Here is a 218,738-nt window from a genome sequence, read left to right as displayed (position 1 = left end):
GAGTGTACAGTCCATTGTTTTGCTATGGGTCAGCACTGCTTATCTCCCGATCTCGCCCAGCAGCTATGGCTCACATGCTGTTCTGCAGGACTTGGATGAGCACTCGGTGTCACAGACCCTGCGAGAGGCTGCAAGCCAGCAGCCAGCGCAAAGCTGAACTCAACAGGCAACAATGAGTAGGCATATAAGGAGGCAGAGAGGAAATGGGCAAGCTTAAACATGGTTAGCATGGTTGGAGCAGCAGTCACTCCGAATGACTCCCAAGAAAAGAGCCTACAAGCAGAAAAGGCCTGGTAGGATTAACCATGCCTTTTTATAAAGGAGTCATTTCAGGACATCTGACTTAAGGGAAGTGCTGCATTTATTTGTTTTTAATTGGACTGGATTTAAGCCATATCAAGCTGATGATGCCATTCTGAGTTCAAAAGGATATTGAACTTTGCCTTTCAGCGTGGGAGCAAGGGGACAGCACAATTAATGGCAAAGGTGGCACTTTCAAAAGCAGTAGAAGCAAGTATTTTTAAATTAAGCAGTTATTGTACATGTTGAGTGCTTAAAGTAGGAGTTTTTTTCTAGTCACTGGAAGGTGAGAGACTTCACCAGGAGATTATTCTAGTTCTTAAGTGAGGTTGCTCTTAAACTTCACCTAGAGGAGCCCCTGTTTTCTCCACACCTATGGAAAGACCTAGGGAGACCTGTCTGGTAAGTTAGCTCTGGGCTAAGTAGCCTCCCACTAGGTGACAGGAAGACAGTTGTATTTCTAACTGGACTCTAAAAGTCACTGGTGCAGGATATCACTGACGGGCAAGTACCTGGATAATACTGACCCCTGAAGTAGGCAGTACTAAAACTCCTTCTTTTTTTTTTAATAAGAGATATGAAACATGCTGTTTGAATTCAAATCATTCTCTAAATGTGGAAGTATAGGAAGGTTTATAAAATGCTCTGAAACATCTTGCCTTGACCACAATCAGGAAGAATATACTGGACTAGAAACCAGAGGTTGAGCTGTTTGATAATCAAGGGTCATCTCCTCAAAGCTCAAGAGTGGTTTATCCTGACAAGAAGGAAATCAAGCAAAGGTGGCAGGAGGTGTGCGTGGATGAACAAGGAGCTCCTGACTAAACTCTGACATAAAAAGGAAATGTAAAAAAAGTGGAAGCAGGAGTAAGTGACCCAGAAGGAAGCCTTACTGGTGAATCTGTCCTTCATCAATCCCAGGCCCCTGAGCGAGGACCCCAAAAGTGCTGGGGGAGCTGGCTAATGTCATTGGAAGGCCACTCTTTGAAAGACCATGGCAATCGGGAGAGGTTCCTGAGGCCTGGAAGAAAGCAAATGTCACTTCTGTCTTCAAGAAGGGCAACAAGGAGGGTCTGGGAAACTACATTCCAGTCAGCTTCATCTCAATCCCTGAAGAGGCAGTGGAGCAAGAAATCATGGAAACCAGAGACATGAAGAACGAGGTGGTAGAGTGTAGTCAGCATGGATTTACAAAGAGGAAATCAGGCTTAACCAACCCAACAGCTTTCCACAGCAAAATGACTGACTTGGTGAATGAGAGGAGAGCAGAGATGTTATTTGCCTTGACTTTAGTAAGGCTTTTGACACCATCTCCCATAACGTCTCTACAGACAAACTGACAAAGTATGGGTTAGATAAGTGGACAGTGAAGTGGATAAAAAAAAATGGCTGAATGGCTGGACTCAGAGCATTGTGATCAGCAGCACAAAGTCCAGCTAGAGGCCAGTTGTTGGTGGTATATCCTATTACTAGGTCTTACACATCTTCATTAATGATCTGGATGATGGGGCATCTGGATGATGGCAAATTTACAGATTATGCAAAGCTAGGAGGAGCTGATACACCAGATGGTGGGCTGCCATCCAAAGCAACCTGGAGAGACTGGAGAATTGGGCAGAGAGGAATCTCATGAAGTTCAACAAAGGGAAATGCAAAGTCCTGCACTTGGGGAGGAATAATCCCATGCACCAGTACATGCTGGGGGCTCTGCACAGAAGGACCTCAGGGGTTCTGCTGGACATCAAGCTGGCCGTGAGCCAGCAGTGTGCCCTCACAGCAAAGACAGCCAGCAACATCCTGGGCTGCATTAGGAAAAGCATTGCCAGCAGGTCAAGAGAAGTGATCTTTCCCCTCTACTCAGCAGTGGTGAGGCCGGACCTGGGGTCCTTTGCCCTGTTCTGAGCTCCCTAGTACAGGAAAGACATGGAATTACTGGAGTGAGTCCAGCAAAGGGCCATGAAGATGATTAAGGGACTGGAGCATCTCTCATGTGAGGGAAGACATGGAGAACTGGGACTGCTGAGCCTACAGGAGAAAAGGCTCAGGGGGAGTCTCATCAGTGTGTCTAAATATTTGGTGGGAGGTAAAGAAGAAGAGGAAGATAGGTCCCACTGACAGGACAGGAAGCCGTAGGCACTATTTAAAGCACATGAAACTCCACCTGAACACAAGAAAATACTCTTTTTACTGTGGGGATGGTCAAGAGCTGGAGCAAGTTAGCCGGCGAGGTTACGGAGTCTCTGGAAATATACAAAACCTGACTGGACACATTCTTGGGTAACTGGCTCTAGCTGACCCTGCTTGAGCAACAGGGATTGAACTAGAGGATCACCAGAGGTCGCTTCCGTCCTCCACAATCCTGTGATGACTCTATGATTCGCTACAGCAGTTGCTGGTGCCCTGTATGCTGTTGGTTCTTCTGCATTTTGCTGATTTTTCCCAGAGGTAATTACAGACATTACTAGTGTAATTAATTGTACTGAATGCATATACCTCTGAGGATGAGGTGGTTATGGAGAAACCTAAACTTAATAAAATAGTCAGAGGGTTTGTGGACAATTCAAATACAGGAACTGGGAATCATCATTCATGACTGTGAAGTTCTGCACATGCGCTTTCAGCAGAATGAGCAAGGTGTGGGGAGATGGAGGCCAACAGACCACACAGGGCAGGATCAGATGAGAAGTGGGAGATGAGTGACTTGTGACAGCTAGTGCTGAGCACAGTACATAAGAATTTCAGTTTTATTTCCCAGTCTGTGGCAACCAGTGCAACACGGGCTGGGCTGTTTGTGTGGTGTTGGTAAAATTAAAGCCCTAACGCTGTATCAAAACAGGGCACCAAGCATGGACAATTAAATCAGAGGCAGTATTTTCAAGTTGAGCACCCAGACCCAGAAAATGGAGAAAATGCGATTAATGACTGCCTAGGAGAAGTCTGATTTAAATGGCCACCCAGGAACTCTGAAGCAGAGGCAGTTCTCCAGAGCAGCAGTCTGCAAGCTGAACCATAAGCCTGTCCATTCTCCAGCTGTGTTCCCAGTCTCCTCCACAGCATGGTCCTGGTGTATTTTATGTACTGAGGCAAGATCCCATTAAGAAAGAGTATGCAATCATGTCATTAACATCTGCCTTGCAAGAGAAGATTAGAGAAACATTTGTCAAAAATAGTCTAAGAATAATTGGTCCTGCCTTAGGGGAAAGAGATGGAGTCCCCAGATGGCTCCTCAAGGTCCCTTCCAGGCCTGTTTTCCACAAAGTCATACATGCCAAAATTAAGCCAAATTAAGTTCTCACAAATTATTTTAATTCCAGCCTTCCCTAACTTCTGAATGCTGGACTTCAGAACCTTTTTGTGGCACGGATTACAATGTGCTGCTTTTTAGGATCCTGGTTGGTTTGTTTTAAAGCCAACTCAGCCTAGCAAGGATGGCATCATACGCACATCCTTAAGGTTCGTTAACATGTTTGTAACAGATCCACCACAGTGACCTCTTCCAGGGGCTGGCAGAAGCAAGCCAGGTGACTGTGCCCTCTCCAACTAATGAAGGTAAGAGCAGCAGTAGGAAGAGATCTCTGTGCTGCTGGCCAGCATCAGAGGCTTGCCTTTCAAATCCATGTGCTGGCAGAAGGTGAGATGAGAGTTTCAGGTCACCTGCATTCCCTCCCAAACTCTGTAGAGCAACATGTGCCACCAGGAGTTTTTTGCTTATTTCCATTCATGTTCTCTCCATGTTCTCTCCTGTTCTCCATGTTCTCTCCTATTTTCCACACCTTTGAAAAAAACCAGCTCCTTCACTACCTCCTCTGCTCCCTGCCCCACCATTGTTAAGTCAGGGTCGGTCTCTCCTCTCTTGCCTTCACTAATTGCATCTCACCTCAAGACACAACCATACCCTACCTCTGTCCCCCTCCCACTCCTAGTCACCTGGCTTTTCCTACCATCACACATTTTTTCACTTCTGCTGTTTCCCCTACTCCCTTGCCTTATTTTTTGCCCAACAGCTGCACCCAGACCCCGAGTCCTTGGTGGTTTAATCCTTCTCTCTATCCTCAGTCCTATTCTTTGCTGATTCAGAAAATGAAGCTCCCCATCTTCCCTCCTCTGCCCCAGTCATACTGTCTTTCCCTCTTCCACCCCCAGCTATTCCAGCCCCAGTCACAACAGGTTCTTTGAACAGATTTACCGCTTTCCTCCCACAACTGGCTTTCACAACCACTTCTTCTCCCATGCTGCATCATTGCCACCATGGTCGTCATCGCCTTTATGAGAGAAACCCTACTTTTTTCTCAGCTCAGTGCACCATCCCACGATGGGAACTGCAACGACTCACAGGTGGGGTGGGCTTGGCCACCACCTGTGGACAGCTCAGGTGCAGGGTGCCCTAGCGGTTGCAAGGAGATGAGGCACACTCAGCCAGGGTGGAGTTTCCAAGGATGATTTGGGGATGGTTTTTTGTCCACTATATGCTAAAAGGCCTCCACAGATCTAGGTGGCCTGTGGCATGGTCCAGTTTTGATGGGTTTTGTCAAGACCAATAGAAGCTAGAATTTAAATTCGTATGGTGTAAGAGAGATTAAGTGTTTCAGACAAAAAACTAACAGATGTGCATGAAATGAGGAAAAATCAATTTTTGTTAGCCTTGTTCTTGGAAATGACCAGGATGAAAATTTCCACTCAGGATGAAAATTTTGGTATAATGCTTTAAGAAAATGACAAGCAAGTCAGTCGAAGATATTTTAATGGCAAATGCTATGCAGCCTTAGTATGTGGGGAATATTATGCATCCCGATGCATCGGGATGTTAACTGTTAGATAAAGCAATCGTAAAGTCTTTCACTTTCTTTCACTTTTGTTTTTCTCCTTTCCTTTCTCACCAGTTATAAAATCTGCTAATTGCTGTGTACTCTGGGCCTCTAACATTTTACTCTTCATTGGAGATCTTTTTGCTGCAGGACAAACTCCTCATTATCTTGAATATCCCCTGAATCAATTTATTCCATTGGTTACTGCAGAGTCCTTAAAACAGTGGTATTAAACTGGGGACTTAAGTCATAGGCAATGTTAAAGGAGCAAATTTGCCTGAGCAGCTGAATTAGTCTGAGCAACATCCTTCCCAGCACAGTGTCACAGACTTCTCTTGCCCTGATCACTTTGTTTCGCAAAGATGATATTCAGGTTTATTAAATGAAGTGATGTTTATCTTGAGCTTGGGCATGCTTGCTGGGTTGCTGAAAAATATTGCAAGGTTTACGTTACCGGTGGAAGTCACTGTGCTCTTTCCAATGGACAGAGCCATCAGTAGGACAGTTATTGCGGCCTAAATGGCATGAGCAAATCTCGTCTCTGTTTTGGTCAGCCCAGTGTTTCTTTTGTACTCTGCAGGTAGGTTGCAAACATGCAAAAACCAATGAGACAGTAGAAATTTCCCCATAATGAAAGCATGTCTCTCAACACTTCCAGACATGTTGCGGCAGAACAAAGCTGTGACCAATTCTTTCATCTGCCACCCTTAGGGTAGGAAGATTTTTAAAAGTCAGTGTCTCATTTATGACTGTGCATTAGAACAGCCTAAACTGGTCACAGAGGGAAATTATTTTATAATAATCCTGTAAAAGGAGAGACAAAATCTCGGTTGCTCAGCTGTTAGCTGCACAGAGCTTGGCACCAGTCTTGAAACCCAATGAATAATGCTTGAAAGATATTGTTTCTAGATTTCCAGCTGCACCGGAAGGTAGGTGGTCAGCACAAAGCCTGCCTTGCCTCCTGCTGCTGCTGCAAGATTGATGCTGTCTGGATCAGGGGGAGGATAGCCCAATTCTGCAAAATAAATAGGCCCCTGCTGCGTCCAGCATAGAGGCGTCGTCTCTCCTTGTAGGACTGTGACCCCCCTGCAGCCCAAGGTCTGATTGCATAGCAGGGCACTCATTTTTCCTAGTGGAAAGCTGCAAGAGGTTTTGGTTTTGGTTTTTTTTTTTTTGTTTAAAGGCTTTACCAGGTGTATCTCACATGCTTGTGGGGTTGTTCCTAATACTGTCATTATCTAGAAAAATCTCCACTTAGTGGTAGAAATCTCATACTTGCTTCAGCAGATGCGTGGATTGCTGATGGGGAACAGGGTTCCTGGCTCTTTCTAATCTATGATTGTCAAATTCCAATTATTCTGGACAGTGGAGTGATCCTGAGAAACTAAGATGTTTCCCCTTTGTATAAGGACACAAATATATGCATGAACACGCACACAAATATTATTTGATTCGCTAAAACCAGCTGTCATGAACAAACCATCCACATACAGCATCTACTGATTACTCAACAGCAAAAACATCATTCTCCACTGTTGATACCCCAGGTTGTTGCCTGAACTCCTTCCCCATCTTCCCCACTCACTTTTTCCAGAGACGTTTGGGATTCTCACTGAGGTCCAAGACCTGCTAGCTGAGGTAGTGGACCAGGGCCCAGCTGGGAGCATCAGCTCTTGTTTTCCTGTTCTTTGATGGGTCAACCTGTTGCTCAAGCCTTCCTGGTGAAGCACCGAAAGCCTTTTTTTGCAATGGTGTTGAAGAAGCCTTGGTGTATCTCAGGGAGGTGGCCTTGCTTTCATTTGAATGACAGATTCCAATGAGAGAGAAAAGAGACTGCAGTTTTCATCTCAGAGATGAGCACAATGGTCAGTAGAAGAGACCAAGCTCTTGACTCTGAAGTCTTCTCCTTGAGCAAATTAGACCTCACATCGTCCTCGGGTACTCTTTGTTATTGTTGGGTTTGTCTGATTTAAAGGCAAAATTCAGATGCCCTCAGGCAGCTGTTACTGAAGGCAGTGGGGGCTGAGAGCTTTTGCATGAGAGGGCAGAATTTAGCCCAAAGATGTCATGCTGTGGCACAGCAGGTACCTGGTAATGCTGAACTTCCAGGAACGGGAGAGCCTGCCTCCCCCATTGACTGCAGCATGCTGATATCAGGTAATAGGAGAACGGGGAAAAAGACCTCACCATCAGAGAGTTGTGAAGAATGGATTGCAGAAGCAGGAGAGCACTAAATGTGGTTTTATTACGGGTATGAAAAAGGCTATAATAGTGAGAAAATGAGGTGATATTTGCAAAAGCGTAATCCACCATCAAATGAAAAATTCACCTGTCAGAGGAAAGGAAGTCTTTATCCAGCACCTGTATTTGGGGAACTGTTAAAAAAAGAAACAACCAAAACCCAGCTGCTTTGAAACAAGGGCTTGAATTTGCTCTAATCACATACAGAGTATCTCACTGTTCATGGATCTGCCTAGCACTGCTGTAAATTCAAGGTGCAATTGCATCAGCTAATATTATTCCTGCAGTTCTCTTTGGTTTGAAATATCACCTGACTCATTTGGGTTAGATACAAGATGTAATTGCCTGGAAATCAGCACACAACTCCAGAAGGGTGCCCTGCTAGTTATAGTCACCTTGTCCAATAAAATGTCCATGCCACTCCTGTGTTGGATCATGTCAGCAGGACATGGCACAGAGTGTGACTTCATTTTGCCTTCCTGCGGGTCCCTTGAGAGGTACCGGGGCTTCCTAAGGAACTCAGGTCTTTACGGATTTCCTAGGCCATGGGAAACTCCAAGAAGTGAAGGCTCTTCAGGGTTTCTGCACCTGCCAGGCACAGATGCACCTCTCAGCACTGGTGGGCAGTGTATTGGGAGGAACCGTGAGAGCTTACCAGGCCTTTCACTGTGAATGTATTAAAATATTGCTGGTAAACCTAGCACCCGATGGGTGTTGGGAACCCCATGTTCATTGCAGACTTGCAGAGAAAAATGTCAAGTTCCTGCTGACCCACAGGACATTTGCTACTTCTGGCCTGCCTTTCTGATGTCCTAACTACCAATGAGTATTTCTTCTCATGCGCTTTTCAAAAGGTGAGTGTCATCCTGTTCCAGCATCTTGCCAAACTCCTTACAAACTCCTCTGCAGCTGGAGGCAGGGAGCAGTCCATACAGCCATGACATTCCTGCAACAGGAAGAGGATGACCTGGTAGCAACAAAACCAGGGCTCTCCCTCAATGCCTCCCTGCAGACTGAAAGAGGGGCAGGTGTGAGCTGCTAGAGGGAACTAAAAATAGACAGTCTTTTCTCTAAGTAGACACCAGAGATCCTGGGAAGAAGAGGCCACGTTCTTCATCGGCATGTAAGAGAGTAGGTTAGAGAACGAGGAGGAAGAACAGCTACTAACGAGAAGACAGTACTGGCATGCGAACAAGTAGATAAAAATAGGCTATGAAAAAAATGTGGGCTGCAAATCAGAAACAAGTTTCCTTCTGTCAAAATGTGGTTCTGGAATAACGTGCCAAGAAAATTCCCAGTGACTCTTAAGATGGGCTGTGATAAATTAACAAGAGGGACTTTCTGACTCAGTACTTGTCATAGCTGGGGAATATGATGACTAGGAGATCCCTTCTAGCCCCACATTCCTGTTAGTAGGATAACAGAGGAATCTGTGTAGGGCGCAGTAAATGCTGAATCACTGAGTGCTTTATATAGCTGCCTGGCAGGACAAAGTCCCTCGCACCCATCCTGTCTGCAAGAACCTCCAGGACAAAAAAAAAAAAAATCTCTACGTAAATGATTGTGCTCTGGCAGCACAAACCATAAAGCTACGGATGCCTGGTTAGAAGAAAACCAGCTGAGCTGCAGGCTCCTCTGCACAGGGGAAAGGTGGTGGCAAGGGCATGAAAGCAAGAGGCCTCACTGTAAACACTGAGAGGTACACGCTCTGAGGTGAACGCGCTCCAGCAGCTTCGGTACACAGTATTACTGTGGGAAAGAAACTCAGAGCTTGGAACTGTGTGGAGGTATGCCATGCACTTGCTCAGCCAGGTGCGTGCAGGGATCATTTCCACAGGGCATGATCATATAATGTAGCAGAAAGGTCCTGCAATTAACATTAACTGCTAAAACATCCACAGTTTGCCCACCACCCCAGGATCCACAACTCTTTTGATGATTTTTTTTTCCTGTCTCATAGGAGTCCTCCAAGGATGGGATCCCTTTCTGCAGCACAAGGCCAGCAGTCAGGATGCAGAGTACACTGAAGCGTTTGATGCCTCACAACTGGACATCTACAGCTCTGCTGCCCTGGATCTAAGGGCAGACTTCGGGGTAACAGCAGCAGCTGCAGTTTCAGTAGTACATAGTTAGAGGCCAAGCAGAAGGCACCCATTAAAAACTGGATCAGGTAAGAGACAAACCTGGTTTCTGGGCTCAGGAGAGTAACATTGCTCAGGAGGAGAGCCCTTATGGCTATTGGACTTGAGGAAGACTTTTCTGGAGCTTCTTCCAGATCTGTGGAGGTCATGTACAGATGTGGGTGCTGCCTGACCTCCTCAAAACCTGCAGCACAGCCTGTTTGGAGACCTAGTGCCCCTGACTGCTTCTTCCCACTGTGCCATAAGAACGGCCCCACACAGATGTGGCGCCGCTATACAGCCACCGTTTCCACGGGTTCCGCAGTCTGCTTACCTTGGGCCAAGGACATCTGTGCGTTTTCCCTCTTGCACTACTTTTGAATACTCATAATTTCTCATAACTGCCCCCAGTATCAAAGCTCAGAGCAGACAGAGCCCAGCTGCTATCACCAACACAAGGCAGTGGGGAAACTTCCACACCAACAGTCAGCACTCTTCTCCCAGAGAGCCTGGCTTAATCCCCCTCCATCATAGCTAACAAAGCTCTTTTTTTTTTTTTTCCCCCTTTTATTATTTTTTTTTTAAATCAGGCAGCTGAATCGCAATCAAGATCAATTTTGTTATTTCCTAAATGGCCACAAGCTGACAGGGTAACAGAGGCGGACTGAGCAACGGCAGGCAGTTGCGGCACAAGAGCCGCAACAAGGCTTCTTCCCTGTCTGGCTGTCGCCAAGGCCCAGCAAGCAGGCACACAGAGACACGTCATACCATCTTGATGTGACCCTTCCTAAACAGCTGTCAGCAAGGAAGGGGCACAGAGGTCCCAGTGCACCGCTGGGGTCAGGGGGAGCGGACGAAGGCTGCAGAGCTCTTAAACAGAAGAGCAGCATCTGTAAACGGGCCCATGGGCCTGGAAAGGCTCCGCTCTGTGGAACATCTCCTGTGCATAGCAGGGCTCAGGGATGCTGGCTGAGGTGGACTCATTGTCTCTGTCTATGGTTTGCAAACAGCAACAGGAGTCACGGAGCTGGAGCCTGCAGAGGTGCATTGCTAGCAGGGGAAGGATGGCTGGGAAACATGGCTCAGGAAGCTAAAAACGTTTCAAGGACCTCATCAGCTTTAGCTGCTGTGGCTGCCCTGTGTGTTGTTGGAAGAAGCAACCTCTCTGCTGGCAGATACAGCTTAGATGGGGACAGGGTGCTGGGATAAGGTATACAGGATTGATTGCCATGGGCTGCTCTGTAGCTTCTGGGTAGCAGCAGTTTCCCAGGTGCCCTGAAGTACCATGAGGACATTCGTAGGGATGGTGAGTCTAGCACCTAGCACTCACCTGGGAGCAGGAGAGGGACCTCCTTCCAGTCACCTTTCATTTTGATTTCTGTAAGATGAAAATGTCTGCCTTGAACTGTAAAGAGGCACAGCCTTTCCTAAGGGGAGCAGATTTAGGCAGCAGATACGTTGGAGAAGGAGCTGCTTGTGTGGGATATTGATACTGCAGGCCCCCTGGGTGGGATAGGGCCCTCTTTAGTCTATATCCATCATCAGTGGCAAGAAAAATAGTTATAAATCAGGGTACTCCCGGTCCTGCTGCCACAAGCCGCCTTCTCAGCTCTCCCGGTCTACCTCTCTGCCTTCACAGAACATCCATCAGTGCCCCTACAGCTGCTCAGAAACTTTAGATTCAGGGCAAAGCCCTAATTCAGGTGCTTGGAATGGCATAATGGGGAGAGACAGGCTGCTCCAAAAACTGAACGAAGTGCTGTGGGGTAACTAAATGCTGAATTCGGTGCCTAAGCCAGGTGACTAAAGTTAAGCAGCACGAAGGTTCCCCTGTGTGTCTGCGCAATGCCTGATGCAAAGATCCCATAATAGAAATGGTGATGAAAGGCAGCCCACCATCTCACTCTGTCCTTTCTTCTCATGTGCAGGCAGCCTAATCCATCACAGGGTGCTTTGACTCTTCCTCACCTGAATCAAATGCATATTCCATGCTAGATACTGAGGAGGTCAGAGTTGGGAGTCATCAAAAAGCGAGTGAGTTTTTACGTGTGCACGTCCATGTGCATGTATGAACTGCATCAACCTTCTGTGTGTGTGTTTAGAAAGTAGAATCATAGAATCATTTAGGTCAGAAAAGACCTTTAAGATCATCGAGTCCAACTGTACACCTAAAACTGTCAAGTCCACCACTAAACCATGACCACATCTACACATCTTTTAAATACCTGCAGGGATGGTGACTCAGCCACATCCCTAGGCAGCCTGTTCCAGTGCCTGACAACTCTTTCGGCAAAGAAATTTTTCCTAATATCCAATTTAAACCTCCCCGGCACAACTTGAGACCATTTCCTCTCATCCTATCACTTGTTACTTGGGAGAAGAGACCAACACCCACCTCACTACAATCTCCTTTCAGGTAGCTTGGAGACCAATAAGGTCTCCCCTCAGCCTTCTCTTCTCCAGACTAAACAATCCCAGTTCCCTCAGCTGCTCCTCCTAAGACTTGTGCTCCAGACCCCTCACCAGCTTCGTTGCCCTTCTCTGGACTCGCTCCAGCAACTCAATGTCTGTCTTGTAGTGATGGGACCAAAGCTGAACACAGCATTCGAGGTGCAGCCTCACCAGTGCCAGGTACAGGGAGACCATCGCTCCCCTAGTCCTGCTGGCCACACTGCTCCTGATACAAGCCAGGATGCCATTGGCCTTCTTAGCAGGTGCATCCACGATGCGCACTTTTCAGTTTGTGGCTGCTGGTCACCAGACAGAAAAGCAATTGTCCCAAATTCCAGCAATGAGTTTCCAAACAAGGAAACAAGGCTCAAAGTCCTCTGGAGGATTTTTCTGCACTCACTACTGGATTTTAAGTTAATTTTTATATCGGCTTCTTCCAGGTGGCTTCGTGGTTGATCATTTCCTATGACCGCGCTGCAATATTTCCTACCCCCGGAGCAAAGGGCCACTCTAAACTTGCTTAGGGGTGTGGAGAAACCGTCCCAAATATGGAAAAAAGCAGCCAGTGCTTACTCAAATTTAAGAGGGTCCTAGCCACTCCCCTGTCCCAGCCCGGGGATGCCGTGGGATGCGCTGCGTGGGGCAGTGCCGCGTTGTGCTGCCGCTGCACCCGACGTGGCAGCAGCAGCCCCTGCTGCGGGCCCTGCAAAACTGCAGGCGGCCCCTCCCCGGCCCCGGGGCGGGGAAGGAGCCACCCGAGCCCCGTCCGCGGGACGCCCCCCTCGACCCCCGGCTGGGCACCCCGGGCACTCTCCGGCCTTTATGGACGGTTCTCAAATCAGCACCCGGTGCTCCTGCTCCCCACAGGCCCAGGCCCTGCGGCTTCGGCGTGGCACAGGGTGGATTCTGATGATAAAAATCTGTTGGGGTGGGTTTTTTGGTTTTTTTTTGGGGGGTGGGGGAGCTCCCGAGAAAGTGGTGTGGAGGGGCACGCTGTGGCGTGCCTTTCTAACCACCCCGGCTCTGCCCTGCTCCTGCCCACCTCCGGCCTAGAATCATGGAATGGTTTAGGTTGGAAGGGACATTTAAAGACCATCTAGTCCAATCCCCCTGCAAGAAGCAGGGACATCTCCAACCAGATCAGGTTGCTCAGAGCCTCATCCAACCTGGCCTTGAATGTTTCCAGGGATGGGGCATCCACCACCTCTCCAGGCAACCTGTTCCAGTGTTCCACCACCCTCACTGTAAAAAAAAAATTTCCTAATATTGTTCAGCATCCCTGCAGGCCAGCAAGGCCTGCGCTGGCAGCCTTTCCCACTCCTGGGGCTGCAGGAGACTTTCCACACTCGCACCCCATCTGGGCTTTTCTGTCCCTGGCATCCCCCCACCACTGCAGATTTGCCCCACAGGGGTAGGAGACGCCCCGTCAAGGCATTTCATCCAGGCCAGAGTCCACTAGGCAGCCCCCAGCCATAACTGGAGGAAAACTGGTTTCCTCTTACTTAAAAGTGACTAAAATAAAATCAGGATCACCCTCTGGGATGTTTTCACTTTAGGCATGAGGGAACAGTGTTAGGACACAGCAGCAAAGGGATTTCACCATCATAAAGGATAACAAAGAAGGCAGGGCTAACGTACATCATTCAAAACCGGGTTTGGGATTCCTCTGTCACCCACCCTTTTTAACAAAGCCCTTCTCCAGAGGGTTTTTTTCAATGCACTGGGCATCAGGTCTCAGCATCCCCGACTTCTCCTGTGGCGGCAATGACACGCTGAAATGCCTTCACAAAGAAGCCAGCACACCGGATTTACTGTTCTTGATATTTCTAAGATAAAAATTAAACAGACCATATTAATTTATACCAACCTCATTCCAGACTACATCGTCCATACAAAGACATACCAGAAGGGCACAAACCCCAGAAAAACAAGGCTAAAAAAATAAAAGAAAGCCCCTTTCAGATCCTCTTTTACAATTGCTGGCTTGTCTTTCCCTTCAGCCTGCATCTCACCTATGATGGCTCAACTCAACAACACAAAATGCAAAGACACCTCCAGGGATATCACCTTTGGACTCCATTTTCTCACTCAGATGCTACCAAAAAAAACCTCCACCCCGAAAGTCTCCTGCACTCACTCCACTCTGAGGCCCTTGCTTTGCCGAGGGAGGAGCGTGCCCCAGGCGAGCCACAGCCTGCACGCACTCCTGGCATCCGGCTGTCTCCCATCTCCGGCTGGGTGGGATGCTGGTGGGAGGCTCAGCATCAGCAGCCTGGAGGAAGGTGTCCTCTGTCTGTCTGTCTCTCTGCTGTTTACAAAAAGCCCCACATGTTTCTGAGATGCGATGCTGCTCCCCACTGGTGTGAATCACCCAGTGCTCATAGGGGGAACCTCTCTGAGATGATGAAGTTTGGGCTGTCACAAGCCACCGAGCCCCAGTCTTTCCACTGCCGACACCAGGACAGACAGACATGGTGTCTGCAGGGTGTGGACAGTGGCCCGGAGCAGCCAGGACACCACCACTACCACCTCCCCAAGTGCTGCCATCCACCTCTCGGCCAAAGAAGGTCTGCAGTCACCGCTGACCAGGCTGGGGCTGACACAGCAACCCAGAGCGGAGCAAGATTTCCAACCCCCAGATGCCAGAACAAGACGCACCTCTCGGAGGGATGCGTGGCTTTAGCATTGCCGAGAACACACAGCATTTCAGGGGCAGGGGGCTCTTGTCTTTTGGGGCAGGGGTGCTTGCAGTCACACAAAGGTGGGTTTCAGATCTTCTTTGAAATTCACTATGGGCTGGAGCCCACTGTGATGCTCTGTCCTTTGGCCCGCACACCTGCTGGGCTCCATGTCTGTGTCCGTGCTACTGCTGGCCAGGGAGCCACGTGGGCTCTGGAAGCAGATCTCACAGCAGGGCCGGTGGCAGCCGTGAAACATCTCCTCAGAGCTGCTGCTGCTGCTGGAGTCAGAGTCCGGGTAATAGTACAGCGAGCGCAGGGAGGGCTCAGCGGGTCCCCTCGGGGTGCCCCGCCGCAGCTGCTGCTCCTGCCGGGAGCATGGGGAAGCACCCTGGGACCCTGGCCATCCCTCTGGCTGCAGGCAGATCTCCCCAGGGATGACTGGAGGTGGGGGTGCTGGTGGGTGAAGGAGCCCTCCGTCAGCCATCTCCCCTTCCCTCCCCAGGGAAACAGGTGGTGACTCCCCATGGCCCCATTTCCCTGCCTCCTTCGCCCCACGGCTGGCACGAGGGGACATGTGCCCTGGGAAGTGGGTGGAGGTGGGGGGCAGGACCCTCCGCCGCCGCCTTGCTAGGTAGGGGCTGAGGGGTGCGCGGATGCCCGGGTAGCCATCCTGGCCCCCCTGAGTTCCTCCCTGCTCGCCTTGGGGGTGCTGGCTGCTGCGTGGGGGCCCCCCAGCTAAGGCTGGGCTGTAGATTTTGCCATCCAGGCTCAGGTCCTGCAAGACTTCCCGCAGCTTCTCGCTGCTCACGTAGCTGATTTTGGGGGACGACTCCCAGGCCACACCAGCTGAGATGTCCTGGGCTGGCAGCTGCTCTGGAGGCTGCCCCTGCTCCGCAGACGTCTCGCTCTCCAGGGTGTCTTTCAGGCCATGTTCGAGGCCATCCCCCCTGTCAAAAAGCAGCGCCTGAGAGCAAACAGGCTCATGGCTCACATGGTTTTGGAGGTCCTGAGCATCGCTGCAAAGAGGCAGTGTACCCAGCAAACAGGGAGCCTGCCACCCATCCCGCTTTGCATCCGGGGGGCAGCGCCCCCCCGGCACATCCCCATTCCGCCCTGAGCTCTGGATGCAGGGAGCCACCGTTGGTACATGGGGGTCACAGCCGCTCTCCACAGACATCAGCCTCATCAGCTTCTCCTTGGCGCTGCTCACTTGCTCCTGCAGGCTTTCGATCACAGCGTTTTTCTGCATCAGAAAAATACGTTTGTCAAGCACGGGGCAGGCGGTGGGTACAGAACCGCTGTCGGCTTGGAAGCAGGCGCTGCCAGAAAACGAACCGCCCCTCTCTGCACAGAGAGATGCTCTGGTAATAGGTTTGCAGGGCTGGCCTGCAGGAGCCACACCAGCAGTGCGTGTGACCTCTTCCTCCCCTGGGAATCCCAGAGCCCCCACGGGTGTAGGTGCAGGAAAGGGGACACGGGGGCAGGCAGCTCCCTGAGCTGGGGTGCTCCCACCTGTGCAGTGTGGGTGAGGGAGTAGGAGGTTGGGGGCTTTCCCGAGATGGAGCAGCTCCCCTCTAAATTAGCCATGTTTGACTGGGCTGTGGAAAGCAGGCTCTCCTGCTCTTCTCCCTCTGTGTGTTTTTGAAACCCTCTGGATCATGCCTAAGTTTTGGCACTTTTGGGGCGCAGAGTGATGTGACAAAACAAAGCGGCTCTTCCCCTCCAGAGGGAAGAGGCCAGAAGGGGAGCACCGGTGTGGTCCGAGGCATAAGGAAAGCCCACCCTACAAAGACTCAGCCCACAAAAGGGAAGGGGAGAAGCCAGTGTGGCTGAGGGGGGCCGGCAGAGCCCCGTACCTCAGTGAGCAGCCGCTTCATGGAGTTTTTCTCCCCTATCAGCTGGTAGAGCTGCTCCTCGCTGTACACCGAGCGGCAGCTCCTGGTCGGGCTGGTGAAATATTTTGCCATGTGGCTCACGGTTTGGCTTTCATCTTCAAAGGCTTTCCACTGCTTGAGCTGGGGAGTAGAAGAGGGTGTTATTGGCCCGGTACGCACAGCTCCTGCCGACGCGGCGGGAGGCAGGCGCAGCACGAGCGCGAAGGAAACAAAGGGATGGAGAGGGAGAGACAAAGGCAGGGTGTGACAGAGGAGCAGAGGCGACAGCGAGACACGACTGGGCGAAGGGCTGCGGTGTCGCTTGGGGCCTCCCACCCATCTGAGCCCTACCCTGTCCCTGGATCCAGCTTTTAATGCAGAGAGGGTCGGTGCCTGCCTGTGCTGCAAGCTCTAAGCATGCTGCAAAAGCCCCTTCCCCCTTCTCCCCACTCCCCGACTCCGTGACAGACAAAGACAGTGTCACAGCATCCCCTAATCACCAGTGACAAGCTGAAAACCAGCAATGCTCAGTATCTGTTTTCTCCTCTCGTGTCTGTGTGGAAGCCGTGCACAGCCCAGCTCCAGCTGCTCATCGCTCTTGGATGAGCAATAGAAGAGCAAGCCCATTAGGAAAAACAAGTTGATGAATTAAAAGATCCAAGTTAAATAAAATGTTCAAGGCCCCCAGGCTACAGCAGAAAAAAAATGGTACAGGCAGAGTGCAAGCACAGCTCATCAACTCCTCCACACTCACTTTGAGAGGAGAAACCTCGCGCTTGGCAGAGCATCGCCAGCAGGCTTGGTGCTTGTCAGAGGTGGTTTGGATCCTGCTCTCATGGGTCATCTAGTGAGCTGGGACTCTGCAGTTCTACTGCATTGACTGAGGTAGGAAGGGACCTCTGGAGATCATCTAGTCCAACGCTGCTACTTAAGCAGGGTCAGCTGGAGCAAGCTGCCCCGGACCGTGTCCAGCTGGGTTTTGAGTATCTCCAGGGATGGAGACGCCGCAGTCTCTCTGGGCAACTAGCTCCAGTGTTTTACAATTTTCACAGAAAAAAAAAAAAAAAAAACCAAAACAATCCCAAACCCTTTTTCTGATGTTTAAATAGAATTTCCTGTGTTTCAGTTTGTGCTCATTGTCCCCTGTCCTGTTAGTGGATGCCACTGAGAAGAACCTGGCTCCCCCTTCCCTAATCCACCCTCACTGGTATTTATACACATTGGTGAGATCCCCCAAGCCCTCTCTTGCACAGATCTGCTCTTTCTTCAGCTTCATATCTTCCTGCCTTTCTCACCTCATTTCCTTAAGCTCAAACATCCCTCCAAACATAACACTGAGTAAACAACTGTTTCCTCTCCCTGTAACAATGGGAGCATGTTTCCCACTAACATCGTGGCCAGGCACACCAGACTGCTCCTGAAGGACACGGGAAGCAGAAAAGCCTTGATTCCCCACAAAAGGCTTCCTCAAAACATCTCCCTATCCTCCCCTTCGCCTGCGGCAAAGCCCAGCTTCCTCCTCCGAGAGCGCAGAGGAGGACAGCCTCCCCTGGGAATCACCGGTAGACGTGAAGCCTCTGAGCCTGGCGAGGCCATCTGGATTGCCGGAGCCCACTTCCATCCCTGCTGTGGGCAGAAACTCTTGGTGGGAGCGGGTGCATGGGGTATGAGGAGAGAACAACTGCATGAAGGACAGATCCCACCATCCACGCAGAGGAGGAGGTGGAGGGCAGCAGCTGCCTTGGCGCCACACGTGCCCCCTGTGCGGCTGCCGCCCACAGCACGCTCTTGAAGGGGGGTTTCTGAGCAGCAGCTCTGCCACGTGTCTGCGCTCCCTGGAGACTCAGGGGACTGGCTCAGGGAAGCAGAGCCATTGGGGCCTGGAGGATGAGCTGGGCAGGTGAGCCTGAATATTTGGGGAAGGACACAGGAAAATAAGTGCTTTGGCCCACACGGCTGCTGCTGTTAAACTCCAAAAAAGTGCCCGTTTCCAGCCAGATGGTGGCACAGAGGTGGCAGCATACCTGTGGGACAAAGATGAAGCAGTTGATCGTGGTTGTACACACAAAGATGCCTCCAGAGGTAAAACCAAACAGCAAGTTGTGCCAAGCACGGAAGAAACGGTGAACTAAGCAGACAGTGCCGGCAGCCAGGAACACAAGGTTGACCCCAACGATGAGCGTCAAGGACTGGTTGACTGGCGGGGAGCTGACGTTGTCGGTCAGACCGGCCAAGTAGGTCCCATAGAGCAGGAGGATACTCTGGAAGCAGAAAAGAGAGGTTTCCAGAGTGTGGAAAATTACAGCCTGATGGTGTCAACCCCCAACCCGGTGAGCCAGATACACTCAGCGCAATCCTAATTAATGCTCTTTGATCTATAATGCAGACCTTCATCACATGGTGGTGACGCCGCAGCAAACGCCCAGCACGCTGCTACAGGTCGGAAGCGGGGCTGGGGAGGGAAGGCAGGAGCAAAGGCGTTGGCGGTCTCTGGGGATCCCAACCACGGGGCACGAGGAACTGAGGGTCAGGTTGGCAGGCAATGGCCAGGAGAGGCAAGATGTGAAAACCTCCCCTTGGGCAGCCTGGAGCAGGAGCAGCAAGGACAGATAGACGAGTGACAGAGGTCCCTGTGGGGAAGCAGTGGCAGGGTGCCATGAAGAAGCAACGATGTACCTCTGAAGGAGCAGGAACGAGATTCAGAAAGAAAAAGCAAGGCAGAAGTGGAGGTTTAGACTGCAGGGAAGAGGATGTACTTGGTGCCTCTTTAAATAGAAATCCAGGAAACTGCCAGGTGCAATTCTTCTCCCTTCCCTTCGCTGTTTCCTGCCTGACTCCAGCAGCGGTGAACAGGGCTAGAGAAGTGCTCTGTACACAGAGGCCCACCCTCCCCCGGAGCAGGTTGGTTGTTTCAGAGCAGGCTTCCTCACTGCGTTGCCCCTCAAGTGCACCACATGTACATCTTTCTAGCGTGCTCAGGATTAAACTACCTGGCAGGCTGAATCCTTTCCTCCCCAGGGCACACTGGTAGGACACATTGAGTATTTTTTGCCTGCCTCTGTAGTGCAGGGGTATGGTCTGCCTTCAGAATCATTTGGAAATACCATCTAACAAAATCCCTGCTCCTGCAAGGACCTAGACTACAGGGAACATGACTCCTACATTATTTCTGTGCTGCCTAGTAAGTGCAACTGTCGGCCTTTTACTGAGACATTAAATTGTGATGTGGACATCAAGAAGCGCTGTGTGACCTGTGGGGCAGATGTTCTGTAGGCCCTTCTGGACCCCTCTGTGCTGTAGCTAATTGATGACTGTGATAGCCACTGCAAGGGTTAGGGTCTGGAGGGACAGTCTTACAGGCAAGACAGGTTCACGTCCATGGTCTCTGGTGAGACTCCCAAGTTCAGAGCACCACGAATTCTCAAGGAGGGGTTGTAATAGTGAGATCTGTCTCGCTGGAACTAGGCTGATGCCCGACCCTGCTTCGTAGGATCTGCAGTAGATCATAGAATCATAGAATAATTTGGGTTGGAAGGGACCTTTAAAGGCGATCCAACCCCCCTGCAAGGAGCAGGGACATCTTCAACCAGATCAGGTTGCTCAGAGCCTCATCCAGCCTGGCCTTGAATGTTTCCAGGGATGGGGCTTCCACCACCTCTCTGGGCAACCTGTTCCAGTGTTCCACCACTCTCAGTGTAAAAATTTTCTTACTAATATCTAATCTGAATCTACCTCCCTCTATTTAAAAACCATTACCCCTTGTCCTATCATAATCACAGGGCACCTCCAAATACAGGGTCCAAAGGCAAGCCAACTCCTAATCCCTGAGCAAGAAAAAATCAGCATTAAAGTCTGATTTAAAATTAATATAGTTTATCTGGGACATAGACAACAGCACTGCTGTCTAGTAAACTAGGACTTTCAGTAAGCACAGGACTAAGGGTTTTTTTTGTTTGTTTGTTTGTTTTAATCTTCAGCAGAGGACTTTGCTCCCAATTCCAGGCATGTCCTTGGCAAGTCATTTATGTTCATTGCTCAGTGCCAGTAAAACCAGGATAAAACACTGAGCGGCTTCACAAAGGGCTGAGCACATTAATGCTATGGAAGATAAGAATTGCTACATACAGGCAGAGATAGAGCCTACTCTCACATTAGTGTAAATCTAGATTAACTCGAGAGAAACCACTAAAGAAATAACTCCATGACCCCCATGACCCTGATCGGATCAGGGCCAGGTTCAATGCAACGCTAATAAAGAGCACCTGGGAGCAGTAATGGGTTTGTTTTATTCCAAAAAGCAGTTTGTAGGAGCGGTAGGCAAAAGCATTACCTGTCTAAACCCTAACACTAGCTGCTGACAAAATCAGAGCTGGAGACGCAGCACTGAAAACCGAGAGAACGCCTGCCGTCCCTAGCACCGAAGGACTTTTAAGGACAGGCCAAGACTAACGTCTTTAAAACAAAGTGTAGAGGGGTAGAAGGACTTGGCCGTGTCGTGAGGTCCCTTTCTGCTCTTTTTCCTATGATTTTGGGTAGAATGGCCAATGAGTATTATATTACAGTGAGTCAGAAAGGAACTGCCTGTACTGCACACAGAGATGGAGCCATTCCCAAAGAAAGGCTGTGATCTCACAAGGCTTCATCAACATAGGCTTTCTGAAATGCGTCCAGCCTCTGCCAATCCAGAGACACATGAGACCTCAGATAATTACAGCGATAATTATACCTACGTAGTTACATCAGTATAACTAACTCTTCTGGAATAAGAGTGGCCACGTGCAAAGCTGCACCAGTGAAAGTGTACCTCAGCGGTATAATTAAGCTGATACAGATCCTGTAAAGGTAGGCACCAAACACTTGTCATCAGCACCTCCTTGATTTGGAGTCAGAGGACTTGGGGGCTGAGCCACATAGTGCATCACTGCGGTGGACGGTCCTCTGAGGCTTTATGGGAAAAGTGTGCTCTAGAAAACAGTAAGACACAAGATTTAAGAAGGGAGATAGATGAGGCGTGGAGAGTTGCAGGGAGAGAACCAGAAAGTCAGTACATGCACTGTGTACATAAAAGAGAGGGTGAGGCAGGGAAGAAGTGGCTAACAGGGCTTTTACAAGGGAATGCAAGAAAACATTAAGATGGGAAGCACTGGAGATGGGAGGGCTTTCGAGATGAACAGCAGTAGCCAGAACCTGCAATAGGCATGTAGCTTGGGAGGGCAGTGAAACTAAGCAGTTTAGGCTGTGAGATTGGGAGGAGGGGATATACAATGCAAGAATCAATAAAGAGGTTACGTACCTTAAACCCTAAAATGAGAATGAGCCAAAGATCGGAATAAAGAGACGCGCAGGACTGCACCCGGCTCACTGAGCAGGTCATGCCTTTCTCTGTCGCCTAGGAGGCAAGGGGAAGGCAGAAGTGAAGGCTGCTGCCCTGGCCCACGAGCAGGCACAGACCGATGGGCAGAGAGGTGTACATATCTGAGCAGGTCTCCTCTGTCAGTTCCTGAAAGGAAAGGCCAATGCTGGTTCTGCCAGGAGCAGAGGGTTAAAGTGAGGAAGATTTTGTCACTCTTCAGCCAGTGGGGCTGGTTAAACCTTTCTCTAAAGGATCTGCAGATGCCATGGAGCTCTCCTGTGTCACTCAGGTGACCTGCACAGACCTGGAAATTTTGCAGTGGACCCTCATCTCTGTAATAGACCAGACATAAACCCAACCCAGAGCACCTAGAAGGCTTTCTGGCTTGTTGTTCTTTCTATTTTATTTTATTTTTTAAACAGCCCCTCCAAATGCCTGACCATCCATCAACTTTGTCCACAGAGATCAGAGAGGACACAGTGCAACCCTCCACCACCTCTCCTCATCCCTTTACCCGCAGTGAGACGCTGAGGCTTCGGAAACACTGGACTGGATCAGAGAATACCCACGTCAAGAGCAGCACGGCATCCGCCAGCACCAACGCTGCCACCATCGCCAGCAACTGGAGGTCTTTGATAATCTGCAAACATGCAAGAAGTAAGCGCTACCATGGGGGCCAAATGGACACCAATAACCTACATCCTCTTGGGTCTCTTTCTGGTTGTTTCTTCCAAGGGACATCCTAATACTTCCCCCAGAGTGGAGTCCAGCAGCTCACCTACATCCGAGTCGGCCACAGAATTTCGGTCTCCAGCTCCCAAACTCTTGGAGACCTAATCAGGCTTAGGGCCAGATATAAGCCCTCCCTGATGGTGTGGCTAGCTGGTAAATGCTATGACAGAAAATAGCTCTTCCAAAACAAAAGTATCAGCCCTTATGCCCATATCACAAGCAGAGACAAAAAGGGTGGGGGAAAAAAAAAGCTGGCAGGATTACAATTTTGCAAGTTTAACACAGATCCTGATGCCTCAGGAATGGGAGTCCTTGCTAGTAGCCTCTTCCCCTGCAAACTCTTGTCTCACCTTTCATCTGAGACCTACTTTTTTGCCATTGGAAAGTGGCCACAGAAAGCTGTAAGTGCACTGTTACACACACAAGTTTATACAGGTGGCTCCCATTTCTCTCCTAGCTGCTGCATCCCCTTCCTTCAGTGCTGCAGAGGAGCACCCAGCACTCCCTCCCTTCAAGAGGAGATCAGATGCATCTGGGGACGGCCCTACATCAGACGCTTGGTTTATTATCATTGCACAAAAACCAATCAGCCCAGAGCTGGTCACATGCATCAGTGTGTAGCGTAATGAAGGCACGTGGCCGATGTAAAATGAGAACAAGACCTCGCTCTGTGATGGGGCTGGGACTCCACTGGGGAACAGGCAGACTGGCAGGGCACCTGCTTGCCTGTATAGTGGAAAAGCTCCTGCCTCATTGCACAGGGATAAATGAGGAGCCCATGCCCAGCTAGGTGTGAAACCAGACCTGTAGTTGTGGCACCCATCCCTGTTACATGCCTGTTTTATTTGCTATCCTGCACCATTTTGGGACTTGCTGGTGTTTCCCCCTCTTGGGGAGTTTTCCCCCCACCCCACCCCACCCTGGGTATGGTGTACTCACCACCCGCTTGTCCGGCACCCGCTGGGTGAACACCTTGTAGAGCCGCCAGCTTTTCCCCAGGACGGGGCCAAACACCAGGGAGGTCCCCACACACAGCAGGCAGAGCCGCACCTGCCAAGGGGTGGGCAGAGCGAGGGGGATTAAGGGGCAGCCGTGGGGCTTGCAGGGACACACCGCACCCTCCCACCCAGGGATGCAATACAGATGGGTGGGCATGTGTCTATGGGCTTCCAGAGGGTCGTATTGGATACTAGAAAGCTGACCACAGAGTGAAATAAATTAAAAGGTGCGTATTCCTCTGCAGGCATGCCTGCTGCCTGCTTTGTCCTCCCCACCCTGAGAGGCTCTCGTTGGAGGAGCAGACAGGGAGAGCCAGGCAACTCACGAGCGGCAGGGGCACGGAGGGTCCCAGCACCAATAAATCACTCACTGGCACCTCTGTTAATTATCTCTGCTCTCCCACCCGGGTGTGTGCCAAGTCTCCAGTCTGGCAAGGGACCTGCCCCAGGTCAGGACACGGGGGTTTCATCACACAGGTCAGTGTTTTGACAAAGATCTACTTTGCAGATGAAAGACTTGCCTGCACACACCTTGCGGCACATGTGCCACACCAGGCAGCGGCTGTGCAAAGGATCCTATCTCCCTTCAGGCCCCCCTCTCCCTGTCGCACTTTTACACCCCACCAGCCTGCCTGCCTACGGGGTGGCTGCCGCAGGTGCTGCCCTTTCCCCTGGGGACCTGCCTTGCGTCCCCTCTGGCGTGGCTGTGGTTTGCACAAACAGCAAAGGCCATTCAGATGGAAAGCATCTGGTTGCGTTTTGTGTGTGTGGAAACCACAGCCTGGCCGAATGCGCCCAGCAGCGAGGCGGCAACAGGCTGCTGCTAAGAGAGAGCACGTAGAAACATGCGTGTACATGCACACGTGTGTGTGTGTGAAGGCACCCGACCCAGCAAACCCCCCACTCACCTGAATAAGCTTTTCCACCGAGTCTCCAGACGGCAGGCTTTGCTCCTGAATCCCAAAGAGGTAAGCACTAGTGTAAGTCAAGCCACTGCCCAGCAGGGTCACAATGTTCAGATTAGGGCTGGACATCTTCACGATCCTCCAGGAAACAAAGCAGGGAAGGCAGTGACAGTTACTGAGAGTCACGACCTGGCAGCACAGGGGCAAGGTCCCCTTACAGGGATGACGATGGCCATAAGGACTGCTGACACACTGCGTGTCCCCCAGCCCCTGCTGTTCGCAGCTTCTCCAAAAGCTCAGCCATTGCTCCGTGGTGGATGCCCCATTCCCCCATCCTCTCCCCAGTATTGCTGGAATGCTTCACTATCCTTAAAGTATTAATTCTGCCCTACCCTGACACTCCTGTGGGACAGCAAGATCCCTTCTCCCCAAAATGGATGGGTAGCAGGCTTGCCCCATGGCACCTCTATCCCCTGCAGGGACCTGCAGCACAGCAAAGCACCCCTGAAGCAGCTTCAGCCAACCTCTTTATGGACAAAAACTGTAGGAAGCCATGGGCTTTTAGTAGAAAAGCAGACAGGGTCACCACAGCCTGCACCAGGCAGGCAAAGCTGTGCAGCGGTGCCAGCGCGTGCTGCGGCCGCACATCCCTGCAGCGGCCCAGAGCCAAGGGGAAGCAGTGCCCCATGGTCAAGCAGGCGGCACACAGCACAGCTCCCAGCTCAGCCCCCCGCATTCAAGGCCAACTCCTTCCTCCGCTGTCCTCTGCTGTGAAGTGGCAGAAGTGGAAAACCTCACCAATGCAGCCCAGGGTGACCGTCCCCAGCAGTCTGCTTTGGGTAGAGCAGCTACAAATGCCTCCAGGAACAGGCTCTTCCCCTGCTCCTTTCTTTGAGGAGATGCCTCCACCCTCAGCCCAGTCTCAACTTCAGGAAGCTGCCAGCAACGTTCAGGTTACAGCTTCCCCTCTGTAATTTCACCCCATCACTCATAATCCTGTAACTGTATTCAGGGAGGGGAGAATCGACCCACTGATCTCTCCTGACCTGTCACCCTTCTCCAGCAAGCCCATCAAGCAAAAGCTGTAGCTCCTGCCATCCCCCCTGCGTAGCTCCGTCCCTTCGATCAGCTGCTAAGTCATTGCGTTTCTTTACCCTTGAGCTCCTTCCTGGCTTGTGGCCTCACAGACAGAGAGCCTGGGATTTAACCTGGCATTCTCCCTCCCTGCCTTCCTCGCTGTGCCTCAGCCCCTGGGGAAAGATATTCACCATCTTGCCCTCTCAGCTGCACCCTGAAAAAGGTCTCCTTTGCCCTCCCAGGTTCACTAAGCAGACCCATATTTATCTGCTGCAGTGCCAATAAATAACACGCATTCATTAGGGCTTTGCTCTGTCTTCAGAGGCTGAAATAATTTGGTGATCAATTGAGGTGGCCACCAATCTCAACACCACTCTGCTTCAGTGAATCAAGTGCTTGCGACTGGGATGCAGGTCATGCAGCTACTGCACCGCAGCAGGCACAAGGCTCAAGATAAACCCTCACGAGCAGGACTCTCCTGACCGTAGGGTGGTTATAAGAGGCATTAAGTCAACACAACCAGAGCACTGGAACAGGAGCAGCCCAGGCTGCACGCAGATGCGCCTCTCTACGAAACAACAGCACATGGAACACAAAGGCTTTGCTAGGTGAAGCTTGGGAGAGGGATGTATCTCGCCCAAGTTGAGACCAATGAAGCTGAGGAGGAAAGGAGGCAGGTGAGACATCCAGAATTGCTGAGAAAGGCTAAGCGCTGGCTGACACAGCTCAAGCTATGAGGAATCACTGAGCCTTTTGCTTGATTTATGCTGTGTTCAGGGCAGCAGGGATTTTTACATCCTTTGTGCAGACTGAACAGCACCAAGGAAAGCCTCCACTTCACCACCAGCTTCTCTCACCAGTGGAGATCATGTTCCTCACCAACATGGAAAACCATAAGATCAAAAAAAGTTAGCAGTATCTTCCAACTATGAGTGGCCCAAGAGCAGGAAGAATATCTGTGCGCTGTGGAGAGCATAATGGCTTTGCTCACGGAGCTACACTGCTCAAAGTGATGCTCTTAAGACCGTGGAGTGGAGAAGGAGACCAGCTCTCTTTCTGCTCATTCCTGTTGATGGTCTTAATTGAACAGCACCTTCAGGATGAGATCATGCACCGCTGCCTGTGCTATGCCAGAGGGCATCCATGCTCTGTCTTGTTCACAGCTCCCTGACTTGAAGTGGAAGGGAGCAGCCCAAGCAGGACTGTCTCCACCAGTGATCGACACTGGGTGTGATGGACAAAGCTGCAATATCCCTGGCATTGCCCTTGCTTGCCCCATGCTGCTCCTTCAGGCTTGTACTCTCCTGATCCTTAGCCATCTGTCAGCTCAGAGCCTGGCCCTCCAGGAACCCAACCCTGCTGCCCCAGCTTGGTGGAACTCTCATGAAAGAAGAGAGAAGCCCTTACCTGTTTTTCCTGAAGCGAATTGTAAAGACAAGAAAGAAGAGCGCTAGCAGGACTCCTCCGGTCAGGAATGTCCACACAACTCCCAGGAGAGCAGCAGGGAAGGATGGGGAGCTCTTCCCACTGCGGTCAGAAGGTGTCTGGGGGAGGCAGAAGGGATGAGGAGGAAGACAACATTGCTGGCATGGTCACTCCTGCTTCAGCCAGAAAAGACGCAAAACCACATCTTCCAAACTCCTTCTGAGGAGCAGACACCCTGGCACTACACCAAGACCCACTGGCACGGCTAAGGAGATGCGTACAGGCAGGACACATATGCTGCCACTTGCTGAGCACACAGGAAGCGAGGGCAGTACAGGAGGCCTCTTCTTACTGGCCAAATACGTAATGAAGCCATACAAGTGACTCATAAACGTCAGGAAGCCCTGGTCATGGGAGAGGGGAAAATGGGTAACAATTCCCCTCTGTCTTCCCTGGAAAGAAACCTCTGGAGAAAGACCTTGTGGTACCCCGGTTTTTAGCATGCTTCTTTGGAAAGTTGAGTAGGGCATCCTTGGCTCCTACCCTTACCCCTGCATGCAGCAGATAACCAGCCAGCCGGCTGACGTGACTGGGAGCCAGCAGCAGAGCTGCCAGTCGGTGCAGAACAGGCAGAAAAGGGAGTGGGACAGCGTTTTTCAGGCGCGTTACACAGTGACACACCGACCTTGGCTCCACCCGTCTCCCAGCTGGCTGGAAACTAACTTGGTCCTAGGTAGACATCAGCTGAGAACTGGCTTTTGAGGGACACTCCTAAAGCGGGTATGATGGAGGCACCTCTTTCCTTGCACACAAGCAATCTTTATGGTTTTAAATCTCCATTTAAAAATATTCTCTGGTATCTCCCTATTAACATAGGATGGATAAAACGATCCTATGTGAAACAAGAAACCTACTTCTGCTGCGGATCTAAAATACTCCAGCATTCTTAACGGGGTGTGCATATGTGGGTTCATTCATACATACTATGTGTGCATGTTACTGACATCTTTTTTTTTTTCCTTTAAAAACAAGCATTACTTTAACTGAACTGCTGGTGCACCCCCTTTAAGGGAAGGAGGAGGATGGGGACTGAGCTGAGATCACACACCTCCTCACTCATTTCTCTGGTGCCAAGTCCTTTCTCAGGTATTCGAGCTCACCTGCACACAATTTCTACAGCAGAAGACTATTTTCCTGACAGCTGCCACTACCTCAAACTCCCAGTTCTTCCTTCAAGGTCTGAGCTGTTTCTGCTTCCAGCCTTGCTAGAAATAAATCTGCAGGGAGAAGTAAGGCAGCTGTTTCAAGCCGATGCCTCATCTCCCTCTTCCCCAGCCGGGCTCCATCTCCTCTGGGTGAGCAAGAACAAGGCACGGCTTGGAGAACTCAAGGCAACACGTAATTCTTAAAAAAAAAAAAAAAAAAAAGTGTCACTGCCATGTGAGCATGGCTGATGCATGGGCTACTGGAAGCTCACAGGCTGGTGCCACGCTGGTCGCAGGGTTGCTGGGTTAGGCAAGTCCCCGGCTGGGACAGACAGGCAGCAGAGAGCCGGTGCCGCTGCCACGTTCTGTTGGGATACAGATGCATGCGCTGCTCAGACCCACTTTGCAGCAGTGGGAAGGGGTCCCTGGCGAGATATTAATCTCTCTCCTGCAAACTGCTCCCCACCTCCTCTTCCCTCTCCCCATCCCCTGGGGGAGTCTTTTGGCTCCCTGGGAAATGAAGACCACAGCAGATGGTGGAGATGGTCAGCCAGGTCGGTTTCCCTCACCTCACACCAGGACTCGCTGTGCAAAAACCCCATCATTCATCACAAATCGGGGCCATCTTCCCGCCTGCCTGGAGCTCAGAGGGGTTGATGGGCCTGCTCGGGGCCAGTACAATGGCTGTAACGCCATCCTATTTTTGCATCCTGCCTGGCTGAGCCTGAGGGTAACACCTGGCTTTTGCCCTTAAGGTGAGCGGGGTGGATTCAGCATCCCAGGGCTCCCACACTTCACTCCCAGCTGCACCCACCAACAGTATCTTTCCACCTCTGTCTGTTGGCGAAAGCGTTATCACACCCTCTTCCAAGCAACCACCCAGGGATCAGAAACAGCCCTGCGGTCTCCACCTTTCCTTTCCCAACACCACCTCCCCCCAATCCTGACTGCTGTTTCCCTGGATGTTGATGGTATTTGGAGTTGATGGAGCGCTTAATTTGCCACTGAGCGGAGTAAATCCTGGCCCTAGCAGGGGGAATATTAATTGTGAGGCAGCTGCCGGAGCCAGAGGAGCCAAGCAGCTTACAGTCTTCTAATTAAAGGCCCGTGGTCGTGCAGGACACGACGGATTGCTGAGCCTTGCTGGTCCATCCAGCAGCCTCACGCAGAGCCAACTGCAACTACGTGCATCCCGGTGTCATTTCTACTGCCTTAGTGATGGGGGGAGAGGTACTGTTTATTATAGACGATGACTTTTAATTAAATCCTGCTCTATTCATATTTGAAAAGCACTTTGAAGTTGCAGAGGATGGGGAAGGTCAAGGGCAGAGGAGGCCGTCCCAGGCCACTCCTAAGCGGCTGTCATGCCAGCCGACACACAGGAGGGCCGCTTGACACAACTTGGCTGTCGTGGCTGCTTCCACACCTCCTGCCTAACTGCTGGGTGTCATCTAGGCAGGGCTTGTCTTGGAGGCCATCCCAGGAGATGACAGCGCACAGACTCTGGCTGGACTGGGATTGCTTGGCAGCTGCCCCCTTGTACCCCCTTCTCCATCCCTCCACCCAAATCCACTTCTGCGGAGCAAACCTCATGCCCCAGAGTGCTCCCCGGCCTCTATACGTACCACCGTGATGGTGCAGAGCTCACGCAGCATCCGCTGCTGCTGCTCCTGGCTGCCAAAACTGGAGCTGCCATCGCAGAGGTCAGAGCAGTTGAATCCTGGCTCCATAGCACATCCTCAGCCGTCATCCAGCTGTACCTTCGCCCCTGCCGGAAGGAAGAGGGTCGGCTTTCTCCAGTGAGAAAGAAGCCTTTGGGGTGCACCATATCTCACCCCATCAGCAGCGTGCGGGGAAGGGGTCTGGCAGCCCAAGGCTGAGCTTACCCAAAGCGATACGGCGCACATCCAGAGCCAGAATGGGGAGCGTCCACCTCCCGGCGTCCTCTGTGGTAAGGCCAGTCAGTGTGGGGCGCAGGTCCCCATGGAGCACGGTGGCATCCCGAGCCCTGCTACGCCACCCTGCAAACCAACACACACAGGGGTCATGGTGGTCCCCAGCCCTTACACCCCAGTTGTGGAGCCAAAACTTGGTGCCGTGCTGGTCCAAGCCAGAGTGTGGTACCCTGAGCTCGCCCCAGCCTTCCTCTGCTGACGTGTTTTTCTGCACCGGTGCAATTTTGGGGAGCATCTTTGCAGGCTGCCAGCAGCTTGCTGATTTCCTGGTGCGTTCCCTTCTTCCAGCAAAGAACCAGCGAGTGAAGACAACAACAAACAGCAACAAGTGCTGCCATTGCCTAATGGGACCTAAACCCCAGCCCGGGCGAGCAGGGGAGGAACGCACTTGAATTACACGCGTACTGCAGCGTTTTGGCTGACTTGGCCCAAGCGGCAGCCCGGCTGAGGAGCGGGCTCTTTATTAAGGAGATTCAAAAGCCTGGCACCTCTGTGCTCCCCATCCCTCCCGGCGCTCTGGCTGCCAGGTATTGTGCCCGCCTGCGCCCGCTCCCTTCACACCACCTTTGCCTCTGCTCCCTCTTTCATTTCTCTTTTTTGGTGGGGACTTTAATAGGCCTCATTACCATTTTAGACATGAGGTCATACTTATCCTCAAGCATCCTTACTCAACTACCATTGTCACCGGTTTTAATTAGCTTCCAGCGCACGACCATAAGCGAGCCTCCCGTCGTTAGCAGCTGGGGAGGAAGCGCAATAGCTCACTCCCTATTTGCTCCTAACAACAGGTGGAAGGAAAAAAATTATCCATATCGTGCTCCTCGGGGCTGCTCCCCGGCCGAGCATCCCCTGCACTCACACTCTGCGCCAGGCCGGTGCTCCATCCTTGCCTGCCACTACTCCTGACACTTTGATCACCTCGTCACAAGTCCTTTCTTTGGAAAAACTGCCATCATTAGGTGAGCAAAGAAAAAGTAAATTAAAATGAAGCATGATCACCAGGACCTGGTCTGAAACTTGCTGTTCTTCACAGGGGATGATCAGGATTCAAACACCAGAAGAGCTACAGGCATTGTTCTCAGCTCATGGAAACCAATTTTCAGCTTTAAAGAAATCGCTTACAAGTCCCAGCCCAGAAAGATCAGGGTCAGCAGGCCACTTATCCAAAATTAGCAGAGCCACCTCTGAAGCGACAACCGCAGCTCTCCTGCTGGCAGAAGCCCCAACATACTGTGCATCTGGATGCCGTCCTGCCTGCGCCAGGACTGGCCCCAGTGCGAGATCAGCTGCCGCATCCTACAAATACAGCATCACACGTTAGCCAGACTTGGGATTTAACACACATGACCGAGGGTTTTTTTCCAAGAGTGCTGGTGCGAGCCAGCTCCATCAAGCCTCCCTCTCTCTGTAGCTCATAGCAAACCGTGGCGGCACTTCCTCTGCAGCCAGACCACCCTCTGGAAGTTTCGTGCCCTTTGGGACAAGGAGTACGGCTGCAGGAGATACCCAGCCACTGCCGCCAATGCCAGGTACTGCAACAACGGTAGAAGGGCAGCAGAGAGGAGGAGACACGCTCCGGGTGCACAGTGCAGGGATGATACCCGTGAATGAGAGCACCGGAGGGGCTGCTTGCAGTGCCTGGGGATGAGGGTAGGAGAGGGGCAAAAAACCTCTGACACCAAGAAGACCTGCAGGCCAGTGCTGCCCAGCCTTGCAAAGGGCTCAACACCTCCCCATGCCCTGAGGATGTTTAAGGACAAGGGTCTCCCTGCAACCCCAATAACCCCCTATAAGCCCCCAGTGTCAGAGGGGGAACCCACCTGCCAGGTGGACCACTACCAAGGCCGGCATGAGGCCAGCTGGCACCACTCTCCCCTGGCTCACAAATGGAGATATTTCCACAAGGAGGATCATCAGTTCAGCCCCTGGCTCCCCCAGGTGCCACCCCTCAGCTGGGGAGTGGGAACCCCTCAGGGTCTCCCCAGCCCCCACCCCCTCGGAAACACTGTTCTGCAAACATTGCTCCCGCACAACGTTGATAATAAGCCAAGGCAAATTAGTGCTCATTACGATGCAACAAAGCAAGCACTTGTGTGGTTGTCGCCAAAAGAAAACTGGCATTTTGAGCCTGGCCCCTGTCTCTGGTGAGAGCCAGCAGGAACAGTGCTCCATGGCTTGGAGAGCATCTGAGGGGGACCAGTGCTGCGAGGGGTCACTGCCCTTCTGGGTGGGGCAACGGTGGGGAGGACAGACAGCAATACAAGCAAGCAAATACATCCTTAGAATGTGAGGGTCTCTTGAGGGCAGAGACATGTGGAGTTTTGGAGGTTTTTGGGTTTGTTTTTTATTTTAAGGCCAAAAAGTCCAACAATTCTGGTGGATTACTTTAGGAGCAGAATTACAGAATGGCTTGGGTTGGAAGGAACTTTCAAAGATCATCTAGTCCAACACCTCTGCCATGGACAGGGACATCTTTCACTAGATCACATTGCTCAAAGCCCCAACCAACCTAACCTTGACCACTTCCAATGATGGGTCATCCACAAGTTCTCTGGCCAACCTGCTCCAGTCTCTCACCACCCTCATCATAAAAAATTTCTTCCTTATGTCCAACCCAAATCTACCCTCTTTCAGTTTAAAACTGTCACCTCTTGTCCTGTCACTACAGGCCTTGGTAAAAAGTCTTTCTTTGTCTTTCTTATAAGCCTCCTATATATACTGAAAGGCTGCAATAAGTTCTCCCCGGAGCCTTCTCTTCTCCAGGCTGAACAGCCCCAACTCTCTCAGCCTGTCCTCATAGGAGAGGTGCTCCAGCCCTCTGATCATCTTTGTGGCCTCCTCTGGGCTCACTCCAACAGGTTCACACCCTTCTTATGCTGGGGGCTCCAGAGCTGAATGCAGTACTGCAGGTGGAGTTTCATGAGAGCAGAGTGGAGGGGCAAAATCACCTCCCTTGATCTGCTGGGCATGCTGCTTTTGATGCAGCCCAGGATGCGGTTGGCTTTCTGGGCCGCAAGCGCACGTTGCCGGCTCATGTCCAACTTTTCATCCACCAGCACTCCCAAGTCCTTCTGCACAGGGCTGCACTCAATCCCTTCATCACCCAAGAAGAATTAGTTTTCATTTTCTGTGCTTGTCACTCCAGAACCATTAGGCTCTTGTTTGAGTAATTTCAGTAGAAAGGCTGAGGGCACTAACACCTTCTTGTGCTCCTATTCACCTGAACATCATTGAGGGAAAAGAGAAGCCAGGGAAAGTGATGCCAGCTGTAAGTGGAATTGACTGTCACTTGACTATAAAGCAACAGACATGAGGGAACACCATGATAGCATTTTCTGACAGCCTGCACACCCCGTGGAAGCAGTCACAGTATCAGGTGAAGTAAAGCCCTCGCTCAGCCCACCAGCTCTCCTCGCCTTGTTCTCCTCCCCTTGCTGCCCTCCATCTCTGCAGCATTGTGTGCACTGGCTGTTTGGGTCACAGTGGTTCGTATTTGGCCATGGCTGAGCACTGGCATGCGCATGGACATGATCTACCGAAGTTGATAGGAAATGAGTGACTGGACTGCATGAAAAAAAATTAGCACCATCATCTTCTAATGTGAAAACGAAGCACTGACTGTTAAAAAAAGGGTTTGGATAAAAGCAATTTGTGGTCTTCTCAATGGTTGATCTTCGGGTCTGGAAAACCTGTTCCTCTAGATCCTTCAAGACCCAAGATTACTTATCTACCAGTGCTGAGCAACTTCAGACTAACTATAAATATCCCGCAAAAGAGGCACAGCTGATGACATCTAAATGCGCATCTTGAGTCTCTCAAAGTTTCTTCTTGTCTTCAAAGCATTTTTTTTAAAAAAAAAAAGCAGAGGAAGAAAAAAAAAAACCTTAAAGAAGTTGAAAAATTGGTGCAGCATGTATGGGCCCAGAGCAGGCAGAATGAGCATTTCAACCCAACCGGTTCCTTTTGATCTAGTGTTGAAAGAGAGACTTCTTCCCGAAGAAAAAGGCGACGTCACAGCTCAGTGAATCAAAAGGTGGAAAACTGAAGACGTCAAATCGCAGACAACGGAACAACTGCATTCAGAAATGTGCCAGTTTTCATAAGCCCTGCAACCCTGTCTGGCCACATCAGCCTCAGCAGAGAAATGGTGCAGGTACATCTCTGCACAGGAAGGGCAGAGCACATTCAGAGAAGAACATCCATTGGAAGAACTGCTTGGGAAGGTGGCTGCATGGCCAGCAGTGACCCACAGCTTTACGGCATGCCAGGGAGACGGAGAGGAGCAACTGGGGGGAAGGAGAGATGGGCAGGGAGCAGGGCCACTTCTGCCACTTCGGGAGTGGAGCAGGAGGACCTCGTCTCACCCATGGTGGGTCTGTGCTGCTGCCACCACTTCTGATGGGAGATGGAGGTCTGCCGGTGGGGACCAGCCCCAGCCAGCACAGGATGCTGGGCCACACGCCTAAGACGGCGAGTTGACCAAGTAACTGTTCCAGCGAGATGAACAACACAGGATGGGGTTTTGCAATTCAGAAAATGCTGGCGCTTCTCAGACAGGCTCCTGCTTTTCCCTTCCGCTCTTCTTGTCCAACAAGATCACTTCTTGTTTGACCTGAGAAACCTGCAATAGTGCCAGCTCCAAGGCGATCAAAAAAATCACAAGCTAACTTACTGCAACACCCCCCCAACAGAGCTATTTAAAAACTGCAAGTTAAAATACAAAGCATATCTGAAGCTTATTTTTAATTTATATTTAAAACTTCAGCACCTAAGTTTTCACACTTTCCCGTGGAATCACAAAAGGAAAAAAAAAAAGCAAGCCAAGAAACTCAGCTCATGACATAATCTTAAAACCTGGGATACAAAGCCTTGATCTCCAGGAACACTGCAGAGCTGCAAAGCCATCACCCTACTTCTCAGGGACCATGCCGCACTCTTGCTCCATCCTGCTCCCATCTCTGGGATTTCCAGAGGCACCTCCAGGCCTCTCAGATATCTCCATCCCTGGCAGACGGACAGCTAGCTCACTGCACAGCCACACAACCGTTCACATCAAAGGGCCCAAAAGGGGTCACCATCCCACCCAGGCAATGTCCCCTGCTCTGTGACCGACACCCAGGGGATGGGCGATAACCATCAGGAGCTGCAGGACCTCGCTGCATGCAAAGGCAGGAGATGCAGGACAAGATGCTTCTCTCTCCTGACACACAGCGATCTCATCAGGTGACTCTCAAACCTGAAATTTTGCGTTGACTGAAGCTAGCTGTAACGTGGAAGCCTCCTACCCCTTTCTGATGGTGTCTCCCAAGATGACAAAGGCAATCATTTCCAAACGCCGATCTTACTGATTACCCCAGGGCTGCATGTCTGTCCATTGCAGGTCCCTCAGCTCAGGAGGATGGAACCAGGCCGGCCCATTTAGCTTTGCATTTTGTTATCTTTTTAAATGCAGGTTAAATACCCACCCAGTGCTTTTCACTTCTGTGGTTTATATTTTGAATTTAAAGAAACCTCCATCCAAAAAAATGTCCTGACTTTTTTGAACCACTACACGATCCTGCAAGGAGCTCACTCACCACTAAGGAGCTGATAAGGCTTTTAACTCTCTAACCTTCGTTGCTGTACAACGATAGGCACAGACAGGCAGTCCTTTGGATTGCAGATGCTCAAAGGAAGGAAAATTGGGAGGAAATACCGAGAGCCCAGGGGAGTGTACTGCAGATGGGACTGACATGACCAGAGCTGATGGGGAGGTGAGCCGAATGCCTGGAGCTGCCCCTGAGCAACTCTACACCACACAACAACCTGAGCCCTCCCACGTGCCCAGCTGCAGCAGCAGCCGAGCAGCGCATGGAGAAAATGAGCAGAAACCTCCAGGTTTCTGCCTCCCCACTCTCTTTTCCCATCCTCTTCCAAGGGAAAGCAGAGGGAGCGCAGGGGTTGGGACCCCACCACCCATCGTGCTGAGCCCATCCCCGCTGGTGCTGAGCAGCTCAGCAGGGCTCCCTGCATGCGGTGCACAGCCACAGCAGGAAACAGCCAGAAATGCCACAGAAAGCTCCGTCCCACCGAATTTAAGTCACACCGTTGGCACCCCTAGATGGAAGCTCATCCTTCCACGGTAAATCAGCAAGGTGGTGGGATCTCTGCCTCACCACTTGGGGCTAAGGTGGGTGCACCTCCCTCATCAGAAACGGGGTGAGGGATGAGCCCCAAGCACAGCCCTGGGAAGATGCAGCGCTGCTCCTCAGGCCTTTCCCATGCCCAAGCCTCTGCCTCCAGGTAGAGGCCGCGGTGCGTAACTTCCCAGCAGCCATGCTGCACAAACGTCTGCCAAGCAGATGTTTTTCACAACTTTGGGCAAAATCTTGGGGTTTCATTATTGCATAAAGACTTCATCAATCATTTCATTTATTACTGGGAGATCACATCCGTAGGTGCTGTTCTGCCTCCACAGAGCAACCTCTCCATTTGTCCCTGAGCCCTGGGCCTGGAGGATCCCAGTCCCAAGCACTGGGCGGTGTGGCAGATGACTGAAAAGTGGGGTGGTAGGGGCTGCCCCTCCAAAAACACAGGGCCATTTCCATGACGAACTGCACCTTCATCACAAAGAGGCACAAATGGCTGAGGAGGGCTAGCTGCAGGGCACACGTGGCCACCATGCCCTGCGCCTGGGCGCACACAAGGAGAACAAACGTTGGAGGTGTGCAAAAATCCCCAAGCACCTCCTTCACAATTTGCTGTCCCTGCATCCCTGGTAGCTGCTGCAGGGTGGGCAGTGAGCCCCGCATTTGTGGAGCTGGTCAATCCTGGATCCCTGCCAGGGATCATCCTGCATCCCTGCCCCAGGGAGGCTGGCACCTTGTCACAGGACAAGGATGCTGCAAGACACCCTGTTATAGCTGTGTGACACTCACACGTGCCCAGTGGGATGCCGATTCTAGGCACCACGACAGCATCCCAGCGTGGCAGTGACAGGTCTCAGTGCTCAGAGCCTGGGGTCCCTGCCAACCCACGTTGCCTCTGTGAAGGCAACCTATATGGTCTCCTATACGGAGAACCAATTTGGCTCTCTCCTGCTTCCCTCAGGCCACGGACACGACCTTCAAAAACCTGCCTTTTCCCAGGCCATTCCCATGAAATACCGCTGCCTCCCGCTTTGTCCCCATGCCTCCACATGCTGTGCTGAGGCACGGCTGGGCCCCGAGCACTGCTGGCAGCTCCAGCATCCCTCGCGCCCGTCAGCTCCCTCTGCCTTCGGGGTGTTTGCACCAGCCTGACAAACTGCAACACGCTAAACAGCTTTACGGGAAGGTGTAGCCTGCAATTTTTTTCCCCTCTGAACTGTACCACCTTTAGAGAACCACCATGAGTAAAGAGGTAAAACAGCCTGACGATTTAGTATTTTGATTTACAAGAGAGATCTACCTTGTGGTTGAGGTGCATATGACTTAATTAAAACGCAGAGGCTCGCCCCCCGCTGAAGCCGTTCGCTGCTGAGCTACCGCATGCAGAGGAGGAAGAGGCCACGGAGGGGAGATTTTCATAAAGTTACATTTCGGATCAAGCCTGTGCCCTCAAGAGCTCTCGGTTTCACAGGCTAGCAGAAAGGCATGGCTCATGCAATCAGACACCGGTTGCTCACAGCCTTCACAGCATCAGCTGGGTTTTCACAAGCGGGCCTAGGACGGCCGGGCTGCAAAGCCGGACAGCCGCAAGCACGGGGACAGCTGCTGACCCTAACAAGGTTGGCATCTTATTTTTTTTTTTGCTTTTAAATCAGGCAGGATTTTGGAAATCAAGCGACAATATTGTGTCCCCAAAAGAGCGGGCAGAGTGCAGTGCCGCAGCTCTTCCACCTTGCCTCTGCTGACCAAGCAGCAGGAAATATTTTCCCCCTAGGAGTCAGATTTAATTCAAGGCTCTGAAAGAAGGAGATGCCCACGGCTCATCCAGCTCACCTCCAGGGTACCACAGGTCCCCAGACTGCACCCAGTGGTCCCCTGCTCAGGCTCCTCGTCCCTTTGCTCGGCAAAACAACTGCCCTGGCAAGGCACAGGACCACATCAAGGTTTCCACAAGCTCCGCTGGCCGGGGCTCTCTCCAGACAGTGTTGAAGCTCACTCAGAGGTTGAGAGGCGCAGCTCCAGAATTGGGGGCCCGACTGAATCCAGTTGGAAAGCGCTCCTTGTAAACTGTGCGAGCACAGGGGTCCACTGCAAGAGAGGGGTACGCAATGCCCTGGCGCCGGGCGGGTGCGGCGATGCAGCAGGTACGTCGAGGATGCATAAGCAATGCCAGCTGCAACTCAACACTGGCAGCTCCCAGCAACCAGAGATCCGATTTCCTCGGCCTCCTCCCTGCCCCATCTCAGGCTGCAGAGCACCTGCGGGGCGGCGGAAAATCCAGGTCTGGGCGAGGGCTCTCCATGAGGCGCCCTCCCTGAGACATGCCCGAGCCCCAGGGTGCTGTGTGATGCTCAGCTCCAGCAGCCGAGGAGAGGCGAACGCGCTGGGTCCAGCAGCGCTTCCCGAAGGGGCTCTCACCCCCAGCAAGCAGGGGCAAGACTGGGCCCAACACTGGAGGGGGACATGGATCCCTCTCTCCCTTTCCCCCAAGGGGGGCAGGTTGCCCCATGAGGTTGGTGGCACCCATTCTTCTCCCCAAATTACACTCTGCAACACACGCAGCTTGTCCGGCTGGCGGCAGTTCGGTTGGCGGAGCAGCCCCGCAACTTCACGTCTTTCGCACCCTGCGTCGCACCCTCACCTACCGCCAAGTTCCCACTCCCTCGGCGCTGCTGGGAGCGCTTGGGAGGGCGTTTTGTAAAGAGGGCTCCCCAACTACCGGCACAGGTCCGCCACCGTTTCGAGCTCAGGGGTGTGCCCCGGGCACTCCCAAGCCAACCGACGGCAAACGAGGTGCGCTCCCATCCCCGAAACGCGACCCCAAAGCCAACCCCCCTGCCGCGGGGGTGGGAGTGCTGGTGGGGGAGAGTGGGGGATGCTGCCACGCTCCTAAGCGAAGGGCAACGGGGATGGAAAAGCAATTCGGGAGCTAAACGCCTCCCCTCCCCCCCCGCCCCCGTCTCAGCCACCCCACTCGGCTACCGGCTGCAGCGGGACAGCCCCATCCACCGCTGCCGGCCCCCCTCTTCCCGAACCCACCACCCCCAAACCCCTCGGAGCCCCCGACCCACCTGCAGGGACGGCACCCGGGCCCGGGGTGCAAACCGGCGGGGCTAGCTGCAAGCGGGGCCGGGGCGGGGCCGGGAGCAGCCCCCGCCGCCGGGGGACGCGGAGCCCGGCCCGGCGGGGGCGGGGCCGGAGGAGGCCCCACCCCCTCACCCCCCTCCTCCCGGGACGAAACTTTCGAGCAGCGGGAGGAAAAAACTCGGGGGCACGCGAGGTTGGACCCCGCTTCACGCCGGCCGCCTTCTGCCCCCTGCGCCCCAGGTTGTCATCGTGCTCGCTTCGTACACACCAGGAGCGTCACCCCCTCCCCAAAAACACCCCTCCGGCCCCCGTCTGACCTGAGCCCGGCGTCCCGTTAGCCCCACAGCCGGTCCCGCTGCCCCGTGGCCGTGCCCACCGCTCGTCCCTCCGCCCTGCACCGCCTGCAGCTGAGGCAGCACAAAAAGAAAAAAAAAAAAAACACAACAACAAAAAAACCAAACCCCAAAAACCCCCACGTCTGTGGCCAAACCGGCCGGAGAAGGTGAGTAAAGGCGAGGGCGGGCAGCCTTTCGCTCCGCGGCCTGCTTGTACAGCCCCACGGCTAGCGGTAGCCCAGGTGACTACTGCAATAGGTATGTCGGCCCGAGCAGCGCCCAGTGTCCCATGTGGGCTGACCCACCGCCTCTCTCAGCGTCCCCGGCGCAGCCCCTCCTTAGCTTCTTGCTCTCTCCCTTGCGAGAGCTGCGCTCGATTTTGCCGGATCCGCTTCCTCAGTTCCGAAAGCCAAAAGCTCTGCTCTCCCGCCAGCACCGGTTTCTCCCCCAGCCCGCAGCGAAGTGCCAGGCGCTTCTGGAAAGGGTTGTTTGTGGAAAGGCGTGTGGCCGTGCAGGTTTTGTCTCTTTATGCACTTCTGTTTACCTCATTATCTGACTGCCAGGCCCCAGCATGAACAGCGCTAATTTTTTGCTCCTGCCCGTTCCCAAACCTGCAGAGCCGCGGACGAGACACAGGCTTGTTCCGAATTGGAGCGGAGAGTTTTGTGCAGCCCCGTTTGGCGCTCTGTGCCGCACAGCACTGGCGTAAACGCATGGACCAGTAAGTTCCCCAGCCTGGTAAGAGCATCCGGTTTGCGGCCACTGGTTCTGGCAGCAGCTCCCACTCCCTTTCACTAGATTTGACTGACGTCCCAGATGAGAAAGTGGGGAAACTCTAGTAGGACAACTTCACTCCCTTTTCCCATCCTCTTCTGAGGGAGAGCAGAGAGATGCTCTCTTCCCCAGGGAGCCTAATGTGCCGCCCTCTGGAAATTGTTTTCCAGCCTGGGCGCTGATGGCCAACAAAGGCAGAGGTGAGTCCTGGACCTGGAGCTGCTGGTGGGGCTCAGGGTCACGTCTGGAGCAGGTGAAGGAGCTGGGAGCCTTCTTACTGCCACATTCAAAGGAGAATGAAAAAGCCCCTTGGAAAGCCTTGAGAGAGCAAGGCCCGGCCCTGGTGGCCAGTGGTCTAAAAGCTGGAGGCCCTAACATGGATTAAATCTGTATTTTGGCGCTGGAAGCAGTACCTCAATTTGCAGAGGCTCCGAGCATCTGCAGCTCACAGTGGCTGTGATGAAGGTCCTCCATATCTCCAGAGCTCTGGAAATCCAATCGCTATTAAAACATGCAGGCTCTTAGACTGGACTTACCAATCTTGGTCTCCGCCTCTGTAAAACCAGGATCATAAACCGAAGCATCTCACAGCAGAGAGGGAGGGGAGAGGAGCGGGAACTTGGCTGTTTGCACAGAAACAGGAGCTCGGTGCTTTATTTCTGGTTCCTCCCAATGCTAACAGAAAGCGCTCATGTTGCCCACCTGACTCACGCCTATTACTAAGACCCTTGTGAACGGCAATAACAAGACATTGCCGTTTTGTGCATGCTTCGGTTTTGCTCCTGGCTTTAGCTCTCAAAAAAATCAAAGCTCTGGGGGTATCGACATTTCCACAGCAACTGCTACAGATGCATGCATGTGCGTCACCTCTCGTTCCTCTCCCAGCAGAAGTGGGACCGTGACCTCAACCTGGCGAGCTCCACAGCCATCCAAGGGCTGGGGTGCCCCTCTGCTTGTCCCTTGGTGTTGTTGAACAGCACGTAGCTGCAGCCAGGATCTTAAGGACACCAGGAAAATGCCCAAGTGTTTTGCTTTTGGAGGCAGGAAAGCATGTGCTGCCCTACGGGAACACATCAAGGAAGGATTCGTGCTGCTGGGCAGGCAGGAACAGCGCAGGTGAGGGCAGAAAACTCATCATTAAGGTGAGTTGCCTTATTACGTCTGCAGGGATGAGGCCCCTTTCATCCCAAAGGACCCCTCTGTGCCTAGAGAGCAGAGTGTAACCCCGTGTTGGGAACGTGTTGCGCCATGCCAGGGTATGACTGGAGTCCAGCAGCAGTGTGGCTCAGCCCAAGGCTGGCTCCTAGGAAGGGAAAGCAAAAGCTGAGCTCGGTTGAAATTGCCGCAGGAAGTGGGATGTATTTTTCTCCATCTGTTTCCCACAGCTTGACTTGGGCTCAATTTCCATTCTTTTTAAATATCTTGTTGAAATGTTAGACTGTAGACCCAGGTGGGTTTGGTGTCTGTCACAACACTGCTCGACAGAAAGGATAAACCACCTGCTTACAGCTCTTCATTGCTCCTCCAGCTCTTCATCCCCAGGACCTCCTTCATCCTTCCTCCCTGCCTGGAACTATTTACATGTTATGCCCACTGGGCCCATCCTGGGAGTTGCGTCCGCCTGAGACACAGCACCTCCTTTTGGAGGTATGCCCATGTCCTTTGCTCGAAGGTGCATTGAACAATGTTTTTACATTTACTTCGAGTTTACTGTTGAAAAACAAGGGCCTCGAGCTGATTTTTGTGGAGTCAGACCACCTACTCGCCAATTGTTAGCAGTAACACCTCTCTTCTCGGGTGTCAGCCCATTTAATGCATATGCATTGTCCATCCTCAAGAGCTCACATTCAGCTGGAGCGTCGGACAGCACAACATCAAAACCAGCCTCTATTTTAACTATGGCTTTTGCTCATCTGCTAAATTCTTCTTAAGCAACTCACTTTTCAGTCAAATTTCACTAAATTTGTCTCAGTTTTCTTCGGTATGAACTGCAATTTGTATTTTCTTCAGTTTGGGCAAAGTTAGTCTCTCTGAAAATCCAAATTCCTATATGGCTACCTACAATTGTTCACACTGATTGCGATCAGGCAACTAACTGCTGATAGCTCAACGACGAATGCTTCTTCACCCATCACCATGAAATCTGAAAGGGAGACAGCGCGTGCTGGATAGATGCATCCTCTGCTGGGAAATTATCCTCCAGCACACTTAGAAACTCTCATGAGACTTGGCTGTGGCCTGCAGGCAATCCCCATAGATGTGTCCTAGAATTAAATCCTCTATGCAAATACAGTTTTCTTTTCACACGTTGCAAATAAGCCTGTAGAGAGACATCCGTCCCGGGCCTCGTTTGATGAGGGAGTCAGTTATACACGCAGGCATGCTCAGGGTACTCCCTCTTGGGCTTTACTAATTATCGCACTGATCTACATACAGTCTGCTTCGAGTTACCCCTCATTCTAAAACAGGTAATGTTGCCATTAGCATAAAGCACCACCCTTATCTCTTTCACTCGCTCTCTCCTTTCTCATCACACGGTAGCCAGCAGTTGTAACATCTCTGCTGAAGAAAGCATCTGCCCAGACTTAGGCAATAACAGTTTTGTCCAATTTATTCTTATACATGAGATTTTTTAACTTTTTCCTCTTAGTGACAAAGTTTCCTTTTCTGGAATTTAAATAACTGATTATTTTCTTCATTTCACATACCCGCTTAGTCCATGGTCCCTTGAGTTTAGATTGCTGAAGCTCTTGTCCGTTTCAAGGTTCTCTTTGCAGGGTTCATTGAAAATATCCTGCCTTTTCCAGACCATTTCCAGGCCATGAGGCTGGGCGCTGGACTTTGGACAGACAGGTCATTCCGTAGCATCCCTCCATCCCCCCAGACCAGGGCTCAGTGCCCCACACAACACAGCCTTTCAACAAATACCAGCCACTAGTTAGACCTCCAGAAACTTCTATCCTCTCCTCCAGCTCACAGGAACAGTACCTTTGAGATGACGACTTGGACTTTCTTCTCCTTTTCTGAGGTTCCTATTCCCACACTATCCTGTTGGCTTTGTGATCCTTCCTAAATGGTCTTTTCCTAACTCCTCTTCATTCTCCTTAATGGAAGCTGCCCATTATAACTGATTGCTTTGTTAAGCCAACTGGGGACATGCGTGGACCACTCTTGCAAGTTGAGCCAAAGAGCTGCACTTGGGGAGGTTCTCCCATGCTTGCTCTATCCCTCCCAATACATCCCGGAAGACTGTCCATTCAGATGGTCAAATCTCTGCCAGAAGTTACATGCAGCTGAAGACAGAAGTATGGGCCTCTTCACAGTCCCTTTCAAACCTATTTTCTATGCTTCCATGAGCTGCTTTAGGATGGCTTTGTAACTCACTCCTGCTACTGCAAATTATGAGGCCAGCTGGTGCGGCTCCATCCAGGGCAAGTGGGGAAAAAAAAAAAAAGCTTTATTTGTAATATACAGCCCTGCATCTTCCTAGATTTGAAATAATCTCTCAGAAAGACAATCTTACGATCTTTGTATGATTGATGGGGACCTCACTGTTGCTTGGTAGACAAGCTGAGATCTTAGGAGTGAGTTGGGTGAAGACAGGAATAGGAAAAAGTGGGGAGAACCAGAGGAATCTAAGGAAAGACTTTAAGAATATGGTTGAAGAAAAGCACCTGCTACTGGCATGAGACCCACATTCCCTGGTAAGCACAAGCTATGGCACTTAGAACATGTCTAAATCAGGAACGTCAGCTCCAGCGTGGTTTCCACCAAGGTCAGAACTGAAGGTCACTCCCAGCAGTGAAAACTGGTTTGCTAGCAAAGTCCTGGCTCTTACACAAAATAAGGCTGATCTGAACTTCACCTGCTAGGGGGTCAGAGAGACAGAGAAGGCTTGGACCTCAGATATGACCTCCTTCCAGCCATCATTTGGCTAGTTCCTCGTAAGAAATGAGCTGGTCCTCGCTGGCAGCAGAGAGGCTGCTGTACTTTAACTCTCCTTGATCTTTTCTTCACCACCCGTTAAGCAGAATGACAGGGTGCTAAAAACTCTCTGTGAAGGCTTTCTGCACCCCGCCAGCAGCAATGCTGGATGGGGATCAGCCCACCTGAAGATGGGGCAGGGGGACTGCCGTGAAAGCAGGGCAGCCGGATGGAGCAAATCCTCCATCGGATGTGGGAGGGAGGTTGCCAACCCTTTGTAAGTTGGTTTCCCACACGCTTTATAATTATTATTTTTCTGGGATGGCGTCAAGAGGAAAACATGAGGTTATGAATTAGCTACCGTGTCAATGAAAAGGGAGCCAAGGTAGGGTTTCTGAGAAAGCAGGCAACTGACCCTACACCGCAATGTGTAGCCAGTGTGTAAGGAAATCAAGGGAGGCTGTGAGTAAGCCTTCTGGTGGAGGAGCTCTCCAGCTCTGGCAAACAAGGGTGTTCATATAGATTTGGTCCCAGGACTCTAAGACAAACTATTGCCTCATCTTTGATGAGATCTTCTCCAACCTGGTAGGACCATTCCCATTTTTAGAGTGATATCCTAGGGGAACGAGGCTTGTCCAGTGCACATGTGTGCCTGCCCAGCATCCCCTCTTCACTGACAATTTTTAAACCTTCTGGCAAATTGCAACAAATATAACAGTGGGCTGGGTCTCTCAAACTATTAAGTTTCTGCAAGTTCCAGGGGCTGGTCAGAGGAGAGAGAAACCTGGTGAATCGTTCCCTCTCCCACTCCTGTGGGGGCAAGGAGCATGTGCACAGCTTTTATGAGACATTGGCAAATCCCTCTCACAGGGATGGGATCAGGCCGAATCACGCCTTATGGAAAATCAGAGGGTCTGCTGGCAGAAAGAGACAGCATCCTTGACCTAGCTCCCCACAGAATGTTGTGTTTTCTTTACCATAATATAGAAAATATGGGAAAAAAAAAAAACAGAAAGAACCACACAGTTTTCTGCTTGTTGCTTTTCCTACTTGTATTTTCCATTGGAAACTTGGTTTTCATCAGTCCCCATTTTTGGTGAATGAATGACTAATGTCATCCAAGATTAGATGGTGCTTCAGCGAAAGACCATGCCTGGGTGCCACACCAACACTTCGGAGTGACTGCAGTGGACAGAGCTCCCAAAGGACCAGCTGGGTTCGCCCAAGTGCATGCTGACACAGGATACCAGAAGTTTAGCTAATTTTAGGTAAGTGACTGGTCATGCCCGCTGCAGCCAATAAGCCTGCCCGCTCCTTCCTTTCATACTGAGTCTCAGTGGAGGATTTTTATTAAAGGCTTAGCATGACCTGGAACCCAGGGGAAGCTTTCAGCCTCTTTGATGCTAATCTGAACCACCAAACCTTTCAAGGTTCACTTAGTGCTGCTAGCAACACCCAACCCCAGCAGTGATTAGTGGTCTCCTGGGAGGTATCTCAGCCTCTTAGGATTTGACAGGGAAACAATAAAGTCTCCAGTAGAGCTGAGTTTCAGCTGTGCCCATCTGCTAAATAACAGGTGGTAAATGATAGTTTCCTTCAATTGTAGCAGTTCGTGACTACTCATGAAGTCATATAGTGATCTCACCTCAGTTATTCACCACACTCTTTCTTCTCCCTGGCACAGTAAAGATGTTTTTCTTTCTAACAACAGAGAACTGAAACAAAAACAAACCCCTTTCTATTAATGCAGATCTAATGCACATCCAATGCACAACAGAAGCATCTCTTGTTTCTGGCTCTAGCTGCCCCATCTGAAGCATTTTCCTTATAAGAGTTGGAAAGACAGGCCACCACCTTCCTTTTAAGATGGTCCCTTGTCACAATGGGGGTCTGGGAATTCTCTCCCTGCCTGCTAAGCACTCTGCTGTCAGGCAAGGACTGTAAATCCCCTTTTCCAGATCCTAACAGTCAAAGGAAACCCTTACTCACGGCAGTCCTTAAAGACAAAAACCAAGGGTCCGGGCTGTACCCGAGGCTGACAATCAGATGGAGCAGAGGGTGTTGGTGGGAGATGTTCACTGCTCAATATTTGCTCTTGAGGCTAGTGGGAGAATGTCAAGCTCCCGTTGGTTGGAAGAGACCTTTAAAAGCCATCTAGTCCAAACCCCCTGGAAGGAGGAGGGACATCTCCAACCAGATCAAGTTGCTCAGAGCCCTGTCCAGCCTGGACTTGAATGTTTCTAGGGATGGGGCATCCATTGCCTCTCCGGGCAACCTGTTCCAGTGCCTGACCACCCTCATTGTAAAAAATTTTTCCTGATGTCCAGTCTGAATCTACCTCCCTCTATTTTAAAACCATTAGCCCTCGTCCTATGGCAACAGGCCCTGCTGAAGAGTTTCTCCCCGTCTTTCCTGTAGGCCCCCTTTAGGTACCAGAAGGCCACTATAAGGTCTCCCTGGAGCCTCCTCTTCTCTAAACAGCCCCAACTCTCTCAGCCTGTCCTCATAGAAGAGGTGCTCCAACCCTCTGACCATCTTTGTGGCCTTCCTCTGGACCCACTCCAACAGCTCCACGTCCTTCTTATGTTGGGGGCTCCAGAGCTGGACATCCATCAGAGCCGGCCCTTGGGTGAATGGGCTATCCTGAAGCAGAGGCCAGCAGGCTGCATACTTACCCATCGCCGCTGGGACACCTACGGTGTGCTGGGTGTCAGTGGTGGAAGAAGGTGTTTCCTCCTATTAGGAGGAAAAAGAGGAGGCAAGAAGAAGTAAGGATAGAAGGAAGAAAGGCGACCAACCACTTGCACAAACACTGTGGAAAAGCACATCCATGCAAGTGGGGATCCTTGTCAGAGTGGACATATGTGCTGGCTGCCAGAGAAGGGACTGCAATGTGAGGAATGGAAGGGAAAAGGAGTACAGTGGGGTTGGTGGGTTCTCTCTTATGCAAAAGAGAGAACAACAAGAGAAGAAAGGGGTGCTGTGTGGAGGCAAATGGGAGTAAAGATAGGCCAGTAAGACTGAAAAGATGAATCAATTTGCCAAATCAATGCAAAGTATCGACTTTCACAAGGAGAGCACTGTTGACTTCACTGTTTACTTCAGAGACAAGGGCAGAATGGGTCATGAGAAACAGGCTCAGGAAATAGAAGCTACCACCATCCAACGTTTTGGTATCTGTAATCAAGAAAAATTTAGTAAACTTGAGTTCAAGGAAGGAACCAGGGGCATGGTGGGAAGGTTAAAAGAGGACCAGTATCTCTGAAGGAACTGACACGTGCCTGGCAGCAAATATTTCCAAGAAATCTGCCAAGTCAGGAGAAGACCAGTATGTCCAAATAGCAGCAAATACAGGAATGGTGAGCAGCATGGAGAGTTAATGGCAGCTGAAGGGAGCGTTGCTGTGGAGTTCCCCCACACCCAGCTTATAATGTTCATTTACAACATCAACGCAAGATGCCAGACAATGAACTTACATGGTGGGGAGGACAAGCACATCCTGCAGAAAGAATAAGTTGAGCTTCAGGACTTGAGTAACAGTAGTTGAACAACATTAAACACTGCTGTTTGTAAGGTGCGTGCTTTAAGATAGGCCACAACTTTGCTGTAAGCCAGGAGTTTGTCAGCTGAAGGTAACAGAGAAAGTGGAGCAGGAGGTGGAGTGATGACTGAGACATAACAAGGCAAGTGCAAGCCTGGCATGCAAGGAACCAGTTGTTTCTTACTCTTTGTAAAAGCTGGCACAAATAGATTTTAAAAGAAGCAGAACTACTGTTTCAGACACGACTTGGTAACAGCTTTCTGTGGATGCACCCAATTTAACAACCGCATAAGTACATCTTATCCTTGATCTGGATGTATTTAGATCAATGCCCATTTTACACCTAAAATACAAGTCCTATGATAGATTTTTCCACTTTCCATTCTTCTATTTTAAAGTTATTTTGAGTCAAGGACGTGTACTTCAAAAATCATAGATCTCTAGCACAGAATTTTTTAACTAAGCTTTGAAGCACTTTGATAAATAAGCTCACCGCTTTGTTGCCGCTAAGAAACTCAAAGCAATGACTGCAGATTGCTCTACCCCAACATTTAGAAATCGAGATGGGAAAATCTTTTACAACCCACAACAGTTTTTTCTTGCTGTCATTTAAAAGCGTTATAATCACAGACTTCATAGAGCAACACGTACCAGCTCTGACATTGTGAATTCCTCAGTCTCTCTCCGAAGGTTTTGAAAGCCATTCATCATGGGCTGTTTTAAAAATAAAAGAAACACACCTGTCTTTTCTTAAAAAAAAAAAAAAAGCCTTTGAAAAAGTTTATGACTAGATGTTTACCAATGAAATTTGCACAGAGAAGACACTTATTACTGAATAAAAGATCATGAAGATGAGGCATTTGTCAGTTTTTTTTCACTCTGGAGAATTATGAAAAAAGTTAGCGACAAAAGCAACAGGACTCTCAAGTCTGAAAAGGTTGCTTCTGTAAAAGGAAAGGGGAGAGGAGAAGAGAAGGTCATTGCTGAAATGGTTGAGCTGCCATGTAAAATTCAACAGTCAGGTGGAAACCTCTCAGGTCTGGGATGTTCAGGCATGTTATGACCAGGAGAAAACACGGGCAACAGTGGATTTTTTTATCACTCTAACCAGGAGTGCCTGCATTGACGTCTTCTCGTAAAACACCAACTCAGCTTCTGCAATTGTTAGTTTAAACCCAAGGGTGCACCACGTTTCTGGGAAGTAGCCTTGGGAAAATACATTATCCTGGCACACGGAGCAGTAGCTGAAGATGACTGGAACAATATTTTCAAAGGCCATTTCAGCCTTGCTGTTGCCAGGCCATTACTCTGGACTTCAGGAATTAATGCACTACATGAACAACATTACCAAGGACTCACGCCCACCTCCTGTGGTTGCCTGGATCAAAACTACAACTGTTACAGTTGTCTGAAGAGCCTTTGGAAGGATGAAAAGGTTTTTCATTGATGAAGAACCAGCCATCATCTTAAGGATTTTGCGAGTCATGATAACCATGAATTTCCTCACTATCCCAGATATTACTGGAGGATTAATCTGTCAGTGCATTAATATGATCAATGTGAAATAACTATTTGGGAGGCATGTTTCCATATTTCTAGCTTGCTACATCCCCATCCATGGAAAAAGCACCGTGTTACCTTTGCACATGATGAAGTATGTTCTGCCTCTATCCATAGGCCCTCTATCACACCACCTTTGATATTTAAGTAATGTCAGACCAGAGCAGATATGCCTTGTTTTATCATGTCAAAATATCATTAGGCTTCACCTTTGTCCCCAGAAAGCTGGGGACAACACTGTGGTGGTTTAAAAAAAGCATCAGGTGAGACTTACCCCCTTAATAGACACTTGTGATGTAAGGGATGGCATAGAAGGCATATTCCATAAATTAATTAAAAAGCTACAGCTTGTTTGAAGAGGGATTGCAGTTCAGAAAATCCCATTAAAGAGGATGTTCCCTCCACACTCACCTGTTACAGAAGCCACCTTCAGACTCCATGACGAATGGCACAGATCATCACCTTGCATTGAACTTTCGCCAAGAGACCACAAAGGATGTTTGAAGGTGTTCTCTGTTGGGAGACCCTTGGTTCAGAAGCTGTTACTGGGTCTAAGGAGTTATCCTGGGGTCTGTGTTCGTTCAACCATAAGAGGAACCCCACAAAACTTAGGTAACTGGTAGCATGACACAGCAGTGACACTTTTGCCACCTGTTTTCAATACGCTTACCAAAGGCAGTCACCTTGGAGGGGCAGGTCCACAACTCTGGGAGTAGAGGCCCTGTGACAACCCAGAGCAGAAGGATGCAGCCACTGGGAAACCTCTTCAAGAGAAGACCTTTTTGATGTAAAAGCGCAACTGCATAATGGCAAAGGCACCTGCCATTTCCTAAGCTAAAAGGCACCTCACATGAGCCTCTCCCGTTTTCATGTGCGCCACCCAGCCAGGGCTGTGCCACCCCTGGACCACGCAGGGACGTGCGCTTTTAACATCCTTCCTAGCAGCCCAGCCAGCTCTCAGGAGAGCTTGGACAGCCACCCACACCATCAACAGTAATTACAGTAACTCCTCCTCCCCTTGCACATGGAAGACAAACCCCACTAATCCCCTGCTGTGCAAGCGGCATCGCATAGGGGCATTTACCTGCAACCGGTGAGGGTAAATAGGCACAAGCTCAGGCTCCTCCTTGCTGCGGAAACACGCTGGCCCTGGGAGAGGCTCTGCCTGCCTTTGCCCTCTTTCCTGGGGGGAATTCTTTAGCCACAATCCCCTGCTTGAAGTGGGGAACACAGGAGGAGAAATACACCCCATTAAGTCTTTGCCAGCCACTGTTAACGTAGGCCAAATTTATAGCAATCAACCAGAGCAGATACATACTTTTAAACTCCACATGAATAAGATAAGATGCCCACAGCCCTTTATCAAGAGATGAAGAAGCGAACGAGATGCTCCTGAACATGCTTCACAGCAGTTGTCTTCCTTGTGGCCCACAGCTGTAGAGACCTCAGAGTGCAGGGACGAAAATGCTCATTGCTGTGACAAGCCTGGCATGTGCCAGCTGGTAGCATTCAATCAAGGAAAGTTTTTTGCCCCCTAAGGCGGTACTTCTCCCCTTCACATACAGATCAAACAAAATTTTCTTTCCTAAAAGCACTACAAAATGTTTCTAGGCAGGATGCCTGGATGGCTGTACTCGGGACCAGGGACGAGCCACAGCCAGGCACCCAGGCTTTTGGGGTGGGCTTTCCCTGCAAACCATGGCAAAGGGTCATCTCTGAACAGGTTTTCAAAGTGCAAGGCAACCCAGATGGGGTTGCAAGTTGTGAAAAGACCAACATAAAGTTTCAGACATTCCTGGACCATTTCAAAACGTGTTTCGACGAGCCCAGTCACATGGGGCTTTTTGCAAGGCCTTTTATGATTATATCTCCCAGTAGAAGACTCACGACTGCTTTAAAGAAAGAAAAACAAAGAAAAAAGATGCAATTTAACTCCAAATATCTGAAGAGAGTAACTAGGGAACCCAACTTTGGAAAACACACTGCGGTGTTTATTTGAAGATAAAAACCACTGCTGCAAACCACTCAGGTTTGATTTTGATCATAAAGGGTGTTTGGTTATATAAAAGCAAGGGATGTTTTAAAGTCTTCCAGCAGGTCCCTTTCTGCAGCGCTGTGCACAACAGAAACAAAGCGCCAGGTTCAGCTGGTGCTTTCACCAGCCCTCTCCACTTGCGGGAATGTTTTAGGAACAGGGGGTTGAGTTCAGGGACCCCCACGGGCCCTCCGACCGAGAGCAGGGCAGTATACAGGGAAACAAAGTACTGCCCTGAGCGGCTCAGAGGGATCCTCTGCCAAGGACGTACGAGAGTCACAGTGATCTGTTTACCTGATGCAAAGGACCTTCTCCAAAGGCCAGACTTGTCCCACTTCCAAAAAAATACCTGGCATATTTGAAGCAGAAGGGTATTGTTAAGGGAAATATAAGATCCCTTACTTCTAGTGTCCAGCTTCTGCATCCACGCTCCTCTGCCAGCTTGGTGAAGGCTTGTTCAGTGTCATCCTGCTCACAGGCAGAATCCATTAAGTCACCTACACCAACCGCATGGCTGTTTGTTCCTGAGGAGCAGTTGGGCTGCCCTCCCCAGCATTAATAAAACAGCATTTGCAAAGCAAGGCTTTGGAGAGAAACCACATGATGTTGTCTGGCACAAAGGACAACATTTGCTCAGTACTACGCATGTTTGTTATAAAGTCACATTTACTGTGGATGCCAGGGCCCTCAGGAATTACAGAAAAACATTTTTCCACAATAGCATTTTCCATTCCCATCCATTTTCAAAGCCCTAAGGCTAAAATACACTCTTCCAGGGACAGCCCCCAAAAACAATCCCACACCTTTCATACGGGTCCTTTCACCAGCAGCAGATGTTTGTGTCCTTGCTTATGTAAAGGGTGACATACCGACCTGCTGGGCTTCAGCTTGTGACCCCCAGCCCCACCCAAACTATCATCCAGATGAAGTGTTTGTTTGCCCTCCCAGCTTACCAGTTCATCAGCGTCTGTGTCACGGCACAGGCAAGGACTTTGTAATACTCCTGGTCTGTCACGTTCCCTTACATGAGCAATGATGCAGCTTGGTGAAATCATCCATTTGCCAACACTCCAGCAATGATCTTCAGAGATGTGTACATGGCAGCCAGCTTTGCAGGGCTTTGACACTCTCATCAAAGTGTAATATTTAGGATATATGTGCAACTTGTTAGTCAGTACTGACTTCAGGTCCTGCTTTTTCCACAGAGTCAAGAAGGGGTTACAGACAGGGCGTTTGGACAACACCCTGAAGACACATTAATCCTTTGCCAGTCTGATAGCAAGCTTTGAGCTGCCACCAGTAAGGCCCAGGCCAGGACAAAGAGAAGAGTCCTGGGTGTTCCCTTGGTGACCAGTTCTTGAACTGACACCAGACAAGCTGCACCCTCACCTCGCCACAAAAAGACCAGTTGGAAGCAGGACTTGGGCTCTTCTAGGGATTACCTTCCCCTTCATCCTGAAAGCACTTGGCTGCTGTTAAACCTTCTCGTCAAAACTCTCCACTTTGCTGACTGGTGAGAGAGGAGATCATGGCAAGCTGTAGTAGAAGAGCACATACTCTCAACCCTCCTGTGGTAAGTCACCACAGAGCAGTGGCTTTTGGGAAGGGGAGAGACATTCAGACATGGCATGCCATCTCCAGACTGTGACTAAGGGTGCAGATGGCCCTGGCCTTCTTCAATGCAGCACTAGGATAAACTTTCTTCCAATAAATTTAAGAGGTTGGCAACTCCAACTCACAACCTCAGTGCAGAGGAAAACAGCTCTAGCTGTCTTGACCACACAATGCAGCCCATCTGAGCAGGAAACGTATAGCTCTCCTTCATGAAGAGCACTTCCAAAGCATGAACAGAACACTCCCTTTTAGATCTGTGCAGTTCTGCATGAGCCTAAAACGTCAATTTCATGTTCTGAGCACCTGCTTCAGGTATCTACGTAACTCATGTTTCATTTATACCCTTCTCATTGCATTAGTACTAAAAGCAGAGAAGAAAGTTTGAGCCATAATTTATGCCTTGAGATTATAAGATGGGCAACTAATGTCAGGACGATGTTGGACATTTGGAGAGACTTCTGCACTAGGAGGAGATTATAGCACCAGAGGCAGAGAGATTGCAGACTCTTCATCCCTGGAGGTTTCTAAGACTCAGCTAGACAAACCCCCAGTGACTTGAACTAGTGCTGGCACTAGTCCTGCTCAAAGTAAGGACTTGGACTAAAGACCACCAGAGATTCCTGTGAACCAGCACTTCTATGATTTTGTTTCTGAATATAAGAAAGGTATTAAGAAGGCACAGAGAAGGCTATCTTTAAATTAGTTAACAAAAAAAGGCAAGAATATTCTCAGCCTGGTTATTACAGGGAAGGTTCACTGCATTCCTCAGTATTTTATGTTATTTGAAATGGGGCTGCTACGTAATTTGAGAGACTTTTCATTACATATGAAGTTGAACCATCTCTGAAATAGTTCCTGCGGAAGTTAATATCAAGTAATTCTTGGTTGCCACTGTACCATTTTCCAATACACCACATTTCTGCACTGACAACTGGTAATTGCACGGCAGGATCTGAAACATTTTGGCAGTAGATCACAAAACCTCTTCAGGATGTAGGAGGAAACACGGGATTACACAAGAAATAGAAACACATTAGCCAGTTAACATGATCAGAAAATTAACATTCAAAAAGTCATTTACAGGTTTCAGGGTTAGCGTATTAAAAGGGAAACAATTCAAGAAGTTTAGAACTCTTGTTTCACATTGCTGGAAAATTCTACCATGACACTGCCTTCTCTTGTTCGTGTATTTGTCTTGCCCATGAGTTACTTCTACCTTTAAACCATGGAGCAAACTTCTGCAACACTATACCAGAAGTAAAACAAGGTTTTGGTCTCTAACACACACTGGTCTGTCACAAGTGGGCCCCAAAAGCCAAGAGTTTCAGCAGTCCCATTGGAAGTCTCTTGGTTTTACATAGCACAGGTCAAATCTCATCTGTTCCCCAACCATGTACAGCCCCATTTTAAATGTTTACCATTCTGCAGGATTCTGCCTGCAGCAATACTAGAATTGAGATGCTGGCAAATAATGGACAGACAACTGTAGAAATAACATTTTTGGTTTAGTGTTTGCAATTTGTTTTACAGCTCATAAGGAAACACTGTTAGAGATATTCTACATTCATACATTTCTAGCAAAATACACTTTTAAAAACATAAGGCACTTTAAGATTTCCTAAAACAAATGCTCATTATAAAAATTCAACATGAAGGCTAGATGAGAACCCTTTCCACCCTTAACGTTCAGGTCAGTAAAAGATCAATCGTCTAGTCAGGCAGGCAAATTAAATAACCAATAGAAAGGTTTCCAAGATAGAGTTACTGCTGTATCAGTGTGCATTCTGAAGTAGTCTATTTGAAGTATCTTCAGCTGGGGAGGGAGGGAGAGCATGGTGTGAATAAGATGCATGAAAATAGTTCTTTGAACTGGGTAACAAAGACACATTGCAGGGATTAAGTTTCATTACTTTCATTGGATTAAATTCCTTCCATTCATTATTGCCAACAAGAGTAAGGAACAAAAAGGAGCTGGTTCTCCCCTCCCTCCCCCCAACTCCCATTATAATTCAACACAAGATTTCAAAAACTTAAAATGACCAGGACAGAAGCCCATGAAAAATTGCATCTGGCCACTTCAGAGTATGTTTAAATATTCATTACTGACTTCCTCAAGTATCACCTCTTATTAAAGAAAGAGAAACATAAAAGAATTGGCAACTGTGTAAGTTGCTTCCAGTCAAATTGATATTTTGCTTCTTTTTAACACGACCCCACTGTTCACATCAAGTACCTGCATTCAGAAACGCACCAGCAGCTCCCCTTGGCAGAGAGATGGCGGGGCAGAGGATGAATGCAGGCAGGGCCCCAGGCCCCGCGGGGAAGAGGGAATGAGTAACTTTGCTTCACACGCTTGTGTCTTGGCTTAAGAACAGTTTCAAAAGCTGGATGTGCCGGGCTGCTGTAGCAACAAGGGGACTGATACCAAAACACCGACTGAAGACTTCACTCTGAGACGCATCTGTAGGAACTGAAATTCTCTATTTAAAACTGACAAAAAGAGCTATAATGCCAGCAAAACCACTGTCTACGTCTCAGGGCCCCTGAGAAGGGGATGGTAGGACCTAGTCTCTACCATCCAACAGTGTATTTTCAAGTTGTGTCTTACCGATTTTATTGCCCAGTACATTTTCCAGTCTTTGGGGGCTAACAATTGCTGAATAACTTGATTCCTGGGGGCTCAGTACCTTGGGGACGACAGTACAAACCTGCATCCCTAGTCCTCTCAAATCCACCTCCGAGGGGAAAAAACAACAACAAAAAAACCACAACCAATGAACCATTTGTTTTTCTTACAAGTCCTTGATTGTTGCAAATTCTGACTTACTTGAATTGCACTTTAAAGCCCAGCAGCAAAAAGAAAAATTAGTAGCTATATTCGGGAATATATATACATTTTTAAAGAAATAAGACATTTTATCAAGTCTAAAAATGCACAGAGATATCAACTGCATAAGATGCCAAGTTTTGACCTGGCTACAGTGAAGAAGCTGTGAAAAAAGATTAACCTATTGACGCTACTAGAATTGGGGCAGAAATGGGATGCCTGTTCAGTTAGGAAAGAAAGTGCAGTTAAGGTTGGAGCTAAATCAGAACCAGCCACCACTGGTCTTAACCTGGCACACACAGAGCTGTCAGTGTGCAAACAGGAATCACGATGAAATAACTTTATGAAGTGAAAAAATACACGACTTGAAGACAGTTGCTGCTAAAGACAGGAAAAGAAGGTGGTACCTTATGGCCCTGAGCTCAAAAGATCTTGAGATCTCAACATGTGTGGCTCACTGGCAGAAGAGCCAAGCTCTAGATCACTCTGTTACACTACTGTTACACTAGCAGCCAATTTAAAATTGTGACTCTGCAATCAGTTTACTGTTCTTCAGCATTGGTATGACAATATTCACTTGGAACAGGAAGAAACATCTGAAAGAGAAGACGAAGAACAAAATACAGGCCACTCACTGATCCCAATTTAACTACCAGCATGTAGTTGGTTTCTCTCAAAATCTGTAGGTTCCTCTTCCCAAGCAAATCTCACAGAATTTGCTAAAGTGACATCCAGTGGCTTTGCACATATACTTTATTGTGTCTTAAAAATATATTTTAAGAAATTATCTGGAAAGGCACAGAGCATGTGCAATTTACCTCCTTGTGGATCTGTGCCTTTGGGGAACCTTCAAACTAAGTTGCAATGATTAATAATGGACGGGGTGCTCTTTTACAACCAGACCATTTCTCTCAAATTCCAGTTGTCTCCAAAGGAAACTGAGGAAATCAGCAGTGCTGTCAAGGAAATACAAGGCAAGAAGTTGAATGTGTACATTGAGACAGACTGGAACATACAAAGTTTCACAGACCTTGTTCTTCAGGTCACATTAAAAGAAAAACTGTAGTCTAATAAAAAAAAAATAAAAATCACTAAAGCTAGTTACAAAGAGTAGAATTATCAAAGTGCTTTAATATATAAAGTGTCAAATATAATTAAACAGGAGCATTACCACAGAGCTGCCATAAGATAGTAAAATAGGTACATGGGTTTTCTGAATGCAGGAGAGGAGCACAGGGTTTTAATTTCTGCCTTAGGACCAAGGGGCTGGGTTAAGAAAAGGTTTTTTTGTTCATTTAGCTTCTTAATACAATGTATTTGCTCTGCTCACGCATTTGAAGGCACAGCTGTATTTGCTATATCTGAAGCTGCATCAAAAGAACTGTCTGCCATGAAATGTTAATAAAGGGGCAGCTCTAACTGAGCAAAACATTGATTTATGGATACCTGGCAATTCATAATATTAATTTTTATAAGCTATTTCTTGATACTTAATGAATCCTGAGCTATTTTCTGCAGCTTTTCTTTAAACATAGTTTAAGATAACTGAATGTGTTATTTGAACAATCCAACAGACTGGCACAGCTATAACAAGAGCAAATGCAAACAAATAAATAAGGAAGAGGCTCCAAAACCACTTCGTGCAAGATGCTAAGACAACATGCCTTGGCCTCCCTACCGTCTTTTCCTCTCATGTTACGCATAAGAAAAAAATCCCACTCTTCATGGCATTTCTCTCAGTACTTCCAACTCACTAAGCTGCTGCCTACTTTAAGCAGATGACCTGGAAGACGGAAAGTAACTCTGTACCAAGCATAGCAGAGCTAGCTGCAGCAGTGGGACATGGCTGTTTAGAAATAAGAAATGTCAAACAAGACCCTTCCTGCAATTCACAGGTAGAAGAGCAGATTTGGTCCAGTAAGCTGAGACTGGAGAACATGATACAGAGCATCGCATCTGGTCCCTTGCACAGGCATGCACGGCCACAAGTCTGAAGTAATACCGAGTCTCAACAGAACAACTCTTCTCTTTTCTGAAGGCACCATAAAGACAGCAACACTCCAGGTGCAATGGGAAGAGGCAGAGGGAGGTAAAATAACAAATACAGTTAGGAGGGAAAACTAAGAGCAGCTTGGTATAACAAGGGAGAAAAAAGATGGCACAGTTCTGTGATGGCTGTAATGTCTGTAATAGCACAGAGACCCTACACCTCTAGGCAATGGAAGAGTAACCAGAATTTGGAAAAATCTACTCCTGAACAAAAAAAAAAAAACAAAAAAAACAACAACCAACTCCCATTTTTAGTGGATAGCTGTAAAATCTGTAACTGAAATCAAAGAAGACAGCAAAGAATCAAAACTCTATATAAAACACTGGGGTCCCTACACACTCACATGGCATCATTAGCCTGTTTCTGATTTACCACAGTGTTAAAAGACCTGGACAGTCTCCTTTGCCCTGCAGGATGACTGAAGTCCAGTGAAGTGTCACATATTAAAACCCTTCTCAATCCGCCAGTGAGAATAAATCCCCCTCCCCAGCCCGTAGAGGGAGGGGGGTGCCTCCCAGACAGCAGAGGTTTCTAACAACCCCAGGCACCCTACAGGCAGCATGCCACTGAGTTAGTTCTCCTAAGTAGCACTGCACTGAGCAAGTCTAGGCTTGCTAAGATTTTCTGCCCCTTACATGGACTTGAGGACAGTTTCTCGTGAGCCCTTCAGGCCAGCGGCTCATGCTTTGCTGTTCCTTTACCGCTTTTCAAATATGTTTTCCTTCCAGTCCTCCCCTCTTGCTCCCTGTTATCCCAGAAGGACTTTCTGCATCCTGCGCGCAGCGACGCTGGCTTCATCTTCAGAATCAGACTCGCTCTGGGAAGTAGAGCTCTGGGAGGCAGAGCTGCATGGAGAGGAGCACTCTGGGGAGCACAGGTAGTGCATCAGCGGGAGGCGATACTTCCCACAGAAATCAACAAACTTGATTTGTCTGACGCAGCTGTCAAAGTAGACACCTGTAAGGGCAGAGGGGACAGGAACGACATATGAGACCCTGTGCAGAGAAATCTGTAAGCTCTGCAAGGTTGCTGTGTCTGGTGAAAATGCCTCAAATTAGGATTTAATTGACACAGCACCAGACACAGAAAGACAAGGGATACTGGAGGAAGAGAAGGGACCAGGACACCTATGGAAATGTGAAATTCATTTTCTTAGTAAAAAAACTCCCCATCCTGTAAAACTGTATTTGGTAGGTGGTTCAGAACGGCACACTCTACCTTAAAAAACACAGGGCAGCTACTTCCAAAGAATTTGGCAATTTCTTCTAACCATTAGGGAGAAATCTCAGGCTGGGAATTTGCAAACTTCTTAATGTCAAATTCATTCATCCACTCTATTTTCAAACTTGTAAAAGCTCTTCTACCAGCTAGCAAAAATGCGTTCACAAATAGACCATCATAGCTCTACTTTTCTTCTGCTTGAGTGAAGTCACCATGCTGAGTTTGGATGCTACTTTCCATGGCAACAGTGTTGCTGTAACACACAATTACATTCTCTTCCTGTCACAGCAAGTGATTTTAGACACTGATATTTTCAGAAGTTTCCAGCAGTGTTTTAAGTCCTAGCTGGTCTGGAGGAAGCTTTTCTCCTGCAGCGCTAGAGCAACGCTGCAGTACTGTGCTAGTTTATAAAGAAAAGTGAAAAAGAGCAAAACCAATCCACTGTTATACAAGCTGTGCAAGACTCTAAAAAAGGAAACATTTCTTTCCCTTACAACCCAAGTACCAGCCCTTCCATCTTTGCTTACGGAGCATGCTTTGATACTGTCCTGTAAGGAGATAAGATAACAGCCTGCATTATGACTGCAGGGTAGATAGTAATTAATAATTTTTTTTCATAATCTTCTGAAGGCTAAGTGCACACATTATTTACTCTGGATAAAGATTAAGCATTAAGCCAAATTAAGGCCAAGCATTCTAGGCTTTTCCATGAAGTCCTCTCCTTCCAGGAACTACAGGCCAGTAGTCTCAAGCAAGAGCTAAACAAGTTGTTCTTGGTAACTGTCAAGCACTACAGCCTTCCTCCTCTTTTCCACCCAGAAATGAAGCTTGCTGTTCAGCAAGAGTGCTTGCAAAAGTTTTCCTGTCTATTACCTAGTCTGAGCTATTTCAAGGCAGGTGGATCAGAAACTTCAGACCACAAAAGCATAGCAGAGTGTTGGGACAAGCCGTAAAGACTCCGACAGAAACGCTGTCTTACATTCCCATGCAAATACTGTAAACCAGCACTACAACTTTGAACATTGTTCCTAAGTCAACAAGGTTCCTTAAAGACAAGTTTGCAGGAGACCTGGAGCCAATAAAATACAGCTGGAATTTGGATGCAACACCGTATCTAACCTGATTGTGCTACTAAAGTCACAGAGGGAAAGAAAACCCACCAGGTAAAAGCAGGGAGCAGAGCAGTGAAGGTGAACTTACCCCCACATTTAGGATTGGGACAGTTGCTGGCCAAGCTCAGATACCGGACAAGATTCTCCGGGAGATCACTGGGAGCATAGGGAACATTGCGAGTTTTAATTGTGCGCCCAGCCAGTTCCTGAAGACTTGGGGGATTGTAGGTCAGGTCACGGACAAACCGAACCACCAGTGGGTTCCCACGCAAGCTCAGCTCTTCCAGGTGAACCAGGTTAAGGATCTCTCGAGGAAGGTAAGTCAGCAGGTTATTGTGCAGGCTGAGGGAACGCAGGGAATGCAGCCTGAGGACGGAGATGGTAACTTAGTCAAGATGTGCAAGCAAAAATCAATCCACAACTGCATTACACAGACCTGATTACTCTCCTCTCTCCCACCAATTTCTTCACTTGGCCCAGCTCCATAGCACAGTCTTAAATACACTGTTGTCCCTCTCAGTATTCTTCCTCCCTACACTGGGTGCTTTCAGGAGAGATGTTTCCATGTACCCAGTGCATACAAGAAGAGTTCCATGCAATACTTCGAATAAGTCACCTGCTTTCGCTTATGTGTTAAAGATGACTGCTGGTAGGCAGCCAGCCCTGGAAAACCCCCCATTTTCATTGCTTGTGGCTGCATCAGCTTGTGCTGTGATCCCCAGAATCTAGATTCTCTACTAGATCCCCAAAGCTAAGCTAGATCAGGCCAGGCTAGCATTGGCACAGGTGACAAGGAGTTTCTTGGCTTTTGGACGAGGTGTTCTCCTCTCTTAGGAAGCACAAAGCAATGCTCCAGCATGGTGTCCAGGAATGCTCTCAAAACAGTACGAGTTACAAGACAACTAGAGTCACTAAACATTACACATCAAGAACAATCTCACTGCACCATCAAATTCTAACTCTGAAAACTCCATGCTGCCAGCCAATTGCTTTTGGGGTTTCAGCTACACACTGAATTCTTCACCTCCCATCTTAGGCTACCCATACAGAGTTTGCAGTATCCTCTTTCCCCCATTATGAAACAGATAAAGCAGTAACTTATCCTCTAGGGCTGTGCAGTAGGATTCAACAAACACTAAAACATTCTGATATCCCAGAGTAAGAAATGCCAAGGGAATACATGGGGAACATACAACACAAAATCACATGCAGAAAGGCTTTGGGTGAAAGACAAAACAGCATTCATCACTAAGAATACAGTAGCATAGCAGTTTATCTTTTCTGTGTTGCTCACAGACTTCTCAGGGCTCCCTGTACAAATCTATTAATTCACCTTAAAGTGCACACTTGGTGACGTTTTTTTTTTTTCATAACCCTTTGATTGAGATTCCTATATTATATAATCATGATCTGCCTGAACTGCATCATGCTAAGGATCTTCTTGTTCAAGTCTAGTCACATTAACAAACTGAAGGACAAATAGGTCCTCCCAGGTATTCTTATCCACACACGCAACAGAAAAAGTTCAAAAGTTATTAACAGCTGGTAGCTGCTGACAGTAAATACTCACTGTGCCAGCTGAGGTGGAATGCTCTGGATCTTGTTGTCACACAGAACTAGATAGCTTAGAGAGGGCAGGTTTGCTAACTCAGGTGGAATTGAAGTAATGAAATTCCCTCCAAGGTACAGAAACTCTAAACTGAAAAAGAAAAGAAAAAACACTGCATTGTTTCATTAAGGTCATTTCCAGTTTCATTTGACAGTAGGTCCTCTCATGTCCTGCATTTCCGAAAGAAAACTTACAGATGACTACGTATGAGATAATTTGTTGAGGGGAAAAAAAAAATTACAACAGAGCTGCTGTTTCACAATGGATAATGTTGAGATTTACCTCCTGCAGTCACCATTTTACCTGTAGGTAGGCACCAGACAACTGAGCACCACAAGCGAAACTCCTGCTCGTATTTCCAAGGAAGAATTGCCTATGCACACAGGGTCTGCAGCACTGACACAGCTCCTGGGAGCTCTCAGTTTCAACAGGAGCAAAGCAACAGAGCAGTGGCTCTCCTGGAAAATCTTGGCCCTGCACAAGCAGCTAGCTGCTCTTTATGGTATCATTTGACTCCTTGGTGACTAACTGCAATCTTTCAGCAGAAATCAGAGGAATCCAGTCCTGCTTTGATACAATTCACACACTGACATCACTGCTGCAACAGCACAGAATGCATCTAAGTCACACAAGTACACGCATGCAATTTCTCAGGTAGGCCGATTTCAGCATACTGAAGTCATGGAGCCCAAAGCTACCAAAACCATTAGCTGGGCTTAACTGCACTTTGGGCCTAAATAAATAAATACATTCACTGGACATCCTGTGAAAACTCAGTGGATAGGAGACAGGAACAGAGAGGCAATAGATCCCTTCTGCCAGGCTGAATATCCAGTATTTGCTGTGCAAGTCTGCCCTTCTAGGAAGAAAATTGGTGAGTACTTCTCTTCAACATAATGGGTTCAAGTCTCCATTTCACAGAGTTTTCCTCCCCTGTTCTCAGATGTTGTCTGGAAGAAGAGCAAAGGCAGGTTCAGATTTGGGTACTTCTGGCTGAGAAAAGACACCACTGCTAATCACAGTCTAGACGACATGTTTTGCCATGCCTGAAACAGGTGGATCCCATGGTCCTGTCCACAGGTGTTTGTGGTACTCATGCTGGTTCAATATCTTCAGTACATACTCAGATTAGCTGCCTAACTACAGTGTACATGGCCCCCTCTGATCTACCAGGCATTCCTTGCAGGCCGGAAGGAGAAGTCATCCAGGCTCTGTCAGCCTTTCTTTAAGAACAGCTTATAGCCTTCTTGGAATAGGAGACACTTTCATCCCACCACAGCACCCCAGAGATGCTATTGGGCAAAGCAACACACAACCAAACCACCCAAAGGACAGACAGAGAAGGTCTGAACCCTGCAACTATGCCACAGTGTGTGTGGAGCACCACAGAAGCTTCACCCTGAGCGCTCCCCTGCAATGGAGCAGAAGAACAGCAGAAAGAGACTATTTTGTTCAGTTCTTGCAAGAAACTTGAACCCCAAAGAACCAATGACAGTATCTGCTTGGGCCCAAGAGGCCACTAACACAGCACAGAGGTTCATCTGCCCATCAGCAAAGAACAGAACAACAAAACCACTGCAACACATGAGGAGATGCTCATGGAGCTTAACTTCCCCTGGATTCTCTTACCTTTCAGGAGTACGTCAGAGGAAAGCTAAATACCTGAGATTTGAAAAAGCAGGCACAGAATTAAGCCATTTCTAAGCCTTAGATTTGAACTGAATTTGACTATATGAAAGGAACTATCTATACTTGCTTCAGCTGAGAGATGAAGTGTCACAGCATATTTGTAGGTTATTCTGAACATGTAAGAAAAGACATAGAAAAAAGGCACCCCCAAAACCCCACAACTCAAAAGTAGCTCCCCTCAGACAGCCTGCAGGTGAGGAGCGGGGGTAGGAGGAAGGTTGCTGTGCAGAGACTATGTCAAGGGAAGATTAATTTTAATTAAATTTTGATCCCCTAACAAATACCAGAGTTTTAACCAAAATAACCTCTATTGTTTCCCAAGGTGGATTTAGGCTGCTTGGCTCTCAATAAGAACTTAACTGCTGACCATACAATTCCTAGGCATATTTTAACTCCATGCCATTGCTGGAGCCCACATTGAAAACTGTTGGGCAAGGGAACCCTTGTGTATTTCAATGTTTAAACAAGGTTCAGACGTGTACAAGTCCCCACTTCCTAGGAAAAGGGAATAATTAACTTTTCATCCTCTGTGTTTAAACAGGATAACGCCCATAAAGCCACACTGTGTAAAAACACATACTACCAGGGAAGGGGAAGAGGGGTGCAAAATATATAGTAAATAATGTTTTTGAAATTCATTTCAAGGTGTGAGATGTGTAAGTTTCAAGATCAGCTTATCGCACAAACTAAGGGTGCAAAAACACTGCCTACAAGCTACTTACAGCTTTCAAATCCATTCCTTGTAAAGTCTGTGTAATGAGAACGCTCAGTTATACTAGCTAGGATATAAAGCCCCAACGTTAGACCTCAAACTGTCACTAACTAAAAATCCACTAAATAAGTTAACCCCTTCACTGGCAGCAAAGGGCTTCTTTAAAATTGTTTTCTTTTCATCTATCTTCTGAACCAGCTTTTAAAGGTCAGTAGACTAACTGGGCCTAGTATAGTACAGCAAATTCAGAATTTTCAACATCAACTTAAGATGTGAATTAGATAATACATTTATAAAAAAGCACAGGGAGGAAGTTTTCAAACTATAAAGAAACTTATTTTAAATACAGCAAAGACATTCTTATAGCTTCCACTCAAACACTGCTCAGTAGACAAAAGAAATCCTTAACTTCCATCCCCCAAAACAGAATTTGCTATAAAGAGGGATCCAGTCTAGTCTTGGCTCAGCAAGATGGACGGATTAATAACAGCCATTTTTCTTGATGCTTTCACAAGCTAATCACAACACAGGCAACGACTTTAAAGAGACACAACCCTTTTGTAATGAGCACTGACCACACCACACCACTGGGGCCACAGTTCGTTCCCACCTCACCTACTCCTGGTCTGATTTTCGTGTCATATAAGCCCGTACCCAGAGGCCAAAGCAAGGCTGGCTCTCCTCGAGGGACAGTTTGCTGCTCAGTAAGGCAAGCAAGAGTACTGCTGAGCTCTGCCCTCCTCACGAAAGAGCCCCTCTAACACAGCAATCCACATTGTTTACCATAGCTTTTCACAGGAGGACCATGGCAGAGACAGGACTGAGCTTAATGAATACTTCTAACTAACCTTTCACACTAAGACACAGTTTTTCTGGCAATCATTAATCTGCATAGTCATTTGGACCAGCCAGCTAAGGTCTCATGCATCACTGTGTACACAGAGCGAGAGCTGGAATTTTTCTGTACTTTCAAAAGTCAGTCTAGGACCTTAGAAATGCCAGAAAGCAACTAGATTCAAACAAACAAGCTCTCTTGCTATTTTTGAAGCTAGAATAAATGCTGTACTTCCAACTTGCCACACAGGCTCTGGCTGAACGAGTTTCAAGAGGGGACAAACACTAACATAATCCATCTCAAGAAAAACTGAAAAAAAAAACCCATAGTATTTTGACAGAGTAACTAATGGAGGCTGACCTTCTAGCAACGTTTACAAATACACTAATAAAAGGCCAAAGTCCCTTTCAGCCTCATATCTGGCAAGCCCCTCACTCAGCACAGTCAGTACTAATTTGCTACCAAGCAGCAGCCAGCACGCCAGGCCCACGGTGTGCCGCTCCTCTCTAGCAGGGGATTTCACACCACCGGGCTGCAGGGTGGCAGAGTAAATCCTTTTACATACGGGAAGGGAGTGAGGAAGTGCTCAAACAACTATGAATCAATTCAGGTGGTGGCAGTAAAGTTTAACATGCCAAGAGACTGTACATTCTTGCTTCAGTATGTCCTTGAGGTTTCGAGGTCACCATATAGCACAAAACAAATCAAAACGCCCCAAAACACTCAGTAAATAAGGAGAGTCCACTCTGAGGACTAGAGCTATTTTTGATACCCTATCTATTACCACGACACTTTCACAGTCATGTTTCGAGGGGAGAATGTCTTCTGGCATAGAAGATACCCAAATTTTCAATCCACCCTGTTTCCCCACAGATGCTTCTTTGGATAAAATTTAACAGCTGACATCAAACAGACGCATCTAAATAGGTAATCTAAAAAAGAAACAATGAGCCTGAAATAGCTCCAGGTCTTTTTAAGATAAACTTTTTAGCAAGAAATTTCCAAGGCAGTTTTGAGGATCACGTAAGGGAGGAATTTAAAAGCAGCCCACAACACACTCCTGTTAACCCTGTTCTACGATTTACTAATTCCTGAGAGAACCGCACAGCCTTTGCTGACACGCAAATTTAAGATCAAACGGCCCTCTGAAAACTATTTGCAAAACGTTTGAAGAGGGGAAGAAAATGGGAGGCAGCAAGCAGATTTCCTAATGCTGTATCTTTATCAAAGCTTCACTTGCCGTTTTTCCCACACTGCAACCGCCGTTCTTAAGCGTATGCTTGTCTAACATGCTTAATACTACCCACGAATGAAAGCAAATACTCTAGTTTTCATTGCATCTAAGCCTTTACACAAAACTTGGATGAATTCAGTTAAGCGTCTGAGGCCTTTGATCCCAGCCCTTGCACAACTGGGCTTTACTAGAGGAATCCAAGCAAGAAGGAGCCAGCATGCACGGCAGACATCTGGAAAGAGCCTGGCGCTTTTCCAAGCTCTTTCCACCTGCTCCTGGTGCTCTACTGAGCACGAGAGTATTAACTAGAAGAGCAAGACTAAACTCAAAATTTGCATCAGGAGATTCACGGTATCGACTGCATTTTACTAAGCTCTTGAGAATTTTTCCCTTTACGAGACACCTGCAAGACATTTCCCCAAGCGTGCACACTGATGAGGGCAATCCATGCACCCTTAAGCCAAAAGCCACAGCTGGACAGTGAAGATCAGAGCTCTATTTTACCAGATTTGCCAAACAAATTTTGTCCAAAACGGGCACAAGCAGATGATCACATTTTTGGCTCACCAGCTATAATACACAATGCCCTTAGCACATCCCCAGCTCGATCAGCAGAGGAAGGATACACACAAACAACGCAGCAGTGGGACATCTATGCAGATCGCAGTTCAGGAGCTGCTGGGGGCTGTGAATTTGAATCTGAGACAGAGTGACTGACCATAGCATCTCACACTGAAAACAAAGCAAGGTCAATGTTGGAGGGAGAAATACAGAAAACACAACTCTCGACTACTTATGCTAAGCTCATCCATTATCTGGCAACATGTAAGCAATGCGCTCACCCATCTGGTGCATTTTCTACTCTAAATTCACAGCAACAGCCAATGCTGCAATTTAGGTCTTGCACTGTACTGACACTGCTAGCTGACAGTAACTGGGGGAAGTGGGCATACAGAAGGAGCTGGCACAGCCTCCAGATGATTAAAAAAAGCCCTCAGAAGGACCCGCGCTTTTCTCAGAAACATAAGAGGGTGTTGCAGGCCACCACAGACACTTACGGTGGAATTTTCTAATGGAAAACACAAAGCAAAGGCTATTCATCCTTGGTGCTGACATGCTATGATCAGCATCACCCTGCTGCCATCACCAGAGCAACCATGATCATTCACTTACAAAGCCATGTGAAGGAAGCTTCAAGCATTAGGACATTTACAGGTGGCCCTTCTACAACAGCCTAGGAGGTAACCGATGATCAGGTGAAAGGCACTCACTTTCCGTGCAGGATCTTGTACTGCACACAAAGATTTGTGTGGGCAAGGATGGGGCAGATGGCTGAAGCTGGAAGGAATAAGACAAGACAGCAGCAGGACTGGATCTTATTGCCGTTCATTAACTTGACAGATCACTAGGAATATGCTAGTGAAAAGCTTTTGCACAAAATGTCTGATCCCAGCTTGCTCCAAAGTTGTGGCTTTACTATCTTCATGTGAGTAACAACACAAGGCACATGTCTCTCATTCCAGGGCCTTTGTGTTTGTAGTTGCCGGCATGTTCCTTCTCCTTTGGCAGATGAGACCCATCAGCTTTTTATTCTTTTAACTTCATCACATAGACTTCTTACCCACTGTATTCCTGGCCTTCACTAAAACTGACAGGCCACTCCTTCAAAAACTACAACAGGAAACTGTATAGGGTGCAGAAAAAAAACCATGAGGCTTAGTTATCAAAAATTAAAAAAAAAAAAACAAACACAAAAAACCTAATCAGAATTCAAGATATTCCCTGGAAATATAAGAAGTACTTCTAGATTTCTGCAACTCTGCTCAGCTCTATAATCAGTGACTGGAGCAAATGAGAAGCTGCCAGGGTCATGGGAAGAAGAGAACTGCTGGCCTCAGGAACTCTAGTACCAGCAGGAGGAATGTGTCCAGTCAAAGTGCTGCCTGCATTCCTCTGTGGTCTCAGAGACCACACAACATGAGAAAGTTTTCTTTTATGGGCAGCTGCATACAGAAAAAGGCTCAAAGTCTTGGCTTCCCAGCAATAGCAAGATGGACGCTTGCAGCTTGAGCTGTGAGGTTAACAGAAGCCCGAACATCTACATCAGGACCCGCCTCCTGGCCCAGAGTTCAGAAACGAATAGATACGTCCATGTTGTCCTGCCACAGCAGCTGGCTTTGCTCCGTCCGTGCTCAGGCTCATCTTACCCACTTCAGCACTACGCACGCTCACGTTGCAGACACCTCTCTTATTGCCAGGTAGGAGAAGGGTCTGACAGCAGTTCCTCTCCAGCACACACTTGTTTTTGGCAAGGGTGCCAGGTCACTGGTTATCTGGCTTCAATGAGCAGCTCTAAGATCCCCTCTGCAGAAATATTAGTTTATAAAGTATTGTTTTCTCCCAGCTCTAGCAAGCAAGTGTGCTCCTCCTTTTTGTTACTTAAGCAGTCCCAGACACAGAAGAGTCACTGATCGTATAACAGTGAAGAGGCTGACACTCCCGGTGAAGCACGGATTTGCTATCTTGAGCTAAAGTTCAATTGTACTATGGTGACACGTTAGCAGAAGTTCAGCGAGTTTGCAGTGATTACGCGGGCAGCAGACACAAGCTGGGTCTAGTCTAGTTTTTCTACCTGACACATCACTTTGTAACGATAAATAGACAGTTCAAGAGCCTTGTCCGCATTTGCCCTCTCCGAATTGTCATGCTGGGCTTCGAGCATGATCAGCCCAAGAAAAGCTGCAGGACAGGACAAGCAGGAGCCCTGTTTCAGGACAGGCCAGAGGAACGAGGCAGAGTAATCACACAGCAGTAGTTTGACCGCGGTGCAGCATGGAGCACAGCACACAGCCCACTGGGGCACAATGTGCAGTGCTACACAGCCTGGTACCTTCCTGGGGTCAGCAGCATAACAAAAAGAAGGACTGAGGCTTGTTTTCTTGTAGAGAAAAAAAAAAGAAAAGAAAAGAGAGAGAGAGAGAAACCACAACTACAGATGAGAGCATGTAAGCAGCAGCAAGGAGCCTCTGTCTCAGAGATGGGCACAACAATCTGATCCCAGCCACATCCTCGATGCTACCAGGCATGCTATGCAGGCAACATGGATCATCTCCCACGCACAACCAACCTCCTCTATCAGCCTCCTCTCCTATGAAGCTGGTGCCACCATCCTCATTTCCTTTGTTATTGCTGAAGCAACTGCTCCTGAACACAGATGAAGCTGAGGTTCCTCCTCCTTATGACAGTCCCAACCCAGGACACATCCCAACTCTTGCCAAGAAGGGCATAGGCATTCTCTAGCACTCAAAATGCCTCATAGCATCTCTCAAATTTAGCTTAACCCAGAATTGCTACAGATCCTCAGCAAGTGCATGCTGTGCCATCTGGACCAAAGCTGCATACCCAATTGTGCTACATTGTAGTGGACAAAACCATTTCCCAGCAGCACTCAAGCAGTTCTGCTACCTCCAGCCCAGGACCGTGGGAGGCAGCACGTTGCATACAACATCCCGTGCTTCCACTGAATGCAGCTCCACTGAGCCATGAGGGCTAATTCAGCTATTTAAAGTCAAGGCTGCAGGAATTTGTGTAAGAGAGGCCACCTCTGGCAAGTCCCTTGGCAAAGAGCTGGGATGAAGAAAGTTCAGACCAAGAGTCTTAGCACAGAGCCACACAGCGGTTAGTCTGAGGCTTGAGAAACCAGCAGAATACACTGAGGTGCCTGTGTGCAACATGCAAGTCAGAACATGGCCTCCAGCTTCCCCAGGAGCATGGCAGGCCTCAGAAGTACCTAACCCAGGTCAATGTGGGCAGCTGATACCTAGCCCTACCTAAGACCTGTTCCCACACCACCAATATTTCCAGCTGCTGCGATTCAGCCACATGTTGCCATGTCATCGGCTTCCAGTGGTTTGGTCCAGCACCAGAGCCAGATGTACCACTGCACCTGAGCACAGCCTAGGGCTCTATGTTTCAGAAGATCCGTCAGCTGATCTGTCAGATGTACATGAGCCAGATGGGTGGAGAGAAATACAACAAAAAAACCCAACCATGCCAGCAAGTATGAGATTGGACCCGCATCACTAGAAAGGCCCTATTGTTTGCATAAGCCACAACCAGATCTTTATTCTCCTGTGCAGCCCATCACGCAGCCGTGAGCTGCGTGAGACCAGGGGTTTTATTTTCCTCTCCCGTAGAGATCTGTATTAAAGCAAAGCCATGGACCGCCTTCTGCATGTCAACACTCATACCAACCACACTGTCATTAGGAGAGCCACCCTGGCACCAAGGCAGCGCCAAGGACTAGGAAATCCTGAAAGAGTCACCCATTTGGTGAGCACAGAAGGCCTGTGGTCTTCAGAAGGCTGAAGAGCGGCTTTGAGTTTTGGTAACTCTCAGCCTAGAGAAGGGGAAGCGACATGTTAGCAGCAGCGGTGCTTAGAGACATCTGAGGGTGGGCAAAACTTACTCCCCGAGTGGGAGGGAGACATAAGGCGTGCTGCCGTCAGCACCCCCCGCTTCCCGGTAAGAAAATCCGGCAGGGTTTGCCTGGCAGCCGCCGGGGCTTTTCTCATGTGCCCCGGGGAAAAGGCCCGGCCCCACCGGCGGGGGGGCGCTTCTGGGGGGACAGCCCGTCCCGGCTGGCGCCCTGCCCTCACCTGCGGAGCTCCTGGATGTCGGGCGGGATGCCGTGGAGGCGGTTGCCGCCGAGGCTGAGGCTCTGCAGCCCACGGAGCCCCAGCAGGGCGGGGGGCAGCTCGGCGAAGCGGTTCCCGCTGAGGTTGAGGACGCGGAGGGAGCGGCCGAGCGGGGCCTCCCCCAGCCCCTTGGGCAGCGAGCCGGGCCCGCCCAGCCGGTTGTTCTTGGCCAGGAGCGTGTGGAGGCGAGGCAGGGCCAGCAGCTCCGCGCCCAGCTCCGCCAGCCCCGTCCCGCTCACGTCCAGCACCTCCAACGCCGGGAACCACTGCGACAGCCCGGCGGGCAGCGGGCCCGACAGCCGCCGCGGCGACAGCACCAGCCGCCGCGCCTCCGCGCTGCGCCGGGCCGACAGCTCCGCCGCCAACTCCGCCTCCTCCTCGCCCTCTGCCGCCGGGCCCCGCCGCGGTGGCTCCGGCTCCGGCTCCAGCTCCAGCTCCAGCTCCGGGGCCGCACCGCCCGCCGCCATCCCGCTCGCACCAACCGACGTCCCCGCGCGGCGCTGCCGCCGCCGTCCTTGCGTCACCCTGGGGGCTCCCACTCCACACTCCGCCCCCTCCCGCCCCGAAATCTGAATAGCTCCGCCGGCCCCTACCCATCCCCCCGCGAACCCGCGGCTTCATGCTCGATCCCAGGCGCGCTGCCTGCCGAGGCGACAGCGTCCCCCGCGGCCGCAGAGGGGCGAGCGCTCTTATGCAGGTTGCGGGGCGCCGGCGGGCTGGCGGCGGGAAGAGAGGGAGCCCTGCTGCGGCCCCGGAACATGCATACTAGGGGAGGGGTGCGGAGGTGAGGGGGTGTGTGGGGGGTAGCCTTTGTGGAGCGGGGGCCGGCGGAGGAGGCTGCAGCTACTGCCCCTCTGGGACCGGTACTTAACCCCCCGCACCGGGTCACCGTGACTGTGACAGCCCTCTCCCGTCCGGCCTGGCCAGCAGCCCGGCCGCTGGGTGCCCGCGGGGGGCCTGGAAAATGGCACCTGCCTCCCCTCAAAGTCTTTTACACCAGGCTTGCTGGAGTCTAGCAACACTAAAGCTCTGAGTCCTCTGACCGAAAATATTCAAAAATAGCCTTCCTTCTGCCATTTTCACCCATCTTTGGAGCCCAAGAGGAAGGTCCTCTGTCCCAGTTGTGCCCAAGGCCTCTCTCCATTGTGTGTGCTGGTGGTGGGGCCTGGCCTGCGGTGTCCCCGTCCTTGCAGCCGGCTGGGGTTTTGTTCAGGGTTTGTCAGCTCTGGTCCTTGCATCCCTGCTGCTGCTGGGCCAACAAAGCAGAGGTGTCTCCCCAGAAGTACCTTGGTGTATCTCCTTGCCTGGATGTGGAAAGACAGCTTTAATCTTGAGCTAGGACATTGGCAGGAGTGAGTGACCCTGCAAGGTGCACTTGCAGCCAAGACAGCCAACCGCATCCTGGGCCGCACCAAAAGCAGCATGCCCAGCAGGTCGAGGGAGGTGATTCTGCCCCTCTGCTCTCCTGTCGTGGAGTACTGCGTCTAGCTCTGGAGCTCACAACATAAGAAGGATGTGGACCTGTTGGAGCGAGGAGGGCCACAAAGATGGCATGAAGTGGTAATGATGCTGAGTTTGAAGGTGTCCAGAATAGTGTGAATGAAGCCCATGGTCCACTTGTCCTTCCTTTGGCACTCGTATGAACTCTGGATTTTACCACTACAAGTATTTTTAAGCAACATTTCCTGTTCCTGAGAGCAGGGAACTGTCAGGGCTGTGCCCAGCCTTCAAGAAATGGTGTGCCGTAGTGGGTGGGAATGAACAGGTCACCTTCCGCTGGACTTGCTTCATTTGTTTTATAAGTCTCTATGGGTTTGCAGATGCAATCCCTCATGTGAACACAGATAACTGCATAAGAGCAGTCACTGTACCAGTATAGCTATTTCTTTCAGTATAGTTGTTTATTTTCAATATAATTTTACCCAGTCTATAAAGGTTGTGCTATTTCAGCTGGATCAGCATAGTTTGCGGGAGATTTTCTGTAAGCACAAGAGTAAGGTCATCTGGATTTTGCTCTTGTCTCCTGCAGTGCTTTAAGCCTGTGCTCTCCCAAAGTTGTGTCTTATGAACTGGTTCAGTTTTTTCTGGAACTGGGTCTTATTATAGAACAGTTTGTTCCCATCTTCAGAATTAAAGTTGAATAATGCCTTACAAATGCAGTTCAGAGTCTTGATCAGCCACTGAAATAGCGTGTTTCCCAGTCTGAAGCTTAACAGTGCTGGAGAATTGAGAAGTGATTAACTGCATTTAGGTACACAGTGTAGCAACTCATTAATACTCAGATGTGCTTAATTCCTTAAACCCACAGGTCAGGGTTTTTGCCAGGCCTCTGCTTGAGGCAGGCAATAGCCTTCCTGCCCTTCCTCTCTCCCACCCCAAAATAATTTATCTTCAGTAAGTATGCATAATGCACAAGGCAAAGTATTTACAATGCCATCTAGCTAAATTCGTAGCTGACGCTTCCTTTCATTCCTTCTTAAAATCCTGGGAAAATCTAGCAGTAGAAACTAAAGTAATAGAGCAGATCTGCTTTACAGTTGAGCAGCAAACGGGCAGGGAATGCCACAGTTAAGACTGCTTACGCAGCAGCTGGTACAGGCTAGAGAGGATATTTGGTGTGAAAAGTAACATGTAAGAGGCGGCATTGATTTTTTTTTTTTTAACAGCTTTGGAAGGTGCATACCAAGTGAAACAGAGTAATGCAGCCTTCTCTTCTGTTGGACTGTCATTTGCACAGAAGGGCTCACAGTAGTAGAAATTACGAAGTCCATGTGAGGGAGATGAATGGTAAGACATTATCCTCCTGTTACATGACACAATTAAAGGCCATTTCATTGTTCAGTTCAGCAAAGGTGACATGAGCCATTCAGCCCTGACTTCATACGGTCGTATCAGAAACAGAAGGGACCTCAGGAGGGTCACCAGCCTGCTCTCCCATCTTAGGGTAGGACTAGCTGTACTTGGTTTGTTCCTGATAGCTGTTAGTCTAGGGTGTCCCTAAAACCCATACAGGGAGGGTATGAAATATGAAGGATGAGGAAAAGGCTGAGATACTTAATGCCTTCTTTGCTTCAGTCTTAGAAGAAGCAGCTGAAGGAACTGGCGTTTAGTCTAGAGAAAAGGAGGCCGAGCAGAGACCTTATGTCTCTCTGCAACTACCTGAAAAGAGGTTGTAGCGAGGTGGGTCTTGGTCTCTTTTCCCAAATAACAAGCGGTACGATGAGAGGAAATGGCCAGGGAAGATTTAAATAGGATATTAGGAAAAATCTCTTCACTGAAAGGGTTATCAAGCATTGGAATAGGCTGCCCAGGGAAGTGGTTGAGTCACCATTCCTGGAGATATTTAAAAGATGTGTAGATGTGGTGCTTAGGGACATGTTTTAGTGGTGGACTTGGCAGTGTTAGGTTTACAGTTGGACTCTGATCTTAAAAGTCTTTTCTAACCTAAATGATTCTATGATTCTCTATCAAGGAAGCGTCTTCCAGTTCTTTGGTAACCCTGGCATTCAAAAGCATCCCCTGATGTGTCATCTAGATCTGCTTTGACTGTTGCAACTGAAGCTAGTGTCCCATCCAGCACAGCAAGACGGGTATGTTCATCTTGGTAGCAGTCTCCACCTGAAGACAAACATTTAGAGCTTTCCTTCTTAACTGTGCTCAAGGCTTCTGATCTGTTCTCGTAAGTCACGTTTTCCAGGCCTTTGTTACAATTTTTACTTGTCTTTGTGTTCTTTCCACCTGATCCATTTTGTGAAAGGCATTGCCCAAAGGACATATTCAGCTGAGGCTCCTCCAATGCCACACGGGACAGAGCGATTGCCCCGTCCTTTACTGCCTGTGTCCCATCTGTATTCTTCCCATTCCACAATGGTTTGCCTTTCTATTGGCAGTATGACCCTAACTCATGTTCATCTTGCGATCACATCACAGGTGGAGAGCTGCTAGGTTTTTCTTTCCCGATGGCACAGGTGGAGCATGTGCTGGGGCAGCAAACGGGGAATACCAAAAGGATTGCAGAGCAATCTCATAACTAAAAGCACGTGGCTCGGAGGCAGGAGCCGTGGCTGCTGGCTGCATCTCTGCCGCTGGCTCGCCACATGATTGCAACTTTCCTCTTCTCTCTGCTGTACCTCAGCTTCCCCAGCTATAAAACAGAGACAAGTTGTGCCTCACATTTGTCAACCACATTGAGATCTGCGTATAAATGTCAAAAAGGCAGCTTTTTTTTTTTAAGAGGAAAATGCAGAATGTGGCTTATCAGAAATAAAATAAAACACGTGTTATTTTTTAAATTTTGTTTCATTTATTTGGCAGTAATATCCAAACCCCCCTGCTTCAAAAAAATTACAAAATCAAGTAAAATAAGTGCACTAAGGAAACCTACAGAATACTGATAAATTTCACACATGTACAGGAGGGAATATAGAGGGAGGAGTGGGACTTTTTTGTTTGTTGCTTAAATTTGGCTTTTTCGAAATAAAAAAATGCCTTCCCTGCCCCTTGCAGTCTGTACAGCAATTGTCCCAGAGGGCAATGGCTGGAATTCAGCACTTCCTTCCCCAGCAGCCAAGTCACCCTGCAGAAGTTAGCGACCAGCCAGCCTGCTGCAGGGTACAGTCTGGGCATCACTCACTGAACGGCTGCCCTTCCCTTCGGCGTGGGAAGGCGGAGGTTTCGGTCCCCTTTGGATACTGTAGCCCTTAGAACCAGCATCGCTCTCCACAGCTGCGTTTCCCTTTGAGGGCACAAGGAGGAAAAGGCTCCACAGGCAGCAGCCCTTTCTGTGCAGGCACATTCGCTGCGCTCCTACCCTGCTGCCTCAGGCTGTACGAGGATTTGTTGTATGGCTTGTCAGAGAGCTCAGTTTGCCTTGCCTGAGAGAGCAGCCCATCCCTCTGCCTTCACTGCACGCTCGAGCTCTGTAAACCTCAGCTGCCACCACCCATCTCTCTAGCTGTCCCCAGCAGCCATCCTCAGACTGCACATCCACAGGAGACAGGAAGGGGACTAGAGTACGTATCACGTAATGCAGCCTACAGAAGCCCTTCAGCCATGGAGTAGCCTCTCCTTCCTGCACGTGCTCTGGTGCTCCCAGTTGGAGATCTTCCTGACTGGCAATACGATGTCATCTCCACCCTTTAAGGCAAGCTGTTGTGTTTTCTCTAAGGCACTTTAATGATCTGAGCTGGAAGGAAGTGAGCTGGGAGGCATGAACTACCTTTCAGAGCAGGGTCAGAATAAAGCAAAACATTTATTAACAATGTTCCTGTGACTCTAGATCCAGCACATGGGGCTCTTTCACTAATATTGTGAGGGAGGAGCAAGGGTATGTCTAATGGGTGTTCTTATTCCACCAACCACTTTCTCCAGTGCTACCAGAACACAAACAATGACTCCGTTCCAGTGTAGTGTTGTCCACGCTACCCTCAGCTCCCGTGGACTCATTCCCCTCACCTTCACAGGTGACAGCTTCTCAAATCCAGCCCCTCATGGGAAAAGAACCAGCCCCCTTCTGTATTAATTATGCCAAAACCTCCGAGCACGGCGGGGTAGATTATGATTCTCACTGGAAATGTGTCACTGTGCCAAAGTCAATGGACGTCCTCTGGGTTCACATCAGGAAAACAGCTCAAAGACCAGACAGCCTTTAACAAATCTGGCTCATGGGCGAGACCACAGGAGGGAACAAGGTTTTGTCTTTTCCTACACCAGCTCATTCTTCCTCTCCAAGGAAAGCACTGTGCAAAAACGGGAATGATGGGACAAAAGTCCTGCTGATCTTCACTCAAACAGAACATGCTTTTCCAGATGCAGTGGAGTCTTGCTTGAGTAAGCACTAGGGACTGCAAGACACCTGGCAACAACTGCTGAAGTTGCTCACAAAGAGGAAGATGGAAGTCCCAAGCAGTCATCTCCACTCAGGATACGTGCAACTGCTTGCGATGCACAGTGGGGGCATGAAGGGAACGTGGAAACAGGATGTTGAGGTGTGTGAGTGTATGAAGTACATTTGACAATTGCAGGAGAAAATCAGCTTGGCTTGAGGCTACAGAGGTGATTGTCAACAAAACAGCATTTCATTTATATCTAGGACCAATGCTCTGAGAAATGAGTCAGACGAAAACAACCCATGAAGGGATGTGAGGGCAGTCAAAGATGGTCTGATCAGAGACACTGTGAAATGCGTCAGTAGCGAGGCTTCCAGCCCTGACTCCAAACCCAGACCTGGAATCAAAGAATAATGCTGCTGCCTCACCCCAGAGGGAGATGGAAAGCCCAAGATGATGGCTAACAGGCCAGATCTCAACGCAGTTAAGCATTTTAAAATACCCTACTAATGGGATTGCCTGGTCCCTCTGTCTCTGGACTACTTGGCTCTTCCCTCTGAGCAATTTAGAGAGGTGTGAGCATGGACTTTGAGCACATGGTAGCTAAGGGAGCAAGAGCTAGAGAGCTGCAGTGTCAATCCGTGCCTCGTGAAATTAATTACATCCAGCCCTGTCTCTTCTTCCCATGAGGGACATCGCTATCCCCAGTTAAGAAATACCCTGCCATGCAGGGCTCAAGTTGCTCGTGATGTTTGTGGTGGCTGAGCGCAATGTGATACAAACTGTGCATGGGCATTACAGCACTGTCAATAACAAAAAACCCACAGGCTGGGTTTTCTTGAAAGATCTAGAGCTACGAAACGTACAAAAACTGAATTACTACCATAGGAAATAAAGTAATAAAAAACAAAACAAAACAAAAGGGGGAGTCAGCATGTGAATGTGATAAGAAAAAAATATGATAGCACCTCTAAGGAGGGGGCAGGGAGAGCAAGAGTGAGATGAGGTCAAAAGGAACCATGTTGTGTTGGAGCCCACAATGTACTGGAGGAGCTGCTGGGGACAGTCTGGTGGAAAGCAAGGAGGAACGTGCCGGGCTCGTGCCAGCAGCATGGCACCACGACTTCCAGGCGTCACACCAGGCTGACCAGCTTTGAGGAGCTCAGACCCAAGGGGAGGGTAAGCAGGGCAAGGTCCTTGGCTATTGATGCCCTGCAGCACATGTGCTCAGCCACAAAACTGCCGGGCCTGTATTTCTGCAGCCAAGGCTGGTGCTGATAATTGTATCGATTGAAGACCCCCTTTTCTATCCAGCACTGACCTCCATCCTTTCCCCAGATCCAGGGGAACAAAAAATCCCTGTTAGCTCTTGGAGGGAGCAGCTCTCTGCTCTGGGGAAGGGTCCCAGCAGCTGCTGTAAGTCCCTCCCAGTCTTCCAAGGCCCCAGCAACGAAGCTCCCTGAACAGGTGGGCTCTGCTCCCCTTTCCTGGCCCCATTCTCTGTGTATTACAAAACAAATAACCCATCGCTATACAATGTAAATATCTGTGACTGGGCAACTGTAGCAGACACTTGTGCATACTGAGATCAGCACTGGAGGACAGGGTGGCAGGTTGGGCCCATCCTCCTGGGCTCCTCCGGTGTGGAGGCCCCTTACATCTCCTTGGTGCTCATTCTCTTGGTCTTCTCAGCCGTCTCCTAGAGAAAGACAGCACAAAAGTGAGGCTCTGAACTGACGCAGGAGCTGGCAGTGCCCTGAAGCTTTTGGTCCATCCATGAGCAGTGCCAACACTGGCTTATAGCTCAAAGCCCCACACTTGTATTTGTCCCCACAGGCAACAGGGATCCCCCTTTACTCTGCTCCCCCTTCTACCAGAAATCACCTAGTGACAGAAGCAGAGAGGACCCCTCTAGCACAGAGAGATTCAGTGCAAACAGACCTTTCCAGCCTTATGCTAACCTGATGCTTCTGCAGCTCCTGAACATATCTAGCCAACTCCTCCTCAGTCAAGTCTTGATCAGGTCGCTGCCTCTGAGCGGGCACCTTCTCATTCTTCCCTGGAAAGAGAAATGGAGTTCAGCATTATCACAAACAGAGGATGCAAGTTTCAGAGGCTGAACCATGTAGAATAAAAGAAGGCAGGTCAGCCACAGCATACCTCAAGCTTAGGAAGGCTTTGCTGGAGGAAGGTATGAGTTGGCTGCTTAGAAAGAGAATGGGCCTTGTGGCTGCATGGGACTTCAGAACCTGGGTATCCAGTCTGTCCCCGTCTCTCCCTCCCATGTGGTGAAAAATAAAACCACAAAGGAAAGGCTGTATATTATTTAAAAGAAGCACCTATAATTAGTTCAAACACCTTGGCCTCTTATAGGGAAGAAATGGAAGCTCAGTGCCATCCAAGTACAGTAACTGATGCCCGATGAAGAGGTAATTTCGCTAAGTGAGATGCAGCTTGCTGATGTATCTGATCTGATTCTTTGTTTTCATTATCCCTGTAACAATAGCCTCTAACCTCTCTGCTGCTCTGACATGGGCAGAAAGTCAAGGAATTGTTATCCCATTGCATGCTTCTGCCATGGATGCAGGGAACAAAGTAGGCAGCAAGATCGGGTGTTGCATAGCAACTTTGAAAGTTGTTTCTGGGGAAACAACAAAAAGTCTCTCATTCAGTTGCTTAACCTCTGACACCTACTCACAGCTCCTCTGGCAGCTCTATCAGTATTACAGTTATCTTTTCTGAGGTGAGTTCCTGCTGCCACAGCCAAGTCTGAACTGAGGCGATCCCAAAGCCTCTGCTGCAGAAGGCCAGATAAACATGGAAGAAAGTCTGTACGTAACTTGTGGTTGTTCCCCTCTCTCCTACTCTGCCCAAGCTACTGGCTACAGATCTGAACTAACATACTGCTGACAGCTCCTGCACAGCACTGAAAACAAAGCTCATGCAAAGGCCTGATTTCTAGGGAAGAAGGTCAGAAAAATGCAGTGCAGTGCTGGGAGGGTACGCGCCTCCTTAAAAAGGACCTATACATTTCCCAAGGCAGGGGAAAGCTGGCTTTCCACTAGCCCTAGACCATCTGTGAGAAGGCAAAATGGAGAGCCATTGTTCACAACTCCACCACAAATTCTCACAATTCTAACACACCTATAAAAGTTTAAAAAGGGCCTTCCAGAGGAAGAACAGACAGACCAACAACACTGCCTTACAATGAACACCACCTCCTTTCATCTCCATCACCATTATTTTCTTCTACTTCTACAGTTTTTATGGCAAGAAGCTGAAGTGCTTCCTTGGCATAACTGAATGAAATCTCCTATCTCCCCTCTAGGGCAAGACAAGACCCTAGCTCCTGTTTTACAGATACTGTAAATACAGATACAGTGAGGATACTGACATACATACAGGAAAGCTGACTTGCTCACAACTACACACATAGTTGCAGACAGTGACCTACTTGGTCTGTGCATGCCCCAAACCAGTTGGATGCAGAGTAGCTCTAGTCTGGAAGGTTTGGTGCTGAACTTTCATGACACCAAATCCAAACTACAAACCCCAGCAGCATTGCCCCTAACCCAGTCACACAATTTCTGACCTCTAGAACACAATCAGCTTGGGTTTGGCCAACACAGAACATGGGAGGGTGATGCAGAAGCCAACTACAAATAAGCTGAGGAAAAGCTGGAGAGTTAAGAAATCTGCAGAGCTGGTGCCCTTGGACAGATAGATAAGAAGCAAAAATCCGTTTTGTACAAAACCAAATACGCTAATTATCTGGAGACCATACGTACCCTCGCATGTCATTGCGGTGCACACCCAGTTCCCACAGGCACAGACGCAGCGGTTGCACTCCACCTGGGTCTCTGCTCCGTCCTCGTAGGTTTCATCCTCCAGAGCACACTCTAGAGAGGCACAAAACAAGGGCAGTGGTTGTGAGATAGCGAGCAGGCTATAGACAACATACTTTGGAGAGGCCTTGAGAGAGAAGAGGTACAAGGTTTTGGAGGAGGCCTTCCTTCCACTAACCACCAAAAGTTTCATAATTACTAAAATATTAATGCTGAATTTGGTGTGTGAAATCAGCCAAAAAATAATTTGGGAAAGTCAAACATTTCATTTCGCTTCCTCAGAAGAACACATTTCAATTTCTCAATTCCAAATGAAATCTCAATATTGGATTTGTTTCTATTTCTTAATCTGTTATACATAGAAACAAAAGCAAAAGTTTTGGTTACATCGAAACAATTCCTGTTCCAGGTGGGAAGAAGTTGGGGAAATGATTTGTGTATTTGCTGTTGTGAGAAAGGAAGGAAAAAATGATTTCTCATTTCAGCTCACATTTCTTCTCACAGCTCTATTGTATGTTTAAGTAGAAGCCCACAAAACATTCAAGGGCCTGTACGGTGTTAAGTGAAAAGCAGCTGATTGTGTTTTCTGGGGGAGGTGCAGCATCCCTAGCTTCCCACTGAAACAGGTAACAGAGAGTTCAACTTAATATTCTCTAAGAAGTGTGGCCTCTGTCTGCTCTTTGGTGCCACCACAGTGGGATGTAAATCCGGCACCGTTGGACCAGCACTCCTGTGGAGACGATTAGATGAATGGTTAGGCACGCAGGACTCTTAGGCTGAACTGTAGCACCAAGCAGGATGTGGAAGGATAGTGAACTTTGAGATGTTCATCAGGGAGGCTCCCTGCGTGAAAGGCAGAGCATAGCAGGACTTTGGTCTGGTCTGACTTTGCTAAGTCATCCAGACATGAACTCCTCACACGATTTATCTCTCTGCTGTTAAATACATGCCTTGACCTTCCAAGCATACCATATCCACTTGACCTACACACTTGCTTCTAAAATAAAAACCTTTTTCATCACTGAAAAAGAGCTGTGGGAGCTCTGGGACAGAAAAAGCAGTACTTTTGACAATGCAAGGACAAGGGGTGCTGTTGGATGGGAGGTAGGTGTATATCAACATTATTTCTGGGAGTGGAGTTAGAGCATCCAATGTCTGGCCCAAAGATGGTCTCTTTCCTTTCCTCCCTTCCCAGGACACTTCTGGTTCCCCAATGTAAGTGAGGAGCTCCTACTTTTTTCTGGTGGGTTGAAGGATGGGCTGAGGCACTTCAGAAACTCATTGAAGCTGAGCTTCCAGTCAGCATTTTCATCTGACAGCTCGATGAGGGCATCTACGCAGAGTCCCCTGAAAAGAAACACAAAAAGCATGTTCTACATAGGGCAGTACCAGGCAAGTCCCTCCTCTACTGGCTTCAGAGTACAGATGAGTAAACCCAGTAATAACTAGGAAGGCTCTGAGATGCCTGGCAGAAGTGGCTTCTCTAAGGAAGCCTCACTGCATATAAACAAAAGAAAAGCAGACACAAAATACTGCCTTTCTGGTGAAGGGCTGGGAACTGAGGAGATATTCACAACTGCAGGAATAGGACGCTGTTGACATCCACATGCTGTCACACAAGTAGAGAGGCAAGCACAGTATAACCACAAGCAGCCTGTTCTCCTCATTGTCTCACACACAGAAAAATGGAAACCTCTCAAACTATGTTTTCAAGCGATGCTTGCAGCATCTCTAACTGCAGGCTGCCCATAAGCTGTGTTTTCCCACCATCTTCCTTGCACTGGATCTAGCTACCAGTGAATGAAGTCCACTGGAAAGCTATTTATTAGGAAATAAAAAAAGACAACAAATTTTCTGTTACCCAACTCATCTTCTGGCTGCATGCCTACTAGACTTAACGCAAAAGAAGTTTGGAATGCATGACCTAATATGAAGGGTAGGGGTGGGATTGCTCCTTTTGGTGGTATTCACAGCTAATTAAGCGAGAAGCCACTTCATACACAGTTATCTTTGTTAGTGCAAGCCCTCATGGATATTTTCCATGAATTGCTTTTTCACACCCCTTTCTACTGCATCTGGCCCTCCTGTTCACTGCCCACCTGAGCAGCTTGTTGGTCTCCTGGTCCATGTAGGTGGTGATGTTGACAGCAGTCTCATTTTGCTCCACAAACTTCAGGAATTCAGTGGAGTCCAAGCGAGAATCACCATCATCAAAGTTCTGTAGGGAAAGATGGGAAGATGTGAGAGGGTTTGGTTTATCAGTTTGAGGTACCCCTTCATTCTCCCGTTTCCACATGTACTTAGCATTTTTGAAGCTTTAGTGAAACAGCTTGCATCATCCTTGTTCTACGCAAAGAAAAGAGACTCGCAGAAAAGCAGCAACTTATCCATACTAGTATCAGAACTGGGAGACATGATTCTAGCCTTGTTCTCACCAATAAGCTACACTGCCTCTCATTCACCTCCTGCTGCTTGATTTATGGTTCTAACCCCATTTCTTCTCTTTGTTCCTGCCAGCTCTTAGCCTTCTTATATACCTCCTGCCTTAAAGCAGAGCAGTTGCATTCAAGGAGGTGTCAGCTTTCCAATATGTGTAAATCCAAAGCTGTGCCTGGACTGTGACAGTGACAAAAGGCAAAATCACAGGAAGCAATTTTCTGCTCATCCCAAAGAAGGAACAATTTAATGCAACAGCACACCACCTTGCCACCAACTTCTTAAGGTCCTAACAGGACTCCTGGCACTGAAGTTCAGGATTTTTAGCCCTGAAATCTTGGCTGTACTCCCAAAGAAGTAATTGCATTTTGCCTTCCTGTTTGGAGATGTCACATCACAGTGCTGGGCACTCAGCAGGAACTGCTGGGCCCACTCAGAGACAGCTGTATTGCAGTGAGGGGAAAACAAATTTGGCACACAGACTGCTGCTGGCTGATTTTTGCTGTGCAACTTGGGACAGGTCACTGTGTCTCCTTGGTGCAGTGCTTCTAGGAATGCTGGAAGAGACACTGCCTATTGTTACCTCTGTGTGGTTCAGGAGAAACCTGTAGGGCCAGGAAAATTATTCTGTGCGCTGCAGCCTGTGTATAACTGCTCCACTAACATGTTTCAACTTCTACTGGACTCGGAAGGCTCTCGTCCTGCTATTTCTTGTGAAAGTGGCCGCAGTTCCTTTAATGACCTCGACACAGTTAAGCTAGTTTTCTTGCCTTTCAGTGCTATGGTCTGCATTTATGTGTTCCCCCAGAGACTCTCAAAACCAGAGCCACTTCCCACTACAGGCCTCACTCCTCTTGAAATAACATCCTTCAAGGTCATGGCCTGCTTGACAAACAACCCACATCCCAGTGACCCACACAAGTCAGGCTTCCAGGAGATAAACAGCCTAATGCCACATCTACAAACCTCCCCATCAGGGAGAAAAGGGAAAAGCTTCAAGTCATCTTTGTCTCCAGTGTTTATTACCTGCAGGGCAGGAATCAGGCTGTTTGCAGGGCAGGCGTGTGGAGCCCCAGGGCTGGGCACTGCAGAATTCCTCCAGCGACTGCAGACCCTCATTGGTGAAACAAATTTGTGTTTGAACCCATTTAATTTGCTTTGCTTGGATCTATCTTAAGTTGCTCCAAGCTCTGAATTCTGCTTTAAAAGTATTTCAAAGCTTTAAGGGTTGTTGATATCATGGGTTATCACCTGACAGCAAAGGAAATTCTACCTTTGGTCAGAGAAAAGATATTGCTTTGTCATGGAAACTTTCACCCACTTGTGCCTGGGATCAGTGCTCCAGAAAAAAAGAGAACATCAGGCTGTCTGCCTCTGAGCTGTGGCCGTGGGATTTCACCAGGGCCCCAACAGGCATGGGGCTGGTGGGGGTGACCAGGCTGTGCCATGGCAGTGGAACAAGCCAATGGCTGGCTCATGCATTTCAGAAAAGCCCATGGCCTGGGGAGACTCCTGGTGAAGGTGGCTGGGGACAGCATATTTGCAGGGGGAGGGACTGAGCAGCTCCGCTCTGCAGGATGCTGTGGCTTTTGGGTGCTGGCAGGTGCTGGTGGGGGTGCCTGAGGCAGTGGGCCACAAGTGAGTTTCCACAGATGGAGCAGCAATAATGGCTACAAAGGCGAAGATGCTCTCTGGAGCGCAGGGACCAGCTCCTCTGTCTCACCAGGGGGTGCCATTGCCATGGCAAATTTGCTTGCAGCGCTAACTCCTGTCAGGCACCATTAATCTCTCGCTGTCAACAGCTTATGATTTAAACACTCTCCCCCTTTCTCCACCTGCACCATCAGCTCCATCCTGAATGCTTTGAAGTCTTTATTAGGAGCTGGGAGTGAGGGGGAGGGATGCAGCGGTGCATGTGGCAGGAGCATGGGAGAAGCGTGTGATCTGCTGGTTACAAAAGAGGGTGGGGATGGGCTGAAGGACAGACTGGCAGGGAGGGGGGAAGACAAACGAGATTATTGCAGGGCTTGAGACTCACGGGCGGCTCCCCTCTCTCTGCAGAGAACACTAGGGAACCACAAACTCTCCGACACAACTGGGCCATACACCTTGTAAGCAAATATTCCCCTTTAAGTCCTCAGACATCCCCTATCCCCATCTAAACACAGCCTCGTGCCTGTCTGGAACAAAGGATCAGCAGCCCCTGCCCCAGGTTCCTGCTCCTTTACCCTGCATTTCCAGCACTTTCACCCACCTTTTCTCCTCTGGTTGTCTTTTGTCCCCTGAGAACAGTTCTTCTCTCCCTTGCCACAAGCACACTTGGCCTGCCCTCCTCCTTTTCCCCAGGGAAAAGTCACTTCCCAAGGGATGCTCCAGGTTTGGGCTGTCACATAGCTGTGTCTGTGGCTCTGTCAGCAGCTGCTGCAGGCAGCGCATAACACATCACACTGTAGGACATATACCAGACCTTCCTGGCCCCCAGCTCAACAGGCCCATCACACACTGGGGCCTCTTGGGTGGGGGCATGGCAGCTGCTTTGCAGTGACAGGGCAAGAAATGTTCTCTGGCCTCTCTGAGGCAGGTGCTGCTCTACTTGCCTTGAAATACTTGTCCAGGACTTCACTGTAGTTGCTGCCCTTGGAAAACCACCCATCTGGGATAATCTCAGCTTCCAGCCACTGGATGACGCGGCGACGAAGCTCATCTCTGTCCGACTGGTAGCAGACAACTGTCACGGGAGAAGGTGCAGCAGGAAAAAAAAGCAATGATAAGAGAAATGAAGTTGGTAGGGAGACCACTAGAGAGGACTGGAGGTAAAAACCAGACAGACAGCCCTGATGGCAGTTTGCAGCCTCCTTGGTCCTTGGAGATGCACCAGGGCGAGATCACAGCAGAGGTGCCATGTGCTGAACGGCGGATGGGCTGTGGGTGACACCATGTGGCAAGGACAGAAAACAACACTCCTCCCAAACCCCTTCTGCCTTCCCATCCCCGAAGCTTGTGAAAGAGCAACCTGAGGCTGACAGATCTTGGTGTGAAGAGTCCCCAGACCGAGGGAGGAAGGCGACTGCCAGTGTTTCCGGGCTTCCCGATGCCATGCAGAAGAGGCATTCGGCCGTTAGCCCTTAAGTACCAAAACCTCCATTCTCTGCAAGGGCGAAGACTAAATCGAGCAAGCCTTCCCATCACGCTCTCCCCCAGGACTTGAATTTTGGGGCGAATATCTCAGGAGATTTTGTTTCTTCAAAGCTCTGCCTTGCCCACTCTAATTGGAAATGAGAGGGGAACAAGTTGAGCTTGTCTGCAGCGCTCTCCAGGGTCACAGGTTTCTCTAAGAGGATAACACCCTGTGTGCTAATACTGAACTATGTATTTTGAAGCAAAACTGAAAGCCTAGATCTTCTGGCTTCTGTGAGTTGTCACACTTGCCCAGAGGCCAATGGAGCCAGAAGGGGAATCAGTGTGCATTTGTGTCGCTTACACACACTAAGGATCTCCTTCTGAATCCAGTGACTACAATCACAACCAGATGAAGTTTCTGCATGTTTAATTTTGAACTTCCTTGAAACTGCTTTGAGGTGGTGGCCATGCCCAGAACATGATCCTTTCCCTTAAGTCTGTATAAGGGTTTGCTGTCATCTGTCCTAGGAAGCTAAAGTTGACAACTATACAATTCCAGCTCTTAGAGGCCATGGATGGGAAAAGGGTCCCCTGGTGAAGCACAAGCCATGGCCCCAAAATCCATAGGACACAAGGCAATGCATAAGGGGAGAAACCAAACACAGAGAATCAAAGAGACTTGTTGATTGGTGGGACAGGTGGTTCAGCTACACCTCCTGACTCCTCAGACAATCCCCCATTCATTATGTAGTGTGCCTATCAGTTAATCCCTCCTGAAGCAAAGTCTCCTTTCAAAAGAATGCTCTTTGAGTCGGGGACAACAGCTCCACAGTTATTGTGTCTTAGATCTCCAGCGAACTACGCAAAAGAGTGTCTCTTCCCTCAGTCTGGGTGATGAACACAGCTTATGTCCCTAGGAGCAAACTGGGTTTCATTGCACCTTGTACGTGCTCAGAGTCCCTGAGACATCCCAGCACAGTGAAGAGCCTAGGAGATATATGAGCTCTGAAAGGTTACCCAGGAGTAAAGAGCCAGGCAGTCATACGTCAGCTGATTTATCAACTCAGTCTGCAACAGCCAGTGCAGAAGTATCACTTTTACACAGAGCGGTTCAACTCCCCCAGCAGACCTTCCTCCCCGCCTCTCTTCCCCAGCCACGTAAGGAGATAGCTTCTCACCTGGACTTGCAGCTGGCTTCTCAGACTTCTTCTCTGTTAATGGAAAGACATAAGAGGATATTTCTGAAACAACATGAAGCAATACAAATCTCTTCCCACCCTGGGTGCCACTTGGGCAATGGCAGAGGAAGCTGGGAGCCTTTGGAAACACGAGGGCCACTGTATGATTAAGGGACTGGAACATGTGTCACCCAAGGGGAGGCTGAGGACTGTTTAGCCTGAAGAACAGAGGCTCAGGGGCCATATCAGTAATGTTTATGAATCTGATGGGAGGGAATGAAGAAGATTGACCCAGAGTCCACCCTCCACTGAGAGGGCAAGAGGCAATGAGCACATATTTAAACACAGGAAATTTTGTCTGAACATAAGGAAACACTACTTTCCTGTGAGGCTGGTTGAACACTGGAACAGGTTGGTCAAAGAGGCTGTAGAGTGTCTGTGTTTGGAGATACTCAAAACTCTAGACTGAACGCAGTCCTGGGCAATCCACTCTAGGTGACCCTCCTTGAGCAGGGGGGTTGGACTAGATGGTCTCAGGAGAAGAGTTTCCTTCCTACCTCAATGATCCTGTGGTCCTGAGTTACTTCTTAGTAACAAGCTACGCATGGTTCTGGCAGAGGTTTCACTCAAGCAGCAAAGGAGATCAGGTAGTTTGGGCCTGTGCCACTTTTCCCTTGTCACCTGTTCACTCTTGGAACAGCTCTTTTCAGAGAGGTTCCTCTCACTCAGGAGAGATGAGCATGTACAAGGCTGGGACCCAAGGTGTGCGGGTGAGTTAAACGGCCCCACCATTGAGGCAAAATCCTTGCTTCTAAAGTTCTTGAGGTTCCTCATGAACTTGGATAGTAGTATAGGCTTTGGGAGTTTATCCTGAAGTCTGACCTTTCCTCAGCAGGTAGACAGAGACATCTGCCTGGCTGAGTCCACGAGCTCAGAGGCAGGCAGGAGCAAAAAGTTGCCCTGCTCCCCTGATTGCCTCCCTCCCACCAACGCAGGGAGACAATAGCTCCAAGATCTCACCACAGCCAAGGTGTCAGGGCCCTGAGGGCACTAATGAGGGCCTTAATGGCCCTACCAACCTCACCTAGGGCCTCCATCCACACTCTCTGAAATGAGCTCATTTCAGCTGATGCCTCAGTCCCTAGTCCTTGCCTGGGATTATGTTGTAGATATGTCTGTCTCCAGCTCTTGCAACCATTCCTGTACTTGCCATAAATCCTATTGATCTAGGCCCTGACCTGGTGACTGTCTTCCCATCTATGTCTCAAACTGCTATAGACTGCACTACTAAGGACTTGTCTGCCAATTACAGGCCTGTGCCTGATCCCTGTTACTACCACTGGACCTGATCCTGACTTGATTTCATGGCTCGACTTCAGGCCTATTTCATCACCCCAAACTTGCCTGGTGATCTGGACTCTTGGTTGAATGTGGCTGTTGTCCCTAGGCTTGCCCTGTCAGCCCACTCAGCAACTGTGGGACAGGGTCCTGGCTGGCCTTGTTATCACGCTTGGCTCCCGGCTCTCCCTCCCTTAGAGGGTAACCAGCCCTCATCACTTCCTGGCACAAGGTTACCTTTACAGTGGCCATCATAATCCACCTGGATCTTGGAGCCAGTCAGACAGGCATCACGGTGCAGCTCACAGTGGTTCAGGTACGTCTTGCCATTGCTACCGCACACAGCCCTCTTGTGAGGTTTGCATTTCTGTGAGACAGCCAGAGAAGACAGCATTTTACCTGCCTCTTTTGGACGGCTAGAACAAAGCAGGCAAGTCCCAGCATCAGCCCAGCTCAACAGAAGATCTTGGAGCAGCCCAAAAGGTGTTTGGAGCAGACTGAGCCCACCCATCACCAACCCCGAAAAACCTGCAGAGAGAAGTCCGTGGGTGTGGGTTCAAAGGCTTCCCTTTATCCCAGCCTCCACCACCACCACCACGACAGGAGCCTTCCTGAAAGCAGAGCCCAGTAGAGAAATCAGTGCCCCGCATAAATACTGAGTGTAATCCTGCAACTGCTGGTCTGTATGCCATAGTCGTGCCTGCCCAGAGGTGTTTCTATCAATCTCTTCTGTGCACCTCTGCTCGCTCAGCTCTGTTACATCTCTTTGTAGACTGCTCCACCCTTCTGCGACTGAATGTAGAATAAACAATCAACCACGAGCAAACAGCACAGCCTACCGCATAGGGAGAGTTCACCAGTGCCACTGTTCAGGCTGTAGTCTTCTTTCTCATGTCCCTTTCAGTTTGGCCAAGCCTACCTAGAGTGACAGACTCTCTTCCTGCTAACAGGGCAGTTCAATCTCCAGCGCCCAGGCTGGCCACGTCAGAATCGCAGGCTCTGAGAGAAGTGGGAACAAAGAGCCACGTGCTCATTCCCAGAAGCCAAGCAGGAATGGTTTGAAAACATGGGGCAGAGCAGAGTAAGGAGACACTGTGTCTCTATAGCTGGGAAAGGCTCCTCTAATCGTCTCTGGCTCCCTGCTGGATGAAGCTATTCATCCTCACAGCACCCTACCACAATTATTTCCTTTTTACAAAAGCTGATTTTTAGTAGGGTGCTTGTAGCCTCCTCAAACAAGACGCCAGTGAAGGCAGGCTGTCTTGGAGCTTGCAGACCACTTCTTATAGTGCCCTCCAAAGCCAGCTGCTTATCAATACCCTACTGGGCTTTCCCAACAAAAGACCTCCAGCCAAGTCTCCCGTGTATGTAAAGACCCTAGGCAGTTGTGCAAGTAGGGCAGCTGCAAGCCCCAGACAATATCTACCCTACTGGGCTCTTCCCCCCCATCACACTGGGAAAGACCCTGCTGTTTGAAGAATCACTATGAATTTGCAGCTGCTCCAAAACAGCCATAGTCTCATCCCCTCATGGGATCCTTCCAGCAACTGAAACCCAGCTGGAGGGTGGTGGTGGTGACACCTGCCCCACGTGCAGAAGCTGAGCTGCCCCCCTACCTCAATGCAGAGGCAGGTTGGCTCTCCCTTCTCAGTCACTGCACACTCCCGCCCAGCTCCGCAGAAAACATTGGCACAGATCTTGGATTTGCTCCTTGGCTCTTCCTGCAAGATACAAAGTAAGAGACACAAAATACATCAAGTTATGCAAAACAGCAGCAACACAGCTTTAAAAAAATAACACATTTAACTTCTAGACTGGACCAAAGAGCACCAAGGTGGTAAGGCGTAGATTACAGAACAAGAGAGACGTGACTGCAATGGATGGGACAGCTCAGGCAATAACCAGGAGCAGACACTCTATTATAACAAAAGCTTCGGCTACTTCCCCAGCAATAGAGGGCTTCCTTGAGGTCATTCCCAGAAAATCACCTAGGAGAACTGAAGTGAATATAAGCAAGAGAAAATCTAGCATGAATGGCAAGAAAAATTCGCTCACATCAAGGACTACTGTCTTCAAAATTTTTTCCATGGAGGATAGGGAGCAGAAATGTCTTTGCTTGAGACATTTAAGAAGAAGGTGAACATAACCCTGGAGAAAAGTGTCATACTGAACAGGCGGAAGAATGGTCATCAGACACCAGATAATGGCCCTGTCACAAAAAAAAAAACTTTACAAAACTACATGACCCATTATCTTGCCTCCACTGGTCAAGATTAAACACTTCAAAGGAAGAAACATTGTCATAGATAATTATACAGTAACCTTCTCACAGGGAAAATGTCTTCCTGGTCCCTGACAGCCTGCAGTTGACTGACCCTGCAGCACAATTTATATGCCTTACAGTTTTCTCCTAGCCAAAGTAATCACAAGTATTACGTGTTATTCTTCACGTAACTATCGAATTCTTTTTTTTGAGTGTTTTTGTGTTCCCCAACTGATGACACCTAGCAGGGAAGATTTCCACAGGTTAATAATGTTTGAAATAAAACCACCATTTACTTTTATCAGTTTGCCGTTTTTTTTTTTTTAGACTTTCAAAAGAGAAGACAGAACCAGGGGTTCAGACTTTGGAGACCCTGGTTTAAGTCCCTGCTTTGTCATTAATTTCTTTTGTGACTCTTATGTCATCTAACATTTTCCACTGGTACATTAAGTATCTAGTTCAGGCTAGCCAACTGGCTTCCTCAACAGTTTTGTATCACAGACAGAAGACTGAGGAATGTAAAATAATCGTGGCATAGGTCAATCACATCTGCTCTGACCCTTCTCTCTAATACACAATGTTTTTTTTCCTACCTTCTCATCTGAGTATTATTCTTAACCTCTGCTCATTTGTGGTATCTTTGTACCTCCATCACATAGTCTTGAAAGTAGGTGATCAAGAAGGAGCAGAATTTGCCTGAGAAGCAAGCATTATTGATACATTTAATAACGAATGCTGAGCACATTTTTTTCTCCTATTGCTTCTTTATCCTAATTTTCTTTTTTTTTTTGTTTTGCTTTTAAACTACAATTTCACAGTGAATTGTTGTCTTTACTGAAGAGTGACAGTCAGATCATTTTCTGAATGACCTTGCCCTTGTCTTCAGCATATTTTATGTGCTGGCCTACTGCACAGTTATCAAGCCCAAGAAGGTCTTTTCAAAGCACTGCAGGATTCGCTCCAGGTTCACATAGTGACAAACACCTTTCCTACTCTCTGCAAGTGTTCCTATCTTAAACCGTAAAATAAAAATATAGTATTCAGATAGCTCAGAAACGTACACTGTGTCGCAGGCCTGCTCACCCCAAGAAGACAATCTGTTATCCTCTCTCTGCCCCTTCGTCCTCCTTTCACATACGGTTTCTGAGCTATGAAAGACACGCTGCCTCTTCTGCTGCATCCACCTCTCTTTACTTGCCTTCTGGTGGAGGGCTGGGGTGAATGACCTAGGTGCTTCTGGGGTGGGATGGAGCAACATGAGTGCTTCACCGCACAAAGCAACCTCAACACAACTTAGGGCAGGAAAGGAAGAATAACTAATTTTGCAAAAAACACAAAGAAAAAAAAACAACCTCTCCCCAGCTGGAGTCTGAGTAGGGTGCTCACATACCTAAAATGCACTGAAAATAGGCACCGAAATGCGGATCCATTTAAAGGGTTCGAACAACGTGCCCATCCCTTCACCAAGCCACAGACCAGGAAAAAAATAAGCTGGACACAGCTTTGAACCACTGCCCACTATGGTCTGTTATCCAGGAGCCTGGCAATAGATGGCAGTACTCTGCCTCTCCTTACCCATGGCCAGGGCAGGACTGCCAGCAGCAAGCTCCCAGAGGTGCCCGCTGATGCCAAACCTGGCTCTTGCCCCTTAACTCAGCCCCCCCAGCCCCCTATCCTTGCATTGCTCAACCCACAAACCATATTTTATCCAACTACAAGCTACAAACCGTAGCCCCGTCTACTTGTATGCCCCCCCTCCCAAAATCCCTGATACTCTCCCCTCTTTCCTTCACCAGATGTCACCTCTCCTGCCCTACATCTACCCCGTCCTGCACCTGGACCTGTCCCAGTGCAGCGGCTTTGCAGGTTGAGATGCGCTCCTCTGCCAGGCGCCATCAGCTGCTGCTGCTGCAGATCCTGGTTTCACCTCCTGCAAGAGTCAGAAAACACTTTCCTCCACCAGCCTGCACGCAGATGAAGATAGCAGTTGCCACCATTACCATTTGGTATGGCCACACAGCTCTAAGGTGGTCCACGGCATACCACAGGGTGGGCTCTCTGTAGTGGTTCCTGGTTGCCTTCCTGGCAAATGCCGGTGTCTCCTGTGTGTAACTGGGTGCATAAGGGTGATGGCGGTGGATGAATGGACAAATACGGTGGTGATCTGTGAATGAGGCTTTATGATCTTCACTCCTGATTCTCTGGTGACCTCACAGATGCTATCAGCCAAACTAGTTTCTTGTGACAGGTATCCTGATCTTACTTTGGACCTTGTCATGTTGGTTCTTCATAAAGCTCCATCTGCTGGAGTCATGTGAGTAAGTGGGGATGGCAGCTGCCACTTCCACATTAAATAGCTCATCCTTGCACCTACTGTGTTAAAGCTTGAAAATGTGAATTGCAAAAGCTTAAATGCCATGCCACCAAAAAAACCAAAGACTTCACAGTATATTATATGTTTAAATGCCATTGCCCTTAAATTAATTTCAGGATTTAGGGGCTGGAATCATGTTTTTTACTCTGCTTCCTCCCTGTGAGCTGCCATTGCCTTTTCTGTCACTGTGGGCTTGGGAAGTGTCACTCATCCCTGCGTACAGTGCGCTTGGGCAGGCAGAAGGGAAAGGGCAGAGAGTCGTTATTAATTGCTGCACAGCGGCATTTACAGCGCAAGCTGTGACAGGCAGACTCCCTGTGACAGACTCCCCTCCTCTGTCTCAGGTGAGATGCACAAGCTCTCCCAGTTTGGGCAATGCTTTTAATTACTCCTCTGCTGCCCACAGAGCAAGAAGGAAGGTGTCAGAGCGGTGGGCATGAAGCCAGGGCAGAAGCACCTGGACTCTGAGCATCCGCCATGGCACAGGGGCACTCCTGACTCTTCACCCCGTGGCCTCTGCAGGGACACAGCCTCCTCAGACAACTTCTTGGGCAAAGACCACAAAGAAAGCTGTTGGCCATGGCTCTCAGGCCAGAAACCCAGGGCAGCTGGGCAGCAGCTGTCACATACACAGAGCATAGACTGCCAAGTGGGGACGGGAATGCATGCTACTTTTGAGGGGCTGGGAAGTGTAACCCTAGAGATGAAAGGTTCTTGCATGTGAACAGGCAAGCGCCAAGCAGAAGACTTGAACTGACAGTGCAGTGAGCCACATGCACTGCTTCTGCCTCAGCTGTTGCTTCCCAGGGAGCAAGGAGGAAAAAAAAGAGAAATTTCCAAGGCACACGCGGGCGAGAAAGCCGGAGGCAGCGCCAGCGGTGACGGATCACCATGGCAACCAGCAATGCAGGGCCTCAAAGCGGAGAGCTAAAATTAGGCAGCGGGAAGAGCTGTTTCTCATCTCTAGCAGCAACCGGCGCTGAGGAGTCGGACCCCCAACACAGTGGAAGCGCCAATGTTGGCAGCATTTCCGAGCCCCTGCCTGTGCCCAGATGTCCAGGACTGAGCGCGGCTCGACGCGCTGACAGACGGTGACACGCGCGGTTTTGCGTGGGGTCCCAAGGCCCTGCAAGCAGCCATGCCTGCTCCGTCCTGGTAAGACTACATGAAAACAGTGCAGTGTCTGCAGCAAGATGTACGAGTGACCGCAGGCATGAAGGAAAAGAGGTGCCGTGGCTCCTTGGCTTTGCAAGGGAGCCTGCTCGCTGCAGCTCTCCATTGGCTGCTCCTTCCCCTGGCTCCTGAGCCTCAACTACCTGGTGTCACTCGGTGGAAACAGGGACTTTCCCAACCAGTCAGTGAAAGCTGAAACCATTACCAGCTCAGTGATAAAACACTTCTGTGAGGAAGAATGAGCTTCCACCTGCAGAGAAGAGCTGTGCGAGCAGCTGCACGTCCATGGTGCCCCAGCGCCCCAAGGGAGCAGCAGGGATTTCTGCCATTACATGTGCTCTGGGAAACGAGCAGGGAGACCACCCTGCTATGAGGGGGGGAGTTAATGTGCTTGAAAACAACCCCTCAGATTGCTTTTTACTTCCTGCACATCCTTCCATATAAAATCTCCTCTTGGAGATCTTAAAAGTCTTTTTCTCAGTAGCCCACCCTGCTCTGGAGAAATAGTACCCGCTGTCCTGTAGCTACTGACACAAGTAAAGAGCTCTTCTGCTATCAGCAGTGACTGCAGGCCTTTTTTTTCTCTCTTGGCATCCATTTGTGGAAATCCATAAAACGACTTGACCCCTCATATAATGCTCTGTGCTGTTTGCTGTAAAAACAAGGCTTTGCATTTTTGCCCTGCCTGTTGTGCAAGGAAATCAAAGTGCTCTAGAGCTGTAGCAATGAAAGGTCCTCCGGGAGGCAATCCCATGTATTCTACAGACTTGAGTACTACACAGTTAAAGCAAAACTAAAGGGCACCAAAGTGATGTCTGGGGTTGCAAGACTTGCACAGATTCTCACCCCTCAGGCAAGGCAGCAGCAAAAGCTGGGAGGAAGTTTTCGGATACAACCAGTACAATTCACAATAGACTCCCTCCACACAGACAGGGGGAAATGAACTTTGCAGCTACATAATTCAGCCAGTCCTGCCTACCTCTTCCCGTCCACATCCCTTCTGCCTATTCCCTGCCACAGGAGTAGGGGCATAACGGGTCTCCGAATGCACCAAGGTGCCATCTGTAAAGACCACTGCCTGCACAATTTCTAAATCAACTCAACATCCAGACACAGTACCTAACGCTTTGTTCAGCTGTTGTCTTGGCAATGTTTTCTCCCCAACACAGAAAGATTTGGAGACACAAAGCATTAGGTCACCAATGCAGAAAGCTAAGATGAGAGAGAAGCCACGTCTCCTGACTCCCAAACGTCCCTTCTCCCTTGCTGTGGGACTGGGACAGGAAAACACTGCATTGTGCTGCAATACCCAAAAAGAGAGGGCTCAGCAGCAGAGCATCTCAAGGGGGTCAGGAAAACTTAGCAACTCCTGGACAGTGATGGCACTGAGAAAGCATTTGGCTTGTGTATTTCATCCCATTACCCAAGTGTGCCTCTGGGCAAAACAGCTTTTCTGGCAGTGTACCCTCCTGCAGAGGTCCAGGAGAGCGGATCCCACAGTCCCTGGAGGCCACACACGGGCTGGCAGCCCGTCACCCTCCGGCCATTTGTGCTGCTGGCTCTGGCAGCACGTTTGTCCCGTTGTTCTGGTTTGTGAGTAACAAGCAAAGCCCTCCTCCCTCCCTGCAAACCTGACCTAATTCCTGCGGCAGCTCCCTGGAACCTCTAACATTCTGGTGTGACAGGGCGGAAATTTGGCAGCAGCTTAAACTGAGCAGATTAGCGTAAAACAAGCAGGCACCCCCGGCGTTGGGTTTGCCATAAATAGATAGATAGGTAAGGCGAACATTGCAATTTCTCCTCCTTAGGGCTAACTGCCTCAGGACATCTGCAGAGCCTGGAAGAAACCCCACAAAAATTACCTTTAAGTTCAACTTGGAAGGTTTCATTTTCAGTTACCAAAGATAAGATGAAGATAAGCCCAGTGTAGGGGGATTGAAACACATCTGATTTCTAGTTCAGCTCTCTGATAAAACCTGCTTCCCAGGACATCATCACTATTAGGATGGCACACCGGCTGCGGAGTGATCCTTCTACTCTGGAAGGAAACCTGACATCAGAGGTTGCTGAATCCACTGGTGCAGGGTCACATCAAGACCCAGCTGCACCCTTCCCCAGGTCTGGTGTTATCCAGTCCCAAAGTGGTATCCTCTGGAGCCAACCCCCTGCTGCAGGAGCTCCTCTGGGAGGCACGTGGTACACGTCCTGCGGCTCAGACCAATGCAGGTGTCAATAGGCAGCTCAGAAGGCTTGAAAACAGACTGTCTCCAAGCTGTTTAGTTAAAAAGGGAAAGAAAAGATATTTGTGAGGCCAAGTCTGGACCAGCGCTCAATTCCCCAGGCCACTGCGACCAGACACATTCGACAATGTTTCCAGTCCTAACAATACCTTACTTGAAGGGTGTCAGCACGAGGTCTGTGCTGCATGCAAAGGGGTTCAGTGCCATTAAAACTTCAGGATTCTTCCTCCCCTAAATCTTAAAGCTGTCCTGCGAACAGCAGAGCTAATGAAGCCCAGTTTCTAACAGCGGTCTCTGCACGGCCTGCCTGCCAGCTAGTTACAGGGCAGTATGTGGACTCCTTTCTCAGGGAGACGTCTTTGCAGGTCCCTCTCATTAAGCCAGCCACCTAGAGTCACAAAACCAGCTGGATCCCATTATCTCAGAGGCCTCCGCCACATTATCAGCTGTAGCGGAAACAGGCTGATAGATTTGAGACTCACTGGAGGTGAGAGACAGGCAGAGACAGCCTGCTGATATTGCTTTGCTTCCTTAGGGGACCAGGCTCCAATTCCTTTGCAAAGCCCCATGAAACACCCCTCTGGCTCAGCCTCTTGCCTCAGCAGACTCAGTACCGCTGCTGCTTGCAGCCCTGGGGACAGGTCCACACCCCAGCTCCCCTGCCATCACTCCAGCTCCCTTTCAATCTCCCTGACACTGACCCTTCGGCTCCCTCCCCAGCATTCTCCTTGTGTTGGAGGACAGACTCCATCCCTCTTCTGCTTTCATCCTTGGAGCTTCCACCGCTGAGGTATTTCAGCCAGCTGCAATCCAGGGCTGCAAACAGCCACGCAGACACAGTGTGGGAGCTGCTGCACTCCCTGAAGGACGCCCGCCACGGAGCACCACATGCCTCAATCCAGTCTCCAATCACCACTCCCCTTCCAAAATCTCTCCCTGTATCTCTTCCTATTCTCAGCTAACATCCATCCAACCACTTAAAGGCTTTTGAATGCTAAATAGATGAATATTTAATGGTAGCTGACTTTTGCTAATGGGAAACAAGCCAGAGAATACATCTCTGCCTATGCTGGGAATCAGGGTGTGTTCTCAGAAAATCTGGATCCAGAGACAGCAGGCAAGACGGGAAGGCACCCAGAGCTCAGAGGAGGTTTCCTCTCTGCAAAACCTGTAGCTCACCCATTTGTGTGCAACCCTTCCTGCCTTGCTGGCTACTCAGTCTGTGATCCATGGACCGGTGGTGTCCATCAGATCAGAGCACTGAGCAGGAGAGCAGTGAGGCTCTAACTGACCTCTGTGACGAGAGGGGCCCATGGAGTCAGTGGCCTCTGCCTAGGGCAACAACATTGCCTAAGGCAGCCTGCTTGTGGGTATCTGTCCATGACTCTGCTAAGGAGATGAAGATGTCTGATGCTGTTACTCCTACAAAAAAAGCCTTCCTTGGCAGTATTGCCTTGCAGAAATTGGAGGGGTGGATACAGAGAGCTCTGTCTCCCCACTGACCCCAATGTGTATACGGCCTGGCCCTCTGACAGGGACTGCAGCCCTAACACCCCAGCCATGGCTTCCTAATGTCCCACAGCAAGCAGGCAGGAGCTGATGCCTGCAAGGAAAGAGAAGCAGGAATTAGGAGGCTTTTCTCCCCACAAACCTAATCAAGAGGAGAAATGTATCTGCCAACCAGCTGATTTCTCTTACAGCGTGATGCTCCTAACAGTTACGGAGCCAGGCACACCTCTCTTGGGGACTCCACGGCGCAGGGACTCTGTTTTCCCTTTTAAACTGGAAGGAATGTCTGTGCTCTGGCCCCTACAACCTCATATTTTCCACCAGAAGGCAATGACTGGTGAGGCCCCATAAAGGGAACAATGACATGCGAGTCTGGGTAAGAGGAAATCTCTACCGCAAACAAGTCTGGAAAATGGCTGCTAGAAGGAAGGGAGCTCGCGTCTGGCAGTGCTCTCCCTGCTGCAGCCTCGTTCTGCCGCTCACCCTAAAACCCCTCTTGCGCTCACAGCCTCAGAAATGTAATGGCCCAAAACTGCACTGTCTCTTAACACTTTTCCCTCCACCCTGCAGTGCTCCTGGAAGAAGGAGCTGGATTCCCCCCTGCCGCATCATGCAGTGAAACTGCTGGCTCCTCTGCAGCCACCAGGAACTTTCTTGCTAGCACTGGCTCCCGGCAAGGCACGGAGGCAGGAGATCAGAAACTGATTTTGTGCATGCCAAGCCAGCTGGAGAGGCTTCAGCTGGGAGCAGGGCAGAGTCAGTCCCACGGGAGGAGAGGAGGTGCTGCCGCTGCACTGCGGTTCTCAGGGGGAGGAATCCAGTTAATCACTTCATATTTGGGTAAGAAAATAACCCTCGCGCACAGGGGAGGATCTCAGTGCACATGAAAGGTCCTAAATGAAGTTAGTCCCAGTGGACCTGCAGGATGAGATTGGTATGATCCTCCTCATATGACAGATCATAGAATCATAGAATGGTTAGGGTTGGAAGGGACCTTCAAAGGTCATCTAGTCCAACCCCCCTGCAAGGAACAGGGACATCCCTGACTAGATCAGATTGCTCAGAGCCTCATCCAGCCTGGCCTTGAACGTTTCCAGGGATGGGGCTTCCAGCATCTCTATGGGCAACCTGTTCCAGTGTTCTATAACTCGCATAGTAAAAAATTTTTTCCTAATTTCTAATCTAAATCTACCCCCCTCTATTTTAAAACCATTACCTCTCGTCCTATCGCAACAGGCCCTACTAAACAGCCTTTCCCCATCTTTCTTGTAGGCCCCCTTGAGGTACTGGAAGACCGCTGTCAGGTCTCCCCGGAGCCTCCTCTTCTCCAGGCTGAACAGCCCCAACTGTTGATTGAAAAAGAAAGGCCCAAGGGAGGGGATTTGCTCAAGAACTACCAGAAGGCAGTAGCTCAGCTCCCTTTGCTCCCTGGTATGGGGCCAGAACTACTTCAAAATCTGACACACAAGTCATACTCCCTGTTGGGGTATAACCATCCTTCCCAGACTCTGAGTGTCCTGGGCCAGGCTCCGTTTCACCATGGCTGGGCTTCTGGGAACCACAATTCTCCATCCTGTTTTCTTTAAAATGTCAAAACAAAAACACAACCAGCATTGATTCCTGAATTTCAATAGGAAGGGCAGTTCTGTATGTGGGTAGCACAAGAGACAAGTCACAGCACCTTAGGAGTGGTCAGACAAAGCCCTTGCTGACAGGAGGGTGTGAAGGAGGAGGATGAGGAGGAGTTCCTCCTCAGGCAGGCAGGAGGAGGTGGAGCACTGTCCCAGCCTCCAGACCCAAGCGGAGCTGTGGAGCAGACTTATCCTAGCCAGAAAACAGACTCTATCACCCCTCTCCCTCTCCAAGCACTGTGGAGCCCAGCACCAGAGTCCTGAGATCATTTTGGGGTGCACTCACACCACAGTCCCCGCCTCGCTGCCCAATCTGATGCTGTTTGTGCCATATCTAACCTCAAATGTCCCCCTTCAGCCCCTAAATGTGGGGTAACTCACAGCTCTTTCTGTGTCACCATAGTCTCTCTTTTTCCACATCTCGTCTCCCAATTTCCCACACTCAGAAGCCCTGCAGGTTTTACTGGCCCTGTCATTAAGTTTTGTTGCCTCTTTTTCCAGCCATCTGGGATGATTTATTTCTGAATGGGATCCAAATCTGGCACATTTCTCAGCCATCACCTGGCTCCAGTGCAGAGAAGGGAAGAGCGAGCTGAGCAGTTGGAGGCAAGTTACGATTTACAACCCTACGGCATCTCCTCACCTCTTCCAGTAACTGGATACACAAGAGGAATGTGGAGTGCAGGAAATGCTGAGGTTTACCAGCAGCTTCTGGCTTCTTGCACAAGAGACCTCAACAATTTTCTCCCCACCACTAATGCAAAGGATTTGATGATCCCCCTTCCCAGCTCTGCGCCTTGGTCCTTTCTTTACTCGCTTTCTACACAGCATATTGCAAAAACGCAATGGAAATCACTGTGCAATTGGAGGGAAGCACTGAGTCAGCCACAGTGTGGGAGGGAGAGTGCAAACAGAATTGGACATAAGCCAGTTTTGCACTTCCCATCTCCTAGCCTTGGTCAAGGACTTGCTCAGCTCGTCGTTAATGCAGAGCAGCTTCAGGGCTGCTCCACCCAATGGCTCTGCTGGAGACGGCTCTTGCAAGAGCGAATCCCCAGGGGACAGTGCTCTCTGCCACAGTCGTTTCTCTCCTTTGAAGCTTCTTTACGACATGAAAAGTCATGAGATCCCCTTTATACAGTGGGAACAGTGAGGAAGGGTCAGAATAAACTCCATTATTAGGCATCATTTTGTCTAGATAACTTTTCTTGGCCCATGGTCTTGACAGAGCATCCTCTTCCTGAAACCATACAGTCAGGAATAGTTATTAGACTAATGGGAAAATCTGAAAACACAAGCTAGTTAAAACAAACCTGCAAGAGGGGAGAAATTTGGGAAGCCTAGGGAACTAACCTGAAGTCAGCTTATCAGTGGCACATCTGCCAAAAAGGCACAGCTCCATCACAGGTTAAACTGTGTCCCTGTAGCTGGAGGAGGCTGAAGGCAAGTCTGCCAAAGCTGCGTCTCTGTCATAATACAACCTTCAAAATGAAAACTAGGATTTCAGGAGGTGGGCAGATGCAAAGAAAGCTCTCTAGGTTCTTGTAACCTCAGCTTTTACTAATGAAGACCTGAAAACTGGCAGAAGGGTGTGTCTGTCTACTTATTTGTATTGGAAAGAGGAGAGGAAAAACACTGCTGTAAAAATGAAGTGAAAATCCTTGCTGCGAGAGGAACATGAGGAGTGCTGCACAAGCATACAAACTACAGGGAGAGATGTGCATGTGTTTTTCTCTGCTCTCAGAAATATAACATCAGCAACAAGCAAATCCCGTTAAACTGCAAGGGCAGTAATTCCCCAGCCCCACACCAGGATCACAGAGTAGTGGTGTTGGGCCATCTGGGATCCAGTGCAAGGCAAACTGTGACCCCTGAGTTAGGACCAGCTACTTCTTTTCAACTCCTGTTGCCCCTTGTTATCCTCCAGAAAGCCGCCAGCCCAGGCACCACCACCTGGAACCGTCCCTGTGCAGAGCTAACACCATTTCACACCTATCCTGAAGAGGCTTCCCTCTGTGATAGGGAAAGCGCTGTAAGTTTCTGACTTGCGCTTAATGGCTGACTTCTTTACTGAGATGGCCAAGAGGAAGCTCTGATGAGGTGAGAAGGCCATAAGAAAATTGGTAGCATTGCTATGAAATATGCTATAAAATCCAGTCACTATGGTAACTGCCACAGCTGGGAGAAAAGAAGAAAACTTCCAAGGTCTGAGGGCTTCCAGCCTTCCCATAGACACCCCAAGGATGGGTATGACCCCAGGCTACTGGCACCACAGCTGCCCACAGCCCCTTCGACCCTGCACTGCTCCCTGCAGCTCACGCTGAACCCATTCTCGCTCAAGATTCTTGGCCAAACACTGAGGCTTTTTCTTAGGCAAGCTGCTTGTGCTTACACCAGTGTGTCCTCATGGGTCTCCTGTCTCATTCCTGAATTAACCCAACATAAACAGAAGGGGAACAGGAGATAAACTATGCTGTGTGGGCTCTATCAGTGAGGAAGACGGATGGTATTTTGCCGACACCCCTCTGACCTGTTAGCTTACAATCTCTTACTCTCATGATATACCTGTTACAACTGCATTCCCTCTCACAGCAGCAGAGCAGTATATAAAGTGAAGAGTACATGTAAACGAGCAGTGAATAACCTCCACTGTGCCCACAAGAAGCGGGATGCCCCATATCCATGTGTGTAGCCTCAGTCACCTCCCACTTCTCCCACAGCAGAGCTCCCCTTATCACCCCATGGCCCCTGTGCCAGACTGACAGCACGAAACTCGCCAGCGTTTGCAGCCGCAGGGCAATTCTGTGATTAAGAAACAAGAAATGTGATTCTAGATTTCCTATAATTCCTAAATAAGGCTGGGTAACATTTTTCAGAGAGAGAGCTAATTCACTGGAAAATGCAATTTGCAGTTGACCAAAACTATTTGAAAATTTGTGCCTAGCTCAGGGAACAGCTTTGACTTCAAAATTATTTCTAAGATGAAGTGAAATATTTTCCCTTTTTTTTTTATTTTGAAATATATTTCATGAAGTGTTGTATGTAAACTTAAAGGTCAAAGAGAACAAAATAAAAGCATGTTTTGATAAGCTTAGTGACTTTTTGTTTGGTCAGTTCTTTTTTTCTGTTGAGAATAAAAAATGAATTTCAGCTGACCTGAAATGAATTTTTTTGTTTGACTCATTGATTCAACTAGAGAATTAAAAAAAAACCCCTAAAACTATTCCCATGGCTTTATTCCTAAAACATCATTATTTGGTGTCTAAAGCAACTTATTCTTCTCATTCTTTCATCTCCTTCCATCTGGCTCTTCGTAACCATGTCTGGAAATAACGCAGAACTGTTGCAGACATCTCTCTTCCCCTCTCTCTGCAATCATGGAATTTTTTCCTGTCTAGTTGGGAAGACTGTTGATGCTGACTCCCATGGCTTGACTTTAAAAAACAAACAAACAGAAAAATAAAACCACAGCTCCATTTGGTGATTATGATAACCCAGATAGATGTCGCTTCAGGGAAAGCATCTTCTCCTCTGAGTCACTCCAGCAAAGCAAACAGCACTGATTTAACAAGGCAGCTCCCAGTCCAAATTGTATCAGGGCTGCAAACACCCTTCTCCATCCCTGCTCTGCTCCGGTCCCCTCTCAAATGCTCAATCCTGCCCCATCGCTTCCGGTCCCTCAGACACCGAGGAGCCTCTGCCCGCCTCCCTGCTGAGACACACAGTTCTCAGCAGAGGAGAATATAATTTTTCCTGCTGGCACCAGCCAAACCCAGCTGGCGAGCTAATGGGCGTCAGGAGGTTTGTGGGCAGAAGCTCAAATGGGAGGCTGCTATCTGCACTACAGAGCAGTACAGAGATACTCAGGCTCATCTTGAGAAGCAGAGAGTGCCCAGGACTCATGCAGAGACGTGCTTATGCTCCCCCTGCAGCTGGAGAGCACCTGGGGCCTCTTCCCAGCTCTTGTTCCCTGATGGGCGATTTCAAGAGACGTGCTGTCATTGCCTATACACGCACCCAGAGGTGACTCAACTTGCAGAGACATAAAGGATGCGAGCGCATCGCTGCAGTCACTGAAAAACAGGGCTTTTGAACTTCAGTAGCCTCCCTGGCCCCAAATCAGTAAGGGCAGGCAACCAGTGCCAGCCAGATGCGATGACGACAACCCAAGCGCTTGCCCTCTCTCTCTTTTCTCACTGCTCTGTAGACAGTGACGAGGCATTAGGGGCTTGCTATGAATTTTGGTACTGCCCTGGGTGAGAGGGAGAGGGCTCCAAGCCCTGCTAGTGACCCTGAGGCTCTCCAAACCTCCTGCAGCCTGCGTTCCTAGAAGAGTGATCACTGCTTGAATCACCTCCAGAAGCACGAACTATTCTCCAATACTTCTTGAGCTCTTCCCAGGATGTTTTGCTTTCTACCCTGTGGCCTGGCCGGGCTGCGTTTTGGAGATGAAAGGCCGTGAGCGCACACAGACGCTGGCATCCTTACGCATTCCTGGCTCGCAGGCTTTCCTCGAAGCAGCTGTGGGCACATTGCCGGGGAGGAGGAGCTGTCTCCCAGCCCTGAGAGAGGCCTGCCACTCTGCCGGCTGGCAAACCTGTGCTTGCCAGGTATGCTGTAAGGTCTTGGCACAATCCTCTCTACTTTGGGGCCAGCAGCGAATCCCCTGGGTACCCAACTAACCCAGCAGAAAACAAGGCAGCTCCCCTGCTTTCCCTAAGGGCTACAACAGCCTTAAGGAGACATGGCGCAAAACATAGAGGGCATGATGCTACCAGCACACAAACTTGATTAATAACATGTGTCTCTCATCTCTTTTGTCCCCACGGCTCCCAGAGCACATCACAGACCGAGCACATGGAGCGTCACTGCCTACCGCTGGGCGATGTGTGCTATAGGGAGAAAACCCTAAGAGCACTTGAGGTCTTGGGCAGAAACTGCAGGATCTGTGCAACACTGGAGAGGCCAGCAGGAGCTTGGGGGGGCTGCAATGCAGTCATCTGTGTGCACCCCATCTCTCCTGCCCAGCTTCGACATAAGCCAAACCAGATTCCTGACTGCAGACACTGGAGGGAAGCTCATTCGCGGCCTCAGCGTGCAGCTCAGCCCCATCGCAGTGTTAAAGGGCGAGTCTGCCAGTGGTCTGGCAGGATTTCAGCCCAACATACTGTCCTCACCAGTGGTTCTCACTTAAACTCTGGCACTGGTGCAGGAGCTCAGCTTTAGCCCTCACAACCAGCAAGAAAAGGGGCCTCCTTGCTCCCCTCCAAACCCCAGCCTTTCCTCTGGCAGGGCAAAACTGGCACAGCTCAGGAAAGCCGAAGGAGGCTCTCGAGGATTGCACCAGCCTGAGGCACAGGCTGCTGGCAGATATAAGCTCAGAGCCTGGCTGGTGGCTGCAGCCCTCACTCCCTCACACACTAAGACAAGGAATTAGAAACACTTCCCCACTCAAAAAGAAAAAAAAAAAAATCCACCAGAAGAGAAAACACTGAACCAGCTGGATCCAAAGGGAAAAATCTTGGCCTCATTGAAATGAGAGGTGAAACTCCCCCTGTCTTGGGGGAGATCTTGATGCTCTCATTACTTCGCGCCAGCAAACCAGACTCACACCAACAGACTTGGAGTGCTTACAAAATGGTGGGACTCCCTTAGCTGGCCACTGCGCCTCTTTCATTGTGCAAGGGAGCCCCTGCTGCTGGGGCTGGTCTGTTCCTGTTGTGCATACTCTGAAAAGCAATGTTCTTGTCATTTGTGTGTATCACAGGGCTTGAGGCAACTACTTCTCTATGTCCCTCCACTGTCATGACTCAGAGGTAGGCTGAATTGATGGCACGCACCTTCTCTTTAAGTGTATAAACTGCACCACTACCATATGCACACAAGACAGATTACAGCCAGTAAAGGAAGTTGGAGTAAAGAAGTGGCTCTTTCTGGGTATCCTCTTTAGATGGGTCTTTTCCCCTATGCTTCCCTGAGACAATTATCGCTCTTGTTTCACACCACACGGACAGTCAATCAGTCCCCTTCCACACTGCCTCATGGAAATCACAGTGCGAGAAAAGGTGGCTTTGCATCACTCTCCTGATCACCAGCACAGCTCAGGGCTGCTGTAGGAGCTGTGGCTGGTGCAGTTCTGACACTGCCTCCCAGCACTGCCGAGCCTCGGGTCCCCCAGCACTGTCCTTCCCACCCACAGCCTTGCCCTGGACAAGGGAGCCCCAGGCAGGAGCAGCAAAAGCACCAGCCCAGTGGAGAAATTTGTCATGTTCCCTTCACACCATCACTGTGTCGTGGTGTTTTCAGCAAAGATGCTCCTCGTAATACACTCCATCCTCTGGGGTGTTTCTCTCCTACACAACTTTTCCTGCTGGCCACTTGCAGTTTAATTTCCCTCTTGAGCGCCAGACCTTCTGTTCATTACTGCTGACCTTCCTCCAGCTGCCACCAACTCTCATTGCTCCATGTTGTCAAACCGAAGACTGCTTTTCCCCGCCTTGATTGATTTTTACTCCTGTAACTTTGTACTGGTGGAGCCTTCAGTTTTCTCAAGGGCATGTCATGGTCTGTCATGGTCTTTGAATCCTTTCTCATGCTTTGGAGTAAGAATTTGGGGTTTGGCACTTTTGGTCAAAAGGAAACCTAAACTGGATCTCTCTTGGTTTTTAGCAATGACGACTTGGACATCATGTCTGCATTCTCTAAAAGGTATGAGAAATAAAAGCTTTAATCTTGTTTGTTGTTCAGGGGTCTCCCTCGAGACTGAGAAAAGATCTTCACAAGACCAGAATGGTAGGACTCGCTGGTGATGCATAAGCCACAGAGAAAGGTCTCATCGTGTCCTGCCTCCCTGCTGAGCTCTGGCTCCCCACTCCCTGCCTTCCCAACACACTGGTCCTACTGCCCTCCAGCAACACTCTGCATCACAAATGCCTGCCTTCAATTGACATTGCAAGGCTTCCAACAGGATCACCCACCTGTAGGAAGGGAGGCCTGGGAGACACCTCTTGAGTCATCAAGTCCATCTCCACACTACCAGTGCCCCCTCTGCGTACAACTCCATTTACATTATACTCATTAAGGGATGTTATTTTTTCCCTTTCTCATGCCCATTGAAAGCCTGGTCTTAAAACCCTCTTACCATTATGAGCCCTCCCCTAATGTCAAGACTGACTTTATCCATGGCCAGTTCACATCTATTTAGTCATACTGGCATATGAATATGCTTTAACTATGCTTTAACTTAACTTAAAGTGTATGAATTCTATACTTTAACTTAAATAGCACATTTCACAGGCATTTCATTCCCTCATCCTGCCCAGCATAAGGGAGGAAAACAGATAGCAGTAACAGATGTCTGTATTAATAAATAATGCTTTTTTCATAAAAGTAATCTCTGCTTTGATTGTTATCGATAACACGTTTAAAGCACGGGATCCAAAAATCTTCCATTGCAGTGGAAATCTGGCAGACAGGCCAAATCAGGGGTGAAAAATAGGCAGTTTAACATCATCCTAAGCCCAGAAGAGGGCAAAGAAAATTTCAAAACTGAATTTAATATTTTTGCTACAGTGCAAGCTTAGCCAAGATTATAATCAGGACAATAAGTCATGACCAGCAACTTCCTGTTCCTTCCAGGGAAAAAGAATCCTCCGTACAACAAGACGTGACATGCAAGATAAGGGATGGAGAAAGAATGTAGAAAGGATTTGCTTGATCGCATTAGCCTAGGAATCAACAGAATGACAGCTCCTAATGTGAGGCGGCTTTAGTTGTGTTTCAAAGAGGGAGCAGCCCCCTCCAGAACCAAGTCCCCTACTCTTCCGGAGCTGACCGATAGCCATTATTAGCCATGCTGTTATCTCAATGGGCAGCTGACAGGAAAAAAAGGCAGCGTTTTCCTCACATTGTAAATACTCTCTAATAAACCAGGGCTACCTATCCTGCAATTAAAAACACCATGCTACAGGCAACAACTGCTGCGGATGCTGGGATCTCTTCACTTTATCTAAGTGCCAGTGTCCCCATAGATAAAGCATGTGGAGGGCTCAGGAATAATTCCTGGGAGAGACGGAAGAGGAGGAAGGTAGGGATCCTGCCACAGACCGGCTCACATCTGGCTCTCCCACTTTCTTCCTCTAGCTTTAACTCCTACAGAAAGAAACAATTCTTTTTTCTTGTGCAGCTTTTTTCAAAATCTCTTCAGTGGAATCATACATTCATCCTCCTCCTCATTCCTCAAACAGCCCTTGTGACCCTGCTTCCAAGAAGGCTGATTAAGCGCAGACGGGTTCAGACACCCACGCCAGCACTTTGCCTCCCACAGTCTGGGAGGGCATCTCATGTTCCTGCCCAGCACGGGGACCTGGCCCTGAGGAGCCAGTCATCTCCAGCAAATCCTCTGTCTCTGCTGGCATCTCCAACAGAAGGCAGCAGACCACACAGACTTAGTTGTCCTCTCCCCGATGAATAATGATCCCTTCAGGACAAACTTGAGGCTCGTTTTGGGAATGCAGGAGGGCTGCAGAGGATGGAGTAGAGAGGATGGGAGGCAAGCTGCATTGTGTTGTCTCTCCACTGTTGGCTGCTCTTCAGATAAATAACGGACTTCTGTCTCCAGGGCTGCTAATCAGTTCTAAATGCCCTCAAAGAAAGTAAACAACAGCACAATAGGAAAGCCCAGAAATAAATGCATTTCATTATAAATTCATTTTGTTTTCATTCCATTTTTCTTGCTAGTGAAAAATTTAGGTTAAGCTATGCACTTTCTTTTCCCAGCAATTTCTGCTGGCTGTCAGCTAATGCAACAGAAAGTTAAGCTTTTGACAGCATAATGGCTTTGTTCTGAAAAAAAAAATACAATTATATTATTTCCCAAGACAAATTCTACAGTATTAAAACATCCGAGCAGTGCAGCATTGTCCTTGAAGCTGCGGGTGAAGGTATTTTACGTGGAGAGATAGGAGGACAAGAAGAGCTTTCACGGGAGATGTATTTTACTGCATAGATCTCCATTGCTCAGAAATGCAGGAGAGATTTTGTAGCGGGGACACAACCCATACACCAGAAAACTGAGTTACACAAGCTTTTGCCTCTACGTTACTTCCAGTTGTGTCAGCCATAGCTAGAAATTGTAACTGTCTGAAGACTCCTCTGTGGCATGCATCAAACTATGTCAACTCATCAGCGTCAGTTCACCTCTGTACTGCTGTTTCATCAGCAATAGTCAACACTACTAATCCAGGAGTAAGGAGAAAGAGTTTAGGGTACTAAACCGAGTGAATTCATATTAGAGATCACAGATATTTTGGTAATCCTCCATGTCTAGACTAATCCCAGCAAAGCTGCTTGAAGTTCAGCCAGTGACAGGAATAGCCACAGGCAGTGGGAGAAGGCACAAATGGCTGACTGAGAGCAACCCCCTCCTGAACACCACCCAGAAATGGAAAAATCGAAGGAACTGGGTAGTTCTGGGATGTGCACAGAAAGTTGAGGCTCAGAGCCTGCACTTACCTTGGGGAAGTTCAAGAGGGGCATGCACTAGCAGGAAAATCCAAGCACTCAAGCTCAGATGCATATGCTGTTGAAGCGTGAGCAAGGCCACCACTGTGGTCTGCAAGTTCTCAGGCATGGTTTAGGGGTTAGCACAGACCACCAGTAACCAAAAGGTAATTGACACACAGCCACTCTAATTAGGAGGTAAGTCAATTTAACAGTGTAGATGTGGGCCATTATGTCTCACTCGGCCTCGCAGTCAGCAGACAGCCCTGTGTATGTTTAATTCATTCACGCAGACATTGCCAAAGCCATGGCAGAATCTCAGCCACAACCTGCGAGGAGGCAAGCACTGGAAATCTAGTAACGGCCAAGACAAAGGCATCATTTTCCATGCATCTAGTATTTGCAAGACATCCTGGTGGCTGGAAAAAAAAAAAGGCACGCCGAGCTGTGTACCTGAAACAGCAGCTCTGATCACCTCCAACTTTGCTTGGGTTTGTACTTCACCGCCTGACCTCCTCTAAAGGTCTTCAGAGGAATGGAGAGCAGTCGAGCCATCTGATTCACAGAAATCAAGGAGTTACCCCACGTTACGGGTGGAACGGGTAGCAACCCAACACTTAAAAGCAGCCTGACACTTCCCCTCATGAAACCATCTTTTCTGTTGCTGAGAACTTTGCCAGCACTGAACTGCCCAGGTTGAAATTTTCCATGCCAGGTGTTTGCCTCAGGCTGACTTTTCCTTTTGGAAGTGTCAAGAGAAAAAGGTCAGTGGTTTCTGAGAACAAGATTAAGCAAGCTGTTTTGTCCGTGTTCGAGGAATTGTAGGAACTGTTGAAGTTGTTGTGCTCAGAATGCAGAACAGTCCTTGGCGCCCCTGCAAGAGTCTGAGTTTGGTGGGAGAGTCACCCTGGTGCCTCTTGCTTGTGGGGAGCTATCCCTATCTCTCAAAGACTGTAGCAAGTGTGTGTTTGTGGAAATCACCAGTTCGCATGCAGTCAGTGACCTTTCTAGCATCTGATGACTCCACTACTGAAACTTCAGTCCCTGCTAAGAACAAGAGCCCTTCCCCTTCGGGCTCACAGATCCTGATCACGTTGCCCATACACTAGCTGAATATGATGATGACCAAACAAGCTCTCTTCTGGGATTGCAGGATTTCACAGGCAGCTGCTGCTTGGGGTACAGCACGGAGCAACGAAATGAAAGGCCGGTGACTACATCTCCCTTGCAGGCCATCAGTCATTACAGCCAGCAGGGCTGATGCCAGAAGAAAACAGTAATTTAGGACAAATAGTACAAGGGTGGAGAACTGAATCAGCAGATGTTTGGCATAGGAGAGGCAAGCTCAGGACATGACTGAGACTAGGGAGAAAAGGGCAGGACAAGTAGGACATGATCATCCCCTGAAGCTAGAGCCTGATGTGGGACCTGGATCCTGCAGCAGCAGGTCCCAGTGTGTGTTTTACATTCCCTTACCAAGCCAGCCACGTGGCGGGATCCAGCTCAGAGCCTGAATGAGCACCAGCACCAGTACTACAAACCCTTTGCCTGTGAAGGTGGTGGCTAAGCTACTGCTGTTCCACTGATGAAACCACTATCCCTCTCAGTAAGCAAGTGCTGTGGATATAAGAGTGAAGGCAGCTCACTCCTATCTCTGACCATCCACTGTTTTTTTCTTTATTTTTTTCTCCAAAGAGAAGCATAGCCCTGAACTCTTTGCGGTATGAAGTCAACAGTTGCCACCACATCTCTAGACAAAACACGAAGACCACCTGAGGTGATAGCTTCATTTGCCTTTTTCTTTGTCTGCAGCAAGAGAGATGTAGTAACAGCCTACCTTACAGAGGTTTGATGGTAGCTTAAGTAATCAACAAGCAAATGCTCTATTGGGCTGAGAGAGATGATGCAGCAGAGAGCAAAAATCATAGAATTATAGAAGGGTTTGAGTTGGAATGGACCTTAAAGGTCATCTAGTTCAAACTCCCCAGCCCTGGGCAGGGACACCTTCCACAAGACCACGTCGTTCAAAGCACCATCCAACCTGGCCTTGAATATGTCCAGGGATGGGGCATCCACAACTTCTCTGGGCAACCTGTTCCAGTGTCACACAACCCTCACAATAAAGAATTTCTTCCTTATATCTAATCTAAATCTACCCTCTTTCAGTTTTAAAACCATTACCCCTTGTCCTATCACTACATGCCCTTGTCAGAAGTCCCTCTCCAGCTTTCTTGTAAGGCCCCCTTTAGGTATTGGAAGGCCGCTATAAGGTCTCCCCGGAGCCTTCTCTTCTCCAGGCTGAACAGCCCAAACTCTCTCAACCTGTCCTCATAGCAGAGGTGCTCCAGTCCTCTTATCATTTTTGTGGCCCTCCTCTGCACTCGCTCCAACTGCTCCATGTCCTTCTTATGTTGGGGGCTCCAGAGCTGGACACAGTACTCCAGGTGGGGTCTCACCAGAGCAGAGTAGAAGGGCAGAATCACCTCCCTTGACCTGCTGGCCTTCTCTTGACACAGCCCAGGATGCGGCTGGCTTTCTGGGCTGCAAGCTGGGCCATGCTGGTCTTCTTACCCATGAGCACTCCCAAGTCCTTCTCCTCAGGGCTGCTCTCAATCCATTCTCCGCCCAGCCTGTATTTGTGCCTGGGATTGCCCTGACCCACATGCAGGACCTTGTACTTGGCCTTGTTGGACTTCATGAGCCCACCTCTCCAGCCTGTTAAGGTCCCTCTCAAGTGACGCTGGATAGCGTCACTTCCCTCCAGCATGTCAACCACACCACACACCTCAGTGTTGTTGGCAAACTTGCTGAGGATGCACTCAATCCCACTGTCCATGTCACCGACAAAGATATTAAACAACACTGGTCCTAATACCGATCCCTGAGGAATACTACTTGTCTTTGGTTTCCACTTGGACATCGAGCTGTTGACCACAACTCTTTGAGTGTGGCCATCCAGCCAATTCCTTATCCACCAGGTGGTCCATCTGTCAAATCTATGCCTCTCCAATTTAGAGACAAGGATGTCGTGCAGGACAGTGTCAAATGCTTTGCACAAGTCCAGGTAGATGACATCAGTTGCTCTTCCCTTATCCACCAATACTGCAATCTTATAATTTTATTTATATTATATAAATACATATTTAAAAATAAAATACATGTTATTATATTTTAATGACATAAAATATAATTACAAATACTCTGTACCACTGAAGCAAACACTGCTGAGGAATGCCAAACCAACTGCAGCCAGAGCTCAGCACTGCCAGTCCCAGGTCTCTTCCCCTCCAATAGCACTCATTCCTAGAGGGCCAGGGTCCTTCTGGGCAGCCAGGTCTTGCCAATGCAAGGCACTGCTTCCAAGTGCCATTCACCCTGATCACACAAGCAGCAGCCACCCAAGCCACACATACCTCCCAAAATAAATGAATTTTTCATGGTAGCTGGAGCTGCAGCTCAGCAAATTTATGCCCTGGAGCTTGGGAATATGGGATTTGGGGCATCCAAGGCAAAAAAAAAAAAAAAGTGGTGGAGCAAGATAAATGACAAGGCAGTGGCTTACACAGAAGTAAACAGTACCTGCACAGCAGCCATTCCTCTCTGAGCAGTGAAGGTGATTGTGCCAGACCCTGGGAAATGTCCCAGAAACCTGAAAGTTTATAGCGGCAGTGGAAGCCAAGATCTCTGCACAGACAACAGATCTCCAATTACCAAAGCCAGCTCAGTTGGCTTAGGGACAGGTTATTTCCATGGGGTTTCTTGCTTGCTTGTTTAATGATTACATTTTCTGTGTGTATCTGTTTTCCCATAGAAGAGCAAGAAGCCAGATGTCAGGAAGTTTTGCTAGGCCCCCCTAATCAGAGGGAGTATCTGTGATGCAAATTGAAAACACAACCCTACCAATGCTTTTAGCCACTGGAATTCCCACCTACCACTCCTCCTTGAATCTGAGGTGAGCTCGCTCATCATCCAAGGTTGGCTTCCCGGCCTCCTGGGGACCGTGCTACAGAAGGCTGACATTCTCCCATTTACCTTTTGTACCCATCGCTGTACATCTCCCTCTAACCTCCTCCCTTGAAGAAAAAAATCACCCAATCTGCTTTGGTTCTTCTGCCAGGGCAGAATTTTCCCCCAAATGCCCTGATGTTCACAGATGCTGGAAACAGTCAGTGAGACAGAAGGGAAACGAAAGCCTTCAGCCTTGCTGGAAACCCAGCTCACAGCACCAGCCTAACACTGCCTGAAAATACCCTCTCTGATTTGGGGTGCTCAGCTCTGCAAAGTGAGGGCAGAGGCCACGCTCTCCCTTTGCTAGCAACAACGCAGAAATGGCTGAGTTAATGTTTCTCTACAAATCCCCCTGTATAGACGCCACAGAGACAGCTGCAGCAGGCTGAAACTTGGTGTTTTACATGCTTTATGTCAAAATCAAATCAAATCAAAGACAGGGGGAGCACACTGAGTTTGGATGTATTTTAAGTTAAACAAGCATAAAATATTTGGCAAGTTTCCCTCACTTAATGCAGTATAAACAATTTTGGTATTTGACAGAGAAAATTCTCCATTTAATGAATGTGGCAAGTAACTGAAAAGAAGGTCACACTATTTTTTTGTAGTTTCAGCTAAGGACAGGACAGCCCTAGCTTCTGCTGCACCATTAGCAAAGTCTGTGTGCGAAGTTAAGCGGCTCTTTTGCAGCCGGGGCTGCGCCGGGGAGCTGAGAGAAGACGCTCCCGTGGGACAGTAGGTTCTCCTGCAGCACCCACTGAAGAGAAGTGATTTTTGGTCATTACTTTCAGAAGGGAAAAAACAAACTCTGATAGATATAAAACTGAAGGAGACTAAGGGTTTCAGAAGGGGGCCTCTGGCAAATCCAACTGCAGCAGTTTAAGACATTAGCTTGCACAGCTGTCTGCCAGCCTTGGCCGTCCACCTTGTCGGCCAGCCAGAATTTATTGCTCCTCTAATAAAGTCAGCAGAAAGAAATACATGCTTGTGCCTCAGCCACTACAGTTCGCAGCCCAGTGTATGAGACGGAACTGCTGACGATCATTGGTTTTCGGTAAGACTGCAGACTTGCGGCTGTATATCCAAGGAAGGGAAGAGCAGACAAGAACAGAACAAAATGTCTCCCTAGCTGTGAATGGCTCAGAAGAGACTGGAAAGAAAATGGCTAAATAAAGGGGCTAAACACCTTATGAAAGATGTTTATCTTACAGACATTGCTGCAGTGCCTCTCTTCTGCATCCTTTGCTGTCGGCAGGACTGGTGTGGCTATCTACCGCATGCTCCAGGGGGCAGGGAGCTGTAGGTGCAGAAGATGAAAGGCCTGCAGGAGTTCTCACCACTGCCCATGCCCCCACAGCCCACTGTAAGAGTGGGAGCATCGTCCATCACCTCCAGATAGAACCAGGTATAACAAAGCTGAGAGCTCTCCTGACCCTAAGGCCTGCACTTCTGACATCGCTTGCCCCTCTGCAGGGCTCGGCCCCAGGAATGACATCGCCTGAATGTATAAGCAGTCTATTTTTACAATTCCTAATGTAACCAGATCCTCTTCTCCTACGCAGAGGAGAGATTTCAGTGGTAAAACGTGTGCACTGAAAGAAATTAAGACAGGAAACTCAGAAGTGACAATAGGTTTTCTTTTTCAACAAAGATTTAAGAAAACCCAGGAAATTCACACACCCAAAGCACTTATTAAAATGTGTTCCTAGAGCTGGCTTTGACTCAGGCACACCAGGAAATCAGTGGCAGCCTTTTCAATACTGAGAACAAATTGCTTAAGTACATATCATTGTGTATGTGTGAGCATTATTCTCATCTACTGGATGTCATGCTTGCCGTGCTGAACAAAGTTATACTAGATGCTACCTGAAAAAAACGTGCAGGCTATAGGAAATAAATGTAACACAATCTGTTTCACCCCACATGATTTTAGAAGTAACATGTGATATTACAACAACGCACTGAGCCACAATAAATAGATGTAGGGTGCTGCAGGCCACCCTGAGGTTTTGCAATCACTGAAAGTCTAATATCGTGCAATGAAGGGTTCGGTAACACAACACTGAACTTCAGTTTTTGAGTAAAACCTCTTGGTTTGTTTTTCAAAGAAAACAAACTTTACTTTTCACTTCCCCAATAACTTGGGTTAGCTCAGTTTGAAATTAGAAAATTAGAAAAAATTAGAAAACAATTTTAAATTAGAAAAAAAAAAACCACCAAAAAAACAAAACACCTCAACAAAAAAACCCACTACCCAAAAAAGGCCCAAAAGCTCCTTGCTGCGGGATAACAGCACTCCTAGGACAAAACCTGCAAAGCTTGCCCCAGTGCTTCTCTGCCAAATGTCCAGACTCTGTGAGGGTGTAGAGATTTCAGATCAGATGCACATGTAAGATACCAGCTCTAGAAAGTTATCTCACCGAGCTGAAGGAATGGTATGCATGCGCTCCTTTAGCCTATGGCAAAAGCAAGATAAAGTAAATAATCTTCACCTGCAATGAAAGATTTACTGGAATCACAACATCCAACATCTTTATCACAGCCTACACAAATCCAGCTGCTGGCTGCACATCCCTCCTTGCATTGTGAGTGCTCTAGCACTTATAAGACAGGAGTCATTTCAGTGTGCTAACTCAGAAGAAGACAGCCCTGACCAAAGAGAGACTTAGTACCTTACAGTGAGAGCATGACTGGCTATCACATCTGCGCTGATCTGCAAAAGGTTTTCACTCACAGGGACTTGACACTGATTTGCACTTACCGTGTGAACCTCAGAATCTTTACCCATGCAAGCATTACTTGTTCTTGTGCTTGACACCCTTGACTCTGTGAAACCTGTACACAAACACAGCCAAGTACCAGCACAGTCCCAGCAGTGATCATTTATATAAGAAGCCTTTAACATTGCAGTCAGCAGCATCAAGTCCAGGGTGCAGCACCAGATGAAAATCAAGTATCTACGAGGGACGCTGCTTGTGTCCCTTGTAAGTGACGCAAGACATGCTTTGTGACCTGTCCAGTCATGGCAGTTTCAGCCAAGGGGTAGAGCAGTGGTCCATGGTCATGAACCACTTCAGCTGCCCAAGTTCAATCCTCTGAGTCCTTTGTTACAGCAAAACACAATTGACTTTCATGAGCCTCATCTTCCAAAACACAAGGATCTCAGCACAGCCCTGCCATAGTGACTCTGTTCCTTCAGTCACATCAATGTCCCATTAAATCTTGTTTCTTCCCCTTCTCATATGTCATCAAACGCACTAAGCAACAGTCCATGAGACATGTGCTTTACTTCTGCATGCTCCATGCATGGACTTTGCTGTGTTTTTATATCTTACCTGAGTTTTGGATCTTCATCTGAGGCAAGACATTGTAATTCCCCTCTCCCCTTCCCTGTCAGAACCATGCAACTGCAGAGATCAGACCATACTAATACCGGGATGGCAGCCAGCAGTACACAGCGTGCCTGGCTTTTAACAGCTAAATCCTATAAAAAATAATGATGCAAATACAGGCACTCCTCCCCAAGACATCCTAATGCTTTCAACAACCTCTTAGGAACATGTAATGTTGCTGGGTGGGACAGAGGCTGAAAGGGATGAACTTGGGACTCCCAGTACTTACTGTGTGAACACCCACTGGCTAAACGAACAGCCCTATGTCTGAAAGCAGAGACAGCTGTACACACATCCTTCAGCTGCTGTATCAGAGAGCTGCTTCCTGAGGGCAGGCATGAACTGCATCGAATTATCACCCAAAAGCAGTCACAAGGTGGAAAACTCTCCTTTAGGAATCTCATGCACTGATGCAGGACCACGGGTCCTACCAAAGCATCCACCTGGAAGTACTTGGGCCCAGACCCATATCACTATTTAAGAGACAGACTCCCTTGTTCTCTGTAGACCTTAGATATATTATCTGTCTTCAGCGCCCCGAGTTTCAGCAGCTTATCCAGTACTACACAGGAAGTCTGTGGGAAGCAAAACTGGGCCTTGCAAGTCCTGCCAGGTAAGCACACCCCCACCGTCCAACAACAACTGCAGTCAGTCCACTACGCTACCCTGCCCACAACACTGTGTGAGTACGAGCAAGGACACAGAGCCCCCCTCACGCAGAATTAAGCTGATGGATGCAGAAGCATCCATCCTTTAGTCGTGGTACCCTGTATCCTTCAGTACATCACCTCTGGAGTTCATCACTGCAATAAATGAGCGCTTGACAACTCAACCATCCCAACAAGGGAAGCCCCCCTTGGGTGGATGGCTCCTTAGACAGGTGGAAATCACTCCCTGCCTCACCCCCGCCGCTGTACACTGCTGGAGGCCATGAAGGAGAGGCCTCACCAGGCCTCATCACAGCCCCAGCCAAGGACTCTGGCAGCCTCTCGCTCTGCTGACCGCATGGATGAGCGAGCGATCCCTGGGCCGCATCCAACACAAGCTGCGGCACAGCTCCAGGCCACGCCAGCCGCACTCCTCATCTCCCTCACCGGATCCCAGCACTCACTGGCCAGACCCTGTCCTCAGAGCTGCCAAAGCTGCTGAAACCTTCCCAAGCCCATTCCCCTGAACTCACTGTGCTGCCCTCAGCAGAGTGGGCACTGGAGGAGAAGCCTGCCTGGCCACACTCCTCCGTCCCAGTGACCCACAGTGACTCCTGTAGGTTTTGTACAAGAGGAATGATGGGGACAGGCCACAGCTCCTCTGAGAAAGCATTAAGGCTCTCCTGTGTCTAAAAAAACTAAACAGCCAGCAAAGAGGCCTCTCTCATGGGGGCTGTGGTCAGTATCAGGGGATGGAACATCACAGAGACGGAGGCAACTCCTTTCCCCTCCCTGCATTCTGCTTTCCCATGTTTTCACTTATGCCCGTGCAAAGACAAAAAAAAGAAAAGCTATGTACCCACTCCTCCTCATCAACTGGAGGTTTCTGGGGGCAGGGTTCAATTTTCAGCTGCACAGGGACAGAGGAGGAGGAAGGGTAAGCACTCAGGGAGGGCAGCACAAAAGGTGCTCAACTTTCTCCACAGGAGCTCACGGGCAGAGCAACTCACACTCACTGCAAAACTGCTCCTTTAGACACAGGTTGTAAGGAAGTTTATCTCTAAGTTTAAAAAAAAAACAAAATAAACCCCCCAAAACAAAAAAAAACCAGCCCTGAGGAACACAGGGCTTTGTTGCCCCTTGCTAGACTTTTATTAAAAAATGGGTTTTGAGTTGTGGCAGAACAGAGGGTGAGAACAATGCCTCAGGAGAGGGAACGACCTCCTCTCGCCTCTCGCCAGTGACCAAAGGAAGGACTTCCAACCAGCTTGCCTACAGAAAAAGTGCACGAGCTTTCTTTATTTGAACGATTCTGCTACCCAGTTAAGGCTGCCTTGCAGGAAGATGCCTTAAAGCTATGAAAGCACAAACCTTCAGCCCAGCACACTTGGTCTTCCCGAGGTGTGAACTGGAAGGGATCCAAGAACAAGAAACGCAGAGAGCTTTCTACTTTCTCTGAGAGAAGGGAAAATCCCCAGACATCCATATTTTAAAAATATGTTGTAAATGGAAAGAAAAAGAAGAAAGGGGTATTTTAATAACCCCTCAATCCTTATTATGGATTTTTAGTACAGAAGCTAGGTCCAAGTCAAGATCCAACCCAGTCTGTGACAAGCTCTGTACAAACACATCTCGGAAGAGAGTTTATGCCCCTGAGACACCAAGTAAGCAAGATTTGCTCTTGGAAAAAAAAATTCTTGTATTGTTATTTGGTTAGAAATGGATTGTTTGAGAAGGGTGGAGTGAACAGCAAGAGCTGACTTAGCCTCCACCTCTCTAACAGTATCCACTGGGGCTCAGATTCACTGGTGACGGCTTGAGTTGTTTAGAGAGGAGGCAGCCTGCGTGCTCTTTGTGCCCTACCTCAGCCCCAGGATGGACACCTGCGTGTAAAACAGTCACAGCTAGAGACAGACCCAGCCTCTGACATCAGAGAGCTCTCTCTCATGTCAAAGCTTAGTTCATCCACCAGTCTCTGCCATAAGAAAAGGAATAGCAATCACAGCACCAGCAGTATGTGCTAGAGCTCCCATGGGACTTCACAGTGCATGGAGACAGGCCCATCAATACCAGTAGTGCAGCCTTTAACAGCTCTCAGGCTCCAGTTCTGCAAACCATCCCGGCTCCATTTAGATACTTTAAGTGTAGGCAGGCAAGAGACCATCCACTTCTTCGCTACTGTGCCTAACGCATTAGCAGACTGTGTTAGCTGCACTCCCCACCCCGGGAGCTTGTGCACTCAAACTGGCCCACGAGCCTGTCAGCCGACTGGTCTGGTGTAAAGGGCCATGTGACAGCAGAGACACCTCATGTGGGGCACTGGTTGGGGAGCATACGAGGTCTAGCAGGGCTCAATGAAGCTGCCTGCCAGTAGAAAGGCTCTTGCTGGCCACAGTGCTGCGACACGGCCCGTTGTCTACTACAGGGCATAAGCTGCACTGAGCATGCACCCCTCCAGCCCCCAGCCCAGTCAAATCTCACCTATGGGGTCAAGAGGGTTGAGAAGCCCCTAAATATTGAGCTTTAACTTAAGTGTGTATTACAGGAAACTCAAAACCAAGGCTTTAGTTGGTAATGGCAGCAGCGCATTTGCTTACTGTGGGAAGACACCTATTGTGAAAACCTCACCAGCTATGCTTCCTGACGGTGTGTGGGTTAATGCATATAACTCACTAATATTAAATTAGAGCTTATACTGTTTGTGCCTTTCTTCTTTTTACAGTTTCTATTGCCCAAGGCTGTACAGACTCCCAGTAACAGAACATGGGGATGCCCTGTCATCACGCGGTGAAGGAGCACTAATAGACTGGGAAAGAGGACTGCAATGCATGGAGACCCAGTACTGAGCAAGGGGTTAGGAGACGTACCTTACCAGGGGACGGCCCGAGATGCTCAGGCTGTTTAGTTTGCCAAAGGCAAGACTGGGAGCGGTCCTTGTCGCAAACCACAGTTACAACAGTGGAGAATAGATGCGTGGCACTAAAGGCCTCTTCTGTTTAGCAGATTAAATTCAAGATTCAGCATCCGGAGATCAAAACTAGCCAAATGCAAGGCAGAAATGCAGTGTAACAGTGTGTGGGTAATTAACCACCGCAGCAACATACCAAACACAGTGGTATTTTCCATTTGTTGTAATGACTTAATCAAGACTAGATGTTTTTTAAGACACGCTTTAGAGTCCAGAGCAAATGGAATGAATCAAAGAGCTGGATATATGGGCTGTATTATGCAGGAGGGCAGAAGAAATAAAGCATAAGAGCTCTTTCTGGCCTCAGTATCTCCTAATCTATGGGAAAAATAGCACCTTATAGTGTCAGTGGAGTTGGTAGATAGCCATATTTTCAGTGACGAAACATGCTGATGTTTACATCAAATAGCCATAATAATACCTGGTGTTTTATCCACACCTCTAATCTGGAATTCTCTGAGATCTTTACCATCATTATGTCAGTAAGCCTGACAACTCATTGGCTGATAAATTGGTGTTATCACCCGACTTTCATCCAGTTTGAACTTTTTCAGAGTGGCTAATCCTCTGCTTACCATTTACATGGAAAACACTCGGGCTACCTTTGATCTTGGGCACCTATTTTTAGGCCTCTTGGTGAGAAAACATTCACGAAGCTGCCTTGCAAAGGTCTTGGCGTGGGAAGAGGCTCAGCATACAGAATTGCCCTGCACCTGCCTACTGCAGATGCTCATGCCCAGTACGTACTTTACAACACTGAAAAAACTCTAGAAACACTAGAAAAACGCTGGTAACAATGTACTTTTTAGCACCAGAAGTCAGCAGTTCCAATGTTTTTTAAAAGAGAGAGAGAGCTACAGAGAGAATGTTTCCTAGTTGTTTTAACAAACATCTTCATAAACTACAGACAGACAAAAAAAAAGTAATTTCCATTAGTTACCATGACAACCAATGGAAATCGCTAACCCATCTTCTCTCCCTTGTCAACCTTTGGCAGACCTGTCATGGAAAGCAAGCAGCTATGCCCTGTGTAGGATTCCCTACTTAACTACAACGCATAGCTCACAGGGAAATCCACATCGCCATAATGTCAAGTGCTCCCCTTACGGCACATCTCCAGTTTGTCTCCTCTGAGCTGCAAACGGCTGGAGAGATGCTTGCTGCTGTCCTCCAAGAGCAAAAACATTCCAGAAATACAATCCCCACTGCCAGACACCCCAGCTCTCCCACCTTATGCCCTTCCTCTCCCTCTCTGGCTCCAAAAAATATTCAACCACCTCTTCCTTCCCACCTGTGGGCCATCAGCTCACTCCTTAAATGTGACCTGTACAAGCCATTTTGCACACCTTTACTGCCTGGCAATAAATTGTTGTATCCTATAGCAATTGTGGTCCACATTTTATCTCCATTTTCCCCACTGTTGTTGTCAGGGACAACTCTATAGTGCCCGCTGCACCTTCTACATAAGAGCTTTTAAGCTTTTCTTAACAGGAGTGCATTCAGCTTCATAAACCCTGCTGACAGGCACAGCACCATCATCACCCTTATTTTACAGACGTGATCACCGCAACTTAAAGGAATTAGGTGCCTTGCCCAAAGCCTACATACAAACCATGGCATGATGCTAAGAGTGAGAGTAAATAGGTCTGGAGAGAAGAATCTGTTTGCATGTTCTTGATACCTACCGGCTCTGAAGTTGTTCGAACTACATATGCTCAGAGTCCCCTGACAAAGCCCCACAGCAAATAAACACAAATCTGGAAAAAAAACCAAAAAACAACTCCAACAGTTGTCTCTGTGTAATGCTGATTTACCACTGATCTTGTATGTGCAGCCAGGATAGCCTAACTCACCCCGGCATCTGGACGTGTGTTGCTGCGCTGCAGAAGAGCTTGGCAGTGATTTGTGAGGACATCTTAACGTCCAGCTGTTCTTTCGGTTTTCACGTGCACAAAGTTAGGAGTGGCCCAGGCACTGCACTGACACCATGCAGTTTCAGGCTATTCATATACCACAGCAACATTTAAAACTCACCCAGTAGAATCTGAAATCCCCAAATAATCTGCATCTATTGTGAATTTTGCTGCGCTCCCCTTTACTTCCCCATCCCAGGTCTTGGTTGCAGGACTCAACAGCAAGTTACTCTAGCAGGGCTGAGTAAGGTGGCTGTGTGCACATGTGTGTACATGCACATGAGGGGTAAAAAAAACTCATGTATTGTGCCCCGTGATTAAGCACACTTTGGCTCAGTTTCCTTCACGACTCCCTCCTAGGGGACCGCACACAGCAATGAGCGCCAAAGAGGGAAGGGTGAACCATGAAGTGCGAAGCTGAGCAACAAGCTAGTTCTACAAGCTGCTTCCCACAGGTTCCTATCTTAAGGCTGATGGCATTTGGAGGCTACGAAGGTATGAACTACGATCAAATGGGAATACTCATAAAATATTTTTCTGGTCTGTAGTAAAAGCTGATCTCTCACTGGAGCTTTTCCCTCAGGTAGGGCAGTCACTACTGCACCACAGTGGTTTGGTGTTTTTTGGTTTTGTTTTTGGTTTTCTTTTTATTTTATTTTTGGCTTTTTTTTTTTTTTTCTACAAAACTTAAGGGAACATAGTATCTTGTAGGAAATTAATATGCTTCGCTAAACATGACTGAGACTGGCTGTTGGGTTTAGAAATTATTTGAGGAGGAAATATCAACAAACAGAGAATAAGATCACACAAAGCTCTGTTTCTTTAGGCAGTCAGGGAAAAATGGTCTGCTTTGACAGGAGGAAGGGAGCTACACGGAGATTAAAAGAGGTAGGCTAAGCACAGAGCTGAGGGGCCCCACAAACTGCCTACGTGTACAAGGTAGAGATAACTGCACAGATGAGGAACTCACTATCACTGAACACAGGGGCGTAATTAGGACTGTGTGGGACAGAATAAAAAGATTAATGGTCTACTTGCTCATAGAAGATAAACTTACTGACTTCAAGATACTCCAGAGCATGGTATCATTTTTCACAGAACAGGAAGAGGGCATCACTTATCAGGGATGCGTAAAACTGGATTTGACAAGCACTAATGGCTATGGTTTGTACAAGCAGCTACTGATCCCAGGGCATGCAACGACACCTTGTAGAAGAAACAGTCCATTTTTCTAAAGGGGGATACTCCAAATGATCTTGAAAACCATTATCCTGTTTGTCACTAGCCTCGCTAAAAACCTTGGCGAAACACATGGGCTCCAGGAAATCATCCTGCAAGCATGCGCATGTCTTCCCACGTACACTTCTTTGGTGAACAAAGGCCTGAGGACATACCTCTCACTTTCCTGAAAGTGCTCCTTTCAGCTAGCGGGGCTGGTCACACCACCCCATCTGTAGCTCAGCAGACAAGTGCCAAGGAGGCACTGCAAGCAGCCACTGATGTGTGCCACCAGCCACACTGCGGCCGTCACCCTGCAGCGGGTCAAACGTAGGAATGCTCCTTGCCAGGGACCACGTGCCACGTGCCCACCCCTCGTCATGGGACGGTCAACGTGCCACTTACTGAGCAAAGCTCAGCGCATGAGCAAGCCCAGGTGCCAAGGCTCACTCTTTAACTGCAGAATGGGTATAAATCAGGCAGTTAAAATAAAATATTAAAAAAAAAAAAAAAAAAGTACTCCCTCCTTACCCTTACACATCATTCTCCACCAGCAGGTCTGGGCCTCAGCCTTGGGCACATGAGAAATGGAGCTCCGTGAGAAATGGAGCCTCTGTCACAACCTGACTTTGTCGTTATCCATCCACAGGGCAACTGGAGAAGGGGAGTGCAGCTTGAAGAAGATTAGGCGTATACTACTTGTGCAGCATTCATCATCTTGGGGCTGCAATACCCCAGAGCTTGCATCACGCAGAGCAAACACGCTGTCCTCAGACACGAATACTGCGGTTTTTCTGCCAAGCTGAAGGCAATGCCCTCGATGCGAATGCTTGGTCCCCTGCCACCTTAATCTTCCAGAGCCCTGAGTCTGAATGCACGAGCTGCAGACCACAGCTGGGTCATAACCTTTTTGGTTATCCCTGAGGAATTTTACTCACCCAGACAACGAAATGATCCAGACATAGCAAAAAATCCCCAAGGAAATCACTTCCTCCTACATATAGGAAATGAGACAACAATTCCAATCCCTCATACTTAAGCTTCCCCAAACATAAACATGAAAAAGTGGCCAAAACACAGGAGGGGAAAGAAAGTCCCAGAGCAGCAAGGAGTACATAAGCAAAGAGTTACGTCATGCAGAAGGAAAGCTCTTGGCTTCGGGCTACAATTACTAGCACTTAAATAGCAGGGGCCACTCTAGCACCAAGGGAGTCACTCCACTCCAGGCACCGTCCTCCAGATCGGTTCATCCTTGGGAAAATGGCAACAGACGCTGCCATCAAAACCATCCCTGGACAGCATGGCACAATCTGGCAACTGTCCAGCACCTGCTGAACACTCCCTCTTCTGTCCATCGCCCGACGGATCAACAGAAACTCCTTGTTCTGGCCCTCTGATGCTCAAATCCTGAAATGCCTCACCCTGGCTGTGGGGCGACAAGGAAAGAGCGGCCACGGGAAGCATTTCTGATGGCAGGAGGCACAACCTGCCCACGGGCTCCTGTGTTAGGACAAGGTTCACCAGTATATCCCTCCATCAGAGGCAGGCACCTTTGCCAGCCCACTCCTGTCATCCCACTCTTGCTTCCCTCTTATCCAAGATTTTAACATCCTCTTCTACCCTCCCCTGACTTGAAAGACTTGAGAAGACCGTTTCAGGCTTAAGTCTTACTCCTGCCACAGGTATCTCTGCAGCAAGTCCTTCCACTACCTCCTTAAGTCTCCTCACAGACAGAGAAACAAATAAGTTATTTCTGGCTATAGACAATCTTTGAAGCTATTACTATCTTTTGAAAACGTTCACTGTGGTGAAAAAGCTGATTAAGTATGGAAAGCTCCACCAGTATCCATATTCCCAAGGCCTCTTGATCCTGTCTCAGGACTTTGAGCGAGGAACAAGGATGGGATCAGAAAGAACACGTACTGGCTAGGGGCAACCAGCAGTGGGTCACAAATAGCCATCCAACTGGTCCTTCTACGCTTGGAGCATAAGGTGTACAAATCCTCTCCTCCTACCAATGAAACTCAGCTGCTTTGCCTTGATGTTTTTATCTGTTTCTCTGCATTGTTTCTTCAAGTTGGTTTATTGCTCTTGGTATTGCAGGGCCCTCTACAGAGACACAATCAAAAGAAAAAAAAAAACCAAAACAAACAACCAAATTCATATGCTTACAGCTTTACTGCTGTGTAACAGAGGTGCAGAATGAAATAAGGGAAGGACAAAGGAAAAGGAACAAGAAAAGCTGGTTACTATGGGGCTCATTACACAGTGTTACAGTATCTAGAGAAAGAGGTTAGAGGTCAGTCTCTGGGACAGCAGTTGACAGGGTACAGCCGAGGGAAACGCTGTAGACAGCCATCCTGCAATGCCCATATAGAGATGAATGAGATGGGTTTTAACAAGTCTTTCCTCTCAACCTTCTGGTATTCCTGGTGCATTGGGTATTTCCCTCAGAAGCATAGGAAAACTGGCACTCTCTCCCCTGTGATACAAAAACCAGATTCCAGTCTTCAAGTAGTGTTTAGTTTCTTCTGCCAAAATATTTGCTTAGCTATCAAACAGAGGAAATGTGGGATCCACCTAGAGCTGAGCTAATAAGATACCAAATCCTCACCCAAACATCCCCCGCAAATGCCTCGTTCTTTCCAAATGTGTTGGTCCAAGAGAAGCCTCCAAATTGTTTCTAGGTTATGGACCTCTTGATGTGCCCGAAACAAGGTGCAGGTGTCTCAATAAATTCCACAGAAGCAGACTGAAGCACTAGCTTGCTTTTCTTCATCTCTCACAGGCAATCTACATTGAATACACTGCCCCAAGCAACCACAGACCCAATGTCAAAACAGAGCAGTACAGCATAATAAGAAAGAGATCCAAGGCATAGAGCAGGTAGTAAGATCTCACAGGACCTTCTACAAACTTCACTTCTGGGTAGCTGGTCTGTACAGCAAGGGAAGGGACACAGTCACTCATTACTGCTGACTGGTGTCTTCGGCCCAGATCAGAACTGGAGCACACTTCAGAGCAAGTAGTAAGAAAATATCATGCAGTTGCTGCTCGTGCTGCAGTTATGTGTCCTTTAATATAGATAGCACTGAAGCCTCCAGGCCTGTTTATCTGTCATTTGTTTATTTACTGCTGCATACCTAGGAATGACAATCAGAGACCCATAGTTGAAAGCGAATAAGCCCCTGCTCTAACCAGCTCACATCTAACTTAGCACACTACCTGTGGCAAAATCTACAACTTCTGGGAAAGTGGAGATGTATACAACCCCAGGCCTGTCTCCCAGATGCCGTTCTGGAAGGAAGCTTCACAGCGTAACAGCAGTCTGCTCTTCTCTTTCGCTAAACTCCGAGACAATGCTGTGAAGGATAAATCTCTGCAAAGAAACGCTGTTTATTCGTAGGTTAGCTTCGACATCGTAATACAGCAGAAGCCAACCCCCCTGAGAAGACAGATGCAACCCAGTTAAATAAAGCATTTCTGGGAAGCAATCTCATCTAGCTCACAGGATATGTGGCAAAAACACAGCCACAGCTCACCAGAGCCTGGTGAGAGGTGGAAAGCCTGGAAAGACACATCTGGCAGAGATTTGTGACAAAACTCTCTTCTGTACAAAGAGAAACATTCCCTAGCTCATGTAACACCACACAAGAAAGATCAAAGGTGCTCCGGTGCCTCCTGATGGGTAAGCAGCTGTACCAATAACAGCAGCTGGAAAATGCAACAGGAGACTCTCAGCCAGTCCTTTCCTCCTGTGCTGGGAGCCCAGCTGCTTCCCAGGCAGCCCCCAGCAGCAGCCCCCTGTTAATTACCGACAAGGAATTTGCACTCTGGCAGATAAAGTCATTCACTCAGCTACAGCACATTTGCACAAAGCAGCTCAGATCTGACAGCAGCTCAGATCTGACAGCAGCTCGGTCTGAGAAGCAGCATCAGGGTGCCACACACACGTACATGCTACACGACATCGCTTCTGCTTCAGAGATCGCACCACGCACGCTGCTGCTCAGAGGTTATAGTCCCTTCAAAACAGCCAAGGAGGTTGTTTAAATGATCCTACATGGGGCATTTGGCCAGAGACTTCAGCACAACACGAGGTGCCTCAGACAGAACCGCTTGGTTCATCTCCCAGATTTTGATCCCTGGGACTATCCCCAGCATAGCAGCTGCCCAATGGCACAGCACGTGCCTTAAAAACCAGGCTTTGCACAGCCTTTGCCGTGTGCCCAGGACAGAATCACGTTTTCCCTGCCTTCCTATTTAGAATATGCTTATAGCCTAGAAGTGGAACTCCAGCAATGTCTGGTCTGGCACTCAAGGGCAGGATTTCAAGCAGGATGATGCCTATCGCTCCAAAACCAGCCCAAGGAGAAAAATGGATGCAATTTTTCCTTCCACTGAAGACTGAAGATGTGCCTGCTAGATTAAACCTGGCAAGCTAGTTTTATTACACTATTGGGCTACATGTGATTGCTGGGTTTTATTGCACAAAGCCGGTGCGTATTAAAAAACAGCCTGAGTTACCCATGTGATTGGCACCACGGTATCTTTTCTCTCCACTGCCATGGACAAAATATCAGTAGGAGGAGGACTGAACTATCCACAAAGTCTCCATCACTCAATTTCAAAGGCAAATGAACCCGTCTTAAAATGATAGCTTCTGGACCAAATACAGCCACGCAATTACATTAGGATCTCAACTTTAATTTATTCAGTTTAATTTATTAAGACAGCAGTTTTTAGTCTTCACCATCGCAAAAACGTGGGAAAAGTTTAACCAAAGCAAGCTGACAATGCTGGCCAGACTGTGAACAGCCCAATGGGAGGAAGTGCATCAGGATTTCTGAAGACCAGCTAAACTCCCAGCTCCAGCTCCCTCAGGGCACACCAGCACTCTGCTGGCAAAAGGGGCACAGGACTTGGAAGGGGTCAAGTGTTGCCACCCCTATGTGCGAAAGCAGTCAAGTCACATCGAGAGGAAGCACTCAGGTGAGTTAAGCAAACGGAACTTAGCCAAAACCTTTGTATTTTCTCCCTGCCATAACATCCCTTTTCAGCTTTTCAAACACAAAAATTATACTGAGGGAAAAGGTGGGGTGAAAAAAATTAATCCCAGGGTTACAAGAGATGTAGACACTGCAAACACTGTGCTATTAGAAAAGGTTATAAATCTGCCTCCAGATGCCATATGGCTCGGGGCTTACAGCCCCATCAGATCTGTCAGTAGATCGCCTCGCAAGAGGAGAGCCTCTAGCCCTTTTTAGCCAAAATGAGACAAGTCAGATTAAACAGTTTACATAACTCTTTCCAAAGGCTGGCTCATTTAGCCAGAAATGGGTTAAAGATAGTTCAAGAGAACAGCTACAGGTCCCAGGGATTAATCTGAGCAGCCTGCAAACTGGCAAGGAGCAGAGGGCGGGCCAGGGCCACCTCTCCTCTTGGCAAGGCTGGATTCAGGAAAAGACTTCTGTCCACAGCCCGCACCAATACACTCATGTTGGCTTAAGCCTCTTTGCCAATATCTAAAATTCACGGTGGAAATAACTTTCTTGGTGATTCTGAATCAGGTTTAAACTAAAATGCAAAAAAAAACCCCACCTCAGTCTTATTTAGAAATAAGCATCCCGGTGGCACATATAATAACGCTGATACAATTACAGTGGTACCATCAGTGGAAGCGCTCCCACACACCACCCTTCAGACCTCATGGACAAACAGCAACTGGACTCCTCTCCAGTGTTAACTAGGCAACTTACTCCAGCAGGATATGAACAACTGATTAACTTCTAATACATTCATCAGACATTTCCAGCTTTTCCCTTTTTCTCTGTCGCAATGGATGCTTCTCAAAAAATCACTCCATCTGCTTCAGAAAGCCCCAGCTGAGAAGACAAGCAACTTCACCTCCGTAATGTCCCTCTTAATACGGCGGCGAACAGCCGCCTCACTGAGAGTCTGACTCAGGAAGAAAGAGATAAAAAGGGCTGTCTGAAGCTGGTGGCTGGCTTCCATCTGAGGAGTACAGTTCACCGTCTATTGCTCTTGTGACTATTACTGAACCGGGCCAAGAAAAGCTCCCAAGTTTTGGCATGCCTCAGATTTTCCAGTCTGCACAAAGTCATGCCAGGAACATTTACTGAAGCGATTTCTTTCTTTCTTTCTTTAAAGACTCTAATTATGCACCTAACAATGTTGTAGAAATGAGTGTTGTACAAAACCCCCGGTACAGTTTAGATATATTTTTGCCGACAAAAGGATTAGAAGCTTAAAGCTTGATGTTAATACTCCGAACATACTGAAAGGCACAAAGTGCAAACTTCAGCAGAAACAGAAGAAATAGAGAGGTTATCACTTCCAAAATCTGGAAGAGGGAAAACCACACAGGAAAATGCAATACTAATCTTACTAAATGCCAATGATGCAGGAGAGCAGTAATAAGAATCATTTAGAAAGGGGCAACCATCAAAGCCACCTCTGAAATGCAAGCGGCTCACCTTCAAGTACAACCCACTCCGTAGAAAAAAAAGAAAGACGAGATATCACAGAGTGTGGGATGCTACCTGTGAGTGGACTGATGGTCACCACTCAGCAGCTGCCAGCAACAAGGAATCAAACTGAACCCCAAAACAGAAGTTGTTTGAAGTGTAAATTTTCCCTGAAACAAGATCCAAACCTCACTCATCACTCCTAAGTTTTGCTCGACTTAGAGTGGAATTGAACCAAGACGTTCACCAGTTTGACACCTGGACCATTACCCCTGAAAAGAGCCAGATTATTAATTTATCCACTCAAGCATAAACTGGCCTTTAAAACCAGGTTTTGAACATGATGGCTGTGCATTTTTCTTACTTTCAGATTGCAGATGGGGACACTGAGGCACAGAGACATGTCAGTACTTACACTTGGGAAGCCACCCAGGTACTCCACATTAGAGTACGTTAGGCAAAAAGGATTTAGCACTTAGACCACATCAACGTAATCTTAGTGGCACTGGTGAAATAAAAAAAAATTAAGGGCCAAACACATCTTGGCTATGCTTCTCCCAGTTACCGACTCCAAGAGGTTTTACTCAGACCGATGCCATCACTATTTAGCTGTTATTATAATTCATTTTATGGATGCACTGCTGTATATTTCCTTCCTACAGAGGTTTCTGGACTGGAACCAGTTAAGGTTTATTTAGGGTTCCTAAGAAAATGGATAAAACTGTTCTGGCTTTTTCAAGACAGTGTTGGAGGGGATGAGTGGAAATGCTGACTACATAAGTATGTCACGCCTTGGGAAGAAAGTATATTACAATACTATCATGTAGAGGCAGATGTGAAGTGCTAGCTCATGCTACAGCTCAGTTCTGCTCCCCTCAGTTTTCAGGACAGCCAGGACTAGAGCTAGCTTGACTAGAGCTTGCGTCGCCTCGCAAACCGCCCTGTCTCACCTCTGCTCCTCACGTGCGACGGTGTTTGCATTGTTTGTCCCTTCAGCGAGCGGCTGGCAGTTGTGAGGAGTTGCAGAAGAGCTTTGCTTAGGGGACAGAGCAAAAGTGATGGGCTTTACCCTAAACCCCCCTTTTTACCATAAATCGGGCAGCGCAGTCCACGGATGGGAGGCAGAAAAAAAATGAGGGAACCGCTTTGTAGGAAATCAGATGTGTTTATGCTTTTTTTTTTTTTTTTTAATGTGGAGCCAAACTGCGATGCTCTAGGGTGGGGCTCGCCATCTGGGAGAAATATGTAGGGAGAAAAAATGCAGGCGGGGAGGACGAGCCGCCCCCCGCCCCCCGAACGGGACCGCTTCCCTCCGAAAGCGGGCTCGGCCTCCTTCCCCAGCCCAGCTTGAGTTCATTTTCCTCAAATCACTTCCACATTTCCCCCCGCCGTAATTATCAAATATTTTGCTTCTGACCTCACTTTTAGGGAGGCAGCCGCAACCGGGAATTCAGGCACCGTTTATTTTCTGTCAACAGAGCTGGGGCGGGAGGGGGCGAGTTGGGGGCTTTAATCCATTGCAGTGAAAGAAGGGAATTAAAAAAAAAAGAGAGAGAGAGAGAGAAAGAGCGGGAGGGAGAGGAAGGGGGCTGCCCAGGGGCGCCCGGCCCGGCCGTAGCCTGGGGGGGGGGGGGCCGGCCCGGGCGAGAACCTGGCCCCCTCGCCCTCACAGAGGGGCCCGGCGGCCCCGCAACTTCCCTCCCGCCCCGGCTGCTACTTTCCCCGGTGCCGGCAGCTCCCCCTTCCCGCTCCGGGATGCCGCCGGGGAAGGGGAGGCGGTGGAAAAACGCCAGAAGGAGACCCCCTCGCTCCCCCCCCGCTCCCAACCCCAACCCCCAGCCCGGCGCCTACCTCTGCTCGCAGGCGGGCGACGGCCATCAGGGCGCAGAGCAGCGGGAGAGTTTTCCAGATCTGCAAAAGAGGGAGCGGAGGTGGTGGGGGTGTGAGAGGGGGGCGGTGAGCGGGGCCGGGGCCGGGGCCGCCAAACTTCCCGCCGGCCGGCCCCGCTCACCATGCTGCGGGCGGCTGGCGGCACCGGCGGGGCAGGAGGAGTTGCGGAGGCGCCTTCCCCGGCTCCCGCTCCGGCTCGTTCGGGAAGGAAAGGGGAGGGGAGGGCTCCCCCTCACCCCGACCCGCCAGCCCCGCGGCTCCACCCCCCGGCCCGACCCCCACGGCCTACTCCCGCCCCGGGGCCGCCCCCTCTCCCCTCGGCCCCCCGTGACGGAGGCGGTGCCCGCCGGCCCCCCGCCCGCTCGTTGCCGGGCCCCACGGGGGGCCCCGGCGGCCCTCCGAGGCAGCTGACGGCTGAGGGGCGTCCAGGGGACCGGCTCTGCCTGAGGCCTGGAGGGGCTCGGGCCTCTTGGCCTAGCGAGTGCCCCTGGGCGGGGGGGTTGCCGCCGCACACCGCCCGGCCTTACAGAAGATAGGTGCGGGGAGGACCTCCCCCCCCCCGAGCCCTGCATTGTTGGGTGGGGGGGCCAGGAACAGCGGGGGCAGCCATGCCAGGGCACAACTGCCTGCCATCCCAGCCGAGAGCACTCCTCCGAGGGGGTCGTAGTCACCTCCCCCTCACATTGTCACCAAAAAAAGGGGAAACTGAGGCAACAGGTGATTTCCGCCGTAGCAACCCTGCTGCCCCCGTGCCCCAGCCCTGAGGCTACAGGTGCCATTCGTGTCGGGATGCAGGGGGGTTTAAAAATAAGGGTTCAAGCCCATATGGGGTAGGATCCAAATGGCGCTGGCTGAGCAGAACAGGCAGTCGGGGTGTCATGCCAGGCACAGGAAGCCGAAATCCCACCTGGAATGCTTGGTGGTGCTCATTTGTGTATAAATAGCTGTGATCCTCTTGTTTAATCTCTTCATCTTTAAATTTCAGAAGCTTCCGGTAGCTAGAAGGCAGGATCTGACAACACAGAGACTGATTGTCCTGGGCACATACAGAAATCTTGTTACAGCAAGCCACACCATGACACTAGCTGTCAAGGGTTTTTCCTGGAGTTTTGAGGTTGGCTGTAACCAAAAATGACACCACTGGCTTTGAAATCCCATCTCACTCTGTAACCAAGCACGTCCATAAGCCATCTATCTTCTTGCCCTGCTTTATTTCGTGCCCTCAATGCAAGCAGGTGCCATGGGAGATGCTGGCATGTGTCCCCCCATCATTCACCAAGACCAAAGATTATTCCAGCATTCTGCTGTAAGGAGCAAATTCTGGGGAAGGGTTATCCTGAATTAGCCCACATCTGGTCTGTTCATGGCAGCTGTGCCATTTTTCTGTGCTTCTTCAGGCTCTGCTTCCTCATTCTGTTTTGGTTTTAGGTCTACTGTTACTAATTTTGCATTTATAAAGCATCCTCCCCAGCAAGTTCTGCTTCTGTCTGTGAATGGTACTACCCTACAAATCTATCCTAAGAGATGTCTAATTATTTCATTACTGATGCTGAGCAATGTGATTTTCATCGTCTTTTTTTTATAAAAAAAAAACCTCACCTTTCACAATGTACCTCTTTGTTTTGGAGTCATTGATTGCCTTGCCTCATGACATAGTGCAGGCAGAGTTACAGCTGAACTCAGCTGGCCTCTGGTTTGCAGAAGCATCATAGGATCAGGCTCACCCTGAATCACCCTGATGTGAGTGCCACGATAAGAAAAAAGACGAGTAGCAAATGATAAATACATTTCAAAAGATCCATCGATTTCTGTCCTCTTGATGCCCGGCTCTGCGCAAGCAGTGCTACACGAGGAGGCTCTCTCCCAAACTGTTCTATGATTTCCAGAGGGCAAAAGTGACTCATACCACTTGCGGGGGGTCTCCCAGCTCCCATGCCCCGGCCCTGATATCATGGGCAGTCACCTCACGTAAGTGTGATTAGCCGCTGTGCTGGATTATATAGGTCACCATAAGCATGAGTTCTTTTCTGTGTCATCAAAGAACTGAATATGAAACATAAGGTGAAGGATTAATCCTCCATTCTGTGTTGGCATTCAGGTACACAAAAGTGTATTTCCTCAAGTTAGTTTTTATCATGTGGAAATGAGTAGAGGTGAAAACCAAAACGCATCTCTAATGCTAGCATCAGAGAGTGTGCCCAACAAGAGGGGACAGGCATTTGTACAGCTACCCCCTTAAATCACCTAAAACTTTTGTGTGCAGACAAGGCCTGAGCATCTCTGGTAGACTTAAGGGGAAGAGTCTTCAGCCCTTTGCTGGAAAGATGATGATGGTGATAGAGCTGGAGGTGGTTGTGGTAGGGTGGATGTCTCCTGTGTCAGGAAACTTATCGAGGCAGGGAAAAGGCGTGTTATCTCTTCTGTCACAGGCAGCACATAACACTTTCAGCACAAACACCAGAGTCTTAACACGGTGTACAAAGGCACACATTTTATAACCAAATACACAATATCTGTTCACAACTGTTCACTTTTATTCCAGACTTTCACCATTTAAAACTGTAAACTGCAAAGGAGCAGTGTGTACTACTCAAGTGCATAAGAAATAAATCTGCTGGGAATCTTTGCGCTTTCGCGATGGACCCATAACAGGGAGCTTGAATCAGAAGCACTTGAATAAGGGGAAAGTAAATGCATTTACAGTTGTGGTTTCAAGCTGTGGCCATAATGGATATGGTAATTCATCATTGCTGGCTACACAACCAAAGTAGTATCATAAAAACGCTTTCAGCTAAAAGCTTCATTGTAAGGGTGAGCGATGCTTGCCTGAAATTTTGAAGGTTGCAATGCTCTGGTGGGCCAAAGAAATTGGGAATCATTGCCCTACAGGGAAGATGTTATTCTGTTACATACATCGATATTTCATTTCTGCTGACGCATACTTTCCAGACACCACTACTTCCAAAACAATCTCTTTGTTATACATACAGGATTGCATATTTTGCGATACACACACATATGCCCAAGTGGCCACACAACCGAAATTCAGTAACAAGCCATTATCTGAGAAGTAGAGCAGATGAAGCCTGGACTCATGTAAGTGTACTTCTCATGGGCGGATACATTCTCCTGTGTTTAATAAAGTGCAGGCTCCAGCTGAAGCTTTCTCCATTCTTGGGGCACTGTCAACATCACTCTTCTGGACTCTGATGTCTCATGAGGGTCACTCTGAAGCCACAGCCTCTCCCTTATTACAGCATGTGCACACATATACACCCAAAGGGATTGTGTAAGCCTCATTTCCTAGGGAAACTAAGCTAAATATGTGCCAATAAATTACTTCTTAAGCCCCTACCCAGCCCTTCTGGCTATACCATGATATCACCCTCTCCATATTACCTCACTCCCATCCACCACCCACATCCTCCACGTCTCCTCCTTTCCCCTCGGTCATACGAAACACCAGCCCTAAGGGATGGGGCTGTGCTTGCAGCATTGTACTGAAGGCTGTGACTGCCCTGCCTGCACTGCATTTTAGGTTACAATTCAAGAAACCAAGTTTTTTGACAAGTGGCCTTCGTGATGGAGAAATAAGGTATCCTGCTGAAGAGTAAGAAATTTGCAGCAGGATTATTTGGTGGAATTGGGAAGCAGGGTATAATTTTTGAATAGCAGGTGTGTAAGGTTGTAGCTGAGAAGGCTCAGCTCGTGCGGGACTGGAGGCATCCATGTCATTTTGAGCTACATGAGCAGTGACTCCTCATGGGCCAGACTGCAGCTCTGCACCAGTGCCTGAGGAAAGGCCCAAGGGACACGTGAGCTTTACCAGCAGAAACAGGCCAGGACTGCAAGACATGAGGGGGAAGCCTAGAGCAGGGTTAGACAAGCAAAGGCGCAGGCATCAGACCCAAATGAATGTTAGGGTGACCACGAGGTTGGTGTGAGAGTCCCCAGGCCTTGTCATACGGGGAGCACATGGACACCTCGCTGCCTTGGGTGATAACTCAGGCCTGCAGCAACCTTCTCCAGATGTTCCCCTGAGGTGGTGGTGCTGACTTCACATGAAGCCCATGAGCCCAGAGCCCAGAGCACGCCCACTCCCCTGAGGAGCTTACTCTCAGCCTGTGAGCAGGGTGTAGTGGGTTAGTAGGAGGGAACCCCCACACGTGCACTGGTAGGTGAATGGTGCGTAACTAAGGAGACAGCTTCTTACCCTGAATTTTTGGAACTGCGAGATGACTTTCATTATCCCAGCTTCCTACCTGCAGGCACCACCCAAACTCTTAAATTGAAATAGGATGTGCCTCTAGTATATGTACCCAGCCAAGTGAACTAACTCAGGTCTAAGGCTTCTCTGGCTCAGGGAAAATAACTCAGGGAGCTACTTTTCTAACCAAAATTCAAACTCAGGTAAGAGGTAACTGTGATTGGCCATGATGTGAGGACACACATGACACACAGATAACTTAAATCTCCTTTTTTTACAGCATAGTTATTTCTCAAGTCCATATCACTTTCCTGTAGTTTGATCACTTTCCAGGCTGCACTTTGTTACATAGTTGTTTTAGCTTTCATTTTTACTTCATTTCCTTGCTCTTGTAATTTTCTTTCTTATTGTGGTTTCCCCATTTCTTTCTCCCACTCCAGCTGCAGCATTTGTACTAATCATGATTGCTTAAAGCTCTATTTCAGACTTGATGTAGTAAAGTGCTATACATTCTCCCTTCCCTGCCCCACTCACCCCTTGCCCCGAGCAGACGTCTTTATTTTGCAGGTTTTACTGCTAACCAAAGGGCACACAAGTCTGGCACTAGCAGGCTATGTGGTTTTTATAAAATACATTCTCTAATGGTTAATACATTTGATGGGCTTTTGGATATCCCCTTAGCTAGAACAGTAAACTGCCTAAACACCTTTGACAGCCTGGCCCTTAAACTTTACCCTTGATATCCCTTATTCAAGGTGAGACTTTCAGGTTTTCTATCCCAAGACAAGCTCCCAAGGCTTCATTCCCTCACAGGCTTCATCCAGCCCCAGTGCCCAGGTGTGATAACCTAGGTAAGCGATGCCCACCAGCAGCATCCAAAGCACAGAACTGCACTCATGTCCAGCCTGGGCAACCATATCGACTTTGCATTTGCTGCAGCCTGGCCAAGGGTAACTTGCCATTGTCTTATAGCCTTGACTCCACTCAGATTCAAGTCATGGTGCAAGAAAGGTGAACCTGTCTCAAAAAGTCAGTGTTGACACACTCCCTCTATCCTGAATAAGTGTACCATGCTTCTGTCTCAGCATGTTCCTCCTGCCAGTTCACTCCAGCTGCTGCCAGGCCATGACGCAGCACAGACAAGTGAAATGCTCCTGATTGTGACTCTGCTATTGCACACGCCCTTTGCAAAGAGGCTGAGGGCACTGGGCTTGTTCAGCCTGGAGAAGAGACTCTTTGTGGAGCATGAGGATGGACTAGAGACTTCCTGAGGTCCCTTCCAACCTGAGTTATCCAATTGGCTTGTTTGGTCCTATAAGTTCGCTACAGCCTTCAAACTAAAAGCACTCGCACAAGAGAAGCCCTACCCAGCCAGAAACAGGTCACTACCACCCCCTGAAAGCACCCACTAGCACAGTACTAGCCCATGGCCAAACAGCTCAGAGCTGACAAGTCCATTATCTGTGCTCTGGGGATACGGTCCTGTCAGAATTACTGTCATTCCTTACCCACAGTGAACACAGCTCACGCACCTGGAGCGATAGCTGGCATGAGGGAAACAGGGTTCCCAAGCAGTCCCGTGGCACCTGCTGGCACCTATCGGGCCACTCTCCACCCTGATGTGGAATAAGGGCTGTCCCAGCTGCCAGGCGTGTGCCTCCACTGCGTCAGTGCTGGTTGGTCAGAGATTGGTTCACAGAGACTGCCCAGCACATCTACGCTGGTGCAGAGGAGATGTGGCTTGTCTGCTTAGACAGGCGAGAACCTTATTCAATCCAAACGAGGCAGTCACTAGCAAGGCACCTGTACCCACAGTCATTTTGTGGGACCCTAGCCTACGTGCTACTGCCACAGCTTGTTGAAGTTTGACCTCAGAAAGCCCCTCAGAGAGGTCTGATAATGCAACGGGCAACTGTAGGAGTCTGGCAAAATAAGCCTTGGGTCTGGCATCAGCCTAAGGTGAGTCATCCGTCGTACAGGCAGCTGAATGGGCCCATACAGGTACATACTGCTATGGAGATACACTTCCAGGTGGAGTCTCAACTCGCCTCCACACCTGCTAATGTCATATGCACTTTACAGTGCATACTGTTAAATATGACATTATTCGCCTCCAAAAGTGAGGAAACAATCATCACTGCTTTCCATGTCCTTCCTCTTTATCTCCCTCATTTTGCAAACACATTCGCCAAGAACTTGCTAAAGTTGCTTCTGGCAGAGTGTAGAGTCAAACCCAGGACCTTCCTGTGACAGGCTGAAACTTCAGCTACTTTGTCTTTCTGCATCATTGAGCTACAGTGATGTACTTGGCTCTGCCATGTTGTATGCAATGAGCCCAGGCGCTCCATCCCCAACACGCTATTGCTACGGAGCGAGCGGTTGTCCGCTACTGACAAATCCTAATTCACACAATTAAGAGCACTCTCTCCATTAGCTGAAACAGTAGGGGGTTTGTGCTCATGAATGTAGCAGGAAATCAAACCAGGATGCCTTGAGCTCAGGCACAGGCCATTATAATTTATCAATTATATCGCAACCTGCAACAAAACACAAGTGTTCCACAAGCCACTCACTCGTCTTACCTCTTAATCACTGCTGTCACACAGGAACAAGCTTAACATTTGACTGAAATACCCAACAAAACTCCCTGGAGGGGTTCTAACACCTGCTATCTTGCTGTACAGAAGCAGGTTCCCTCTCTTCAGCAAGCAAAGGTCATCACTTGTGGTTTGGCTGTGAGACCTACAGCTCTTGACTACCAAGTCAGAGATCCAAGTGCCAGAAAAGCCAGAGGGCATTTCAAGGGGATTTGCTGATTAGCCCCCTTCCCACACTGTCAGCCATGCCCTTCTCCCCTCCCTGCAGCATTTGAACCCCCCTCAAGCACCACGTGCAGCCAAAGCTGAAGAGTTGTTCCAGCGCTGGGCAGAGGAGGTGCTGTGGAAGAGGCACTGGAGGATGATGCTTCACAGCACGTTGAAAAAGTCTCTGCTGGTGGGGAGAGATTGGTCAGGGAAATCGGCTTCTTCAAACTTAGGATGCTGGCAATGAAGGTCTGGCAGATCTCCCACAGCTGAGAAAACAGGGCTGGGCTGCACCTGGATTAATATGAGCATTGCAGGAGATGTTGGGGTACACAGAGCCAGTCTGGTTTTGGGAAGCGAGGGCATGGACACAGAGCTAATGAGCCTGGTGGGGGGAATTTGTGTAGAGGCTTTTGTGTGCCTCATCTATGACACATGGGAGCTCAGAGACTTCTGGGGTGCCCCTCCGCAGAGCAGCTCTGTCTGGGGATGTCTCCTAACCTGCATAATCTGTCCAAAGCTGTGTGATGATGAAAACTGAGTGCACCTCAAGATGCCACCAACCCATTCAAACAATTGCCACAGCAGATCTCGGTTCTCAATACTGTTGCAGGACTGTCAGAGTGCATCTCAGACTTGCTTCCCGTACCTGCCTACTCCTTACCCTTATGTTATACATGTACAAAAATGTCTCATGGACTGTGCTGGTCAAGCTTACGTTTCCAAGGACAGAAGTTCCCGAGTTCTCCTATCCATGCTCTGAAGAGTTTTGCTAGCTATTTCTCATCCTCTAAGGATGGGCAACCTCCTAGCACAGAACACACTCAAATGCACTTAGCTGTTTGTCCCAGCCCTTGGCTGAGCATGAGATGCTTGCAAGAAAGCGTTCAGGAATTTTACTGCCCAAAATGTGTTTGAGTTGCATGAGTCTTGCCTGCATTGGTGGGGCTTGGGTGTGGAACAGCAGCTCTGTGAGTCACCAGGGGTCTGCGAGATCAGGAGGAGAGGTCCACACAGCTTTATTTAACTGACTGTTGCAATGCACACAAATTTGGGATGGCTGTTCTGGTGGTCTATGAGAAAGCTTAGGAGTTGGCAAGGTAACTTTGGACAGCTGATCAAATGATACAAACATTAGCTCAGAGACTCTTATAAAATGAGAAACTGCGCTGTTAAGCAAGAAAATGTGCAATGTGTTAGTAAACATAGCTCACCCTAGAGACTAGCTCCTATCATTGCTTAGCAATGCTATGAAATCATATATTCCCCTCCCAGCCCTGGGCTAGGCAGTGGAAACCAAGGGGGTTTAGTTTTCCCCCATACAGAGGTGCAGTGACTGTCTTCAACCAGAGCTATCATTCCCTAGGAGATGTTAAGCACCCTCAGCTCCACCACAGAGGCTGGCAAGTGCAGTTGCTGAGCACCTGCAAATCAGGCATTGAGAAAATGTCTGACCTTAGACATCCATATTTGAACATTTTGGCCTTTAATTGATGCAGCCAGCAGGTCAGGATTTATGCCAGATGTGTTATGTGTTGGAAGAGGGTAAACAGCTGTAAACAAAGCAAATCTGAAGGAAAAAGGTCACCACTTTCAACCTGTGTGAGAGAAAGCTTCTGGATTGGAAATGTTACTGACAGGACACAAAGTGGGTAAGAAGCTGTGATTGCAAACTGGATGAGTTGTCCCAGGAGAAGAGAAATTGGAAGAGTGGGGTGGGCGAGTTCTGGGCCAGTACAGTGCTGCAGAGACCACTGAACTATCTCAGATGGCAAGGGAGGTGAGACATCTTTGTGGCAGCACAACAGACTGGAAGAGATGAGGAAAGCAAGCCATAAGCAAAAGGAAAGGATGAAAGCACCAGAGGGCTTGGAAAGGGGGACAGGCAGGTTCCAGCTGAATAGCATGGATTTGGAGGGAAGACTGAGGGAGGGGACAGATTCGTGGTGGAGGTGTGGCATCTCCTTCTCAAATCCCAGCTGGACAACTGACACTCATAAGTTCATTGACTAACACTAGAGCACTCCCACCTTTAGAAATGAAGTTTGTTCACTAGATCTGAACCTTCAACTCTGTTTGAATGTCTGTGTCCATGAATTCCTAGAGCAAGAGGTGCAGCTGTTTAGCAATAGCTCTAGTAGAGCCCAAAATGCTGAATAAAATATCTCCACTGAACCCAGATCTCCAGTAACTTTCACATCTACCTCCATTTAGCAAGCTAAGGTCATCTGCTCCAGACAAAACATCTGGCTTGGCAGTTTTGGCTCCTGTGGGTACCTATCATGGTTCCATGTCCCCGTTTGGTGGGAGATGCTCAACAGACAGGTGACACAGCAGGTGTGGATGGAGCCACGCTTTGTAAGCCTGCAAACCTGTACATGATGTACACAAGATCTGGCCAGAAGCTCTGTGGCAGAGGCGTTAGAGTCCTCTCTCACAATCTCGCTCCCCAGGAAATGCAGACCTGGCTCTGAGTTAGTGTCAAGCCTGGAAATGACAAATTAACATAAGCTGTGAATTTACATACTGTTCTGCCATTTATGGCCTTGTCTGAGCCTAAATAAAAGCCATAGTCCCTGGAAAGTTTGGGGCCGTTTGTCAGCAAGGCATTCCAGAGAAAACATCACGTGTTCATTTCATGAAGTGAAATAAGATCTTTGTTCTGCATGCTTTCCCCCTCCCCCTTTTTCTGAATGAGGCAGTTTTGTCCGGGGATTACAAGCCAATGTTCCAATCCCTCACAGACGTTTCCCATTATCAGAGCTGCCTCTTGTCCTCCAAATCATTTTCCACAGGACTCCTGTAACTTAGGCTGGGAAATGAAGCCAAGAGCTCAGAAGAAAGGACCATATTCCAGGCTGCTGACAAGACTGAAAAATGCTGTGGGGTGTTGCTGGGACCACCCAGCCTGAAGCATCTTCAGCAGGGGAGCAGCTGAAAAAGATGCTAGTGGTGGGAGGAGGCTCACTCTACTTTACAGCCGTTTAAACACTTTGGTAAATTAACTTTGATGAGGTATAATCACACTGTGTGGAATTGGCTACATAGAGACTGGTGGTAGACAACATTGACTGATGATTAACTCTGCAGTGTACAGCACAAAGGGCCTTTGTGTTGCACCCTTAAGATCTACTCATATTTTTTAAGATCCTCCTGTCTGGGGATCAAATTGCCCCTGCTGTAGAAGACTACCAAAGGGTGTTGGAGGAAGGGAAGGAAAACTCAAGTGAGGCTTTCTGTTTGGATTCCTCTTCCCCTCTCTGCAAAGCATCATTCTCTGCTGGGGGGCACCACATGTATGAAGCTGGACCACCTACTTACTGCACAGACACAAGCAACTCCCTTCCTGCAAACAGAAACCAGCTACTGGCATGGCATCAGGCTCCCCTCTGTTGACTCCCTGTCTCATCGAGCGCAGCGGCAGAGGAGGTCACCAAGCCGGGAGGGCCCATCTGAAGAACCCACAAAGTCCCTTTCTGCATTCTCACATTACTTTGCCATTCTGGTCCTTGGCGCCTTCCACTGAATTTTCTCCAAACCTTGTGATCTCATCTGCCTTGAGAAGGAAAGTCTGCAATGCCTTATTTCATGTTTGTGAGAAAGTTAAGGAGCCACTAGATGAGAACCATGCAGAAATGAAATTAGGTTCCCTGCAGCACAAACTTAGGGGCCCTTCCAGAAACTGAGCTGCAGGAACTCAAATAAAGCTATAGCAGAGATGTAAAACAGATACAACCACATCTTACATTGATGCAGGAAGATTTGCCAGGACTCCTCTGTCAGCACCCTAACCAGGCAGGAATGGGGTTCTGCTGCTCCATAAGAAAGGGCTGCCTTAGGACAAGGGAGGTCTGGGCAGAGGTATGCTATTCCCAATGCCATATTTTGCATTTTATCAGCCTGTTCTGGGAAGCAAAAGACATAGGCAGGCCTGGTTTCCAGGACTAGAGCTCATGACCCCTACCTTCTAGACCAGACCTCATTTCAACTGGCTTGATGAATTTGACTTATTCTCACTTGCAAGCTCCGTGATTTCAATAAAAGTGTCGGAAAATTCCTTGTCTCTCCCTTTTCACCCCCCTAAGTCTAGCAGCATGCCTCACCAACTCTAGGTAAATGCTCCAAGCACCCGGTTAGATGGCAAACAATGTCGAGCAACTGCTTCCTTGGCAGCTGTTCAAAGAGCTGAACTGGCAATCAAAGTGAAGGGGATGTGATCTGAGCACCTTTGCAGGGCTGGACCTCCTTGGGGATTTGGGTGGTCTTGCAGAATCACAGGAACGCTGGCTTGGGAGAGCTCCTGGTGGCCATGTAGTTCAGACTAAAGCAGGGCTATCACCAACAGCATTTGGTTGACCATGCTTCTGTCTAGCCAAGTCTTGAAAATCACTGCAGATGGGGACTTCACCACCTCCCTGGGCACATGTTCCAGTGCTGTACCGCTGTCCCCGTGATGCCTTTAGTCTTTACCCTGCTATGTCCCCAGACATAAGGGTTCCTCAACGTCTGTAGGGGTCTCCATATGTAAGAGATTGGTGACCTGACATAGAGCTGTTGACTGATCTGAGAAACTCCTGGACCTGAAGAAATCTTGGCCATAGATGACCTGAGTCATTTCCTACTTGACAGTGGAAATTAGCTTGAATTTAGCCTATGGCTCCAAATCAGGAGTTATGGTCATTATATAATTTTGTATTCAGGCGTTAATAATGTAAACTAGCTACAAATCTAAAAATAACCTAAAATGCTGGCTGAAAATACATAATTAACTACATCATTTTTTTTTTCTACAAATTGCTCCACTTGCATTTCTTTCAGCGGGTAAATACGCATTCGACTGCCAAAGCCACCTCCTGCTCCTGTTTTCCTGCTCTGATCAGGCATAAGGTTGGTTAAAAGCCTTTTTTTTTTTTTTTTTTTTGGGAGCACAGATACAGCAACAGTAGGAAAACCTGGCAAATTTAGCTAAGACTAATGGTATATTGCTTCACCTAGCAATTCAGTCTCCCCTTTGGGGGTCATATCTTGCAAGCATAATACCACAATGCTAAGGTAGAAAAAAATTAAAAACAACTTTGTTTGGTCAGAGCAAAGATCAGATATTCTCCCCAAGGCAATGGTGATTTTTTACTTGGCTGCCAAGAAACATTGCCCAACTGAAATCTGTTCTGAACAGATGAGACATTCTGGTAAGGAGGCAATAGATCATTTGTCAGTTCACACATGTTTACAGAGAGATACAGGATGCCCAAGGTGAGATATTAGCTTGTGCAGGCAAGAAGCAAGAACAGGCAGTAGGGAAAAAAGGGGAAAAAGAAAAGGAAATACCGATGTGTGAAGAAAACATAAGAGAACTGAGGCAGATAAACTGGGAGAATTCAGATCTGGAGGGATGCATCAGAGAGTGCAAAGACAGGACAGGTGGTAAAAGCCATGGAAAGGAAAGAATTTAAAAATGTTTTATCTGTCCTTCAGTAGCAGGGTGATACCTAGTGAAGTAAGAGGGTAGTTAACAGAACTAGATTACATAAGACCCACCTGCCTGGGATGTTTTTCTTTGAAGAAAAAAAAAAAAAAGGTGTTTCTTTACGTTCATATGTCTTTTAACCACTGGTCCATGTATAAAAGTTCAGGGTTGGGGCCTTGCTGTTCTTTCAGGTTGCAGAGCACATATCCACTGAGCTCTGTAAGGCATCACCTGGAGGGACAGCCCTTGCAATGCAGTTTGCAGAGCATCTTCCACAGCAGCTCGGAGCTAGGAACTGCCTCCTTCATTTTGGGAGGACACCTCTGACAACACATTGTTGAGGCGGTACAAGGGCAGGGGGGTCAGAACTGCTTTTGCTTCTGGGCAGAGGCTCAGCTTCTGTAAATCTCAGAAATGCTGGACTACGCGGATAGCAAGACAGCAGAGGGCACACTGAAATCACTGCAGGTATGGGTTGGCTCGGGAGCAGCCTGTGGTTAGACCACACAGTAAGCACACACACGTCTCCTGATGTCTGTTCTCCTGGTTCGGGGAAGAAGATGAATCTGTCACTCAGAGGAGACAGATATCAGCCCACAAAAAAAAAGGGGAGGGAAAAGAAAGAAGTAGGGACCAAGTTTGTCCTAGCTGAGGTGACAGCACGTGGGCTGGCAGGGGCCATGTACAGAGCTCCTGAAGAGCAACAGATGTGAGGGGGTCACTTGGGGTTTCACTGCAATTCAGGGGACAATCTGAAATATCCTTCCATGTCCTGATGGTTCAAAGCATTTCAACTTGGGAAGACTCTCATCTGCCCCATCTTCCAGAACAACAAAGCAAGATGACTCCCCCAAAACAACAGCAACAACAAAATCCCATGCTGTGGTATCCGATGGACACCCACCAAGAACAACAGCAGGTCTGCAGCCTTTACTAATGGAGAGTAAGTGACAGCCCCTGTAAATGTACCAGCAGGAGCAGAGCACGCTGCCTGTGCAGAGGAGTGGTGTTATGGGGAGCAGAGCCCAGCCACTCCTGTCGACAGTGTGACCCAGCCCCATCTTCCCAGTCTGATTCTTTCATTCCTACCTTGCCCAGGGCTGTTTTCTCATCCCAGTCCCCTTTTCTCTCCAGTCACTGCCTCTACTCCTCAGAATCTCTCCTTGCTTGCTTTCTCCATTCGGTCCCCAAAGCACCTACCTACCTTCAGCTTTGAGGCTCATTCTCCTTCCTCTTCTCACTGGCATTCCCCTAGACATCCATCTCCCACTCCCAGCCTCCCTCCTCTGGCTCCTTGTGCAGTCACCCACCTCCCAGCCTCCTTCCTCAGGCTCTCCACAGCCCCTTCACCTCAGCTGCTTCTGGCTGGGTCTCCCCTCTCCCAGTCTGATCTCCCCCAGTAGTCCAGATCCTACTGTTCTTGTCCTACATATCTCTGGACACTCTTTGCCGCTCACAGTCACTGCCTTCTCCCTGTTTCAGCTCCAGGATGCTTGTCCCAGTATAAATCCTTTTCTTCCCATCTGGTTCTGGCCACTCTGTTCCACATTGCCAGTAAATGCCTTTCCTTCTCCAAGCTGCTTGGGCAACTGGCAAAGGCATGAGAGGAGCACAGAAATAATAGGCTCACTGCCTCCAGCTGGGAATCAAACAGGCAAACTTGTCCACCCTGTGAAGAAACTCATGCTGCTGCCCTCACCCAAATCTATGAAGACCAGAGCTGGTACCCATGCACCCTCCCAGCGTGCAGGAAGTGTGCAGGCCATCTCAGTGCCCTTCAGCTGATGTGATGACATGGAAATATGGACATTGCATTCCTCCTCAGACACAGCTCCATTTTACCTTCTCATGGTTGATTACTTCAAACAAAAGTGCTGCTCTGTAGTGGAACTGCCTCATTTTACTGGTTGTGTATGGAAACATAATAAAGCAAAGCCCTCTTAAGACAGCCAGCTTTGTATCCTCGGGAAAAGCAATATCTGCAGAGAAATGCAGATCCTCGGGTCATTTCCTGATGGGAGATGGGAAAGGCTGTGAAACCTGATGACTGCAGTCTTGCGTTCCTAATGATGGTACTTAACATCAACTGACCTTCCTGACAGACAGGTAAGATTGCACCAAAGCTTCCCATCAGAGGAAGCGCTTTTCACAGCACTTCAGAGCAGAAAATACAAGCTAAAGCCATTTGTTTCCCTTTCCACACTGCTGGCAGGGCTGATCTCAGTAAAATAAAGGCTGAGGAAGGGGGCTGGAGCTGGGAAGGCTGAGTACGGCAGGAGGAAGAAAAAAGGTTGTGGCTAAAGGGTTTGGCCAAGGCTGGGACAAGGGAAAGGAAGAGAAGGAGGGGACAGACATTTTTTGGGAACATACTGGACTTCATCTGAAAAAAATAACAGCTACTTCTCCACAGTAACAGCCTTTTGGAGCGTTTTCTGCGAAAGAAAATACATTCCAACAGGCATATTTTTTATTCCTCCTTAAAAATCTGACTGTTGGTAGAGCCAACAAGACAACCCCTCTCTTACAGTGTGTTACAAAACCCTGTCAGCTGCCAAACATTCACCGTTTGTTTGTACTGAAATTTTCCATTCTTGCTCTCCATCTCAGACATATATTTCCTTTTAAGTTCTTACAGAAATAGCATCCTTGCTTTCTGAAAAGGGGCTTGGGAAAAGAATAGTTTTAACAGTACAGACTTTAACAGTGCAGACTTGTTTTTCTAACCATTCCAGAAAGGAGTAGAAATTCAAGCAGCTGAAGCAAGAACTTTAGAGGAGAGAGAAGAGCCATCATCTTAATTTTTTTTTTTTTTTTGGATCCTCAACTGACCATATCAGACCTCATGGAAACTGTGTTTGGATTTATCAGCACAAATACCAGCCTTCTGGGGCTACAGTTAACTGGTTGCTGTCGCTAACTGGTGGAAATAAGCAGTGGACTCTGGCTGAATACTGTGGATCCTGATTCCTTTGATTTTACAGAGGAGTTCACACTCCTAAATCTTGGCAGTCTGACACATTCCTTAAGATAAAATTTAAAAGCTCCTCCCTCACCCTTTTGTGACTTTCATTTTTCTTATGATACTTGCAGTGTTGTGGCAAGACTATGAGATTTGGCAGAGCACATAATTCAGGGAGAGAAAGACAACTTTTTTTTTTAATGTGGTCTCATGAAAATCTGTTCAGATTTTGGGCTCAGGTACAAAATGTCACAAATTTCCATTTCCCATCTGTGGCTGCCATAGCACAGCTTGCGGTTCTGGCCACTTGCCATAACTCCCTGACAGTTTTACTGCCATGTGCAAGTCCTGGCCCTGTGTCCCACTCTACCACTTTCCAGAGAGCTTTGGTCCAGCTGATCTAGTGCCAGCAGAGAAGACGTAGCCAAATGTGATACAGGCAAACTCTTTGATGGGTGATGTCTAGGTGCATGCATATTTCTCCCTAACCAAAATTAAGTGTTGGATTACTAGAACATTGGCCCATAGTATCGTTGTAGTCAACATGGGGTGATACAGACTGGACAAGCAGACTACAAAGTGAGCGAAAGACAGGCTGGACAGGTGTGCTTAAACTGTAGAGATCAACATTTCAAAGTCTAATAGGAAGCCTGTTATGAGTAACATTCCTCATGGAATCCACACTGGGACCAACACCATTTAACATCCTCATCTACAGGAGGAACAGGAGGCAGAGAACACCTTAAAGAGTTCACAGATCATACAAAACTTGGAGAAGTGGTGAGTATGCTGGAGGGCAGCGCTGCCACTCAGAAGGACCTAAATAAGGTGGAGAAGTGGGCTGGCAGAAACCTCATGAAGTTCAACAATGACAAATGCAAAGTTTTGCACTGCTTGTAAAACCCCCTTTCCCAGTGCAGGCTGGGTGCTGACTGTCTACAAAACACCTTTGCAGGTAAAGGCCTTAGGCCCCCAGAAGACTACCAGTTGAACAAGACTCAGAAGTGAACCTCAGCAGCCATGTAGGCCAAATGCATACTGGACTACAGAAATGTTGCAGTTTAGTCCTGCTTGGGACCAAGCTATGCAGTATCTCACTCTCCCCATCCTCCAGTGGGACAGGGAGGAGAACTAATACAGAAAAGAAGGCAAAACTCATGGGTTGAGATTTAAAAAAGAAAAAGAGAGAACAACAGAAGACAAGAAAGCAGAGATGGAAAACAAACCAACCCCTCAATAAGAGAAAATACTTAAGCACATAATTGACAGTACAGTAGCTCATAGTGGATCCTGATGCCCAGCTTCCTCCCAAGTAGCAGGAGCCTCCCATTAGCACGCTCCTCACTTATATACCAAGTCTGTTGTCACACGGGACGGAACGACCCTTGGGCCAGTTTGGGTAACCTATCCCAGCTGTGTCCCCCAGCCACAGGGGCCACCAGCTCCAGTTCCTCTCCCAGCTCTGGTGAAAATTAACTCTGTCCTAGCCAGAATCAGGACAAGAAGCAAGAGAGCAAGCCAAGGGAGGGTATTATTTTCCTTTAATCCACACTCATGAGGCTGCATCTGGAGCATTGTTTTCAGTTGTGGTCTTCCCAGGGCATGAGTGATATTGATGTACTGAATGGGGTCCATCAGGAAGATCAGGGATTTGGAGCACTTAATGTATAAGGAGAAGGTGAGGGACCTGGGTTTGTTCACACTGCAGAAGAGAATGTTGTAGGGGACCTGCTTGCTGTCTTTGACTAAAAAAGGAAGAGTTATGAGAGAGTCAGACTCTTCACAGAGGTCCAAGTTGAAAGGATGAGAGGCAACGGACGTAGGTTACAGCAAAGGAAATTCCAATTAGGTTAAACAAAAAAAAGGACAATGGATTTTTTTTGGCAGGGCAGAGGGGTTCAGTATTGGTATAGGTGCCCAGAGAGACTGGGGAATCTCCTCCGTTGGAGATTTTGGGACTCATCTGGCCCTGAGTAACCTTTTCTAACTTTAGAGAGGTCTCTTCCCACCCATTTTGTTCTCAGATTCTGTGAACATGTGCAACTACAGGACCTCACGAACAACAAGACTGAGATTTGCGTAAGCAGCCAGAGTTTTATAGCTGGGGTTTGGCCAGGGTAGGAGACTGGCACATAGCTACAGTTGGGCAACCCATAACTCAAAGCCACAAAACTTCACTCAGCTCTGTCTGTCCTCAGTATTCAACCTGTACTTGATTAAAGCCATGATTTCCAGGAAGTAAATATGAAGCATTCATCCTTTCTGCTGCTACTTTGTGCTGAATCCTGGGCCAGGGCTGCACTGCATGGTTACCTGTCTTCTGTGAGCAGATCTGATCACTGGGTCTTAGAACTATTCTTGCCAGAGGGACCGAACAGAGTCACCTGGCGGTTTATAACCTGGAGTGGTTAAGTGCATATTCCCAGACTCATTCCCCTTGTGTGACACTGATTCTGGGGGTGTGGACCCTCTTTCCGCCAACTCTATCCCCTAAAACCAGTACCTGAGACATCTGTGACCTCCCAGTTAAGTAACCCTACTCTCTGGGAGCTCAGCCTGTAGATGACCTGTTGGCTAAACCCTTCAAAGACAGTGGAACAGGACTGAAAGCAAAACAAGTTTCACAGAGGAATTCCTTAATCTCACTAAACAGTTTACATTCCTCAGTGTCCTAAAATGTTCAAATTACAGACCTTTGAAAACAACAAAAGCCCCATGAGGCACTGATATTTTTTTTTCTGAGCTTGGCACTTCAGGATGGGCCAGGACCCACTTGCCTTTTGCAAATGCATATTGGATGTGATGTTAGCCCACGTTCAAAATAAGCTCTCTTTTCTCTTTCCCACATGCTCATGCTAGAAACTAAGATTGCCCCGTCCTGCTGGCCATTTCCCTCACTTTACAAAATTGTTGCATTTCAGGTGAGATGGGCTGAAAATTAGATCACAGCTGTGACCAACACAAAGTACGGTTTGGTGTCCAAAGGGAAGATAAAACCCTTACCTCTTTCTTCTGTCACCTGTTGCAGACAAAGAGCCATTCTTGCTTCAGCGCTTGTTTGTCTCCTCGTGAATGTGTGGAAAATTTGGGGGCTTTATGCTGAACTTTCAGAGAAACAGAGGAGTTAGCGAAGTTCTTCTTTTGTCTTTTAGTCTTTGGTTCTAGCTGGGTCACATTTTCTATTTTTTGGTCTGAAACCATGGGTTTCTTCTTTGAATTAGTGAATGCCAAAATTGCAGCAGTCTCTGACACTTTTGATACCGAATCAACCACCCCAGGTCTTGCACTCTTAGCTGCAGTTGCCCTCAGCAAACAGTGATCAGCATTGAATTAAGTGAACATTTCAAGCCTCCCTCCCACCCCATGGCTCAGTTCATCTCCACACACACACATGCACGCACAAGAGGATCCCAGAATCACTTGCTGAGTCTTTCCTAAAGCTTGCCTCTCCATCTTTACATCCCATCTACATATGGAAGAAAGCTCAAAGCATAACACACACTGCTATTTGATTCAAATAAGGGGCATCTGGAGGAGGCAGTGGACTGAAGAGGAAGAGCTTGCCATTGTATTTGAAGTCTACTGTGTCATTTAGTGAGCAAGTTCCTTGTGGTGTAAATGGCCTCCTTGCTGGCGACGTTTCTCAGGCCAGCTCAGAAATTGCAGATGATAACAACTATTAATGGTACAACAAATCTGTGCATGTCTCCGTCAATAGCTGGCTCCCAGCTCCTCATAGCCCCCCTGCCATGACATATAATTCACATAGACAGCACTTGACTGCCCAGAGATTTCTCCTGAACCATCTCACCCCACTGTCTTTATCTGAAGAACTGCAGGTATCATTGTACACTGAGGGAATATTGCCTTCATGGGATTAGACATAGTGCCAGAAAATTTGTTAGCTAATGGTGTCACTAAAAAACCCCTACCTTCTAACAATAATAAGCAGGCTGTGGTATCTCTTGTACTGAGTGCATCAATTGCTAGTTGCTGCCAATAACACAAACCATGATTCATCCCTTGCAGCAATGTTTGTTTGAACAACGATGTCCGGTATTTCCTTTGCCCTGTGCTTTCACACCATGTCAAAAATTATGTTTTCTTTTACTTTCTTTTTACAAAGCACTGTAGCAAAATGCCCTTTACCTATCTTTTTTGAGGTACTCTGTATCCATTTTGCTAGGAATCGCTGTTTCTCCTTGTCTTTCAGCCTTAGTCTTTTACCTGCAGACAGTGTTTTTCTCACTCCAAATGTCTGCGACAGCCAAGGGAGCTTGCTATTCTTGTGCAGGTCACTCTGCTCTCTTTGCTTCTTTTAAAAACCCAGCAGATCTCACACTCTGCTTCTCTTGCTATTTCTGCTAACTTATTTGTAGACACTGTTAAGTGCTGGCCTATCACTCTGGATCCCTTCCTCAAACTCTTCCTCCTCTTTTTCTCCTATGCTGTAAGAAATTTCAAGAAAGAAGATGTGCTAGAAGAACTTGTCTTCCCCTGATTATTTTTCCCCCCTTCAATTTGAATCTTTCTAGTTTTAGAAATAAGTGCTAATGACTCAGTGGTACAGGAGCATGACGCTTGTGAAGAACATCTCCTGGGGACGGTGAATCTCTTGCAAAGTTACCCTGTGGTCCAGTGTGTGCCGGAGAAAACTCTGACATCCTGACAATGGCAAAAAAAGTGCTTTTCCGGGAATACAGCTTTGCAGCATTGACTTCAGTTCATCCATATGCTACCAGAGCTCCTTTCTACTACTTTAACTGTCTGACCTGGTATTTTCCTTGCTTTTGCTGATTTGACCTGATTTCAGAGTAACTGCTTTGGAGGTCTTTTTCAAGGTTTCCTTGCCATTACCCCTTCTTAGTCTTCCTCATTTATACCCTTCCCCAGTTTGTAAGCTGTGCATTTGTGCTACTCATGGTATAAATCTGGATAGGTATGTCAATATTCCTTGTGCAGTTGCTGATTCTAGAGGGAAGTTGCTGTTCATTAGATGCTTTCTTTATTTTGAATCAAATCTGATGCTGCTTCTTTCTGCAGCGTAGACAAAATAATTCAGTTCCTCTGTGTGGATTTGCATTTTGCTGTGACTCAATTTTAGGCTGCACTCTCTGCTTCTTGTAGGTAACACTATTAGGTTTTTTTTTGTCATCTTTCTCTCCAGGTCTGTCATGCATAGGAATGTCATCAAGAGTGACTCCAGCTCTTCACTGTCTTTGTGTTATTTCATGAATCGTTTGGGGCATATCTCCAGGATAGGCAATATTTTAAGAGGCAGCCACTTGAAATGCTGTCTTCTTAAAGTCATTAACATCCTGCTTCTTGGCCTAGCCTGAACTGCTCGTGCCCAGAAGGAGCATTTAGTACATGGAGTATATTTACTGCAGACAGCAGATAGATGATTTCTTCTCGGGTGTATAAAGAGCAATGTTTTATCTTACTGTGTTCTTTGTGTCTCAATAGTCTATACAGCTATAGATTATAATGATGTTTCTCTCTTTCACTGTGATTATTGTGCAAAATTATTCCAGTGCTTCCTTCACCTGCTCAACCATCTTTAGCTGTGGCACAGGCTCTGCTCCCCAGTCCCTTCTGAGTCTTGCCAACCTGACACTGTGTTCATAATTTTAGGTAGCCACTGCTCTGTTGCAGGGAGGGGTTGTGCTGGCAAAGGAATCCCAAGGGACCCTGGGATGTCATCCTCAACAATTTCTGCCAATTCAATTCCCCTGCAGCAGAGGAGAAATCATCCATCATCCTCCATCACAGCACAGCTCCATTGCTGGACAAGTGCCCCTGCCCCAGCCTGGCAGCCACCATAAAACCACAGCAGAGAGCAGCCATGCCCAAAGTGACAAGGCAAGCTTGAGGTTCAGCAGGGAAGTCGAGCCCCTGAGGCAGGGTCAGGGCTCCCCCCAGCAGGGTACCAGCCCTTCATGAACACGGCTGTGGCGCAGCTCAGGCGAGGGCCAAGCATAACAGCCTGGCCTTAAAAGCAGTTCCCGGGCTAAGGAGGTGGGAGCCCCCACAAAAGCGTCTCAGCAATGCTGTGCAGGAGATTCTACAGAGAAGCTTCTTCCAGCTCTTTTTACCTCACCAGCTCTGACCAGCCAGCTGGTCTGCAGCTGTCAGACAAAATCCTAGAAAGGGGAGAAGTGGATTCAGGGCCCTGACAAACCGCTCATGAGACGTGTGTTTGCCACCCCGCCCCATGCCTTCAAAATCCAGGAAAGCATTTGATTTTCTCTACTGTAAGGCAGGCTTTAAGATTTTTTTATCAGATTTCAGGGACTGAAGGCTTTTGGTGCCAGGACCGGTTTTGCTGGGATTTCTATAGCGCAGAACTTGAGATATTTAACACTGATGTGTATCTGCATGAAACACTGCATTTCCCTGTTGTGCCAAATGCAGGTCTCTGCAGCCTGCCAACCTTGCGGTGATGTTCATGGGGTGGCTCAGGCTGTGCTTCTCCTTTACTCTGTCCCAGGCGGCGGCTGGCCTGTGCCCCCATAAGAAGATGCAATATCTCCAGCGTATCTCCTAGGCCCTGTTACCAGAACCAGAGGCACCTCACTGATTTTCTCCTGCTCTCTGCTGTGTCAGGAAGAGTGTAGTGTCACTGTTGCTGAATTGCTGTCCTCAGAGGTGCTCTGCAGTCACACCTGTGGGTAGGGACAGGTACCTTTCCATCTGCTCGAATGACAGGCTCTCGCCTGGGCTCCTGAGAGCCAGGTCTGCTTGTTGCTTTGCGCAGTGCAATGCATCGCACCAACGTGCTGCTGATGTACCTCTGCTGCAGGCTTCGCTTTAATTGCTGGATGTAGCTCAGGCCCTCTGCTTCCTTCCTCCTCTCTCAGCAATACCTTTGACACGCTGCTCTCCTTGGCTCTCTGTTTTATGAGGTATCACCACACCACATTCTTCTAGATTCCTGTGCTCTCTGAGCCCTCTCTGCTCAAGTGCTAAGGGGCTCTTCATCACTAACTTTCTTTGTGCCCCTTTCTGGTCTGACCCTGTTAAGACCTTCTCCTTCAGCACACCATTCCTGCCTACCAAAGCAGAATTTTCCTTATAGCCTCAGCTATCCACTCACCACAGGCCTCATCCTGCCCAGGGCTTTTTTTTTTTCCTGGATAATTTGTGTTGTGCAGAAACGTTTTACTTTGGAGAGCCTCCATACATGCGCTGTTCCCCTCCAGACCCCTGGTCACACCCTGCTCCCTCCAGGACTCTGCTCTCATCCTCTACCCTTGCAGACACCCCCATTTGTGCTCCCCACCCTTCAGGAGCACCCATCCAAGCTCTTCTCCACTCCAGCCTCGTTCACTCCATGGCAGGGAGCAGCAGGGGCAGCCCGGGAGGGGAGTCCGTCAGGATCAGGTCTGGGGACAGTAGCATCCATTCCCCACTGCGCCCCTCTGTTCACACTTTGTTATGCACTGGATGCCTTCTTGCTCTTTTCCCCCACCATACCCCCCACTTCTGCTTTTCTTCCTTTCAGTCCCTTCCCTCTGAGCTCACTTTCTCTCCTGTCTATTTGCCCTTAGTTCCTCAGCAGTTCCCACAGCCCACAAAGCATTCAGCTGCAGCCCACCTTTTTTTGCCATCTTTCCAGAATTTCCCCTGCCCCTGCTCTGCTCCCCTCGGCTCCTTCCTCTCACCTCCTGCTCTCCTCTTGCACAATGCCCACATTTTTGCCCATACCAAGGAGGAAGCCCATACCAACTAACAGGTGGAGGATGTTTAACTGTGGGTTACCAGGTACCAGGTATCAGAGCCATCCTGCTGCACCCCTTCCCCGTCACTGGACAGCTGGGCAGCCGCCCAGACCAGCACACTCACTCTGCGGATATTTCCCTGGGTTAATTTCCAGCTGAATAAGTGAGCTGATCTGATTCACCCCTCAGCCTCTCGTGCCAGGTCCATGCTGGGGGACAAGAGGTGGCCAGAAGCCCCCAGGAGAGCAGAAGAGAAGAGGGACAGCCCCTTTTGTCAGCACTGCAGCATCAGGGTAGCCAAACAGGACCATGCACTGCACCTGAGGACAAATCAGTGACAAGAGGATGCTATTTGGCTTCTTTTAGCAGCCCGATGACTATCACAGCTCTTCTGTCTTGCAGGGAGAGGTTCAGACATATTTCTTTCTGACTAACACTACCAGCGGACTGGCAAATGATGCTGTTTATAGGTAATTATGCTCAAAAGCACAATCAGAAGAAAAAAATGTGCCCTCTGGCTCTGCAGGCATTAAGGCCAGTGTCGGCAATGGTAAATATGAGCCCCGAGCCATAATACAAATAATAAATAACAGCACCAATGAGGTCTGGTTTTCTTTTGTTATCTGGGGAAACTCAGCTGAGATCCTGCCTTGGTAGGGGTATAAAATCAGTGTAAAGTCAGAGCAGAACAAAGCCCTAGGAGTATCCCTCTTACTTCATGTGGGAAAGGCTGTTTAAGAACAACGGCCTGAAATCAGAGGAAAGTCGTTGTATTGCTTGGCACTTGCCCAAAGTGATTTCATTTTCTGTTCAGGATTAAGATGCATTAATAGCCTGAGGGCAGCAGTTTCCTTGCCAAAAAATGCCTTTCTTCCCCCACCACCCTCCAGCTTGTTTTAAATATGAGGGCTTGCAAGTCAGGAGTGAACACCCAGTGAGTATTACTTGAATTATCAAATGCAGCAATATCATTTTCTTTTGAGCAAACACTGAGTTAATTAAAACATGCACTCTGAACTTGGCAAATTTCACATTATTCATGAGAAAGGTATGGGTCTGTCTGTTGCAAAGGCAAACTAAAAATAACCAGAGATATAGCACCAGATCGGCAGCTGTTCAGACTAAGCCATACTAAAAGTTTTCCTGGCAAAGCTCTATCTCTCAGAGTGTCATTTACCCTCAGCCTGCTTTCTACCCCCAACCAATATAGTAAAGCTGGCAAAAGCCTTCGTGTAAATGTGATTATACTGGCCAGAAAATCCTTTTGGCAGGAGAGCTGTGCTGTCTTTGGGGAAACTGCATAGCCTGTATGGGCCAAAGCACTCCTGCTCACCGAATTTTGCCCCAGGAGGGACCAAGGCTGGTACAGCTAGATGGACGTGGCATTCAAGGGCTCCAGTGAGAAAAATTTCCAGCACTCGGAGGCTCAGCCCAGCAGACAAGGGCTACCATGCTTCTGCCAGCAGCTGATGGCCTCCTGTTCTTCTACTGAGAAGCTCTTTCCATAGCAGGGCCACAACAGCAGGAGGTTCATCTACTATCACTTACATCTCTGTATCACCGTGGGTATCTGTGCAGGTCTCCCTTTGGGTCTTGACAGGGAATCAAGGACCCAGAGAGACAGTATGGCCAGTATGGAGCAGGACTGAACAGACATGGGGCAAGAAACCTGGGGTGTCTAGTGCCGCCAGAGCTGATGCTGAGGAAAAGTAGTAGCAATTTCTGTCTTGATAGAGCCAAAGCAATTTTTCTTTAAGCTTTTGCGCAAAGGACACTGCAAAGGGACTGGGACAATAGTGCTTCTCTTGAATACCACATTAATGAAAGTCTGTACACAGACTGGAGAGATGACTTACCCTTTCTCCCCTTCCCAAACTCTTTTCCATTGCTTTGCTCTTATAATCAGAGTCCAGCTGATTTGTGTAGTGACATCCCAGTATGAAATTTGCCTTCTCTCCACTGCACCTGTCACTCTCCAGCAGATTGATCCAGAAACACAAAGTCACTTCAGTCATCTGAAAATCCCAAGCAAGATGTTTTCATTCCTACCTGTGTAAATCTGGGACAATCATCTCATCTGCTTCAATATATTCATTTGATAGCTGAAGGAAGCCAAATAGCTAGTTGAAAAGTATGTGGGCTGTGAAGGTTGTCCAGCTTGTTGTACATCCAAACTAATTCAAGAGCAAAAGCTTTTTTTTTTTTTTTTGTGAGGTGGCATGGTCTGTTTGCTTAAATTCAGCCCTTATCCCTAGCTTGGAGGAAATGGAGGAATCTTTACAAAAGATGCTTAGAGGGGGCCTAGTAGGTGGAGGTGGGGTGTTCTTACAGTAGGTTGTACAGAGGCATAGCAATCTTTGATGAAGTAATTTGTCTAATAAACTGTTTATGTTAAAGAATAAAATGTCTGCCCATGAGTAATTCTGGGAATGGTAGTTAGTTATTCCTAGTTAGGAAAACAGGCTGGCTCACCAACAGATACATTTCCCAATCCCTCATGCAGGTAGAGCAGAAGGGTAGAAATCTCCTGGCAGTAAATGAAAACTGTCCAGAGTGGAGGCAGGATGGCCAGTGGCACACCATGTCTGTCCCAGAGGCACTGCCAAAAGACACTGGGGCTGTAGCAGCCAAGAGGAGACAGGGGAACTGTTGCTGCAAAGATCCTGCACTACAGAGACCGGCTGGGGTTGCAGAAAGTATCTGTGACCTAGGGCTCAGTATAACAGCATGCACAGGGGTGGACAGGGGGTCTACACCAAGTGTCAGGCAGGAGCCCTTCCTCGTCTTTCAGAGCAGGAGCTCCAGGAGATGGCTTCTGGGATACAGGCTGGATACCATACAGGTACTGCACAGCCCAGCTACACCATCTTGATCTGCTGGGAAGCATCTGTTCATCCCCAAAGAGATGTTCTCTTGCGTCTGCCCTTGCCTCCACAAAGGAAACAAGAGCGTGTGGGTAAATTGCTGCAGATGTTCTGTGTTGAATGATTAACAAGAGAGTGTTTGTTTTTCTTCTGAAGGCATTATCTGCAATGGATGTCACTCTCACAGAAACCATAAGACTTTAGTAGGTGTGTTGGAAGAAGTGTGAATATTAAGCAGAAAAGAGCATTTTCATTGTAAGGAAGGTTTCAAAAACAAAGGAAAGTGAACCAACATCCATCTACAAAATAAAAACAAGTGTCCCAGCCAAAATATGACTAAGAAGGGAGACATTTTATAGCTCTGAAGGCATCCAGAAAGAGAGGAATACAGCTTGTGCACTGAAATCCCAAAAGGCTCATATCAGGAGCAGATTGGTATAGGTACCCTTGTAAAATGAAAACAATGCAGCTCTTCAAGAGCTTCAAGTACTAATAGGCAGATAATAGCTCTCTTGGGGCACTGAGATTTTAAGACCATGCTTAGCCTGATTGAGGAGACATCTGGAGCTATGAATGGGCAGAGTGCCATGTTCCAATGGAAGTCACCACATCTGATCTTGACAGCCTGGAACAGCTGGAGGCAAGAGAGATAACATTGTGGTTGTAGCTACAACCTTGAAACTCATGGCAAAGCTATGTCCATCTGGGTTTCTGTTGCACAGGTGCAGATCAGACCACTGGACCATGTCATGGGCAGGATGGGAGAGAAGAAGCCAGTAATGCCTGTTGTAGGTGGCAAGGCATCTTTGAAACGCCTTATTTCATAGGAAACAGAGATAAAGGAAGCTCTGGCTATATGTCACCAATATCTCAGAAACCCAGCTGAGAACCAGGATCCTGTTGGGCTGGATGCTGCCCAAAGGACGTAACCCCTGCTATTGGTTTCTGCAGGGAGCAGAGAGCTGACTGCATCCACTCTGTGTCAAGGAAGCCTATGGCCACTGTGTCACGGAGGTGTAGCAATTCCAACCCACTTCTTGGCAGCTTTGCGATGGGACTCTCCCTTAAGCAGCTGTCCCAGAGCCTTTTGAGGGCTAATTTTGTGAAGCAGTATCAGCCTATGATAGCTGGATTTGCTACTTCTGTGAAGAGCTGATGGGACCAGAACAAACATCAGCTCTGCAAAAAAAAAACATCAGCTCTGCTCAACCAACAATTTCTGATTTTTTTTTTTTTTTTTTCTCATCAAGAGGCTCAGCACTCCCTGTTGCCTTCAGGGTAAATGTTAATCCTATAACCTCCTGCAGATTTTGTTTGTGTTAAAATGTCACCTGCATAAACTTATCTCCCTTCAGGCCATGCAGAGTCTGGTTCATGGAGACTTGTATCTACACTGGAGAGGCCAAACAGGAAGTGAAAAAGATGTATCTTCCAGAAACTATCACAAAAGTTGCCAGCCTGGCACTACAGAGTGGAGTGAGACTTGCTGAAACCTGCTGCACAGCCTGCGTTGGACCCAGCTCTGCCCCCTGCCTTGGTGACCAAAGGCCATCACCATCCCTCCACGAATTGGAGGGTTGTGCCTCTGGCAGCAACAGGACTACTTGGGATCTGCTGTCCTCACCACTGCTCTAGCCAAGCACTGTCCCACTCCATGTCTGGTTGCATCTATGTTACTAAATAAAGCAGGATGAGTCCAAGAGCTGAGGGGCATGGCATGAGCGACGTCGAGCCACCTAAATTCTCCACCAAAACAGGATGCCTGTGTCCAAACCCCTCCTGGCTGCTGCTATGTCTGTAGACCTAGAGATGCTGTCAAAACATCAGGAAAGGTGCCACCTATATTCATGCAATGTGTTCTTCGGAGCCTTAGAAGTGAATCCTGGGCTTTATCCCAGGCCCGTCCAGGGGGCTCTGATGTGGACAGAAACTGAGACCAGTTAATCGGTTAATCGGTTCATAAAGAAATAAATGGGAAGAGCCTCTGCACAAGTTCTCACTCAGACAGTGTATGGGCCTTTTCTAGGCTGGAGCTGGTTGGCACAGGCCAAAACGTGACCAGGGAGCACGCTAACCACTAAGCTGTACAGATGTTTAGATTCACTAGTATAGACAAAGCCTGTCCTAACACAGCTGGCCAAACCTCGTGTACTTCTGCAGGGGCTCTGACTGAATGGTAGCCCGGTGCAACCAGCCAAGGGCAAACCATGCCCCTGAAGGCAGGCTGTAACAATAAACAGATTTTTTTCTTGCAACATACTTGAAAGAAAACCAACTTGTCTTAAAACCTAAAATGTAGGACTGTGTGTGTGCCAACCAGGACTGCTTAGCACAGGGAAGGCATGAAAAATACCCCTAGCTGCAATGCCATGAGATCTCCTGGAAGCCCAAAGCTAATTTCATTCATTCTTCTGCATGCCACAGCAAAACCACATGCCAAGTGCTAGCTGCAAATTGAAGTGTCTCAGCTCCCTCCTGGCCAAGGGAAATATCGCAGGCTTGTGAACAAAGGGATTGTTTAAGACTGGAAGCAGGCTGGCATGTCTGAAGTAAGGAACAGCTACAAAAACTGTCTTTTTCTTTCAAATTTTATCTTGTGCCTCCCAGTCACTGCAGGCTGTTTAAACAAAAGGAAAGCTTCTGCCATTCTGGGGACCAGCGCTCCTCAGCGAGATGAAGAGTTGCTCACAGAGAGGCAAAGGGGAGGCAGACTTTTTGCAGGCTTTTTCACCAACCTCTGCTGATGCACTTCATCCCTCATCTCTGCTAAGTCCACCTCCCCAGAGCAGAGGCAGATGCGAGGTGCGAGCACACTGCTATAGCTGAGACTCACATGAGCAGAGCAGCCGCACCTTTTACCTTTCCTCCAGCCAAGTGGTCTGGGAGACGGAGGCGCTTGCAGGTGCACACCTCTCCTCATCATCCTGTTACATTGCGAAAGGGAAGCCTTGGAAGAAGAGCTGCTTTACCCTTAGAGACAAGCTTGCCTGTTTGGATGTGATTGTTCAGCCAGATGGCTGCCGGTTCCCCCGAGGTCCCTGTGCAAGAGCCGGCATGAGGCTGAGAAGGGAAATGTTCAGGATGCAAGTGGCAGAGGAGCCAAGGTGGGTTCCCTTCCCTGGAGTCTGCCTGGTGGTAATACTAAACTCACATTCAAACGTGGTGCGGACTTCATGCTGCCAGCCCCTCTTGCAGAAGCCTGGGGGCATCCCCACTGCAGCACTGGGTGCAATGGAAATCAACACCTGGCTGTATGGAGTGGCCTGGCTTTGCTTTAAAAATAAACCTTCTTTAGTACTTTTCTTTGTTACCTTCTTCTCCTTCAACCTCTTCCTGTTCGCTGTCTTTTAGCTTTTTACTAAAAACCACAACAAACTGATAAACCCCTTCTATTTCTCACAGAGACCAAAGTTATTCCCTGCCATCTCCTCTCCCTGTCCCATCCTGTTCTGCGTGTATCACGCAGCAAGAGCTTGGCCAGACCCTGGCTATCTTGCCCTTGCAGGACATGATGAGCTTCAAACGCAGCTGGCCACATTTCACACATGTAAGCCAAGAGAGAGGGGTGAAATGAGGCCAGGAGAGATGCAAAAGGCCTTTGCAGACCACCGAAGACTGCTCTGGATGGCTAGCACTGTGCCTATAAAAATACAGGCCCAAATTCAGGATCTCATTGCTATAGTAACTCAGCCACGTAGTTTTGCTCCCCAGACACCAGGAGACTGGTTAGTAATATGCTGTTTCTCTATTACAGATCAGCAACCAAGTTAGAGCAAGAGCAAACAGTTTGCCAAGGACCACGAAGGGAATTTACAGCTGGGCAAGGGGCTGAACCTGATGTTTCCAGCTCAATATTTGCCTTTTCGCAGCTGAAGCAGGTGAAAATGGCCAGAAAGAAGTGTGAAGTTTGTTTCAAAAGTTGAGGCTGTTCTTCTAGAGTGAGAAGATGACACAACATTGCAACATCAGCTGAATAACATGGATTTAAACCTGCCTGAGATGAGGACTTTCTCATTTGTTCTTGTCTTCCAGGTGTAATGTGGACACGATAAAATACAGGAGCCTACAGGAACCTAGAGGAAATACAGGAGCCTTCCCTGGAGGACTGATATTGTTTATTAACCCACCTTCTAATGCCTCGTATACAACAGACTGCACATGAGTGACTAGTTTGGCACTATAAGAGGTGTTTTTGTGTGGCTGAAGCAGGCATTACAAGTAAACAAATGCTATCAGAATCACCAGCCATGTTACCCCTCAGACACAAAAAAACCTCCCAGCAGCAGGCTGCTGCCTGCGGTCCTCCACGACATAAAAAAGGAGCATCTTCTATAAAACCCTGTTTCCCCACTAGCTGCAAGGAGACACAGACTTCCCATATGTTTTGCTACTGCATTGTTGCTATGATTCTATGGGGACCAGTGAACCAAGATAGTATTTTAATATCTAGTTATAAAAAATCCCTTTGCAAGTTGAAACTACATAGGCCAGATGTATATTTGGATGGAAAAGGCTGGCTCTAAATCTATCATGAAATATATAAATAATTGAAGGGATCAACATACTGAGTGCATGTGAGAAAATCATAGTCCCCAAACAAGAAAAAAAATCCATACAAATCCGGAGTAGAGTGGAAATTGAAAGTACTCCTTTGTAGTAATTCAGAATCCTTAAAAATTGCTTCCAAATGGCAAGAATAGCTTTTGTTTCTTGTGCAAAAGGAGAAGCTGAAAGCCCTTTTCCAAATAACCTCTTTTTTTTTTGTCCTGCTGGTTGCTTACATTATGAATTCTGAATTTCCTGCTTTTTGTTTTCTTGAACTTTCTACGAGCAACAGAAAAATTAGCAGTATTATCACAAAGATAATATACTAGTTCACTAGCACAAATTTTAATGAGAAGTAATTTCTGTTGCTATTAACCTGTTAAAATTATTTTTTGTTTGCTTTACGCTAAAAAAAGTTTAGCTCAAATGGCAAACAATCAGGGGAATAGATGTGTTTTCTAGCCTCTCAGTTCAGATCTGACAACATCCCTAATTCACTACTGAAGCTTCAGCAAAACCTCAACAAAGTTAATGAAATTTCAGGTTTTTCATTCTCACTCGGAAGCAAAAATTTAGCAGAAAAAATATTAAAACAACAAGCCAACAGTTTTAGGCTCTTAACACATTTTGTGAAGAAATAAAAAGCCCACAATTGTGCACTCTGTTCTTGTTTGTGGGACACCTTTTTAAATAAACCTCAATCTACTATTTTATCATTTGAAACCAATCTTCCCAGGTCCACTGGGTTTAGTGAACTGAGCATCCCACTATGCATGGAGCTAGAAAAATAATTTCTCAGCTAACAGACTATTGCACCAGCCTTCCCTGGCAACTAATTTTAGGTATGACTGACCATATAGTCTTCTCACACGAGCTGAACCTTTCAAAGGCTGCTATACACATACCTAAGCTCTCCTGAGCTCTCCACAACAGAACATCCTAATAACCACCAAAATATAATATCAAAGCACAGACAGCTCCACTTAATGAGATATCTTTGCAACCACGGTGACATGCAAACCTTTTCAGGTATCTATGAACATATTCCATGTCCCTCCAGCGTCAGTAACAAGAGTTATGCTGAGCACCAAGCTCTGGGCTTGCTTGAGTAGGAAATTGAAACCAAGATACAGAGGACTTGTGATGAAAGTCATCCTTGCACTATTGCTCCATACTGCTGAAATGCTGAGGGTGAGACAGAAAGGGTGAGACTGGGTGGATTTTTCACTTGGAAAGTCCTTTTAAAATCAGCAGGTCTAGTGTGTTCAACTACAGCTAGTGATAACATACCACTGTACTGGAGAGGAAACAGATTCGAGGATCTGATGCTCAGGAATTACTTCCCTCTTTATATCCATTCCTAACTCCCCGTATCACCCTCCCTAATCTCACTGGCTCTGGGCATGACCCTGTGAGGTCTGCACCCAACTGCCTGTGCAAAGAAAGATGAAGGAGGGCAGCATTCAGCAGCCAAGGCTTTGCAGCAGAAAGGGTACTGCTGACCTCCTCTAGTGGCAAAGCTAGTAGGAAAGAAGCATCTTTTTGGAGGCCCTGTGTGCCTAGGATCAACAATGTCATTTCATTTGGGTTCAGGCAGTCTGCAAACTGAGGATCTCCAAACTTAGGTTGCAAAGTCACATCGGCAGACGTGGATGCAACAGCGGTGGCTCCTGCCTGCACTGTGCCATGCTGCACCTGCACCATGATGGAAAGGGATGGTCAGTTGCTCAAGGAACATCTAGATGATGCGCTGAGGTAGCCCACATATGATGTTTTTGCCACGTTCCTTCAGGTCAAAAGCAACCATAAGAAACCTATTCTTCAGTGACTTGCAGTTCACACCCAAAGAAGCGAGTGAGGATGAAAGGAAAGCACCCAGGAAGGTGTGAAGCCACGGTCCCATGCAGGACGGGTACCACCAATGTTAAGAACAATGTAGCCACTGTGCAGAAGATTGCTCTGGAAGCATAAGGACATCGTGCATAGGAAACAAAAGCTTCACAGTTTGATAAAAAGCTCACTCACTCTAATCACAGGTGTTGTTACTAAAATCCATTTGGTCTGGGCTCTCTTCAAGCAGCAAAACTCTTGTGCTGGCTTTTCACACGCATCTGGGTCTGAGTCAATCTTTCAGCATGAACTGTTAAAAGTTTCCTAACCATGCCGTGCGACGGGCTTGTTATAAACCTCTGAGAGACAGAGCCGGTACCAAAGCACTCAAATGCTGAAAAACCTGGCTGCGTACTTGCGCTGTGATAGCTGAGCTGGGCAACAGGGCACGTTCTCAATGAGTCGCTGGAGGACTGGAAAAGTTTAAAACTTATTTCTCCCCTGTTCCGCCACCAGAGGGCACGGCTCCCTTCCCAGCCAGGGAAAACATCAGTCAGCAAGGGCAGGAGGTTTGCCTGCTGGAGAAGTTTGATGTCCTTCGTCTCCCACCTGCCCCCATACCTGCTTTTCAGCTCCTTGGCTGGACCTAAAACCCTGTCTGAGAAGAAGAAAGTACCTGAGAAGTTTTGCAGAGGTGAAAGGAAAGGCAGCTAGCTGTCACTTCACGTGGCTTGGGAGAGCATCCGACGTGGCTCGATCCTACGTGGAGCCCGTTGGAGCAACTCTGCCAACATGCTGTGCCTCCTGCTTCTGCTCTGCCCTGTCTGCACTGTGCCACAGGCTTGTGCAGCAACCAGAGCCCTGTCAGTGATGTTTCCTGGCACTGCAGGACAAGTTGTGCAAGCCTGTACTGCCTTGTTTTCAATGCCAGGGACTGTCACTTTCTGAGGCAAAGGAGAGATGCCACCCTATATCTGAAAAGCCGTGTCATAGCCACGTGAAGAATAAAGACTCTGGGCAGTGGATCCCCCTCTTTGTCCCCCAAAGCTCTTGGAAATGGGCTTGTACTTAGAAGACTGCACCAGGCACTTTGCTGCTTAGTTTCTGCTTGAAGTCCTCACCCTCTGCCTCATCCCCCAGGACAAACACTCTGCCGTCAGGCAAAAACTGGGACACGAGTAGGTGAGGCTTGCTGGAGCTCTTGACCCATGGGAAGCGAGCTGGGTGCTGAACCAGATGCTCAGTCCTTCTTCATGGCCACTTCAGAACTGCAGCAGGCAGGGCAGAGAGTAATAGGATAGCGACCTTCTTTGGGAAAGACCATTTGGTAAACAGCACGTTTTATTTTATTTCTTCTTCAGCAGCCACTGCCAGCAGTGTGACAACAAGCATACCCTCTGCTTTGAGGTGACCATAGGAATCCAACTAGAGCAACCAAGGATTTGAACCATTTTCATCTTATTCTGGTTTTTACCATAAATAAAATATAGGCTAAATATAGGATGTTAGTGATGCCTTTGGGAAGTCAGAATAAGGTGAGTTCAGGAACACCGACAGTAAAACAAAGAAGAAATGCTGTATGCATAGTAATTGGCACTAGCCTGAGGCTCAGTCCTACTCAGTTTATAGGGAGGCTTTCCAGCAGCCATTGGGAAGTAAAAAATTTCAGCTCACAGCAAAGCTGGCCACCTTTTCTCTAACAAATGCATTTGCAAACCAATATGAGCTTTTTATGCTGTATGAGGACTCAGGGCTAATTTCCCAGATGTATTTCTCACTGATGAGTGTTCATCCAAAAACTCATGCAAATGCATTTCAGGTGGTGAGGTGCTGGCAAATTGTTCCCTGTTCCTGATAAGGCATGTATCTCCAACAGTGGCATTGTCAGGTTTTTGGCTTGCTGATTAAAATAATGAAGCTTGGATTTAAATATTAGAAGACAGAAGAAACAAAAACTGAATTAGTTAAACTTTTTGTTTTAGCTTTTTGAACTAAGATTCCACTTATCCTTAGTTATTACTAATTTTTGATCATGATGAATACAATTGTTCACATACAAATATGTACGGAGTTACAAGTAACTGTAATTTTCCATCCATACGAACAAAAATCCATGCAAAATAGGCAAACATGATCTTACCAAAGCAGTCATTTAATAATAAGGAAGAAATAGTAAACATCATTTTCATTTTTTGCAGATACAATGGATGTGAATTGGAATTTAATAATTCAGTGGCAAAAAAAAAAAAGACACTCTAAGATATTGTTATGTCTAAATGCCAGGTGTCAGAGCCTGTTCTGCTGGAGAAGATTAGGCGTCTGCAAGTAGTAACTTAGGACATACAGATTTCTCAAGCAACCAAGATTGTATTCCCATGCAAATGATCAAGCTACTAAAAATACCAGGAGATTGAAAGGATCCGCTTTATATAAGTAGAAAAGTATACAAATCAGCATTTCATGAAGGCTCACCATCAGGCATCAGCAGGTCTTTAATGGGTGTCTTAAACATCTGTTTTCGTCTTCTGTTCCTGAGAAGTTGTCTCTCTACGTGTACCTGACGCCTCCGAGGCTGTGGAGCAGCTGGGCAGCCAGCCCTGGAAACTCAGAAATGGAATGGCAATTATCACCAGCGAGGAAGAGCATATGACTGAGGGGTGCCTTCCCAGGAGCTTGTTCCAAACAATGCACAAAATTTGGGCACTGAAACCGTGGGCTGCAAAAGCACTGCAAAAGCCCAAGGCAGTGCCCAAGGACACTGTGGGCAGATGTCCACGAGGCAATATAGCCAATACTACTACTCTGTGTTCCATCTTCAGCCTGGGAGCTGTAGGCCCACCACCAGAAGCAGTAGCAATGAGAACCCATCATCATCATGGTAACAACCCCTGTGATGTGACCCTTGATCTCTTTCGGTATCTTCTGCCCCACATGAAGCAACTAAAATCATTTACTCTGTACCCTTTTAAACCTGTATCCTCCAGTTGACAAATGGCTCTTAGACTTCTCTGCCAAAGGCACAATATAGATGGTACTGAGGGACTTTCTTCTGGCAGCACGATGGTCCCACTGCATTAATCTTGGATGAAAATGTCTGGTGCTATAAATGGCTCTATATGTATTTCCAAATATTAGGCGATATGAGTAATCTGAAACGTCCCTGGGCAAAACTTCTGAATTAGGAACTCAGAAAAAGCTGGAGTGTCTCCTGACCTCATGCATTAAGTACCTAGATAACTCAGACACTGAATTCTTTCTACCCAGCCTTTTAGCCTGGGAGGATCTGCTCTAATAGTCCTTGTGCAGTGACCAGAAGGAATTCTTTATTGAGCTTCCCACAGATAAATTTTAGCTCCAGCTTACACATTGGGTTATGCCTCCCTTCTGACAGTAGGGTCAAGCCTCAAGACGATTACATAGCAACCATGACACTTCAGGTGTACTCCTGGGTTCCTTAGAAAACTGAACATGCAGTGTCCATTAAGAAGTTCCAGCATATGGGATGTGGTCTGCTTTATAATTCCCAAAACTGTCCACAACAATGGACAAAAAAAATATTCTTACCACTGTACAGGCAGGGAAACTGAAGTAGGCAGGGGGGTAAATTTCCCAAGGTCAGAAAGAGAGCCAAGAGCAAAATCAGGACTCTCATTGCTTCCTGTTAGACACAACCCACTAGGCTGCAGCTGGTAGCAGTGAAGGATAAATGAGCACTTCCCACAAAGCAGATGGACAGCCATCACTATAAATGCTCATCAGTTACATTGGTTTAATGGGTGAGAATGACAGATATCTCTGAACCTGACTGTCCCACTGATAATGATGACAAGAGCCATGGGCTGGACGGCACATCACGGGCGAAGCCCGTCGTGCAGGTTGATGTTAAATCCCTTATCACGCACAAAGCCTGTTGGCATTCCCCAGCGGGCAGCAGGGCTGCACAGCCCTGCCCTGTCAAGAGCTCTTCTGCCTCGAAGAAATGGTACAGAGCTCCTACTCACCCTTTCATAGCATGACGTGTTGTGCACGCGCCTCTCAAAGCAGCCCTAAGAATGAGTTTTGACCCCATCATCAGATGGCAAGATGCTTTGACATTAAATAATCAACCAAGACTGGGGTCTTGCAGTGTATTTTCTTCTCTTTCCAGCCCCTCCATGCAGTGCAGCTTTATATCAGGCCTCGGCTACTGGACCAAGCAGAGAGAGATTGCATTTGTCCTTCTTCCTCTGTGCCTTTTTTCAAGGCCAACACACCAGCTTGCCTTTTCTAGTGAAGAGTTCTCAGCTTCACTGCACTCCTGATGAGATGCCAGTCTCCTTCGGTCACCAACACCCACCAGAGCCCTCTGCCAGGGACCTCTCTGGATGGATCCGCAGAGCTCTGTCTCAGCTCAGCTTGAGATTTGATATCAGTGTTGCCTACAGTGAAGAGTCTGCTCTGTGTAAGTAAGGCTCTTCTATTTTCATTTTTCCCCTATATTATTTTCTTTGGGAATGTTAAACAGCAGCTGGAAGAGATCTATTGCAATCTCAATACTATTTTCTGAGCCAGATGCTTATTTTAACACTGTACATAGAAACAATAGGAAGTTCCTCTGAAAGTGGAGGAACTTCTTTAAAGAAGTTAAAGCAGCTTCTTTAAAGTAATTAGTATTTTAGCAGCTGCTATTTTCACCCACAGAAAGCAGCTCAGGGTTAAGAACGAAGATGTAGAAGAAGCATTACTGATCACAGCTCCAGTGCTTTGTTTTTTCCCTCTAGGAATTTTTCTTTGGGCTGAAACTCAGCATGCTGGTCAGAATTACTATTGATCCTTATTGCTTCTACTGCCGCAGCGGAGACATATCTTGAAAACCTATATTAAGTTTTGAATTAGATCAGAGATCTCTTCCTTTTTGAACTCTTCCACTATTTTACTAGTTTGGGACTGGAGAAACTTTTTAGCAGGGCCTGTTGCGACAGGACAAGGAGTAATGGTTTTAAACTAAAAGAGGGTAGATTTAGACAAGGAAGACATTTTTTACAATGAAGGTGGTGGAACACTGGCACAGGTTGCCCAGAGAGGTGGTGGAAGCCCCATCCCTGGAAACACTCAAGGCCAGGTTGGAAGGGGCTCTGAGCAACCAGATCTGGTTGAAGATGTCCCTGCTCCTTGCAGGGGCGGTTGACTAGATGACCTTTAAGGTCCCTTACAACCCAAACTATTCTATGATTCTATGATTCAGCTATTCATAATTGTTGACTACCTAATGGAAAGTATTCTAGAGCTTAATAAAGAACAATAGTTTTGCTACAGATATTTGATACCACCTACAGGAGTATAGAGGTTTTTATGACTCTCTTTTGGTCTCTGCAGGGCAGTACAAACCTTGTAGAAAATATCTCCTTTTGTAGGAAACAGTTCTGCTGCGTCACTGCTATTCACCTCCTGCCTTCTGCAGAGCTTCACTGATTTCATCTCAGAAAAGGCAGCTGAAGTTTCACATCAATAATCATCCTCTTGGAGCAGGACTGAAGCACACTCCAGCAAACCTGGCCAGACTGCAGCATGCCCACCAGACCAGCCTTATGTAGAGTCTCAGGAGGCTTTGATCACCAGTGCAGAGAGGAGCAACCTAAAGTTACTTTGTAAAGTATAGCACCAGTTACGGATAATTAAGAAAATAAATAGAGTTTGCTGTTTAACATTGCTATTTTGTAGTTCTAAAGCTGAACCAGGGATGTTGTCAGGAGCCAACATTTTCTGGATGCCTCATCCTAGTTTGCCTTTGCTGCGCTCAGGGACACACAGCGCAGCAGGAATTGATTTGAGGAAGCACGGAGAAGCAACAGCTTTTTGCTGAAAGGAGTTTTCTCCTATTTTTATCACAATGATATTTCTGGTATTGGTTGAAAAACACAGATTCAAAATAACAAAATTTGAACTGTTTTCTTCTCTCTTATCCCTCTCACTTTTCCCTCCCTAAACAGAGTTTACTCCTCTGTTTTCCTTAGCAACCAGTATAAGGAGGAGAAAAGGAGGTGAAAAATAAACAAATGAAAATATTATTTTAATAGAAGGAAGAGAGGGTTCTTCTGTTACTGCCAAAAAAAAAACCAAAAAAAAAAAACCCAGAAATGTTGAGAAAATCTGTGAAAGTGGTTGTTAGGGGAAATTTTGTCAGACTATTTTTATCAGTATTTTTATTGCCATCATCATTAACCCACTATGCTTTCAGCGCTATCTCTCACTGCTAAGGAAAGACTGATGATTTCTTCAGAAGTCCTGGAGTGGATCCAAAGACCTCAATTCTTGAGGCAGGGTCAGGCCTGTGTGTCAAGCCAGGCAGGGCAGGAGGGTGTCAAGCAGTGTCACAAGGACAATTCCAACTGTGAAGTTGGTGATTCACTTCTCCTGTACCTGGACTAATGACCACCTTCTCCTTGTCACATCTTGATCTTTCACTGCCACAGAGCGCAAACAACAAGAAACTGTCAAACAAGAAAGTAATCCTTTGCCAGAAGAAGTCACCTCAAAATATCTATGTTCCAATTAACTAATGTTCTGACCAAGCGATATCTCACTCAATCTCTGACTTTTCCTTTCTTCCAAGATCGAGATATCAGGCAAGGACAAGCCAATACTAACAACATTGCCAGCCTAAACTGCTAGGGACATGCCCTTGTAGGAAGCTGGGCTGCATGCAGTGCACCAAGGTCTTCTCAGGGCCATGGGCAAAGGCCAGTACCCTCTGTAGGAAACTGCTTAAACTCAGTACTGACTAAAGCTGTGGCCATCTAGACTCTAGGATCAAGAAATACTTTTGCACCTTTGCTTCTGAACAAGATCAAGACAAAAGGCTATGACAGCTTCTCCCTTCAAGATGTCCTGGGAAAGGGACCTCTCTCCACAGTATCACATCTTGCAGTTTCATACCTGTGCATCATCCACAGGGTATCTAAAAAGCTTAGGCAGTATACTACATGATCAGCAAGTTAGAAGACTTTGTCCCAAATCTTTTCACAAATCTAGATGTAGCTGCTGGACAGGTTCACTCAGTGTTTGATAAAGCTGGTGCCAGATGCAATATAGGTCCACTCAGACAAGATAGAGATGCTGGCATTTGGAAGAGGTTGTGCTGTGAGAAAATATTACAAAAATCCGTAAGCTGTCAATTGAAGCAATTTGCTTGACTACTATCAGAGGTGGGAGGGTACAGCCAGAAGTATCTCTGCTCTGAGACTGCACTGCAGGCCATAAAGACCTTTTCCATCACTGCTTGACAAAAGGACAGCATTGCTGTCAGAAGCAGATCTCACCCCCATGACCATCTACAAAAACTACGTCTAAGAACAAGGAATCCAAAGGTTTCAGCTTCTTAATTTCACTGATCTTAAAACACATGCAGGAGATTTCTAAGATTAGGGACTTAGATTTCCTGCTTTGTTCATGCTCTTTCTACAGTGAAGCAAAACAAGGAAGGGTCAAGGGGTTGACATAGTCCCACTGGGCAAAGGAAAGGAATGGGAAACAGGGTCTCGCTCTGTGCTGAGGAGGAGTGTTACAACTGTAAAGAAAAAACACTTTTACTTGGGTAACTGTTGTGCAGAGTGAGTGATTTATCATATTTCAAATTTTCATTTGTATTTGAGACACACAGATTTTGGCATATTAGCTTCTCCCGTGGGTATACCCTAGACATTCTCAATCCTTGGGGAGACAGACTACCCTGGAAAGAATTAGGCAGGTTGAGGGGTGAGTCACTATCCTTGTTGCTTCAGCTGATGGGATGTGTTCAGTCCCCAGGGGAATTATGGAGAAATGCAACCTCCCTATTAATGAGTCCAGCAGAAGAGGCATCCCAGCCAGCTGTGAAAGACTGATACAGACATAACAGCACTAGGCTTTGCCTTTTCCCTTGGACTCAACTCACTTTGTGACCATGTGTTGTGGGCAGTTCTGGTCACTACAGTGACTGGCGGACCACGTCACAAGCAAGAGGGAGCTGCCTCCCTGGAGCAGCTTGCAGCAAGACCAGCACAGCAACAGAAGGTGGGGGTACCATGCCTGTGCCTGAGCAAAGCTAAACTCAGTTCTGACAGTAGCACAACACACGAAGAAAGGAAGAATTAACCATGCAAGGCACTTGTATTGGGGTCCTTCTCCATAATCTTCACCGTGACACTGGTTTGTAAAACTGAAAGGCAGAAACTGAGTTCAATTAGCCCTCACGTGCTGCAGAGGACCAGCAAGAAGTATGGTGTCTGCTTGCATTTCCCTTGGCTTCAGGCCACAGGAAGGCTCTAAAGTAAATGAAAGCAATATAGGAAGAACATGAATGCCCCTGCTCCAGCCTGTGTATAGATTGCTTGACACAGACAGGTCAAAAGGAAACAGGGAGCAGAGAACCACAAGGTTGGCAGTTGCCATCTGCTAAGCATTTTGCAAGTGGTTGCCACTACACTTGGGGTTTCTTGTGAAGATGCTTGAAAGAAAGTGAGTGATATATGGCTGGGGAGAGCAGGGAGAAGACTGAGCAGCAAGTGAAGGAGGCAGAGGAAGTCAGAGTATGTTCAGCAGGGAGCCCCTCAGCAGCAGTGGGGGTGTGGGAGAAGAGGACTGGTAGAGGAAAAACATCTGCAGGTGAGTAGAGGGGAAGCAGATGCATGTAAGGGGATGGAGTGAGAGGCCGTAGGAGGGTGGGGAAAGCACTGTGTCTGAAGGACCCTTCAAGGGTCACACCAGATGTAGAAATCTTTCCTTTAAGGACTGCAGATCACAATCACACTAGCTAGCTTAGGGGCACGTGCCACTGTAAACAGAAGCAGTTTATCCAACGAGCAAACCTCTCTGCTAAGAGGTTATCTAGAGAAGTATGGAGACATTAATTTAGGACATAATTTTTAACCTTGGCAGCTGCCTCACCCAGTCTCCCCAACAAGGCAGACGAAACCTGACAGATGCAGAGTTCTGCAATACTAAGGGATATTTCTTGTTTAGTTGATGTTCCTGATTTATATAATTATAACAAGAGGAAAAGGAAAACACTGCTCTGCCATTCTCTCTCTATAGGTCAGAAGTTTAAGGTTTTAGTATTGCTATAATTTTTTTAAAAACATTGAAATACCCAGGCTGGACACTGTGTATCTTTCCCACTAGCTGGCATTCTGCAGCAACAGCCTCATTTGTATTCTGTCTTTTACCTGAGCAAAAAAACCCACTCTGCATTGCCACAACTAAGTACTTCCCCACTGCGATACAGAGATTGCCAAACAGTCACACTAAATTCAACATATCCCTGCTAACTTATTTTATTCATATTGATGGTCTGCTTCACAGTGTGTTCTCAAAGACTTACTTTAAAATTTAAGCTCCAGAATTACAGCAAAATATATAAAGCAAAATAAAGTAGTATCTTTTTCTATGTACCTGTACAATGGAGCTGCCTCTCCCCCAAGGCTGATCTATCACAGATTTCAGGCTGGTTTTTTCCCTCACACAGGGCTTGAGTGTCTTCCTGTACAAAGGAGAAGTTTGTGTCTTCTTAAAGAGTTATTGTCTATAAAGTCCTGTTAAAAATGATTTTCAGGCTGTGGAGAAGTTTTGGACTGGATGATCACACAAAGTGAGGCTTTCTCCAAGATCGTGTTCATGAGTGGACTCTGCTAGGAGATGCAAAGTCCCTGACACCAAACCAACCCCTGAGGCACTGTATTTCGGTCTTGAGGAGCAGGAGTGGCCATATCTGTCAGGGATTAAAGTCTCACAGGCTCCTCTTGGTTGAATCTTCACACGGTAGCCTTTTCCTCGCACTGTTTTTGTTTGTGAAAGGGAATCTAGCTAAACCCATGAAGTAACTTCAAGTAAGGCGTTGCAGGGAATCTGACGGCTTTGTGGGCGAGAGCCATTTTTCATAGGGGTCTCCTTTGCTATCAGCAAGTTCAGGGTTTCACCAGTGGCCCTGGGCAGAACTTACAGGAGCATCCTCCAGGTACAAGAAAGGCTGAGTAACATTTGACACTCTGACACACATTGGATACTCTAGAGGATAGGAAGCATCTGGGCTAAACTAGACCCTTTCCACAGCCTACGGGGAAAGACAGATCTCCCAGGGTAGCTCACAGCCCCTCAGACATGTCTCAGGGTAGGAGGACTCACCGTTGGGAGCTTCCTCCATTGTGCCAAGAGAGATGCCGGCAGAGTTCATAGCAGGCATCACTACATTTCTGATAGACTGAATGAGGCAGATCTATCTTTTCTTTTATGGACAGAGCAAAATAACTGCGGAGAAATAGGGGAAAAAGAAATGTCAGCTGCTGGTGGTGATCTGTGTCAGGAGCAGCAGGCCAGAAAAGATGCCTCCCCTCACCCTGCGTGAGACATTTCCTGCAACACTTAGGTTTCCTCTCACTGACTCTTACTGCAACCACTTTTGGAATTTTTCCTGGTGGCAATACGAGTCCACCCTTGGTGCCACATATATTCCTTACGGTCATGAGGCTGAGCACTGTTCCATGAGTGACAGTGCAGTCCATGGACAGCAAGACTGGGCTGCTTCATGGGTGAGTTAGGAGCCAAATAAGGTGATCAGGGCAGGTCCAGTGGCAGGAACCACGATCAGCCATGGTCCAGTGGTGTCCAGGCAAGGCCAAAGTGACAACAAGAAAGGTCTCAGGTCAAGCTGGGAACTGAGTCACCACGGTCCAAAGCTAGATGCAACACACACTTGAGACAGCTCAGGCAAGAGCTAAGGCCAAGGGACTGAGCTGCAATGCTGCCCCTGGGCCCGCAGGTGATGGAGGGACCAGGGGAGGCTGGTCAGGGCAATGACAGCTTGCTGGTGACAGCCATCGTGAGGGGAAGACAGAATAATGTTACCTCTTGGCTAGTTAAGCACTTCTAACACTTAGCCAATAACAGGACTTATCCTCAGACATTCAGCTTTTTAATTGCCACCATACTTCATTCTAAGAGCTCTTCCTCTCCCACTCTTTGATGTTATGTGACTATTAATAGCCTCTCCCGCAAGGATCTGGAAGCAGAGGGAGAGTTAAGAAAATGAATTGTGTTATGAAATGCTATAATCAATGCTCTGTAAAGAAGTGGAGAAGAGATGCTCACTGCCAGCTTCTCCTTCTCCCACTAGCGCTTCCCAGGCAGCACCAGGTTCCTGGCTCGGGCAACTCGGCCATAGCTATAACTCAGTGTGAGTCAAAAATTTTATTTCAGCAGAAAAAGCTGGAACAGCAGAGGGCTTCTTGTCACTGTCTCTATGCAAGCCCAGGAGAGGCAGAAATGGTTTGTTTAATGCCATCTCTCATTATTCCTGGCACTTTATGACTCATTAAGTGTCCTAGTTTTGTAACTAACTCCTGCTGAGCTCAACATTCAATACACATTTATGGGTGGTCTGTTGGACGTAATAATGATTGAACTATTCATAACTCCCCTAACCATGTTAACTCCTTCCTTTCTGAGCCAGTTTTCCTTTAAACAACTGTAAGATAAAGATACTGGGGACTTTAGCTGTTAACGCAGAACGAATTACATTTGCCTGGACAATTTATTACTATGGCTATATACTGCAATTAGACACACTTGTTCCATGTCTTGTGTCCTAATATTTTTTACACTGCTCCCCTTCTGTATCTACTATGCTTTTTACCATAGATGTATCCATGCAGATGGATGCCTGATACCAGCTCCCCTCAGAAGAAGGTCAGCAGCACACACATCAGTATTCATTCACTTGCATGGGTTGGGAACAGGAGTCAAAAGACCCTTCTTGCCCATTACAGGTGGGAATTAGAAGTAAGGGACCTCTGTTCAGGAACCTTCTTGTGATATGAGTGATCTTGTCAGCTTCTCCCCAGTTTTCCAGCTTGCTTTCTTTGCAAAAGGTCAGCGAGAATTCAAAACAGAGCCCAGCAACATGTTGACCCAACCTGACAACTGATGCAAACAGGGCAACACAAACACTCAGCACAAGTTTGACAGACACAAATATTTTTCGAGATGACAGCATATTTAACCTGTCTCTTCTGAAAGCGTCATGCATGATTACCTTGGAGATAGGTAGACAGCTCTGTGATTTAGGTTAATTTTCCTTTCACTCACTTGAAGCACAGAGTCACTTAGCCTGGCCACTCTGAAAAGATGTGACTTTGTGTCTACAGTCAAATAAATGCAGCCCATGTATATTTTGGAGCATGACAGAAAAGTCACCAAGAAAATCACACAGGTCTGAAATGAAGGTCAGTATCTTGAGTTACTTTAAACTCAAGCTGGAAGTTATTTGCAGCTTCAATCAAAGAGTCAGACATAGAAGCGCGGCTGATTTCAGACTTCTGATTTGGAGAACACTCTCAGAAATTCAGCTGTGTTTAGGACAGTATTCAAGATGGCTTTGTACTGAGTCTAGCTGGGATGGAGTTAACCTTCTTCACAGAGCCCATATGGTGCTGCACCTTGCATCTGTGGCTAAAACATCATGGATAACACACCAGCATTTTGGCTACTGCTGACTAGTGCTTGCATAGCATGAAGGCTTTCTCTCCAACGCCCCACCACCAACCTCAAAGGTCTCTAGCATGGAAGTGGGCAAGAGGTTGGGATGGGATATAGCTGGGGCAGCTGACGCAAACAACCAAAGGGATATCCCATACCATATGACATCATGCTCAGCAATAAAAGCTGAGGGAAAGGGAGGTGATGGGGGGGACATTCATGGTTATGTCACTGATCTTCTCAGGCGCTGCTACGCATACTGAAGCCCTGCTTCCCACGACATGGCTAAACATCTGCCTGACAATGGGAAGCAGTGGATCAATTCCTCTTTTTGCTTTGCTTCTGTATGCAGCTTTTGCTTTTCCTTTCAAACTGTGTTTATCTCAATCCATGAGCTTTTCCATCGTATTTTCTCCCTCTGCCCTGTTGAGGAGGGAGAGTGAGAGAGTGGCTGGGTGGGCATTGGGCAGCCAGTCAAGGTCAACCCACCATAGGGTTCCAAACAAAGATTTTTTTTTTTCTGACTGATTCTCTCCATTTCAGTTACTACTGATCACAAGAAAACACATGACATAAACTTTAAAGCACTTTTATACGAGAATTGTCAATTTGATTCAACACTACCAACCTCAAACATTCAATAATCAGTCCTGATTAAAAGAAGAAAAACACTTGGGGTCTTACCTTTTAAGTCTTGGTGTCTGAGCCCACAAGGACATAGTTTTATGACCAGCATATTCTAGTTCAAGTCTGTGTGGCCCTACTGTGTTGCCACGCTCTCACTAGTGCCTGTTTTATATTCCTGCTGCTTGTCTTAGGTCAACACTAGCAGTCAGGAGGAGAGTCAAACGAGCTTTGTCATCTGGTTGGCAAAAACAGAGACAAGAAGGGTCTCATTCATTCTTGCAAAATCTTTTGTTTCAAAGGTGGTTTGCAGCAGCAGCCAGGCTGTGTTCAGAGCCTGCCATAGGGTGGCCCAGAAGGAGTGGATGACGCAGGAGGTCTGCACAGGAGTCCAGTTCGTCACCGCAGCATTTCTCACAGCGCGCAGCAGTTCCTGTCAGAAGGAAAAAAAACAGTCGCTGATTTCTGTCAAGTGCTTTGACTGCAGTATTTCTCTCTTTGTCCTGCACAGCTTTATGCAAGGTCTAGACACTTACTATTGGTGTCTCAGGCTTTTGCTGAAGGATGGTGTTTTAAAGTTAGAGACATGCCTGTTATAAAATGAAGAAAATGCACAAAATCACCTCTAGAGGAGTGAAACCCACAAATTGCAATGCACATGCTTGAGTGTCAGAGAATACACCTCTCTGAAAGGCACTTAGTTATTCTCTTACCCGTTTAAATAAGTGACATCTCTCAGAAAAGACTCCCTGTGGGAAACTTGATCCTTTGGGAGGGAGTATGAGTTAGTGATTAGAGATGAAATGCAAAGGTGTTTTCAGCATAGTGGCTGACTGCTCGATTTTCTAATACAGTACATTACATTGTTAATGGAAATGTAGCTTTGCACCTTCTGTTTTTCTCCCAATAGAATTAATTTCAGTAGTATTTGCATGCCAAGCATGCATACTCACAGCTGTGAGCTCCAGGAAGAGGCGGAAGGCACAGCTTGGACCTGCACAGATAAGATCACAAAGAGTCTGCAACATGGCTGGGAGCTGAACCTGATGCCTCTGCCAAGTGACTTCACCACAAGACCATCTTTGCTCCTGCCCACAGGAACTGGCCCACATCACTACAGACAGACCTCAGGAGCCAGCAGATTGGAGGCAAAGCATCTGGCTGTTTCAAAGTCCTTTGGGAAATGCACAGGATTAGGAGTTTTTTGTTCCACTCTGTGATGCAGCAAAGAGTGGGAAAACACCCACCATTTCCCACAGAGCAGCTATCCCTTCCCAGTATGATAATCCAACCTGCACCCCTGTTCCTCCCAGGAACCTCTCCATTTCAAGGCTGCATGTGTCATTTATTAAGAAATAAGAGGGAGCAAGGAGGAACAGCTTTTAACGCAGGCCATGCATGGGCAGGGAAATGTAGACTTCTGAGTGTCTGGGAACCCTCAGAGATGAAAGTACCACAGGAGTGCCACATGGCAGTGCCGCTGGTATACCTACCATGCTGCTAAAGTAGCTCTCCACACACCCCTCCAGAGCTCACTGAATCCAATGGTCGCAAAATGGGAAAGTAAAGGGAGTAAATTGTTCCATGCAACAGGAGCCACCATCCCAAGCTGAAAGCCCTGAGAAACAAAGCAGCAGGGCACGTAAGCAGAACTTCCTTGGGAGCTGACTGCAAACAAAGCGGCTTGGGTTTCACTTAGATTTGCAGCTGTGTGTTTGTGAAGAAAATGAGGGTGGAAAAGCTGGAGAAACACCGGGAGACAGTTTCTGAGAGGACTGCAGGCTTGTACTTGAGAGAGGGAAAAGTACCTCCTGCTGTGCTGGTGTGCTCAAGGTACAAAAACTACAGGAACATCCAACTTGTATTTCATCCTGCTGGAAGCAAGTTGCAAAGCCCCAGCTCTTAATTAGCTGCTCAGACCAAAAGGAGATAATCCATTTTCCAAGTGCATAGGTAAAAGACGACTAAAATCATAAGATGCAGGGCAAAGCTTCTGCTCTCTTATTGTGGTGCCAAAGCACAGCATCTTAAATAAAATCAGCAATATTATTTTGTGTGTGCTTAGGAGCAAACTGTTATCCTGGTATAAATAAGGCCATAAATATATACATATACAGCCATTAACTTACTTGGTTCCAATCAGCATAACTGCTATCATTGTTTTGTATACTGAAAGAAGAAAAAACAGCAGAAAACTTCTTTACTGGCAAGTTTGTTTCCAGAAAGACAAATTGCATTTATTTTTCATGTCTCCGGAGCACAAAGGTTTTAATACCGACAAGACCGAAACTTCCTGCAATCGAGACCTTCAGGCCAAAGCTTGCTTTCTTCGCCTTGTCTCAGTCAGCAGAGGGTGATTTGTGATTCTGTCAATAAAAGTCTGTCAGGGCCTTGAGTCACCACAGGGTAATCCTGAAGGTTATCTGCAGGCTTATCCAAGGACCTGGGCCTTGGTTTAAGAACCAGAGAGATAATCTGAAGCTGAAAAATCAATGATGACGGGATTTTGCAACTTCCAGCCTACCCGTGATACATCACTTAGGCAATATTGAACATTTTGTTTAGATGTGCGTAGCGTAGCTTGGGAAGGAGAGCACAGCGATGGCCGCCCTGTTACCCCCTGGACACCCAAGGAATTCAGCAGCACCAACTCCCTCAGCCCTGCCCTGGAGGCCCATTTTTTTTTTCCCCAGAGGGAAGGGGACAAGACGTTTAACCTGCAGGGACCGCTGCCAACACGGCACCCACCGTCCCTTAACGTGACCACCCTCACCCCCTCCCTCTCCCCCACCAGGAGCCATGGCGGAAGAGCGGGAAGGGGGTGGGAAGGGGGTGGGGAGGACGCTGCTCTCGCCGCCGGCCGGCAGGGGGCGCTGCGGGGAGGGCGCTCGCTCCGGCGCCTGCGCGCCGGCAGAGCAGCGCGGCTCCGGGGTGTCCAAGATGGCGGCCGGGCCACCCCCCTCCGCCTCCGAGGCGTACCGGCCCAACCGCTTCGTCTCGCTGCCGGCCGAGCTCGACCCCAGCACCTATGAGGCGTCGCCGGAGAAGCGCCGCGCCGAGGCCGAGCGCATGGCTATTCGCGCCCGGCTTAAGCGGCAGTACCAGCTGCAGCTCAACAACCCCAACCCACCCGCCGTCATCGTGAGTGGGGATGAGCGGCGCCGGGGGGGGGGCGGGGGAGGGGGCGAGAACCGCGGGGCCTGGGTCCGCCTCTCCCGGCGTCCCGAAGCGGGGTTCGGGCCTGGGTCCGGGCGAGCGGGGTGCTGTCCTCCCCGTGACCTTGGTGGCCTTCCCGGCCTGGGCCGGAAGGCAGCCGGGGGCTTTTTCGGCCCCAGTTCCCCGGCGAGGGCAAACGGGGTTGCGCCGAATCGGGTGGGCGGTTGCAGGGCCCCTGGGGCCTCACTGTGGTTTTCTTTCCAACCCAGGAAGACCCTGCCTTGCTCCGCTGGGCCTATGCTAGGACGGAGAACGTCTACCCTACTTTCCGCCCGACACCGAAGACGTCCTTTCTAGGAGTTGTTTTTGCAATAGGTCCTATCCTTTTCTGGGCTGCTGTTTTTAAAGCTGACAGGGTAAGTCTGTTGATGTGGAATGTCAGTGAACACCAAATTGTAAAATGTGGATCTGTCTGGAGACTTAACTGGTGGGATCCTCTTGCACCTGAAAATGATTAATACAATTAAAGTAATGAGGGGAGGAAGGCTGATACTGAGCCTGCTATCTCAGAGCCTCATAACTGGTTGCAAAGTCCTGCTGTGCTAAGAACGCTGTATTGTACCCTAGCATATGGCCCGTCATAGTTTCCCTGATTAAGATACTTTGCTATAATAAAGCTCTGTGCAGCACTGACAGTGTAGGTTAATGATAAGAGACTGTTATTTTCAGCTGTTGACATGCAGCAGCTATGCTTTCTGAAATAAATAGGGAGCTTATGGATGACAAGCATAGCAAAATCTCTGTGAATTGCTTAACCATTCCTTTAATCTGATGAAGCAAATGGGGAGATATACTTATGTTGATTGCAGTGCTTGGCCTCGGCTGGACTTTTAAGATTTCAGAAGGTTTATCTTCTGTTCTGACTCCTGAAATGTGGGTGTCAGAATCTGAGCAATGGTAGATCGTTCTGAAAATACTTAGTTATATACATACATTAGAAAATGCTAGGTGACTGCCAGACAGTGACTGGTGTTGTGGCTATTGTAGAACACTTCTGTTTCCCTCTTTTCGCACAGAAGTGGCATTTTTAGATCAAATCACAAACCATGAAGCACAAACATCAATTAAAATTAATAGAATATAGCAAATGCTGTTTACTGGGATGAATTGAAAATATGAGTTTTAGGACACATGCTAAGCGTGTTGATATAAGTGTTTTTGAGACTTCGGCATCTCTGCAGTGTTTTGTCATGCTGGTTTGGTTTTGTATGTAAAGCTACACTTGGGCTTAGACACTAAGTGTGGCTTAGCATGTGAGTGTTTGAAAATAAACATGTGTGAGTGAAATCTAGACATACTTGCCTGGGAATAGTTAAGCTGAAGTATTTAATATAGTCTCCGGAACAATTTATTTTACTTTATTTGAGTTCTTTTACTCATGTTTGGGGATTTTTCTTTGTTTTCTGGTAGTTTATAAAGCTCAATGACTATTACACTCTCTTCTCTGAAGAGCGTTTGTTGTGTGTGTGTAAAAGCAAAAGATAAATTGCCAAATCTTAAGCAAATCTTCTGGTTTTATCCAACAGAAGGAATCTGGGCAATATCTGCAGTGTCTGTGTACTGTAACAATACCTTCAGAAAGGTACATAACTGCAGAGTGAGATGCAAATGGGCTGAAGGTGAATACGAGCATATTTAGGCAAGTTGCTAGAAGTTTCTCCATAATTTAATCTCCAAACTGGATTATTTCTGCCAGGAGGAGGAGGCAGAAACTGAATGTGTAAATTAACTGTGATGCAAGTAGTTTGGTGAAAAGTACATCACGGGAATTGGTCTCTGCTGGCCTGTGAGAGTGGATAGATGTGCAGAGAGGTCAGTCTGAGCACATTTCACGACTGTTAGCCGAGTTTGTGCTTATAGAATCACTTAGGTTGGAAAATACCCTGAAGATCGTATGTGATGCTGTCTTCCCGTAGTCTGTGCTGAAATACTAGGGCTGCTTTTCTCTCATCCCAGGCTCATTGAAACTTCTTCTCTAATAGGGTAACAATGAATGTTCTCTTTCTTCCACAGGACCGTAAAGAGAAGCTTATCAAAGAAGGTAAATACGAGCGGCCGTTCAGTGTATTTTAAGTTCCTGGAACTGCAGTGCTGTTCATGGGATATAAGGAAAATAAAATGTATTGTGTGCTGACGTTTCTCCTTTGTAAGAATAAATCTTAATTGCTTGGTGATTGTCTTGCATCTTTAACAATTATGGAAAGTGTAAAAATGCAGGATCTTTGTATCTAACACAGATTGAGAGAGAGAGGGTATCCTGAACTCAACCAGTGTACTCCTTTGGTCTACACGCAGAGGCTCCTTTTAAACTGTGGAAGTTCCTCCTGTTAGAGCCGCACAGGCTGAAGTTTAAAGTTAGTAGCAGGCTGAAACATTAAGCAAGCCCAAAGCAGTTTCCTAAAGAACTACTGCTTCCCTACTAGGTGTTTCTTGCTGGCATCAGTTTGACTATTTAATTTCCCCTAATTGGATAATAGGCAAGTTCTGCAATACATTTTTAATAACTCTAGGAGCTTGACTGACTGCTCTCAATAAGTGGAGTTAATTTTTCTTTTCCTTAGTAAAATACAAGCCTAAACCATGCTTTTTTTTTTTTTTTTTTTTTTGCCATAAACTTCTGGATAAAATTACCGTAACTTGGTAATATTGGGCTTTCCAGACTTGGAAATAGTGGGCTGAACATTGTCGTGCTGTATGTAGCTAGCATTTCCCATAATTTTGTGATTTCTTGTGAGTGGGAGATGAGAAGTAAAAAGATAAAAATTTTTATTTTTGACACCGATTCCCTTACAGTATAAGAGAATTCCATTTCACCCCTGCAACTGGGCTATGGTTTAAAAAAAAAAAATATAATAAAAAAAAAAGCACAAAGTGTAACTGAACCTTGTCCCTCAAAGATATCTTCACTGCTTGTTCTTATAACAACCCAAGTATTTTCTGCCCAGGTCAACTGGTATAGGGGGTTCTGGAATTGTTACTGTCAAAGTTCTGATGTGAGTGCAAGGAAAAGATTTTTAATTCAGACTTGAATTTTAAGATGGCCTGTATATGTCATCATGATCCAAACAACCCTCATTCTTCAGACATTGTGTGGAAGCAGTTTCTTCCCAAATGCTGAGGTCAATCCCAAAAGCTCAGTCTGATGGAGAAGTTGAAAACTTCCCTCTGCCTGCTGGGAAAGCACCCTCTGTGATGGCAGCAAAAGCTGCTCAACCAAGTCCCTTTCCTGCATGATTAGGATGTAAGTATGGGCCGTTTGCCATCCGTCTCCGTCAGAGTGAATTAATGAGCTTTTTCACAGAAGTCGCAGAACGACTGAGGTTGGAAGGGACCTGTGGAAGTCATCTGGCAAGCAGGGCACCTACAGCTGGTTGTCCAGGACCATGTCCAAATGCCTTCTGAGTATCTCCGGGGATAGAGACTCCACAACCTCTCTGGGTAGCCTGTGCTAGTACTCAGTCACCTTTACAGTAAAAATGTCTTTGCAAGGGTTTTGGGTTTTTTTTTTTTGTTTTGTTTTTTTTTTTAAATGATCCCTATTGTAGCTCTTCACTTTCGTGTGTGGGTCATGAAATGTTCAGGCAGTGGGGACTCTGCACTAAGGCTGTGTGCAGCAGCTGTGCAAGGCCGTGGCCTGCTTTTGCAATCCTGTGTGTGCTCACAACAATTCTCTTGCACCTGTCTCTGCGTCTTATTCTGCTAGTTTAACTAAAGCGAACCCAGGTTATTCTCTCTGCAGAACAGCTTCTAAAAGACTGTCACAAATGGTATTACAAGATACAGCTGTGGGTCAGTGCAGAGAGAGAGGCATCAGTGCATGGAGAAAGTGGTATTTAGGGAAAGAAATAATTGCTTGTCTGAGCATGCTAAATTAACTATCTTCTTGCTGCCACAAACTAATTTGATCTCCCAGGACCCATTTCCTCAGCTAATTGGAACTTGAGTTGCCACACATGTAAATTCTCCCTTGCAGCTGTATTTGTTTCAGGCCAGTTGAGCAAATGGGTTGGGATGGGATGTGGATGAGCGCAGTGCCTCTAGTCTTTTAGGCCAGCCTTGAGCTGACGCTTGCGGCACCTGCCACAGTCCTTTCCTTTGCAGAAGAGAGCGTCTGATGCTACGTCCCTGCAGATTTGAGCCTGGTGCTTGGGGAAAGGCTGTCCTACTTTTCTCTCTTGTTATTTGCCGAGCTCTCCAAACTATTTTCTTGCAAGGAACCAATGTGCTATCCTACCGGAGGTGGGGTTGGTGGTTTGAGGCAGTGGTGCTGGGTGTTTGGAGGAAGGAAAGAGGAGTACCCCTTCAGAAAGGTAGGGTGAAGACAGGACAGTGAATGTGCCTTGTGGATTTTTACCCTTGACCAATATGTTACCACCTGTATCTGCTTCAGTGATGAGTCTATAGCAAGAGAAACTCAAACCTGCAGGTCACTGGATTATAATTTAGGTCCCAAACAGAAAACAAGCTTTTCCCCTCTGCCTGCGAAACATTTAGACCTCATTTATCCCTGGATCAGTCTGATTAAATCAGCTTCTCTGGCAAATTGATTCTCCTGAATGTCCTTTTCTGAGATGGCTATTATAGAGTAAACATCTCCCCGTAGATTGTATAATGTAATACTTTGCTCAAAGCTGATGCTTTTTTTTCCCTAAGGGTCTGATGCAGATCCAAAACCAATGATGGATGTAACTGACTGAAGTTAGGTGTTGCAGCTCTACATTTCCTTCTCTTTTGGAAAACAGGATTGTTTCTCTTGGGAACTAAGAAACACAGATCCTGATGACAGTAAGCTTAGTAACTGTTTCACGTGGGCACGTGCTAAAGTGCAGGCCTGGGGTTTGGGGTGCCTGGGCTGTGCACCTGATTCCCAGTCTACTTGGGACTTTGCTTTCTGCCTCTGCCCTGTGAAACACACCACTTAGGGGTGAGGCCTGCATATGCCAATGATTTTTAAGGTCCTCCATCATGATGTCTGCACTTGAGCTTTCTTCCAGGTGCCTTCTCAGGAACAAATTCCTGGACTGGCCAGACAAGCCCTTTCACATTTGCTGTGCTGTGAATTAGCACTTAACTAGGGAGAGAACTTGTCAAGTGCTGACAAACAAGTCGATGTTGAAAGATGGACAGAGCTTGGGGTTGGAAAGGAAACTTTCTCTCACTTAGCAGTGAAACGCTTTGGATTCTTCCACCTTTTCTAATTTGTGGTCTGCTCTTCTGACAATAAAGTCTTTCCTTGGCATCCCTCCAGAGAGCAGCAGGGTTGAAGTGGCCTGCTCTAATAGGAGGCTTAGGTCTGGTAGAGCCTTCAGCTCTGTTTGTAAAGCTCTTCCCCTACAGACAGAATTAAATGCTTCGTTGACCCCTGGCTTCTCCCTGTGAAAGACATACCAGGTCATATTTTCAGGAGGCCCTGTGAATGGGGGCTGGCTGTCCCCTCGTGTCCATACAAGGTACAGCATTCACACCAACTACACACAAGGAGAGTCACGCAAGTACTTCAGCTTCAGCGTGTCATCAGGAAAGCTTTAATTGGATAGTTGAAAGCTAAGAACAGTGGTGGTTTTTATTGCATTTCCCAAGTTACATAGGCATGATCATTTTCACGGCTCAGTGGCTGCTGGAAATGCCATTCCGTGCTGGAGCACTCTGCATCACCCAAGTCGAGTGTGCCACCACAAGTAGGTGTGCTGGATTTCCCTGTCTTCATTCACATACTATAAACAACAAATACTTCTCTTTACTTGCACTTAGGGTTGAAATGGCTTTTCAGAGGTTCCCAGCACTTGTAGTAGTTCTTATCTAGGCGGTTGGACGTCTGGAGGCCCCATTTGGTGACGGCCAGGCTGAGGGATGATTCGAACATGAAGGCCTGTTGGGAAGAGGGAAGGTAGGTTAGGGCAAGAGAGCGAGAATTTGCATCCGAGCAAGATGGCTCTGCTCTACCACAAACAGGAGCTGTACACGTGGATTAGCACTGCCAACTTCTGCTTCCAGCCTGATCAACCCAGGGGCAGAAAGCTCTTCAGAGCTGCCATTGCAATGCTGGTATTAACCAAGTCTCAGGGGTGACCTTGGACTCCCTGCAAGCCCAGGAAAGCCAGGTTGTTCCAAGAGCTCTAGTCTGTTGATGATCAGCATTAGATTTTAGGGAGTGGAGAAAGGAGGACAGTCAGGGGGTTTGTTTCTTTGTCCATAGGCTAAGACAAAAAATTAAATTAATCAGCATGAAAATTCCCATCTTCCTGCTCAGCCAACAATTTATGTGGGTAGATGATCAAAGCTCCCTGGCATACCATGTCTCCAGGGGAGCTCCCGGTGCTGATCAGTAAGGGAGGTGAATGCTGCAGCAGTTTGGTCCGAGTACTTTCCCAACTTGCCAACAAGAAGCTAGGCTGTACTTTGAGAGTGGCACAGCCACGGCATGCCATGCTGTGTTCAAAATCCTACCAGCTTCCTTGTCTCCTTACCATGGTCCCTTCTGCAACCCTTTCAGGCTCCAGCTTCGCTTTGCTCGCCTTCTCAAAACAGTCAGCATCCGGCCCGTGAGGAGTCATCATGCTGTGCAAGCTGGCCCCGCCAGGCTGGAAGCCTTCCTCCTTTGCTTCGTAGTGACCTTTGATGAGCCCCATGAACTCACTCATGCAGTTCCCTGCAGGAGGCATAGAGAAGAGGTTGCAATGCAGTGTGACTGGGAGGCATCGCAGCTGGGCTCCTTGAAACCGACGAGCTAAGCTGGGCCAGGCAGTGAGTGGAGCGGAGGTTCCTAAGCAGGGTATCATATGAGAGGACAATGGGGATCCTACAGGCGATCCTTCATGCTCCTTCATGAAGGTGCACTGACATTGGTAGAGCTGTGCTTTTCCTGCCACCTCAAGCTGTGTGAGTACTACACCTGCGTACGGACTGCATGGTGTAACCTCATATTTACAGACTTAGATGGGAGATCTTAAAGCACTGGAAAGGAACTTCTTTATAATCATCCCTGTGTTACGGGCACTGAGGCACAAAATTCCTGATGGACAGTCTGGTGAGAGCCTGGTAGGCTGTCCCAGGTTATAAGCTTGAAATAATTTTGTTCAGTGTTCTTCTACCACCTCCAGTTCAGCCAAGCGCTTCAGTCCCTCATGCTTTTGATTCATGCATTAGCTACTTATTTCACAAGAGCCAGTGTATGCCCAAAGACAAAGAGCCAAATTTGTCCTCCCCCAAGAAAGAATACTTTTAAGTAGACGCTTTGAAACCAATGGAGTAATATACCGCTAGCTGTAATATACCGATGGCTGTATCCGATCGTTCAGTAACTTACTGAGTTATGCTCCCTGCGAGGGAAGTACTTTAACAACTTTCAGTTTTAGTAGACCTGATGTGACCAAACAATATGGCAATCTTCTGCTTAGTAGTCGCTTTTTGCAAAACCAGGACACGCTTCTGTAGCTATGTTATATATAGCCCTTTTTAACCACAAGCTCGTTCTTCATTAAGTACAATCCAGGGTCTGAGATGTTTAACAACAAACCTAATTTAGCTCAAAGCAGAGTTGACCTACATATGTATGCAAACATTCATTAATTTTCATCCCAAGTTGTCAGTATCTCATGTAAGACCAGATTGTTACAGGCTTTTCATTGAACCTGCTCATGTGCTACGCTTGGTGCACTCAGACTGCTCTACAGTCCCGAAGAGCTGGATTGCCGACACGCCTGCGACAGGACTTACACTATTGCTTAGGGAGAATGGGCTGGTGAGTAGAAGGCAGGCTAGGACTTGAGAGATGAGCTGAGTCCAGTTTCTTATTTGTTCGCAGATTTCCTACGTCACCCCAGGAACTTAGGTGCACTTCCATTCCCTATCAGGAAAAAAGCATTGTCCTCTACAAGCAGGATGCTGTGAAGTTAAAATCCCTTAGTGGCCATTAGGTATTAGGTCTCACCATAATGAGACACATAAGCAGTCTCCCAGACACAGATGCAATACATGGTATAAAAGCTGTATCAGACACGTTTTTCAGCCTGTGGTCCAAAGACCCTGGGAGTAATTCACAGCCTCCAGCAATGCAGCAAGGTGATCAAGAGAAGTCAGTATTTATGACCTGCACAGCCACCTTTGTACATGAAATTGTTATGGTGTCTAGGGGGAAATTTTTGGACCACCACTGCTGTATTTATATTTGGGCCAAAGTTAAGGCAAGATGAAAACTAACTCTGAGTGCACCAGAGTTCTCTGAACACAGACTTTCCACGGCACCTGAGAAGAGGAGGCAACAGGGAATTTCTGGCAAACAAAGTAGTCCTCTTGTGAAATATTTGGAGAGAGGAGAGTTCAGCAGCATTGAACTTATGCTCCTCCTACCCCTGACTTGCTCTGTCCCGTTATGCCTCTCTAATGGTACAAGATTCTCATCACTACGCTAATTTCAGAGGGAACTAACATGCAGTGATTTGATAATTGACTGTTGAGATGTCTGCCTTACCCACTCAAGCTCTGCTCTTTCATGGCTGGGCTAGAGTAGACACCCAACCTGCTCATCAGGAATTTAGTGCTCAAGTCTATAGCTGAGGTACTGTGGTCAAGTGAGCTGTGGTAGCTGTCCGCATGGGTACTCTTGGCTCACAACAGAGACGAGAGAATGAGAGTTATTTCAGCTGTTACCACAGACGAAGCAAGGTTGAACAAATTCGTGTTGTTCAACTCAATGTGTCTGTGGAAAGTTAGCAAAGCTCTGCTGATTAGCAAAGCTCTGCTTAATTGTGGTAAACCAACTGTGTGTCTCACCTTTTAGGGTCTAATAAGAGAGGTAACTGTCACCTGGCACTACCCCAGCCGGTCAGGAAGCATGTTGCCATCTGACATTTATTACTGGGAATGAAAGCAGAATGACAGGGCAGGACTTTGCCTGTGGGGTTTACTCAGATGGTGGCACAGCTGCCTACGGGGCTTGCAAGCGCCACTAGTTCTGCCGGCCCTCCAGATGCTTGGAAATATGTCTAAGTAGCAGGAGAAGCTGGCTATTAAACTCTGGTTAGTAAGTGTGCAGAAAGCCTCTCAGAGCTTCTAAGTGACCATAGTGTGACCTTGACAGCTTCTGGGTGGGACATTTTACCTGTCGACAAGAAGGGGTGCAGCATGAGCAAGCTTTCCCCCTCAGTCTCACAGAGCAGGTTGCCTCATCCCTACCCTGGAAGGGCAATCCCATGTGAGAAACTGGAATTTTAGCATCCTTTCAGTGCAACATGCTCTGCCAAGATTAAACCAAAAAACAGTCAAAAAGAAACTGGCTCTGGTGATGGCAACTACATCCTCCCAAAATCAACCATCTGCCTAAGAAGGAGCTCAGTTCCTGATCTCTGGCTTCTGAAGTGCCAGAGGTACCCAGTTCACTGTGCGGGGGGTGAAGAAGGGCTCAGGAGAGCCAATTCAATCCTTTGCTGTTACTTTGATCTCACCCTGCAAGTGGCCTTGGGCAGCTCTTGGTCTCTCTGCTTCTCGCTACCTATGATGTCGTATTTTCTTTTCTCCTATTCTTTATCTGCATACTCTAATGAGATATTAAGCAATTCATAGCTGGATGACAGGACAATTTCTGATGCATTTGTGCGATGCCAAGTTCAATATGCACCCGGTCTCAGTGGGAGCCCCTTGAGTACAGACGCATCCATCTACGCAGACACCACCAGCCCACCACCTCTGAGTTTTCCTGAGATGCTCTAAATAGGAACATCTTTGGGTCTGTTCATTTTCCAGGGAGGACTGACTGACTCCAAGAAGCTGACTCCAGCTGTGCCAAGAGCAACAAATCAGACTGCTTCTTCCCTGCGCGTGCTCTCAAATAAATGGAGGCTTGCTTTTTCTCTGCAGTCCTGTACTCAAGCACAATGAACAAAGAGCAGACGTACGGTGGTAGTATGGTGGCCGGAAGGTGTTGTTAGCTACCCCCCATCGCGGGGGGAATATGACAAAGTCAGCGATTGCCACTCCGGGACGAGTTGACTTGGCTGTCAGAACAGTGAAGATAGAAGGATCCTGAAAAAAAGCAAAGCAAAAACATAAAACAGAGCAGGGCTCAGAGCTACCTGCTCAGGTCATCCAGCCGGTAAACCTGACTCATACAGCCTCTCCTTTGCCAAACCACTTTTACCACCTGCACCTGATGGTGTGGGTAAGATTTGTGACCCAGCACCCAGCAGTTTCATCCCATGCTGAACATGGGAGATAACTGATGGGACTGGATGGTTCTTCCTTTAGGCAGCCTTGGAGAGCCTTTCCTGCCCCAGCAATGATGCCCTTGGAGCCGGTGGCACAGATGCAGGGGAGGAACAGCCCCACAAAATTAGGTACTGTAATTCCAGGAGCAATCTCCAGCACTCCTCCTATCATGAAACTGTATCTCTTCCGTAGCTGGTTACAGTCAGCAAGGAACATCCTGCTGGAGTCATCTACCCTCACAGACCTGTTAGTTTACAAAGAGGGAGAACAACATGCAGAGAAATTGTGGCTTGCTTCAAGGATTTTTGAAGTCTCTAGTCCAGTAAAGTGATTTTTCTGGGCTTTGATCCCAAAACCATTCTTCTGGCAGGTTTTTCTGGAGTTTAAACAATACTTTCGGTTGGTTGTCTCACTAGAAATGTTCCAATCTCCTTGCATACCCACTTGCAGAAGCAGCGCCAAGAGATGGCATTGCTGCGAGCACCGCTCCCGCTGGGCTGGTTTCCTTTTTAGAAGAGCTGCTCACATTAGTTTTGGCTTTAGTTATTTTCCATAAGATCTAGAAATTGTTGCATTGAAAGCTGCCAGCTCTTTGAACAAATTTCAGTGCTGGGCTCAGAGGAACCAGGGGATGGAGTCTGCGCAATTGAAAGGAATAAATCAAGGCAAGAATTTGACTTTTTGCTGAGTTGCATGGTGTGTGTTGGCTTCAGTATTCAGCTCTCCTCCAGGGCGCAGAAATTCTATGCTGAGCTGCATAAAGCTGTTTAAGAAGCTGATTAACCTCCAGTTATGTCTTTGTACCACAAAGGAGGTTGTAACTCTCTAGAAGAGCTTGGTTTGGACCCAGGGAAAGCAGCACAAGAGATTTCACACTGTTTCTTAGAGCACAACATATTTTTTAACAGGTGCTGAGCCCCTGGAGCTCAGGGTGAGTTTGGATGGTACAGTATCCAGGCAGCATTGCTCTGCCTTGCCCAGCTCCAGAACTTACCGCGTGGTCAAAAGCAACAGAATTAATGACCATGAATTTTTCCAGATGGTATTTGTATGGCGTGTAGTTCCCGTGCCAGGCTACAACATTGAAGGGAGAGAAATCCTACAAAGCAAAGAGACAGAGGGTTACCATACACAGCCTTCCAACTTGCTGCACATATGCAGGGCACTGCTCTTTCCCAAATGGGTGGTACAACACTGGAACAAGTTGCCCAGAGAGGTGGTGGGTGTCCCATCCCTGTAAACATTCAAGGCCAGGTTGGACAGGGCTCTGAGCAACCTGATCTGCTGGAAGATGTCCCCGCTCCTTGCAGGGGGGGGTTGGACTAGGTGACCTTCAAAGGTCCCTTACAACACAAACCATTCTATGATTCTGTGATAACTGAGTTTAGTGCTGGTGAGAGGTACACCGGCAGCCTGGAGCACAAAGACCTTTAGGCACAGCTCAACATTGTGAGGATGTGGTTTTCCTCAGCATTTCCACTTGGTAAGCCTTCAGCCCTCCACCTGGGGTTTGGTGTCTAAGGGCTTCGGAGTGCCCAGGCAGTGCTTGAAGAAGGCCAGCTGCCTCTCTAATAAGGAAACTCTGGCTTTTCACAGCAGCCCCAGTTCCTCTTTTCTACTCTGTCACTGTTAACATACAGAAACAGTGAGGCAAAGACCACTGTTGAGTCTTTGGGCAACCAAGTCTTCACAAACACTTTTTTTCCAGATTGAGGAGCCTCAACTGGGAAGATGAATGACCCAACAAGGCAAGGGCTCAGTCCTGCTTCGCTTAACCCAGCAGGACGTCCCGAGACTGTGCACACTACTGAGTTGCGTATCCCAGGCCATGCAGTGAGGGTCACTGCGCTTCAGTGTTACCTGTTCTTCCAGGGCATCCTCACCTGCTGGGCTGCAAACAGCTTGCCCTGGTACTTGCTGATCACCGTGTAGCCCCCTGGCACTTGGCGGTCCTCGTACCATGCGACAGGCACCAAGAAGTCACGTGGGTTGGCCAAGCCATTGGCTCCTGCGAAAGAAAAAGATATGCCCGAGCTCTTTGGGCAACCTGCAAGCAAAGTGAGAGGTTGGCACAATTTCCTGGCTTCATAGGTGCTCTTCTGCATTTTGAATGCCCTTACTGCTTCTTGACCCACCACGAAACCTGAAATAGTCATGTACTTCTTGTGCTTCTATGAGTAGGTAATTGTAATACATCCTAGCATGTAAGTCCATGCTCCCCTTACATGACTAAGACAGGTCTCCCCTAGCTGTTTTCTGAACAAGATTAGGACTTCATCATCAACTAGGAGGGTGAATTTCTCTCTGTTCCTGGACATCCTAGTTGGACACTTAGCCATGCAGAAGTTAGGAAGCAAGTCCTAAGAGTAATAAAAGAAGGGCTAACGATACTTGCAGACTCTAGGTGTACCGAGGGGTTGGTTAGCGTGAGGAACGCATTTTCAAAGTGCAAAGCACCATACAGATGCTGAAGCATTCTTCTTTTTTTTCATTAGTATTATTGTTACAAAGTGGTTTTGAATGTCTTGGATAAAAAATGCAGACGTTACTACCTGCTGCTAAGGTTTAACAGTCAGTGCTTTTCTCCAGCTGTCATTTTTCAAGTGAAAAGTGAAGTTAGGATAAAGTAAGACTGAAACACAAAGGATCTTGGTTTCTGAGGGGAAGGCGGGTAGGTGGTGAGAAGAGGAGCTCTTATAATTACCACCTCCTGAAACAGTTTACAGGCAAGTGCACTCATTTTCTTTTCTCTGGAAAGTAAACCTTATAATAGATTCCTGCCTTCTAGAGACTAAAAAAACCCCCACCAAACCCAGTCCAACAACGTCTGAAAAGCAAGTTAATGGGAAGATTTGTTACAAACAGGCTGGGGCAACAATATCAATAATCAAGTGGAGCAGGCACAGAGCGCAAGAAGTAGGTGAAGGCAGGTAACCTCAGCTGGCTGAAAGTAAAGCTGCTGAAAAATCACTGTAGGCTCGTTGCAGAAAGAAATGTGCCCAGCATGTCACACGGGAAAGATGCTCAAGCGAGGTCGTATTAAACGGCTGCAAATTGGGTCGATTGCCCACTGCAGGAACGAATGCTTTCAGTTTCACTATGGCTATGAGATGTTTGCAAATGCCCTCTGAATGCAGATGGGCCACGCCAAGCTTGTTAGTCAGCTTGCTTTGAGTACGGCCAGTCTTTTAGATCTCATTGAGAGCTATAAAACAAGCCCAGTTTAGTGGGGGAAAAAACGCAACCCAACCTAAAATAAAAAACAACCAACCCCAAAATACCAGTCTGAACGTGGAGAACTATTGGTGCCAGTTTTGTGGTTATTTTAGCTGTTACAAGGGCAGTTTCACTGCCTTTCCCTGAGACAATCTCAGTAGCAGTAACCAGGAGGTGTTTTTTTCAGCAAGAAGAATTTGGAGGCAAGTACACCAGGGAAAAGGAAGGTGAAATAACCAGAGCTGGGCACCTCCGGAAGGCTGGCTGGAAAATTAAAGCAGGGATAGTGGGGCTTCTGATGCTGTGCACCCTCGTGATGTCTTTGTCATGGCAGCAAGAGGCTGTGCCTTTGCTATCTGTGACATTGCACAGAACAGGAGGCAGCTGGCAGGGAGGATCTGTGATTTATGAGAGAGGTAGGCCTGTTCTCAGTGAAGGCAGATCCGCCCTGGCAGCACAACACCGAGATACGAATGTGTTGCTGATCCCCGTCCTGTGCTGCTCATTTTAGTGATTTCTAATTCTCCAAGGGGAGCAGCTGCTGACACTAAGGCACTCTCGGCTCTAGAGCTCTAAGACACCTCTGTTAACAGAGGTGAGAGAAAAAAACACTTGACTAAATCTAAAATGGGGCTTCAAGAATATCTGTTGCTTCTGAAATCTGCCTTTCCTTTTACCAGGGAAATTCTCTTCTATGAGTCCAGTTTATGCCATATCTGTAAGTAAGAGGCATCGGTGATGATGGCCTGTTGAGTTTCTTTCGGTAGGAACAGGTTCAGAGCCAGCAGATGGGGACTCCCAAACCAGAAGGGAAGAGATAAATTGGAAAAGCGGGTGGGAGAGAAATAGTCCCTTCAGTCTAGGGGAAAATCCGGATGACAGAGCTGTCACATTTTTTCAAGGCGACGCTCTGCTGAGGAATAACAGTGCTGGGACGGAAAGTGTCTTTGGGAAGGAGCATGTGTATGGGAGGATATATTACATAGGAGATGAAAGGATGGATTTGGGCTTGTAATTTCTGGCTATCTCTATGAAATTCACTGCTGAGAGATTGTTACCAATGGGTCCCAGGTCAGGCAGCTCGAAGTGTGCCCCGTACACCTCCAGGATGTAGCCTCTGGTCTCTCCAAACACCTCGACACTGAAACGCATTCCTTGCTGGAAAATAAAGGAAGATACTAGGATCCTCCCAGGACTTTCCTGACAAACCACAAACAGCTGAATGCAGGAGCTGGCTTGCTCCAAGTGGGGCTCTGAGCCACAGGCTCAAGGTGCAGTCAGCCCTTACCTGGATGACACAGATTTCGTTGGGCTCCACTAGCATCTTCCCAAACTCAGTTGTGATGAGCAGTTTCCCTTGCTGGGGCACTGTGGAAATAAAATGCAGACAGAAGAGATGAAGCAATGTGATGATTGCCACCATCTCTGTCCCCTCAGAGCACCCAGGCTCCAAGGAAGAGCAATGGGCCCTTTCTGACCCTGCTTCACAGCAGGACCGGGCTCCCTCTCCCATGCAAAGCCTTGCAGCAGAGATGCCTGCACTGGAGGGAGAGCTTCCAGACCAGCCCCATGGCCCCCATGTCATAGCAGGTGCCTGTGTGAGGTTAAGCCATCCATCACCTCACATTCCCTTGACATTTGTGCCAAAGATGCTAAATCCAGATAAATGGATCTTGATATATTCAGGGTCATACTTGTCTGTATCATGATCTTCACACAAAATAGTGCATCCTTGTCATGTCTAGGAATAGCTAATTCTCCCTGCTTCCTGAGAGTAGAAGTAATGCTTCACTAACACCTGCATTATTTTCCTGGAGTGTCCTGGCACAGGAGAGCTCACATTTTGACTTGAAGAACTAGCAGATTTACAAAACCTCTCCTAGCACTTTTACTTCATGGTAGTGAGGGAGGTGAGTGAGAACAATTTAATAGCTATTTTGTGGGAGAATTGTTTCTGTTGATGACCCAAAGGCATTTCTGTCCCTCTGTCAAGAAAGATATAAACAAATATCAGGCTTCTGATACCACTCAGAATATTTTTCCCCATGTGCACACTTTATGTGCCAACCCCAACACTCGTTGTGGCAGTCTGGTTGCCTGAGACTGGCGGAGTGTGGGCTGCATGCCAAATACTCCTGGACTGAAGCAACAAAGGCATCTAGCTGTAAGCTATTCAGAAATCCTGAGGCTTATGTTTTCCAAAAAACCTCCACCTGTGATGTGCCTAATACCAATCTGAGGAGTGCTGGGAAATGATTCCTGAGCACCACACCAAGGAAGCTGGGTCACTGCTCAAAAACAAAGTTGAGGTCTGGCACAGACAGGCCCTCTCTGAGCTGTATGGTGGTGGTGCAACCCACCCGACAACCCAGCTGGTGCCAGATCACCAAATCTGGATGGCATGAGGGTGAAGCCAACCCTCCCCTCCAAATCTTGGCTGTAGGCTCTGGAGGAACAAGAGACAGGCAGGTGGCAACCTGGGTAGACCTTCGTCGGGGAAAGGAAAAGCCGAAGCATCAACTCACCAATCAGGAAGTCACCATCTGAATTATAAAGGCATCTAAAGGAAAAGGAGAACAGGAAGGTCAAGGTACCATCAACGCCAGGCACTTGCACACACCAAGCTGGGGAGTTTTGAACTGGGAGATTGATGTGGCTGAGATCTCCCCTTTGGCACCAAAATGTTATTTGCAGGTCAGCGAATGAAATATACAGGCCACTGCAGAGGAGGCAGGGAGGTTTAATGTGCCCAGACTGGAAGCAGGATCTCCTCTGACATCTGCCAGGGCCTTTTTCCCATGGGTGCGTCCGGCGTTGTAAACCCAGGAGCAACCAAGGTGCATGTTGACCCACAAGGGGCAGCCCTGGTCTCTGGATCAAAGAGACGACCTGGATCTGACACATCCTTTCTTGCTATGTCCCTGTGCCCAGCTCCCTCCTTCTCTCAGTGGCTCCCCACCCACTCCCCCAGTGCTCGGCCATGAAACACAACCTGCTTCACAAACACCTGCGGTGGACGCTGTGAATACCTTCACCTGCATGCAGGAACACAGAGACATAGAGACAGCGATGCTGGGAGCAGCTGGGCTCAAATGCAGCAGCGACAGACGTACAGGTGCCGGCAGCCAGCCCAGGGCAGCCTGAGCCTCCAGCGTAGCAGTCACTGACCTGTCAAGCATGGAGGTGTTGCAGACAAAAACATGGACGGCGATGCCATTGCGTCCTCTGGGCTCACCGGCACCACACAAGGTGTGCAGCCCCTACGGGCAAACACAAGGCACCAGAAGTGAGTGGCAGGCAGCGGGGCAGGGGCCAGCCCCTCTCCCTCCCCTCATCCCACCCTCCTGATGGGGCTCACCCCCTCTCCTCACATCCCATACCGCTACCAGCCTTTGGCCAAAGATGTTGGCTTGTCTTTAATACCTTAAGGGTTTCTTAGCACTCCAGGTAAGCTGGTGTTTTCCAGCCCAGGGACTGGGGAGAGCTGGGTGGTGGGGCTTTTTTTTTTAAGAGCTCCTTGAAAAGCAAGGGGTCTACTGTCAGGTGGTTGAAATCTGGGATCCTCTCCCCTCCCACAGATGCTCTGCAAGCCCAGAGATGTCAAAACCACTGCTGTTAGCCCAACACTGAGCATGCCATGTGTCCTGCTACCCCCAAGGAGGAGCAGAGATGGAGGATGCCTGGATGCCCTGGTTTCCCAACTTACGCTCACAAAGTCCAGCTTATTCTGAGGGGCTTTTGGGATCTCAAAAGGTTTCCAACGCAGCTAGATTGCAGCAAATGAAAAGCAAGAAAGTGATGACAGTGGTTATAGCACAAACAGTGGCAATTCAAAAGAAAGCAGACCCTTCCCTCCTCCGCTTCCCTGCCCTCTGCTAGCTGAGGTAGCTTTCTCTTTCCTCTTTGCCTTGCTTAATTTAGTTTACAGGTTTCTTTTGATTTATGGAGCTTTTTTTTTCCCTTTCGAATCATAATTTTGTGAAATAATTGGCAGGCCTGTGTAGTGCCAAGGTTAATAAAAAAATCCTATTTAAAAGCTGTCTCTTCCTCTATTACTAGCAACACTGTAGAGAGCAAAGAAATTCAGATGAGCCGGCTTTCCACAGCCAAATCGTCACGGTCTTGTGCTCCACTCCATGCTGGATGATTCACTCCCTCCATGATCCGAGCACAACACTCCCGTTTGCTCCACCTCATTTTCCCCACATCAGAAGCAGAAATACCTCTACCTGCGTGAGTGGGAGCTGCGAGCAGCACTAATTACTTCTTGCAGAGCCTGTTGAGATTCTCAGGCAGAAGGTGTCAGAGGAGTCTGAAGTATTTCTTACCGCTAATAACTGCTTGGTCATCTCTTTTCCAGGCTGGAGAGCTTTCTTCTGTCTCAGTATTTCTTGCATGGATGCCACCCCATACTTTTTCATCACCTTTTCCCCTTTTCTGTTTTGTCCCCTGTGCCTTTCATAATTCTGCCATTGTCTTTGGGCAATGTTCAAGGATATTTTTCCCCATTGACTTCAATGATCTTTGCACACGGTGGCTCCATATGGCCATCTTTTTAGATGGGTGACAATCAGGAAAGCTCCTTCAGTGAGCTGGGTGAAACACAAAGCACCGCAGGGAAGCACCAGTCTTCTCCAACAAACTGAACCTGGTCTCTGGCTCTGCTTCAGAGCAGATGAGAGGGAAAGCAGGGAGATGGCTCCCACTTGCTGCTAGGAAATAACCCCTCTGGGTTTGATGATTGCCATTGAAAGCAGTGAGAGAGAGAGTGGGCAGGAGCTTTGTTGCTGTGCATCTTGGAATTACCATAATTATAAATAACTGTAATGGTAAATATGGGCTGCGAAAGGGCATCAGGGATGGGGAGATGGTCACAGAAGTCATTGGAGCTTAACTGGGGAAGAGGGACCAAAGGGACCTAAATATGAGCCGGTCACCGCTCCTTGGTCAGTGGCTGGTAAACATATTCCAGCAGAACTAGGACAGTATTTAGACAAATGGCGAGGCTGCCAGAAGGCTGGAAATTAGCTAATGATGATGCATCAAAGGGCAAAACCTGAGAGGAGTAAAAACTGATGACCATGATATGGTGTTGAGGAGAGAATGGCAGGAGGAGAGAGTCAGATTAGCAAAGCCAAATGTTCTGGGGCTGACAGGGAAGAAATCATGGTTAAAGATGATGGCAAGGCCGTAACAGAGGAAGACAAATGCTGTGTCTCTGCCTGACTCTCCAGAATGAAGCTTGATTTCCCACGAGGGCTGCAGGGAAACGAGCTGGCAGCCAGCAGCCTCTCTGAAAGTGTGGGGAAGGAGGGGATGGATGGCAAAGACACACTGCTGCTCTTCCTGCCGGGCTGGGTCTTGATGAGCCTTTGATGGGGGAAGCTGAAGAGGAAGAGAGAGCAGCCTGAGAGGTGGCCAACAGGAGCCCTCAAGGGAGATGCCGGATAGCACAGAACAAGCCCTGCGACACTGCGGCCGTGCTGGGAAGCAGCACAAGCATCCATTGAGGTGGGAAGAAGCAACAAACATCACATCGAGGGCTGTCCTTCCTTGGGTGACCCATGGGTGAGGAGGAACTGGCAGCAGTCAGGACCCAGCTCCCGTGCTGGCCAGACCCCCGGCTCCCTATGGCTCTCCTCAGACCTCTTGCAGCTCAGCGCCTTTGCACCCCTGGTTAGCTTAATATTCGACTGTCCCCCCCGGCAGGACCAGGGCTCTTTCCAGCATGGTTACCTGGTTGGGGTCAGGGTCAACTTCATCCCAGTCGTGTGTCAAGTGGCTGTCCTCGAGAGGTTTGAAGGGTTTGTGGCAGACTGAAGGTAGGATCCGATACAGCCAGCTACAAAGAAGGAAAAGACCTGGATTAGCTGGGGAAGAGGTTAAACCCTCTGGGTGGCTGCTGGCTGATTGAGCTCCTCAAGGCATGAAGAACATTTATCTTGGTGGCAACTGGACCAAAAGGTGTTTTAAATATCAAACACCAGCTCACAGCCAGAGACTTCCAGAGAGATGGCTTTTTATCATAGGCTCTAAATATAAATATATGCTGTTATATGTAGGTAGATGTCTGTATGTGTGTTTACATACAATTACGTATGTTTACATTCACACATATATATGTGTACATAAAAAATAAAGATACAGCTTTATCTGTGGCTGAAATACAGCAATCTCTGAGGTGGAAAAAAAGGCCTGTTTATACACAGCTACAAAGCAGCTCAGACAAGGCAGGGATGAGCACAGTATCTAACTGAAAGTACAGAGGAGCTTTCAGGAGACAGAAGGTCACAGCTAGTATCTGAATTTGGCTGGATTACTGAAAGCAGCATCCTGTGCCTGGCTGGCCATGCCTGTGGGGCCACCAGCGAGCCCATGCAGTGAAGACCAGATGATGTGGGATAATGCTTCCTACCACTGTAGGAGGTCCCCCATGCCTCCATCACTGCCTGGGACCATCACTCTCCTTCCTTGCTGCCTGCCGCGGCGTGGCTGCAGCCCCTGCCTCCCTCACCACTCCTGTGACCATGGCAGGCATCTGCACGCCGTGCACAGGCACAGCCAAGCCTGAAGCTGGGCTTTCGATCAGGCAGGAGAGCAGAGGTAATCAGGAAAGCCTGAGCGAAACAGAGCTGCCAATGCCTTTGATGTGCTAACAGCCACGGTTGCAGTTTGGGTGGGTGGGAGGCGGGGGAGGGAGCTCTCCCTTGAGAGCTGGAAAATTTCCATCAAGGACATCTTCGTGCGGCAAACAATGATTCATCCCTTTCCCGTGCACACCGCGAGCTGGCACCAGCCTGGAGAGCAGAGCTCTGCTAGGCAGCTCAGATGATGCATTTGCCTTTCATTTGAACGAACAACAGAAGGGACAGAAAAGCTGCCGCAGGAGAAAGCAAAATGAGAAACCCATCTTCTGCAATCTGGTCATGGATGGAGCACGATGTCCGGGACAGAGCTCTGGGACGTTTGCTGCCGGCTGGAACAAGCTATCCCCAGCACTGCTGGGGATGCGGGGGAGTAAGCAGCATGCTGGGTGCCTGGCGCTGGTCTGAGCCCCTGGCCAGCCCCAAAATGGGATAGCTTGGGCTAGCGCCTCACTGGCCCTGGCCCATGTGCAGGAGCGTCCCTTAGGACAAGGGAGGAGTCCTGCTCAGTGGTTTGGTTTTTACACTGTCCATCAGATGCTTACCTGTGCCAGTCGCAGCGGTGAAATTTTCACAGTAACATCAGGGCTGAGGCCCCAAGGTTGTTTCACACGGCACACATGCCCCTCGGGACCATCTGACCCCCATGAACATCCCCTCCTCTTCCTCTCCTCGCTCAGAAAACTGTTTTCTCCCCCATCCCAACACCCTCTTTCTCAGCATTTTCACAACCCACTCACCCCACCAAAGCCTTTCCTCTCCCTCTCCCATAGTTTTCTACCCTTGCTCCTCTCCAAGCACATAGTGGAGGTTTTTTTTCCCACCCAGGCTCACAGAAAGCACTGGTGGCACAGAGAGAGCCTCTCCATCGCTCCCCACTGCTTGCCCCAAGCACCCCACATCACCTGCCCACTGCCGGGTTGTCACGGTACCTTCGCTTGTTCGTGGGCCGGGGACAGGTGAAGGCAGAGCCCGAGAGCTGTTCAGCGTACAGGCTATACGGGCAGACTTGTGGGTTATTCTGAGTGGGAGGAGAAGGAAAAATAAGGAGTGAGAGGTAGTGGCACAGGATTTAGCTTTGGAGCCCCTGGCAAAGGACAGCAGCAGGCGCCCAGTGCCCCAGTGCTGTGGGATGGAGTGTGCTCCTCAATCTGTGCATCATCCCTTGCTCCCATTAGGCTGGATGCCCTGTGGGTACCAGCCAGACTCCAAAACCCATTCCCACAGGCAAGAGGCTACAGAAATGTGCCCAAAGGAATAGGCACAGCCACTGAGGCAACACGCCTGCTGCTAGAGCAAGCTGTATAGGGCAGTGCTCGGTAGGGTTGGCGATAGGAGCGCCAAGGAAAAGGGGATTATTCCCAATGCTTACAGACTGCAAAGCAGACCGTTATTATGCACAAATCTTGCTGAGACCAAGTGTTCAGAGGGGCAGCTCTGGAGCATCATGTCTGTCTGGCTTTCCAGAGAGCGGATAAAGACTCACAGCTTCACCTTTGCTTCTTCCATCCTACACATTAAGTTTCCCCTTCTCCTCCTGCCCTCTGCCCAGGGCAGGGATGTCCAGAGTGGGCGTTTTGGTGGCGTGCTGCTTCCTCCTGCCAGTGATGTTTGCTGTCCGAGAGCGACCTGCGTGGGAGCCTCTGCTTCTCTGCAGGGCTTCTGCACAGTGGAAGTCCTCCTTTGGAGTACAAAGGGGGCACTTTCCCCTTTGGAGAGTCGTGGGCATGACTAGCATAGGTTTGGCAGCCCTTGTGAGTTCGTCACTGAAGGACAGAGTCCTCCCTTTCAGAGAACAGAAACTAAATGTTTTGATCTAAGTAGGCCAGCATCTATTTGTTTGAGACCAGCAAGAAGCAAAGGCATCCAAGAACTGCAGGAAACACCCCGGTGGGACAGTCATACGACATTTGTTATCCCATCTCCCTCCCGCAAGGTCTAGGTTAGTATCCTGCCATCCTGCTGTGGCTGAGCGGCTCAGCCGTCCATACGGTATCGAACACCGCCCTGACAGGTGGGCAGAGGGAAGAAGAAAAGCTCTCATAATGTGCGTAGCTTCCAGCCCTCAAACTCTGTCTTGTCAGTACGGGTATGCAGTGAAGCAGGGGGATCAATAGCCCTTGTCATTTTTGTCTTAGCCAGCACTACTGCAGATGCCAATCTTACAAATACTGCAGAGGAGAAAGGATCCACCCCTGGGACTGGAAATTTTTTTTTGTCTAACTCTTTTTCAGATTTTTCTATTAACTCTTTTGACACTGAGTCCAAACTCTGTCCAGATGAGGGTACCTCAGCCAGGAGCTGGAGGGATCTCCTTGCCTGGAAAGTGGTGCTGCTCTGGGAAACCACGAGGAGCACACCCACCACAGCTCAATGCTGGAGCACTGCTTGTCCAGACCAGCAGCCACCCCTCTCAGTCTCCCAGTTTTCAGGTGTCTCTTACATCTTTTCTCCACCCATTTGCTATAGCCAGTCGCAGAAAGAAGACACTGCACCCGCTGAGCCATCAGTCTGATCCAGCGCAGCAGTTTTTCTTTCTTGTGGGTACACCACAGTCTGCAATGCAGACCCAGGGGATGCATATATATGCATTTGATGTGTCCTAGTGTTGTGTGTTACCATCCACACTGGCACACCACGGCTTATTACCACAGGCATTCGTGTCCCTTCCCTACAAAGAAGCTGCTCTTCTGCCAAAGGCGTGTAAGCGAGCTTTGTCAAACTCAATTCCTACAGAAATCCCGAAAGTCGACTCTCCTCCCTGAGCAGTGTCTCTCTGCCAAGCTCCAAATTTCTGCTCCAGCTTATTCCAGAGCTGATGGCTTCCTCCTCCGTGTGGCTGAGCTACTTTTTCTGCAAACTCCTTTTGGAAAAACACCCCTGCTGTTGAGCAGAGGTAGTTCAGGCAAGCCTAAACCCCCAAGGTGAAACTCAGAAGCTCGTGAATAACTTCAAAATAGAAAGCATGAACGGAAATCTTTAATTCTGATTTTTTTTTTGTCAGCATCTTATTATTCCAGTCCTGCATAAAGAAGGCTCTCAGGGACTTTTGTGGTGGCAGAGAGAAAGGAAACATATTAAGATGAAAAGAAGCCCAGGGAACAAATATTCATTCTGTTCCATGTCATTTTAATAAAGCACTTTAAAAAAGTCAGTACCTGTCCCTCCGGTAAAGCTCCTGGACAGCGTGGATCCTCAGAAACATGTTCATTTCCAAACCCCGACATGTACTGTCAAATAAACCACACAACTCATCAGCATTTTGAAAATAGAACAAAAACCTCTCCAAACAACCCATCCATCACTTCCCCATGCTTTTTTTTCCAGGGTCTTTGTATGCAGTAAGACTTTCCCAAGCGACTGACTTGCATATTGCCATGGACATCCTGAGTTTGCTTCATTAGCTAACCGCATGGTGGGCTGCGAGGCACAGACAGGATTGGCTCTTCTGCTAAATCTGCCTGTTCATTTTGACCACAGTCAGCACTGTGGAGGCACTTAAGAAACATGCCAGATGCCACATCCACATTCAGGCTCGAGAACAACAGGGTGACCTGTAAGGAGAAGAACTATGCATCAGCAGTACAGAGGTGTGCTAGCACCATCCAAGTTAAACCTGACTCCACTTGCATAGCAGATGTTCCAGCATCTGCAGACTGCCTTGTAAATTCCTGCACAGAGTCATGGCCCTCAGATGCTCAGGGATTGAAACAGGGAGTCATTTGGTTGTTGAGTTCTTGCAACACATCCCCATGACCATCAAGAAAAAGGTCAGGATGTAGCTGGGATGAGGGAGGAAAGGAAACTCAGTTGAGACTTACACCTTGTCACTGATTTGCCCTAAATGAGAATTGCCCAGCTGGGCATGAACTGTCCACCATTGTAATAAGCAAGAATTAAATCATTACCAGGTGATAATCTGGTTTTATAGGGTGATATATACTCAGGAGACCCATGGACTGAACAGAGCTGCATCCCCTCCCATGCCTGCCCTGCCAACAGCTGCTGCGGCCTGGGCATGGCTGAAAGGTGCAGGACCCCAGAGGATGTGGCTCCCACCGCTGGGACCCTGAGAAAAGCCCCGCAGTAAACCTGGGACACGCCAGGGAAGCAGGTATAACAGACACCTCAGCTTTACCCTGACAGAAATGTAAATACAGCCCCTTTAGATGCAACTCTGAAGCAACTCTGTAGGACTCTATGTGAACGCAGAGGTGTTTTGGCAGCGATCAATGGTTCAGCTCCGCGGCCTGGGGAGAGAGTTAAATATTAATACTCCCCTTTATCAACGGCAAGAGCAGCTGGGCTGCTCGTCTGCCTTCACACAGCGGTGCTGGGATGGCAAAGCCCCCACACTTGGCTGGCATGTGCATGCTCGCTGCGATGGGGTGGCTGCGGCACTGCATTGCTGCTGCACCCCAGCATCCACCCCGGGGCTCCAGCACAGAGAAACCCTGGCACACAACAGGCACTCGGCCTCGATGGGGTGAGACACTCCGGGAGGCATAGCTCTGACACAAAGGTGGAGTGACAAAGCCCCACACCTGGTTTATTACACTATTACAGTGTCCAGATTATTTCCCCCAGGGCTTCTGAGCCTTGTGCAATTTGCAGCCCTCCCTAGAAATTTCCCATCAGAGCATCCCAAACCTGAGACCTCCTGGCAAACCGTGTGCCACCTGTAAGAAAAGTCCTTTCCCAGGGGAGCCAGGCTGGCTGGAAGCCCTGCTTAGCCTGAACCTGAAAACAACGTGGTTTCCGTCAGCTCAGGGAGGCTATTTTTCTCCTTCTTACTAACAAACGTGCATCGCTAGGACTCCGCTCTCTGCTGGGTTCTGCAAGAAGCATATTGATATGCAAAGCAGCAGGTCACCTAAGCAGCCTTGGCAAATGTATTGTACTGGAGCATTTTTTTTTTCTTCTTTTTTTTTTTCCTCCCCTCTTTTAAACGGAAATGCAGCATTATCTGATGGGACTGCAGCAGTTCCAGAATCAATGGAGACCTCTGCACTGCATCCTCCTCTACCAGCAATGTAGGGGCAGCTGGGGCATTTGCCTGTGGGGCAGCCTGGATGAACAGGGGAGGAAAGGCGGAAGAGGAGGAGGAGGGGGGCATGATTATTTTCTGGAGGCACAGCCAGCAAGGCTCAGCAGGCTCTGCCGTTAGCACAGCAAGGAGAGGGTTAATGCAAGGTGAAGGCTGTTTTGTTGAGCATCACCTGCAAAATGCTTGGCTTAAAGCTAGTGGAAAGCCGGGAGGGGATGGTTTGTGGTTCTTCAGGGGTTTGCATATCTGGTAACCAGCATCGTGCATATCTGGCACGCTGCTGGAGTGAGGAGGGAAGGAGGCACAGAGGTTCTGTTGTGAGAAATCCATCCCTCATCCTTCAAACTAAAAAGCTGGTGGCCTGCACAGTTGGCCTGCCTATCCACATCTCCAGAAGCCCCTTTGTTTCTGCTTGCTGGGACAGGGGAAGGAAAGAAAACCAACTCAGCAGCAGCAGGCATCTTGTGCCTCACATGAGTCCTGCCCGGCACCTCGCCAACCCCAAGCAGGCTGCTGGCTCCTGAGCGCGGTGATGCAGGCAGCTTCCCACCAGGCTGGATGGAGAGCCACTGCCTTCCTCAGCTGCACATCACCAGGGGCTGCAGAGTTGCTGGTCATCACCCAGCAAGGCAGGAGGCCAGGTGGTCTGCAGCAGGGGAGCTGAGTCGGGGAGGAGTCGGTGTTTGGGAGAGGGTGGCATCGCGCTGCTGCCTTGAGAGTGGAGACAGAAGCTGCTGCATCATTGTTTGGTCAAATCAGCTCTTTCCTTGCCAAGAAAAAAAAAAACCAAAAACTCAATCTTCAGGTAACTGCATCGAGGGCTGAAAAAAAAACCATTAGCAGGACTGCAGCTGTGGGAGGGGAGACATCATCCTACCAGTGATTTATCACCCTGAGTGTGGCTCCAAGGCTCTGCCTTGATGCTCAGTGTGGCTTTTCTCATTCACTTTTTTTATTTTGTCTTTCCCTGTGGCAGACCTCAGAGAGGCTTCTCTCCTCTCCATGCCCTTGGGGGCCAGCGTCAAACACCACTATGGCTGCCAAAAATAGCTGTGTGATACCAGCACCCTTCACACACGGAGGTATTGTGCTCCAGGGCTCTGGAGCACGGCGCAGAGAACCTGCCGATGTACATCGGTCAGGAGCAGCAGCACGAGGGCCACACACACCATGGCCCTTCTCCCTGCTGATGCTCTGAGCCCACCTCCCAGCTTTCAGTTGGCATTGCGCAGAGTGGGCTCAAGCCAGGAGAAATGACCCCTTTCTGCCCAGCCGGCATGCGCACCAGAGCATCCTTCCTAGGCAAAAATTATCTGGAAGAATGGAAACAAACCCTTCTTGTCCATGGCGCAGCACTGGGTTTTTAGTCTGAAGTGACCTCCCTCTAGGTCCCTGCCTGGCCAGGTTGTGAGTTACTCCAGTTGGGTTGGTTGATGGGAACTATTTTGGTAATGGGGCAGGCATTTTCTTTGTAAAACAAAAAGTTATCTGTGGTCCTTTGTTTTCTCTTCTGCTTTTAATTCCTGTTGTCATTATTTTGTTTGAGATCCTGTAGCTTTTTATGCAAACAGGATCTTAGGAATTCATCTGACTCCACTTTGTTTTTTGTTTTGTCATTTTTCAATAAAATGGGAGAGACAAAAGCCCAGAAACACATAAAAAATTCAGCAAAGCTCATTGATTGGAATAACTGGGATGCAAAGCAGAGTGCTCGCAATGGGTGTCGTGCTCTGACCTATAAACCATAACCTTTTGTTCACCAGATTAGACAGCAGGCATGGGAAAAACCCATTTGAAGTCTGAACACATAGACTGCAAAACAATTAGGGCCCTTCTTCAAACGCTGCATAATACATTTCTCTATCAGCTCCTGCTGCAGGACACAGGAAAACAACATTCATCTCCACACAAAAGGCATGGCACTTTCTGTCAGCTCAGCCAGGTCAACACTGCAGTGTCAAACACAAACCCACAGAAACAGGGACAGGAGCATCTGGGGCACCAAGCAGGGCAGCCTTTCGCCCTCTGCACAGGGCTCCACAGCCTCCTTGTGGGGTAAAACCAAAGCACCCAAAGCAATGCTGCCTCGATGTCGCAAGGCCAACATCCCAGGCAGGAGCTGCCATTTCCTCAATGTCTCATTAACCCTCTGCTCCAAAAGTGCCAGGGATGGTCCAGGGTCAGACCCTTTTTGAAAGGACCTGCCCAGCTCCAAGGTGGGTCAGGGCACTTGGTGGAGGAGAGAAGAGAGGGATAGACACCAGGAGGAGCGGAGAGGAAGGGTGAACCAACACTTTTGGAGGAAAGATGCAGAGAGAAGGCAGTCTGGGCAGAGCTGATGATGGGATACGGATGTATTTGACATCTCAGAGAGGAGGCACTGGCAGACCAGCCCGTTCCCCTGGCCAGCTCAGGGCAGGCCCATGCTCAACCTGCAGCCACAGTCACATCAGCCAACAAGGTGTTAGGGTCTGCTAGGAATGAGTCAGAGACAGAGAGAGAAGATGCTGTCAGGCCATTCATCTGGAGGGGTATGGAGGGCTAGGCTGCCCCGCTGTTGAAAGAGGATAGTGAAAGCTAGGGAGGAACGTCAGGGACAAGCAAGGAAGAGGTAAGGTGAAATTTTACTATGAGGAAACAGGACTCTTCAGAAATGAATAAGAAGACATGTAAGACCACGATGTAAAATAATGAATATCACAGAAGGTGGCAAAGGAGAACACATATGTGTCTTGGGCACATTCAGAGCTAGCAAAGAGCTTAGTAACAGTGACTACCCTGAAGTCTGAGGAGAAATGTGATGGTCCTGCACAAGCTCTCAACACCCACAGCAATCCTGGGGTCAGCCCTTGCTGAGGCATGAGCCATAAACCCACCACATCCTGCCCTTCTTCCCAAACTGCCTCGTGCTCTGGCAAATGCTGGGTCTCAGAGAGAAAGGCATGGCTGGTGCCCTGGTGCCCTATGCAGGGGACTGAGAAACTGCTCCGGCATGAAGGCGCTGCTCCCCTGGGCTGCCAGGGAAGATGGTGTCCAGGGTTGCAACATCTGGGCAGATGTTACCAGCCAGATTTCATAGGCTGAGAGGGAAACACCCCCCTGGCAGCCAGGACAGGAGGAGGGGAGCGCATGGAGGGCAGAGGAAGGATAAATCCCATGATGAAGAGGTCCTGCACTGGGACAGCCTGACCAAGAATTATTTCCAAAGGAGGAGAAGGGAGAGAAAACCTATTTATAGATGAAATGCAGCAAAATCCTTTATCCCAAGACAGCTTTAAAAACACACCTTGAAACACAAAAATGTTAAACATTAAAATGAAAGTTAAGTTAAAATGCTAAACATTAAAATGAAACAGATGCCAAAAAAATGGTGTCAGCTGAGAAAGGGTGTCCACAGCCAGTACTGGTGGGTCGCAGGTGCCCGACCCCTTACCTGCAAGCCCGTCATCATCCTTCTCTTGATCCTTCTCCTCTTGGAGAAGACACAAACCCCAAGCAGGTATCTGGCCGAAGCAGCCCGCCAAGCAAAGCCTGCTAGCTCGTCAACCGAGCTGGGCTGGTGGCAGGCTGACAGTGCTGGAAGTGAGAAAGTCCAAGGGAGTTTTCAACCTGTTTGCTCAGCCCAGTCTGTGTTTAACCCGATGCCTGCCCTCCTCCACAGAACCAACCCCAGGATCGATTTGAAGATAATACCTGGGGGTCGAGGAGGACTGGGTTCCCTCACGGCTTCTTTTCTTCCTTAGATGTTAAAAAAGGGGTCGTAGTTCCCACACATGGGAGGGAAAAAAAGAACAAGGTGTATAAGAACAAAGAAAAGCCATTTTTGCAAGTGTTCTATATGCTTCTTTCATAAATTATACCTCTAGCAATTTTCATATACAACCCTCTAAATGTGTAGCAAATATTTGCTCATTATGCTTCTGAGCCGTGTTACATTGGGGATAGAAGGGATCATATCCCCATCCTGGTGAGTATTTCTGAAACATATTACACAGCAGTTTGGGGCCAAAAGTAGTGGAAGCTTTTCTATTCCTGTGATTAGAGCTAGTGAGGGGAACTCATAAATTCTGAAATACTAATATTTAACAAGAAAGCTGTTGCTGAGGAAGGAGTGGCAGCAACTATTTAGCTACAGAATACTAATGAAAGCAGCTCTGCATTTCCAGAAGTTGCAGAAAAAGAATAAATTGATTTTATTTGATTTTTTTTTTTACTTTGAATTCTCGTCTCTCCTTGGAGGGGGAAGGAACACACTGAAATTTGAATGTGACCCTGGAGTTAATGTCTCTTCCTCTCCCAGAGCATCCTGGAAGCTTTCCCTCCCCAAAAGCAGTTACTGGTTTGTGTGACCCCCACAGCAGCCAGCAAGAGTTCAGGCTGCAGGAAGGACAGGTCTTAATTGTTTTGTCTTCTGTCAAACTGCCACCTCCTTACACCACTCTGAGTAACACATCAGAGTCACCGAGTGCTGCCATTTTTGAAGGTCTGGCAAAGGAGGCTGGCTGCTAAAGGGGAGAAGATGGAGTGTATGAAGAGACAGTGGTTATTGGAGGGGGGGGAGAGGAAAAGCTAGTTTTCTTTGGCTGTCACCTCTGATCAGGATCACAAGGTCACAAGATAATTCAGATTGGAAAGGACTTCAGAAGATCACTAGTCCAACCTTCATATCAAAGCAGGGTCAGCTCTGAGATCAGACCAGACTGCTCAGGACTTTATCCAGTCTTCTCTTCAAGACTTCCACGGATGGAGATTGCACAGCCTCACTGGGCAGCTTGTTCCACTGCTTCATTGCCCTCATGGTCAAAAAGCTTTTCTTTATATGCAGCTTGAACTTCCCTTATTTCGACTGATGGCAGTTGTCTCATCCTCCCACCATGCACTGCTGTGAAGAGCCAGGCTTCATCTTCTTCGTAACCTCTCCATATGTATTGGAAGCTGCTGTCTGGTTCCCCCAAAGCTATCTCTTCTCCAAGCTGAACAAGCCCAGTCCCTTGCAAGATGTGGGCTCCAACCCGCAACCAGTGTGGCTGCCCACTGCTGCAGTTGATTGCTCTTTCCTGTGTTGGGAGCCCCAAAACTAGACAGAGGGTCTCCCCGTCCCTTACAACACTTGCCTCCCTAAAGCAGGAGCACCAGAGCCCTGGCAGGCCACACCACCTCATCTGCTCTTTCTTTGTTTCTTCATTTGTTTGCCTACACAGCTAAGACATTTGAACCAATTCTGTTGTCATTTTTGCATACTGCTTCGCACATGACAAACACTGAGCAAATAGCAACAAAGCAGGCACAGATACAGCCCTGGAGACATGGCGTGTGGGAGAATTACTTGGAAATGGAGAGCTGCAGTTGAAGACTTGTCTGGAAAGTAGTAAGACATTTATTGGCAGTACTGACTGGAGCTGGTGCCTCACAACCAACAAGCAAGAGTGTTGTGGAGAGATGCCCTGAGCCAGCAAGTGTCCCATCCTTTCCTAAATTCTACTGGGACTTTCTGCCTACTTCAGAGCCACCTTGGCCCACTGCCTCCAACTCTCCCAGCTTAGAGACAGTTCAGGGGCTGAGCTGGGCTCCTCTGGCTTCATGACGCTAATGGTTTTATGACATAGTCACTAGGAACAGACTCAGCTACCCTGGCTGTACAATATTAGGTAATGTTTTTTTTCTAAAACAGATCAAAATTTATCCCTATTACAATGTGGACGGGCTGAGGACGAGTACCACTGGGAACTTCCCTCATTTTATTACAACAGTACCTGAAAGTCTTGAACCATAGATGTAGACTCCCTTGTGTCAGGCTCTACAAGAACATAGACTGAGTAATCTCCAAGTTATGAGTCTTCTTCAGGTCTCCATTACTGCTTGCCATCTTCCCATTAGCCCAGGAAGGCACTGTTCATACCCTGGCCTCTTCCAGTATTGCCATAAATAAAAGGCACCAGCAGTGAGGAATTCTCCAGCTCAGGGCAGAGATTGCGAATGTATTAGTTCACTCTGACCAGTGTTCCATCATTGCCAAAGAAATAAAGTACCCAGCACCTGCCACCTACCCTTGAGACTCCTTTCCTGCCAGACAATATTTAAGAATAAAGAGTTCATCTCACTTATTTTCTGACAGTGAAGAATTACACATTTGACTACAGTTTTGGAAACCAAAGTTGTAAAGTTTCAGGGGTTTCTGAGATCCCCTTCCTCTGAGCCACGCAGCAGGAGAGAGAACATCACATTTTAGCTTACATTCCCCTTTGAGACCCTACAATTCACCTTGCTCACACCTCTTTACAGACCCTGCTCTTTTGTTTTCTTCTAGTGGGACAGGTAAAAAGAACGATGCTGCTTTTTAATTATGCGTAGACCTACTTCGTGCTTGTTCTTATTTCCTAAGAAAGGACAAAGTATTATCACTTTACTCACTTGACGTCCATGTAAATGTTTTAAAGCTTATTAGGCTGCCTAATATTGCTTTTCCATTCCATACAGGGAAAAACATTTTTTATTGAGACATCGTTGAACTGACACTTGATTTATTGACCTCCAAATTATATGAAATACGGAAAAGAAGATTTCTTAATTCTTCTGTGGTATTTCTGACCCAGCCCATCCCGCTTAAGAGGGAAATCATAAATCCAAGCTGATTACTCCTGATCACCTTCATGTCCTTCATGTGTCTGGAAATGGTTTCCAGGATTATTTGCCTTGAAGTGATCGAGCATCCCTTGGAAGGATGAAGCATCCCTTCTCAGGGATGAAGATGAGGCTGACTGGCCTGTACTTCTGTCTACTTTCCTTTTTGCCCTTAAATATGAATATTAACTGTTGGTCAAACACTGGAATATGTTGCCTAGAGAGGTTGTGTGTTCTCCGGCTGTAAAGATATTTAAAACCCAGTTGGAAATGGTCCTAGGCAACCTGTGCCAGCTGACCCTGCTTGAGCAGGGGGGTTGGACTAGGTGATCTCCACAGGTCACCTCCAACCTCAGTGGTTCTGTGATTTGCTTAAACAACCCCTTTAGTTAGTTGCAGCAGCTCTGAAATATAGATCTTATGAAACATTAAATATAGATGTACTTCATGAATATTTTAGCAACTGTCTTTGTTATCACATAAATATGATTCAGAAACATAATGAATTGTTATCACAGAAACATGATTCATAAACACAATGAATTAAGAGTGGAAGAATGAGCACAAAAAGCATTCAGTGTCTTCTCAGTTTTCTTTCTGGGTTTATGACATCTGTCCCAGTGCATGGCTTCCCGTGGCTTTTACCCCAAAGAGATTCCAGCTGAAACACATAACAAGACCCAAAAGACGTGTAAGAAAGCATAAGACATAAATGCAACAGTGTTTGCTACCACATGGTGCACATGCAACTGTATGGTACCTGCATACCAGCAGCTTACAAGATGTGAAGTGTTCTCACAGGCATCATGGAGATATGCAAGGAGCTCATCTGAGTGAAGGAGGCAGAATGAGAGAAAGTACCAAGGGGCTTGCTTGAAAATGTAACAGCTTGAAAATGGCATCTAGTGTTCAACATCTCAGTGGTGAATGAAAGGTGAGGAGGACAATGGAAGAAGCTTTTCAAATAGAAGATGAGGCAGCTTATATTTCATCCAATAAACAAAGGAGACTCAAATAACTCAACTTCATAGCATGTGCATTGAAAGGCCTTTTGTTTCCTACCAAGTCATTTAAAAGCTCAGGTGGTGGGCCATTGCATGGGTGAACAAGCTGGGTTCCTGAGACAAAAGAGAGGGACAGACAAGGGACAGTAGTCCCTTTGCTTCCCTATGGTCTCCATTAGCATTTTCCTATGCAATGCATATTTCATGCTATGCGACAGAGGCCAGGCTGTACATTTTTCCATGTCCCTTTACCTTAATACTTGGTTATTAGGGTACATCCTTTCCAGAGCAGGGCCTGCATCTTCATAAATTTCTACTCTATGCATAGCACAGTGCTTCCCAGCACAGACTATAGTCTGCCAGTGCTGCTATGATGAGTACAGTTACTGGATCACGGCTCACCACCACTTCTCATAGCAAGTGGTTGTCCGATCTTGAAAGTAAAGCTCTTCTGTTCTCTGTGTGTTGATCTGAACACTCTGACAATGCTTGGAAACGTCGGGGACTAGCAGAACAGAATGAGCTGGCCACACATTGACACAGCAGCACAGAGTAGCACTGATGAGTTTTGTCACTGATGAAGGCAACAAGCCCTGCCAGAAATTCGGTATGACGTCTTCAACAGGATGTCACAGAATAGACAGAACCAGAACAAATGCCACCTTGGAGGGAATTATATGAAAAGTCTGGGAATTTTACTCTGGTAAACTGCCAGATTCAGTATGTGTGCACAACGTACACAAGAGGCAATTGAGAAAAACAGATCCTTTCTGATGTGGCCATGGACCTGCTGTTGCAGTGGCCCACTGCTTTTCACAGTGATGTATCTTGTTTCTAAAAGGACCAGCCTCTTCTCCTACCTATCTTGGTTCAGCTAAAATGCATTCATTGATGCACATATGTATTAATATATTAATTCAGTCCTGTCTCTATGATCTCAGCTTCCCCAACTGGCATTTGTTCTCTGTTTGTTAACCCTTTGCACACTGCCAAATGAGATGGGAGCTCTCTAAAGCAGCTGGTTTTGTTTATCTGCTAGTGTACTACTTAGTACCAGGGGACTTAATCTCCTATTTGAACTTTTCATCATAATATAAGACAATAAAGCAATAATATTTATATTTTTTATCACAGCCAACAGCTTTTGGGCAAAAAAAAAAGGCTCTTTTTAATAACATATACTTTTTCTCTAGAGTGGCTCTTATGAAACATGTCCTTGTCATTTTTCTGGGACCATTCAGCAGCAGATGCCAGGCAGGTTAATCATTATCATTTATTTGTGCAGGAAAGGTCATAAAAGTTGTCTGCAGTGGAAAGCACACAGTCCTTGTAGCCAAAAAGCAGATGCTGCATGAAAAGAGGCTGAAGAAGCCACCTGCTTACCTGAATGTGATGCTTTTGCTTTCAGGCTAGAAGAACCACTCCTAGGAGTCAGGAGAAAATTTAGTCACCTTGCCCTGTTCTGTCTTTCCCTACTGGTGCAATGGCTAAGGAGGGTGTTGATTTTGGACAGGCACTGAATTTTGTGATCTGACCTTTTATTCATCAAGGGTAGGACAGCCCATCATGCCCACGTAAGCCACAACAGAACAAGCCTCAGGAAGAGAGGATGGTATCAGACACAAGATAAGAACTCTGAACATACTCCTAGCCTTCAAAGCTACTGGGCCTCATTGTCCTTTAATAAACCTTTAACCCAAAGCCAGAAGTGTGCTTCCACTTTGTAAACGTTAACTTTCAGGTCAAAGGGAATATAGATGCCCATGGCTTAATCACACACTATTTCACTTCATGTTCCTTCTCCTAGTCAAAAGAAATGACTGAACTTCAAGTTGGATTGCCCACACAGCCCAGACTTCTGTTTGGTTGATATAGTAAAAAAAAAAGCGTGTATTTTTATTTATGAGCCTGTCTTGTATTCCACATCTTTTTGAGAGAAGCCTGTGGTGGTATGCTGAGAAGGAATTTCCCTGTGCTGTTTCAGTAGGTACGGAACCAGAGTTTCTGTGCATTGATAAGCCCAAGGGGCACAACAAGCTGTATCTCAGTGATATAATGCCAAAGAAGGAAAAAGAAAACACATTTCTGTACTTAATAGTATTTGCAGCAGGGGCTGGCTAAGCAGCTAAACTGCTAAAGCTGGATTTCACAGTCTCTTTGCTGCCACAGATAGCTCTGATCATCTAAACCAACTTCCTTACAAACACACTGGGCTGCTTTTCTTCAAAGCTGTGTTAAAGCACATCTTTCAGAAAACTAGTAATTCTACCCTGAAAAATCCCAAATACTGACAAATTTGCTTTCTTCCATTAACCATTTCAGGTCTCATCACTCTCACTGTTAGGGAACTACATCTAATTTCAAGATCCATTTAGACTCAAGTCCTGAGAATCACCGTTTATTGCAGCTTTGCCTGCACAATTGGGAAGCCCTTACGGTGCTCGTATACCCATGGGCAGTGACGAAGACTCCTCTTAACTTCTCTATTGGGTATTCCCATGGATCATAAAGAAACACTTTCTGCAGTTATTGATCAGATGTTAGAATAAACCCACAGTGGCCCAAGTGGGTAATGCTAAGAACAATATTTCTGGCTACATTATCAGGCACTCACCAGGTAGGAGAGATTTGCAGTTAATTGGCCATTTGAAATTAAAGAGGATTGGGACTGATTTTGTTCTCCTTCACCTCTCCTACCTGACACCTACCTGATGTTTTTTTCCAAAACCAGTGTCTGTCCAAGGACTTAACACAGTGCTGCAGCAAAGCACACCCTAAGGGAAGCTTTACCTCTGAGCACTTTCTGCTAACTTGCCAGTGACAGGTTCATCAATAACGATAATGGCTTTTTGTCAAAGAAAACTAGCGCACTAAGCCACAGACTTGCTCAACCCTATAAAGGAATCAAAGTAACTGGTGTCCTCATAAGGAAAAGCAAGACAGGAACGTGACTTCTATTGGGAAAAGCTGCCTAACAAAAGAAATGGAAAGATGAAGCTCCCTTTGCTGAAAAGCAGAAGCAGGCTTTCAATCAGTAAAGTCTACCACCTCCTTGTCAACAAAAACAAGGTTTCAAGCCCTGACTTCACTATACCTCACTGAAAAATCTATTGACTGCAGGCTACGACACAGCAGTTCATATCTCATTTGTGATAAATGGAGCATATTACAGCTGCCTCTGCAAATATTATTAGCAATAATGTATTAAGGTTGCACCAAAAACCCCATTACTGGATAGGTTTTACATCCTTAAAGCCAGTGGCACCTTTGCTAGATTATTGCAAGAAGCAGGCAATCCCGTTGCTACAAGAACAAAAACGCATACTCAAGAACATAAGGTTACTGTAGACATGAGTTTCCGGCTTTTCGGCATGGAAATCAAGAGGGGCAGATTCCGGGGAGTTTCCATATTTAGGACATCCTCATGCTTCTGACTATCCCCTCAATCATCAAGCTGGTCATATATCAAGCAGAAAGCTCTATTGAGCCCCTTGGGAAGAGGGGAGGCTCACTGTTTATTTGCTATACATTTCACCTGTGTGTGCATGGAAAGTCCAACACATCTCAAATGTACCTGCAGGAGCCATCTTCACGGACACTTCTGGCACACAGCATCTGGGCATGTATTTCTGCCAGGGAAATAACATGGAGAGATTGAGTAGCTCCCGTTTAAAGTAACTGGGTAACAGGGCTTTGATGTGAAATCTGTGTGCCTGTTACACACCAGAGAGACAGACAGAAGGAGAATGAGAGATATAGGAAAACAGAGAGACGGAGACACGCAGAGAGACAGAGAGAGAAACCAAGTGGTACAGCAAGAGAGACAAAGTATGGTGGAGAGAAACAGAGAGAAAAACAGGGGAAGAAAGGAGGAACCAGAGGGTGGAAGGGGGGAAGCATGGAGGGAGAGGTCTTTGTGACCCCCGGTGACACAGAGGGGTCGAAAACAGGCGAGACATCGGAAATGGAGAGAGAAAGGGGGATAGAAATTGGGAGAAAGGGAGCTGGAAGGATAGAGAAAGGGGGGTATGAGTGGACACAGGCAAGACAGACAGAAGGGTCATAGAGGACACGGTGGGAAGCAGAGAAAAGGTGAACCACACAGACAGAGGAGTGAAGTGTGGCCCACAGAAATTGTTTGGTGCCACAGCCCCAAAATTGGAGGTGAACCTTTTCTGGGCAGCTGAAACAGGTGAGGTGCAAACAGTAATCCAACTGACTGGCTGCTCACATACCCCTGGTTCCAACAAGAAGCTAGCACATCATCAACGTACACGACTCCATTACACACCGCCTTGTCCTAAGAGAAAAAATTATACATAATTGTGGTTACCTGCTGAGATCTAAACAAATAAGATACTTAATCTGGACTGGAGACCTATTTGCATTAAACTAGCTAAGATGTTGGATTCACAACTTTACATAAAGATAGGTGTAAGACAACCACTACATTCAAGGCTGTGATGCAAAAAACAAACAGGGTTTGGCTGGAGAAAAAATGAATATTTGGGAAAAAGATCAACACAGGGTTTCTTTAGTGGCAATTTAAAACAACTGATGTTCAGATATTCTGAGACAGAAGTAAAGCAGAAACATGGAGGGGATGGGGCAGTTAGCATGGGTAAAATCATGGAAAAGAACCGGGATGGTCATTCTACACTGCTTGCTGGATCCTGACCATTGATATACACTGCAGCAGGTGTGAGATAGTCTTGCTCCATACCCAAAATCAATACAGGTACAACCAAGATATGGTACTAAACTAGTGGCACTTCTGTATGGAGCCACTATCTCTGATTAAAATAAAGAGAAAGATGCACCTAATCCCACACTACACCTAGTCAGCAGGTTAATGGTGCCTGCAACAGCTTCTGCCAATTCCCATGGTTTGTCCCATTTATAATTATCAGTCTGTTCTGCCTCTGCATTACATTTGGGAAAACAGAAGCTACCATTCCAAACAGAAATCATATGGAGCCTTTTCAAGAGAGCTACAGTGTGTGCCAGTCACATAAATATGAAAACTACAAAACAGGGATACTGCAATTATCCAAACCCTAAGCATGGATAAACCATGACATTTCCAGATTACATTTAAACGTAACACTGAAAATTTTAATATCCTTAACTCAGCCCTGATGAAATACTAGAAGGAAAGTAAGTAAAAAATACACGGAAAAACCCACACAAGTGTTTTACAAAGCAATCGATTCT

General features: G+C 48.0%; 5 protein-coding genes across 5 annotated transcripts; 1 reads left to right on the top strand and 4 right to left on the bottom strand.

The window, feature by feature from the left end:
• Positions 1 to 13,704: 13,704 nt before the first annotated feature.
• Positions 13,705 to 39,400, bottom strand: GPR156 (G protein-coupled receptor 156). Its single transcript, XM_086768823.1, has 11 exons — positions 39,322 to 39,400; positions 30,054 to 30,188; positions 29,793 to 29,935; positions 26,945 to 27,081; positions 24,464 to 24,599; positions 23,497 to 23,607; positions 22,340 to 22,465; positions 21,766 to 21,861; positions 18,497 to 18,733; positions 16,455 to 16,613; positions 13,705 to 15,841 (listed from the first exon to the last, which is right to left on the bottom strand). Exons 3-11 carry the CDS (start codon positions 29,895 to 29,897, stop codon positions 14,669 to 14,671), a joined length of 2,280 nt encoding a protein of 759 aa, XP_086624949.1. The 5' UTR covers positions 29,898 to 29,935; positions 30,054 to 30,188; positions 39,322 to 39,400; the 3' UTR covers positions 13,705 to 14,668.
• A 15,208-nt stretch (positions 39,401 to 54,608) lies between these two features.
• On the bottom strand, positions 54,609 to 76,551 carry LRRC58 (leucine rich repeat containing 58). Its single transcript, XM_086750350.1, has 6 exons — positions 76,531 to 76,551; positions 75,740 to 75,841; positions 71,068 to 71,675; positions 61,901 to 62,029; positions 60,419 to 60,696; positions 54,609 to 58,954 (listed from the first exon to the last, which is right to left on the bottom strand). The coding sequence occupies exons 1-6, from the start codon at positions 76,549 to 76,551 to the stop codon at positions 58,746 to 58,748; spliced, it is 1,347 nt and encodes a 448-aa protein (XP_086606476.1). The 3' UTR covers positions 54,609 to 58,745.
• Positions 75,387 to 132,309, bottom strand: FSTL1 (follistatin like 1). The gene is made up of 11 exons (XM_086760868.1): positions 132,188 to 132,309; positions 132,028 to 132,087; positions 90,468 to 90,572; positions 89,089 to 89,218; positions 87,514 to 87,546; positions 85,813 to 85,943; positions 82,879 to 82,997; positions 82,014 to 82,126; positions 80,723 to 80,833; positions 78,896 to 78,993; positions 75,387 to 78,633 (listed from the first exon to the last, which is right to left on the bottom strand). The coding sequence occupies exons 1-11, from the start codon at positions 132,188 to 132,190 to the stop codon at positions 78,589 to 78,591; spliced, it is 948 nt and encodes a 315-aa protein (XP_086616994.1). The 5' UTR covers positions 132,191 to 132,309; the 3' UTR covers positions 75,387 to 78,588.
• Positions 132,310 to 180,471: 48,162 nt separating this feature from the next.
• Positions 180,472 to 182,963, top strand: NDUFB4 (NADH:ubiquinone oxidoreductase subunit B4). The gene is made up of 3 exons (XM_086768701.1): positions 180,472 to 180,714; positions 180,999 to 181,145; positions 182,803 to 182,963. The coding sequence occupies exons 1-3, from the start codon at positions 180,514 to 180,516 to the stop codon at positions 182,860 to 182,862; spliced, it is 408 nt and encodes a 135-aa protein (XP_086624827.1). The 5' UTR covers positions 180,472 to 180,513; the 3' UTR covers positions 182,863 to 182,963.
• Positions 182,964 to 186,291: 3,328 nt separating this feature from the next.
• HGD (homogentisate 1,2-dioxygenase) lies at positions 186,292 to 209,452 on the bottom strand. The gene is made up of 14 exons (XM_086768577.1): positions 209,333 to 209,452; positions 204,011 to 204,082; positions 201,785 to 201,873; positions 199,945 to 200,050; positions 197,915 to 197,974; positions 197,377 to 197,468; positions 196,734 to 196,768; positions 195,497 to 195,576; positions 195,267 to 195,366; positions 192,876 to 193,000; positions 191,987 to 192,091; positions 190,683 to 190,809; positions 187,257 to 187,438; positions 186,292 to 186,658 (listed from the first exon to the last, which is right to left on the bottom strand). The coding sequence occupies exons 1-14, from the start codon at positions 209,348 to 209,350 to the stop codon at positions 186,527 to 186,529; spliced, it is 1,323 nt and encodes a 440-aa protein (XP_086624703.1). The 5' UTR covers positions 209,351 to 209,452; the 3' UTR covers positions 186,292 to 186,526.
• Positions 209,453 to 218,738: the final 9,286 nt, after the last annotated feature.

Source organism: Chlamydotis macqueenii, chromosome 1 (genome assembly GCF_036417535.1).
Source record: "Chlamydotis macqueenii isolate bChlMac1 chromosome 1, bChlMac1.mat, whole genome shotgun sequence".
NCBI lineage: Eukaryota > Metazoa > Chordata > Aves > Otidiformes > Otididae > Chlamydotis > Chlamydotis macqueenii.
Note: the sequence above shows the minus strand (reverse complement) of the source record. Positions and strands in the feature narration are given on the sequence as shown.

Excerpts from the sequence above, each read along its gene's own strand:
- GPR156 (XM_086768823.1), bottom strand. The coding sequence starts at position 29,897 with ATGGAGCCAGGATTCAACTGCTCTGACCTCTGCGATGGCAGCTCCAGT. Across the intron at positions 21,862-22,339 it reads GCCTCAGCGTCTCACTGCGG|GCGACAGAGAAAGGCATGAC; the intron begins GTAAAGGGATGA and ends CTTGCCTCCTAG. Across the intron at positions 16,614-18,496 it reads GCTTCATCTTTGTCCCACAG|CTCAAGCAGTGGAAAGCCTT; the intron begins GTATGCTGCCAC and ends TCTACTCCCCAG.
- FSTL1 (XM_086760868.1), bottom strand. Across the intron at positions 90,573-132,027 it reads TCGCCCGCCTGCGAGCAGAG|GAAGAGCCAAGGAGCAAATC; the intron begins GTAGGCGCCGGG and ends TGTATCTTGCAG. Across the intron at positions 82,998-85,812 it reads TCCTGGACAAGTATTTCAAG|AACTTTGATGATGGTGATTC; the intron begins GCAAGTAGAGCA and ends CTTTCCCTACAG.
- LRRC58 (XM_086750350.1), bottom strand. The coding sequence starts at position 76,551 with ATGAGTCCACGGGAGCTGAGG. Across the intron at positions 75,842-76,530 it reads TGAGTCCACGGGAGCTGAGG|GGAAACGCAGCTGTGGAGAG; the intron begins GTAGCGTGGACA and ends GTGCCCTCAAAG. Across the intron at positions 58,955-60,418 it reads TCCCAATCCTAAATGTGGGG|GTGTCTACTTTGACAGCTGC; the intron begins GTAAGTTCACCT and ends CTGCCCTTACAG.
- NDUFB4 (XM_086768701.1), top strand. The coding sequence starts at position 180,514 with ATGGCGGCCGGGCCACCCCCCTCCGCCTCCGAGGCGTACCGGCCCAAC. Across the intron at positions 180,715-180,998 it reads CCAACCCACCCGCCGTCATC|GAAGACCCTGCCTTGCTCCG; the intron begins GTGAGTGGGGAT and ends TTTCCAACCCAG. Across the intron at positions 181,146-182,802 it reads CTGTTTTTAAAGCTGACAGG|GACCGTAAAGAGAAGCTTAT; the intron begins GTAAGTCTGTTG and ends TTTCTTCCACAG.
- HGD (XM_086768577.1), bottom strand. Across the intron at positions 197,469-197,914 it reads ATAAGCTGGACTTTGTGAGC|GGGCTGCACACCTTGTGTGG; the intron begins GTAAGTTGGGAA and ends GTTTGCCCGTAG. Across the intron at positions 195,577-196,733 it reads AGATGGTGACTTCCTGATTG|TGCCCCAGCAAGGGAAACTG; the intron begins GTGAGTTGATGC and ends TTATTTCCACAG.